This window comes from Chrysemys picta, chromosome 3 (assembly GCF_011386835.1).
Source record: "Chrysemys picta bellii isolate R12L10 chromosome 3, ASM1138683v2, whole genome shotgun sequence".
Lineage (NCBI taxonomy): Eukaryota > Metazoa > Chordata > Testudines > Emydidae > Chrysemys > Chrysemys picta.
Genome location: NC_088793.1, coordinates 111,565,439 through 111,811,459, shown reverse-complemented (window position 1 = coordinate 111,811,459; position 246,021 = coordinate 111,565,439). Strand labels below are relative to the sequence as shown.

Sequence of the window (246,021 nt, the reverse complement as noted above, 5' to 3'; positions counted from 1 at the left end):
AATATCTTTTATTGGACCAGCATCTGCTGGTGAGAGACTCAAGCTTACACAGAGTATCCATTAAAAGATATTATCTCACCCACCTTGTCTCTCTAATATCTTGGGACCAACACTGTATACAGCAAAGGAAGATATCGAATTTTGCCATCTGAAATAGAAGCTCCACAATATGAAGAAAGAGGAAGGAAAACCCAGCCATGAAGAAGAGCTCTGTGTAAGCTCAAAAGTTTGCCTCTCTCACCAATAGAAGATGGTCCAAAAAAGATATTTCACCCAGCTTGTCTCTCTTTTTCTTTCAGGCAGGAGATGCTTATCTACCTGTCTGGCTACATGTAGACTGAGTATTATATATTTCACAATAATTGCCTATTTACAGTCTGAGCAAAATGCTAATCAAGTGATTGCAAAGTCTCCAGGGGAGATTCTAGACAGGAAAAAACAAGCAGCAGGTCTTGCCCTTTTACAAGTGAAAGCAATATATTGTTGGAACTATATCTGGGGGTGCAGAGGTATATCTAGTTATCCTTCACTGAGGGGACAAATTGCCAGCTGGCTTGTCTTATGAACAGAGGATCACAGTCTGTCTGGCTGTTTAATGCTGGGTGAGACACCTTGGGTGAGCTAAACTTTATGAAAGGGGAATGTCTTGTTAATTAAGATTAGGCTCTAGGAAGCGTGTTATTTTATCTGTAACCATTTCTTTCCATTAATTCTACTTGCATTGTCTCAAATCTCTGTTAAATAAATGTATAGGTTTTACTATAAACATATCTAAGTGCTGTGACCTAAGTGCAGCTGTGATCTAAAGTGTAATTGGTAAGCTGGGATGATTTGTTACTTTGGGAGCAGAGGAGATGGGGATTCTGTGAGTGTCAAGTGGATCATGTGCTGGGCACATCAGGGGATGCTTGGAGTGTACCTATCATTAACCAGTAAAGACAGAGCAGGATCTGTGGAGGCCTGAAAGGCAGTGCTTGTGTTGCCAGAGGCTGATGGCGTTGGAGAACTGACCCATAGCAGGCTCAGACAAGGGTCCCTCATCACTAAGGGCAAGTGATGGCAAGGTGCCCCACAACCCTGGGTACTCCCGGGAAACATCACTGCAGGGTCTTGGAGTAAATGAAAATCGCATTCATTGCCTAGAGAATAATACTGTTGCCTTTCTAGAGAGTATAAAAATGAAAGCTGGGTCAAAATATAGGCATGGTTGAATGAGCTAACAGCAATGGAGTTGTGCTGTTTTGTACATTTTTTTTTGAGGATTTAGAAATTAATATATTTGAAGTGACAGTTTAAGTGCAATTGTTTACATGACTTGAGTATTTCTGTGATGAAGCGAAGGACTCATAAATGTATGAACTTGAATGAAGAGTTGAAAAGGTGCATTTTATTTTAGATGTCCAGTGAAAAAAATTTCTTAAACCATAAAATTTGGTTTCTAAACACACACACAATAAATCAGTTTGTTGTTGTGGGCTTGAGCCTGTTCCCTCTGCTATCTGGGTGAAGAAGACCAGGTCTTATATGGTCAGGGCTATGGTAAAGTTATCTGTTAGTATTATGAAGTAAAAGATAGTTATAAAATACTATTGGTTGATTGAGGTCCTATCAGGGCAATTTGCCTGAGGAAGGTGTGGATGACAGCCTCTGCTTGGAAAGGCACTGAATGTCTGATGAGTAGAATCAGTGTATGAAATATAGTAAGAAAAATAAAACTATTCATTAACTATGGACTGACTTGTATTGACCAGCTCCAGGAAGTGCCTGCAGGGGAGTGTGGGTGAGGAGAATGTGGGTGACGATGAGCAATAGTGAGGATTTGTCTGCAATGAGAGAGAGAATAGAAATGAAATATTTGGTGAGTAGCAGAGAGCCATGGGATATTTGTCAGCCTAGAACAGTTTCCAAATACATATTTGGAAATTGACGAGTTGTAGGAATTGAGGTTTAAATATCACCCAGATTGTTTACTTACAGGTCTTTTAATCAGGTTTTCAAAGCTGTGTTTAAACTGGAAGAGGAATATTTTTGTGTAACAGAGCTGAGAGCGCCTTGCTAGAATAATTACACGTGGATTGAAAAGAGATAAACTAAGTGACAATACAAATTTATCAATTGAATTATTTGATTTGTTCCTTATCTAACAACCTCCTAATGTAATTAAGTGATGATTGTGAGCAAGGATGGGTAATCAGTGTGAAAATTAGCTTTTTTGTTGAATTAATCATCTGTTTACTCTGCTTCCAATCTAGTTTTTAGCTATTATTTATACTCTACTTAAGAAGATTGCAACTCTTCAGCAAAACCACTGTCTTCAGTAAAACCACAGTCAGAAAGAGCAGCTTTTCAAACTGAAATATGTGTCATTTCTCATAGCAGTTGGATGTGCTATCCTTACTTAGTTTTGGCTTGGAAAGGAAATCATTATATTCAGATAATACTTTTCCCAGCCAAAATTATGCACTCATATGGAAAAGATTGACTGTTTAACTCCAGTAAGATCCTGTAATTTATGCATTGTGAATTTATAATAGAAGCCTATTGTAAGAAAAGGTGGTTTTCTTGGGGGAAAAACACACTCTTGAGAAAACAGACGATCTAGCGGTATGAACAAAAACTAAAGTCCTAAATTCTAATCTCAGTTCTGGCAGTGACTCACTTGAATGGTATTCTGGGCAAGTCATTTAACCTCTCCCTGGGCAGGGCCCCCATCTGTAAAACCTATCCCTTACAAGGCTGTTCTGTGGATTAGTTAACATAAGTGCTAATTTATTATTATTACCAAATTATCTGGGATTCACTAAATTAGATTGAGGTAAAGGACCTGGCGCTGCCTGGACCGGAGTCACTGTGCAAATGATTCATTCTCTCCATGTTTCTCAATTCAGAGGACACTGCAGTCAGGCACTAGCCACACAACTTTGGCTTGTGCTAGAGCTCTAGTGAGGTTTCACCAAAGTTACATCTTCAGGAAACACAAATTGGAGATGGAAAATACCTACTTATAGCTCATCCCTGCCCCTTCTCTCCACCACTCTGTGATTATAGTGTGCAGCCTTCCCTAGGGCTTGCTACAGTTAAGTTTTAAATGACTCAGATGATGGCTGCTGTTGCTTTCTTTGACAGACTATTCCACAGTTTAACACAAGGAAAAAGACTGAGACACACACGTCATGGGGGTAATTCCTATATTACATTCTGTCAATAGGAGAATACCAGAGTAGTTTTTAAATTAGAAATGAGTGATTCTAAAGTAGTCTTATGAACCAGATTGATATTTCATGCTTTAGAAGTAGCAGTTCGGGCCCTGGCTAACAAATGTAGACTTTTGTTTATGGTCAGTTAGAAAACATTGTTTATTCCTCTAATCAGAGTTATTAAAGAATGATACATTTTTCCAGTAATGACCTAACAAAGAAGCCAATTGTGACAGGCAGAATACAGCAGATTCTAAAATTAATTTGAAGAGCTCTAGGACCACCAGGCAGTTGAGTCACAGGATGAACACGAGCCACTGTCCCGTTTCCATGTAGCCTCAGCACATTTTCTGTTACTAACATTTTTGTTCCATTGAGAAAATAAAGCTAGTGCAAGCCTTTACTTCATATGGTACATGTTGATCAAACGGGTGAAGCACCTAGAGATGCTACGTTTAGGACCATAGACTTTAGCTGGTGTTAGTTCATTGTGCAACTGCAGGGAGCATGGGTATGTCTATACCTCAAGCTGGGGGAGTAATTCCAGTTGGAGGAGACTTACTCGCCCTAGGTCCGACAGAGATCGCATGCTAAAAATGTGTAGCTATTTCAGCATAGCAGCTGGAAGGGCTAACTGCCCAGACACCGTGACTATCACCTCATGAGATTATTTATCCCTCTCACTGCTCATGCTGCACTCTATATTCAGTCAGAGCTAGTGAGAGTATGTCTCCTCCAGCTGGAATCACTCCCCTCCCCAGCTCAGACTGCCGATATGCGTGATAGATAGGGAGAAAAAGGACTCTTGCTGCAGCCACCATGTAGCTGGTGACAGCTGATTTCCTGACTTCTGCAGAATGCTTTAAATTAAAAAGAAACACGCTTTTCTGTGCTCTCCAGAGCAAGCACAGTGAAGATGAAAGAGCCTTGGGCTTTGTAAAAACTTCATTATAAAACCTTAATTGGGGGCCAGATTTGACCTGACAGCATGTCTTGCAATGAACCCATAGTATATCTAGTCCAGAACGTATTTATCTTTCCCCAATGGGCGGGCATGTGTCCACATCTCTCCATGTGGTTTTGCAACTATAACCTCTATTTCATGTGAGGGAGCAGTTCCATACAGTATGCATCTGCTTATAGCTGTTGGCTTCACAGTTGCTGTTTAGTCATAATTCTTCTGCTTTGCCTTGGGTTTCTAAGACTGTAGATGATTCCCCTTGACACGTATCTCAGGAGCAGCTTTTTTCCAAGGGCCTGCTGTGAAGAGTTAAGTTTTGGCTGGAGATAGTTAAAATTAAAGATACTCTTATAGAAGTAAGGGAATTTTGCATTCTTTTGCCATCTCTCTATTAGCTGAGGTGCCCTGTATTTGAGTCCATGAACTCTTAGACATTAGATGGCTATTCAAGGGCAAGACTAATAGCATGGCATAAAAAAGACAAATTGATAAGTATTATAGGTCATGTAGCTTTTCTCACCATTACCATTCCTTTTTGTGGATTAGAAAAATTTCCTTGTTCTGCAGTGTTTAGATTACTGAAAGACATTACAAGCCTGCACTTGTTTAATTGCAGGTCATTAGGGAGTGATCTGGGTTCAACAAGCAAGCCTGAAGTTGAAAGCTGACTTCTCTTCCCCGCCCCGACCCCAGATAAAATTTATTATGTATGCTTGGAAACATTTGCAGTCTCACTGTCTTCTAAGCACATATATTCTTTAACCTCTTGCCAAACTGAGTATCACATTGAAAAAGTGCACAGCAGTAAAGCCCTGTCCTATATCAATCCACTAGTTCATGGCTAAACTCTCTTGATACTTCTTTTGATATCAGTCCTCCTAGAAAGCCATGCATTTAGCTCAGAAACATTCTTCACATTGCTGTGAGCCAAAAGAGAACATTTTATAAAAATCTGTCCTTTGGTTTTTGTGGGTCTGCGTTTGCAGTTCTGGCTAGGAATGAATGGGTCTGGATCCACAAAGGGACTTAAAGATTGCAATACTCAGCCTCGCAATAGCTAACTTTTAGGTGACTTGAAAAATCATTGGAATCCACAAACCTTGAGTTAGATGCCCAGCCTCCCTATACAATACATGGGGAGAGAAAGGCACCCAAAAATGGGGCCCACAAAAGCCAGCACATTAGGTAGGGAGCTGCCTAAACTAGCCACTGGGCGATGCCAAGAAGGGGGCTGTGGTGGCTAGTCTACACCGGCAACGCTAAAGCGCTGCCGCGGCAGCACTTTAAAGTGGCTTGTATAGTCATGGCAGAGCGCTAGGAGCCAGCGCTCTAAAAAACCCACCTCCACGAGGGGCGTAGCGCCCAGCCCTGGGGTACTGTTTGCACTGGTGCTTTACAGCGCTGCAACTTGCTGCACTCAGGGGTGTGTTTTTTCACACCCCTGAGTGAGAAAGTTGCAGCGCTGTTAATTGCCAGCATAGACAAGCCATCCAAACTCTGTGAGGGGGGCAGGGTTTATCTCTGCCTGTGATCCACAGCCCTGAACCCCTCTCCTGGAGTCAGGTGGTTGAGATGTCCAAGCTCCTGTGATGGAAAAAAATCAATAAATGGAAAAAATGATATTAATAAACTTCTTATAGCTTATTCTTATGCCAGGTCATGATAAACCTTCCTGTGTCTTTACTGAAGCTTAAGAGCTATTTATCATCTTTCATGCATACGATGAAAAGTACCTCACATGCATACATTTTTGTTTAATTATATGAAATATTCAAGCTAACCAAGGGAATTCCAGAAGGCTTCTGCTTTCTGTTACCCTAGGGACAAGCAACTGTCAGGAAGATAACCCCTCCTTAGCCATAAAGCCATGTTTATTACCTCTAAGAGTGTTATACAAAGTCAGAAGAACTGCATTCTAAACCTTACCTTGCTTTAACTTTCTATGCCAATTTCTCTTATGCTACATTTTGAAAAAAGGATGTAAGCTTGGTTGTGACTGGGGTGTTGTACAGAATGTTTGATAGTTTTAGTTAGAAAGACTGAACCTGGTAAACATGATTTGGTCTAAAGGACTTCAAAGAAGTAGCACTGAAGATCCGTATCAAACCATAAAACCTATGGGTAAAGTGAGCCCTGTCCTCCCCCTTTTTGCAAAGAAAAGTCTCTAAGAAAAACATGTGTAGTTGGAAATTTGTATATGAGAGATCCCCTTTATCCTTTGGGCCTAGGCAATTCCCTGCTTCCATCCCCCGGGTAGCATCAACCTCTCTATTCTTACAGATTTGTATTTCTAGTATTTCCATTTTGGCAGTTCTGGCTCCAATTCTCTCCTCTACACCCTGGGATTTCCAATGAGAAACCTCAGATGGCATTAATGCTGTTTCAGCTACTTTAACACTCATATAATTGCTTCTGCAGTTGCTACTGTGCAACTTTGGCAGTGAGTTTACTTATTTTCCCCCCTTCAGGAACAGAGGGAGTGGGGTTGCAGGATCTCTGTGCATCTTGGAAGACCCACTAGTTAGTTTTGGGTGCCAAGTCCTCTTCTCCTATCAGAATAATAAGCAGGAAACTCTGCACGTCAATATTCAGTTTGCTGCCACTCCTGAGGAAAAGCCCACACAGGAGAATTTGGCATTTAGTGTGGGGTGTGTTTTAAGATTCCCTAGGCTTTCCTCTGATTCTGCAGATAACATATGGAGTAGTGAAGCCTACCATACAGCAGGTCAGCTGTTTATTCTGTGATTGTGTTGTGAATCTGACAGACAATCAATGTTCATATGGAATCTATGAAAAAAATATCATTACAGTGTGTGGCTGAGAACAGTCATTAGAGGTTAAGTGATTTATGCTTCTCTAAACTCGTACAAAAAGCCACAATTTTTTTGTGTTGTAAACATCAAGCTGGAACTGAAAGCAACACTCCATAATTCCTTTGCCAGTGACACATTTATGCAGCAGAGCAGTATCATAAAGGATGAGAAGTTTGTTCTCAAGACAGATTTTCAACTTTATAGATGATTAAAATGGTCAGTAACTCACTCCAAGGCCTTTGAGAACGGAGGTATTGCTATACTCAAACAGGTAGTCAGGCTGTTAAAAGAAATATTTAGTTTACCTACATACACAGGACGAGTGGTAGCAGCCCACAAACTGTTCCCTGCACTAATCTCAGTGATTGTCAGATTCAGGTTAGCAGCAGGGAACTCCTCAGCAGTTATTCTCTTAACAGTCCCTACAGCAAGCAGAGAATATCATAGGTCAGGACTGTGCTAGTTACATAGAAAGTGCACCTCCTCTTGCATTTGTACAAGGACTAACACAATAGGTGGGACCTGGCTGAGGCCTCTGGGCAATACTGAAATATACATTTGAAAAGAGATACAGGGTAAAAATGTCAGTACTGGCTAAGTGATTTGGGAACCTACGTGCCATTTTCCCAAATGAACTGGGTCCTTCTGAGTTTTTCAAAAGCACCTAAATGCCATTGAAATCAGCAACTTTCTATAGGAGTTAGTCACTTAACTCAATATGGCACTTTTCTAAATCTCACTAGGACCTAGCAGCTGTGATACACACAGCTGGTTCAGGTGGCCCCTTGAACAAGCCAACAATGGTTCAAGTCAAATCAGCAAGAAAAGAGCTGAGTCTGTACACATAACAGTCAGAAGGCCCCGAATCCTCAGGACATTCAGCTCTGTTTACCTCTCTTGCCCCTTCCATGCACTTACTAGTCTCTGGCAATCCAGTGCTAAGGATGTAGTGTGACTCCAGATTCCCAGGGGTGTCACTGAGAGCAGAATCAGGCATCTCTATCCTAATTTCTGTGGTACTGACCTGACGTGCAATGGCACTATTTGGCACTGTTGCACACTTTGTCCTGTTTATATGCACAGGAGGAGTAGGGTTCTAGGCAGCAGCCCATAAACTGTTCTCGTCTCTGGGATTAGCATATGCAGGTGGTGGGGGTTTGGACGATCAGCCGGGAACTCCCCTGGAACTAGTTACTCCTTTAAAAACAAACTACTTTTAAATTATATAAACGATTTTTAGTCAAACTAAAGCAGACATTAATCACAGCTGTTTGAGCTGTATTCACTTCTGTTGCGTGTCTCAAGTTTCCAGAGTCAAACTGTAACTGCTCTGAGGAGAGAAACTGGTGACTTTTCTAAGCGGAATAGTGGAACAATGGAATAGAAAAATTTGGCTTCTTTCTTATCAACGGTGTCAATCAAAATTTTATCTCTGGTGATGCAGTCAGCCTGAAACTAAACATGAAGCTTCAGGGCTTAGCAAAAAGAGCGAAGAAATGAGAATTCCAGGGCCTTTTAGGTTCACTTCTAACATTGATTTTTAAATGTCCTAAAATGAATTAAAAAGGAAGGGTTTAGAACACTTGTGGATGCTGTGAAGTCACATGCAGAATTTGAGGCTGGCAACTGCTATAAAAGATACTGTAAATCTTAACAGGCTCATGACTGAGAATTTGCAGTAGTGATCCTTCATGACTCCCAGTCCAGCAGTTATGTACTTGTTGCTGTTGCCCTTCTTGCCTCAGTGCCCTGCAGCTCTTGTGAAGAGTTTAAGAAACTTGGGGTTGTCATTATGCAAATCACAGCATAACCCAATTGTTAGCTGTCTTTTGTAGCTCAACATCTTAACAATGATCAAGATGCCTGGTAAAATGTAAAGGGAAAAGTTATTTCATCTTAGAATATTTATGCAGTGTTTAAGGTTAAATGAATGTTCCAAAAATCTGTGCGTCTGACAAGAAGATGAAGACTTGTTTTTTCCATTAAGAACACAACTGCTTTGAGATGTTGTACAGTAATTTTTGCCAGTGGCCAATGCAGAAATGCTAGCTAGGACTGCCCTCCTGTGGCAATAGAATGCTCAACCTTGTTTGCTTATAACAAGTGAACAGGACTAAGCACAGGGGTAGTCAATAGGCAAACCACAGGCCAAATCTGGACCACCAGATGCTCTTGAAGGACCCCAACATTTTTATGTATTTTCGTCTCTGGAGTCTGGACCTTGACCAAGAAATTTGGACCTTGACAAAAAATAATCGACTACCCTGACTAGTATGTACACAAAACTATTAATAAGTAAGGCCGGGGGCCATTGTGATTATCAGTTCTGATCTGCATAATAGGTAATTCCCCTGAATTAATTTGTTTCTGAACAGGTTTTTGAGAAACACATCCAATCTTGATTTTAAAAATTGCCAGTGATGGAGAATCCAATACATTAATTACCATCACCTTATTTGCATCTTATTTCCAGCCTGAATTGGTCTAGCTTCAACTTCCAGTAGTTGGGTCTTGTAATACCTTTGTCTACTAGACTAAAGAACCCTTTATAAATTTTCTGTTCCCTATGCAGGTATTGTAGATTGTGAACAAGTGGTCTCTTAACTTTCTCTTTGTTAAGCGAAATACATTGAGCTCCTGGAATTTCACTATAAGGAATATTTTCCAACTCTTTAATCATTCTCATGGACTTCTCTAAACCCTCTCCAATTTATCAACTTGTTTCCAGTAGCAGCCAAGTGCACAGGTAATTTAGTCTCCGTATTTCTACTCAAAATATCCTCTTTATACATCTAAGGATCACCTGAGCCCTTTTGACTGCAGTGTGGCACTAGGAGCTCAAGTTCAGCTGATGATCTGCCCCAACTCATTTTCAGTCATTGCTTTCCAGGATAGAGTCTCCCCGTAAGTCTGACTTATATTCTTTGTTTCTACATGTATAATTTTACATTTTGCTTTATTAAAATTCATATTGTTTGCCTAAGCAAATTTACCAAGTAATCCAGATTGCTCAGTATCAGTGATCCATCCTTTTCCTTATTTACCACTCCTCCAATCATTGGATGAGCTGCACATTATCACTGATGAGTTTGTTTTCTTCCAGGTAATTGATAAATTAGATAGTGTAAGTTTAAGAACCAATTCTTGTGGGACCCCACTAGACACCCCCCCCCATGACAATTCCCCATTTACAATTGCATTTTGAGACTTATAAATTAGCAAGTTTTTAGTCCATGTAATCCACCATGTTAACAGAATTATTTAGATAGCAAAGTCAAGCACACAAATGTTTGGAAATGCCAGATTTATGGCTTTCTGTGCAATCTTAATTCTGCCTCGTCTACACTGAATTAGGCAGGGGTTCTGTAGTAAACAATGTGATCATGTAATTAAAGATATCAGAATGTACACACAGGTTGCATGGGCAGCAGTAAATCTGACACTTAACATTTGAGTGCTTGACTTGGCAACCTAAATAGTGTTAAGGTTTTTTATTTTGCAGGGCGGGGCGCTGTCTTTTAAAAAGAAAAAGCTTAAATATTCTTTTATGTGCAAGTGGCAATCCCCCATCAGATAGCAGCCGCACCTTTAACACTACAGCACAGACTGCTATCACTTATTACGTTATAATATAAAAAATAATAGCTTGCAGAAGCTGTTATCCCAAAGAGGGATTGGCTGTTGAATCCTAGGTGTGGTCACCTGAAAGGATGGGTAGGAGAGCCCAGCCTGGCTTGTTTGTCTTCCTCTCCTACCCCTGAAGTTAAGCATTTGCCTGCCCTCTGTGTAGGGCCCTACCAAATTCACAGCCATGAAAAACATGTCACAGACCATGAAATCTGGTTTCCCCCTGTGAAATCTTTTTTGTGTGCGTGTTTTTACCCTATACTACACAGATTTCACGGGGGAGACCAGCGTTTCTCAAATTGGGGGTCCTGACCCAAAAGAGAGGTTATTTTAGGGGAGGTCACAGTATTGCCACCCTTCTGCGCTGCCTTCAGAGCCTGGTTGTCAGAGAATGGCAGCTGTGGTCGAGCACCCTGGCAGCAGCAGCGCAGAAGTAAAGGTAGCAGTACCGCAACTCCCCTTACAATAACCTTGTGACCCCCCCCACCACACACACAATTCCTTTTTGGGTCAGGACTCCTACAGTTACAATACCGTGACATTTCAGATTTAAATAGCTGAAATCATGAAATTTGTTATTTTTAAAATCCTATGACCCGTGAAATTGACCAAAACGGACCATGAATTTAGTAGGGCCTTACATATGTGATATACTGGGGAGGTGGATGGGGTCAGAAGACTGGACGATTGGGATCAGGGGTGTTTGGTGGAGGAAGTTTAGCCCTGTCCCTGCCCCATTAGGGTTCCCAGAGAGGGTGTGGATACTGGGGCCATGTGCCAAGTCCAAGGGAAGCACAGCCTGGATTTTTTCCCCTCTCCACTTCCCCACTACAGCTACTCTGGCAGCTCCAAGTCCAGCCCAGCTGCATAAGCCCAGCTTTAGAATGTTTGTGATTAGTTATTTCGGCACCGTGCCAAAACTTCCCGGACAAATTCAAGTGAGAGAGGGGCTAATAATTTCTCTCTCAGCAAAAGCTGATTTCAGTTGGTGGTACAACTTGTTGCCGATCAAGCCCTAACTGTAGGGGTTGCCAGCAGCTTGCCCTAAAATATTTTCTAGCTTCATGCTGCTGCATTCTGCATCATTCCATCGGAAAAGACTGGAGGCTTTGCCATAGCTTCAAATAACCTGTTTTACTTTTTTTTTTTAAACTGAATTGAATACATGGAATACCCCTCATTTCATTTCATAGTAAATTAAATTTTAGTCACTACTTTAAAACTTATAGTGTACTGCATAATTTAGTATTTAAAATGCATAATTATAATAGAAGCTACAAGAGGGAAGCTGGAGGTTTTGGGGACTGAGCACCTAGGGAAGATGTAAAATGCAATTTGTATTTGAGCAGGTGGATGTTAAAAGAGCCAGTAGTGTAATATTTAATGTTGATAGTAAAGTTGACATTATTCGGTTCCATTCATCTCAGGGGAGTGTAGATTTTGAGGCAGTTCGCACATCTTAGAGCTATTATTTCAGGTTGTCTCCAAACTCAGAAAAATATCACTGCATTAAGTCTTACGCTTGGTCTACATTTGGAAAGTTTTTCATCACAACGATAAAGGCCAGAAGCAATTTTATAATTGAAAGTTAGAGACGAACAGCTGCAATTCAACAGGCACCATATCACAGCTCACTGATTTCATCAATGGAAGTTCACAAATGTCTCTATTCCCAGATAGTGAGAATAAAGAAAATATTTAATTTGGTCTCTTTCAATTATTAGAGATTTACTAAACAATCTTAAAATGGCAGTAGAGAAAAAAATTGCCTTATAAAGTCTATTTTGCAAAATGAGTGATCAGAACTGTCTGCTGGGAGTCCCAGGGCTAGCTTAGAGTCATAGCATTTAAGGCCAGAAGATACAACCAGATCATCTAATCTGACTTCCTATGTATCACAGGCCACTAAACACCACCCAGCCACTGCCACATCAAGCCTAACCAACAAAATTAGACCCAGTACTATAACCCTCAGGAGAATTAATTAGTATGTGCCACAGGGAGTGAGGTACACCAATGCCTGAGGCCTCTGCGATGCCAGGGAAATTATATGAGATATACCCAGATGATCCTAGGAAGCGATCCGTACCTTATGTTGCAAAGGAAGGTGGGCGAAAAAATCCAAGGTGACTGCCAATTCCTTCCTGACACTGAATTTATAAGCAAGACCCACCTGCCAAGTATCTGAGGACCAGCTCACTGCATCGATTGTCATCTCTCCAGCTGGGCCATCTTTGATGCTCCAGAGGAAGGAGACAAAACCAAGAATACATTGTGGGAATAATACATATCATCATGAAACTTCCTGATAAGCAGCCTCCTGACGTTTTTGTACAAAAATACATTTATAAATTTTTATGAGTTTTCTGGTCCCCCATTTATGCTTAGAAGCATCTTTTGGATAGGTTTTTGGACCCCATCGTCCAATATACTCAGGTCCAACCCTTCTGGATTGGCTGAAAGTCTCCCGGAATCGATCTCCTGGTGGCTACTGAAATCAGTCTGGGAGATTTTAATAGGCCGCTAAGTCCGATTGGTGGCGCAGCAGGGCTAAGGCAGACTCTCTACCTGTCCTGGCTCTGCATGGTTCCCAGAAGCAGCCAGCATGTCCCTCTCCCTCCTAGACACAGGGGGGGGCCAGGTGGTCTCTGCACGTTTTTCCCCACTCCAAGCACTGACTTCACAGCTCCCATTGGCCAGGAACCACAGCCAATGGCAGCTGCGGGGGCAGTGCCTGCAGGCACAGGTAGTGCACAGAGCTGCCTGGCTGCCTGAGCCTAGGAGCCCGACATGCCAGTCGCTTCTGGGAGCTGCCCGGCCAGAGCCCACACCCCAACCCTCTGCCTGAACCCCCTCTTGCACCCTAACCCCCTTCCTGCACCCAAATTCCCTTCCAGAGCCTGCATCCCAACCCCCAGCCCTGAGACCCCTCCCAGAGCCCACATCCCATCCTGCACTCCAACCCCCTGCCTCAGCCCAGTGAAAGTGCATGAGGGTGAGGGAGAGTGAGCAACAGAGGGAGTGGGGATGGAGTGAATGCAGGCGAGGCCTTGGAGAAGGGGCAGGAGGCAGGGCCAGGGTGTTAGAGTTGCCAAGTGTCTAATCGCACAAACCCAAACCCTTCCATATTTGTGTGCACATTTGCCTGCTCCTTGCTGTTCATTGTCACTTTCAGTTCTGCTCTGGCTGCTGCTGTTACTGGTACACACCATCTGTGGAGCTTATTGGAGGGCATACATCAAACAAAAAACGAAACTAATATACCCAAATTGCTGTCAAATGCACAGAAACTAAACTGTTCTAACAGTACTATGCACCGAATTTTCAGACATGTTTGTCAGATGGGGAACATCCTTTCTGAGTAGAGTACTGGGTACTATACAATACAACGAAACAAGATGTACAGATCACATTCAGTAGAAAACAATTAACCACTAATTAAAAAAAAAGTCAGTTTGATATCTTTCAGGAGAAATTTGAGTAGTTTATTTTGCCCAATCAGAGCCCTTCAGCATAATGAGACATTCATATACACATATATGAACATTTTTCTGAAACATTAATGTATAATACATCTTTCATTTAAAATACCAGCTGCACAGGTATTTTTTATTTACAAAAATATTCCATACTTAATTTTAACTGTTTTGTTATGATGACAGTTGAATTCAAGTACAAGTAAAATAACTCTACACAATCTAACGTGTTTGTAACAGTACAATTTGCAGTTCATATGAAACTATATTTGTAGACAGATGGATTTGCAACCCTATCTAAAATGCATTTCCCAGTAATAACCCTCAAGAGCTAGGGGGGCTCAGCAAGACTTAACTGAAAAATAAATTGCAATGAACAAAAAACCAAAACAAAACAAAATGAAAAAACCACCATACACATGTACAAAGATATACATAAAGCAAGAACTGTACCACAAGCATGCTTACCCAAAAAGTGGGCAATATTAGAAAAAATTACCGATGTTTATCATTTTTCCATTGTGCTGGTACAATGAAGCAGTAGCATAACTAGAAAGCAGCATGTTTCTTCTAGTTCTAACCACTGAACCATAATGGAGCTCAGGTCTACAGTAACTTAGTACAGTTTATTTACATTTTTAAAAAGGGAATATTTAAAATATGTTCCCCCCTCTTGCATTGCCTGTTGCTGAATATTATTGGTGCTCCATATACACCTCCTTACATGTTTTAAACAAACAAAGTTTAATGTCTATGAATCACTCTTGCCTGGTACTATATAATAAGTATTAATAAAAGGCATGCAACTGTCAAAAGAAACTACTACAGTTGCATAACAAAATTAAAATAGTTTTTAGTGCTTTAACTTGAAAAATTAAAAGTAATACTGATTTAGTCACATCTTGTAGTTGATTTTCTGATTACATCTCTACCTTTAACTGCTATCTGGATCTCTGGGCCTGGAATTCATTACTCTTTCCTGAAGTGTAAAATATTCCAGAAATACACTGCTATCTTGAAACACTATAACCAAATATAAGGTTTACAGTACATTTATACAAGACACATGATGATTAGAAATGGGCATAATTTAAACAGCTTTGCTTTTCAATGTAAGTTAAACTGTCAAAATGGAAATAAAGTTAAATCAGTTACTTCAGCAGATCCACATACATTTTTCACTTTATCTTCACCCCTTCCCCCTCCCAAAAGTTAATTTCTGTCTACAAAGTATTTAAATTTTTTGAAGTGGCAGCAAAGTCATTAAAATCCACAGGAAAAGATTCACATAAGAGTATATAGGAAACTGGTTAGAATGAGGAAAAAGTGCAACTGAGAAATTACTCTGTAAAGGAAGGCAATCATTGCACACGATTCCAACACCACACATCAACACAGCACTGCAATTGCAATCCAATTTCCCCCAGGTAAATCAAACCATGAATAGAAAGAGGAGGGCACTTCAGCCACAGACAATATGCTTTTTAAAACATTCTGAAAACAAAGAATATTGATCAGCAGGTACAAAACTGATGAAGAACCAAAATTAGTGAACTAGAAAAGGAAAACTTTAATTGACAAAAATACATAACTCCCTTTTAATATTTGGAAATTTATTAAAAAAGCTGAAAAAAATACCTGAAAAACTAGTAGTTTGTTATATATATATATCTTAAAACAAAAAAATTATGGTAAACATCCAACAGCAATCTGCAGCTATTGAGAGAGGTTTTACAATTAGGTTTTGTTTTTTGAAAATAATACTTTCCCTTCCCTTTATTTTGAAATGTTCCAAAAGGGAGGTTACAGTAAGTAAGAATAATTCGTTTCTGCAGAATATTTCTAAAGAAGAAAATGGGCTTTTTTTTTGTTTAGTAATTGTATCTCTATATGAGATATGAATGTATTTTCTTATTATAAGCTTAAAACATAACTTTTTGTATGGATAATATACATACTTTTTAAGTACTTTGACTTAAATTTTAACACAAGTTTTTTAAATTAAAGGTAAAAGTGTACATATATAAAATCTTCTTTTAAAACTAAAAGTATTTTATAACAGTATGTATAAATATAACAGATTGCCACTGTATGATCTTGAAACAAATCTGAAAGTGTTGTTGTAATTTAAAAACCACAGATGCTGACACAGGGTAAGTGCCTTTCATTAGATTCTATATTGTATATATTTATATACACAATGTTTGCTGACTTAAAAAAGCACACATTTTCTAAGCTATATTCTAAACTGTAATTATCAGTTGTGAAGACTAGTCTGTTCTAAGCATTGTGTATTGTATGAGTGTTTATATACAAATAATGAATCAGAACTACAGAAATATGGAAAGTAAAATTGAGGAATAAAATACCAAGCTTTTAAAGTGCAGGAAATAATTTCAAGTTTAAAGTTCAGGTCAGATCAGTGCTATTTATTAAGCCAGGAAAAAAAATTCACTGCCAAAAAAATCACCTTTGGATATAGCTTTCTAATGTAATTGTCATGCAAGGAGTATCTCAAGCAAAACATATATATAAAAACAGACAAAAATAGACTTGTAAATTAGTGTAATACTTTCCAATTGACCATTTCCAAAGAACAAATCTCTCTTGAGATGTGGGTGGTGTAATAGTTTCAGACTTATTTGGAATATGCTTATGTTTATATGAAATAACGTTCAGAAAAAATTACAACTTGGCAGGATTTCTAAACTCAAGAAACGCTTCTTCAGTTTAAGATAATTAAATTAAATGTGATACACAACATTTAACACAAGTAGCAGCAGTTTCTTGCACTTCCATAAAAAAAGAGAAAAGTGTAATAATTCAGTTGTATTCTGATATTTTTCCAAACACAGAAAAGCTAATCAACAGGATAAAAGGTGAGGTCTCCCCTCTTTGTTTGAAATGTGTATAAAATTTGTCCAATAATAGCAAATAAAATGCCACATAGCTTCTGTATCACAAACTTCCTTCCAAGGAAAAACACTGACAAGCAACATTTTAGATTAAAAAGCAATTAAAATTGGCTATGTAGTCCCTATAATAGACTAAAGAGCCATTGTGCGTTCATTTTGTAAGCAACGATCATTTCACTAATTTTTCAAACTAAGTTTTATATACCATGACACATGAGAAACAGAAACTATGCTAAAGAAAATATGAGACTCTTCAGTGCCTAAGAAACAGACATCTTCCCTGTTCTAGTATATGCTCTCTCATTCCTTCCTATTTTGCTTTGCTTGCTGATGGATGTCAAATGCTTCATTCTGGGAAGACTAAGCAAGACTTCCCTCTTAATCCGATGGGAGCGTCCATGGATCTGACATCACAACTTAGAGCATCTCTCCCAAAGACTGATCAGAGTATCTTCTTGGATAGATTCCTGTTGCCCTGAAATGCAGTTCCACTGGGCGAAAGTAACAGGGTGAATTTAAGGGTGAGGGAAAAATTAAACAACCACTTCAGAATTTCTTTTTAAATTGATCTAATGTAAGTTTACCTGGTTTTCTGCTGCTGGATTGCAAGCAAATACAAAATTAATTTATATTTAATATACAGTAGGCAAACCGACTGCAAAAATGAAACAGGTAACATATAGAAGAGATGAAACAAATATGTGGCCAAAATAACTGGAGCTAATATAACCCTTATCTATATGGAGAACTATCAAGAATTTAGGATGCTGCTTCTTTGCATTTTCATGTCCACATCAGTAACTGCTTTCTTTGGCGCATCATTTTTTTTCCTAACAAAAATTTAAATACATAGTCAGACTTGTTATTTTGTGTGATACAGCACAGAATGGCAGGATGTGTGGTACACCCTCAAGTGCTGATAAACCAAAAGGCAGTCAGTGAATTCCATTAACTTCCTCACCCCAAAATAAAATTAAGTTATTTCACCAAAGCATACAAATTCTGAACACATTTTCTGGGACAAAACTTACAATCTTTTGAACTGTATTAAGAATAATTAACCCTTCACATCTTGCATCTCTCAATTAATAAGCCAAATTTACTGTAAACTTGTATACCCATGACAGCATTTTTCAATTAGATATAAACATAACAAATTTTGCCCTGTGAATACCTAAAGAGGAGTGCATGACAAACAGATAGAGCTCTGGTGCTAGAAGGACTTTATCTTAATGATTCAATATGGAAAACTTTTCAGAAAACTTCTCCGCTGTTATTTTCTAACTATTCCCCTTGCAAAACACAATTAGTCACTATTTCTAATTTGAGATTAAAATAATGGAATCACTCAGTTTTTACAATGCAAACATTTTCTTCTAAGGAATTTTTCTTTCTTTCTTTCCAACTCTGTTCATCCCTATAGTTATGGCTTTGGTGCAACAGTCATATGCTAACACAATATGCTGCTTTGATTTAGCACAAATGCTTAAATTTTTTCCTGCCCAAATTTAAAGAGTGGTCCTCCACTCCGTGAAATACTGAGAATCTCTTAATGGTTCATTTTTAGTATCACACCCATTTACTGAAAAGATGGTTTTGCAGACTAACTCCAATTTTTAAGTAGGTCTTGAATGTTTGAAGCTACTAAAATACAGACTTGTACAGTAGCTCTACAAACAGGATTTAAGAAATAAACTAAAAGACTTATAGCTACTTAACATTAGATGCTTGCCCTTATCCTTGAAACAGCATCTTCACTGAGTTTAAAACTGTTTCAAACCTGAGTCCAAGGTTATTTGATTTGGTAATGAAGAACTAAAGGGGGATATAAATTAGCTACAGTTTTTGCTTAGAACCATCTCAACAAATTTAATTAAATGGCTGTAAAAAGATATTCTGTTAAACATTTATAAAAATTCACAGGATGAATGAAACCGATCGCCAATGCCAAACATTTTACAAACTGACCCAATAACTAGTTGGTTATTTTTTGGGTTGGGTGGTTGAGGGGGGTGGAAGGGGGAGCGGGGAAGATTTAGCTGAATGAAAGAAGACACATAAGAGACACTGAAGTATTCTTCTCACCACAATGGAGATGTTTTCACTTTTCACTTCGCACAGCCATAACACAAATGAAAACTCCCAGCATGAAACGCAATTCAGTCATGTTATTCACTTGATTTTTGTTTAATGCAAAAATGTTTTATCCTTTTGTTTTGCACTTGACAGAGTATGATGTGAATACAAGAATACTAGATCAGGGGTCCTAGAAGAGACTATGAACAGGTCAACTGTATATACATTTTCAATATGGATCTTTCAGACTTCCAGCTTGTCTGATCAAAGAGATGGTAGCAAACAGAGTATAACTCTTCTTCAGTAATAATGGAAGGGAGGGTAGGTGAAGTCAGCTATTTATAGTTCAGTAAGACAAACACAACTTTATTTCAGCTCTTGGACCCCTGATTTATTGCCTCTCCTCACAGGAGGGTGAAACATTGGCAGCAGTTACAACAGAAACTTTTGGCATATGACATATTAACACAGGCTTGATCCTGCATTGCCACTGCCCATCTTGCATCTTTTCCCCTTTGCCTCTCTTCTCCAAGTGTCCTGTGTCACCTGCTCTGTCCCCAAGCTCTGAGCAAACCCACGGCTACGACAAACATTCAAGTTTTTGTGTCTGTCTGTTTTAAATATAATGCTCCTCAGTTAAAGCCATATGACTGAGGTAAAACTGTGTATGATTTGTGCTAGGAAACACCACCATCCAATAGACAGTGAATACTCCTCCAACTCCAATGGTCCTGCAGAAATTAATTAAAAGAAAAAAAAGGACATTTTTCCTCCTCAAGATAAAGTTAAATTGATCTATTTGGATGTAGGTTGTCAGAACTGGTACCACTTCTTATCTTTGTGCTTCATCATCATCTAAAAATAAACAAAAAAGTAAAGATATAAATACGATTAACATTTCCATACAGTGCCACAGACATGCAGATACACAATTACATAAAAGACAATCAGTTCTTTATTTTTCATTATCCCACAAAGCTTTTTAACATTGTGATGAATTTCTTCAACAATAACATCAGCAGATTCCATCACAAATCTGCTAAGGATGCATATGCTGCTGCCTTTCTGGCTCCTGATTGTGAGGGTAACAACTCAACAAGGACCGGAAAGTTCAGTGGCAGGTAGCAAGACAGGCAGAGATCTGGAGGGCCAGCAACGAGGGTATCTGTTCCTGGTGGCTGCTCAGAATGATCAAACTGGGATTTCTGCAATTGTCTGTATGCAGTTGGTCTATCTGCAGCTAAGGTCCTCGGGGCTCATGTGCATAGTGTAAATAGAACATGTACATAACGTAAATAAAGTACAGTTAAGAGACTCGACTCCATGACATGAATTCCTTTAACAATGGAAACTAACCTGCAGTATCCACCATGACACATGCCAGATAGGCACAGTTCAGCTCTGTAAAAAATTCCTATATGGTGAGGCTGGTTACTTTAATAGCAGACATTGTCAGCTTAACCATTAGGGGGAAACGTGATGCGCCATAGGAAGACAAAGGAAGTGTTAAGTATTAATCATATTGATTCCCATTTCTTGCACATTTCTCTTTTTCAGTGAATATAAAGTTACTTGCACATGTTACACAACTCTGATATAGTAACATGTTGATGCACTAAAAGGACTCACCTCATGAGCATGTTTAGAGAAAGAATCAGCACTACTTAGCATAGCAGCTGTTCTTTCATCCAATTCTCCTAGTTTCTGCCCTCTTTCATCTAGTGCAATCCTGGCTCGTGCTAGTTCACCAATTACTCCAGATGCTGATCCTTTAACACCTTCGATACCACCAGGCCCTGGGATATGCTGAGCAAGACTTCTTGATGCCTTTCCAGATGCTGATTCTCCAACTATATATATTCAAGGAACAAGATACCCAAAACAGAAAAATAAGGCTTCCTATAAACTGATTAACTTTTCAGTGGTAACATTAGACACTGTTTAACTCCAACTTCAAAGCAGAAAAAACTAGGAATTTAACTCAAAATGATCATCCATTTAGTCGTTCTGTTTGCCTAAAACAACAAATACTACTGTTTAAAAAATTCTATTAACCTCACATCATATGCTACTGTAAAATTACTTTTTTCATTAGCCAAAAGAGGGGCCAAATTATTTTTCACTTAGAACACCAAATAACTAATGGCAGACCTGACTAAAAATTATACTGATTATTTGATATTTGTGAGGTCAATTAATCAGAGAAAAATATTTTTTTATAATAATCTGTTTAAGTCTTAGCTTAAGAAAACAAAATGGTGTCAGATATCAAAAAGAAAAAAAATTACTTGTAATTTCTGGAGCATTATTTTTTTAAATTTCCATTTCAGTTTATTCTTACTGCGATCTGAATATGCACATTTCAGGTTGAAAGGGTTGTTGCAATATCTTGAGATTTTCTGGTCAGATTATATATTTCCATACAGAATGGTTCTCATTCCATTTAACAATATAGAATTATATTACCGAGTGCTTATCAAAAGAATGGCATCAATGAATTGTTTCATTTAGATTACAAGTGGAACCTGTAGTGAGGCCTATAGTTAAAAACTACTATTCTGGAGACATTTTCAGATACTTCTATAATTTTGTCAAACTTTTACGTCTCATTCAGAAATTTGAGCCAAGACAGGTTTGCTGTTTTTGAAAAAAAGCGTGAGTGAAAACACAAACGTTTGCAGTTATAAAATAACAAAACAAAACACACTTGTGAACATTTTTATAGATAGGTTTAGAGTAGAGGTGGGCAAATTACGGCCCACAGGCCACATCCAGCCTGCGGGACCCTCTTGCCCGGCTCCTGAGCTCCTGCCCCAGGAGGCTAGCCCCCGGCCCCTCCCATGCTGTTCCCCCTCTCCCGCAGCCGCAGCTTGCCCTGCCACCAGTGCAATCCTCTGGGTGGCAGGGCGGCGAGCTCCTGGGGCAATGCAGCTGCAGAGCCCGGCCTGTCCTGGTGCTCTGTGCTGCGCAGTGCGTGGCTGTAGCGCCGCCAGCCACTGGTGCTCCAGGAAGCGCAGTAAGGGGACAGGGAGGTTGGATAGAGGGCAGGGGAATTCTGGGTGGTGGTCAGGGGATGGGGGTGTGGATAGGGGTCAGGGTGGTCAGAAGGCAGGGAACAGGGGGGTTGAATGGGGCAGCAGGGGGCAGGGATTCCGGGGGCAGTCAGGGGATAGGGAAAAGGGGTAGTTGGATGGGGCAGAGGTCCGGGGGGAGGGGGGGTGGATGGGGCAGCAGGGGGCAGTCAGGGGCGGGGGTTCCAGGGTCGGTCAGGGGACAGGGAGTGGGGGGGGGGGTTGGATGAGCAGGGGTTCCGGGGATGGGCCGTCAGGGGGCGAGAAGTGGGGAGGGGGACGCCCCCCTCCCCTAACTGGCCCTCCATACAATTTCCAAAACCCAATGTGGCCCTCAGGCCAAAAAGTTTGCCCGCCCCGGTCTACAGTTTCAGTGGAAAATTGAAAAGACTTGAAATATGGCAATGATGTAATCCCTATCTTACAAATATGCTCTTCTGTGGCCTGGTGAAAATTGTTTTCCTTAGTTGTGTTACAATGGTTTAATAAACATTCATTATGAAAATACTGTTTTTTGTTATGTGATAAATGATCTGCAAACATTCTACTGGGACTATGCATAAGTATGAATGGAAATGTTAACCCAAAAGATGGTCTCTCAACATTCAATACATGAAATATTTTCATGCATGGATGAGAAAGTTAAGATGAATTTAGTTTTTAAGATATAGGTGCATGTGACAATGGACTTCGATAATGCATAAAAAAAGTAGGAATCCCAAAGAGCTTTGATTCAATACAATAAGTAACAGTGCATATGGAAAGAGACAAACACTCCTACCTCTGATTGCATATCCATCTTAAAGAGCTTTACAGTGCTGCCTAGTAAGTAGTTGTACATGATGGAATTAGATTTTCTTCAAGCAACTACAAACAATCCCTCCCCTCTTAAAAGTCTAGATAAAAATTGCAGTAAAAGACTAGTAAGGTTGAAAATTGAAGTACTGGGGGGGGGAAATTTGAAACAAAAAAAATAATTTGTCCCACACATTCTTAATTATACATCCTTGTACATGTGTATCACAATACAGTTTTTAATTACATGGTCATGGCTCCCCCCCCACTGTCCCACACCATCTCTGCCTCTTTCAGTGAACAAGTTGAGTGGTGAAACAGAGATATGTAATGAATGAAGCACATAGAACTCCTGCCTCATTCACTGTAGTAGAAGTTAGATGGTGTGAATGAATAAAGAGGTGGTCCTGACCTCAGCCTCATTCACAGATTATAAAGCCAGAAGGAAGCACTGTGATCATCTAGTCTGATGCCCTGTACAACAGTGGTTCTCAACCATGGCTCTGGGGCCCCTGGGGGACTGCGAGCAGGTTTCAGGGTGGCCGCCAAGCATGGTCGGCATTAAACTTGCTAGGCCCAGGGTAGAAAGCCTAAGCCCTACTACACGGGACCACAGCCTGGGTCCCCCAGCCCCACCACCCAGGGCTGAAGCCAAAGCCTGAACAACTTAGCTTTGCAGTGCTCCCTGTGGTGTGGGACCCTGGGAAATTGCCCTGCTTGCTACCCCCTAATGCCGCCCTGGCTTTCATATGCAGAAAAACTTGTTATGGCACAGCTGGGCCATGGAGTTTTTATAGCATGTTTGGGGGGGGGGGAGGGAGGATGGCTCAGAAAGAAGGCGGTGTACAACACAGTCCATAGGACTTTGTGAATTAGTTACTGTTTGAAATACAGCAGATCTTTTGGAGAAACATCCAATCTTGATTTAAAAATTTCCAGTGATGGAGAATCACCAAACCCTTGGGTCAATTGTTTCAATGGATATTGTCCTCACTGTTAAAAAATTATGCCTTATTTCTACCTGAATTTGTATAGTTTCAATTTCCAGCCATTGGATATTGTTACATTTTTGACTGCTAGACTGAACAGCTCATTATCAAATTTCTGTTCCCCATGAAGGTACTTACAGAATGTAATCAATTCTCAGCTTAACCTTCTCTGTTAAGCTAAATAATTTGAACTCCCTGAGTCTATCACTATAAAGTCTGTCTTCTAAACCTTTAATCATTCTTGTGGTTCTTCTCTGAATTCTAATATCCAAATTCTGAAATCTAATAATCAGCATCCTTGAATTATAAAACATTACAACTAGACACAGTATTCCAGTAGTGATGGCATTAGTGCCAAACAGAGATGTGACTATATCATTTCCTACTCCTACTCGATGTTCCCCTGTTTATATATCTAAGGATCACATTAGCCCTTGTGGTCAGCATTGTATCGGGAACTCATGTTCAACTGATTCACCACTAGGATCCGAAGGTGGTTGGTTTTTTTCCCCCACCAGAGTCACTGCTTCCCAGGATAAAGTTGCCTATTTTATAAGTATGGTTTACAGTCTTTGTTTTTAGATTTATAACTTAACATTTGGCCATATTAAAATGTGATCCAGATCTTTCTGTATTACTGACCTGTCCGCTTCATTATTTACAACTTCCCTCCCATATTTGAGTGTTCAGTACAGTGGGTGGATGGTGCTCAGTGAATCAGGTATGAGGCCACATATGAATGGTGATGATGAATATAATTATGTATCAGCTGTTTTATTTATTGCATCATCCAACCCCTGCATAAATGAGGCAGAAGATACAGTGGAAAACAATATGTGGTCTTGTACTTAAGGATTTCATTATGTTACATATAAATAAGAGAGTCATGTTTACACAGGAAATCTTATTTCCTAGTTTCTGAGCGCTTCTCTTTGCAACTTTATCTTCTTTTAATGTACAATTTGTACAGAATATTTAAATACATTCTGCATGGTTCACCACTTTCCTCATGTGGAAATACTTTTCAGAATAAAAGAAATGAACTTACAGAGTTCTTCTCTGTCGAGTGACTGTGCACCACCTCCAAACAGGCCTTTAAAGAAACCCCTATTTGGGGCTTCTGGTGTTTCTACTGGAGTGAAGAGCTCACCCAACATTTCCTTTATAATGAAAAAAAAAAAATTATTGCTAGCAACAACGTATTTCCTTTTTAAGACTCTCATAAAAACACAAGATTACTGTAGTCCATTTTCACTTTAACCATCTACCTTTACCTTTTCATAATGCAACATATTCACACTAGGACAGAACTTTTCAGCAAATATTCAGAACAATTTTATCTTCTATTCAGGCATATTGCCAAACATAGAAGTCAAAAACAGATCAGGAAACTCTTCAAAGTCATCTGCTAAATAATAATTTGAGCTTGTAATACAGGAGTACTTGAAAAGTAATATTTGAGAATAGCCATGTCTTCCCTCAACTAAAAAATTGGGCAACACTAACTATTTTCCTGCTGAAACTACATTTACCACATTTGGAACATTAACATGTCCCGTTTATGTCCCAACTTATGTGTAGTTCATATTATTCTGCCTAATTTTTAAATATTGGATAATTTCAAGACATCAAGTCATTTCCATAGCTTCTGATACACAAGTCTGTGGCTATCTAATATTTCATTGTGGCACCATGTCTTCATTATATAACGAGCTGCCTTTACGATTTTTTTTTCTGACTTCTAATATGCAAAACATACAAATTCAAGAACATGTAAATCAGATTCAATTAAAACAAACACTCAGCTTCTTTTCTTTTGACTTACAGCTGTGGCTGAAAAGCTGTCTTCTGGAATTTTTAAAATGAGAGAACATTAGGATGGACTGCTATTGGATACTCATGGATTCACTTTTTGGAATTCTAGGATGAAATCCTGGCCTCACTAAAGTGAATGGGAGTTTTGTCATTGACTTCAATAAGGCCAAGGTTTTACCCCTATTGTGTTACTTGAAAACTCCTGCAAAATGTTATCCTTTCAGGGACATTTTTCTCATTTGGCTCTATTTCACCCAGAGACTCATGAGCATGGAAAAAAACTAATCCAACAGCAAGGGAGCAACACTTCTCATGAACTTAACTATAAAATAGACAGGTATGTAATAGTATAAGAAGATGTACAGTGCACACATTCCTGATGGATGTCAGAGGCTAGATTTCTTGTGGTTTCTATCCCAGAATTTCTGTTTCTACAGTGATATTAAAATTTGCACTTAGTGACATAAAGGTATATGGAAACACCCTTACCTTTGATTGAAGTTCTGAGATGCCGGGTCCTCTCTAGATCCCCACTCTTTGGTCCCATCCCTTTTGTGGGAAGTAGACATAATGGCGGAATTTTCAGGAACACTTGGTGCTCCTTAACTATTCTCCCATTGAAATTAGCAGTTAAACTTCCACTAACTTCAATAGGAGCAGAGTCAGGATAATGCTGACTGCTTTTGAAAATCTCACCCAAGATGCTTACATGATATTCACAAGGCAGCCAACACACACACTGAAGCATACACAGTATACAACACATCCTGGTATTTAATGGTCAGTTCCATTTTATCTAAATTATTCTTATGAGAGTTATAAACCCAGAACAGATGACTAAGTGGACTAAGAATCAGGCTCGTATGCTTACATGCTTCCAACTATGCACTGATGTTGAAGATCCCACAGTACTTTTCCAAAAAGAAAAAAGGATAATGACCTAATCCTGCAACATGTTGCTTGTTGCATGTGCATCTTCCAACACTGTGGGAATTCTTCCCCATCCAAAACTGGCACTTGTGGAGTCCCTTTATGCTGGTCTGGGCCTTTTATTTGTCATGAGGCCAAAAAAAGAGATGAGAATCTCATTCGTTGTCTCTGAAATTTCTGCAACATAATGCGTCAATCAAAATGCCTTGAGTTTGTGCTCCCTGCCTCTGACAGCATGCATCTTCGATTACTACCATTTTGACTGGAGGAATTTTGAAGTCCTTAACTGCAAGAATTATCAAGGAAGTTTCACATGGAACATGACTGACAAAAAAAGGAAAAGACTGCCCCACAGATGTACAAGGGATGTTTCACACCACCATTTGAGAGAAAGGGAACTGAAGCACGAGAGATCATGATGTGTTATATACTGTAAAGCCCTCCAGTGCACCATAGCTTCTTTAGAAGGGGTTTTAATCTACCATGTGATTATCAAGAATTAAGATCAGGGACCTGTAGAGGATACCTACTTATGAAAAACAACAGTATTAACAGTATAATCTTTACCTGTAGGTTTTCACAAGTTTCTTGACTGTATGTGATTCTCTGGATTTCTGTAGGTGAGACAAGATACGACGCCTGTCCATTGTTGGTGAAGCAGAATGTTCTGGCTATCCGCATGTTGGTAAGTGGCAGGTAATATACATCCAACAATGGCCTTAAACTTGGCAAACTTGAGAAGAGAATTAAAAGATCATTTACATTAAGGAGGACTACCTTTATTATTATTGACAGGTTTCAGAGTAGCAGCCGTGTTAGTCTGTATCCGCAAAAAGAACAGGAGTACTTGTGGCACCTTAGAGACTAAGGTGCCACAAGTACTCCTGTTCTTTTTATTATTATTGTTCAGTTTCTCAACTTATATTAACAAACTATAGTACACTATTCTTCTTCTTCTTTTTCTTATCCTTTTTAATCACATTACTAACAGTACTGCAGTAGACTGGTAAGTATAATTCAGTGGGGACATGCAACCTCAGTGATAAACACAACATGTAGTGAACCAGGTAGCTCCTTGATTTTAGACATAACTCTCCCCCTCCCCCCCCCCCCAGTAGTACAAAAGTTTATTGCCTAAAATTTAAAGTAGCATTGAACAATTAATTTATAGCACAAAATTTTACTGCCCTTCCATATTAATACAGACACACACACACACACACACACACACACACACACTTTTAAACGTACACTATAAATTCAAAATAGGTCACTTTTGGAAGAATTAGAGTTTCACTAGAGGAGACTTTATTTCATTGTGTAATTTTTTTTTAGAGCATCTATTCTATTCAGAGGGAAATAAGCATGGAAAGTACTCTCAAAAAGAAAAAGATTTCTACCATCTTGGTGTGAACTAGTCTCCCCTTTTCCCTAATTTGGTTGCATTTCAAGAGAAAACAAAACTTACCTACCTTGTACTTTTATTTATTTATTTTTTTTAAATATATAACCTTGCAGGATTTTCACTTCTTGGCCTCACTAAAACAAAGGCAACAATAATGGGCTAGACCATAAACCATGCCCTGTACTGATGATCACATACAATCTCTGGGCTGTAAACATCATCCTTGGAACTTTTCAGTCAGCTTTTTATGTTATTGGGAAGCATTGCTTTCCTGCAACCCCACCCCCTGAAATAAGTTAGCCAGTCATAAATAAAATGACTGAAAGGATTAATTACTCAACGCAAACAAAGACAGGCCACCATCTTAAAGTTAGAAACTTGGGTGAGAGAGCAAAAGTCATGCAAGAGGTTATCTTCAGAGTTGAAGAATTACATGCCAAGTAGTTTCCTCCTACTCTAAAGATACCTGCTGTGTAGGATTCTAACTCCTGGAGATCAAAAAAAATGTAAGGCAAAAATGAAACTATAACTAGCAGCAAACAAGACAAAGGGTAATAGCAACAACATGTACAAGTAGGTTTTTTCTTCATATGAGATCTCTCTTCAAAATATCAAGCTTATCAAGCCTGATAGCCTGTTGAAAACACAATTTCAAAAGCATAGCCAACTAAAGGAACATATCTTAAGAAACATATCAAGGAGGTGGAGAGTTTGGGCTGCCCTGCTTCAGAAATAGGTTCTGCAGGAGAGAGACCAGAGCAGGATTCCTCCGTAGGGGCTGAATTCAAGCAGTATTGCTTTGTAAATATGTGGTGCAGGGTTGAAGTGGCTGGCCTGCATGCATCTGAAACAGAAATAACTAAAGACAAAGAGGAAGTTGCTCTAAGGTTAACTGAGCCAACATGTTTTTCCAGCTTCAAGCTAGGTCAATCACAGATATCTTAGTGATAGATATCAAACAAAGCAATACATTGGGTGGACTTTGTGTGAGATATTTAGCCTGCTCCATTAGAATGGAAGGAATTTATAACATTATGGACCTAGAGAAGGGCTTCGCCAGGGCATGTGAATATGAGAAAAACGATGTCCTGTCAATATGCTCAGTAAGGTGGAGCTCCACAGGGCCGGCTCCAGGCACCAGCTTGCCAAGCAGGTGCTTGGGGCGTCCACTCCGGAGAGGGGCAGCAGGTCCCGCTGTTCGGCGGCAATTCGGTGGACGGTCCCTCACTCTCGCTGGGAGCGAAGGACCTCCCACCGAATTGCCGCTGCAGATCGTGATCGCGGCTTTTTTTTTTTTTTGGCGCCGCTTGGGGCAGCAAAAACCCTGAAGCCGGCCCTGGAGCTCCATCACTACTTTGAAGATGACTCTGCACCACCAACTTATCCTAGTAAAGCTTGGTCTAGGAGGATCAGTTACTAGAGTCTGAAGTTCATGCACTCTGCAAGCTCAAGTCTCTGCCATGAGGAAAATAATCACTGAGTGTTTTAAAAGGAACATAATAATTTGTCAGGACAATATTAACATTCCATGACACAGGAGGCATTTTAATTGGAAAGGGTGGTAAAATGTGTCCAGCCCTGGGCCCCTGCATGAACCTGATGATGAGGGGCTGTGGAAGCACTGATCTATCTTTGACCAATGAATGAATAAGTCAAAGCAGCTACCCAACGAATGTAGATGGAGCTAGACTTTAGGTTTGACTCAGATAGGTGAAGGTGGTTGTTCAAGCAGTTTCTGCAATACAGTGTGAACAGGTGGTATTTGGAAATCTATTCCCTAAAGAAGATTGTGCCTGGTCTGCTACCAGGCCACTGAGGCCAGAATATCATACTGTGTCATACTAATGGGATGTGAAAGGCCATGTGTTGCATGCTTCAAGGTCCACTGCAGCTGCCTCACAAGGCCAAACATTTGTAGCATCATCCAAGATGTGACTTGCTGGCTCTTGCATATCCTTTCCGCCAGATCAGCGGTCCCAGATCCTGCCAATCTATTTTAAATATTTCAAGTTAAATGACATATTTATGATCACTTTCTTTGACATTTTAATTAGCCATCATTTTGGATGAATTTGTTAATTTAGAAATAGTTATATCTTGTGACTGGGAGAAGACTGGATAAGATGAATAGAATAAACTTCTCCTTAGTAATTCTCTTCTTGCAAAATGACCAGCACTCTTATTTTGAAAGCATGTAGGACTAGTGATATTTTGTTCTTATGGTTCTGTAGGCTAGGAGTTAAGGATTTTTGACAGAGTATATCTACCTTAATCTTATTTTAAGAAGTCCTTGAAGAAATATCTGCCTCACACTAGAGTCTCCTAGAAGGACTTGTGAGAACTGTTTGGCTGTATGTTATACTTATAGGCAAGGCTGGTTGCCTGACACTTCCCATTATAAGACCCTATTTTCAGTTGCGTGTATTAGTGGTTCTTAACTTTTCCAGACTGCTGTGCCCCTTTCAGGAGTCTGATTGGTCTTGCGTACCCCAAGTTTCACCTCACTTAAACTACTTGCTTACAAAATCAGGCATAAAAATACAAAAAAAAGTGTCATAGCACTTTTTAAAATAAATTCATTGGAATATAAATATTGTGCTTACATTTCAGTGTTATACTTGAGCTGGTTTTTCATTTGTGAGCCTTGTCTGAAGCCCAAGCGCCAGGTGGCGGGGCTGAAGCATGTAACTTAGCTTTGCGGAGACTCTGTGGTGTGGGGCCCCAGGCAATTGCTGTGCTTGCCACCCCCTAATGCCAGTCCTGCACTTGTGATCCCTCTAAACCCATGCAGTGACTCCCCAGGGGGCTGCAATCCCCAGGTTTAGAAACACTGATCTAGATTAATTGAATACCCCGTGGAAGACCACTGCCTACACTCAGGGTACATGTACCCTTGGCTGAGGAACCACTGACTTATATCTTTGCTAAACTTTAACCATTTCAGCTGAAATTTTCTATGCCAAGTGTCTGCCTCAGGCCATGTGTTTTTTTGTTTTTTTTTTAGTTCCGCCAAAATGGTTCAACAGTTTCTGAGAATGAGGCTAAGAGAAAACGTATTCTTTTCCCATGTTAAAATAGTCTGGCAGCCATCTCTTTGAGTCTATATTGTCTATATTGGAGCTGGACGTGTAATTTCCAGCTTGGACAGACATACCCATGCAAGTTCTGATGGAGCTAGCGCTAAAAATAGTAGTGGAGCCATGGCTGCACAGGCAGCAGGATGGACTAGCTACTTCAAGTACATACCTAGGGTCTTGGACGGGATTGTACTCAGAGCAGCTAACCCATCCTGTTGCCTATGCAGCTGCGCATACCCTGTTAATTTTAGTATGCTAGCTCAATTGGAACTAGCATGGGTATGTCTAGCTGAGATGGAAATTACACTTCCAGATCCACTGTAGATGTACCCTTTGAGACGCACTAGTGCCTAGCACAGAGTTTAGAACAATGGGCCCCACTCTTCGTTGGTCTTTATGCACTCCTGTAATAAACGTTATTAATCACAGAATCATAGAATATCAGGGTTGGAAGGGACCTCAGGAGGTCATCTAGTCCAACCCCCAATCAAAGCAGGACCTAATCCCAACTAAATCATCCCAGCCAGGGCTTTGTCAAGCCTGACCTTAAAAACCTCTAAGGAAGGAGATTCTACCACCTCCCTAGGTAACCCATTCCAGTGCTTCACCACCCTTCTAGTGAAAACGTTTTTCCTAATATCCAACCTAAACCTCCCCCACTGCAACTTGAGACCATTACTCCTTGTTCTGTCATCTGCTACCACTGAGAACAGTCTAGATCCATCCTCTTTGGAACCCCCTTTCAGATAGTTGAAAGCAGCTATCAAATCCCCCCTCATTCTTCTCTTCTGCAGACTAAACAATCCCAGTTCCCTCAGCCTCTCCTCAGAAGTCATGTGCTCCAGCCCCCTAATCATTTTTGTTGTCCTTCGCTGGACTCTTTCCAATTTTTCCACATCCTTCTTGTAGTGTGGGGCCCAAAACTGGACACAGTACTCCAGGTGAGGCCTCACCAATGTCGAATAGAGGGGAACGATCATGTCCCTCGATCTGCTGGCAATGCCCCTACTTATACAGCCCAAAATGCCATTAGCCTTCTTGGCAACAAGGGCACACTCTTGACTCATATCCAGCTTCTCCTCCACTGTAACCCCTAGGTCCTTTTCTGCAGAACTGCTGCCTAGCCCCTCAGTCCCTAGTCTGTAACAGTGAATGGGATTCTTCCATCCTAAGTGCAGGACTCTGCACTTGTCCTTGTTGGACCTCATCAGGTTTCTTTTGGCCCAATCATCTAATTTGTCTAGGTCCCTCTGTATCCTATCCCTACCCTCCAGCATATCTACCACTCCTCCCAGTTTAGTGCCATCTGCAAACTTTGAGTGTGCAGTCCACGCCATCCTCCAGATCATTAATGAAGATATTGAACAAAACCGTCCCCAGGACCGACCCTTGGGGCACTCCGCTTGAAACTGGCTGCCAACTAGACATGGAGCCGTTGATCACTACCCATTGAGCCCGACAATCTAGCCAGCTTTCTATCCACCTTATAATCCATTCATCCAGCCCATACTTCTTTAACTTGCTGGCAAGAATACTGTGGGAGACCATATCAAAAGCTTTGCTAAAGTCAAGGAATAACACATCCACTGCTTTCCCCTCATCCACAGAGCCAGTTAGGTTAATAATTATTAAAAATCTACCCCAAATCAGCCAATTTATAAGCCTTTAAAAATTTGTGTCACATGCTTAGCAGAGACTTACTAGACCTTTGCACTAAGATCTATGAAGATTTTATCTGCACTGAGCAGGACTTTCCCCACAACTGTATCTTGAGCTGCTGGTGGCTGGGTGGTATACTGGGTCAGGGCACCAGAATTGAAAGCAGGGAGCCTGTCTCTCTTGTGCGCTCAATGCTCCTCCTGCAGGGCCCAGGCAGGTGGATGAAGTTTCCTGATTTGAATGCTGAGGAGGGCAAGGGCCAGATCCAGGGGAGGGTAAATGTGGTCAGTAGAATGGGACAAGGAGCTTAGGGGAGGGGAAGAGTAGAACTGTGGGATAGTGGGAGTAAGGAAACTGGGATTGGGAGTTGGGATTGTGAGAAGAGACTGGGGCTGTCTAGGCAAGAAGACTGGGAGCTGGGGTATGAGAACTGGGGCTGGGAGTCCTTGAGGAAAAAAAGAAAGGGATTGTGAGTGACTTGCTGTATGTGCACAGACATGCTGAGATAAATAATGTCATCAAAGATGTGATTAAAGACTGCATCATAATGCATACATACACAGGGGACTAAATTAAAGTAACAAGAGCAACCTTAATTCTGGCATTTCCTAACTTGAGTGCTTGACTTTGCGATCTTAATAATGTTCTTTTGGCTTTTTTTTTCTTTTCTGTGCAATACTTTAGATAGATAAATAGTCCAGGTTTCATGTTGTGCAGCAGGTCAGACTACACTATCATAATGGTCCCTTCTGACCTTAAAGTTTATGACTCTATGGCTCTATGACAAGCACTGTTGGGAAGAAAGTAATTCCTGAGAATATTAAAGAAAAAAAAATATCAATCAATACATAAATGAACAAACTGAGGGAAAAAGATAAATTTAAAATAAACCAAAACAAGGGATAGGAATAAGGAAGAGCAGGTTTTGGCTTTCAATATGTAATGTTTTTACACAAGTTTTGTAACAAATCATGAAATCAGTAAACTATGGATTTCATTTGTGAAAACTTAAATAATACAAGTTTATATTTTACTTTAGAGGAGTTTAGCCTATGTTATTTGTTAACAATTCATCTGAACTATAGCTTGAACCTAATTCATATAGGAATAAATTTCAAGTTCAATATTATCCAGCTGCCAAATTACCCCCACCCCCAAGACGTTACTATTCCTACAGGTTTATCATCATCTTTGAATATATATTTTTTGTTTTTTCTGTGGATTGAGGAAACAGGGTGCATTGGGGGACAGGGTAGGAGGTGGCAGGGAACTATAATTTATCTCTTTTTAATGTTTAAATCATGATTAAATAGATCTTACCTAAAAGTCATAATGTGTCCATTGGCACAGAAACATGCAAGGCAGCTACTATTACTCAATGCTACTATATCTCCACGAAGAACAAAAGAAGTCTCTGTTATGTTTTGTTTATGAATACAGTTCTGTGATGGCAGTGAGATAACTTTTGCTTGCTTGTCAGAACAGATCACTGCATATTGGTTTTCACTGATTTCCTGAGAAGAGGAGGAGGGGGACACTGAGACAGGCCGCCGTTTTTTCAATTTGTCCTTTTCATCTTTGTCTTCAGAAATATTGTGTTCTCTCCACGGTTCATATGCTGGTGGAACTATAGATCCTGTGGTGTCCAGAAAAGCCATTCTCAGGATTGCCCCTTTTAGCCTCAAAATGGTTCCTAGGATATAGAATTTGACATGATATCTAAAATAATTCTCCTGAATTGTCTTCCAAACTACATACTAATTGTCTTTGCCAATTTTTTTAAACATAAAAGAGATCCTTCCAAACAAAACCTTGAGATTTGCCTTCTGTCTCTTCTACAGTAAAACTCAAATTGGCCAAAATGTTCGTTAATTTAATTTAAAAAAAAAAACATTTAAACTTGTGCTTAAGACCATCCCTATTCAGGAAAGCATTTAAGCATGGATTTAAGTTTAAGTGTGTGTATATGTCCCATTGACTACAATGGAAATTACGCATATACTTGAAATTAAGCACATCGACCTTCCTAAACAGGGATGTTTTCCTGAATCAGAGAGACTGACAAGAAAGTGCTAAGAAATAGCTGAGGCTTTTAAAGGAGGACCAAGCTGGAACCCATGTGTTTTAAACGTAGGTGTTAAAAATAAACAGCTTTCACTCTTTTCCTCATAGGCATTAATACTTTCCTAAACACAGCATCAATAAATTGTACTGTGTGTTCAATATCATCTATGATGAATACTATTAACGGTCAGAAGTGTCAACCTGTGTTTCCTTCTTTGAATTAGACATGTTTAGGTATAAGCGAGCAGGCTCTCTTGCATCTTCCCTCGTTGGCTTTGTGATAAGGGGAATTACAAAATAAGGTCTGTTTAGCAGGGAAGAGGATTTTCACCCACCATTGTTATTAACTGACTTGCTGTCTCCTGCATGTGTTAAAACTGAGGCATCTTTGTGCTGTGCTGCTTCTTTTGTCTAATGTCATTTTTATTTACATATAGTTAGATCCATTTTGATTTGCCATCTACAGAGGAAAGCTTACTTAGGTCAAAATTCTCCTCTTAGATCCACACTGCAGATCTAGTGACTGACATTGTATCCAGTCTACAGCCTGGTCTATATTACAGAATTTTACTTTGTCTGAATATAGTTGCCAACAATCATGTTAGCTGAACAGCAGATGAATGCAATGTAGCAGTCAACAAAGGCCAGCCACATTCAGCATTGCACATGATAAACCATATTCACCCTAACATGCTTGTTGGCAGAAGTCCTCAGGCACATCTGTGTGTAACTACCATTAAATCAACTGGATTTCTATAGAGAAAGGACTACATAAACTTGAAATGGTATGATAGGAGATGGTGTTATAGGATAAGTGTTGCTTGTGTACCTATATGATGGGGTATGTTGTCGGACAAAGACCAAAAGAACATATGCCAGGGGGTGCCCAGAGACACAGAAGTTTGGACTCCTGGACGTTCCAACCAGACTGCTCCTTCAGAACTTTGGGATTCTGAATTTGAAGAGTGGTGAGTTGGCTCGTGATGGGGGAGAGAGCAGAATTACAGAGAAGGCCAGGGAGCAAGACTGATCAGGAAGGGGAGCACTTCCGGGCTCTTATAAAATTAGGTTTTCCTTCTGGGAGTAAGTACTATAATGGTTACTGAAAGCTATTATTATGTTATGTTTACTCAGATTAAATATAAGTTTTTGTTTTTTCCAACCTGTAAATCGAAGGCATAATCAATCAGGATTTTTTTTTGAAGAGATGTAGAGGGCCCTTGAAATAGAGGTAAGAAAAGCAGTCAGGCCAGATATTCACAGGCAAGTGTTCTGAGAGGATGCTGAGACAGGCAAAAGGGCTATACTAGTGGCCCAAAGACACTGGTGTTGAACAAGGTGTGTGCCTAGGAAGGAGCAGGTCATGATAGTTTCTATGCATTGGGGGAAGGCAGAATATTAGAGCTGAAATCTTCCACATGGGTCTGAGAAAAGAATTTTGTCCTTAGCACATAGTACCAGCCGGTCCAATCTATGTAGTCATAATCAACTTTTATTCTTTTTTGTAGTGGGAAACCCTAATATGAACTTCATGAGAGCTAGGTGAATAAAAGATTGTGGCTTCTAACAATATTCTTCTCTTGCTGTCTCCCTCTAGATATACTGTTAACACTGTGTGAGTTGCAGTAGAGCTACTCAAATGTCATTCTTTCTACACAAACAGTAGTCCATTTATTTACCTGATATTCCTATACCAGGTTGTAAACTTACAGTTCAGACTTAACCTGATTAGCAATTTTGCAAATCAGGTTCTCTCTAACGCACAAGTGACATAGAAACTTTCTAGAATACCAAAACACTACACTGTCCTGACCTAAACAGTGAGCATTGTATAATTATTTATGGAATTACAGACACTCCCCAGGCTACGCAAGACCTGACTTACGCAAATTCGCACTTACGGAAAAAGTTCCATAAGCCAGAAATAGGATTTTTGAGTTGCGGAAATTTTTGTGTAACGTACGGGTATACGTTTCCGACTTATGCAAAATTTGAGTTATGCAAGGCTTTCCAGAACGGAACGATTGCGTAAGTCGGGGGTGCATCTGTATTACATAATTGAGAAAAAACAAAACCACATTAAAAATCCCTCAAGAATAATAATGCAGAATACCAGCTACGTTATGCAGCAAATCTCCTGTCTTGTACATACCACTGGGAGAAACAATTACTGGCTGAATTAGTCTTTGTTCTCCTCCTGGGGGTAGGTTCAGTACAATGACTAGCACTGTACCCAGAGTAGTCCCAACCCATAAACATGGAGAAGGTGACGTATCTGCTTTCCGTGTGAAAGTCTCACAGAAATGAAGAGCAGAAATTGCTTCTCGGGATTCCTTATCGATGCTAGTTACACTGGAACTCCGGGATCGACTGAAGGAGTTGTCTCTGACATCTGAAACAAGTTTACATTAATTAAAAAGCATTGCAAAATACAGTATAAAGTTTCAAAATAAACTATAGTTAGGTTTTTTTAGCATATTTTGTAAAGATAGTTATTTAAAAATCAAGCATGTAGTAACTTTCACTCCATAGATTACTTCCTTTTGCTAAATATTTCCCTAATTACATTTCCTCTCCTCCCCACTGACCCCATTTTCTATGCTGTATTCTAATTGCAACAATCTCTTCAACTGCAGAGTACACCACTATATAATTGTCCTGGATGGTCATTGTGTGTGTTCATCTTTTGTGTGGGACAAAAGACAGCAGTCATTTATCAAACAGTAGAAGCCTTTTATTATCTTACTAAGAGACAAACGTCTCCATTTAAGCTTGTAAAGGGACCCACATACCATGGCGATAAATAGCTTGTCATGTTCTCCGACTTTAGGAGATTGATGGAAGGAGAGCTCATTGGCTATTCACATAAGCCTGGACTTCTGGCATAGGTCACTTAAAAAACCTAAGGTTCTTTGATGGTGATGTTCAAAAACAAAGAAACTGGGCAGTTGAAGAGTTTTTTCTGGAGTGCTATAGAAAGTGACATTGATAAGCTTTTCCGGCAGTCATCCCTGGACTAAAAGAAGGTTGAACACAAAGTAGCTCCACAAATGGGAATTCAAATCATAAGCACAAAGTAATTTTGTTTTAATTTAATTCAAATTTACTGTGCAACTCCTTAAAAATAGGATATTACAATGGAAATGCTACCAACATCTGCGTCTGCATGTTATCAGCTCACATTGTAAATACCAGAGGGGTCAACATTTTTAGAGATTCTCTTCTGTACTCAAGCATCAATGTGATTTTTAAATTCCTGACAAATCATTCTCTTTCAGCTTGCATCTCCCAATGCTTTTACTAAAAGGCAAACCAAGTTTATCCCTTTTAAAAATATGGTGTAATTTACACTATGGCTTTGTTTAGGCCTAGAGTATGCTGGTTTCAAGCCCTCACTGGTGCATAGATACAGTTGGCAACTCTATGCACTAGCAGGATTGAGATTTAACCAACAGAATTTACTTATGTAAATTATTCATAAAGGCATTACAGCACAGCATAATGTGCCATTTCATTAATGGGCTACATTGTTTTCCCCACTGAGAAAATCTCCTAGGGCTTTATTTGAAAAATTACTGCTTTCTGCATTATAGTAAGAAAATATGGTAGAGTCAGATAGCCAGTGAAAATAATGTGTAATGCACTATGAATCTTTTGTTCTTCTGCTAATTTCAGCTACTGATCATAGCACCCTCTTCAAAAAGATGCTTCTTCAGATTTTAATATTTACTGGGGAAGAAAACAAATCTAAGGGTTTTTCCATTGAAATACCTGTAACACCAAAATTAATAATTTGTGAACGTGATTAGCTACAGATTAATTTTTTCTGTCATTAACAAGAATTTTTGAAAATCAGGAAAATCAGCTTAAAAGCCATCAGAATTTTTTCTTTTATAGAAGTGCCTTAATTATACTGTCTCCAACTGAGCTGCATATTGAAGATAAAATTGAATTGACCCATTACCAAGCGTAAGAGAAGCTAACCAAAATTCTGGTAACTCACTGAAACTGGGGGTTGCAAATGACTTCTTGAATTCTGTCCCTTTGACTTTTGATTTGCATGTACCTTTCTTGTGTGCATTATATAAGAATTCTCCAGTTTCTTTTTCTGAGCAAAATAGGATTGTTGTGACAGATATAAAATTAAACCTATATTTGTGGATTTAACATTCAAGTAAGATGTAACAATGTGCTGAAAAAAATGCTTATTTTAAGCTGATTTAATTATGCAATGGAATGATCATTTGTGTTTCTAAACTTTAATATGCAAGCAGTACAACTAGAATGTTTACTGTGAAATTACTGTACTATGTCTCAAGACACAAAATCGTAAAATAACATTTTCTTATAACAGTTATACATCAACTTAGCTCTACACATTAGCTTTAAACTTGTAGTCAACTACAAGTTTAACTGTTTGCAGAATAGGATCTTAATTAAAATCTCCTGTGAGGTCTGTAAAACTTCATGTTCCAATTTTTTCCATGTTATGTGGTTCCAAATAGACATGAAATTTTTCTGGTAATATTCCTCTTGTAATATTCCTGACATCACAAGGTAACTGACATAACAAGAATTACAGCAGCCTCAGAAAATTCAGATAAAAATTTAACAACTACACACAAATCTGTGTGCTGACATTAGGATGTCAACAACTGAGATTTTACATGTCTACTTAAACACAAATTTAGGATTCTTACTTTATGGAAATTTACTCTTCCTATAAAACACAGTTGCAATATGGCTCAACCTTTATTTTTTAACTTACCTAAATCAGGCTTTAGCTCAGTTGGCAAACTTAACTTTCTGGACATCTTTGCTGAAAAATAAAATATATCTTTAAAAGAAATATGATAGTGCTGGCCTTTTTATTAACAGATGCCATTTTCCAAATGTTTAATACATCACAATTTATTACATCCAATTTCAGTACTAAGCAATTAATCCAAATTCTGTATGACTGAAACCTTGCGTTAAGCAGTGTTTCCACTAGAGTTGAGCCTGACTCAAAATCCCCACATCCAAAATCCCATTAACTTTTGGGAAGGAGAGAACTGAAATTCAGACTCAAATTTTTAAGCTTATGCCATCCTTAAGATCTTGCCTGAAACTTGACAAAACTTATGGATTTTGTTTGCATTTTTGGCTTTGTTCAAACCCCAAGTTTAGACCAAAACTGATGAGGGGAGAGGTTGTACAAAGCCCTGGCAACAAACACCGTTCACACAAAGCCCTGTACATGCAAACAGCTGAGTTTTACACAACTTTAGTGTACACCACTTTTTCTCAATGTCATCATAATCTTGACATATATAAAAGGCAGAAGATGTAATTTATAATTATGCCACATTAAGATAAAAGATTTTACAATTATGTATAGATTTTTTTTAAATAAGCCATCTTAAATATTCTGAAATTTAGGGGAACAAACATATGAAAATACGGAAACAACAAGCAATATATTGTCTATATACAATATGCACAATGTTTTCTTAGGTAAAATATAGTAGAACCTTGATAATTTGCACCAATAGGGGGGATCATTGTGAAATATTGAGTTTTGCAAATTAGTATGTTAAAAAGGAAAACACGATGCAGTACTATGTAATTTGTTCATGTATTTCAATCGTTTATTTTAATCTTAATTATATAATAGGTAGTCTTGGCTACTTTAATCCTTTTCTGTTCTTTGGGGTGAAGAGGAATTCCTGTAGGATAAGAGGAATTCCAAGTGACTAGGGCTACAGCAGCACACACATTATTTTGTTTTAAAAAAAAAAACCTAAGTAATTAAGTCCTAGTAAAAGAAGATTTCACTACAGCACCTTGTATATAAAATGGTGTTTTCCCCACATAAGAGCAAAGATTGGAATGAATTATAAGAGTAATCTATTAGCAAGGGTCTACTGTGAGAGTGACAGGTACAGCTGGATAATTTGTCAGTCATTCAAATTTTGATATATTTTATGCTAGTCACATAAAATGCAGATTTGAAAATATTATGCCAGTCACATTAACTACAGATTTAAATACTGTAAATTTAAGGAAAACCTAAAAGTAGTCCTAAAGAAATGCCTTTTAGAGAGTTCTTTAAATTACTTCAGTTGTTAAGATGCTTTTCTAACTCAAGCATAGCTAACATCTAGGATCCAACCGTGGGTTACCTTACAGAAGACAAGGTACCAGTAGCTTTTTTAATATAAAAACAACTTTTAAAAAAAGCAAGCCTTATTAAAAATTAATTTCTGGAACAATTAGGTTGATATTGCTAGATGTCACAGTAAGTGGTGCACTACCAATACGTAGACAGAAAATTGCCCTTTTTATGGACACTGAAACATTGCAAAATTAAGATACCAGGAGTGTAAAACAAAGTAATAAAAAGGTGAAACCATTTGTGACAGCTGAACTGTCCAATTCCTCAACTTGTCTCAGATTCTGACAGTCATTCACACACACGGTCTTCATACGTAACAAAATTTAAAAGCCTACAACTGTAAAGAATGTAAATCCTTAAACACAACACAGAGCAACTAAAGAGCCTGCCGTTCCATACACAGTAAATAAATTTCTCTTCACAAAAAGTTTCTTCTAAAGAAATAAGACAACCATTAATTCTCTCTTATCACCACAAGCAATACTACTGATAGATTTTTAAAACCACTCATTCAGGGATTCATAGAGCTGCATAACAAAACCTGATGTTTTATACATCTCTATCCCGATATAATGTGACCCAATAGAACACGAATTCGGATATAACGCGGTCAAGCAGTGCTCGGGGGGGGGGGGGGGCTGCGCACTCTGGTGGATCAAATCAAGTTTGATATAACGCGGTTTCACCTATAACGTGGTAAGATTTTTTGGCTCCCGAGGACAGCATTATATCGAGGTAGAGGTGGACTATAATTGTTCTAATATTGTTCAGAACTATCAGTCTGGTAATGAAGAAATGAAATTAAGAACATGGTGAAAATTTATTTATAGAAAACAGTAATTACATACAGCCTATTTATAAAGCAAGTATACAACTAAAATACTCAAGTTATAACTAACTGCTACTACAACAATTAATCATCACACTTTTGTCTTTCTTATTATCAGAAAGGTGCTGTGTCTTAGGCACAGGACTGGAACTCAGGGGATTTGGATTTAATTCCCAGCTTCATGTGTTACCTTGGGTAAATCACTAAAGGCTTGTCTGCACTAGCTGGCATGTAAATTCTAATACACACTAGCATGTCATGCACTAACTGGCATGTGTGTACCCTGCTGGTGGGCACTAAAAGTTTCCTAGTGTGCCTTAATGTGTGTACTGGGGAACTTTTAGTGCATGTCAGTAGGGTCCACATGGACCAGTTAGTGCACATCATGCTATTGCACATTATAATTTATACTCCAGTTACTGCAGACTATTACACCAGGTAGACAAGCCGTTAATAGGGATACTACTTCCCTATCTAAAAAATGTTTAGAATACCCAGATACTATTATGATAGACTATGCAGATAGACAGACTCTTTCCTCTCAATTCCCCGACTTCCCTTTGCTGAAAAACAGCTCATTCTGACTTGTCATCTTTGTTGAAATTAAATAAGTGTTCATTTTTTGCACCCACACCGATGACACATGTGTGAGCTCCCTACTTTTGTAGGATACAATACCACTCAGTCTTATCCTTCTGAATTTTCTTTCCACAAGGAAAAAAGTCTCAGATTTAACAATTAAGTATATTCTAGTATAAATCCCAATTATTAAAGTACACTGAGGCAATTGTTTCACCATGTTGCAAAATAAATCTAACTCAAATCTCTTGAATCTATTCTCTGAAATATTAGTTAATTGTAGGTTTGTAAGCAGAGACTTATTTCCTGGTATACCTATATACGCTATTAATCAGAATCTTATTTTTAAAAACAAAGCGAATTATAGCCAGAAAACTACAGTAAAGAAGTGTTTTTCAGCTTTTCTCAGCCTTTAGGCTGCATAAATTACTCCTACTCTTTGGTCAAAGGCAATTCAATTTAACTTCTTCAAAGACATGAAAATCTTCACACATGGAAGTTGTGGACTTTCCATAACAGAAACCCAGAAATTCTGGAAAACATCTGCACAAGAGGAGTGGTGTTATGTATTCTGTCCCTCATTGACTCAATAGGGATAATATTTCCCTATCCGAAGAGATGTTTAAAATACTCAGATACTACTATGAAACAGGCCATATAAACACACAGATAGACACTCCCTCCCCTTCTTCCCGCAACTTCCCTTTGCTGCAAAAGAGTTCATTCTAAACTTGTCTTCTTCAGCTAAACAAAAAACATTGGGTCTATGTATCTTAACTCCTTTTTGTACATATTATATAGTATGCATAGTATGAGATTTGTTGTGCAGAGGAGTCCCCTCTAAGATTGTCTACATTAGGGTATTTTATAAAAAATGCTCTACTGGCTGTAACACAGTATACCTTAAGAAAACCTTAACTAAAGATTTAACTAATTCAGCAGTAAAAGCTCTAAAGGCCACATGAGATTATGTGCACTGCTGTGTAGTAGCAAATATTTACCATGCCTCACTGCACATGTGGTTGTTTTGAGCAGTGGTCAAAGTATTTCCTATAGTATAGTTTGTAGAAGTAGCTAGTAAACCATGTTAAGTATTTGGGCTCCATCTGGATAAACAGAGCTATATAAATATAAGAGCATTATAATTATTCTATAGAATCATAGAAGATCAGGGTTGGAAGAGACCTCAGGAGGTTATTTAGTCCAACGCTCCCCCCCGCCCAAAGTGGGACCAACCCCAACTAAATCATTCCAGCAAGCCAGGCCTTAAAAACCTCTAAGAATGGAGACTCCACCACCTCCCTAGGTAACCCATTCCAGCGCTTCACCACCCTCCTAGTGAAATAGTGTTTCCTAATATCCAACCTAGACCTCCCCCACTGCAACTTGAGACCATTGCTCCATAGTTAGCTTTTCATACAATTCAAATGAACGTTTAGCTATAATAATGAGCCTACAGAAAGGGACATTGCATGTGCTTTGGTGTCTGAGTCATGTTCATTCCTGAAGAGTTCTGGGAGTGTTACTAAAATAATCAAAATACTAGATTACTAGAATACACCTGGTAAATTTGGAATGGTGACTGACTCCAGATTATTTTATATTCTTTGTGCTAACATTGCACTTGTGTGTGTTTAGGCAAGATTTTTCAACAACCTAGATTTTTCTTGATCCTGTAACAAACCAAGAATTCTGAATCTGACATCAATTTGTTGCTATAGATATGAATCTGTAGGAATGAAGAAGCTTTACATAAGCACATATCTTCAACAAAATGATTAAAAGGAGAAAGATTTGTTTTAAGTAGAGCTGTTGATTAATTGCAGTTAACTCATGCGATTAACTCAAAAAAATTAATTGTGATTAATCCCACAGTTAAACAATAGAATACCAATTGAAATTAATTCAATATTTTTGGATGTTTTTCTAAATTTTCAAATATATTGATTTCTATTACAACACAGAATACAAAGTTAAAGTGTTCTCTTTATATTATGATTTTTATTACAAATATTTGCACTGTAAAAATGATAAAAGGAATAGTATTTTTCAGTTCACCTCATACAATTACTCAAGTGCAATCTCTATCGTGAAAGTATAATTTACAAATGTAGCTTTGTGTTACATAACTGCATTAAAAAAAATTTAAAACTTTATAGAGCCTACAAGTCCACTCAGTCCTACTTCTTGTTCAGCCAATCGCTAAGACCAACAAGTTTGTTTACATTTACAGGAGATAACGCTGCCTGCTTCTTATTTACAATGTCACCTGAAAGTGAGAACAGGCGTTCACATGACACTTTTGTAGCCAGTGTTTCAAGGTACACTTCTACCCCGATAGAAAGCTGTCCCTGGGAGCCAAAAAAATCTTACTGCGTTATAGGCGAAACCGTGTTATAGCAAACTTGCTTTAATCCACGGGAATGCGCAGCCCCCCCACCGGAGCGCTGCTTTACCGCATTATATCCGAATTCGTGTTATATTGGGGTAGAGGTGTATTTACGTGCCAGATATGCTAAACATTCGTATGCTCCCTCATGCTTTGGCAACCATTCCAGAGGACATGCTTCCATGCTGATGATGCTCATTAAAAAAATAATGTTAAATAAATCTGTGACTGAACTCCTTAGGGGAGAATAGTATGTCTCCTGTTCTGTTTTACCCGCATGTTGCCATATAGTTCATGTTATAGCAGTCTCAGATGATGACCCAGCACATGTTCATTTTCAGAACAATTTCACATCAGATTTTACAAAACACTAAGGAGGTACCAATGTGAGATTTCTATAAATAGCTACAGCACTCAACCCAAGATTTAAGAATCCGAAGTGCCATCCAAAATCTGAGAGGGACGAGGTCTAGAGCATGGTTTCAGAAATCTTGAAAGAGCAACACTCCGATGTGGAAAATACCAAACCCAAACCACCAAAACGAAAATCAAACTTCTGCTGGTGACATCTGATTCAGATGATGAAAATGAACATGTGTCAGTCTGCTCTGCTTTGGATCGTTATTGAGCAGAACCTGTCATCAACATGGATGCATATCCTCTGGAATGGTGGTTGAAGTATGAATCTTTAGCACATCTGTCATGTAAATATCTTGTGATGCCAGCTAAAACAGTGCTATGTGAACGCCTGTTCTCACTTTTGGGTGACGTAAACAAGAAGCAGGCAACATTATCTTCTGCAAATTGTAACCAAACTTGTTTGTCTGAGCGATTTGCTGAAGTAGGACTGAGTGGACTTGTAAGCTTTAAAGTTTTACATTGCTTTATTTTTCAATGCAGTTATTTTTTGTATATAATTCTACATTTGTAAGTTCAACTTTCATGATAAAGAGATTGCACTACAGTACTTGTATTAGGTGAATTTAAAAATACTATTTCTTCTGTTTTTTTACAGTGCAAATATTTGTAATAAAAATAAATATAAAGTGTGCACTGTACACTTGATAATCTGTGTTGTAATTGAAATCAATATATTTGAAAATGTAAAAAACATCCAAAAATATTTAAATAAATGGTATTCTGTTATTGTTTAACAGCACGATTAATCACAATTAAGTTTTTTAATCACTTGACAGCCCTAGTTTTAAGATTTAGACATATATAAGTTTACTTTAGGGAGACATTCCTTATGGTCCTGTCACTGGAATAGTATTTATTTTTGTCTTCAGTTAGATGGGACCTAGATTTTCAATTATCCTTTCATGAGTGACAGCTCCTTACCCTTAATTGCTGCCATGATGGCAGCATGTAACTGAACACAAGGACAAGATTATTATCTTCCTCTGAAAATAATACTTTGCAAGTTAGAGCAATGGGAAGTGTGGGTACTTTCACCTTATCTAATAACCAAGAGTAGCCTCTCTAATGGGACAAATCTGCAACAGGTTGGGGCCAAAGAATTCCAGAAGCTTATTTCTGAACTCTGCAGTTCATTGCATTGCCACACAAGGAACCCTATCATGCCACAAGACAAGTCCCATTTGATTATACATTTGATAAACTGAAATGATTTGTTTTACAATAGATAAATAAAATTGGTAACAATAGAGGGCACACATGTTTTACAAAATATCCCAATCCCCATCCAACTGATCACAATTCATTTTGATACAATGAAGTGATAAAACACGCAATTATTAATGTCAAATAATGACAACAGTGACATTCTGCAATATGACACAGAAAAGGAAGAGATTAAAGTAGCACCATAAGCTCACAAATCAGCTGTGCAACATAAACATACCACATACAATGTACAGTAAATGGCAATGCAAAAAAGTATTTTTGTTTTCACTGACTTCAAGTGGTCACTCCTTAATACATTTCAAATTGAACATTACACAACAATCCTATTCATAGCAGCAACATGAGAACCATGAAGATGGGCATTTTCTAATTCTTCTAGATAGATTCACTGGCCTTCTATTAAATACATTATTAGTAGGACATCTGTCTACTCACAACCCTAGTAAATAATTATGAGTGAGATGACAAAATTTTCAAAATCTTCTATGTGTATAATTTATTAAACTGATAACAGAAATTTCAGTTACAATGTGGAGTTCATGGACTGACTATGTGTCAAGCTAAGATTTTGTCATGGATATTTTTAAGAAAAGTCAGGGACAGGTCAGTGGCAATAAAGAAAAATTCACAGAAGCCAATGACCCGTCCCTGACTCTTCCTAAAAATATCCATGATAAAATGGGAAGGGACTGGGCAGCTGCAAGGTGGCTGGGAACTCTGGGCTCCAGTGGCGGAGGGGAGCCTCAGGGTCCCCCTGCCCCCTCCCCAGTGGCAGGGAGGTGCGGGGGTCCCCCTGCCCGTGGCGGCTGGGGCTGCAGGGGTCCTCCTGCCCCCCCCCACGGCGATGGCTGGGGAGCTGCCAGGGTGCCCCCACTGCCTGTAGTCGCTAGGAGCTTTGGGGCTGGCTGCCTCAGGCGGCGGGGATACCTCACAGCTCCCTGCAGCTGTGGGAGGCGGAACGACCCTGCAGCTCCCAGCCGCCGGGGCTGAAGACACGGAGGTCTTTGGAAGTCCCAGATTCTGTGACTTCCTCATCCTTTGTGACAAAATCGTAGCCTTAATTAATGCATATATTACACATAAAGAACAGGAGTACTTGTGGCACCTTAGAGACTAACAAATTAGTCTCTAAGGTGCCACAAGTACTCCTGTTCTTTCTGCGGATACAGACTAACACGGCTGCGACTCTGAAACCTGATATTACACATAGTTAACATCAGTCTCAACTTAACTCTGCACATCACTTTGTTCCTGAAAGATGCAATTCTTTCAAACTTGTTCTAGAAAGTTATTTGAGCTGTGAAGCAAATTCAAGACACTATTCTATTCCTTTAGAAAGAAAAGAAGACTTTAGGCTGGAACAGATGTCTATAATTCTGTATAATTATCACTGATTTGTTTTATTAATATAATAATGCTGCAATATAGTGATGACAGTAGAAATTACATCATCAGAGTCAAATTAAACAGCTCAGACAGCCTGGTCAACAATTAACATAACTAAAAGCTATTTTTTGCATAATATAGGTCATTTTTTTAAAATACGGAAAAGAACACTCCTTTTGGAACACTTAAGAGGAAGACAATTTACCTCTTTACCAGGCAAAGATAACATGTAAAACATCAGGTAAAGTTTTTCAAGGTTTGTCAGATTACTCTACCATTGTGTTATAAAACGGACTTTCTATAGCCTTCTTATTTCAGTCCTGGGATGTTCAGAACAGAGAGAGCCTGTTACATCTGATGCTTTTATTATTGTGGCCAGCTCTCCGATCAGGATTGGGACAAAAATACATCCTCTTTCCATCTTCCTGATGACTCTGGTATAGAGTCTTTTTACTAGATTGAGAGACATCTCTTACTTTCTCCATATGTAGGACAGGGTAAGAAGCCCTCACATCAACATTCATACAGCTCTGAATGTTGAGTGCTATATTTTTCCCTTTAGTTGCTGCACTGGCATTACTTGTTGGGCTTCCTTTGTTCCATTCAGGTGCAGAAAAAGTTGTGAGTTGCCAAAGGTCAAACAATAAATCAGAGCCAGTAAAAATCCAATTATCTCAATTCCTAGTCTTATACCTTATTCAGCAAACTCTGCTGTTTGTAGATTACTCAGAAAATACCTCTATGATGAAGGTAATGGCAGAAACTACAGATTCTTGTGTAAAGAGGGTTCAACCTTTTTGGTGCTTAGCACTCACAATTAAGATAGGTAGGGTCCCAGATAGATTCGTTACCTATTAAACTACAATAGCTAGTAATTTGCCAGCCAGGAAGCATTAGAAATCCTCACCAGCCACTTTTGTCTCCACAGTACTATGTAGATATTACTTTATGAAAGAGGTCCAGAAAAGATCGTAAACGTGATAGCTAGGTACCAAAATCCTAGGGTGGAAGTTGGACATGTCATTCTGTATGGTCACTTTCAAACTTACTTTCACTCATTGTCTCAACAATTTCTTTATCTTTGGTAGATAATTATTACTACGCTATTAGTTATTCTTTCTATAAAGTATACTTATATTCTAAAGACATTATAGGTATACCAAATAATGTTGTTATATAACAACACAGATTAAATCTTTTGAATAAAATATCTCCAAAGGAATATAATGAAATCTTATTGCTACCATACAATGCAGATAAAACAAATAAAAACCTTAAGGTACCTATGCTGAAATAAGAATAAATTAGAAAAATGAAGAGATCTTTTCCCAGAATTTACCAAATATCCATTTGCCATATTTCCTTACTGACCATGTGTTAGGATATCAATCCATCATATTTCCATTCTGACCATAAAAGGGTTCAATTCATAGCTTGCATACAACATAATTCAAACCATTTTTGTCAATTAATATGCAACTTTTATTTAAAAGAATTTATAGACTGGTGACTTGTCATATTATGTCCGGATAGCATATACTGCTCTGGGTTATAGTATTGATAATGAGGATAGGTATATATAGCTATCGTTCATTTTTATGTTGAAGGAAAATGCACTCCTACCACTATCTTGAAAACTTATAGGGGAAACTAGGCCTTATGGATATGGGTGTAATATTTAGAAGGAAATAAATCAGCAACATTTTCTAAAGTATACTGCACCACGACAAATGTAATAATATTATGTTGCAACATGCATAGACTGAACCCTTCTAATATTTCAGAATAAAGTAGAACCTCTTCTCCCAAATAAATAGGAAGGTGCACATCATATAAATTAAAGTATTAAAACACCGTTTCTCCTTGATTTTGTTAATCATTGTGCCCAATATATTTAGCACAGAAGCAGCCCAAAGGATTACCATTTAGCACAGGGAAAGATAGATTAACTAAATAATGCAATGCAATTTGAAATTTTTTGCTGTCGGGTTAGTGTTGCATAGAGTAAGGCACTAGATTAGGAAGAAAGCAGAATTTTTCTAGCTCCTACCTATATCATTGGCTACCATCTTGGAAAATTTTCTGCCTTTGGTCTTCACTGTAAATAATATTTTAACAAAAAATGTCAAAAACTATAAATGTACTAAAAGAATGAATGAACAAAATAAATAATGCTGTTAAAATAAAAATACTGTACCCTTTTCTATAAAATTATTCATTTTTTGATCATCATCATCAGAATTGTTTGGAGAACCAGAACCTATATGAGCGAAGACAGAATGAAAAAGACATGCAAAATGGACATTCACAAAACAAGATACATGTACAACACTGATTTGACAGAAAGACTATCCATTATATTTAAAAAGACATGAGACATAACATACTGTCACACTGACTTCACAGCTAAGATACATCAAAGTACTGATCAAAGATCAAAAGATGAGTGAAGCTTTCTGTTATGTGATGGCACTAAAATGCCAAACTCTTTGCAATAAAGGAGCGAAAACAAAAATAAGCAGATAGTCTGAAGCAAAATTACTTAGTGCAAGACACCACCACAACACAGTGTATCTGGGTTATTTTGGTTAGAGACATTTCTTTTATTTAATATAAACATTTTAATATGTGGACACCTAGTATGTTGGTCTGTAAATAAAAAGAGGACAAATAATTTATCCGAATTTTGATCTATAGAGCAAATGCAATATGGAGCATCGTTTGGGCTCTAAAAGTAGGAAATCTGTTTAGAGCAGCAATTTTATTCTGCAAAAAACTCCTATTCCAACACCACAATAGAGTACTTAATTCTGCAAGCAGTAGTTCTAAAGACCACTAATAGTGAATGGGCTACGATTTGTGAACCACTGTTTTAGAGAGATTTAACTTGGCGGCTTTTTTAATCTTATTAAAATGCCAAACACAACAGGTTTTTATACCTCTAAAAAAAAATCACCAATAAAAAGGACATAAAGTGTTACAAGGGTATTATTTTCTTACTATTTTAGGTATCTGAGCATGGCACTTTGCATATGCTATGCAACTTTATCCAGGGCACTGTATGAGGGGAACAAAGTTTAAAGCTTTTATAATCTCTTTGTTTTGGTTTTCATTTTATTTCTGCTGTAATTTAGTTTTTTGTCTCCCAAAGCGAGAGGATGCTCTGCCAACTAGCAAGGGCATGGAGCCTTTTCTATAGCTGTCAATCTGTGTAACTACTCAGTGGAGGAAGTTAGAGAGTAACTGGAGTTGCAGCTCTGTTCATTTGGAAGATTGAAATTGTCACACCATTCATGCTGTAGCTTCAGTTGCCCTCAGATGTCTCAGACTGTCAGTCCCAAACACTGATCTTCCAGACTGTTGTACAACCAGTCTCCTAATCAAGTTCTAGTTGAGCATTATTTTATAAGAGTAAGTTCCAAAACTATATTCACTGAATTTTTTAAAAATGCAAAGCTTAATGAAGTTAATTACAAAATTATATTTGGATATTGCAGTCTTAGCCCATAGCTAGTCTCTCCCTAACTAGACAAATTGTAACCACCGAAATCTCCCTTCTCCTATTCTCTGTAGCTTTAGTCCACCAGTGTCTGATCCTCTGATTTCTCCTGACACTCCTAAGTTCTGACAATATCCACTCCCCACCTTCCCAACATCTCATGGCTCCTCCCCAGTCTTGTTGCCCTCTCTAAGGCCTTGTCTACACTACTGTGGTAAGTAGACCTAAGTTACGCTACTCCAGCTAGGTGAATAATGTAGCTGCAGTTGACGTAGCTTAGGTCGACTTACTGCGGTCTCTACACCACGCTGAGTTGACGGGAGACGCTCTCCCATCGACTTAACTTAATCTTCTTGTTCCAGTGGGGTACCGGAGAGCGCTCTGCGGTTGATTTAGGGGTCTTCACTAGACTCGCTAAATTGACCCCTTCTAAATCGATCGCAGTAGCGTCGATCCCCGGTAAGTGTAAACATGGCCTTGGAGTCCCTCTGTGAAGCCAACAACTTCTTATCTCCAGCCCCATAGATCCCATTTCTCCTTTTTCTATTACTGCAAATTAATTTTTAAGTTATCTTGAGAAGCCCACTTCTGAATGTTAATCTAATTCAAGACAAAACGTACCCAGGTTTTTTGTTTTGTTTTGTTTTGTTACTCACCCAGTAGAGTGTGTTAAATTTCTGTGCTATGCATGCATACTCTTTGGTTCTTCTATGGCAGAATACAAGTTGAATTTATTTAAATACTATACCTGATCTCAAATTCAGATTGAAAAATTTGATGGGGGGGGTGGGAGAGGGAAGAAATTATATTAAATGAATTTACTGAAATTTTTGAATTTCAAATTTAAGTACAGTGTTGAATCCAGTGTTTTTTTCCCCCTCAAAGTCTTTGAAGACTGGTGATAATCTGGAAACACTGATAAAAAAACCTACCCTATTTCTTTTCTTCTTTATCACCTTCCCAGTCTTCCTTTCTTTTGTTTTTCAGGTTTTCCTTCCTAAGGAAAGTTAGTTTAAGCTTCTCTATATTCCTTCCACCTGCGATGTCTAAATAAAGATTTTTCTGGGGACCATGATACCTGACTTTCACAAAAGATGCTAATCCTTGCAGGACAAATATTTTTGGGTGTCTCCTTTCTTATTTCTCTACATTTTCTTTCTTCCCCACATGTTCCCCATGCTTGTTTCTCTTTGCTTGCCCTATCCTCATCCATGAAATGTCTCCTCTTTCTCCTCTTCTGGTTGTCAGTCTGTTCTTGTGAACCACACCCATTTAATTCTAAAATTGCTATCTTTTGAAAAAACAAAACACAAAACAACCCATACATACCAAATAATTATATATCAGTCAATATTTTAAAGTTCATTTATTTTAATCCTTTTATATGAATTATCTCCTTAGTTCTATTAATTGAATTTTTTTTAATTCAAAACTTGCCTTAAATGTAACTGTCCAGGTTAGCTCATTTTACTTACTCTACCTGTCAGATTCAAATAGTTCAGTTAGAACTATCACCAGCATCACCTAAAATGTGGGAGGAAGTGCTTCACTGCAACAACAGCAGGATACAGTAGGTGGATCATAGATTTTTCACATTTACTGAGCTTCGTGGTGTTTTCTTCTTTTGTTACACAAATAGGAAGCACATCTTTGAATCCAAATGAGGGAAATACTTCTCTACACCACAGGATAGGGTAGCCCAAAATTAGGTTTAACACTTCAACAAATTCTATATTTAGGTAAGTATTTATATCATAGCAACGCACTTCTTTAGTAGAAGTTTGTTTTTAAATGTAAAGCAGAATTAATCTACTAATCATGATGTCTTGGCCAAATTTCAATTCCATTCTCAATTTGCCCTTCTGAAAAGGAAAATCTTAACAGAATGACAGTCTGATGATGTACATTGAAACTCTGAATACAGTCTGAATATGTGTCAAAACAAAATTGCCAACTCAAATTGTCAATTCAGAAATTAAGTTTAATACTTTATAAAAAGTTTTCCTGATAAAGGTTAAAAAAAAGGGGGGATATTTTGTTTTGTCATACATTCATGTGGGTGATAAAGATGACATGCCTCTTATCTAAGTGTGAGGGAACAATGCGGAGGTGTTTTCAGTTAATGGCATTCAACTTTTGAACTTGCATATTCCATTGGTCCAATGGGGAGCCATCTACACTTACTGCACTGCAGCAGAGCTCCTGTAGTGCTTAGTGAAGATGTTACTTATGTTGACAGGAGAATTTCTCCCATTGGCGTAGGTACTCCACTTCCCCAAGAGGTGGTAGCTATGTTGACGGGAGAAGCTCTCTCATTGATATAGTGTCGTCTACACTGGGTATAACAGTGTCGCTCAAGGGCATGATTTTCTACACCCCGGAGCAACTTAGCTATACCAACGTAAGTTTGTAGTGTAGACCAGAGCAGAATATGAATTTGACGACATTCTGGATCTCTAAAAGGCATATCCTTTTTACCCAAGCTTTCACTAAGGGCTTTAGTCTATAGAGGGTAGGATCAAAGACTTTGGTATTTAGTCGTGCCTGACTAACCTAATTGCCTTCTATGATGAGATAACTGGCTCTGTGGATGAGGGGAAAGCAGTGGATGTGTTGTTCCTTGACTTTAGCAAAGCTTTTGATACGGTCTCCCACAGTATTCTTGCCGCCAAGTTAAAGAAGTATGGGCTGGATGAATGGACTGTAAGGTGGATAGAAAGCTGGCTAGATCGTCGGGCTCAACGGGTAGTGATCAATGGCTCCATGTCTAGTTGGCAGCCGGTTTCAAGCGGAGTGCCCCAAGGGTCGGTCCTGGGGCCGGTTTTGTTTAATATCTTTATTAATGATCTGGAGGATGGTGTGGACTGCACTCTCAGCAAGTTTGCAGATGACACTAAACTAGGAGACGTGGTAGATACACTAGAGGGTAGGGATCGGATACAGAGGGACCTAGACAAATTAGAGGATTGGGCCGAAAAAAACCTGATGAGGTTCAACAAGGACAAGTGCAGAGTCCTGCACTTAGGATGGAAGAATCCCATGCACTGCTACAGACTAGGGACCGAATGGCTAGGTAGCAGTTCTGCAGAAAAGGACCTAGGGGTCACAGTGGACGAGAAGCTGGATATGAGTCAACAGTGTGCTCTTGTTGCCAAGAAGGCTAACGGCATTTTGGGCTGTATAAGTAGGGGCATTGCCAGCAGATCGAGGAACGTGATCGTTCCCCTTTATTCGACATTGGTGAGGCCTCATCTGGAATACTGTGTCCAGTTTTGGGCCCCACACTACAAGAAGGATGTTGAAAAATTGGAAAGAGTCCAGCGGAGGGCAACAAAAATGATTAGGGGTCTGGAGCACATGACTTCTGAGGAGAGGCTGAGGGAACTGGGATTGTTTAGTCTCCAGAAGAGAAGAATGAGGGGGGATCTGATAGCAGCCTTCAACTACCTGAAGGGGGGTTCCAAAGAGGATGGAGCTCGGCTGTTCTCAGTGGTGGCAGATGACAGAACAAGGAGCAATGGTCTCAAGTTGCAGTGGGGGAGGTCCAGGTTGGATATCAGAAAAAAATATTTCACTAGGAGGGTGGTGAAACACTGGAATGCGTTACCTAGGGAGGTGGTGGAGTCTCCTTCCTTTGAGGTTTTTAAGGCCCGGCTTGACAAAGCCCTGGCTGGGATGATTTAGCTGGGAATTGGTCCTGCTTTGAGCAGGGGGTTGGACTAGATGACCTCTTGAGGTCCCTTCCAACTCTGATATTCTATGATTCTATTCTTTATAGGCTGTAGTGGGAGGATCATACATAATGGCATTAGTTTATTCATGAGATGAATTCATTTTAATATACATGTTCCCACCCGGTCCTTTTAGGCCCTTTTAAAATATCCAGATAAAATAAATCTGCAATTTTAAATCCTAATCTACCTCATCAGACTAGAGTTTCTGAGGGAGAATGAGTAAAATGATAGATCCCATTGAGAGTCTGATCAAAGTGATGGGAAAGTGAAACAGTGCCAGGTATTTCCAGACACTTTTGAAAATTCACGTTAATACTATATATATTCATTATCAGTGCATTCTTAAGTATTTGGAGGAGCAGGGCCCTAATAGCTTAAACTTTTGAGCTATTAGAGCGGAGTGGGCAAACTTTTTGGCCCGAGGGCTATATCGGGGTTGCGCAACAGTATTGAGGGTCGGGTAGGGAAGGCTGTGCCTCTCCAAACAGCCTGGCCCCTGCCCCCTATCCGCCCACTCCCACGTCCTGCCCCGACTGCCCCCCTCAGAACCCCCAACCCATCCAACCCCCCCTGCTCCTTGTTCCCTGACTGCCCCCTCCCAGGACGCCTGCCCCCTATCCAACCCCCCTGCTCCCTGTCCCCTGACTGCCCCGACCACTATCCACACCCCCGCCCCCTGCTCCCTGTCCCGACTGCCCTGACAGCCCCCCCGGGACTCCCACCCCCTTATCCAACCGTCCTCTGCTCCTTGTCCCCTGACCACCCCCTCCCAGGACCCCCGCCCCTAACTGCCCCCCCGGGATCCCACCCCCTTATCTAGCCCCCATTGCTCCCTGTCCCCTGACTGCCCTCCTGACCCCTATCCACATCCCCGCCCCCGACAGGCCGCAATCTCTAGCCAAGATCCCTTTTCCTCCCTGGCTGTGCAGTGTGTGTGTGTGTGTGTGTGTGTGTGTGTGTGTGTGTGTGTGTGTGTACACAAACGCACACACCCCCAGTGGTTTGACAACATTAATAGGAAAAGCACTCACAAAATATACTGTAGCATGAGAACGTCACTTTCCTCACAGCCTCATAGATAGCATGCATTTCCAATCTAAGAATATCTTTGCCTGTATGCTGTCTCCCTGAAGCATAAATATTTGAAACTTACACATGCCACTTGACTCATCCTTACTAGACACTAGGTTTATATTTCCAAGTCATATAAGTTGTCCTTGATTTAAACCAGAATTCTGCAATGGTTAGTGAAATCTTAAATGGCAGAATGAATACAATGTGATGGAAAGAAAAATGCTACCATAGACAGTTTCTATATAAATTACTTAGCAAACATTTCTGGCACGATTTAGAACAATGCATGTCACATTCTGTGTGATTATAATGTTAAAGTATTTGAAAAAAACTGTAGTTTTATAGTTACCCGAAGTGGGTGACTTGCAGCGATCCTCTGGCACTGTGGTCCCTTCATTAATATCACAAAGACCTGCTGAAAAATACAAAGAACAATTTAAAATAAAAAATAAAATTGCTGTTTACAATCTTTCCTGAACTAGAACTTCAGTGAATTTTTAGCCTCTATATTACACTAAGCAAGTTTCTCTCTCACTTGGGGGGGGGAAGAAGGGGAGAAGATTTTTTTTTTTTTTTTACAAGTCTCTCACTTAAGAGGCTGACCTCAACTACAGCACTAAAATAGTCTGTTTGACAAAAGAATTTCAGTATTACCTCAGAAATATTGAAACTTTTCACTTGATTTTTTTTATCAATTCATCAATATTTAATCAGAAAAGTAATATTTGGCAAACATTTAAGAAAAAAAGTATAGCCTTATATAATCAGAGAAAATTGTTTATTTTATTAGAGGTAGGTATGTGCATTAAACATGTATGCTGTCCAAAACAAAAGAGTAAAGTATGACCTAACATTTTATTTAAGTGAAATAAGAAAACTAATTTATGTTTGTGATAAAATCAGATGAAAAGGAGGATTTCAATATTAAGGAATTCTATAAAATACTTTAAGATTAACATGTGACCACTGTTGTGTATTTTTAAATAATTTCTACTTTCCCTTTTTTGCAGCCACACTTAGGTGATCCTGTACCATCAGTTTTTCAACAGAACTCACTGATTTCATTTAAGAAATGGACTGATGATATAAGGTGGTTATGGTTTATTTTTGGGGAGTGAAATGATTTTTCCCCTGTTGAGGACTTTCATATAACACTCAATATGACACCATCATCAGACAAATCACAAGACTGTAGTTACAAGATTCTTTCACTGAAAGAAATGATAACTTTGCACACTTAAAGAATGCAGAATTAGATGCAAAGAAGGAAGTCAAACCATAGGGATCACAGATATTGCATATTGTGAACTGTAGATACAAATGGAGTTTTTGATCCCCCATTTTCTTTATGACTTGACAAAGGATGTGTTGAAATTTAAAGTTACCAGTTAGACCTTTTAATTTTTTTTTTTAATTAAAAGCTTTCATTAATGTTTTAAGAATATTAACTTGTTTTCAGACTTACTTAAAAATAATTTACTCTTTAGATCTGTTATGATGTACCATGCTAATCTAAATACAATGAGTACTAATTGCACAAATTAAACACAATTGAATCATTTGTTGGGGGGAAAGTATCTGCCTGTGCAGAACAAGATTTTCAGCACAGTGCAATCTTAGTTCTTAGTATCTGAACCTTCTGAGGAAAAAAACCCACAAATGTGTTGAGACTGTTGAGGAGATTGGGTGGGTTACACACGCCAAGTCAGAACAGACGGAATCAAATTGTACCCACTTGCACCTGTGCAACTCTACTGACTTCAGTGTGTTTGCATTGTTGATAGAGGGCAAAAGTAGGTGCAAGAAGCAGTTTTTCTATTTCAAAACTCTGGGGTACTAGTTGTTATCTTCTGGAGTCTGGGCTAACAAATGAATATTTTCTGAATGCCAAAACCAAAGACTTATCCTGTGAGGGAAAGAAGAGTTACTTAGCCTTACTATATGCATCCGAAGAAGTGGGCTGTAGTCCACGAAAGCTTATGCTCTAATAAATTTGTTAGTCTCTAAGGTGCCACAAGTACTCCTGTTCTTCTTTTAGCCTTACTGTAACTATGGTTCTTCAAGATGTTGTCATCAATGTGGATCCCACTCAAGGTGTGCAATCGGAATCTCTTGAACTGCATTTTCCGTTGGGCCACACCTGCGCTATCCATGTTCTCATAGAAATCACAGAACCGGAAGGAACCTTGAGAGGTTATCTAGTCCAGTCCCCTACACTCAAGGCAGGACTAAGTATTATCTAGACCATCCTCGACAGGTGTTTGTCCATCCTGCTCTTAAAAATCCCCAATGATAGAGATTCCATCACCTCCCTAGGCAATTTATTCCAGTGCTTAGGGAAAACTTCCTAACAGTCAGAGTGGTTAATGTCCAATCTAAAGTGCCCTTGCCGCAATTTAAGGCTGTTGCTTCTTGCCCTATTCTCAGAGGTTAAGAACAACAATTTTTCTCCCTCCTCCTCCTCCTCGTAATCTTTTATGTACTTGAAAACTGTTATGTTCCCTCTCAGCCTGCTCTTCTCCAGACTAAACAAACCCAATTTTTTAAATCTTCCCTCATAGGTCATGTTTTCTACACCTTTAATTATTTTTGTTGCTCTTTGGACTTTCGCCAATTTGTCCACATCTTTCCTGAAATGTGGCGCCCAGAACTGGATACAATACTCCAGTTGAGGCCTAATGAGCACGGAGTAGAGTGGAAGAATTACTTCTCGTGTCTTGCTTTCAACACTCCTGCTAATATATCCCAGAATGATGTTTGCTTTTTTTTGCAACAGCGTTACACTATTGACTCATATTTAGCTTGTGATCCACTACGACACCCAGATCCCTTTCCGCAGTACTCCTTCCTAGGCAGTCATTTACCATTTTGTATGTGTGCAACTGATTGTTCCTTCATAAGTGGAGTACTTTACATTTGTCCTTATTGAATTTCATCCTATTTACATCAGACCATTTATCCAGTTTGTCCATATCATTTTGAATTTTAATCCTATCCTCCAAAGCCCTTGCAACCCCTCCCAGCTTGGTATCATCCACAAACTTTATAAGTGTACTCTCTATGCCATTATCTAAATCAGGGATAGGCAACCTATGGCACATGTGCCAAAGATGGCACGCGAGCTGATTTTCAGTGGCACTCACACTGCCTGGGTCCCGGCCACCGGTCTGGGGGGCACTGCATTTTAATTTAATTTTAAATGAAGCTTCTTAAACTTTAAAAAAACCTTATTTACTTTACATACAACAACAGTTTAGTTATATATTATAGACTTACAGAAAGAGACCTTCTAAAAACGTTAAAATGTATTACTGGCACACAAAACCTTAAATTAGAGTGAATAAATGAAGACTCGGCACACCACTTCTGAAAGGTTGCCGTCCCCTGATCTAAATCATTGATGAAGATATTGAACAGAACCGATCCCTGTGGATCCTCACTCGTTATGCCCTTCCAGCTTGACTGTGAATCACTGATGATTACTCTCTGAGAACGATTTTCCAACCAGTTATGCACCCACCTTATAGTAACTCCATCTAGGTTGTATTTTCCTAGTTTGTTTCTGAGAAGATCATGCGAGACAGTATCAAAAGCCTTACTAAAGTCAAGATATACCACATCTACCACTTCTCTCCCCCCCCCTCCACAAGGCTTGTTACCCTGTCAAATCCATGCTGACTGTTATTTATCTCTTTATTATCTTCTAGGTGTTTGCAAATTGATTGCTTAATTATTTGCTCTGTTATCTTTCCGGGTACAGAAGTTAAGCTGACTGGTCTGTAATTCCCCGGGTTGTTCTTATTTTCCTTTTTATAGATGGGCACTATAGAAGCCCATAGAAGCACTATGCACTTCTACCCCACTACAGTGATGTTAACACTGCCTTTTCAAACTTGGCATCTGATCTTGTAGCTAGGTCAAGAGTATAGGTCTTAACAAAAGTCACAGGATTACTCTAGGTAGCTTGCAGCTTGTCTACTAACAGAGTGATCTTTGATATTTGGAGGGAAAGGTTTATCAGCCATTTCGTAGCAGAATGATATGCACTGTGTGGTCCATTTTGATATTCTCTGGCAGAGGAAAGCTTGACCCTTCAAAGCACCAAAGATGGCAACAAAGAGATGAGAAGCCAGGCTGAAGAACTCTGTAATATAACAAGACCCTTTAAATGTCCAAATTGTGTAGTTTTTTCCCCTCCAGAAGCAGAATGAAGTTTAGGGGAGAAAACAGGTAAACTGATGGACTGGTTCAAACGAAATTCCAAAACTGCTTAAGGGATAAATTTAGGATGAAGTCTCAATACCACCTTATGTCTGTACAATGTTGGGTAAAGGGATATCAATGATAAGAGCCTGGAGTTCACTGAGCCTGCAGCCGACGTGATAACGACTAAGAGTATCATCTTGAGAGTGAGGTCATGTAAGAAGCATTCTGAAAGTGGCTTGAAAAGGGGGCTCCATGAGGTTTGCAAGGACAATATTAAGATTTCAAGTAGGTGGGTTCTTGAACACATGAGTAAGTATGCAGTAGCCCTTTCAGGAATCTGGTTACTGTGGGGTGTGAGAAAACTGAACAAGTGGATGGTATACAGAGACTACTGGTAAGGTGGGGCTTTATGGAACTGAATGAAAAGCCAGGTTTGTAGGGATTCAGCCCCAAAAGGAAGCACTGGGAGGGGCTGAGCATGGGTCACATGCAGGTTTATGGGACTGCAACTGGGAAAGGCACATCCCTGCATTTCCTTCCCTGGCTGCCATCTTGCAAACCTGCCTGTAGAGCTGGGGCATTTTTTTCTCAAAAAATGTTGTCAATAAATGGCATGCTGTTGCCAATACCTACATACCATTTACATTAAAGTCAATGGTCCAGTATTGGTTCCTGGCAAAATATTGTTATTAACTGGATGTTGTCAATATCCAGGTAGCTATTAAGTGGACTCCACTGTAATATGTTGCAAATGTGCTGTTTGTTAAGGGTTGAAGCGTGGAATTCTGTACCACAGGCAGCAATGCTATGCAAGCTAACCTGATCACTTGCAGCTCTGGCACGTTTTGTGAAGGGACACATCTTTTTCAGACTCTATTTCATGTATCTGGAGGGGATTCAGATGGGCACCCCAACCTGTTCCAGACACATCCATAGTCAGTGCACTTGTGGGAGGCAGGGTAGAAAAGCCCCCTCCAAATGTTTTTGGGATTAACCACCAGGTCAGTGCTGATAGGACCACTGACAGTAATGCTGAGTAGTATGGTGGGACCACAACTCATGCTCACCTGATGTTTTGTAGGAGAATGGATGGATTTTAGTCAGGCTTATAATGGATGTGGATGAAATCTGGCAAGCAGTGTCACATAAATGCAGGCTGACATATGCTAGGCCATATGACATAAGGTCTTTTGACTTTTCACCAACTTTTTAAAATATTCCAAAAAAACGTTCATCTTGTTAATTCATTAACTGATACATTTTACATAGTACATCAATGTTCTTTCTACAAAAACCGCATACATATAAAGAAACACCACAGACATAAGGCTGCTAGGGAGATAGGGCAGCTATAGCTCCTGCCTTTCATAGCTAGTTTTGTTCCTTCATTTGGTCGGAACATAATGGAAGAGGTTGATGAAAATGCAAGGGATTTCTCCCCTCTATCAGCAGTTCTCATCCCTACCAACCCTGGAAGAAATAGATTGACGTACAATAGCAGTATGTTTTGCTGTCACAAGTGCACCATGCTGACTGAACCTAGTTTGCTTAAAGGAGATAAAAGGACAGAAATCCTCTTGGCTACATACTCAAAGTACACACATCTATGATGTGATGCCATGATTTTAAAATAAGTTTTGAAATTGGTGCTCCCATTGCAGAGAATAGCAAGGTGTTTTCAGTTTCTCTTCACGCAGCAATAGCATCAGTGAATTTACATTAATGGTTATCTAAAGGAGATGGGTAAGAGGATGACTACCAAGAAGAACATAAGTCTGTTAAGAGGTTATCAGCACGCTATTGCTGCTGAAGATGTGCTATGTATAAAAATGCATTGCAAGTACTAAATTTTTAGATCATTTAAAAACATCAAATTTCCACATCAAAAACCACTTTCCAAATAAATAAATAAAATTGGAGAAGATATACTCCCTTTCAAAGCTCAAACAAGACCATGTTAATAGTTTGCATTTTGCAAAAACACTAAACCAGGTTATACCTGAGTCAGGGATACTGCAAATAAAAAAGATTCTGATAAATTCACGCAGTTCTACCTTATAAGATATTTTACTTCTTTGATAGTTCTATTTAAACCAATTATGAAACACTATTGCTGTGTAATTTTTTGCAAGTAATAAGACACTAAGTTAAATAGAACAATCTCTGTACTGATGAATCTGATGAAGTGGGTTATAGCCCACAAAAGCTTATGCCCAAATAAATGTGTTAGTCTCTAAGGTGCCACAAGGATTCCTCGTTGTTTTAATCTCTATACTGGTATGCATTGTGTTTCTGTCTTAGAGATGACCACAAGCCATAAAAAAACCCAACAAAAATATGTTAATGGTGTGTTTGGAGGAAACCCTTTCCATTCTTTAAAATATTCTTGTATAAAATCTGCATTAGTAGAGATTAAACATTTGGCTTCAATTAATTATCCGTACTAAGGCATGTGGATTTATTATCAGAGATGATGGTAGAGGATACAAAGGATTAGGTAATTGCATGGTTGCTGGAACAGTTTCCTCTCTCCCGGCAAAAAAATACATGCCAACAGCTGGAAGCTAAAGATTAATTTAGCAAGCAAACAAGTTTTAAAAAGTTAAATTTAAGTACACCTCTTTCTTCTCATAAGACAACAAAGTCTTCTAGGTGGTCAGTTATTCTCCTCTCCCTCGTTTAAAAAATAAAATAAAAAACAAGAATGAGATTCTGTGTTATGCCTTTTTGAAGTGCAGCACAGAATAAGCTGCCCTGGGGAAGGGTTTTTTGCTTGCTTTGCACCCTCTTGATTATGGAGTATTCTAGGGGCTGGAGCAGGTCTAACATTTTATTCAGTTCTGTGGGTCTGTCTAAGTCATGGCAGCCTCCTGGGCTACGTGCTATAGCGCTGCCTTGAATCTCTGCAGTGCTATGTGCTACGGCCCTGACTAGATGTACTGTGAGCTCCAGCCACGTATGCTTGGGCTCATTAGGAGTCCTCAGGAGGCAGTCTTTTGACCCTCTTTCACAGTCCTGTATCTGGAGAATCCTCCCATGCCCTCAACCAAACATATTTTGGTGGCGCCACAAGTAAAAGATATGGTACACATATATGATTGAACAGATCATGCCAAAATCAGTTTCTAAAACTAGAGACATAAGGTGGGTGAGATAATATCCTTTATTGGACCAACATCTATTGGTGAGAAAAGATATTACACCTCATCCACGTTTTGTCTCTAATATCCTGAGACTGACACAGTACACCACCACTTTCTAAAACTAGATAGTTATTTAAATGGACTAACAAAAAAATCCATGGTGAGTGAACAGCAAGTTATTTACCAGTACATCAAATTCAGATGTTCAAAAATATTGTATTGCCATTAAATGACTTACTTATATGAGAGGTGCGAAGTTTTTTCACAGACTCTGAATATAAGTTAGAAAGGCCACACATGCAAGAAGCCACAGTCAGCATACCTTAATGAAGCAATGAAAAAAGGAAAGACGAGACACCAACATAGTATGTTTGAGACAGAAAAACCTACTGAATAACTTGAATAATCAGAGTTATACAATGCTTTTGCCAGGCAGACAAACTGTTAGTAAGTGCAACTAAAATCTGAAGAAAAAAAAAAGTCTAAATATCTGAATTCACACAACAAGTCAAGATTCACACAAGCAAAGATTCTCTTTTCATTAACTTTCTGAGCTGTACTGGATATTTCAGCTAATAAGCATGTACACAGATGTGACAGAAGGGTACAGTTAATCATGCTGACAAGATGTTACAGTGACAAAGGCCAATAGCATTAAACAAGTCGTTTATAATGTCTCCCAGAGTGACTTGTAATCTGACTATATAAAAGCAGAATTTAAGATTACTAACATTTTTCCCTAAGAACCTAAAATATTAAGCCTATCAGACTGCCTGTCACATGGAGGTGAAAAGGGAAGTTTCTGTTCTTTTAAAACGGAACTTTTATCCATTAAGGAAAATCAAAGACTAAAAATCTTTGAAATGCTTTATAATACAGCAGGTAATATAAGCAGCAATTGGTGCCTTTTTTTAGTTTTGTGTTCAAAGTTCAACTATTGAACTTCATTTTGTAGTTATTTTGATGTTTCTCAAACCAATAATTTACTATCAAGAAATACCTATCTCACTTATAGCATCTACAAATCTAAAAAAATAATCGTGTGTATGTGACACTGTACCTCAAAATAGCAACCTGGAGCCCCCATATTCACCACTGTCAAATGATTATGATATGTTTTGTACAAAGTATGCCTTGTGAGGTATACTTTTAAAAGTATTGACCTTAATACCCCATCGGACTGAATATACTATCATTGTATGTGAAGTGATGAAATTTTCCTATATGTTGTGAGAAACACCCACAGCTTTCAGTTGCAACAAAGAAGCAACCATCATAGTCCAGACAGGTGTTAATGGCTCATCAAGAAGAATTTACTATCCCAGAGGCTTCTCAGAGAAGGCAGGTATGCAATGGGGACTGTCTGACCAATAGGGATTGCCTGACCCCCATGTCACAGCAAGGATTTTTCTAGCTGCAGGAAGTATAAAAAAGGTACAGTGACATCATCACTTCTCTCTCTCTCTCCCTCTCCACACCCCCCCCAGTCTCAACACCTGTACATTTGTCTAGAAGACAAAGACTTGAAAACTAGGGAGACTAGTCCCAGGCTTTAAGGGAGTCCAGTCTGCATATTGAGGAACTGTAAACATCTGGTAGGGTGTGACCGAGCTTGATTAAAATCTTGCTTAGTCTGTAAATTCTTAGTGTAAATTCTATTTTTATTTCTTAGGTAGCCAACTTTGATCTCGATGCCTGCTACTTATAATCACTTAAAATTGGTCTCTCTGTAGTTCATAATCTGTTTTATACTGTATTTTAGGTGAAACTGTGTTTTTGTTTGAAGTACTTGGGGAATCTCAGCTCAGATTACAAAGGCTGGTGCATGTCAACTTTCCTATGAAGAAGTAGCAAACTTATTAATGAGTTTGCACTGTTCAAAGGAACCTTGAGCAGTGTAAGACGGTGTATTTCTGGGGTGCAAGGCTGGGAGCTGGGGTGACTTGCTGGTGCCTCTCTCTGTAAAATTCATGAGTGGTTCAGGGATTATTCTTGCAATTTAGCTGGGTGTGTGGCTCCACATGCTGATGGCTGTGTGATCACAGCACCTGGAGGGGTTTTGCTACTTATCACTGGCATAGCTTTGAGACACATTAGGTCGGCAAATTAAGGGGGCGCAGCAATCCCACAATTCCAGGTTATACCCTGGGGATCCTGTCACAGCCTGAAACACTTGAGATAAAATAAGAACATGCTTGAATCTTCTCCTGGCCCACTTAATCTGAACCAAAACTGGATGAAATTTTTCAAAAAATTTCTTTTTCATTGAAAAGTGGCCATTTTGAGGTAACAATTTTTTTCATGCACACTATCATTTATCATTTTCAAAATAACGTTTTTTCATTTAAAAAGATCCACCATGTAACTAAGCTGAACAAAATTTTTTTTTCCAAAAATATTAGCTATTTTTATTTCAAAAATTATAAATGAAGAATTTGAACAACAAAAGGTCACAGCAATTTAAGAAAAACAGAATAGCGATTTCAACTCCTCCCCTCCACACCTAATTTTTTGACCCGCTCTATTTTACAAGTTTGGATTTGCAAATTTAAAACATCCATTTATATTTCATACACTGAGGTTTCCCCTCTAAGAAGCACACAATATTCTAAGAGGCCAGATAATTATGGACATTCCTAGTGATGAGAAATTTTAAACTAATAGCAGCAGAAGCAAAGGTAGCCAGTTGTGATAACCCTTCTATGCTGAGAAAAGGGGTATATGTAAGTGTAAGAAGATCTATGGAGCAGATGTGCCACGGAAATTGCAGGATATTGGGTAGGCATATTTACAAAACTCTGACAATTATAAAGCGATGTTGGTTATTTAATTAAGATCTTTTAAAGTTCATATAACTATTTTGTATTTAATTTATACTTCTATGAATGTGTACAATGCTTTCCTATCTGTTGCTTAAGGTGCTTTTAACACAAATTAAAAACACTACTGACCAAAATAAAAACAGCAAGTACCTCCCCACCATAAAGCTCAGTCTACAACAAAGCTTAGTCTCGTATCACAAATACAACTTAACAACAAGAGAAAAATGAAATCTGGGAGGCTGGGACAAAAATGCAGTATTATACTTAATCAGCAGGAATCTAGGATAGAGCCTCTCGGATACTTCTGATTCAAGATATTGAATTGCGAAGAATCATCAGGCAGGAGAATGCGAATACAAACCGACGTTCCATTAATTATTCTCAAAGATCAGACATATAATATTCATACAAAAATATATGTTTTGTGTTGCTAATGTGCTTATATTCAAAGTAGTGACTGACAGCACAACTATGAGTTATGGAGAAAGGTACCATTGTTGAAATGTAACATCCAGCAATTCTTACCTCCTGATGGTTGCCGAGATTTGCGAGGAGATCGAGGTTCCCTACGATAAGGATCATTAGAGCCATACAATTCAATGGTGCCAAGGTTCAAGAGCACTGTCTTCTGCAGGTAATCAACCATTGCAATACCATTACAATTGCCAAAAACTACTCTGGAAGAAGAAGCGTAGGAGGAAAGATTAAGGCTCCAATAAAGTTGCTAATAAGTCAAAAGTTGCTATTGTTTTTATTCTTGTATGTAGTACTGTACTTGACAAAGAATTATAAACACACTTTTTATTTTAAATTGATCTTTTAAATGAGCCTGAAAAAGGATTAAAAAAATACTCGTGTATAAAGTGCAGTTCACTGCTCTAGAAAGTGACTAAAAATAGTACTTCCTCCTCAATAAATCAGCTTCCTGTAGCTGTAGAGTTCACTTACTAAAGAGACAATTTGAATAGTTTTTACTCCTGTTTGACTCTGCAGAGCCAACATAGCTCTGTGAGAATGAACAAGTCATAATTAAATCCAGTTAATCAACAGCACAATTGCTAACTAAGCTGTAATTGTAGAAACTGGTGATGTTTGAGTCTAAAGGACTCTCCAATAATATCCAGATTCTAAGTTGGGTTTGTAGAGCTGGCATTTAGCAGAACAATCATTTTATTTGCAAAATGAGCAAAATTAATCAGAAAGAATGTCTACAACTCATTTTATAAAATCCACTTTTTGCAGTAGATGCTTTTTTCCCCACGGTTAAGTTTCATCTCTGGAAGTTACATTTCCCTGTATATCTTTTTTTTTTGGAAGTCTAATATACATTTATGATGTTGTATATATTGATACAATTACCATAGGCCAAATAATTGTGTAAATTGCCTAATGAAAGATTCTCTTAAAGAAGTCTCCCTACAACCACCAGGACTCTGTCCCCTTCACTATAATGGATGCAAAATGTAATACTGCTGCCTATACAATTCCTTTTGGTCATTTACTTTATTATTTTAGTGACAATCACTACAATTACGATGAGGAAAAGATGGACTAAAGTTCCTATTATAAATCTCTATTTTAATGAACTTATAACTTGCTCTTAGCTAAAACAAGGCAGCTAGACAGGATTCTTTTAAATATATGACACAAACTCACATACAACTCTGTTCATTTTAAGATTTTTGGTGCACAAAAAAAATCTGAAATTTCTTGTTCATATAATTAAAAACATTTAAACTTTACATGTCTTTTTGTACATATAACTTTCAAGCTCTGTTCAGAGAATCATCAATGCTTTATTATTATTATTTTTTAATATAAATTCAAATAGATTAGTTTAGGATATTCAATAACAGTTTATAAATCCAGGTTTATAAACATACTTTAAATGACTGATTACCATGGTTACCATTAAAAAGTCAAAATGTGCCAAAAGATATCACCAGTTACTATACAAATATTGCAGCTATTTATTTTAAGTACACCTCTACCTCGATATAATACTGTCCTCGGGAGCCAAAAAATCTTACCGCATTATAGGTGAAACTGCATTATATCAAACTTGATTTGATCCACTGGAGTGCGCAGCTCTCCCCCCCCCCCGGAGCACTGCTTTACCGCGTTATATCCGAATTAGTGTTATATCGGGTCGCGTTATATCGGGGTAGAGGTGTATAGGGGAAAACTGATAGCATCTCCAATATTCCTACATAGTGCGTATAAAGAAATGTTGACTTTTTAAATGACAGCCACTCTAGTGACATTTATTAGAAAACTAGTAAAAAGTACAGAATATACTTACAGACCATAGGCAGAGTTCACTGCCAAACTGGTTATCTGCTGCGGAGGTTCTCCACTCACCCATACCAGCTGAATAACTAGTTCAATCTGGTAGCCTGCAGACTGTTTGAGGGGAGAGCTTTTTATTCTGCAATATAAAAATAATATATAATGTCTTTATATTCATCTCTCCACTTTGATACAATAGGATCTAATTAACTTGTACAAGACAGGGAGACTGAGAATTATTGAATTTTACAATCTACCAAATGAATACACACAATATAAATAAATAAGAATAATGCACCAAAAGTGTTCATTTCACCTTAGTTCCCATTATTTGTGAGGATACTTAGATTTACTACTTAAAACAACCTGAGTAATGATTCTAAAAACCGAGGGATGGGAAAGTGCAGGACAAGGGTTAACAGCACTAGCATCATATGATGACTTTAATAGAGAAAATGTGTCACAGATTCTGTGTTTCTAAGAGGGGAGAATTAGGAATTGTAGCTTTAATGGAAGAAGTTTATATTGAAGAGGGATTTGAATATGGTGTGTAAGTACGGCTAACTGAGGTAGGCAGGGGCTTTCAGGCTAAGGTTGCTGGTATAACAGAAGGGCACAAGAGTGTGAGGTGAGAAAGTGGATTTTTAGACAGATAGCTTGCCTGGAACAAATATCGAGAATTGGTTGCACCAGAGGTTTTGAATACCGTCCCATTCAAGGGTCCCCCATTTCTCCACAAGACACGGGCTCTGTGTGTGCCCTCTATTCTCTCTTTTCTCCCCCACTTTAGGGTTCCTCAATGCCCCTGCTGGGAGTTTATGTCAGCGTAGTCTTGTCAAGGTTATGATCAATGAAGATAAGAAGATACAACATTATAAACAAAAGTGCACCATAAACTTTCCATGTTCTTACACTTACTTTAAACATGGGACATTATCACGGAGCCCATCAGATGAGCTGCTGCTTGTAGATGGATGTGACTGGGGGGCAATGGACTGAGGATTGGAACCTGTGCCTGGAGTTGGCAACGTTGGTGCTTGCTCACCATCTGGAGATTCTACATCATTTATTTCATACAACAGCCGTACTTCAAGCATCTGTAAATTAAACCAAAGCAAAAGCAACAATAAAATACACTATCTTTCTTCTCTATGAAAACCACTCTCCTTTGATTCCCACATTTGCCTCTTGAAAGCCAGAGAAACGTATATGTGAATTAAGTAAAGTGCTAATAAAAACTCAAATGGACAATCAATATGTCAGGCCACCTTTTGTACAGAAAAGCAGTTCAAGAATATCACCACTTTTTGCAGTTCTTTGCTGAACAAAAATGAAATACTACATATATAAGGGGTAAGGCTCAGATTTTTAAAGGCATTTAGGTGTTGCTGCACTCAGTGTCAGGATGCCTAACCGATTTGCCTAAATCTCATTTTCAAAAGGGATTTAGGTACTTAGAAGCCTAAATCCCTTATGAAACTGAGATTTAGGCTCCTACATCAGCTAGGCATTAGGGCACCGAGCACGCAGCAACATCTCAATACCTTTGAAAATCAGGGCCCATGTGTTATTCTCATACTATGTCAACAGTAAAATTTCTCAGTCATGAAACAGCACTTTCTTTATGTAGTTACTGCAAACTCTTTTAGGAGAAATAGGTAAAAAGAATGGAACTCAAAGTTAAGGGTGAACTGTACCATACAGTAACACTGGGTAGAACTGGATACATCAAAACAACATAATGAGTTTTCCCACTGTGCTGATCTCTACACTTTAGAAAACATTAGACAGGTTTCACCCTTAATTCAAATTTCTCTTGCTTAGTTCTTTTCCTCTATTATAGCCTTATTATCATTTTAGTACAGTTTTTGGAGGGTGGATTTCCCCTCTTTTCTATTTTTTCCCCTCAACCAAATATTTTTGTCAGCTATCAACCAGAACTTAACACACAGGTTGATATATAGCAAGTTTTACCGTAATTTGTAAAACTATACTATCTTGAAGAACAGTTTAAAAACTTTTTAAACAATCATTTAGAAGCATGTACCTGCTAAAATAACCTTTGTGTTAATTACCCATTGTTATACACAGGTAACGTCAAAAGATAGGGTTACCATATTTCCACAAGCAAAAAAGAGGACATGGGGGGGGGGGGAGCCCCGCTTTAGCCCCGCCCCTGCCCCACCCCCATCCACTCCCTCCCACTTCCCACCCCCTGATTGCCCCCCTCAGAACCCCCAAACCCCCCCCGCTCCTTGTCCCCTGACTGCCCCCTCCTGGGACCCCTGCCACTAACTGCCCCCTAGGACCCCACCGCTTATCTAAGCCGCCCTGCTTCTTGTCCCCTGACTGCCCCCTCCTGAGAACGCCCTACGACCCTACCTGTCCCCTGACTGCCCCGACCCTTATCCACACCCTCACCCCATATTCACACCCCCACCCCCAGACAGACCCCCGGGGACTCCCATGCCCTATCCAACTGCTCCCCGCCCCCGACAGGACCCCCAGAACTCCAGACCCATCCCACCCCCTCTGCTCCCTGATTGCCTCGACCCCTCTCCACACCCCTGCCCCTCTGATAGCCCCCCCAGAACCCCAGACCCATCTAACTCCCCCCGCTCCCTGTCCCTGACTGTCCCAACCCCTCTCCACACCCTTGCCCCCTGACAGCCCCCCCCCAAACTCCTGACCCATCCAACCCCCCCTCCCTGTCCCCTGACCAGGGCCGGCTTTAAAGAGCCCAGGAATCGGGCTGCGCTCCGGCCGGGGTTGCGGGACTTGGGGCCGGGCCGGAGGTGCTCGGCCGGCGCTGCTGGGGCCCGAGCCAGGCCGGCGCTGCTGGGGCCCGAGCCAGGCCGGCGCTGCTGGGGCCCGAGCTGGGCCGGGTCCGGGCTGGGGGTGCTGGGGCCCGAGCTGGGCCGGAGCCGCTGGGGCAGCCGGAGCCGCTCGGCGAGGGCCGCGCCTCCCCGGAGCTCTCCTCCTCGCGCCCCCCCTCCCCCCCCGCCCCAGCTTACCTGCTGCTGCCTCCCGTTTGCCCCTGCTTCTTTTCAGACTTCCCGCGAAGATCTGATTCGCGGGAAGCAGGGGAGGGGGCGGAGCAGGGGGCGGAGTGTTCGGGGGGAGAGGAGGGGGAAGACAGCTGCGGGCCGGACAGCATGGTAAGGCTGCAGGGGATGGGGGAGCCGGGAAGGGGCTTTGGGTGCCCAGCGGCGCTTGGCCGCCGCTTTTCTATCTATAAATAGCCGACCGGGGGGGAATCCCGGATATTTTTAGATTTTTAAAAATCCCCCCCGGACGGCTATTTATAGACCGAAAAGCCGGACATGTCCGGGGAAATCCGGATATATGGTAGCCCTATCAAAAGATAAATAAAAGAAAGCATGCTTAAATCCTCAGAGACTTTACCCAAGAAATAATATTAAAACTAGAAGAGCTGCATTGTGATTAAACTTTGTTTAGGACACATTATAAAGAATTTAAAAACTAATGATATCATATTTGTTATAGAGTTCAAAATAATTTATCATCTCTTAACAGTTTTGTATATGGGTATGCAGGCATACAGTATAACATTAATTCAATAAAACTCTCACCTAGATCTATCTTTGAGTTTTTGTACTGCCACCAATCACCCTAGTACCTGAAAGTCATCCATGTAAGATCAGTAACAATAGCAAAATCTCTAATGGCCTTCAGAGCATCTCTGGCAGTTCTCCATCTATGGAGTTGTAACTCTGCTTTGTGTAGGTTTGTTTTTGGTGTGTGGGGGAGAGGTTAAGAGTGGAATAAAAGAGGTGTTTGAATGGCGAGTGTCATTTACGGTGCAGAGGCTTTCCCAAAGAGAAAGGCATTGCAACAATTTCCCAAAGAAATTCGGAAGACTGTTCTATAGCCAGATCCCCTTGAGAGTACTCTGTCTCCTGCTCTCACCCAAAGCAGTGGTTTACGGATTGAAATTTGACCTTTGATGCAGCCTGGCCTTGATTCATCAATTGCTTTTAAAATTAGAACCAAAACCTTTAACTGGTATAGGAACCTGACTAGGAACCAGTAGAGGAACTTAAGCACATGCTTAAGTGCCAATGAAGTTAACGTTAAGCAGGTGCTTTAGTGCTTTGCTGAATTGGGCCTATTAAAGACACACATCCAACTCCTATAAAAAGATATAAATAGGGAAATAAAACTTTTATTCAATTTGTTTTGCAAAAAGCTGCTCCTAGTTTTGAACATCTATGTATGAGAATTTAACCAACAGGATGAATCATGATAAAAATCCAAACCATCAATATATTTCTATTACAGCCAAAATCCATACAATAAAAAAAGTGATACTATTACCGGAATGACTTCTGTTGTCACTTCCTGTTTGCTGAACCTGTAAATAATGACATGTGCAGAAACTCCTGCTATGCACAGCATCCTACTTTCTGGACACCACGAGATGATCTGAATGGCATATGGATCTTCATCTACTATATCTGTGTTTGGCTTGTCATCCTTATTTCGTGATTTTTCAAATACTTTAGCTGTTTTTAGCTTGTAAAGTACTTGCAGTGTTACTAGGAATAAATAAGAATATATAACAAAGTTAGTTTTCAATTTAAACAGATATCTTTCTGTAATTCATTTCTCCTTTTTGGTGCCTTTTTCCCTTTACAAAGGTAACCAAACAATTTTCAGCAAGAGGGAAACACTTGCAGAAGCAGGGTTACACAGTGTTAACATTCTCAGTTCTTTCATGAAAATATATCCACATTTAGACATTTAAAAAGGAAAAAGCCCTTAGAACTTCATAAATCTAGGCTAAAATCAGTTAATTTCTCCTAGAAAGAAATCAGGTGAAGATGGAAGAGTTACAAAACAGGATATCCATGCACCAGGAAATGTAGTACTCCTACAACATATAAAGGATAAATTTCTTCCTTCTGAGCTGTGCTTGAATACCAATGACACAACATGACTCTAAATATGTGTATGTTCTTCTTTGCATACTAGTGTCAACAATGCTCTTCTAATTCAAAACTGTATCGGAAATAGTTTACTCTCTAAGCTTAGGACCACTGAATTATTTGGGTGCATTTATAGAGGAACTTAATTCTTTTCTGTGCTTTGCTAGCAAGAACTGTGGGAAACAACTATTTCTAGCTGCTATTATTTAACATGAGCTTATATTTTGTAAATATACACTTGTTACTTTTTGCATTAGAAAGAACAAAATATAGACACAGAGGTACCTCAGTAAAATTCATCTGTTTTTCTGCCCTTCTCCTCTCTCCTTTCTCCTATCTATGTGCCAAGAGAGGAGAACGCCAAGAAAATAAGACAGAGGTTTTAAGAATGTCAAAATTCCCATTTCTTGTTCCAGCCTGCTCTAATAATTTGTTTTCTTTTGGGGAAATAAAAATCAGTCAAACACTAAACTATTAAAAAAAAAATTGATAGACCCAAGTTAAGTCTATTACAATTCAAAGATTAACATAAGGCACTGACAGTGTGTGAAGCAGATAACATGAGAACAACTTGCCAGCAATTATACTACAGAAGCATGCAAATTTAGGGAACTCTTCTGCTGTCTGAGTAAGTTACGATAATTATTCAAAATACTTACTTGCGGAAGCATCCCAAAATTTGATTGACCCATCAGCATGCCTATGAAATAAAATTTAAAAAAAAAATTAAAAAACACATGTTCCTGGAAAAAAATAAGGGGGTTAGCAATAAGTAGGGGAGATTTAGACTAGATTACATTAGTGATTTAGCATAAACCACAGAGCTAGCATTAGTATTATGACTCTGTTGCACTACCAGTAAGTACCATGGCAAAGATTTTAAGAAGTGCTTAGTAATTTCAGGTGCCTCAATTTCTGGTACACAGCCTGAGACATTTTAAGAGTTCTGAATTTTTCTAAGAGAGTTGCGTGCCCAAATCAATTGAAGTTCAATAGGGATTAGGCACAGACATCTAATTTGCTTAGGCCCCTCTGAAAATGTCAATCACAGACTAATAGGGAGACAAGGTGGGTGAAGTAGTACCTTTTATTGACCCAAGCTTGAAAGCTTGTCTTTTTCACCAACAGAAGTTGATCCAAGAGAACATATTACCTAACCCACCTTGTCTCTCTAATATGCTGGGACTAGCATGTTCTACAGAAACATTGCATAAAGTAACAGACTAAGATCTTCTAGGCAGGGACAGCATCCTTCTGAATTTCTGTGCAGTGCCTAGTTCAATGGGTTCCTAATTCTGACTGGTGCCTTTGAGTGCTAAAGAAATATACAATAAATGTTTAGTTCTGGCTCACGTTCTTCCAATGCTCTCCTGCCTGGTCTTTCAGAAGCCCTTTTGACTTTTTCCTGCTACTCCTTTAGAGTGGAGTTGTTGGGACTTATTCTCACTTAGAAGAAAAAGACTGACAGGTTGGTAATCCTTTGATTACTGAACTCAACAGCTATCTAAATATGAACATATATTTAAAAGCAGTGTTTCAAGAAAGCCTATGATGTCAATTAAAATAGTTTAAACATTATCAAAGAGTTATAAATAGCAAAGGAAAAGATATTTAAGAATTAGTGACAACAAGCAAATGTAATATGTTTGAGGTGGCAGCTTATTCTAGTGGATACACTTCCTGACTGGAATTATAATATTATAGTTATAATTATAACAATAGTTATGCACTGGATCAGGTTAGCTAGGGAGGTTGTGGAATCCTTGTTGGAGGTTTTTAAGAACAAGTTAGACAACCACTTCTCAGGGATGGTCTATGTATGCTTGGTCCTGCCTTAGTATGAGGGGACGGACTAGATGACATGTGGCATCTTCCACCCTACAATTCAATGATTCTGTTATTATAACAATGACGGATACTAGAGACAAGAAAGTACAATGAAGGAATCCAGGAAGAAAAAGTGTGTTTTTTTGCAAAGAGCGTAAGAAACTGTTGTTTCTAGATATATTATGCAATATGCAATAATATATCAGGTATTTTAGAGTAGCAGCCGTGTTAGTCTGTATCCGCAAAAAGAAGAACAGGAGTACTTGTGGCACCTTCGAGACTAACAAATTTATTAGAGCATAAGCCCACGAAAAAGTGCATCCGAAGAAGTGGGCTGTAGTCCACGAAAGCTTATGCTCTAATAAATTTGTTAGTCTCGAAGGTGCCACAAGTACTCCTGTTCTTCTTTTTTCAGGTATTTTAGTAATTGTCTACAAATTATGTGACAATGAGATGAGAATCTCCCACAAAAGCAAGTTGGTAACAATGACTCTGCTCCCATCCTGATTTTGCATGAGGTTATGGTTCTCTTTTCAACATATAGTTGGCTTCACTTTGTTTTAACTCCAAACACGTTGATAGCGTTGCACAGACAGAATATCATCACCCAGTGTACGTAATAGATACATATCAACCATATTTTTTCAGTGTTATACAAAAGCTATTACTTGTAGTTTTTTTTATGATGAGTTTTTTGTACATTCCATTAATTATTCACCCTCCCATACAAATTATTTTGTTTTCTACAGGTTATGTGAATATAAACTATAAAAATGCACTCTAGTTATTTTAGTTATCACTTACCCTGTAATAATGATCTCAGGGTAGCTCTGAGTGACCAAACCCCAGTTGCCTCCACTGATAGGCCATTCCTAGAAGGTTAATAATAACAGATTGAAATAAATGACACTTTACACTGGCATTATCAAGTAAGTATATGCACACTATACCATACCTTTTTACTGTAACCTTGACGTTTCTGTCGAGCCCCAACTGAATAAAGTGCAGGAATGAGGTCCACAGGACAATCAGCAAAATATTCACAACAGGTAACAGGAGATTCATGTATATTCAAAGGATAGGGATTCTCAAATATAGGATACCTTTATTGGAGGAAAGGGAAACATTGTTAATCCAACAAAAGAAAAGTGATCAATTTAATCCAGAATATAAATGAAGAACTGAAGCCTGTCAATTTACTTAAAAAATATTTGTATAACTTTACTATCTGCCAAATAAGTTACAGAAATAGTGCAGATTGGATTGTCCGCTTCTTAGGGCAGGAACCATGCCTTCTTGTCTGTCTGAAAAGTATTTAGCACACTCTGGGTAACATTATGCATAAACCACAAATAATAAATGTGCCTACAGTGCAAAACAATTAAATGCAGCTACTGCACTCTGCAAAGGTTGCTCGCTCAGCTGATGAAGATGCTTACAAGGATAGTAAATATCTTTTCATGTAAGTTTTTAAAATTGTCACTGTAGAGACGACTACTTAATGGTTCTGTAGCAGCAGAAATGAAAAAGTAAGTTACTGAGCTCTAGTTCTTGTGCTCTGCAGATAAAAGTTGATTTCTGACTCTTGGGTCTATGCTTCCAGGAGGAAGGTATGAAGTCTCAACTCTCCTTTTTTAAAATCTTGTTCTCTTTTCAGTCAGGTATCTTAGACTGCCTCACTCACCCTCCACTCTTCATTACCTAGCAGGCTTTGCCCAATTTCGCTAAATAAATAGACACACAAAAATCAATTCCCCTAAATAAAGAAAGTTATTTCTATGTGTGGACTAAGGATGCTGACTTTAAGATTGGGGTTGCCAGGGAACCTGGTGGGTCTGGTCAGCGCTGCAGATCGGGCCATTAAAAGTCTGGTTGGTGGTGCAGCAGGACTAAGGCAGGCTCCTTGCCTGCCATGGCTCTGCATGGCTCCTGGAAACTGTGGCATGTCCCCCTTCCGGCTCCTAGCGTAGGGGCAGCCAGGGGGCTCTGTGCGCTGCCCTCATCCCAAGCGCCGGCTTTGCAGCTCCCATTGGCCAGGAACTCATTGGCCCACCTCCCGTGCCCCAACCCCCAGCCCCAGCCCATATCTCCCTCCTGCCCGCTGAACCCCTCAGTCCCAGCCTGGGGCACTCTCCTACATCCCAAACCCCTCACCCCCACCCCAGAGTCTGGAGCCCCAACCGGAGCCCTCAATCCCTTTCCCCTCACAACCCAACCCCTCAGCCCCAGACCAGAGCCCCGTCCCACACCCCAAACCCCTCATTTCCGGCCCCACCCTGGAACCTGCACCCCTAGCATAGACCTGTATCCCCTCCCACACTTCAAATCCCTGCCTCAGTCCAGAGCCCCCTCCCATACTCCGAATCCCTTGAGGGCAGGGGACTGGACTCGATGACCTCTCTAGGTCCCTTCCAGTCCTAGAATCTAAGAATCTAAGACTCTGGTTTGCTAGACATTATACAAAAACAGAACAAAAAGGCAATCCTTGTACAAAGAGTTTACAATCTTAGCAAAATACTATGATGCTCTGCACCTAGCAGCCAGTAGTCTGCTAGCATTAAAGAACTTTCTCCTGATGGGCTTAGCATGAATGAAATCACTAGAAGTTCTCTCTTATTAGCTGGAAGCCAATAAACTTGGCAGAAATAGAACAATATGGTACTCAATTATAAACGTATGCCATGTTACACCTACCTGCCAGAGAGTAGGCCATACTCAGAAGTTGTGTGATTATAAAAATATGGAAGTAGAAATTTTTTAAATCAAATCTAGTCCTTAAAACCAAAATGTAGAACAGAAAATTAGATGCTCTTTAAAAAGGATTTGCTTGTCAAGAGTCCATTTGGGAGTTTTAGTAAGGCAATAATCTCAAACATAGTTCCAGTAAGTCTCATTAAAAATTATTTTCATTTGCAAGTGGAGCTTTGATAGGTGACATCAAATGGATACACAGCGGCCTGCCATTAAGTTGACACTCCATATACCCTCCAATACACCCTAGATTCTTACCCATTTTGTGCAAGGTCTATAAGTACTAAATCCTTTTCTAGAAGAACCACCACAGCATATGGTTCCTGAAAATCTAAAAACAGACAAAAAGAAAGGTTACATATTAGTCATTTTAGTTCTCCTAACATATAGGCTCAGCAGTCCACATTGCAGGAGATTGCATACCACACACTCTACTAGCCATAAGCAGTAACACCATTAGAGCATGCACAGGTATTCACAAATCTGTTATGTTCAAAATTGAGGTTGTAGACCTCATCCACCTATCTTCATTTCCTCTCCCTCTCAATTAAATCCATTTCAAAAGACTGAGAAGTGGGAAGGAAGGTGTTTTGATCTGCAAAAGTAATATTTTCAGTTACTAACAATAACCTTATTTCCCCTCACAGAATTGCTTCTGCAGATCTTCACTGTGTGAGATTAGGAAACAGTAAATGACCTAATTTACAAAAGGAACTGAAGGACTCTCCACCTGAAAGGAGCACCAGTGTGGTACCAAAATCTGGAGAATTAAAAAGCAATTCCAGAATTTTAACTTGGAGTAGGCCAGACATTCTGAGCCACAAATGCCAGCAAACTAGAATTTCTGTGGAGAGCAAGTGAACCACAATGTTGGAGACATGAGCAGTGTGTAATACTTGTTTGGACAGATCTTGTTCTTTCTGGATGGTCAACTGCACCTCTATCCTTTCAGCCTTTGGCAAAAAGTTTAAAGGGAAGACTGGGTGAGCAAGATGCAAGTCCCACCACCAAGACATTGAACATACTCATCTGCTACAAGTATGTAGCTAGTACAAAAAGTACTCTTAACAGAACCTTGCTGTGTCTCAATGTCCACCATTGGGACCTCTGAGGTACACCTATACTCAAATTTATGACAGAGTTCACAGTAGTTCAGTATTAGCCTACCACAATTCCAAACCCGCATCCAGTAAGAACTATAAATAAAAATAGCTGTTAGTAATTAATCAACTAGCAAACAACAAGATGAGGAAAATAGAAATGAACCAGCAAGTTCAGTGGTTGCTCTAGCTAATGGAAAAAGAGGCACTACAGAAGGATGTGTGACTGGGGTCTTTTGTAACCATGGTTTAGAACATTTAGATCTATGGATGTCAGACATATACACTAAAAGTTTTACTGCTTTGAATAACTCTGGGTCTTGAGACATGACAGGTGACTTCCTAGAGTGGGGATATGCACAAACTTTTCTCCCTTATGAAATTTCATTTCTTTTTCCAATTGCAAGCCCTGGAACATGTACAAAAATAATGTAATGCTTTCATTTAAAACATTAGTTTGAATATATTGCTGATATGATTCAACAACTCATTTTTACAGTGATCTCTATTCTGAGCATGTGATGTAATATCTAACATTTCAACACTGAAAATTTACACATTACATGTATTGACATACTATTCTAATGATCTACAAAAGGTATTTCTTCAATAGGTACACTTCTAATAGACAATACACTTCTAATAGGCATTTCTAATAGACAATAAAGAGGTGTATTCTAATGGCCCGAGCACAGAACATAGTACCAGAAACCAATTTCTAATCCCAGATGAAACATTGTGCTTTCTCTGTCCATTTGGGTAAACTACTTAATCTCTGGTGGAGGTTTCCTGCCAGTAAAACATGGATAACTTACTTACTAACCTTACAGGAATGTTACAATAATTAGTAAATATTTACACAATCACTGTAGATTAAAAGACTTGGGTAAGTGCTAATCATTATTAATATTATTTATAACTGTCTTTGCATTGTAATGCATACAGATGTATTTTATAAATGCTTGTATGCATGCACATTTAATAAATTGTACTATTTTTTAAAAGGAGAAAAACCACATGTAATTACTAATTCTTTTCCAGAACATTATAATTGATGTTGGGGTTTATTATGAAACCTATTTCACCTTTAAAAGAATGCTGAAACAAAACTTGACAGACAATAGCTAGAACAGATGTGATTGTTCCAGTCCTGTCCCTCACAGAGATATAATAGTGGGGCAGAAGCAGTAAGGAGTATTCTGGCAGAGTAAAGCTACAAAGAGAATGGGTAAAAGTATAATCTTTACAGAACCTACCATTAGGGTACGGAGTTTCACAGAGGGTTAGAAAATCAACAATAGAATAATCCATTTCTAGCACAGCAGTGCTTTTCCCATGCATGACTGTTAAACAGGGTCTTCTTCCTACAGTATCATATGACAAGCCTCCCGACAGAATGATAAAAGGCTCCCTGGAAATAAAACAGGCATTTATGACAATGAAAGGTTCTGAAAAGGAAAGAGTGATCAGTTTTCCCATTGCCCCATAATATGAGTTCAAGAGGACACAACTAATGGTAGATACATTTAGTGTAACTGGAAATAGCTATCCACACAGTGTGTACTCGGTCTGTAGCTTGGACTATTGATGGAGGTCAGAGTTAAGTGCTACAACCTGAGCAACTGAAGGGGAATGGATTGTCAGATGTCGGAGACTAACATTTTTTTTGGTTTTGTTAACACCACATAACTTAATTTCCTGACACAGGCTTGGGAGAAGAGTTCTCTGCAAAAGACATTGTCTATGTCCTCTCAGTTAATGGCAGAGCCAGTTTAGATGCGCTGTCAAACATCTAGTTGCATGGACATCCCACATCAGAGCTATCAGAGATGGGTTGAAATAGTACTATGATGTTTACTGCTTAAGTCTCCTTATTGTGCAATCTGGAGTATGAACTATTTTGTGCTTACAAAGCTCTGTGGTCATAATAGCTTGAGCCCTTTGAAGTAGCAGGATATCTCCTCCTTTATAACTGCCCTGCCTGATAAACTTCACAGATGTCCCTTTCTTTCCAGTTAACAGAAAACCTTTATCCAATGTACCCCTAAATCTCTACAAACACTCACCTATTCTGAGTGCTTTATCTCTTCTGCCCTGTAGCACATCACATAAAGCTCGAAGATAGTATATGGATTTGGGTTAGGAATCAGAGAGAAAGTTGCACGTTGAATCTTATTAGCACTTACAGAGTAGTTCAGGACCCTGATCCAACAGTTATGCAGGGAGCCCCTGATTTGCTAGAACCAGCACTGCTTGGGGCGAGGGGGGGGGGGGGCTAAGAATACTTGTACTCCAGTTTTTTTAACTTACCAGCAAAGACAAGACTTGATATTCTTAATATTTCCTCATAAGAACGGTCATACTGGGTCAGACCAAAGGTCCATCTAACCCAGTATCCTGTCTTCTGACAATGCCAGGTGCCCCAGAGGGAATGAACAGAACAGGTAATCATCAAGTGATCCATCCCGTTGCCCATTCCCAGCTTCTGGCAAACAGACTAGGGACACCAGCCCTGCCCATGCTGGCTAATAGCCCTTGATGGACCTATCTTCCATGAACTTATCTAGTTCTTTTTTGAACCCTATTAAAATTAAAAATAGAAAAACACAAACACAGCAACTTCCCCCGCCCTCTCTTTTTAAGTCAACTTTAGGAAAAAGGAAGTGTTGTAATACTGAGGGGCTCATAAACCTACCCCAATTGTAAGCCTAATTGTGGGAAAGCTAATAAACATTTATAAAATGTTCCAATCACCTATAACAACAGATGTTTATAGGTACCAATGAGATACAAAGACTGAATTAATCCAAACAAAATATATACTAATATAACTCAAGAATGGTGTTAAAATGATGTTTGGTAAACAAGACAAGTGTGGGACCGGATATCAATTAACCAAAATTGGTGTGTTGGAAATTAGGCTTAATTGGTGGACAAAATAATGAGCAAATGAGCTATTCCACCCATCATTTCTTTTTGGGGTCCTTAAAGACTTTGGGGGAGAAAAATCTAACCAACTGTTAGCTGAGAGATGAGTGAACCAAAACAGGCAAGCTTCACCATCAAGGCTGCATAACACACCCTCTCCTGGGACCCCAGAATCCACTGTGGCAGTTAGCCCTTTGTTGTCCTAATCTTGAGAGAAGTCCAGATGAAACCAAAAGTCAGAGAAAGGAATCCAGAGGACACTGCCACCTTCACTGGCTCTGGCTAAATCCCAAACATCACCTGGGATGTAAGACTGATTCCTGTACCATCCCGCCCCCTTCCCTACTGTGTCATTTTCCTTCCCTACCTTATTTCTTCTCTTTCCTATCTCTTTGCATTTGTCTTCTGTTTAGTAAGAGTCTGGCTTAGCTAGTAAAGACTGTATATTTTGCAACACTGCTGTGAACCTGTGACCAAAGCAGCAATTCAAGACAGTGCCCTAAAACAGCCAAATGCAGGTACCAGTTTGCCAGGACTTGCAGTGGCTGATCAGAATGTGTGCTGGGCCTGTGTTTCTCCAGCAGTGAGGCTGCAACTCACTCAATCAGCCACAGAGGTGGAAGCTCAATTTTTGTTGCTCTTTTCTTTCCCCTTTTGTGTAAGCTTCTCTTGTTTTGTTTTCTAGGAGTGGGATCAGACGTTAATAGTAGCAACAGCATCAGCCCCAGCCCATCTCAACTAACTTCTTACCCCAAAAGGTCAGTTATCAACATATTTAATACCATCCAAAAAACTTGTTAGAAAAGGTTCTTCCTTCCTCTACAGCTAAAAGGAATAATATTATGAAAATGAAAGCCTTGCTTCATATCTTACTCTTCAAAAGCTTTTCCTTCCCCCCCCCCGTATCTTTAATACATAATTAAAAACAATTTTTAACTATGTGTTTGCCATAGGACTAAGCAGGCTGAAGTCACTGTATTCCAATACCCAAAGCCTTTTATAACTGTTTAATGTTGTGCAGTGACAGTAACATTAACACCTTTAACTCTCTGGGCCAAGTTAGTCCCCCCAAATTAATAAACAACAATCAAATCTCAAACCAGATGATGTACTGCTGACCACCCACTGGTTAAAAAAAACATTTTTCTCCCTTCCGTATGGCATCATGTGTTGAACTGTGGAACTAAGTGCTTTAAGTTTCCCTTCTTCCTAAGTATCATATATGGGGCTCTATGAAAGGCAGGACACTGTACCTGAAATACTAATAGATCTAATGTGGTATGGTGATGTTGCTAGCTTATATTCACAAAGTATTTCAAAGTACAGCAATATAACTTAATAAGAAGGAATAAATACTTGTTTTTCTCTTACATTCTGTAGAATGGCAATAGAACAGAATATTGTCCAACCATTCATAATTAAATGACACTAACACATTGTTAGGTATGCTAATCCATAAAAATACTGGCAACACCAATACTGGCAACACCACTACTGTAATTTCAATTTCAATAATTGCTTCATTATAACAATTACATAGGTGATTAAAAATCCATTTGGTTGTTCTTTGTTATTTACATCTTTAAAATAATACAGTTAATTTTTAACACAAATATGCAAAGTGGTCTTGAATTATAGAAATATAAGGTAAACCCATTTCTCTAATTGTGATTTTTTTTTATTTGAAGTGACAATTCAAAAATCACACTTTTTTAAAACTTACCATGAACATCTAAGTTAACTATAGTGTAAAAGATGAACAAAATATTTTATATTTCTCAATTTGTTTTCTTGGTGTATTTGACAGTATAATGTTTAGCCAAGTTTCAATGTTTTACTTGTTTGGGCTTTTCACACAGCTACAGGAGAAAATATTTTGAAGATAAAGTATGATTATAAAATACAAAAATGGCAGCAAGATTTAAGTGGAAGTATATACCAAAAACTACTTGTAGGCTATTTCTTAAGTGGACATTTTAAAATTTTGAGTTGACAGTGTCCCTTTAAATAAAGGCCCACAACAAAAACTTGAGTATTGTAAAAACACTCAATAACTAAATAAATCTACTAATGCTCTCTTCAAGTTGCCGATTCCGCCTTTTATGATTGTTTGATTAATTATAATAAAAATTAATAGCTTTTTGAAACAGAGGCAGCTCACCTGATCTAATTCTAGCCATAAATCAGTTTTATACTTATCTGGAGATGGTGTGACTATCACGTAAATTAAATTCCTACTGCTTAATTAACTTCTTTATATGATTGAACAAGGCAAAGACAAATTAGTTCTGCTTCATGGAAACATTTACTCTTCCCGTTGGGAAAGCAGATTATGGACTTTCCATTGAATTACTGGAAAGTGTTTTTTCACCTATATTACAATATTTTATATTTTTACACACACACACACACACACACACACACACACACACACACACAGTCTTTTCAAAGCAAATATGCATAAGTTTACATTTCATTCAATAAAATTGCAAGAGTGAAACAGTTGAATATGTCTAGGATATGGGATACTTTTTCTTTCTTATTCAACCATCATCAAAATCAGCAATAATTTTAACACTAGATACAATAAATTCCTTTGAAAAAATGAATCCCAATAGATTGTCAACACTTTCTTGAAGGAAGGCAGATTGATGGCTTCTCTTACTTCAATATGGCCACTGCTCAAGAAGCCATAGCTTGGCATGGGCTTGGAGCCACAAAGAGAAAGGCACTGCAACATGCAACTTTTAGACACTTTGAAAAATCATTGAAATCCAAAAACCCTGGGTTAGGTGCCTAGGCGCCACACACAATGCATAAGTAGAGATAGGCATCTGAAAATGGGATCCACAAAAACCAACAAGCCAGGTGGGATGCTGCATAGGTCAGTCAAAAGGAGATGCTGAGGAGAGGAGTGTGTCTTAAATCCTGTGCCTCTCCCAGAGTTAGATACTTAAGTGAGAGCTGAAGGGAGGCACCTATCTTTGTTTGGGATCCACAGGCAGGAACCTTCTCTCTTGCAGGCAGACACCTATCCCGTTCTTGCAACAGCTTAGAGGTCTGCCTCCCTTCACACAAAACTACCAGGGTGGGATAGATGACAGAAGTGGCCTCCTTTATAACCTTTAGCCCAGTGATTAGAGTACACACCCAGGATATGGAAGACCCCAGTTCAACTCCTCCCTCTGCCTGATGAGGAAAAAGGATTTAAATAGGGGTTTCTCACCTCTCAAGTGAGTGCCCAAACCACTGAACTATGGAATATTCTGATATGGGTCTCTCTCAGTCTCTCCTGCTGAAGCCATTCCATTTTGTATTAAACAATTACATATTAATTGGGCTAGAGACAGAGAGAGGATGCCTCTATAGTCCAGCTCTGAGCATGCCTAACGGATCAGGCCACACAGGTGAGACACATGTTACCCTGCCTATCTTAACCTATTTTGAGGATCGCACTGTGTCTTAGGCATGAGATAGTGTCTGGACATCTGCCTGAGCCAGCAGTGTACAGGCCCAGAGGCAGAAACCATTACAGCAATAACTACGGCCCTACCAAATTCAGGGTCCATTTTGGTCAATTTCACTGTCATAGGATTTTTTAAATTGTAAATTTCATGATTTCAGCTATTTAAATCTGAAATTTCACGGAGTGTAACTGTAGGGATCCTGACTCAAAAAGGAGTTGTAAGGTGGTCACAAGGTTATTGTAGGGGGAGTTGCAGTTCTACTACTCTTACTTCTGCACTGCTGCAGCCACCGGCGCTGTCTTCAGAGCTGGGCAGCTGGAGAGCAGCGGCTGCTGGCCTTGGACCCAGCTCTGACGGCAGAGCCGCTGCCAGCAGCGGCACAGAAGTAAGGATGGCATGGTATGGTATTGCCACCCTTATTTCCATGCTCCTGCCTCCAGAGCTGGACCCTCAGTCAGCAGCCGCTACTCTCCAGCCACCCAGCTCTGAAGGCAGAAGCGCAGGGGTAAGGGTGGCATGGTATGATATTGCCACCCTTACTTCTGCACCGATGGTGGGGGGGAAGCACTGCCTTCAGAGCTGAGTGCCTGGCCAATGCTCTCCAGCCACCCAGCTCTGAAGGCAGTGCAGAAGTAAGGGTGGTAATACCACAACCCACCTAAAATAATCTTGTGACCCCTTCTCTGCAACTTCCTTTTGGATCAGGACTCCCAAAGTGAGAAACGCTGGTCTCCTCCGTGAAATCTTTATAGTATAGGGTAAAAGCACACAAGAGACCAGATTTCATGGTCCGTGATGCATTTAGGGCTCCTCCTAACCCTATTGGTGCCCAAACTCATTCAGCATCATCTATTGCTAAGGCTGTGAATTTGGTAGGGCCTTAGCAATAGGAGATGCTGAATGAGTTTGGGCACCAATAAGGTTAGGAGGAGCTAAGTGGGGGTTTTGTGGATCCACAAAATTTAGGCACCTAAATCCCTTGATAAATCTGGCCCACTGACTAGCCTACTACCACCCTGTAAACCCAATCTTCCATTTTTTGGTTAAGATTATTAAAAACATTGTAGCAAAATATCTCTCACATTAGATACTACAGTGATAAGCTCAGTACAAAAACCTATCTAGAATAGAATATAAAGTAGCTGTCTCAGAGCTCTGTAACCATGGTCAATGTTTGTACCAACCTGGGTCTGGGACAGAGAGAATGCAATAGTTGTATTGGTAACACTCTTCTTGGTGATGGAGCTGATATCATTAAATCTATCAGCTGATCATGAGATGATTTTGACTAGTTTGTGGATCAACATGATTAAACCCTTTCCTTATACGTAATGTATTCTCAGAAGGCAGTGCTGACAAACTCTTCCTCTCTGATAGTGTGTGTGTGGAGTTTTGTAGGGTTTCATTTTGTCTCCTGTCTTGTTCAACATTTATATGGGGCCATTGGGACAGTTAGTAAGGAGACATGGCTGCAGTGTTTTCACTATGCTGATGACATTCAGCTTTATGCCTAGATTTCATATGACCTGGCCAAAATAGTTAATAGGCGCACACTGCGTCTGGACGAAATTGGTAAAGATAAGAGCTAGATGAGTGATGCTTAATACAGGCAGGACTGATCTGATGTTATGTTTTATTCTAAATAGGTTCTTTTGCCATGCTCATTCTCATAGAAACTAGACATCCAATAGCACTCATTTAGTAATATGACTAACATCTCACATGTGATTCGTTCTGTTTCTCGTCCTCTCTCTGGAGCAGAACTTAACATGTTATCACTTTACAAGCCCTGAAATGCTCACTGGCTGAGGGCCAACTGTAATACACGTCTGGCCTGACACACTCACTACCCCAACACACTGTTGTCATAACATGTATATAAAAGGTGTCTGGTAAGGTATCATATGTAAAAAACAGTTATTACAGTTCCGTAACTGTTGTTCTTTGATATGTGTTGTACATGTTTCTTTCACACTTTGTGTGCGCAACCTACGGAATCAGAAATTTTTCCCGCAGTAGTACCAGTTGGGGCTCCTTGAGCGCCCTGTATTATTGCACATCACTTTGTCCCAATATAAAAGGACCCAGCTGCCCCAGAATGTACTCTGCTCCTTCTTGCTGGACAACTCTACTGCAGAGAAGTAGGAGCAGGGGTCATGGAATGGACACACATGCAACACATCTGGAAGAACAACAGTTACAGCAGGTCAGTAACTGCTTTTTCTTCTTTGAGTGATTGCACATGCCCACTCTGCTCTTGGTGACTCAAAAGCCATAAAGCAAGTGGAGGATCGGAGTCTGTGTGTACACAGACTGGAATACAACTCACCCAAATTTAGCATCGTTTCTATGAGTGATGGCATAATGGGATGCGAATGTGTGGACTGCAAACCAAGCTGCCACTCTACAAACATCTGGATAAGGACTTTCGCAAGAAACGCCGCCGAGGCTGCTTGTGATCTTGTCAGATGTGCAGATACTTTGCTTGATGAGAAAATGCCAGCCAGTTCATAACATACACAAACAAACACAGGATGCTATCCACAATGAAATTCTCTGTGAAAAATGTGGGAGAACTTTTATTCCTGTCTGCGATGGACATCAATAGTTGAGCTGACACATGAAATTGTTTAGTCCTGTGTATGTAGGACGCCAAAGCCCTTCTTTCCTTGTTCATCTCTGTTGAAGTGCTGTGTCAGGTAAACTGTAGGTAAGTAAAAGGACTGCTTAATACAAAACTAGATACCATTTGAGAGAGAATTCTTGGATTATGGTGCAGATATACTTTGTCCTTAAAAGGAAATTGTATAAGGAGGTTCAGATATCAAAGCACGCAGCTCAACCACGCTGCAGGCTGAAGTGATGACTACCAAAAAAGCCACTTTAATTGATAGATCTAGCAAGGAGCACGTTGCTTAAGGCTCAGACGGAGGCCCCATAAGCTTTGGCAAAACTAAGTTGAAGTCCCAGGGAGGACCAGGTTATCGAATCTGTAGATACAGTATAACATTTCCAGGCTTTTCAGAAATCTGATTGACATACCGCTAGAAAAAATAAAATGGTTGTCCATGTGGGGTTACAAAGATGATATTGCTGCCAAGTGGACCTTGATAGAACTATTTTGCCCAATTTCAATGTTTTAGGTACAATAGATAGTCCAGACTATGCTGGATTGAGGACTGTATTGGCGAAACCCTGAACTGACAAGAGCAAACGGAGAATCACTTACACTTGGCAATGTAAGTAGCCCTGGTGGAGGACTTTCTATTTTTTTTTTAGCAAAAAATCTCAAACTTGCTCCGAGCAAGACTCCTCTCTAGAATTTAGCCATGAAGCCTCCAGGTTGTTAAATGAAGTGCCTGCATGTTCAGGTGGAGCAGCCAACCGTGATTCTGCAAAATTAGCTCTGAGTCCAAAGGAAGCGATATTGGAGGCTCCAACAGATCCAGGATAGTGGAAAACCAGTGCTGCCGGGGCTACTAGTATAACTTGGGCACTGTCCTGTTTGATCTTTAGCAACACTCTGTGAAAGAGTAGAATTGGAGGGAAAAGCGTAGCAGAGCTTGTTCGACCAGGATAGTACGAAAGCATCTGTGATGGAATATGGACTACGACCCTGTAGGGAACAAAACAAAACTGATGTCATTTTCTATTGGTTTTGTTGTGAATAGATCTCTCTGGGGATTCCCCCACTTTTGGAAAATGCATCTGGCTATATCTGGGTGTAGATCCCACTTATGGTGACTTGTAAATGATCTGCCTAGGTGGTCTGCAAGCTCATTTTGCTCCCATAGAATGTAAGAGGCTTCAAGATTGATTGAACTGGCAATGCAGAAGTCCCACAGGTGAGCTGCCTCTTGACAAAACAGGGAAGGGCTCCTCTCTGCCAGTTGAAATATAACATTGCTCTCATAGACCACAGCAGCAAACAGATTTTCCCTTTGATCTGAGATAGGAAAGCCTGACAGGCTAAACAGATAGCCTTTGGCTTCCTGACACTGATGTGTACAGACAGGTCCTGGGAGAACCATAAATCCAGGAGATATGAGTCCATCAACAATGTCAGTGAAGGCTGAGGGCAGACAAAGGGAATGCCTGCACTTACACTGATCAGGTCTGTCGACCAATCTAGAGAAGTCAGAATGTGAGAGGGCACGTACAGCACATAGTTCAGAAGGTGACGACTTTGCAAATAAATGGAGGCCAGTCAACTTTGAAGAATCCTGAGATGGAATCTGGCATGCTGGGCTATGTATATGCACAAGGCCATATTCCCCAGGAGCATCATACAGGCTTTTGCTGTTGTGACAGGGTGAGCAAGCTGAGATCTGCAACAAGAGATTGAATTGTTTGGAACCATGCCTCTGGAAGAAAAGTTCCAGCACGAATAGAGTACAGTACTGCTCCTATAAACTCTATCCTCTGACCTGGACAAAGGGTAGATTTTTCTAAATTGACCAGCAGACTCAGAGCCTTCACAGTTGACTGAATGAGAGACACACCGGATAGTGCCTGAGCCCTGGACCAATATCTTACTAGCCAGACATCCAGGTAAGGATAGATTTGTACTCTTAGTCTCCTCAGAAAGGCAGTTACTACTACCCTATATTTTGTGAAAAACCAAGTAGCTGCTGACAGGCCAAGAGGCAGCATGGTGAACTGGTAATGAGACTGTTTCACTATAAATCTGAGACACTTGTGACCTTGATAAATCACCACATGAAAGTAGGTTATTTTTTAAATCAAGGGCTGCATACCAGTTTATAGGATCCAGGGATGCAATAACAGAAGCCAGAGTGACCATGCAAACAAACTGTATTTTTTCAACATCTGTTGAGTTGGTGCAGGTCTAAAATTAGTCTGAGACCTCCCTTTCCTTTCTGGATTAGGAAATAATGGGAATAAAACTCCTTCCCTCTGACATGCTGGGGAACCTCCTCTGTGGTTCTCACAGAAAGGAGAGATTGCATCTCCTGGAGGAGGAACTCCTCTTGAGAGTGTTCCTTAAAGAGGTATGGGGATGACCCTTCAAAGGCCAAGTCTAGAATTGTTTGTTTGACCTTGTGCAGAAGCCCTGAAGTCTGCACCTAAAAGCTCCTGTGCATGGAAACTAAAGAAGACACAGTTATAGCAGCCAAGTCCAAGTTCTCATTACGAACTTCCCTCATCAGCTAAAGAGGAGAACCCTGATTTCGCGACCTCCAGCAACATGTCCTTAAATTTTAACATGGCATCCCAAATGTGAAAATCATAACTCCCAAAAGAGCTTGTTGGATGGTAATTCTGAGTTGCACAACCACAGCAGAATAAACTTTTCTACAAAATAAATCAAGTATTTTAGCATCTTGTGACTTGGGGGTTGCCGTCTGCTGACCCTGTCATTCTCTTTCCTGGGGAAACTGCCTCATCATGAGAGGACAATGATAAAGCCAGCACAGGTTGAAGGTGTCCCTCTTCTGTTAGCTGCTGAGCATGCTCCTCCTGAACCACCTCTTCCTGCTCACCACCAGTCCCAGTACTGGACTCAGAAACAGGTGGTCCCTGGTCGGTAGACTCTCCATGCCTCTCCAAGGACACAGAGCAGGAACCGCTCATGTAGGACCTGGAAACTGGTGGAATTACCATGGGTTCGAAAACGGCCACTGGATGGGGCTGGGCCCTAATGACTCCCTGGCCAAATGCCTGATCCCATTCCAGCTGGAGAATTTCAAGGCAACCCAGGGTAGTAATGCATCGGTTGGGAGTAGTGTGACAGGCTCCAAGACTAGGAAACATAAGATCCTATCTCAGATTCAGAGGAGAACAAAATCACCATCTGCTGACCCAGGGGGAGCTCGCTCCTCACAGTGCCAGAGACCAGTGCTGAGTCAGTGAAGAACCAACATTGCTCTGTCTGTACCATTGAAGGGTAAACCAGCGTGAAGTCTGAGGCACCGAAGGACATCGAGGTACCGAGTACTGCACTGACGATACTGGTAATGGGTGTACTCTGTCTGCCGGTACTGGGAGTATTGTATCATGCACTGTTGGGGATACCGGTACCAATAAGCTCAGCAGAAGTCTCACCACCACAAACTCCTCCAGCATGATGGTCTTGGGTTGCTGAAGTACCACAAAACATAGAAGGTGCCACTTTGGGTGCCTGCCTCGATGCCGGCATGAATAGTGCTAGTTTTTGTAGTTCTCTTTCTGAGAAGAGAAGTGTTTGGATTTTGGCTGCACTCTACTCAACCACATGCTTAGTAAATGTAGGTGTCAGTGATCCTCCTCTCAGAGTCTCTAGAGACCTTATGTCTCTTTTTAGACAGTGAAGAGGACAAGTCATGCCAGGTCTCAGATTGCATAGAAAATGTACTCCTAACTGAAGCCAAAGTGCTCAGTGCCGGGTCACAATGGCTAGGCTCCGACGGAGGTCTCAAGACTGTCTCCAGGAGCAAACCCTTCAGCCTGGATTCTCAGTCTTTTTTAATCCTTGGGTTAAAGTCTTTGCAAATTTGGCAATGATAAACAAATCTGAGTTTCGCCCAAACACTTCAAGCAGCTTGAGTGTGGGTTGCTCATGGGCATTGACCTAGAATGAGAGAGACAGGGCTTGAAGACTTGTCACCGAGGTATTCAGTACCGAAAAATGGAAACGCCAGATCTGGGGACTGAAAAAGAAAGTAAGTGCTATAGATAGAATTAGCTAAGTACTAGATAACTATTTACAAGAAATTTATAATGAGTACACAGAGTACTTGCTAAGGCAAGCCAAGCAATTCTAATGATCATCACAAGCGGTAAGAAGGAACTGAGGAGGCTGGAAAAGCTTTCAACAGAGCTTACACCTTTGACAGTGGGTCTGCCCTCAGTGTCACATTTCTTTTGATATGTTGAGACCACCATCTTATTTCCCAGAATTATCATGAATCAAGTCTTAGTATATCCTTAGACAATGAAGATTGTTTATAAATAAGGAAAAGAATATGTTTAAGGACAGGTGAAAACCTGTCTGGTTATTATGAATAACCAGCCAGTTTATAGATGGGCAAAGTAAGCAATCATAACTAAATCCTATAGAATTGAAAAAACAATTGAAATCAGTTACTTAGAACAGTGCTTCTCAAAGTCAGGCCACCACTTGTTCAGGGAAAGCCCCTGGCGGCCTGGGCCGGTTTGTTTACCTGCCGCGTCTGCAGGTTTGGCCGATCGCGGCTCCCACTGGCCACAGTTCGTCACTCCAGGCCAATGGGGGCTGCGGGAAGGGCGGCCTGTTCAATATCTTCATCAATGATTTAGATAATGGCATAGAGAATACATTTATGAAGTTTACAGATACCACCAAGCTGGGAGGGGTTGTAAGTGCTTTGGAGGACAGCATTAAAATTCAAAATGATCTGGACGAACTGGAGAAATGGTCTGAAGTAAATAGGATGAAATTCAATAAGGACAAATGCAAAGGACTCCACTGAGGAAAGAACAATCAGTTGCACACATACAAAATAGGAAATGACTGCACAGGAAGGAGTACCGCAGAAAGCGATCTGGGGGATCACAAGCTAAATAAGCGTCAGTGTGACACCATTGCAAAAAAAAAAAAAAAAAAAAAAAAAAAAAAAAAAAAAAAAAGCAAACATCATTCTGGGATGTATTAGCAGGAGTGTTGTAAGCAAGACACGAGAAGCAATTCTTCTGCTCTACTCCAGGCTGATTAGGCCTGGACTGGAGTATTGTGCCCAGTTCTGGGCATCACATTTCAGGAAAGATGTGGACAAATTGGAAAAAGTCCAGAGAAGAGCAACAGAAATAACTAAATTTCTAGAAAACATGACCTATGAAGGAAGATTGAAAAATTTTATTGCTAAAATTATTTAACTGGAGAACAGAGGACGGAGGGGACATAGTTTTCAGGTACATAAAAGGTTGTTACAAGGAGGAGGGAGAAAAATTGTCCTATGAGGATAGGACGAGAAGTATCAAGCTTAACGTGCAGCAAGAGTGGTTTAGGCTGGACATGAGGAAAAACTTCCTAACCGTCAGGGTGGTTAAGCACTGGAATAAATTGTCTAGAGATGGTATGGAATCTCCATCATTGGAGATTTTTAAGATCAGGTTAGACAAACACCTGTCAGAGATGGTCTAGGTCAGTGATTCTCAACCAGAGGTTTGGGGCCTCCTGGGGGGTCGCAAGCAGGTTTCAGGCAGTCCTCCAGGCATGGCCGGTATTAGACTCGCTATGGCCCAGGGAAGAAAGCTGAAGCCCCACTGTGCAGGACTGTAGCCTGGGACCCAGAGCCTGACCACCTGGGGCTCATGTTGAAGCCTGAGCACCTTAGCTTTGTGAGGCCCCCTGCAATATGGGGCCCCAGGCAATTGCCCTGCTTGCTATCCCCTAACGCTGGCCCTGGCTTTCATATGCAGTTGGGGCCCAGCTGGGCTGTAGTTTTTATAGCATGTTTGGGTGGGGCCTCAGAAAGAAAAAGGTTGAGAACCGCTGGTCTAGGTAATACTTAGTCCTGCCATAAGTGCAGGGGACTGGACTAGATGACCTCTTGAGGTCCCTGCCAGTCCTACAGTTATAGGATTCCTGCATTCCTTTTTGGAGTATCCTGCATAAAGAACCATCTCCCTATTCTCCCTCCCACATAATCAGATCTTTTCCTACATGGTTTGTTTTCTTGAGGGAAGGATTACACTTGTACCAAACTGACATGTTATACAATAAGGAGGTGTTCTGGTCTAGATAAAAGTTTTTTTGGTTTGTCTGTCTCTTGACGTAAGCCTTAGAGATACATTCTGTTTGTTATAGCAATTCAACTGCTATTAAATAGTTTGTACAAAGCACAAATTTCAATACCCAATACATCTTTTAAACATAGCACAAAAGAACACAGTATGAAGTTAAAGCGAGTTAAAGTTTAAAATGCAGCTTTTCTGAATTTGTAGAACACTCTTAGGGGTAATAAACACGGTTTTATGGCTAAGGAGGGGTTTTCTTCCTGACAGTTGCTTGTCCCCAGGGTGACAGAAAGCAGAAGCCTCCTGGAATTCTTCTGGTTATAATTAAACAAACAAATATATGTATGTGAGGTACTTTTTTCCAAGCATCATAGGTATGATAGTAATGATAAATATACCTTAACCTTCTGTAAAGGCAAGTTTAATAACCTAAGATTTAAAAAGTTATAATAATTCTATTAATATTTTTACATTATAGTGAGAGCTCTCCCTTACATTGGACTCTCAGGTACTACTAGAAGATTAGGTAGCACCAGTCACCATATTAATTCTGCAGCATCATACCTGCAGAGGGCAAGAGTGTGACCACTCCTTTTGGATAGGGACCCTTCTACTGTCATCCATAATTTAATCTTGAAGTGACAAAACTAATGCAATATGCTCTATGTAAAGCTACACCTTAAAGCCATTCAGAAACTGAAGCTGGTGCAAAATGTGGCAGTTGCTTGGTAAGTGGAGTATCTCACTGTAAGCTTGTGTAGCTGGCACAACAGGGAGGTTCTGAGTTTGTGTATGAGCCTGACAACTTCTGCTATGCATATGAACATTTACCTGTGTTAGACTATCTCTATACTACAGACCTTACAGCAACACAACCGCACTGCTGCAGCTGCGCCACTGTAAGGTCTCCTGTGTAGCCGCTTTATGGCGATTGGAGCGAGCGTCTCCTGACGACATAGCGCTGTCCACACTGGCGCTTCTGTCATTGAAACTTTTGTCAGTCGGGGAGGAGGGGGGGTGTACAACCCCCTGACTGAGAAAATTGCTAGTGAAGACATAGCCTTAGTTTTCACACTGCTAAAAAGGAAATGAAAAAAAATTGTACAGTCAAGAAACTTCACCATATTGAAATTAATTGGTTTTGGTGAAAATGACCAATTTCAAATGGACATTTTACTGTTGTACTGCTACCCACAGAGACTACATACATCAACATACAATAATATATCTTGATTTGAACAGCATAACCTATCACATTATAATGAATGTTGCATATTGGTACCTGTAGTTTCTGCAGATTTCACTTCTGAGGTAAATTTGAGGGTAACTGGGCTGTACTTGGCAGGGTTTCTTGTAAACCAAAATAACTGTACAGTTAACAACAGTATCCAGGGAATCTATCAAATATATTTCTATCCCACAATCAACCAGAGGAGGGGGAAAAAAGCAATGGATTTAAGGTACTTAAATGTCATTTGGAAAGGATTACATAATAGCTCCAATATGAGAAAAAGGGAGTCACAATATAAAATCTGTTGCAACAATGTTGAGATTAGAAAAAGAATTGTGTCAAAAGTATTTGTATTGCATTACTTTGAATATTTTGATGAATAAAATAAATCAAAGTTTACTACTAACAGTAGGTCCTAATATTAAAATGACAGTGTAATATAATTATGTTAGCTAATTATACACTTTGAATAAGAACATGAAATTGAGATATGCAATACTATAAAAATCAGAATGCATGATTACATAATTGAGATGCATGATTGCTGTAAACAACCTTTTATGAACCATTTTGGAAATTATTTTAGATGACTGCGAACCAGGTTGGGTAATTACATTCTGCCTACCTAATTTTCTCTGGTAGTTTCAATTAGAAATAAGTTTTTCACTTTGTGGAATCGCTGCTATGCAGGATTACTGGGAGCTGTTAGAAATTTGTGGTTTAGCTCAGAAGCGGTTCTACTTCAGAGACAGTTGAAGTGATCCTTATAAATGTACACATTATTTAATTTTACAAATGATTTTGGCATCTTTTGCTATAAATCACTATATAAACCTATGGAATTACACAATATCCTTAAAAATTTAATGGAAACTATTAAAAAGGAATCTAGACTGTATCATGCAGTTTGGAGCAAGAATACAGTACGACAGACCAGAGAGTAGCCCAACCTACAGGGTGTTTCTGCTGCAGTTTAGTGAATCCATAAGGGGTAAGCCCACTACAAAAATAAGGAAATCAAAGACTTGGGTCAAAACCCCATTTAACATATAGATGGGTGAAGGACTGGATTATGTGCGGTGTCAGGCCATTACCACTCTATAATTCACTTTTCAGTCTTGGAAGCATTTTCAATCTTTTTTTTTTTTTTTTTTTTTTTGCTGAAGAGGGTAGAAAAAATGTGGATGGAAGGCCCTCATTTAAATCTCTCCCAAAACACACTTTTGCAATGATCAAAGGGTGTCAAAAAAATAAACTTAAGTGATCTCAACCTCTGTACTTCCCTAGTCTTCTAATCTTAAATTATACGTTCAGGGGAGGAACTGAATTTTTGTATTTTGTAGAACCAAACACAGCTCCTGGGAGCTTAAAGGTGAATGGCAAAGTGAAAAGGAAAGTTGAGTTATGCTCAGATTTACATGCCGAATTCTCTACATGTATATTGTACCTGGATATTGTAACATCTGTATTGGTTACTCTACACATACATGCACATGACCACAGTAACAACTGTAAGCCACAGTGGGATGTGCATTAGTAGGCTATTCCTGCATTTCTCTGGTGGTTGAAGTTACAAGGTCCTAAGGAGTGCTCCAATAACCTACTGAACATCCTCATAGCTTATTACTATATAAGAGAGACAAGCAGGTCAGTGTGATGACTAGTAAAGGAGCCTGCGCAACAGAATTTCAATACAGATACTGGTTGACACAGTTTATTACTTAATGGATCATTTAAAGTGGAATGAAAAGAACCTCTAAGTTCCCCCCATTCTAGAGCATCAAATAGAGTTCCTTCAGCTAGACTGGGAGATCACTAACTTCTACATTTCTGCAGCCCTTCCGACTACTACTCCTGCCCTGCCGCTCCTATACAACCAGAACTTCGGGGTAATCCAGTGCAAGATGCCAACGGAACACGTTAATTTTACCAAGAACTCCTGCTGGGCAGTTAGCCATGATAGCTGGACTGATTGCAGCCAGAATTCTCTCAGCAATCTTAGTTTGTGACTATACTAAGAGTTTGGAGCTCTAATTCCTAATGCATGCAGCTCCACCAATGGAGGCTACAGTGTAAACAGGCTCAGGCAATTTTACCATCATGGCAATAAAATTAGATTTCATAGTGGTAGCTATGCCTGGACCAGCATGCACCTTTTCAACTCTACAGCTTTCACAAACACCAACTGTGAAGCACCACCTGTTGGAAACTACTGGTCTAAAAAATCCCTGCACAGACAAACCCTGAAGAGAAGGCAAGGTAGACTGGCTGTATGGGGCTATGTTTTAAGCCCCTGCTTGTCAGATATTATTGCAGATATACTCACCCAGTCACACGACTCAATAAGAAATGAATAAAGAATAAATCAGTGATTCTGAATTGGTTTAGCTAATGAACTACTGTATTTTTAAAAGGCTTTTGAAATCAAAGGGCGCAGTGAAGGAAGGTATGGACAGTTAGGAAGGAATGAAAAGCTTGCCCCACTATAAGGCTTGACATAGACAGCCGGTAAGAGAATACTTTTTAAAAAAATGCCATGTAAAAATCAGCAAGTCCCAATATATATTCCAGGGTCTATAACAAAATGAATAAACTTACTGAGCCAATGGCAATTCTTTTGAAAGATCATAGTGAACCTGATGTTGAAAAGATGAGAAAAATACTTGTTTTTAAAAAAGATGGTAATTACCATCCAGTAAGGCTAAGTCTATCTTCAATACCTACTGAACTAAAGAACAAATATTAAGAAAAAAATAACTAAGCACTGAAGTCAATATGGCTATTTGTGGAGCAAGGTACTACTCAACTAAGGAAAGGGATCAGAATCTGATCTACAGAAAATGAAATCATGAGCAACAGACCAAAAGGTTTATAAAAGCAACTAACAGCAAATTGGAGAGAGTCCAGCGGAGGGCAACAAAAATGATTAGGGGGCTGGGGCACATGAATTATGAGGAAAGGCTGAGGGAACTGGGATTGTTTAGTCTGCAGAAGAGAAGAGTAAGGGGTGGATTTGATAGCAGCCTTCAACTACCTGAAGGGGGTTCCAAAGAGGATGGAGCTCGGCTGTTCTCAGTGGTGGCAGATGACAGAACAAGAAGCAATGGTCTCAAGTTGCAGTGGGGGAGGTTTAGGTTGGATATTAGGAAACACTATTTCACTAGGAGGGTGGGGAAGCATCGGAATGGGTTACCTAGGGAGATGGTGGAATCTCCATCCTTGGAGGTTTTTAAGGCCCGGCTTGACAAAGCCATGGCTGGGATGATTTAGTTGGTGTTGGTCCTGCATTGAGCAGGGGATTGGACTAGATGACCTCCTGAGGTTTCTTCCAACCCTAATCTTCTATGATTCTATGAACATTACAGAATATTCTAATCAAAAGCAAAGGGAATGTGACATAAGTATGAATAAGTAATTTTTAAAGCAAGATTTTGAGTTAAGACAAAAACTAAACTAGTTAGAGCACCAATTGGAACCGGAAACAGCAATTTGCTAAACTAAGGTGCCCAGTGAACTGTTCTTTCAGAGATTAGTGTTAGGCCTTGCCTTATTTAAACTTCTCTATTATCAATATGAAAGAGTGTTGTCACATTAGTGACATTTTCAAACAGGGTGGATAAAAATCAAAGATTTAAAAAAAATCAAAAAAATCAATTTTTTGATAAAGTGCTTTTTGAGGGAAAAACCTATCTAAAAATAGTTTTAAATTAAGATACATTATAGCTCAAAGACTAGCTATTATAGCTCATCATGGACTAGGGATTATAAATTCTAATTCTATAGTATGAGAATATATTCATGTAATGTTTAAGAAAAGTTTTGTAAATGAGTTCTAATAGTTCATGGATTAAGGACCCAATCTTATGGGATTCCAGGGGCTTCCGTATAGATTATTTAGGTTAAATATTTCTATCTACCCAATGGGACTCGGTGCTCAGTCTAGAATAGGGGTTCCCAAACTTGGTTCGCGGCTTGTTCAGGGTAAGCCCCTGGTGGGCCACGAGACGTTTTGTTTACCTGAACCGCGGTCACTGGGAGCTGCGAGCAGCCGTACCTGTGGACGCTCAGGTAAACAAAGCGTCTTGCGACCCGCCAGGGGCTTACCTTGAAAAAGCCTCAAACCAAGTTTGGGAACCCCTGGTCTAGAAGATACCATCAGAGATGCTTAGTTTTGCAGTTCTCAAACTCTAGATTTGTGTCTCCAGAGATAATATGTTGTTAACAGCAAATATGTTTTTAATTAAATAAATAATATATAGAAGTGAGAAATAACAGACCTCAACCCTATAATAATATATGGAGATTTGCCTATCTCATAGAACTGGAAGGGACCTTGAAAGGTCATTGAGTTCAGTCCCCTGCCTTCACTAGCAGGACCAAGTACTGTCCCTGACAGATTTTTTTTGTCCCCTGCTGGTCCCTAGATGGCCCCTTCAAGGACTGAACTCACAGTTCAGCCTGCGTTTAGCAGGCCAATGCTCAAACCACTGAGCTATCCCTGCCCCCCCCCCCCCCGCATTGTCCCTTTGCAAATTTATGTACACAGAGTCAATCCCTTACCTCTCTCTAAGAGTGCAAAGTTTCGAAAAGTTCAATGAATAGAAGATTGTTGGGGGCAGAATAGATCTGGACAAGGAGAAGTCTGGACCTAAATGTGAGGAGGGAGGGACAGGCAGTAGAAACAAAAGTGAAACTCTGAGCAGCATATTCCAGAAGTCTTGAAGTCTTTCTGAGTGTAGCCTTCATTGATTTGAGATCTACCATACCATTCTCTCACTAGAAGGGAAAACCTACAGCAGCCTGTAAAAGAGACCCAGTTTGGGAATATTTTAATGAAGTTCCTCTACTTGTGGGTAAGAGAGGCATGCGTGCAAAATGCAAACAGTGCAACCAAAAAATGCAAGTCTTGGTTGCCCGAATGAAACAACATCATGAGAAGTGTTCCTTCTCAGGAGGAAGCTGCATTGAAGATAATGAAAGAAACATGTCTGAACATGCAGGATCTTCAGGTTGGTAAACTTTTTTATTTCATACTTCTTTCTTAAGGACTGCCGGTCTTCCTTCTGGACTATTCTTGAATTCTCATGTTTGAGCAAAAAATATAGTTGTTACTCTATGGTACTATCATTTTAGATTCAGTTGTGATAAAAAATAAATAGCTGAAATAGGTGATCTTCCTTTTACAATTCCATCTTTAAAGTAGCACTGAGTGTCAGGGAATGCAATGAGTAATACTAAATGGTAATAATAATTAAATAACTGCATTGACTTATTTTGTTTAGGGGAATCCATCCTCAACATACAAGATTCTGAAGACTATCCACCTTCAAGGTCACCATCATTTTCTATAGTTTCAGAGTTATCTGCCAATAATACTGCTTCAATCACATTACGTATGTCACATTGCTACAGGTGATACACTGTGGCTAAAAGAAAAAAAAATCTCATCATCCAGAAACAACCATGGATGAATTTGTGATAAGAACCAGCAGATTACAAAAAGAGGTAATTGATGAAAAAATTGCCCGTTTTGTTTATGCAACAAACTCTCCTTTCCGTATGATTGAGAACCCCACACTTCATTAACATGGTTCAGTTATTAAGACCAGGATACAGTCCACCCAACAGAGAAGATGTCACAGGCAAATTGCTGGATAAGCATATGAAAGAGAAATTGGTAGTGTGCAAAAGGTCTAGAGGGTAAAATTGTTAACCTGAGTCTTGATGGGTGGAGCAATGTCCACAATGATCCTGTTGTATGTGCTTGTGTGACAACAGAAGAAGGGAATGTCTTCCTTACAGAAACAATTGATACATCAGGAAATGTGCACACAGCAGAATACTTACAAGAAGTAGTAGAAAAAGCTATAACAAACTGTGGGAAAAAATTCAAATGTCTAGTATGCAGCTTGGTCACAGACAATGCTGCAAATGTATCCAAGATGAGAAGAAATTATTTAGAAGAGAGCTAATAGAGAGTCCCAAGCTAATAACATAAGCTTGCAGTGCTTATTTGATGCACCTGCTAGCCAAAGACTTCAGTGTTCCAGAAATAAAGGCTAATGTTGTTGAAATTGCAAAATACTTCCGGAACAACCATCCTGCAGCAGCTACTCTGAAAAAAATGTGGGAGGAACCAAGCTAACTCTCCCACAAGCCTGCGATGGAACTCAGTAGCGGACTGACAAGAGTTAAATTACAAGCATTAAAAAAAATGAATGGGACAAGCACAATCTCCAGCTCATTTTCTTGCAAATATTCTCAATACTTGGTACCAGAGTCAAACCTTAACTGCTGAAGAAGAGGAGTTGGCTATGACATGGACATCCAGCAATCATCCCTCCATAATGCCAACTATAATAAACTTCAGAGCTAAGGGTGAACCATTCAAGAAATATATGTTTGCTTGATGATGTTTTAAAGAAAGTCACACCAGTGAACTGGTGGAAGTCACATAAGCACTTGGATTCAGAGACTGTTGAAGTGATAATCTCACTTTTAACAGCAGTAGCTTCTTCTGCCAGTGTAGAAAGAATATTTATTCCTTTGGACTAATTCATTCCAAATTGAGAAATTGTTTGGGACCTGAAAAAGCAGGAAAGCTTGTTTTTCTTTCCCAGATTATGAACAAACAGGAAAATGAAGGTGAAGACGACTGAGTTAGCTGCAGAAGCCAAAATTTTACGTTTCTCATATTGACCTGGCTGACATAGTTGATTTAAATTTTTTTTAAATACATTTTATTTAACTATTTTAGTTAAAAACAATTTTAACAAAAACAAACCTTATTTTTAAAAACTTGAATATTTAACTTAATCCAAATGCTTGTTTTGTTAAAATATTATATGTTTGCTATTAAAGAAAAAAAATCCAGAATATATAACATTGTTATTTTAGTTAAATAAAACAATTTAAATGTCTGTCTGGTGATGTTCTCCTCCTAATACAACATGGCAAGAAAATCCTCCAAATATTAATGATTAACCTGTTGAATCGGAGATAGTTCACCTCCCAACGACTTCATAAATATCTGCTTCAATTACCTTTGGTAAATGAAATAACCAAACGATCATTCATTTTCTGATATAACTGTAAAACTAATCTGAAAAGTTTTCAAAATAAATCACAAAAAAAATGTATAGTGTGTACCGTCTAAAAATGAAACCTACATCTATCTCTGAGTTGTGAAGAATATGTATTAAGGTTATAACAATCAACAAGAATGCACTTTTATGTAGAAATCCATGATTAAATCGAGTCTTCCTGACTAGTGATTTAAATCAAATCCACTCTGTTTTCAAATGATAATAAATTTGACAGTGTTCTGAACACCATCAAGCATGAAAAATACCATAAAAGGACAGTTTTAAGGTAATAAATAAAGGTAGGGAACAAATTGAGACTCAACAAAACAAAACAATGGAAAAGGCAAAATAATCTTGGAAAAACGAATACAGTTGGAAAGCTATACTATCAGGAGAGGTTGCATATAGTTAAGCTTGTTTTATTGCAACTCTTATCTTGTTTAAACCATGTCAAAAATCAGTTAAAGTTTGCATGCTGTAAAAAAAAGTTACATTATGGAGATTTCAAATTATATTTTTAAATGACTGTTCACAGTGTGAACACTTCACATTGTAGAATTTTTATCTTGCTGCATGTTTGAGGCTGCTTTTCAGTTATTTATAGCATAATTTGGGTCAGAAGCTTGGACACAGTTGAGTTGTCAGTTTTTAAAAATATTGTGACTTCATGATTATTCAGTGTTTTTATTCCCTGTGGAAAGGAAATACTTGGACAGATGTAGACTGCTGCAAACAGTGCAATGGAACAATTGTTCTCTGACTGGGTCATGGCTTTTCAAAAAATTGGGAATTCAAGCAATACATTCAAGCAATACAGAAAACCAAAAAGTAATAGAAGGTACAACAAATAAATCAATAGAAATAAAATGGAGAACATTATTTGAAAATTGAACATCTGCAAATAGCTCCAAGGATTTCCATGAATATTATGATTTTCAATAGCACCTTTCACCCAAGCATATAAAAATGCTTTACAACTGTAAATAAGAAACCCCACATTGTATATAAAAGGATGAAAGTCTTCCATTAAGTTTGAGTGACAAGAACATGCTACTCAATATGCAGTAATTTCTTCAAAGCCTCTTGTTGGAATTACAGCTTCACCAATAAATAAATAAATAAGTTACTGATAGGTCTCATTACTAGATAAAGTAAGTTTAATTCTTCAAAGAAACAGATTTCCCTAAAAACTTAGTACAACTGAAAGTTTACTTAATGTGCTGCTAATTTATCAGTTTTTCCTTAATATTGCTAAAAGGTGACACGTAATCATGAAGATTTAAAAACAGCAACAAATACTATTTTATCACTTTTTTATATTTTTGCTAGCCCTTTGGTTTTAAAGAAGGAGCATATACATAAGGAGCATTTATCAACATGTTGTTTTTACCTATTCTAGTCACACATATATTTTAGAGTAATGGCTATCTTTTACCCAACAGTAACTATAGTTCATCACTCACTACTGCTTTCCACAGGTTCCCAAGGTCAGTGACACTGGATACATATCCCACAAATGAGAAGATACAAAAGGACATTCTCAAAGACTACAAATATAGAGTTAAGAGTCAATTGACTTATAAGGAAAGTCTTACCCAGTTCTAGCTGTTTTGTATTCCACTTTTAGGATAGGTTTGCAAGGTTCTGGCTTCTTCCCATCTTTTAGCTGCTTTCCTAAAAAATATATATTTTCATATATTAAACATCAAAAAAAATTCTGTAATGTGCTGAAATCTTATGAAATTATTCTTTTAAATAAATTACAAATTAAAATATGCACACAATTTATTACATTGTCACATGCTGTATTTTATGCCTCGATAGAATGCAAAAGTACACTTAATATTGCCATTCATCATGTAAACATGGAATGTTTGTTTGGGACAGCCTTCAAAAAGCAATATGGCAGAAACCAAAAAAAATTTGTCCCCTATAATGTAGTTCTACTCTGAAAACTGATTAAAACAGACATTGGAATAAACAGAGGGAGCTGATCTAAAGACTAAAATTGCCATTTTACATACCCTATTCTCAGAGAAAAAACACACTTATATCTTGATTTCCTACAAAATAGCAATGCAAACTGTTTTATTTATTTGAACAGTCAAGATACCTTTCATTTGGCTACTAGTTTGGTAATGGGCATATTTGCTTTAAAATTCTATAAATTAATAGCACAATTTTGATTTACTTGCTTATCCACAGAAATATTTTAAACAATATATGGATTGCAACATTAAGCACAATGCAAACCATGCGAACTCTATGTTCATTCATCTGTGTAGCAATTGCCAAGAAATGCACTAGAGATGTCTCTGCAGACTTAGGAAGGCACTGATTTACACTATTCACATTCAGAAGTTTCTTTTCATAAGGGCTGGAGACTTTTTGGTAAACAACAGCTTGGATTTTGCAGAAGTTGTTAGCATACACCTAGGATAAAACTCCTTTTGCTAGGGGAGTAGTTTTGCTAGAATTAAATAAAACAGGATTTTATAGAAACGTTTAATGACCTATTTCCAGTGTAAGAACTGCCAGACATTGTGTGTATTCATTCTCTTACCATGTGGAGTGATTGTCTGAAGTGGCTTGGCAGGGGATTTTATATTCCATATAGTCAAGGTACCATCTGAATGGCTACAAATGAACTGTTTTCCTTCATGGTGCCAAGCAACAGAGTGAATAGCCTGTGTAAAGAAAAAGAAAAAAAAAAGAAAAAAAGAGTTTAGAGTTTTCAGCAGAAAACCAGCAACTTAAGGCATGTCTACACTACAACTTAAGTTAGGTTGACTACAGCCACCGCAGTCATTAAATTGGCCGTTCATGTCCACAATACACTCCTTCTGCCAGTGGTACATGTCCTCACCAGGAGCATTTGCACTGACTTAAGTGGGGCATTATGGGGGGGTTGACAGCTCGGGGCTCTGGCTGTCAACCCCGGGGCAGCGGAACTCTGGCTGTCAAAAATAGCAATAGACGATGTAAGCAACACAGTGTCTATATGGACACAGAATCGACCTAACTACATCGACCTAAGCGCTACACCTCTCGTGGAGGTGGTTATTAGGTCGGTGTAGTGGGCTACTTACATTGGTGAGAGCTACATTGTAGTGTAGACCAGCCCTTCGTGTAGTCTCAATTCCCTTTTCTTAAAGATCACACAAAAACCAAATTAAAGTGTTAGATAAAGTATTAAATAAATTATTAAAGTATGAAATACCAAAACAAGTATGAATTATCCATGTTTAATTTTTCTGTTACAATTCAGTATTTCTTTGAGCCGTTTCTCCTTTTAAGAGGTTACAACATTGTTTGTGTGTCAAAAAGTTTTGATAAGAAAAATTATTATCCTTATGCAGTATTAGTGTTTGCATAAAATTAAAGAAAATTCTATTTGCCAATCAAAAAGCTACAATAAGAAGCCTGAAGAGAATCAATCTCCCTTTTCAAGCAAACATTTGGAAAATAATGCCTGGTACTGTTATAAGATACTAAGCTTTATTATTTGAACATTAACACCTGTGCAGCAGTTTCTATTAGATATATTCAAATCATACATTACAAGGCAATTTTTTTAACATGGTGTTCAGAAAGGTATTGGTTACTTAGGTGATAATGAGACTCTCAGCTATATAACAGTGTATATCAAATGGTTATGAAGTATGTAGTTATGCACACCAGTATACTAGAGTTGTACTAAGCCTTTAGAAAAGGCAGTTTTATATTCCTTTGAAACAATTCAACACATTCTGAAAAATGTATACCCAATATTTTTCTCTTTACAGGATATGCTAGTCTGTATTATACAGCCTCACATTATATGGTTATACAATCCACAATCTTTGAAGTTTGAGAAACAAAGTCAAGGGCCTAAAATTATTTTGGAATAACCTTTTAGGAACAAACTGCTAGTGTGTCTTGGATACTGCTTGTTACTTGATATTGCCAGGCCAATTAGAACTGTAACATACAGTCACACTTCTAGCTCCTAGTGGTCAATTAACATCATAAACAGCTTCACTGGAGCAACAAAATTGCGAACGGCATAAAACCTAGTTAACTGAAAACTGGGAATTGCCCTGATGTACCAGACCAACATTCATCACCACCTGGGTCACTATATACACATCAATTTGGACTGCTGATGCCATTTTTATACTAGCATTGCTAGTCCAAATCTTCTGTAACAGAAATGAAAATCTGAAGTGACATTTATGACAGAGGATCAGCTGCAGTCTAAAAAGACCATAGCAAAATTATTTATGACTACTTTGATGTTAAAAAATAAACTAAAATTATAAACTCACCAACACACTTACACAGCACAAAAAACCCATATAGCTCTTCAGTTGATTTATAGCACAATTCTCTAGCAGGCTTTAAAACTTCAGTGCATCTCCAGGTGGGTTTCAGAAAGTTGGGGTATTTTTGGTCAGAAAATTGTGAGTAAGATTCAACCTATTTTATTTATTTATTTTATTTTAATTATATTTTTTAAAGGCACCAGTCACCATAGAACAGAGGTGGGCAAACTACGGCCTGTGGGACCGTGCTGCCCAGCCCTTGAGCTCTCGGCCAGGGAGGCTAGCCCCCAGCCCCTCCCTCGCAGTCACCTCTCCCCCATTGCTACGCTGCCGCGCGGGCAGTGCTCTGGGTGGCAGGGTTGCGCATTCCTGCTGAGCAGCGTGGCAGTGTGTCTGGCTCCAGCTGGGGATGGCACGGCTGCCAGACATGTTGCTCTGAGCAGCATGGTAAGGGGGCCGAGGTGTTGGATAAGGGGCGGGGGTCCTGGAGGAGCAGTCAGGGGGCAGGGAGCAGGGGTGGTTGGATGGGGCGGAGGTTCTGGGGTCAGTGAGGAGACGGGGAACGGGGGGGGAGTTGAATAGGCGTGGGAGTCCCGGGGGACCTGTCAGGGGGTGGGTGGATGGATAGGGGTCAGGCAGGCAGGGGACAGGGAGCAGGGGTATTGGATAGGGGGTAGGGTCCCGGGGGGCAGTTAGGGAACAAGGAGCAGGGGAGTTGGATGGGTTGAAGGTTCTGAGGGGGGCAGTCAGAGGGTGGGAAGTGGGAGGGGCGGATAGGGGGCGGGGGGCCAGGCTGTTTGGGGAGGCACAGCCTTCCCTACCCTGCCCTCCATACAGTTTTGCAACCCCAATGTGGCCCTTGGGCCAAAAAGTTTGCCCACCCCTGCCATAGAACCTAGGCATCAGTTGCAGTTATACACATCATAGGCATTTTCAGTGGAATATGATGTTATTTAGTCTACAGCTGTAATGTACCAGAAATTTTGCAACTGCAAAACTTAGTCCAGTGGCATGCAACATGAGGCACCTGAATGGTGACCAGACCTTGTAAAGAAAATGTATATTTGATTATGAATTAAAAATGCGTTTCCTGAGTCAAGCACCACAACTTTTAAAATTAAGGGTTTGAATTAATCCTACTGTGGTAGGTGAAGAGATAGGGGCGCAACCTCCCCAACTGCCTCCCACCACTCCTTTGGTAGCCTCACCTGGTAACTCTGCTATGAGCCAGAAGCAGTCTGAGCAAACCCACCCAACCCCCTAGGCCTGAGAGCCTGAGCTGCAGTCCAAGTTCCAATGTCCACACTATAGATATTTTTAGTGTGCTAGCGTGAGCCCCTGGGCTTGGAGGCTCACTCTCAGCTGTAGTGTAGACATAATCTAACTGGCTTTGCATGTGCCTAGGGGAGCACCTAGAAAAGGACAGCTCCTTTCCTTCATACAGCCACCCAGGGGAAGAGCAGGAGAAGCTGATAACCAACCACCAGTTACAGTCACCTGATTTTCTGTCTCAAACCAGGTTAAAGCCTGCTTTAACTTCAGTCTGTTGGTGAAAGTTCACTAGGAACCAAATGCCAGCTGGGGATAGCTAGACGACAGTTCAGCCACTCTCCAGCCACCACCACTGAAGCATTTCTATGCATCAGAAGCTGCATGGGGGAGACATAGAAGCCAGCTACATTGGTTTTGGATAGAGAACAACTGTGTACTGTAGCCAGGCACTGAAGCGAATTCATGATGAAACTGGGATACCACCTTTAGTAGAAACTTGGGATGTAGGTGCAGGGAGACTTTGTCCTTATGGAATGTGGTGAAAAGGGTGTCTGCCATCATGGCCCCAAGTTCACCCACGCTTCTCGCTAAAGTATTGTGTGCTTCCCACGTGCAATGAATGTGTCTGTGATGATCATCCTGTCCACGAAGAATGAGAGGAAGGAGATCCCTGCACAAACTTGCTGCAGGTCCGTCCACCACTGGAGGGAATATCAGGGGGGACTGTCAGCATAACGTCCATGGTGTGCCACGTGGGTGAGTATACTCTCTGGAGCCACATTTGTTGACAGCGAAGGTGAAGGTGAGCGAAGGTGGTGATGTACGTTCATCCTGCCATATGGCCAAAGAGGGATAGGCAAATCTTGACTGGGATAGACTGTTGACTACCTGGGCAATGAGTTCCTGCAGAGTCTGGAATTGGTCCCTTGGTAGGTAAGCTCAGGCTGTGATCAAGTTGATGGAGGCCCCTATGAAGTCTACATGGAAACCAAAAGTGGATTTTTACATTGACGCAGACTCCCAGGAAGGCAAGGAGCAACATGGGGGTCAAGACTTGAGCTACATCTCTGGATTACACTGCCAATAGCTAGTTATCAAGATAAGGCAATATAAGGACCCCATAACACCTGAGATGGGCTTCTACGAAAGAGAAAACGTTGGTGAAGACCCGGGGAGCAATGGTAAGTCCAAATGGTAGGACCCTATATTGAAAGTGCTGAGGGCCCACTGTGAATATCTCAGGAATCTTCTGTGGGTTGCATGGATACCTTTGCGAAAAATAGTCATCCAGCATATTGAGAGCCAGAAACCACATGCCTTTTACTCGTGATGGTATGATGGCTGCTCAAGTCACCATATGAAACTCAGGCTTGTGGATGAAGAAGTTGAGGTGACAGAGATCCAGGACTGGTCTCCATCTGCCTTTCTTCTTGGATACCAGGAAGTTGAATAGAACCCTTTGCCTTGATTGTTCAGAGGAACATACTCTATTGCTCCCCTTTGTGGTAAGGGCAAGGATGTCATGAGAATGGTCCCTGAAGAAGGATCGGAGAGGTGGATGTGGATGAGGTAGTGTGATTGTACATTCATAGCGGATGACATCCAGGACCCACTTGTCCATTATTATTGCTCTCTAAGCTGATAAAAAAAAATAGTTCTAGATAACCCCTGAAGGGGCAGTAGGAACAGTGGTTGATGGCTCTCTAGTGGCTCTCAGAAATATAGTTATTTGAACGTGTGATGATGAAGGCTGCAAAGGACGACCAGGAGGGCAGGACCATTGGGCCTTTTGGTGCTTGTGAGGTGGTTCACATGGTCTTTGGTGGAAGAACTGAGGAGTCCTGAACAGTTGTGTAGGTGGTGGGTGGTAAAATTTCCACTTGGGTGGGCAGCTGTATAGGTACTCAGCAATCCAAGTGTGGCTCTGGAATCCTTGAGGGAATGGAGGGAATCAGTCTTCTGATTAAACAGGTGCAACTCATCGAATGGGAGGTCCTCAATGGTATTTTGCACCTCTCTGAGGAAACTAGATGAGTGAAGCCACGATTCCCTCCGTGTGACAATATCTGTAGCCATAAAGTATTAAGAAGTATCCATCGCGTCTATAGCTGACTGAAGTGCTGTCCTCGCCAACAGCTTGCCCTCCTCCAGGATAAACTGGAAACAGGCTCCATCTTGCTGAGGCAGTTTTTTCAGTAAAGTTCCCCAATTTGTTGATAAAGTCATGTTTGGCCAACAAGGCTTGGTAGTTCAAAATTGGAGATTAGCTGACGAGAAGACCTTGTGTCCCAGCAGTTCTATGTGTTTGCCCTCCTTATCTGTCAGGGTGGAGAGCAGGTGATGCTATCTGAACCATTCTGTTGTTGCTTTCACCAGAAAGGAATTGGGTGGGGATGTGTGAGAAAAGAAACTCAGACCATTTAGGCAGTATGTAGTCCCACTTCTCCGCCCCCTTGGGGGTAGGCGTGCAAGCGGCCAGGGTATGCCAAACTGCTCCTAACCAGTTATGGAAGATGAACCACTTAGGCCAAGACACTGTTTGAGCTGCTTGGAGATGGGCATAGTTGATCAGTAGAGCAACCCTGCTCAGTATCGAGGAATGAAGGATGTCCAGGAACTGAGCAGCTTGTCTTGTACTTGGAATATGAAGGTTGTCTGCCATCCTTTGCAGAAGTTCTTGGAACTGCCAAAAGTCATCTGGGGATGAAAGGGAAGCCGAAGTAATTGCAGCATCTGGAGAGGACATCTTTTATTCCTCGCTACCTCTACTGATCAACGATGCCATTCTCCAACCAGCTCAAACAGTGACTCGGACTGAGTGGTTCATCCTCCATAACTGGTTCGGAGCACCTGTTGGAGGACACCCTAAGCGGGGATAGTGGTGAAATCTCCCTTGCTGAATGGGCGGGTTCCGAGGGCGAGTATTGAGGCCAGGATCCCCAATAGGGCCAGCAGGACGGATCCAGCAGATGCTGTGGAGGACTCCATAGTATGGGAAATCAGTGACTTCCCTGCTGCTGGATAGGAGGGTACTCTGGTGGTCCCTTTGGATACCCAGAGTGGCGGTACGGAATAGGCAGCCCTTGTACTCCATTGGAATCCTCAGATGATCATTCAGATCCTGGTTCCAGTGGCTGTACCATCGGAGCCGGTGGGAGTGTGTGTGTAAACCATAGGATGATGAGTTGAGGTGTGACTTCACTGTGGTAGGTCCTGGATAGGCGATCAGACCTTCCTAGGCATGGATGGCAGAAGGAGGCATGGAGATCTCAGTTCTCCTAAGGTGAATTGTTCACGTGACTCCAGTGCTTTCTCTAATCTGCCTGGCATTAATGGTACTCGTTCCATAGCCAGAACTGGCGCCAGAATGGAAGACTGTCCCAGAACTGATGGATCCTTTGGTTTAAGGGAGGCAGACATTGAGGGTGTGCTCAAGCTCTATACTGGAGGATTCACTGGTCTGCATGGTTTCTTGTCATGTTTGTGCGTCCATGGCTGGAACTTGTGGAAGGTGCATTGTCCTTTTTCGGTTTGGAGGAAGACTTACTGCCATATTCATGCGCATGCTTCCTTGCCTCCCGAATAGGTCATGGCACTAGGCTCGTAGCAGTGGTACCATCAGAGCCAGACTATCTCTGTAGCCTGAGGTGCACTCCTGGCTGTCTAAGGTCAGTGTACCCAGGGAGGTTGGGAGGGGGGCAGGAGGGGTTCCCCTGGCCTGAATCTGACTGAGGCCTCATGGCAGCTTTCATGAAGTGCTTTTTAAGGCGGAGAGCCCAATCTTCTCAGATATGGTTCGGGAAGGACTGGCAGATACTACACCTGGATGAAATCTGGGCTTCTCCCAAGCAGTAGAGGTAGCTTTGGTGCTTGTTGATCAAGAAAGAATGTGGGCAGGTGGTGTAGATTTTAAATATTGGCATCTTCAGCATAGTCCAGTACCTGTGTGTGGGTACTGGGATGGAGAGGAACTGAAACAGATTCCCCCAAATTCTCAGTTCTACTGAAACTATTATTAAAAAACTAAAACTACGTAAAAAAACAGTAAAGACTAGAAGAAAACTAACTATATACACAATTCTAAACATTTTTCCAAGTGTGTCAGAGACGGAAGATACTAGTAGCTCCAACTCTGATCATGCAGCAATGAGAAGGAACTGGAGATGCTGTCAGCCCACCCCACCCTTTATCGCCTTGGATGAACCATGAGGTGAAGCAAGGGCACATGTGCGGACCAACAGACACTACTGCTTTCAAATTCTCTGGCTGTGGATGCATGTGAAATACAACAGGGACCATCACTTGAAAAAGTAGTTTAACATCTACTAGGGACAAACGGTTTTAAGTCAGCAGGTCTGGCTAATCTGCACCCAAGAGTACTAAAAGAGCTGGCTCAGTAGATCTCTGACCTACTGACGTTCATTTTTAATAAGTCTTGTTATACTGGAGAAATTAGAGAAGACTGTAGGAAAAGGGCGAACAGGATAACTCAGGTAACACTGGTTAGCCTGACATCAATCCTGGGGAAAATAAAAGGAAAAATCGACATGGGATTCAACTGATAAAGAATGAAAGGATAGGAATTGATATTTCAGGCCCTCAAAGGGGGCAAATGCCTGTCCCCAGCCTCTCTCCACTATACTAGAAAACATGTTTTTATAGAAAAAAGTCTCTTCAAACAAACCTGATTTCATTCTTTGATAAGATTACAAGTTTGGATGACCAAGATAACGCCGTAGATGTAATCCAATCCAAAAGTCTAAGTGTAAGGCATTGACTTTTTACTATGTGACATTCTGATAAAAAAAATTAGTAGACAATATCAGTAGATTTCAGAGTAGTGAATAGAGTACATGTTAAATTGATTAAGAACTGGCTAACTGAAAGCTCAGACAGTACGGTAGTCATCAGTGGGGAACCATAATCAAATGGAGATGTTTCTAGTGGGGTTCTGAAAGGACTAAACCTGATGCTGTTCAATATTTTTATCCATAATCTGGAAGTAAATATAAACTCACTGCTGATAAGATTTGCATATGTCACAGAATTGGCAGATGATAAATAATGATGAGAACAGGGCAGTCATGCAGAGCATTCTGGATATCTTGTTAAGCTGGGCCCATGCAAACAAAATGTGTTTTACTACATACAAATGCAAAATTATACATCTAGGAACAAGGAATGCAGGCCATATCTACAAAATCGGGGAGTGTATCCTGAAAGCAGCAACTCTGAAAAGGATTAAGGTGTCAGTGGACAAGCAACTTAACATGAACTTCAAGTGTGATGCTAAAAGGGCTAATGCAATGCTTGGATGTATAAACAGGGGAGTAGCAAGTATAAGGCATTGGTGAGATGGACACTTGAATATTGCAGACAATCCTGGTGTCCACAATTTTAAAAGGATGGGAGTTTAGAAGACAACCACAATAGAACTCAATCTGTTTAGTTTACTGAAAAGAAGATTCAGAGGTAACTTGATTACAGCACAAGTATGTTCAGGAGGAGAAAAAACAGGTATTAAAGTGCTCTTTAATTTAGAGGAAAAAGGCATGAACAAGAACCAATGGCTGGATACTGAAGCCAGATAAATTCAAATTGGACATAAAATACACATTTTTAACAATTTAAAATACACATTTTTAATTTTCCCTTGCATCTGAAGAAGTGAGGTTCTTACCCACGAAAGCTTATGCTCCCAATACTTCTGTTAGTCTCAAAGGTGCCACAGGACCCTCTGTTGCTTTTTACATTTTTAACAGTGAGGCCGATTAACCATTGGCACAAACTAACAAGGGGAATGGTAGATGCTTCATCTCTTGATGTCTTCAAATCAAGACTGGATGGCCTCTGGAAGATATGCTTTAGCCAAACACAAATTATTGGGCTCAATACAGGGTAACTGGTTAAAATTTAAACGTCGGTGATAGACAGGTTAGAGTAGTTGACCTAGTGGTTCCTTCTGGCTTTGAACTCTATGCATGTTAATTTAGGTTGCCAAGTCAACCACTTAAAAGTTAGGAAATGCCACATTTATGGTTATCAGTGCAATCTTAATTCTGATCCCTTGTGTACGTGCATTATGAAACAATCTTTACTTACAGGAGCATGTACTCTTTCTCCCCCTCCACCAGTTTCCCCAAGCTCCATGACTCATTCTGTGCACAGAATGGCCTCACAAAAGAGCAGAGTGTTAAGATGGCAGGGTGACTAAATTTGGCACGGACTTTTGAATGCTTCAATTTGCAATCTAAATAATGATCTTTATGAATTTATGCAAGTAATATTATATAGAATAAGTCAATTTTTAAAACAGTATGCAGAAATGTCATTCACTATCTCTATAAATGAACATTTTTCAGTAGAAGCTGCTATTTTACCCATACCCGCTCTTACCAAAGAGTGATCCACTTTGATTCTGTACCAACAGAGTAGGGCACTAGTTCTTGTTTGAATGTACAAGAAAAGAGGATATTTTCAAATTTGTTTTAAGGCAAGGCGTATGCTCATGTACTATTATTTTGGGACTGAACAAAATTAAAATAGTATGATTAAAGTTATTCTGTTTCCACAAGTATTTGTGAATTAGTTTTGACATATATAAACAGCCCAGCACTGGGCATTAGATGGAAGCAGACCACCTGCTAGGAGCGCCAAGCAGCCTTGTGCTTCAGAAAGGTTCTCTTTCCTTCCCCATTTTCTTTCTTTCTCTCTACCTCATATCCATCCTGTCTTCTCTTTTCTTCATTTCTCCATCTCCATTCTTGTCCTGATGCCAGTTCCTTAGCTTCCTTCTCGCTTCCTCTCTCAGCTCAGTGTTTGCCATCCTATATTTCCCTCTGTTCTTCCACAATATTTCAGGCCACAAACCTCTGACCCCATTCTACAAGATCTCGCTCATCTCTTCCACATCCCACAGGAACTAGCCCCCACCCAAATCTCTACCTCTCTCCTTTCTATTTGACACTGATGATTAACACTTCTGTGCAATTAAGTAGCAATTACATACTACTGGGAAGATCTGGTTTAGGAACTTTAGCCTTTTTTAAAATTAGCAATGTTTGCCTTTGCCTGTTTTTAGAGTGCTGTTCAGACTTCACAAATCAAAGACACTTGTCAGGGATGATCTAGAGAATTCAAGAAACTGGACTAGAAGACCTCTTGAGGTCCCTTCCAGTCCTACATTTCTATAATTCTATGTATATGAGTACCCTTCTCATAATAGTATTTTCTGCTGTTCCTGGGTGGTAAATAGCATTGTTTCCCTATTTCTATGATCTTGCAAGAATGTATAAACTGAGCACAGCTTGGGAACTAGTTCAAAAGGGTGAACCCAGTGCCCTTTCCCTTCACTAATTCTCCAAAGTAGTACGAGAAGGAAAAAGAATTGCCATGATGAGGAAGAGAGATGGGATGGAATAAAGCCATTAATTCCTATTTGATAAAAATGTAAACAATATCTGAAAGCATTTAAAATCCAATAGTATCCTGTCGAGGTATTTCTAATGCACCACTCAATGTGACATCTAGGTACCAAGTGCATAATAAAGAACTGAACAACAAACTGGTAACACTGTCCCATACTCTAATCTTCCATTGTCTTTGGTAGAAACAGATTTACTTCTTAGCTCTTTTTGTATGGCTAACTTGCATGCATTTCTGACCTTTCTAAAAATACCATTTCCATTACTATGTGGATGAGAGAGTGTGGCAGGGGGAAGGTTCCTGTCCATATCCATTCTTTTGTCATAAATAAATTGCTTGGTAGCTACTTTGTTGACTAAATGGCAATCCCTTGAGCTATTTCGATATATCCTCTATAAAGCTCAGGGATAAGCTCTGATATTTACCCACTTATCAGAAGGCTGAGCCTAAAAATAGTAATCTATAATACATTTTCTGAGTTAATACTATTAAAGTTTAGCTTAAAACAGAGCAGGCAAATTTTTTCATTTAAAACCTGACAATTTTAAATGACAAAGTTACAACATTTCCAAACATTTATTTAAAAAGCAGTTAAAAATCATGCTCTAATGTCTTTGTTTTATTGTTTTCATGTCCACAAAACAGCAGAAAATAGAATTAATTTTATACTGTAAACATTCATGTTCATATTGTATGAATAAGGCATGAAAATGCTTTTTAATTACAACAGATATATTTGAACTTCAGAGCCTTTCAATACAAAGAAACTCACAAAGGAGACACAAAGAAAGCTAACATTTTCCATTCTATCATTTCACTGTGCGTAAACATCTTGCAAGACAATGATAAGAAACTTACTGCACAGGATGGTTTGATAGGCATTATAAATAACTGCTCTAAAAAGTTAATTTATAACCACAGGTCTCTAACATTATAGCTATCATATTCCAGACAAACTGTTTTTTCCCTAGCTCTGTTAAATATGAATGCTAGATTTTGTATTCTTTCAGATGATTCTCTGTCAAAGAAACAATGGATCATGCACTATTCTTACAACACTACAGTTTTAAAATCCAACTTGTCTTGCATGAAGGGAGCAGTTTTTTTAAACACGCATTGAGTGTCATTCTATGAACTTCATCTTGCAAAGAAAGGAAATTCCCTGGCAAACAGGTTTAATTCTAGGTGTCCATGACTGTAGTTAGAATGTAAAGGCAAAGATTATATTGGCAGATTTCAGGTATCTTTGCTGTTAAATGAAAGGAATCCATAAAATCTTATTTCATTTCTGCCTGCAGAAACCTGCACTATCATCCTCACTGCCTCCAAAGTAAAAATTGGTAGTGCAGAGGACGGAATAACTGACTCGACATCCCCTAAACAATTTTGCTCAATGACTACTTTCAAACTACTAGGACAAACTGAGGGTACATCTACACTACAGCGGGGAGTCGATTTAAGATACGCAAATTCAGCTACGTGAATAGAGTAGCTGAATTCGACGTATTGCAGCCGACTTACCCCGTTGTGAGGACGGCGGCAAAATCAACTTCTGCCGCTTTTTGTCGGCGGCGCTTACTACCACCTCCGCTGGTGGAGTTAGAGCGCCGATTCGGGGATCGATTGTCGCGTCCCGACGGGACGCGATAAATCAATCCCCGAGAGGTCGATTTCTACCCGCCGATTCAGGCGGGTAGTATAGACCAGACCTTAGTGTCCTAAATGCTAAGTATTCTGTTCTCTACTTCTCACTGTCGACTGGAATGCTTAAGCTTTGTCTACACTACACAGTTTTGGCAGCAAAAGGCAGCTTTTACCGACAAAACACGTGGAGGTGTACACACTACAGAAGTTACTTTTGCTGGCCAAACACTGCTGTTTAGCCAACAAAATAAAACAACCTCGATGAGAGGCATAAAGCTTTTTGTGGCAAAGTTAAAGGAACAAAACATCATTGTAGATGTTGCCGTTCGTTTTATTGCCAGAACTGGTCTCCCTCAGTATCCCACAATGCCCGCACTGACCGCTCTGCTCACTGTTTTGAACTCAGCTGCCCTGCAGGCATGCGCCCCTCCCCTTTCAAAGCTCCGGGAAGTTCTGACAGCTGAGCATCTGGCAGCAAAGAGAAAATCATTGAGGTGGAATCCTCCTGCTCTTCCTGGCACCAGGAACACAGTGGCAGGCAGGCTGCTGCCAGGGCCGGCTCCAGGGTTTTTGCCGCCCCAAGCGGCGCAAAAAAAAAAAAAAAGCTACGATCATGATCTGCGGCGGCAATTCGGCGGGAGGTCCTTCGCTCCCAGCGAGAGTGCGGGACCGTCCACCGAATTGCTGCCAAACAGCTGGACCTGCCGCCCCTCTCCGGAGTGGCCGCCCCAAGCACCTGCTTGGCAAGCTGGTGCCTGGAGCCGGCCCTGACTGCTGCTGTGGGTGGAACAGGGAGGTAAGAGGGGACTGCTGAGCTGTGCAGAGCCAGGGAGGGAGGCGGTGGCTGATGAACTCAGCTGCCCTGCATCTAGCTATGTAGGCATGCACCCCTCTCCTTTCAAAGCTCTGGGAAGCTTTGACATTCCTTAGGGTGGAGAGCTCACAGAGCTGCTGAGGATGCCACTCCCAGCAACTGAGGAGACTGTGGGAGATCTCAGAGGGAATCACAACAAAACCATTGGCAAGCAGAGCAGGCTGCTGCTGCGCAGGGAGAGGACAGGGGGACTGCTGTGCCGTGCAGAGCCAGGGGTTGATGGGGGGAGGGAATTATCCTCACACTGTTTCTGTCTCTACTCCCCACACATACACACTCTGTCACATTCTTCCCTCCCACCCCCAAACTTCAGTTGAAAAACAGCTGGCAATCTACTCAGATGTCCATGGAATGATGGGATTGAGAAACCTGCATCCTGTGACTGTACCTGCCCCATGAGGCATTGCAAACCCTTCCCAAAACACAGTTGCACAGTGGGATTGCACAGTGGGATAGCTACCCACAGTGCACTGCTCTCTGTGTTGATGCAAGAGCTGCTAGTGTGGATTCACTCTGCTAATATAAGGAGCATAGTGTGGGCGTGCAACAGCAGTTTAATTAAAGCAGCAGAACTTGTCAGCAAAACTCTGTAGTGTAGACAAGGCCTCAGTCACTCTTTCAAAGTTTAAAGTACAGTAAACAACTGCAATATCTTACAGTTATTTCACAGGACTGGGAGTCATGATAGAGGATTCTATTCCCTCCTTGAACACAGCTCTTCCTGTGTCACATCTCAGTAGCTTCAGTTTTCTGATCTATAAATAGTGGATAATGTTATCTAGTTGCTACATGGGGTCAAGGAAGCCTAATTCAAATGATATTTATGAAACTCAGACTCAGGTGGAAGGTGCTTTGGAAGTGCATAGCATTATCATTCAAAGACTTTGTTTTCATCAAGCGAATGCAGAGTTCATGGAAAGTGTCATATATTTAGCATTAGAGACTGAAGAGCAGCACTGAGATATTTAGAAGCAAGATTTACCAGGAATCGCTTCAACTAGTACCAGGAATTGACTCAATTATGAATTATTATGTAGAGCTGAGGGGATGATCTCTAAGAGAAAGACTAATTTAGTCCACGCACCTTCAGTCCATAGATTATCTGCTGATAATGTTAACAACAATACAGTTAATGCTATTCAAGGTCTAGCACCCACTGGTGTTCACTAGGGTTACCATATTTAAGAAATAAAAAAAGAGGACCCTCCACGGGCCCTGGCCCCGCCCATTTCCCACCCCCAGTCCCGCCCCCAACCCCACCCCTTCCCCACCCCAACCCCGCCCCCTCCTCCCTCCCACTCCCAGCCACGCGAAAAGGGCTGCCCAAGCGCTACCGGCTTCACGGTTTGCTGGGCAGCCCGCAGACCCTGCGCCCCCGGCCGGCGCTTCCCCAGCGCAGCTGGAGCCTGGGAGGGGAAGTGCCCAGCCGGGGGCGCAGGGTCTGGAGGCTGCCCGGCAAACCGTGAAGCCGGTAACGCTTGGGCTTTGGGCAGCCCCTATGCCTCCGGACCCTGCGCCCCCGGCCGGACACTTCCCCTCACGGGCTCCGGCAGCGCAGGGTCCGGAGGCATGGGGGCTGCCCAAAGCCCGTAGCGCTCGGCTCTTAAACAGAGCCGAAGAGTCAGGGGAGGAGCAGAGCCGCCGCGGCCGGAGGCTCTGCTCTTCCCCTGACTCTTCGGCTCTGTTTAAGAGCCGAGCTGCCCGAGCGCTACTGGCTTTGGGCAGCCCCCATGCCTCCAGACCCTGCGCCGCCGGAGCCCGGGAGGGGAAGTGCCCGGCTGGCGGCTGGGGTCCGGAGGCAAGGGGGCTGCCTGAAGCCCATAGCGCTTGGGCAGCTCGCTCTTAAACAGAGCCGAAGAGTCAGGGGAGGAGCAGAGCAGCCGCGGGAGGGGAAGTGCCCGGCTGGCATTTTCCCGGACATGTTCGGCTTTTTGGCAATTCCCCCCGGACGGGGGTTTGATTGCCGAAAAGCCAGACATGTCCGGGAAAAACCGGACATATGGTAACCCTAGTGTTCACTAACCTTTGGCTGTAGGCCAAATTCCAGCCTTGGGGCATAGCCCAGGGGAACAGCCGAGGGACACGTTAGTGACATCACACAGCCAAAATAGGTTTCTGCCTCCTTAATGTGCTGGAGAGGAGACACCGGTCATAAGATGGCATAAAAACAGAAAATATTCTGTCTTTTACAGTATGCTCCCTTAAAACTGAGGTTATGCGCCTCATATTCATTATTGGTGCTCTCATGGGTGCTTGGGCAGTGTCTCAGCATACAATATAACTTCAAAAGCAGGTCTCTGACTGGAAACCAGTCATTCATCTTCAAGTGCAGCGTCAAAGTCAAATACTGATATGCTGTCACCACAACTGCTCCAAAATGGCTATAAGTGGGATAACAACTGTTCTAATGGAGTTTTAAGAACAAGAGAGGGTGAATATTGCTGTTTTGGTGGACGACAGTGGGACTGCAAAAAACCAAAACAGACCCAAAAAAACATGCTCCCATAGTTCCTCAGGTCTACTACTGAGCTGTAGTCTGCATTTCTTTGGCAGAATAGGTATTCTGACTAAAGATTGCTCACATAGACTCCAATTTAGCAAAGTACATAAACGTGTGATTAACAAAGTATATGCTAAATTGTGGTCATACAGGATCATCCCTGTAGACAATCACCCCATCCCCATTTTAAATTTCTTACTCTCCTCCCCCTATTTATTTGAAGGCTTTTGCAAACATATAAAGAGATCCACCAGATGGAGAATGTGCAGATACATTCTTAAGGCTGCAAGCCTGTCTCCTAAGTACATGGTGCATACTGACATCTTAGCAACAAAAAAGGTAATGATCAACAAGAATAACTTTCTTTCTAACTGTAAAATTTATAACGTGAAATATGTCAGTGATGTGATAAAGTACATGTATGTTAAGTTTTGAGTTGGAGGTGGCTGTGGTTCTTTAGTGGTCAAATGAAAGCGAGACTTCTCAAAGCCCAATTTTAAAGGCTAATATGTTCTTATTTTCTACGGAAGAGAGCTAATATTTTATCCAAAAATTGCCATAAAAACAACTCAGTTAACCTCAGAACAGTATTATGTTAAATTTGGAGACTATTCAGTCACTGCCATGAGAAATAAAGAATTTATAGTGAAAAGCTCAACCAAAGAGACACTACTAATGATTCAATAATAAGCAGACAGTTTGGTGTTCTGACAAACCTTGGAAACCAAGTTCTTTGGCAAAGGTGTGGGAATTTTGTGGAGGTGGAAATTAATCTAACCAGCTTTTTACTAGTGAGCCACTAAAAACTTAATCTGTTTAAGGCATAAGATGAGGCTGACCAGACAGCAAGTGTGAAAAATCGGGACAGGAGGTGGAGGGTAATAGGAGCCTATATAAGAAAAAACCCCAAATATTGGGACTGTCCCTATAAAATCGGGACATCTGGTCACCCTACATAAAATAATTAGTCACACAGGAAGTGTCTTAACTGTTGAATCATTATTAAAATAGGACAAGCTGGTTTATTATCCAACACCAAATCCCCATACTGTCAATGTCACACTTGACCATTTTAATAAAATTGTTTTGGTTTTGACAGTAAAAGCCGCAGAAACACCAACATAAGTTACATATATGACCCACAATCTACACATGTTGCAGTTGTTGAACTGAGCAGATTTGGTGCAGTTCTGTTTTTTAAAGAGACTGCTTATAAACGTTGACAAGCCAATATTGTCAAATTAAAAATAGTTTCAGCCACATACGTTAACATATTATTGACCTTATTAGAAACAATGCCGTACTAACTAAAAGCACAAACAAGAGCACATTTATAAATGCTGGGTTACATATGGTTGGTTTGAAAAATAGTAGCAAAATGACATTGTGAGGTTCCAGATTTACTCTCTCAATGACTTGCCATTTGCCGGAGTTAATATTTTCCTATTCTAGCAGCTAACTTCAAAACAGAGGTTTTGAAAAAGGAAATGGAAAGTAAGCATAGGAAAGAAACACTTAAATAGTTCACAATGAAAATAATTCAGAAAACTGTAGATACAACACCAATATAAGACATATCAAATCATCATCCAGTTACTTTTCTTTTGAATCTTTTACCCGCCCGTTCAGATTCTCTAAAAATCATCAATCCAGTGCAATACTGAACTTACTCTGACAGCAGCAACCAAGAGCAGCTTCCTCTTCACCATTCACTTCTACATAGGTTGTTTTAATTTGTTGATGCAATAAGCAAAATAGCATTAATTTCTCTTTTTTGCATATTCAGGCTTCCCCAAATACAGAACAAATGGGATCTGACTAGCAGTACTGAACCCAAGTTATAAGCAGAAGGAATCACTGTCCTGAAAACATGACATATAAGCATCTTGTCCATGGAGGAAAAGGTATCTAACTAGTATTGCACAACAAGGAATGAGCTAACAAATTGCTACGTTACATATTTTTCCTCTTCTGAGGGGAAAAAATATTTGCTGGGATGGACCCCAAACCAACCCAGACAAACTACTCTTTATTTTAAAACATCATCAAGATATACTGTACATACAATTATAGAAATATAGGGCTGGAAGGGACCTCAAGAGGTCATATAGATATCACCCCCTCACCCCCCCCCCCCCAGCTGAGGTAGATCCAAGATCTAGAATACTTTTGTTCAGTCATTTTAAAATATTTCCCCCCCCCAAAAGTCATTGTTAGACAGTCTACCCTAAAAGCCACGCTCTTCTTTTTTACTACATGGACATCTCTGGGCAACGCTATACCCAACTTCAGGATCTAATCTATTTTCTAAGCTAATACTCGTTATAGTACTTCAGCTGTTATTATGTTTACACTTGTCTGCATAAAATTATTGGAATGAGAGTCTGCAGAGTAAGGAAATATTTTACACTAATTTAAACTAAAAAAGGCTAGAGACTCTAGTGATTTTCTGATTTTTTATCCTGCAGATTTAGATTGCTCCCAACCCTAACCCACAAAAGGGCCTTTCCTACAAGTTCCTGATGGTAAAAGAGAGATCTTAAACACCCATTGCATCACAGTTCTCTCCAAAGCAATTAATACACTGGCCCTCCCAGCGCATAAGTAACTGCATTCTGGACTGTTTTTAGCCTGTAGTATTAACTAGATCAATGGTTTTCAACCAGGAATCCGGGGTCCCTGGGCGGGGGAGGGGGGAGGGAGCAGATTTCAGGGAGTCTGCCAACCAGGGTCAGAGTTAGGCCTGGTCTACACTAGGCGTTTATGTCGAAGTTAGCGCCGTTACATCGAATTAACCCTGCACCCGTCCACACTGCGATGCTATTTAGTTCGACATAGAGGTCTCTTTAATTCGACTTCTGTACTCCTCCCCGACGAGGGGAGTAGCGCTAAATTCGACATGGCCATGTCGAATTAGGCTAGGTGTGGATGGAAATCGACGCTAATAGCTCCGGGAGCTATCCCACAGTGCACCACTCTGTTGACGCTCTGGACAGCAGTGCGAGCTCGGATGCTCTGACCAGCCACACAGGAAAAGCCCCGGGAAAATTTGAATTTGAATTCCTTTTCCTGTCTGGCCAGTTTGAATCTCATTTCCTGTCTGGACATCGTGGCGAGCACAGCAGCACTGGCAACGATGCAGAGCTCTCCAGCAGTGATGGCCGTGCAGTCTGTGAATAGAAAGAGAGCCCCAGCATGGACTGATCGTGAAGTCTTGGATCTCATCGCTGTGTGGGGCGATGAGTCCGTGCTTTCTGAGCTGCGATCCAAAAGAAGGAATGCAAAGATCTACGAGAAGATCTCTAAAGACATGGCAGAGAGAGGATACAGCCGGGATGCAACGCAGTGCCGCGTGAAAATCAAGGAGATGAGACAAGGCTACCAGAAGACCAAAGAGGCAAACGGACGCTCCGGATCCCATCCCCAGACATCCCGTTTCTACGAGGCACTGCATTCCATCCTCGGTGCGGCCGCCACCACTACCCCACCAGTGACCGTGGACTCTGAGGATGGGATACTGTCCACGGCCGGTTCCTCGGACATGTTAGGGGACGGGGAAGATGAGGAAGGAGATGAGGAGGGCGAGGCAGTCGGCAGCTCTCACAACGCTGATTTCCCCGACAGCCAGGATCTCTTCATCACCCTTACAGAGATCCCCTACGAAGCGTCCCCAGCCGTTACCCCGGACACAGAATCTGGTGAAGGATCAGCCAGTAAGTGTTGTAAACATCTAAACATTTATTTTTAACAAAACAGGAATATTAACAATTAAAAGAATGGGTTGTTCATGATTAGTGTGCCCTAGGCGCTTAACGGTTTAGTAAGGGGCAGTGCAAGTTTTGAAAAGAAATCTAGCAATGTCCGGTTTTCAGTGATTGTCCTGCACAAGCCGCTCTACTGTTTATTCCCTGCTACTGCAGCTACAGTAAAATGCGGTCTATGTGTCCGGGGATAGAGCAGTAATCCTCCTGGGACATCTCGATGAAGCTCTCCTGGAGGTAACTTGAAAGCCGTTGCATGAGGTTCTTGGGGAGAGCGGCCTTATTGGGTCCTCCGAAGTACGACACGTTGCCGCGCCACGAGATTATCAAGTACTCCGGGATCATTGCTCTGCACAGCAGGGCGGCATACGGCCCTGGTCTTTGGAGGCTTTCCCGGAGCATTCTCTCTTTGTCGCTCTCGGAGATCCTCATCAGGGTGATGTCGGCCATGGTGACCTGCTTTTAATTAGGTAGGGGAATGTTAGTGTTGGGACTGCTTTCCCGTTCCTTTACAGAACTGTAACCGCTGGTTTGCAGCCACGCGGTGGAGGCGGGAGAGGGGCAGCCGAAAGGGATCGTTCCCGGGGACAGCCGCGAGGGGGTGGGACAGGGGCAGAGTTCCCGCTTGCCGGATTGCTGGCAGCAGGGACTGACATTGATTTAAATGTGAAATGAGGCCAGTGGTAATATAAAAGTTTTAAACTGCCACAAGTGTACGGCTTACCATGTCTGCCTGCAACAGAAATTCCGTTGTGCTGCCTCGCTTCTCAAATGTGCTGTTCAAGACCCCAGGCACTGAATGCGAAGGCCGAGAATTCGACCTTGTGCTGAGTGCGCATGTGAAAGGTGCTGTGCATGGTCTTGTTCACAGAGAAAGACTATGTTCTTTGTTCACAACTACATTTATCTTTCTTAGGAATTCACTCCCTTTTTCCCATTTCCACAGCCCCGTCTGCGACTGTCTCACAACCTAGCCTGGAATCACACTCCCAGAGGCTAGCGCGGATTAGGTGTAGGAAGAAGAGGACACGGGAGGACATGTTCTCTGAGCTTATGGCCTGTTCCCAAGCCCAGGCAGCACAGCAGACCCAGTGGCGGGAGAACTTGACCCGAATGCACCAAGCCAACATGGATCGGGAGGAGAGGTGGCGGCAGGAAGACCAGCAGGCGACTCAAACGCTGCTTGGACTACTGAGGGAGCAAACGGACACGCTCCGGCGCCTTGTGGATGTTCTGCAGGAACGGAGGCAGGAGGACAGAGCCCCGCTGCAGTCCATCTGTAACCGCCCTCCCCCGCCACCAAGTCCCATACCCACCTCACCCAAAGTGCAAAGAAGGAGAGGCGGCAGAGTCCCTGCTAACTCTCACTCCACCCCTGCAGAGAGCTCTAGTAGCAGAAGGCTCTCATTTCCCAAAATTTGAAAAGTTCTTTCCTTCCCGCCTGACAGAAGCCCACGTCCAAGTTTCACCTCCCAATGCCATGTGTAGTTGATAATAAAAAATTCGTTTCTGTTAACTACTGTTTCAATCATGTTCTTTTGGAGGAGGAGGGGAAAGGGGGTTGGTAATTGGACAGGACAGTCTCCTTTGGCAGGGTACATAGTCGGGGGCAGGCACAGCAGCAGGGCACATACACAGTGCAGTGATGCAGTGACTAGTTACCCCGGTTAGTCTGGGAGGTTGTTTTCATGTTATGTTGGGGGGGGGGTTGCTCTGTGACTTCGTGGCGGGGGAGGGCAGTTACAGATCTTGAGCGCCGGTCCTTAGGCAGGATCACAGAGCCACACAGCAGGGGATCTGTAACCGTCCTCCCCCTGCCACAAAGTCAAATAGACCCCCCATACACACAGTCCCGATCAGGAGGGGTGACAGGCTCCGTTGAAACAAGCATCCCACCGCAGCGGAGCCTGTCAATCCTTGAGTTTAGAAGCTGCATTCGCGTCACAACACTACACCCGCTCCGCACCACAGTCTGCGTCCCAGTTTTAAAAAATTCCCGCGAAAACAGTATTAAAGAAAACGGTGTGCTTTAACAAAGTAGAACTATTTTTATTTCGACACGTGTGTTGGAGGGGGGGTGAAGGGGGTATGTAACTGGATAGGATAGTCAACATTACCTGGGTAAAGAAACGGGGGCAGGTTTAGCTTCTCAGTACACAAACTATAAAGTCACAGGTTACCCTGCTCACTCAGGAACTTTGCTTTCAAAGCCTCCCGGATGCACAGCGCTTCCCGCTGGTCTCTTCTAATCGCCCGGCTGTCTGGCTGTGAGTAATCACCAGCCAGGCTATTTTCCTCAACCTCCCACCCCGCCATAAAGGTCTCCCCCTTGCTCTCACAGAGATTGTGGAGCACACAGCAAGCTGCTATAACAATGGGGATATTGGTTTCGCTGAGATCACAGCGAGTCAGTAAGCTTCTCCATCTCCCCTTGAGACGGCCAAAAGCACACTCCACCACCATTCTGCACTTGCTCAGCCGGTAGTTGAAGAGTTCTTTTTCAGTGTCCAGGGCGCCAGTATAGGGCTTCATGAGCCAGGGCATTAGCAGGTAGGCTGGGTCCCCGAGGATGACTATAGGCATCTCCACATCCCCAACAGTTATTTTGTGGTCCGGGAAGTAAATACCTTGTTGCAGCCGTCTAAACAGACCAGAGTTCCCGAAAACACGAGCGTCATGAACCTTGCCTGGCCATCCCACGTAGATGTTGGTAAAACGTCCCCTGTGGTCCACCAGTGCTTGCAGCACCATGGAAAAGTAGCCCTTTCGGTTAATGTACTGGGTGGCCTGGTGGTCCGGTGCCAGGATAGGGATGTGAGTTCCATCTATGGCCCCACCGCAGTTTGGGAATCCCATCGCTGCGAAACCATCTATGATCGCCTCCACGTTTCCCAGGGTCACTACCTTTGGCAGCAGTACATCAACGATTGCCTTCGCTACTTGCATCACAACAACCCCCACGGTAGATTTGCCCACCCCAAACTGGTTCGCGACTGACCGGTAGCTGTCTGGCGTTGCAAGCTTCCAGAGGGCTATGGCCACTCGCTTCTGTACACTCAGTGCAGCTCGCAACCGGGTGTCACTGCGCTTCAGGGCAGGGGACAGCAACTCACAAAGTTCCAGGAAAGTTCCCTTCCGCATGCGAAAGTTTCGCAGCCACTGGGATTCATCCCAGACCTGCAGCACTATGCGGTCCCACCACTCAGTGCTTGTTTCCCGTGCCCAGAATCGCCGTTCCACGGCATCAACATGACCCATTGCCACTGTGATGTCCTCGGCGCTGGGTCCCCTGCTTTCTGACAGGTCTGTGCTACTCTCAGACTTCAGGACATCACCGCGGTGCCGTAGCCTCCTCGCCTGACTTTTCTGCATCTGCCTCAGGGAAACCTTTATGATAAGCTGCGAGACGTTGAGAGCGGCCACAACTGCAGCGATGGTCGCAGCGGGCTCCATGCTCGGAGTACAGTGGCGTCCGCGCTGTCAATGACTGGAAAAGCGCGCGAACTGTTTTCCCGCCGGCGCTTTCAGGGAGGGAGGGCGGGAGTGATGGACGGATGACGACAGTTTCCCAAAAGCACCCTCGACTCATTTTGTTACCCAGAAGGCATTGCTGGCTACACCCAGAATTCCAATGGGCAGAGGGGACTGCGGGAACTGTGGGATAGCTGACCACAGTGCACCGCTTCGAATGTCGACGCTTTCTCCGTTAGTGTGGACGCACAAAGTCGAATTACTGTCCTTAGTGTGGACACACACGTTCGACTTTGCAATATCGATTACAAAAATTCGATGCAAGTAAAATCGAACTACTCTCGTAGTGTAGACAAGGCCTTAGTCTTGCAGGGGCCCAGGGAAAAAAAGCCAAAGACGCTGTACAGGGCTGAAGCCCAGCATCACGAGCCCTGCCACCTGGGACTGAAGCTGAAGCCTGAGCAACTTAGCTTTGCCAGTCTTCAATTTTTTCTGTCCCTCTCTACTTTGTGGTAATGCACAGTATAGAAAACAGAGACAAAACAAAAAGATTGTGAAAGTGTAAATTTAAACCTTTAATTCTCTCTATTTCATGATTTTCTTACATGAAAAATATGAAGAGTAGAATTATATTTTTATGCCTACAGATTTTAAAGAGTAAGCCTGTTAGAATGTAAATTTTAGATTCACATGTAAATTTGACTAGTTTATTTTAGCACTTTCTCTCAGTTTTCTCATCTATAAAACAGGATAAATATTTCAATATCACTACAGTCCCTCACAGGACTGATTTACAGTGTTTACAATATGTGAAGCACTGTGTTATATGGGAGATGGGAGCTTGCAGATGAAAAAGCAACCCAATCTGGCCAGGCCTCCTTCCCAACCTGAAAAGTATCTCAGGTGGAGATCCAAATGAGCCCCCCACTTTTTTATAGCCAAGTAGGACTGTGAGATAGACAAAGACCAAGACAGATTTGCTTCTCCATCTGTTGCCGGACACAACTCCCATCTCCAAACCAGAAGTGCATCTTAGGAGAAGCATTACCCTAGCTTCCCCATGGTACATCCCAGCAGTCCCGAGAGCATGTCTACACTGCAACTGGAAGGTATGATTGCAGCATGTGTAGACATACCCAAGCTAGCTAGATCTAACTAGGTCAAAGCTACCTCAAGTAACATTAGCAATAAAAATGTGACAGCCTTGCTTGCCACAAACCCTGGCTGCATACTTGAGAGGATGAGCTGTGCTTTCATTGCTATTATTACTCAAACTAGCTTTAGTTCAAAGCCAGATATAGTTAGATCAAAGCTAGCCTACATATGTCTACCTGTGCTGCAATCACACCTCCCAATTGCAGTATAGACGTAACATGAGAGGCAGGCAGTAGCTGAACTCCACCTGCAGCCTGGCCCTTCTACTGAATCTGGGAGAAGAAAATCTGAGAACTATAAATATTTGTCGCTGCTTTTCTCTTTTTAGTTAAACATGAGATAGATGTAAGACTGTTGCTTTACACTTACTGGTACGTGCAGGAGACATACAATGGAACAAGTTTCCTGCCTGCTTATATCAGTACAAAATGTGTTGGCAGACTCTGGTGGCCAAAATTACACAACCAGGTTGTGCAAACCAGTCACAACTCCACCTGAATGGGGGCTGCATGGGTCCTGTGCAGACATAAAAATGCGAGGCATAGTCCAAAAAGTAAGCATTGCCAGGATGGCGTTGCACAAAATCAGCACCTCCCTTCACAAGATTCCATTGGTTTAATTTTTGTGAAGAAATAAAGGATATTGAAACAGTCTCCCTGACACAAACCACAGCAGAGAATGGAAGAAAAACACTCCTTTGTGGCCTGGAGTATAATGGCTTTAGCTAACACAGGAAAAAGAGTACTTCACACCCCTGTGCCATCTTTGTTGGAATTGGCCCATTAACTATTGATTAACAAGGATTTTATTTTAGATAACAATAGATTATTATTTGTAAGTTGTTTTTATATATTTAAATTTTCACAGCTGCACAGAATTATGGGTTATAGGCTTTTTCCCTATTTTTCTAAATAAAAATTTTCAGTTGCAGGAAATTTAGAGAAACTGAAAATATTTTAAGCATTTTAAACATATGAGTTGTATTGACCAAATCACTGCAAGAGAGTAAAAAAAAAAAAAAGGAATTTTTTATTAAATATTTTATTTAGAAAAAATGATTTTAATATAGCAAAATGTTTAGAAGCAAATGGTATCCTTGCAATAGACCGTACAGATTCACTTACACAGGTATTAAACAATTATGTGGAATACAGTATTCTCTTCTAAACATCATTGTTCAACCATTTCCAATATTTAAGGACTAAATCAAAATAGGAAAAAAAAACCACATTGCAACACAACTAGAAATCAGTCAACTGAAGAATAATGTCATTACCTCATCATGTGTGTATCTGTAATCTGCCTTCTTTGACTTGAGGTCCCATAATACTACTGTTCCAGACTCATAGCCAATCAGGAGCTGCAATAATCAGAGTAAAGAACGTTGAAAGAAAGAAAGTTACTTGAAATACCTGTAATTCTTGTTCTATGAAGTAGGTACTGCAGTAACATTAGATCCACCCTCTTGTATCTTTATTCCTACATGTGACAAGGAATCCTCCATGTGATGGGGCACACTTGCCCCGCACTGATACCGTGAGGGTTAACGTCACTCTCTGGGCCAAGGAGCCCATGCCCCCCCAGCCCTGCTGGGCATGCTCTAGCTAGAGAATAGGTATAAAAGGGAGCAGCTCAGCTCATTCAGTGCAGACCGCGAAGAGAGAGAACGCACGCTGCAAGCTCCAGCCCAGGAACCGCAGAAGTCTCAGACATCAGGAGCCAGGGACGCTGAGGCTCCAGAGAATGCCCAAGGAGTGGCGGAGCTGTTGAGAGCCACCCTGACTGAGGAGCCCAGAGCCCACGGAGATGTTGGGACCCCAGTATCAGGAACTAGCTCAGGGAGACCAGTTATGGTGCTGAGTGGAGTCAGAGTATTACAGGCAGAATCCCTGCTGACTCGGTGGCAAGCATATTTGCCACTAGGTCATGCAACCCCACAGAAGGGGCAGCTATATTGATTCTGGCTACTAGGCTAAACAATCCTGAGGAAGGGCAGCCCTACTGAATCTGACTGCTAGGCAATACAGCCCTTCTGAAATCGGAGGTCATGCTGACTCTGTCTGCTAGGCCTTACAGCACTACTGAAGTGGGCAGTTCGACTCACTTTGGTCATTGGGCCATGCAAACTTGAGAGAGGGGGCAGCCATACTGACTCTTGCCACCCTGACTCTGACCACTAGGCCACATGGCCCTGAGAGGGGCGGCCCTATTGATTTTGTCCATTGAGCCATGCAGCCCTGAGATAGGGCAGCCCTACTCATTCTTTCCGCTAGGCCATACTGCCTTGCTGAGCCAGGTGGCCACACTGACTCTGATCACTAGGCAATACACCCTGGCCGAATCAGAAAACCATTTTGATTTGGGCAATTGGGCCCCACAGCCCTGTGGGAAGGGGCCGTCACCCTGACTCTGGCCATTGGGCCATATAACCTTGAGAGGAGAGCCGACAAATAAAAATATTGCTCAGGCATGCAGGAGTGAAATCAGGAAGGCCAAAATCACACTTGGAGTTGCAGCTAGGAAGAGATGTTAAGAGTAACAAGAAGGGTTTCTTCAAGTATGTTAGCAACAAGAAGAAAGTCAAGGAAAGTGTGGGCCCCTTACTGAGTCAGGGAGGCAACCTAGTGACACAGGATGTAGAAAAAGCTAATGTACTCAATGCTTTTTTTGCCTCTGTCTTCACGAACAAGGTCAGCTCCCAGACTGCTGCACTGGGTAGCACAGCATGGGAAGGAGGTGACCAGCCCTCTGTGGAGAAAGAAGTGGTCCCAGACTATTTAGAAAAGCTGGACAAGTACAAGTCCATGGAGCCAGATGTGCTGCTTCCAAGGGTGCTAAAGGAGTTGGCAGATGTGATTGTAGAGCCATTGGCCATTATCTTTGAAAACTCATGGCGATCGGGGGAGGTCCTGGATGACTGGAAAAAGGCTAATGTAGTGCCCATCTTTAAAAAAGGGAAGGAGAAGGATTCGGGGAACTACAGGCCAGTCAACCTCACCTCAGTCCCTGGAAAAATCATGGAGCAGGTCCTCAAGGAATCAATTCTGAAGCACTTATAGGAGAGGAAAAGGATCAGGAACAGTCAGCATGGATTCACCAAGGGCAAGTCATGCCTGACTAACCTAATTGCCTTCTATAACGAGATAACGGGCTCTGTGGATGAGGGGAAAGCAGTGTTATCCTTTGACTTTAGCAAAGCTTTTGATATGGTCTCCCACAGTATTCTTGCCAGAAAATTAAAGAAGTATGGGCTGGATAAATGGACTATAAGGTGGATAGAAAGCTGGTTAGATCATTGGGCTCAATGGGTAGTGATCAATAGCTCCATATCTAGTTAGCAGCCGGTATCAAGTGGAGCGCCCCAAGGGTCAGTTTTGTTCAATATCTTCATTAATGATCTAGAAGATGGTGTGGACTGCACCCTCAGCAAGTTTGCAGATGACACTAAACTGGGAGGAGTGGTAGATACATTGGAGGGCAGGGATAGGATACAGAGGGACCTAAACAAATTAGACAGTTAGGCCAAAAGAAATCTGATGAGGTTCAACAAGGACAAGTGCAGAGTCCTGCACTTAGGACGGAAGAATCCCATGCACTGTTACAGACTAGGGACCGAATGGCTGGGCAGGAGTTCAGCAGAAAAGGACATGGGGTTCCAGTGGAGGAGAAGCTGGATATGAGTCAACAGTGTGCCCTTGTTGCCAAGAAGGCTAACGGCATTTTGGGTTGTATAAGTAGGGGCATTGCCAGCAGATCAAGGGACGTGATCATTCCCCTCTATTCGACATTGGTGAGGCCTCATCTGGAGTACTGTGTCCAGTTTTGGGCCCCACACTACAGGAAGGATGTGGAAAAATTGGAAAGAGTCCAGCAGAGGGCAACAAAAATGATTAGGGGGCTGGAGCACATGACTTATGAGGAGAGGCTGAGGGAACTGGGATTATTTAGTCTGCAGAAGAGAAGAATGTGGGGGGTTTTGATAGCTGCTTTCAACTACCTGAAAGGGGGTTCCAAAGAGGATGGATCTAGACTGTTCTCAGTGGTAGCAGATGACAGAACAAGGAGTAATAGTCTCAAGTTGTAGTGGCGGAGGTTTAGGTTGGCTATTAGGAAAAACTTTTTCCACTAGGAGGGTGGTGAAGCACTGGAACAGGTTACCTAGGGAAGTGGTGGAATCTCCTTCCTTAGAGGTTTTTAAGGTCAGGCTTGACAGAGCCTTGGCGGGGATTATTTAATTGGGGATTGGTCCTGCTTTGAGCAGGCGGTTGGACTAGATGACCTCCTGAGGTCCCTTCTAACCCTGATATTCTATGATTCTATATTGACTTTAACTATTATTCCTCACCACCCCAAGACAAAGGGTGATCTTAAGAACGCAACTGTGGGGAAGTAACTACCCCGCCCCACCCCATGAGGGGAAGAGGCGCACTTGCCACATGACACTCCACAACAAAGTTCTAAAACTATTAAACTACTTCACTATTAGACAGCAGGTACATGGTCTCAAAAGGTAACTCTTGGGCTATCAAATGTCTATTGCACCATGCAAATTTCTGTAATTACAAAATATTCACATTTAATAACAAACTGAGTACTACATCATCACCAAACCATGTTCAACCCAAAGTTTCATAATTAAACATGTGTACATTAATAATGTGATGAAGACAATATTTTTCCTTATATTTTGGGGTACAATGGCCTTAGCTAATACAGGAAGGATTATTTAACTGCCAATTGTTTTTTGATTTATTCCATTAACTAACAGTGATTTTATGCAATAGAAAATAGATAATTTTAAGAAAATTTGTATGGTGCTGAATGATTTTTCTTGATTCCTGCTTCTGTCTGGTCAGCATGCATTTTCTCAAAACTAAGTTTGAAGGACTCTTAAGCCAACCACTTTGCTCACTTTTAAAGTAAAGTTCCCTCCCAAACAACCAATTCTACCACAAATACATGCAAACTTTTCTTAAGCATGGTAGCTTGCTCTCTATAGACAGGTCCTGAATATGGTAGAAATGTAAATCTCTTTATAGGTAGGTCTTCCATAATTAGCCAGAATACATATCTGTTGCAGAATACATATCTGTCATGTGTGGTTTGTTCTCTCTTTCTCATCTTCTCCCCAGGAGGTATATTTGTGTATGCTTTGCAGCATTTTCAGAGGGTTTTATTTTGGGGAAAAGTTTTTTAAATGGACACACTTCTACATGTTTGATGCAGAAGGTTGAAAAAAAAATTTGCAAGGTCAAAGTAGTACACCTTTCCCTGGGAGCACAAGGTGGTGAGATTTGTGATGGTCTTTTGTTCTGTAGGAATTCACCCCACACAAATGAGCTCTCTCTCTCGAGGCACCACTTACTACTGCCCCCTCTAATCTATCAGAACCACTCCAGAGTGAATTAATGCATTAATCGTTAACTTTAACGTTGCAAGATAGAGCAAGGAATTCCAGTTAAAAAAATTAGTTTAAAAAAAAAAATCAGTAATCTACCATTTCAGGTTCTATACAGAGAGTCAAACTTCTCCCCAAGCATGTCTTGCAAAACTATATTAGTGATTAGAAAGAAGCAGATATTGAAATATATCTTGAAAGGAATGCTCTCCACTTCTTTCAGAATAAGTTTATATCTTCCATAGATTGCGTAACTAAATTTACAGCTGCTATTGTAACCCTTTCCCTCTTCCCTCCAGATAGCTCTGGTGTTCTGAACATATATACATATATATAGAAAGGTGCCTCTCTCTCTCACATATTCCTCCATTCTCTGTCCCTCTTACTTTCTTTTCCCCTCTATAGGTGCACACAAGATGACGCAATCTTCGGTACCCTAGTGGTAGCAGAATTGTCACACTCCCTTTCTGGCTGCTACCAAAAAGCACAGCACTACCTAATTCTGCAAAGAATGGAAGCCCTGCAAGGAGAAACTTTGTCAAGGACAGCAGGAGGTGAGAAGCACTGATCAATAAGGAGGAAGACAAACACAAAGTTACCCAATGACTCTGCACTGTAACTATGGCATGGGGAGGGTGGGTTTACTGAATGAATGGACGGACATGTGTTACCTGAATTATCCAAAGGCACCAGCTGCTTTTAGTGGCCAAATCCACTAAACATTTTATAAAATCATGCAGTCACTGATGACAAGAGCCCTAAAAAGCACATGCTAAAGTTTATCTATTTTGCCTCTGACTGTTTTCAGCTGCTCCATTTCTTTCACTATCTCCCTATTGCCCACCACAGTAAGCTCCTTCCTCATTTATACCTTCTAGGATCTTCACAACTAACCTTTCTCCTATCTCTGCTTTCATCCTTGCTTCAGCACACACACTCACTTCATTTAGCCCAAACAGCTCATTTGATCAAACCCTTCAAGCCATTTTACTATGCCTGTCTCAATACTTTTGGGCTTCGCCTAGCCCTGGATATCCTTGCTATATCCTTTCCATCATGAGTTTTTCCTCATTTATTGAGTACTTCTGCAAAATGCATGGCCCTTATATCGGGTTGTCTTTGGTTTCTTTCTTTTTAAAAAAGATAAATAAATACACTTTAACATCATTCAATCTCGCTCTTTGAGATTTTTTTTATTCATACAATTTTCAAATTCAACATACCTTTCCTTCATCCATTGGATTGTCACTAATATGGACAACAGGTCCTGGATGAGATTTGGATGACCTGAAGGGGAAAATGTTTCCATCTTAAATAAAAGAAACACATTTTTCCCCCAGAATATATTACAACTAGTTCCTATTGAGATGAGATCCTGTTTATGCATCCCAGGTTCACATTAGCTCTTTTGGCCACAGCGTCACACTGGGAGCTCATGCTCAGCTGATTATCCACCATGACTACCAAATCTTTTACAGTCACTGCTTTCCAAGTGAGGGTCCCCTACATTCTTTGTTCCTATATGTATACATCTACAGTTAGGCATACTAAAACATACTGTATATTGCTTGCTTGCATCCAGTTTACCAAACAACCCATATTGATCTAAATCAGTGACCTGTCCTCTTCATTACTTACCATTGCCCCAATTTTTGCGTCATCTACAAACTCTACCAGTGATGATTTTATGTTTTCTTCCAGGCCACTGATAAAAATGTTGTGAACAACTAAATATTGCAATTGCTGCAACTACAGTGAATCTGTTACTATGTTATGTTTATTTTATTTACCTGTATTTTGATTTTTTTTAATTGAGAAGCAGTGATACAGCAGCCTTTATTATTTTATCCCATAGTAGAAAAGTAGTCTTAATGTTGATCATTCAGTATGTGTAAACAATGCGCAAAAGTGTATACTACCACTAACTAATTTATTAGCTGCTAAATCACAAAGTGACAGAGAATGTAGGACTCTGCATCCTCACAAATCATTAGCCCCAGCCACATCTCATTTTTTGGGTAATAATTTGCATTTTATTATTGAAAAAAAACTTTACACATTAACTGAAAGGCCCATAGATATACCTTTGTGTGAATGAGAGTATTGCATGCTCCATTTTTAATCCATCAATTAATTATCCAATAAGAAAGCTTTGAAAATAACTTACAAATATGAATTGCTCTGCACTATACTGAAGCACTGGCTAAACACCCACTATTTTTGGATTTCTTTTCCATTTCTGTCAATACACTATCATCATCTGTTCCTTTCAGTTCAACCTAAACATTGGGATCATTTATTAAAGACAATTTCAGATAAGTGTTTTATTCCTAGCTATACTTAGTATGTGACAACTGTTAGTTCAGTAATGAAAGAAATATTTCAGGATCAATAAAACTGAATTTACTTATTTTAACTAATATTATTTAAGCCCAAAAATTTATTGCGAGCACAAAAATAATCCTGCTGAATTGTACAGTTAATGACTAATGAGTTTTATTGTCTATGGGCCCATCCTGCAGCTCATTGCATTCAAAAATGCCATTTAAACAACGGCATTTTTGACAAAGTGCATGCATGGGTCCAAAAGTTGTGTCCCTAAGTTAAAGTTACAATAAATGTTCTGTTGCAATGGCTGTTCCATAAAAGATCTGAAGTAAAAAGAGCCCCAGAAACCTTTAATTAAAATTACCATTACGATATGCCATCTGACATTGGACTACAACAAAAGCTACCAGACAAAGTCATCTGGATGAGATAAATTAACACTTTTTGAACAGTACAATCCTGTAGTCAAATCCTTGAATACCAAAAAACTGGTTGGGAATCGGGCAGATTCAGGCTTCAGTCCCCACCCCCCTGAGGTTGTGTAGTAATTTTTGTTGTCAGAAGTGGGTCGCAGTGCAATGAAGTTTGAGAATCCCTGTTCTAGGAACACGCAGGTGAGGATATATTATAGAAAACTCTACGCACTATAGATAATTCAGGGAGATTTACATACAAAGTGAATTGTACTGTACTTTAAGACTACTCTCCTATTAAGTGAAACTGCAGCTGCCAGACTAAGAACTATAAAATAAAATTATGTACTCCAAATGGAAGAAATCAGACAAATGAAATCCATACTGTACTTCAACATGATCTACATACCCATCCTGGCAATGCTTCTCACATCACATAAAAGATTTAAAGGTTTTTTTTGTCCCAACAGTCATGTAGAAAAGAATTTTAGACCAGAACAAATGTATATGTTTCAGATTCTATTTAAATTTGTTATTTAACACAAATGACATTTCTATAATTAACAATGGTATCTGGGACAAAAAAAATTGTTTTCAGCTAGGCAATACTTAACCAGACTCACAGTTCAATGGCTTTATTCCACATGATGACATAGCCTGAGAGTGTAAAGGACTCCACATTGACAATGTGAATGTTTCCTCTTTCGGTACCCACATATAGCCATTTACTTTGGAAAGGCAGATGGCAAAATGTTATCCTGCAAGATACAATGCATTCAAAAAAAGTAATTAGGAAGATTGTTTATAAATCCTACAAATACTTTGTTAAAGCCCAATATCAGAAAACCCAATCCAGGAAGAGAGAACTATTTTATCTTTATCATATTTTATTTGTATTTATAGATCACTCAGCCATATGACATTTTAAACTTCAGAGACCTGGTGTAATTCCTACATAAAAGAGCATGCTTCAGAAATTATGATGTAGTTAAACCTGTTTATAACAAACAAAAATTGCAAGTGTGAAGGTTAACCTTGGAACAAATGATAAATCTTCATTTAAAATTTGAATATCTTATTTGGGATTTATTTTAAGATATTCTAATTGTACGCTGAGTTTCCAACTGCTTTTTAAAATTAATCTCACCATATTACTACTTTTTTCCAGTTTCAAGGACCCAATGCATTTTAGATGTTGCCTTCTGTTTTATATATTGGTTTCAAGAGACACTAGGTTAATAAATCAAATACAATAAATATAAATTGTGACAAGTAATTTTAATATTATACCAAAAGTTTTTCTTCCAAAAATATTTAAAATAATGCAATATTGAATTATAACAAATTTCAAGAAAAGTTATTTAAAAATAGTTTTAGGTACTGAAGTTGCTCCAGTACTTCGCAGCTGAACGTCAGAGTTTTACAACCATATTTTTTTCCTCTGGCTCCTGTATTTCTGTCTCAAAGACCTACATAAACATGGGAAAAAGCTAATGGTCACTTATACCTGCACAAAGCTGCTTCATAAGAGACAACAAGTATGAGAAAACAGAGTTTTGGCCTAGAACTTGCTTTGGGCAGGGAGACTGGGATGAGAAGCATAAGGAGTGAAGACAGACTGGATAGGCAAGGAGAATGGGATTAGGGCAAGGGAAATTGAATCGGAAGGCCTGGGATAGGGAGAGATTGGAGAGGACAAGGCAAAAAGTGTCAGGCTCTAAGAGGGACCACATTAAAGAATCTGTGTTCATTTGAGTTCACATTCCTTCACAGTCTGGAATGGAATCCAAGATTTCCTAGAGTTACCCTTCCTTTGCAGTCAATAAATAGCTCTGACACCCTGTGGGCAAAGTGTCTAGCCCTTCCCATTCCCCAATACTACTTGTCTACACAAAACTGTCAGCAGAATCTTGCACTTTAGGTTCTTTGGACTCAAAGATACACATCATCCAGTCATGTGAATTTACCATGCTGTAAGTTTCTATAGGCCTTAATATCTGTTAATTCTATACTATGACACCCTAATAAACAAATGCCCTTGTGAGAGAAATTTCCCAATCATCTTCTACAATAAAGTAAAATTGAGCTTCATTGCAACCTTGTCCTTCCCTTTTAATGACACTATTTATTTTTGGTGGGTTTGAGAACTGGCGTTATAATGTAATATACACTCTAAAACCCTTACAAGACTTACACTCAGTCTGCTTTTCTTTGAGCTGTTAATCTAATAGAATGATAACCACAACATACCTCCACTGCAGTATTTCCTTCCTAAAGAAAGAATGGCCTTTCTATGTGGTCTACAGAAAGGGCAGTTAATATAGTTTCACTCACTAACACCTTCAATGGGTAGGCCTCTAAGATGCAGGGTGCTATAATAAGTGTAGGGATTATGTGGTTACTTCACCTAGAAGTAAGGTTATGTTTTAGTCACAGGTATTTTTAGTAAAAGTCACAGCAATAAACAAAAATTGATGGCCGTGACCTGTCCATTACATACTGCGACAAAGTTCCTCCTCTATCTTGGTGGGTCCTGCGCTTATTGGTGGATTTTCTTGCCTCAGAGATTCACCATGTGGGTTGGGGAACAGCCCAGAGACCTTCCCCTCTAGAAGAACCCACAGTCCAGGTCAATTGTGAGGTTTGGGGGGAACCCGGGCCCGCCCTCTACTCCGGGTTCCAGCCCAGGGCCCTGTGGACTGCAACTGTCTATAGTGCCTCCTGTAACAGCTGCACGACACCTACAACTCACTGGGCTACTTCCCCATGGCATCCTCCAAACACCTTCCTTATTCTCACCACAGGACCTTCTTCCTGGTGTCTGATAACGCTTGTGCTCTGGTATATTACTAAGGACCCTAGGCACTACAACAATACAAATAATTTTCATCGTCAGGATCTGGAGACATAAGAAAACCTTCATTTTCATACCTACAGCACCACATAGCCCTGTCTCACTAAAAAAATGTACATAGGTTGAATCCATTCTGTGCATTGAATAAGACTGGGAGGTTTCTGTGGAAGTTAGTATGTGATCCAGCAGCTAAATATAATTATCACAATGAATACAGACACAAAGTGGGTTAAAGTAAGATTGATCAGAAACAATTCTGGCATTTCCCAACTTTTGAGTCCTTGATTTTGCAACCTTAAAATATTTTTGTAATTTTTATAAACTAATAAATATATTCCTGTATGGGTCAGAGTTAACATAAAATATCAAGAATCTGATCCTTATTATTTACTCAAAGTATATTTTTAAAATCCTTACACCATAAAAAGTGCTCAATAAACTCTTCATATAATCTATCAAAATATGCTTGTACCACTGTAACAACTTTAAAGGAACAAAAATTGGAAAAATGCCATACAGAATATAAATTCACTATACTAATCATACTACACCCACATAAAATAATCAGTTGCTTTGTTTCAGTTTTGTGTTGAATGCAGTAAATGAGCTGTTACATTTTCAAGAATGTTTCTTTTTTAATCTGTTCAAGAAACAAAGTAATGTTTTTAATTGCAATGAATGTCAATTAAATATTGGTACTACGGGGGCAAGGGCTCAAACGTAAAATATTTCAATTATACTAGTGTCACATAGAAAAAGTAACGCATTCAACCTATGTACATTTTCTTCCACTTCAAGCAATAAAATCCTTAAGGGTTGATATCAAAGAGCAACAATTCTATGCTAGTTATAAACCCTAATCTTATTAAATGCAAATGTCAAATCAACATTAAGGCTGCACAGTTAACACTGAAGTAAGGAAAAGCAGAAACTAAAGTTCTAACAGCAACATTGGCTATATTGCAGATCCTGTATATTTTACGGCATAGGTACTATAATAAATTTTCAGTTCCCAAACCGGAGTGTATTTAACTGTTTGAATTACTTATTATTATGACGTCAGTATTTTTCATTGAAAAAAACTCTCTCAGATGTGCTGCAGCCTCACCAAAAATAGGTTTGAAAATCTGGCATGCAAGCATTTATAATAAACATCTGATCTTCCGGACAATTATACATATTTAGGTGCCAGCAATGTGATGCTGTTCCAGTCAACTTGAACATACAGATAAGTGCAATGTAAAAAATGTGCAAGGTTAGATTGTGATTAAGACTTATCAGTTTGAGAGACTGAAATTGCCAATTTAACTATATGATGAACACCAGGTGGTAATATCACAGCATGGGTACCACATACTATTTCCTATAGGGTATTATTTTCATGGATGGGTGTGCACAAATGTGTAAAAAGCTTAATTTACATGTGATAATACCATACCTGCATGTGCAAATTTATTTGTATATGGCCAGGTAGATGCCTTATCTGCATGTGCAAAAATATGAATCTATTTCAAAAGTCAAGGCATCATCAGTTAAAGCTGGAACAATTAAATTGTTTCTTTAAAAAAAAATTAAGTCTTTCCTGAAGAGGTGGTGGTGTTTGGGGGGGGGAGGAAGGGGGAAGAGGGGATTCTTCTCTTATCAAGAAGTTTGGCCTGCATTATTAATTTAACACAAGGATCAGTATCAAGTTATGCAAGTAAAGCACAAGTTTCATTGTATTTTCACCCCTTGGGAATGTTTTGACATATTGGTTAGTAAGTAGTAGAAAAAAATCCTAAGTGAACAGAGCATTGCAAAGAATGGAGTTTTTCGGGCAGAGCAGCTTGACACAGGGTCCAAACATCCTGAAATAAGTAGCAACTGCTACAAAAGAAAGCTAATGCAGGATCCAAGGTAAGCTGATTTGGAATATATCCAATACACAAAAGAAGGCCATGGCAGACATTTATTAAGTGGAAATTGACATTTTCACAGAAGAGCAACAAATTGATTAGCAGATGCACTGTCAGAAGGATGCAAAGGAAGGCATACTAGATTGAGCAGGTATTTACAGATGCACAGGAAATCTTATTTCCTTTGAGCACTACAGGAAAGTCCATAGTACACATGAGATAAAAATGGTACATGTTGAAAGATGGAGAAATGAAGATATCATGGAAGTGTAACTAGTAGGAAGACCAAAAAGGAAACCAATACAGAGCAATTTTGCATTGATGCAACATTAATAAATTGCCTTCAAGAACTGGAGAAAGAACAGGACTCAAGAGAGGTCAGCAGTCTAACTATTAATCACAAGCCAAGCACTAAAGAAAACGGAAGCCATCACAAGGAAGTAACAGGTAACTAACTGATCAGTGCCACCATAGTGAAAGACTGGAAAAAGACATCTGTGGCTCACAAAGAAAATAACTTGGCATGCTACCTCCCAAGTGCCAAGATAAATGATGTCATATGATGACACTGATGGGAAATTCACAATATTTCTAGTCCACATTAGAAAAACCACTCACTGGTGCACTTTATTCCTGGGGCATAATATTGGTACTTTGTTAGGAGTATAGTTAACAGACTCTTCAGGTGCACAATTTAAGAACTGATCCCCTAATCCCGATAACATTCATCCATTCAGATTTAATCTCCACTCATGAGTTCAACCTGTCTGTGATGGTGTTTTCTTTTCCTGCAAGATAGGTGAGCACTATAAATTATGCTAGAGAATTAAATTTGACACCACAGATAAATCATGTGTTATAACAAGTGTTGCACAGCCAAAACTCTGTGCAGAGAAATGTTTAGTGTTACAGAGATGGTTGGTGATTTCAAATCCGAAGTTCAGCACTGAGAACTGCTCTGGTGACACGAAGAGTAGAAAAGTAAAGTGCTCAATAGCACATTGTTTTTCATGCTTACCTTGATGCAGTGGATTCTTCAAAGGAAATAGGACCAGAGCACCAAACCCAAGGAAGTGTGTCTCATGCATTTGAGAGAGGAATTCCTTGGTTCAGAGGAAAAACCTATACAGTTTTTGGAGGGAGGACAGGGAAGAGGGGAGAAGGATACAATGTTTTTTAATTATTAAAAAGTTTTTACCAAAGACTACTTTTGCTGGAAACAGTGTAACGATATGGTGTAGTGGGAGCAAAGGGCACTGCATGAAACTTGAAGGAGTATTGCTAGTTGGAATGGCACAGACCCAGAGGAACTCAAACTGAACTAGACCGCTGACGGCAGCATGAGGCTTCCCCAGTAGAGCCAATGACTTGAAACTTTGAGCTGTAGGAGTGGGAATCCTTTAATATGCATATCTTTAGTGACAGAAAGACTTGTATCATGTCCTGCCTCATAACTTTGTATCCTTGTTTTGTACACTTAAAGACAGGATGCTGGCAGACAGAGTGGGGCAACAGAAGCTAAAAAACAGAAGCTAGTTATGGAAGGGAAAGAGTAGGATTCCAAGACACAATCTTTCTATTGAAATTTGCAATAATTAAGATCCCAATTCCATCCACCCCCATTAAGAGTGGGCAAACTATTTCTGGTTTGAAGCCGCACTGGGACTCTGAAAGTACTTCCTCCGCAAGAGGGAGCAGGCGATTCAGTAAGATTCTAGCAAGAATCTCCCTAGCGATGGAGAGGAGGGCAATGCCTCGATAGTTGCCACAGTCGGACGTCTCCCTTTTTGAAAATGGTGACGATGTTAACATAAGTCGGCAAGGATTTCTTAGGTGTGCCAGATTTTGAGGAGCTTGTTAGTCGATGTTTCTCCCCCCACTTTCAGTACTTCAGTTGGTATGCCATCAGGACCTGGAGCTTTATTGTTCTTCATTTGTTTAATTGCTTTGCAGACCTCCTCAGGTGTCGGTGGGTTGGCAAGCATTTCCCAGACTGGGTGCTGAGAGATGGAGTCAATGGTGTCATCAGTCACAGTCGATTCTCAATTTAGAAACCTTTGGTAGTGTTCCTTCCAGTGCTCTTTGATGGATTCATTATCTTTAAGACAGGTACTAGATCTTCGTATTTCAGAGGTGTGAGGCCACGTGAGCTTGGTCCATACAGGGTCTTCGTCTCACAAAAAAACCTCCGCATTTCATATCTGTCAGCGAATGTGTGGATTTCTTTTGCTTTGTCCTCCCACCATCTGTTCTTGATTTCTCGGATCCTCCTTTGAACTTCAGCTTTGAACTGATGGAAAGAGCTCTGATTCTGACTGGAGAGTGGTTGGTTTTACCAGTCACAGAAAGCTTTTCTCTTCTGGTCCAAAAGGGCTGTAATCTCAGTGTTGTTGTTGTTGTTGTTGTCGTCAAACCAATCCTGATGGCAAGGCCAATGGATTCCTTGCAAACCTCATGGATGATCTGTTCTGGCTTCTGAGTCTTCTTCAAAACACTTGAGTTGTCATTTCCAGATGTGCATATGGCCAGTTTTTCCACTGAGGAGTGTTTGGAAGTTCTCTTGGTGAACTGAGGATTGAAGTCGTTGGATTTTTATTGCCATCTGTGTGATTTGGATAGCTTTCTATGTTTTAGTGCAATCCTGATGGACATGACTGACCTCACCAGGTGACGGTCAGTCCAGCAGTCGTCAGCTCCTCTCATGAAAGGTGATTTGGACATCTCTTAGATTCTGTGTTCCTACAATGACAGTCTAGGAGGTGCCACTGTTTTGAGCGGGGGTGTTGCCAAGTTGCTTTGTACTTTTTGCTTTGTGTGTGGTTTGTGTTCACAAGATCGTGCTCTGCATATTTGCTGAATAGAAGGATGCCATTTGAATTGGTCTTGCCTTCTCCTTCCATCCCAATGGTGCTATTCCATACATTAGAATCTTGGCCAACTCTTGCATTAAAGTCCCCTAAGAGGATTATCTTATCTGTTTTTGGAATGGATGAGAAATATTTATCAAGGTCAGTGTAGACGGATTCTTTCCGTTCTTCTTCAGCATCAAGAGTTGGTGCATATGCACTGATGATAGTGGCAAATGACTTATTGACCAATTGGATGCGGAGGATCATAAGGCGCTCGTTAATACTGATGGGGAGCTCAGGCAGGTAGTTAACTAGCAGGTTTTTGATTGCAATGCCAACACCGTGTATTTGCCTGTCGCTTGCTGGTTTTCCTTTCCAGAAGAAAGTGTAACCACCGCCCTCTTCCCTCAAGTGGCCTTCATCTGCACATCTTGTTTCACTGAGAGCAGTGATGTCGATGTTGTACCTTGAGAGTTCTCAGGCAACAATTGCTGTTCTGCATTTGGGTCTTTCACTTTTTGATCCATCCAGTAGAGTATGACATTCCAAATTACATGAAACATTTTTGTTTTTCAACTGCACTGGGAGTGATCCCTCTGGACATGGTTATCCAATCAGGTATGGTGGGATAGCCTATGTTTGGGGCACTTTTTCTAGCCCCTTCCCAGTATGGGGTGAGCAGAGGGGTTCCTAAAAAGGTCTGCTCAATCATGACCACTGCTTCGAAAATGCCCCCCCATCTCAGTCCACGGGCACATGACGACCATCTTGCAGTCATCGCCTGCATGTGGGTATGTGACTAGGGACTCCTGGTGATTACTTCACCTGTTCCCTTCACCACTCGCTCATCATCACAAGACTCTTTTGGGTACGGGTGGGGAAAAAGTTCTTCCTGTGAAAGAAGCCTGCGTGTGAGTAGTTTAATGTGTGGGAGCGGATGTGCACCAGCAGCCACACAAATCTGGGAGGAAGAGGCACCTGTGTCTGGTGGCAAGGAGGTCCAAGACTACTGGGGGTTTCTAGATTGAAATACAATCTAGCACTGGGAAAAACCAAGCAAAAGAAATGGTGTAGATTGTATCACTACCAGTAACTACAGGAGAGCACCCCACATTTCTTTCTTTTATGTAATTTGGGTGGGTGGGGGTGTCTTGTAATACTGCTCTTACAATTTAGCACTTGGAAAAAACATCACATTTTATCTAGATGTAGATTGTGCTCTAGTTATCCATGCCTTTATCATCACATGTTCTACATCAGTGGCTCTCAACCATTTCAGATTACTGAGTTGTCTTGCATACCATTAAGTTTCAACTCACTTAAACTGGATTTTGGGAAAGGGAGATGAAGATATTAGCCTCAAAAGAAGAGCTGAAAGAATTCTAGCTAAACACAGTCTGCACACTTTCAATGGACAACCATTTTCTTTTCATGTTTAGCTCTCACTATTGGCATATATCCACTAAATAAAATAAAACAGTTTCTTTGTTTACCTGAAAAACTATGCCCGAGAATGTGCCTTTCAGCAAATCAACAGAGTACAATTAATTATTATTTTTTCCTTCTGTTTTTTTATTTCTGACCAGAAAAATCTTCCAAACACAGAGGTATTTATAAGGTAGGTACGGCTGTGAGATGTTTCAATTTTGTATATTGATGTTTAACATGACTAAAAATGTAATATTTTTAGATTGGATAAATCAAGATAGTGCTTAACACCTTTAAGAACATCCTAGCCCTTTCCTTCCCCGAAAACACAGATAAAAGGTTACCTACATATTTGTGTTTAGGGTCAAGACCAAGCATACTTGTCAAATCTATCTTTATGGATATACTTTTGACTATTTAAAAACATAGCAGCCAGGAAACAAAACTAATGCACCACTGACACGGAGCACCGATCCAAATAAACTTACTATATTAATTTTTCCTTATTTTACATTAATGAATTTTAAAACCTAATTTGCATAATTGTGGATTGGAATATATTAACAGTGACAGGCAGATCACTTGAGAAGAAATTTACAAACATGCTCCAAGGATTTCCTTTGCTAGTTGCATACCATATGCCTCTGATAAATTGTCACAGTTATTTAAGAAAAATGTTTATCATGATCCCACCACAAGACATATCAAAACACTAATTATAACACGAGACAGTTACTGAAAAGAACAACTTCATTATGGAAGTCTCAAAGAAGGATCACTGATATTTGTACTAGCTTTTTAAAAATTGTATTTTATGCATATTATGGAAATCTTATGTAAAGTACCAAATAGATAAGACTTATTCTTTAACAGTTTTTTTATTAAAAAAACAAGTCTCCTTTAGTTTCCCTACAGTACATCACACTTTAATTGCTTGTCAAACCAATCAAATCAAAACTTCTATTCATCAGGTTACTCCCTTGCTTTGTTGAAGGACAGAGTGATAATATTTTAATCAATGGAGAACACTGATCTATGGAACTGTTTTTCATTCAGAGTAACTAGATGCATTTCTAAAATGCAAACTGCAGTGAGTCATTAAACTCATGTAATTACTTGTTACATCATACATTTAGGTCATTGTCAATTTACATGTAAAATGCCTTTGATCTTTCAAAAACAAACATTAAACAATAATAAAGTTGCCTTTTAGATATTCACGTGTACTGTAATCTGAATGATGTCAACAAAATACTGGTTCAAGTTTACAGTTTGAAAATATACTAATGTAAATTATTTTGTATTGGTTGAATTTTTTAATCCTAAATTGCCAAGCTAACCAAACAAAATTTTTCATTTACCATAATTTCTGTTCATTTTCAGCACAGTATTTGCATATTTAAAATGAAAAAGGGACTAAGTACATTAAAGTTAAGGAGCTAAGCAGTAGTTACTGGATAGGAGTAATGGTATTATTCCCAAATTCATTGCAAAACTTTACATGCCACATGACACAGTAAAAAGGTTTTTATATACTGACACAGCAAAAACATGATTTAACATGCAAATTAACTTCATGACAGTTAGTCTAAGCAGCTGCTTTTAATATAGAAGTCTGACTTCCCCAGCACTAACTAGTAAAACTGTACTTGGTGTCTTAGTGCACAATGTACAAATATTTTAAATATTTTTACTGCATATAGACTTTAAAATGCATGTGCACATACACGTGTATTATATACACATACACCTGTACATACACATATGTAGAAAGAAAGTATTGTATATTTCAATTTCAATCATCATCATTTGGGATACTTATGAGTAATACAAGTGGTAAAGTATCATGCAGGAATCCTTTGCTGCAATGGGAAAAGAGACTGAAGTCTCAAAAGTTTCCATCAATCTTATTTAGAATACGAGGCAGCTATAGTCCTAATAAAAGGGTAAATTCATCTCAATGAAAACCAATTCATTTGATAGCCAGGACAAAATTTGAATTCTAAACTTAAGTATAACAAGGGTTCTTCAGAGTTAACTAGAGGGCAGAGATCTTGACAGGTTTTTATTTTTTATTAAAGACAGTGGTTGAAGATATTGGCTCAGTTCAACCTATAGTTACATTAGTTTATTTCTAAGCCTTCTTGCCAGTTATTGTGTTGCTATAAAGTTCTATCAAATTATCCAACTAAACAATCCTATTCTTGAGACATCAAGAATGCTGTATGGTCTGAAATACCATGTTTGCAGCAGCAGAATTTTTACAAAATAAATGGGTAAGTTTTCGTTTTATGGAGTAGAAGGGAATATCTGCCTCAAAAACAGTATTTTTGAGAATTGGGATATGTGTGCATAGCCTCTAGGCTAGGTTTTGGAATCAGCAGGGCCGGCTCCAGGCACCAGCTTCTCAAGCAGGTGCTTGGGGCGGCCATTCCAGACGGGGCGGCAGTTCCAGGTATTCGGCGGCAATTTGGTGGCGGGTCCGTCACTCCGCCTGGGAGTGAAGGACCTCCCACCGAATTGCCGCCGCAGATCGCGATCGCGTCTTTTTTTAGATCGCAACTTTTTTTTTTTTTTTTTTTGGTTTTGGCTGCTTGGGGCGGCCAAAACCCTGGAGCCGGCCCTGGGAATCAGTGTAATAGACAACTATCTTGCTTGGCATCCTGATGAAGCAGCTATGTATGATCAGCATTGAGAGAAAACTGAGGAAGTGGAGATTGGACACAAAAGGGACTATGAAGGTGACCTAGTTTTCTACACTTTGCCTAAAAAGGCAACCAAGATGGGAAAATTCACCAGATTCAATTTGACTCAGCTTAAACTTCAGAAAGTTGGACTACATTTGGAAATTATAGATTCATGTTTATACACAGACTTCTTATGCTTCAGTGAATTTACTGTGGACTCTTTACAGTATTTTGTAGGAAACCTGATTCAAGAGCGTTAAGGGAATTTTTATTTCTTGGCACTAGTGGAGGTCCCTGGGATATCTAGCACTTTAAATGGTAGAAGTATAATATGTTAAGAAAACTAAATGCCAACAAATAAGCTTCCTATATTATCAGATTTGCTACGAAAGGTATTAATCTACAGACCTTTCAATTCGAAGCTCAGAATCTTTGACAATCTGGCCATCTTGATTAAAGTATCTGAATATGAATTTAGGTGATTAAATTTATGGCCAGAATTTTCAAACTTGGATGCCTAGTCTGTTATTTACTTTCAGGACACTCACAATCTTAGCAGGAGATAAAAAAATACCCAAAATACAAACACTCCTTACCTAAAATACGAGAATTTAGTATGACTGAGGTTTTACCTGCATATAAGTCACTACATTAAATCCATGGTGATGTAAAACCTCCAACTGCAGAACTGAACTCAGTAACAAAAAAATAAAGTATAAAAAAGTATAATAAAGTATACTGTTTTAAAAAAAAAAAAGGAGAGGAGATTCAAATACCAGACAAACTGTAAATTCAGTCGTCCAAACAGGAACTAGTATTTAGTAAGCAAGTGTTTAATAAGCAAGAGGCAATCAAATTGTCTCATCTCCTGCCAATATAGCGCTGGTGTGGACAGCATGAAACTTGCGCTGTTCAGGGTGGGGGGCGCGAAGTGGGCAACCTAAGTTAGATCGACTTAAGTGGTAATGTAGACCTGCCCATAACCATTCAGTTTTCCATCTTCTTTCTAACACCAGTACTAGCATACTCATCTGACAAATGGATAAACTACTACAGAGGATGAGTAGATTGCTCAAGATTACACAGTCAATTAATGGAAGAGACAGGATTCAAACTCAGGAATCCTGATTTTCAGTTTTCTAGCAATACTGCTTCCTCTCAAATATGGGAAGGGGACAGGAAGGAAAGAACAGATTAAGCCCTTGTGACGAAGTGGGACTGTTCTTAATGTTTCCTCTGAATACTGTGTGGGTGCCTCAGTTTCTCCTATTCATTTCTTAAGTGTCTAGAGGGTGAGATTGTTGCAGAGCAAAGGGCCAGTGCACATAAATGGCCGACACTCTATCTCCTGGCAACTAATGGCCGGGGCCCTTCCCCCCTGTAAGGAGATAGCTAAAGGTGTTGGAGAACAAAGATCTGGTGACCTCTTGGCCCGGGAAAGAAACAAAGCCCAGAGGAGGAGGGGCTGGAGGGTGAGTTAGTTAGTTTGGAGCTGGCTGGGGACGTGAAGTGAGTGCAGACATGGATGTCTGGCTCACTGGCCCCCAAAATGGACCCGGCTGAGGGGTCCTGTTCTCTGTATCTACAAGCTCTGTTTTAGACCATGTTCCGGTCATCTAATAAACTTCCGTTTACTAGTTGGTTAAGAGTCACGTCTGACTGCAAAGTTGGGGTGCAGGACCCTCTGGCTTCCCCAGGACCTCGCCTGGGCGGACTCACTGTGGGAAGCGCCTGGAGGGGCAGAGGATGCTGAATGCTCCAAGGTCAGACCCAGGAAGCTGGAAGCTGTGTGAGCTTCTTGTCCTGGAGACAGTCTGCTCACAGAGAGGAGACTTCACCAGAGTCCTGACTGGCTTCGTAGGGAGCAGTTCCAGAGCATCGCCTGGGGACTCCGTGACAGCCCTTCACCCTTGCTGGCTGGATTGCCATTCGCAATGCATACTACTAGAAATGGCCGTAACAGTTCCAATGCCAAGTTAATGTCCATTTTCTTTGGGTTTCTCCTGTATTTTGAACCAAGAGGCTAGCCAAAAATTCAGGGTCTTGATAGTTGTTCCAGTTAAGAGGAGAAAGTAATGATGAAATAGGTACCTTTAATGCAATCTTATTTACAAATAATGTACCAAGTCCTGCTCCCCATAATCCCAGAAGGAATCAAATAGGATATAGTGTCTTTGCTTACAACCCCAACATTTTTTAGGTAGCACTAGACCCAAAAGCCCTCTCTCTATGCGTCTCAAATACTGCTTGTCCAGCCGGATTCCAGCTTCCTTCTCTGTCTGTTTCTGTGTACTTCTCTGAAAGAAAATCAACCACAGGGTGGGATGGCAGTGGTCTCTTTCAACGAGCCCTTGAAGGGCGTCTTTTATTTTGGTGGAATTTACTGACTGACACAGAACATGACCATTTTATTCTAATCGGGAATTCACCACTGAATTTTCCACCCTCAACTTCCACAGCAACATTCTCAGTTGCAGGCGTCAGCCATGCTGAAATCATGTCCCCACCTTGAATAGTCCTTAGGGATAACTTTGGGCTTAGTCCTGGGACCCAATTGTATCCTATACAGAACTTCATTTATTGTGTCAGTACTGTATAGGGCCCCTCCAAAAGGTTTTTATAGCTTTGACTCCTCCCCTTCTTTCTTCCAGGATTTTGAAACCAGACCAGGTTTAAACTCTTTAAAAAGTTTCCGCATATGATCTTTTCATCTTATTAGAAGCTATAATTAAATTCTCTTTAGCAAAGGTGTGAGCTTTTCCAGTTTTGAACTGTAGGGTTTCTACATAGTCCAAATCACTTTATTCTTCTTCAGGATCTCCATACAAGAGGCTGCTGCTGTCCTTAGTGCAAGCCCAAACATGAGGAATACTGGGCTAATCATAACATTCTCCTAAATGAGTTTTGGAACAAAAATATTAGTCTACTATAAAATCAGGAAGCCAACTATCTCGGCTCCTCTCACAGCACAAAGCAAAATTAATGAACTACTATAGAACGTTTACCCAATCCACTTAGGCATCCTTTAGTATTGCATAGCACTTTAGGATTTAGGAATTTAGGAATAGCACTTCAATAATCAATGACAGTCTAGTTTTCTAGGCCACAAATTTTCAATTTTTGTACTCCTTTTAATTTCAAAGGAAGTTTATCACCCCCTTCTACTTTTCTCCAATACATATTTTGGATTTTTCAATAAAAAAATGAAATCCCACTTTGAAAGCCAACTCAATGTCTACATAAGGATGATTTAAACCATCTAATGAGATTAGTAACACTAAAAATATTTTTAGTACCAGTGTTACTCTGATACACTGAACATGTAAATACAACTAATTATGAAGTGTCAAATTCAAAGCCCATTGATTCTATGAAAAGATTCTATTTACTTCGGTGTGTTTTGGATCAGGCTATAAGTAATTTTGATCATGGTGACTATCTTTAGCACACATTCTTGTCAGACAATTGAGCTGTAAGTAACTGTGCAGAAAATAAAAGGGTGTTGAATCAAGTAGAAACACTAATGTATTTAAACTAACTTAGGTCCCAATTATCCTGCATCTCAAGCCCACGCAGTCAGTTGTAGGACCAGAACCTTAATCTGTAGCAGTTTACGTCAGATATTCTTGAGATGGTTTGCAGTTCAATCAATCTGTTCTTTAAAACATATTCCATACACTTACATACACATACTCCATTTACTTTTTAATATATACATATGACAGGTGACTATGAACCAATTCTTACCTTTCTCTGTTAAATTTGAGTGAATGAAGTATAGCAGGTCTCTTCTGACGCAAATTCCATAGGTGTAAGGTGTCATCAGCCAAGGCACTCACAAGAGCTCCCTTGAGAAAAAGGATCATTCAGATGTTCGTCTACATTTAAAAAGTTTATACTATCTTTCACTTGTATAATATTTAGTTTCCACAGACTTGTTTACCAATATCAATGTGAAGAAATTTTATAGCAAGACCATGATTCAAACTGAAAAGTGCTATAACAAATTTATACTACTACTTAAAGGAACAGCTTCAACTTTAAAAATTTATTTTTGGGGTAAATGTAATAAGAACATTAATAAAACATAGAAATTAGTACCAGTTTTATTTATTGAGAAGGTACATATTTTAAGCTACTGGATCACATTAAATACAATATACAATGTGTATTTCACCACAGAAAAAATGCCTAATTCTGAAATAAGTCACATATTGCTTTGTAGAAAGTAATGAAGCTTTTGGGGATATTCCTGATGGAGTATTTAGAAAAATATTTACCATTTCTTTTTAGAAAACTAGTTTTTTTATATCCCTTATAACTGTTAGTGATTTTACATCAATGTCTTAAGAAAACAGTAGTTTGTTTCATAAGATCCCAGAACTACTGTATCACATTTTATGAATATTCTTGAAACTAACACAAAATTTATAAAAAAAAGTTGTTTTTAAAAAAAACTAACAGTTCTGTCTGAAAATACTCACACTTACTAACTCTTACAAATTACACCTCAGAGTACATTATTTAAGAGACTACAGGAAAACAAATATTTTTATTTTTCCAGCTTGTTTACTTCTCGCATATGACAGCATTTTTGTTAGTTTCCTCTGTTTGAACTAAGCAACAGGAGAGAGCAAAAAATAATTAAAACTCAGAATTGTGAAGCCACAAAAATTGGCCATGTGTTTCTGGAGCAGGTGGAGATATGTCATTTAAAAGAGATTAATTTATCTTTCATTTTAACGGTGTCCCTTTAAATTCCACATGTGTAGCTACTCAATTCACAATGTTTTTTTAATAAAGGTCAGACTAAATAGCTTTGGCAATGTTTAGAAAGAAAGACGATGAGTGAGGTAATATCTTTTACTGGACCAACTTCTGTTGGTAAAAGAGACAAGCTTTCGAGCTTATCCATTCTGCAGTGTTTGACCATAGTTTTTCTAAGAAAAATTAACACCACTATTATCTTGTTTACTGTGATAAAGTACCCCAAAGAGAAAATTACTTTAATAATAATTTATTTTTGGACACTTGTATTTTTTTCTTGGAACAGAGCAAGAAAAAAGTTAACTTATTCATTGTCCTTATATATTATTACCACTCATTAAATATACGAAACAGTAATTCATATTCTTATTTGTATTCGAATGCTTTAAAACACAGCCGTAAATATACGATGTAAGTTCTTTTTGAATTACAGTAAAGATTAAACTCTTTACTAACCTCATTAATCAGGAACTGGAGCTGGATTACTGCAGATTCACTGTCATGTTGGCAGTAGCATTCAACTCCTGGCCGACCAAAACTGACAATGCTATTAAGGAATAACTGTTGTATGTAACAAAAAATTAGTAAAATGAATATTATAAAACGCTTGATGTTTGTGAATGGGTCCTAAATAGCTTTGAAATTTGGTGCTTGTATTATTACTACCAATTATAAAACATGCTTCTGTAGTAACCAGAAAGGTTATAAATCACAAAGCCATTTCAAAATGCAGATCAGACACTTTATTCCTGTTGTCGTTCTTATTTAGAATATAAGTTCAGATCCATCTTAATGATGTTCAAAAACTATTACTTAAACTTTTCACAAATTTGGCTGAGGAAGTCTCAAAGTGGCAAGGGAATGGCAGAGAAGTACTGTAATTCCAAAGGACAATGAGGTATTATGGCAGTTGTGAAGTCACTGTGACCCCCTTTATTCTCAGAGGAGGGCTGAAAGGCTTTCATATTGGTGGGATTGAGGTAAACCCAGGACTAAACCACAGAAGGTGAAACCTAGACTTACTCCTCAATGAGTTCTTTATTTTTTCCTTAAGAAATAAAAATTCCTCCTCTTTGGTGCCTTGCAGAACTGTAGGAAAAACATTACTTGCTAGTTAATTTTGATCTTTAGCCCTTTCCACTATCTCACATTGAGTTACAGAGCAGTGAGGAAATAGAAAAAGCTGCTCAAGAGTGGCAGACTAATCAAACCAATCAGTGAAGAAATGCAGGGCCATGTTTAAATTAGTATTTAAAAGATTTGAGAGCTCTCTTTGAAGGAAATTCTAGTCTTCTTATGCTCTCCAGTAACAGTCTGACCCTCCTACTCCAGTTTAGGGTTAGAGAAACAATCAAAGGGGCTCTTCAGTGGACGGAACTTAAGCCAAAATATTATAACACTATCATATGTAATATATCGGTGGAACACCACCTTGAATACTGTGTTTGGGACCTGTCACTTCATCTCAGAGGAGATATAGCAGAAAGAAAAGAGAGCCAAAGATGGGCAAATATAATGACTACAAGAATGGAAAGAATTCCATGCAAGGACAGATCAAAATATTGGGTCTGTTTAGGTTAGAGAGGAGATGAATATGAGGGAATGCTGTAGAGATATATAAAATAAAGAATGGTATGGAGAAGGAAAACAAGACAATCCTATTTAATACAAAAACAAGAGGACATTACATATTGTTAAAATTCTTTTTTCAGTCTTTAGTTCCCTTTCAATTTAATTTAATTAACCTGTGGAACCCCCCACCACAGAAAATTGAGGAAAAGATGCAAGAAAAGATCATTTATATGGACATCATCAATTATATGGAAGGTTTGGACAAGTTAAGAAGTCTGGCATAAGCCAACTACTAACAGCTTGAGGGCAGAAAGAAGTTTTCTCTGTGGACAAAATTGTTCAATATTTGTCTACTAATGGTTTTGTGTGCCACTTTCTAAAGCATCTGATGACTCCTGTCTCTGAGATGGTAGTCATTTACAGTACACAGAGAGCTAATCTGGGCCAGTACAGCAATTCCTATCTGTTTTAACTCTTTAGGAGCTCCAAATAACACTATTTGAATGTTCAATCAAAATTACTTCCTAATTTGATTCAGCTATGGTGCAGAAAACTTGCATCACAATAAGATAGACAAGAATAAGAAAAAGAACTAATTGTGGCTAACTTAATTTGACATCTAAAGGTTTCATAGAGCACCCACGACTGTAGTATTGAAGTGACACTCGGTACCATAAGTCAGTTTACCGCCACAACCTCATGAAATGTCAACTTTTTGAAGGAACAGCCAAGAGAAAAACACTAGTTATTTCACAAAGAAACACACGGACTGTTAGTTGATAAGAGATTGTAAAAAAATGGGAGTTCTTAATCTCACTACAATATGTTATAAATGTCTTATTTAAAAACAGGATTGTCTTTTCCTTTCTCAGAGCAAAAATCATCTTAGCCTTTCCAGTGTGAATGGTCTGACAACAGAATCTGGTTTACTCCTAGACAGTCAATTAAACTGTTAGGATAATATTTTCTGCTGCCAAAAGACAAAAAAAGGAGGATTTAGCATTCGTGAAAGTTATCAGAGAAGCTTTTATTTATCTTTTAAACAGGTTCTTCAAGAACAATAGTATACCTCTACCTCGATATAACGCGGTCCTCGGGAGCCAAAAAAAATCTTACTGCGTTATAGGTGAAACTGCATTATATTGAACTTGCTTTGATCCGCCAGAGCGCACAGCCCTGCCCCCCCAGAGTGCTGCTTTACCGCATTATATCCGAATTCGTGTTATATCGGGTCGTGTTATATCGGTGTGGAGGTGTATATCCACACATCCACTACTATGCTAACTACTGAAAGAAGGTTGTATTAAAAAAAATGTTTGTCACTTACATAGAACTATACATCTCAAAAACACTCTACAAACACTGAATATTTATCACAGGTACTATAGGGATAGCAGTAATTACCCCTATATTAACACTGCCGACCCATTACCTTATAAAAATTCTTCCAAACATTTTTTGAAAAGCTGCAGGACTGGCACCAGAAAGGCCCAGTGACAATCCAATCATATCTGGCCAGGTTATAAATAGTCAAAAAAAATCACTATTTTTATTTTGTGTTTTGCTCACTACAGCTTCTTCCTGGTTTGCTGCCAAAAGCATCAAAATTCCATCAGTACAGGTCATGCACAGCTCCAGTCTCGTGCTTCGGCAACTCAGAGCACTAAGCCTCTGGAGAAAACAAAGGCAAATCATGATGCTTTTCCCCACCAAAATACCCTGTGCCCAAGGAGGTGGTGCACAGAGCTGGTAACTAGAAAACTGATGTCTAGATACACTTCTACTGATCAGTGTTGATTCAGTGTAGTTGTAACCTTTATTATTAATTGAGGTCTAATGCCCCACTAAAAAGTCACATGGCTGAGAGCCTGCTTCAAACATAGTACATTCTGCACACTGTTTTAGTGTGTTCCATGTGCTCCACTAATGCCTAGTTCATATAGGATAATAGTCTTCTGCTGCTAGCTAATGTAGTTACTACTTTAACCTCAGCAGTAGAGGTTTGTATTAAAGTACTGAAGGTCCAAGGTACCTTGATGATATTTATGATGTGAGGGCGGACTGTGAAGATCATTACAGCTGCAAATAATAAAATTTGCTTTTATTTTTTTTAAATCTACATAGTTACACACAAAAAACGACATTAAAAATGTTAAGACTGCAAAGTCAAGAAATCAGAAGTCAGGAATTACCAAAATTAAGATTGTCTGTACAACTTTAGTGTGTATGCACAATGGAGCAGAATTGACATACATGGGCATATAGCATTTTATCCAGAGGACCACTGACTTATTCAGTACATAAAATGGATGGTGGTGAGGCACTCTTACTTTCTGGAGATGTTACATAGTAGAAACAGAATTAAATGAGAAACCTCAAATAGAAATTGATTTGGCACATCCAAAAGTATAAAGAAAAAACCCACAATCATGTACGTATAATTGCGTTCAGAGCTATTTCTGAACATCTACTGCTGAGAAAACTGAGTTGTATGAAGTCTGATACACTGAAAAAGTCTGGTAAAAGTTACTAGCTGAGTTACTGGTTCATATCCAAATATCATTAGTGGTAAGCTATTAAGCAGCACCATCACCAGTAATGTAACAATTAAAATTATCAAGCTTTGTATGCTATGATTTCCTGGGTTCACGCTAACAACAACAAAAAATATTTGCAACAAAGGGTTTTTGCAAATAGCACTAAGCCACCAGAATGAATATCAGACAAATGACAGAGATTCTCTGTCTCCACACCAAGTATTTCAGTTGTTTTAGTTTAGAATTTGCAACAGTACGTTTCAAAAGTTTCTTTCACACCACCAATTTCAAGTTTAAATTAATGTAATTCACAATTTCACTTATAAAAAAAGATTAAGGGTTTTCTTCCACCCCAGGAGAAAGAAACACACTTACAGAAAAATAATGAGGAAAAAAGCAATGAAGAATACAAATGCTCTGTGTGAAGTAGCCCAGAAAGCAAGCTTGCACTTGTGAGGTACTCCCTTCTCTTCATGTGTCATTATATAATGCTGCATCTGTAACTTTCACTCCATGCATCTGAAGAAGTGAGGTTTTTTATCCACGAATGCTTATGCCCAAATAAATCTGTTAGTCTTTAAGGTGCCACCGGACTCCTTGTTGTTTTTGTGGATACAGACTAACGCGGCTATCCCATGATACTTGACACCATGCAAGGCACTAAATTTAGCCATAGGGAGTGGAAATCCATCAACCTCAACAAAAAACTCGCACAAATATGATCTTCCTCTCCAAGTGCAAACAGATGGACATCATACCAAATGGACTGAAGGTAAAAATCCATTGCAATCGACATACTACACTGACTATGGTGAGAGCCTGTGCCACACACTCTCAAAGAAACTGAGGAACCACCTGATCAGCACCCTGTACAGCAGACAGGAGATCAAGAATGAGCTCTCAAAACTGGACACTCTCATACAAAACCAACCTTCCACATAAACTTCCATGTGTCTGGACTTTACAAAAATGAGACAAGCCATTTACAACGCACACTTCACTTCTCTACAGAAGAAAAAGGACAGTAAACTATCTGAACTCCTACATGCCACAGGGAGCTACAGCCATGGTACCCTCAACTCACCTAACAATATTGTTAATCTATCCAACCACACACTTAGCCCAGCGGAAGAGTCTGTCCTATCTCAGGGACTCTTTTTCTGCCCCACCATCCCCATGAACATGATACAGTTCTGCAGTGATCTGGAAGCCTACTTTCGTCGTCTCCGACACAAGGAATATTTTCAACACACCTCTGAACAGTGCACTGACCCACAGGTACCCTCCTACCAACACTACACGTAGAACTCTGCATGGACTCTCCTGACGGTCGAAATGACAGACTAGACCTCTACATAGAGTGGTTCTGCAGACGTGCATCACTTGCCCCATAACCTCAGCCATACAGAACGCAATGCCATCCACAGCCTCAGAAACAACTTGACATTATAATCAAAGGGGCTGACAAAGGAAGTGCTGTAGTCATAATGAACCGGTCGGATTATAAACAGGAGGCTGCCAGGCAACTCTCCAACACCACATTGTGCACGCCACTGTCCTCTGATCCCACTGAGGAATACCAAAAGAAACGACACCATCTGCTCAAGAAACTCGGCTACAGCATGGAAACAAATCTACATGGATACGCCCCCAGAGCCCCGACCAGCGGTATTCTACCTGCTATCCAAGATCCATAAATTTGGAAACCCTGGACCGCCCCATCATCTCAGGTATTGGCACTCTTACAGCAGGATTATCTGGCTAATTGGACTCTCTCCTCAGACCCTACGCTACCCGCACTCCCAGCTATCTTTGAGACACCACCGACTTCCTGAGGAAACTACAATACATTGGTGATCTTCCTGAAAACACCATCCTGGCCATCCATGGATGTAGAAGCGCTTTACAGCAATATTCCACATGAGGATGGACTACAAGCTGTCAGGAACAGTATCCCTGATGAGGCCACAGTACACCTGGTGGCTGAGCTTTGTGACTTTGTCCTCACCCACAACCATTTCAGATTTGTGGACAACTTATATCTTCAAGTCAGTGGCGCTGCTATGGGTACCCGCATGACCCCACAGTATGCCAACATTTTTATGGCTGACTTAGAACAACGCTTCCTCAGTTCTCATCCCCTAGCGCCCCTCCTCTACTTGCGCTACATTGATGACATCTTCATCATATGGACCCACGGAAAGGAGGCCCTTGAAGAATTCCACCTGGATTTCAACAATTTCCACCCCATCATCAACCTCAGCCTGGACCAGTCCACACAAGAGATCCACTTCCTGGACACTACAGTGCAAATAAGTGATGGTCACAAACACCACCCTATACCGGAAACCTACTGACCACTATACGTACCTACATGCCTCCAGCTTTCATCCAGGACACACCACACGATCCATTGTCTACAGCCAAACCCTAAGATACAACTGAATTTGCTCCAATCCCTCAGACAGAGACAAACACCTATAAGATCTTTATCAAGCATTCTTAAAACTACAATACCCACCTGGGGAAGTGAAGAAACAGATTAACAGAGTGAGACGGGTACCCAGAAATCACCTACTACAGGACAGGTCCAACAAGGACAATAACAGAACACCACTGGCCATTACATAAAGCCCCCACCTAAAACCTCTCCAGCGCATTATCAACGATCTACAACCTATCCTGGAAAACAACCCCTCACTCTTACAGATCTTGGGAGGCAGGCCAGTCCTCGCTTTCAGACAACCCCGCAACCTGAAGCAAATACTCACCAGCAACTACACACCACACTACAGAAACACCAACCCAGGAACCAAGCCCTGTAGCAAACCTCGTTGCCTACTCTGTCCCCATATCTACTCTAGCAACACCATTAGAGAACCCAACCCCATCAGCCACACCATCAAGGGCTCATTCACCTGCACGTCTACTAATATTATATATGCCATCATGGGCCAGCAATGCCCCTCTGCCATGTACATTGGCCAAACCAGACAGTCCCTACGTAAAAGAATAAATGGACACAAATCGGACATCAGGAATGGTAAGGTACAAAAGCCAGTAGGTGAACACTTCAACCTCCCTGGACATTCTATAACAGATTTAAAAAGTAACTATTCTTGAACAAAAAAACCTTCAGAAACAGACTTCAAAGAGAAACAGCAAAATTAAAATTCATTTGCAAATTTAACACCATTAATTTGGGCTTGAATAGGGCATGGGAGTGCTGCCTCAACACAAAAGCAGCTTTGCCTCTCCTGGAATTGATACCTCCTCATCTATTATTGGGAGTGGACTACATCCACCCTGATCGAATTGGCCCTGTCAACACTCTCCACTTGTGAGTTACTCCCTTCTCTTCATGTGTCATTATATAATGCCTGCATCTGTAACTTTCACTCCATGCATCTGAAGCTTATGCCCAAATAAATTTGTTGTTGTTTTTGCACTAGAGTAGAAATTTTGACAAAGGGCTGTGTAGCTTGCTCTCAAAAATAAGTCAACTATTTAAAAGCACAAAGCAGCTCAGAATGTCAATTAGGAAAAAATGGAAAATATGCAATTTATTCTTTGTACATCCAATGTAACCTAAAAGTTCACTACTGGAAACTGGCAGAACCTTGAGCATTCTGCAGTTCTGCAACTAGTTCTTGTGTGTACTGAAAAATGTGCAGTTGTAAAGTGGAATGCATACGATATATACATGTTTTGAGTACTGTCATAGAATAACAGGGTTGGAAGGGATTTCAGGAGGTCATCTTGTTCAACCCTCTGCTCAAAGTAGGACCAATCTCCAACTAAATCATCCCAGCCAGGGCTTTGTCAAGCCTGACTTTAAAAACCTCTAAGGAAGGAGATTCCACCACCTCCCTAGGTAACCCATTCCAGTGCTTCACCACCCTCCTAGTGAAAAAGTTTTTCCTAATATCCAAGCTAAACCTCCCCCACTGCAACTTGAGACCACTACTCCTTGTTCTGTCATCTGCCACCACTGAGAACAGCCGAGCTCCATCCTCTTTGGAACCCCTTCAGGTAGTTGAAAGCAGCTATCAAATCCCCCCTCATTCTTCTCTTCTGCAGACTAAATAATCCCAGTTCCCTCAGCCTCTCCTCATAACTCATGTGCTCCAGCCCCCTAATCATTTTTGTTGCTCTCCGCTGGACTCTTTCCAATTTTTCCACGTCCTTCTTGTAGTGTGGGGCCCAAAACTGGACACAGTATGCTAGATGAGGCCTCAACAATGCCGAATACAGGGGAATGATCATAGAATATCAGGGTTGGAAGGGACCTCAGGAGGTCATCTAGTCCAACCCACTGCTCAAGGCAGGATCAATCCCCAGACATATTTTTGCCCCAGATCCCTAAATGGTCCCCTCAAGGATTGAACTCACAACCCTGGGTTTAGCAGGCTAATGATCAAACCACTGAGCTATCCCTCCCCCCCACGTCCCTTGATCTGCTAGCAATACCCCTACTTATACAGCCCAAAATGCCGTTAGCCTTCTTGGCAAGGGCACACTGTTGACTCATATCCAGCTTCTCCTCCACTGGAACCCCATGTCCTTTTCTGCTGAACTCCTGCCCAGCCACTCAATCCCTAGTCTGTAGCAGTGCATGGGATTCTTCAGTCCTAAGGGCAGGACTCTGCACTTGTCCTTGTTGAACCTCATCAGATTTCTTTTGGCCCAATCCTCTAATTTGTTTAGGTCCCTCTGTATCCTACCTCTACCCTCCAGCATATCTACCACGTCTCCCAGTTTAGTGTCATCTGCAAACTTGCTGAGGGTGCAATCCACGCCATCCTCCAGATCATTAATGAAGATATTGAACAAAACCGGTCCCAGGACCGACCCTTGGGACACTCTGCTTGATACCAGCTTCCAACTAGACATGGAGCCATTGATCACTACCCGGTGAGCCCGATGATTTAGCCAGCTTTCTATCCACCTTAGAGTCCATTCATCCAGCCCATACTTCTTTAACTTGCTGGCAAGAATACTGTGGGAGACTGTATCAAAAGCTTTGATAAAGTCAAGAAATAACACGTCCACTGATTTCCCCTCATCCACTGAGCCAGTTATCTCATCAGTTCCATTCAATGTGGAGCCTGCATATTAAAAGGATGACAACAAATTGCATTTACAGCATTCACTTTGGCTGGCTGCTAAGATCAGGAATGCTGTGGATGTAAACTGGCTAGTCATGTGCTTCTGACAACTTTCAAATGGGTGGTCGAGGGGGGGGAAGAAGAGTGAAACATAAGTGAGATTTTCAGGCAGGAATGTACTAATAGTAAGGGAGTTGGTCTTTGCAAGTCTTTTTAAACACTATACTTACAGAAAGTACAGAAATTAAAGTATTCTAAATTACCATCTGCTTCAATACACACTAATATTGTGTTGACTGCTAAACTTCAGTTCATTTGTTTTTCCTCTACTACACTGATGAACCAGTACACAATTGACTAAGTGATGCAAAATGCAACGAACAGATGTCAGAATTCAGCATCCTCCACAATGCCAGCTTTATTCCACACAGAATTATTAGTTTACTTTAACCCCTCAGGGTGAACAAAAATGCAACAGCTAGCTAGGTTTCCTTCCCAATGTTTTTACCAGGTTTCATCTGAATTTACTATATATATATATTAGTATCTTTACTATTTATTATTGTAAAATATCAAATTACTCAAACAATTTTTGGAGTTGGTTCACACAACCAGGCATACAACGATAATACCCTAGCATCAAAAACTATACTCTATTGTGCCCCAAACAATTTTTTATTTATACCAATATTTTGCATGGATGAGCACAAGAAATAGGAAGATACTGTAAAACACAATTCCCACAAACATTAACTGAAATTCCAAAGTAAATTTGCTTCAACCATGCTCATACCCCTTCTGTCTTCTTGAACTAAAATTTTACTTGCATGAATGCTCAGAAAGAAAAGCAGGTTTTTAACTCGCAAACTCAAGTGCTCATAGCTAGTGAATTTTCAACTCATGGATACGTATCTGCACTGAACTCAATATGCTTTATATGGAACAGGATACTATTCTACAAAGCAGGTTACAAGATTTCCAACCCTTCCCACCTCCCCCCGAGCTCAAAGCGGCAATTAAGTGACCCCACAAGGATTTATCTTCAGGTGTTGTGACTTGTATTGCACAAAAAGACACAATCACAAAGCTGCAGGGGCAGAGAAATGGTGCAATGTGAGGCAGCATGCGGGGTCATGTGCGCCCCAGATTTCTGCCTTCCATTTAGCACAGAGTTTTTCAAACTGTCACCTCCAGCAGGTTGGAAGCTGTTGGGAAGATGTCTGGGACTATCCAGCAGATAAAAGTGTACAGTGCAGGTAACCCCATGTTTATTCTGTAATTACCTGGTGGGCTTTTACTAGCTCCCCCTCTTTTTCCAGCCAGGTCTCTCCAGCAAATCCATTGCTTGGACCTTACTATCCACACTCCACCCTCATAGGAGGGATAATGGGGGTTGGCTTCCTGCCGTACCAATCATGGGAGTCCCCAACTGCCTCCTCCTCCCCCACTCCTTTACCGAACACCTCTTTTTAAATCCTTTTCCAAGCCATTTATCCGGTCACTGTATACCTTTCCTATGCAGTACCTGCACTGGACATCCACCCTACCCTTAAATAATGAGTTGTGACATAAAGCCTATCGCCCTTCATGCCATGCATGAACAGAGTCCTTCCTGAACCTGCTGTGGGGAAGGCAAAAAACCCCCAATGCCATTAGGCCAATATGGTGGCAAGAGAATAACTCCCTCCCAGCCCCCCTAAACAAAGGGACAGCTAGCGTAATGCCCACAGCAGCTCTAGACCAAACCTTGTATTTTACCACCTAAAGGAGAGGGAGGGTGCCGCCTCAGCCTGCTCCATGCAACAGAGAGGGTTAAGGCACAGGGCTGCCCCTTTTAAATCCCTCATTCCCAGGGGATGAGTCAGCAACCATGCTGACCCTTTTTGCAGCTGTTTTCATCTCCCCTCCCCCCTTCCATAAAGCACAGTTCCCTTCATTCGGTCAGCCAGTCAAATACTTCCATAGCCCCTGCTTAAAGGTGCAGGGCAGTCATTCCAGCAAAATTCACCATTAGCCACGGACTACGTTCAAAAGCTTTGTTAGAAAATGAATTAAAATGGGTTTTGAAATTAAACCACTATGTAACCCTAACTTTGAAGCTTGCTACAGTTCCTACTTCTAAACGGCTTACGAAAAGTACTTACTGCAAATGTGTACTAGCCATTTTATACTAGTAATAGTGTCATTTTTCAACAGAAAGCTATTATACCCTAAAAATTAACATGTCACATGTAGTTTGCTATAACCACAGCAAATAAATAAATAAATCTAGAGTTTTTGCAGAAAAAGTCACATCTAGACTGAGACCTTGAAAATAAAGTTTCTGTTCGGAGTAGGTAGTCTGGATTTAAAGTTTGATTTATAAACCCTGATACCACCTAAATTATAGCTGCCCTAGAGGCTGCAGTTATAACGAGCAAGAGCATACAACAGATAGGTCCGATATTAATCATGTTCAAGAGGGAAAAAGTTGAAAAAGCTGGACTCCTCATGTTAGCAGGTCTATCTAGTCTTCCTTAAAAGAAACTACACATCAGAAAAAGAAATATTATTGCTTCAACGCACAAATATATAAGTTCTGAAATAAATGAACAGACATCTGCTTATTGGGTTATAGTAAAGAGAGACCAATTAAAAAAAGCAAAACAAGTTGTCAGGTATAAATGGCACAGAAAACCAAGAAGAAAATATTTGAGAATTTATCTGACATAATTGGATAAAGATTATCAGTTCTTTGCTGTAACTCTTCCACAGGGGAACTCATTGCAACATGGGAGACGGGAGAGATTCTAGAAGACTGGAAAAGGGCAAATATAGTGCCCATCTATAAAAAGGGAAATAAAAACAACCCAGGAAACTACAGACCAGTTAGTTTAACTTCTGTGCCAGGGAAGATAATGAAGCAAGTAATTAAGGAAATCATCTGCAAACACTTGGAAGGTGGTAAGGTGATAGGGAACAGCCAGCAGGGATTTGTGAAGAACAAATCATGTCAAACCAATCTGATAGCTTTCTTTGATAGGATAACGAGCCTTGTGAATAAGGGTGAAGCTGTGGATGTGGTATACCTAGACTTTAGTAAGGCATTTGATACGGTCTCGCATGATATTCTTATCGATAAACTAGGCAAATACAATTTAGACGGGGCTACTATAAGGTGGGTGCATAACTGGCTGGATAACCATACTCAGAGAGTTGTTATTAATGGTTCCCAATCTTGCTGGAAAGGCATAACGATTGGTGTAGCAGGGGTCTGTTTTGGGACCGGCTCTGTTCAATATCTTCATCAACGACTTAGGTATTGGCATAGAAAGTACGCTTATTAAGTTTGCAGATGATACCAAACTGGGAGGGATTGGAGGATAGGGTCATAATTCAAAATGATCTGGACAAATTGGAGAAATGGTCTGAGTTAAACAGGATGAAGTTTAACAAAGACAAATGCAAAGTGCTCCACTTAGGAAGAAAAAAATCAGCTTCACACATACAGAATGGGAAGAGACTGTCTAGGAAGGAGTACGGCAGAAAGGGATCTACGGGTTATAGTGGACCACAAGCTAAATATGAGTCAACAGTGTGATGCTGTTGCAAAAAAAAGCAAACGTGATTCTGGGATGTATTAACAGGTGTGTTGTGAGCAAGACACGAGAAGTCATTCTTCCGCTCTACTCTGCGCTGGTTAGGCCTCAGCTGGAGTATTGTGTCCAGTTCTGGGCATCGCATTTCAAGAAAGATGTGGAGAAATTGGAGAGGTCCAGAGAAGAGCAACAAGAATGATTAAAGGTCTTGAGAACATGACCTACGAAGGAAGGCTGAAAGAATTGGGTTTGTTTAGTTTGGAAAAGAGAAGACTGAGAGGGGACATGATAGCAGTTTTCAGGTATTTAAAAGGGTGTCATAAGGAGGAGAGAGAAAACTTGTTCATCTTAGCCTCTAAGGATAGAACAAGAAGCAATGGGTTTAAACTGCAGCAAGGGAGGTCTAAGTTGGACATTAGGAAAAAGTCAGGGTGGTTAAACACTGGAATAAATTGCCTAGGGAGGTTGTGGAATCACCATCTCTGGAGATATTTAAGAGTAGGTTAGATAAATGTCTATCAGGGATGGTCTAGACAGTATTTGGTCCTGCCATGCGGGCAGGGGACTGGACTTGATGACCTCTCGAGGTCCCTTCCAGTCCTAGAATCTATGAATTGGGACTTTGTTAGCTTTTAGAGGCAATGTTATATTTATCTCAAAGCAAACTAAAGACTAAATTTAATCCAGAATATTTTCTGCATCCTAGATTGCCTCTTCCTTTTGAAATACAGTACTTAAAATAACCATGCCAAAACTTTTCCTGGAGGTCAGGATAGCTCAGATGATCGCCTGCAAGTCACTAAACTCAAACCCAGCCAGAGTAATTTCCGAGTTGAAACTGTTGTCAGCAGGTTTCAGCGACATCAGAAAAATCATTCTAACATTTGATAACTTTGCTGGCAGTCTCAGCAAAGACGACAAGCAATAAATGAGCAGACACTGGTTTTCCTCTCCGATCATGAGACAATGACAAGATGGTGTAGTGTGGTGCAAGCATGTACTTGCTACCTATACTGCAGCTATTCTGTGGATGCATTAATGCAGTATTAAAGTTGTGAGATCAACAATTTTTCCCACCATTGCCAGATAAGAAACAAAATAATTTTTTTGCTTAAATACTCAAAAAACCCAAACAAAACAAATCATCTTCAGGAAGGCATTAAGCATAGGGAATTTCAGCCAAAAGGTCATTGTTTCAGAAAGCTATAAATATGTGAAAACCATAGCCTATAAGCGTAATTTTTTCTCCCTAACTGTAACTACGTTGGGAGCTGTTCAATGCCTGCTAGAACAGATTTTGTTATTAAAAAATAATGTAATTTAAATAAAAAAACTGATTTAAATCTATTTTTAAATTGATTTTTATCCACCCTGCTGAATTCCAACCCCTATCTTAACTCTTCCTTGCTGAATCCCTTATTAATCTTAATAGAGACTGCCCGGCCAACAAATCCGCACACTGTTATAGCAGTTTGACGCACCTTGCAATCCTTTAATTGGTTTTTAACACTCAGAGTCAAGGTATCAGATGCTTCAGATCTCTAAGATCCTTAAATTCCAAAGACCTTTTTAAAAATCTCTTTGCTCAAGCCCTTACTAAACCTGATAGAGAAGTAGAACACCCCCTAAATATATACACCTGAATATTTAAAGTACTACCTGCTTTACACTCAGACAAAATTGGCCAAACAAGATCCAAGTTTCCAGAGGTCTAGCTGTGCCCTGGCTCTCAGTACCAACTATCAAATTCCACCCACCTCAGACTTTAAGTGACTTGAGCTGGCCTTTATCAATGTGAACCACTGCCTGACTCTCCTCCCTGACCCAACTTAAGTTCTTGCAGGTAGCCACTGCCACAAGGACAGGAGAGAGCTACTATCGGGTTATGCTCCCATCCCTTTCTGAATCCAGTGAGCACCGCTCAACTTTCCAATCTGACTCTGACATCCAATCCTCCCTTCCAGGAAACCCTTTTGCATTAAGATTGACTGTTGGGAAAATAAAACCTCCATCTATTATTTTTCCCTTCAATAAATTGGGTCTGCTGAGGAAGCAGCCTACTGCCAAGTGTATAATACCCACCCCAAGGTGTGTGAAGTTGAAGGTGGCCAATCTTGTAGTTCATGCAAAGTAATCTCCTTGGATGGCCCAACCCTCCTAGCCAACTCCTGCAACCCTGCCAGTTTACCAAGGGGGAGTATAAATATCTACCTACTTCAGTCTCTAACCTGTTTCCAGACAAGAAAGCCTACTGGGGAGAAAACTTTCTGTATTTCATCTGCTGATGATGCTCCTATCCTACCAGCCAATCTGCAATTAAGTCACTGGGCTTGAGTCTTCTTGAAACCACCCTTGCTGCAAAGAAAAGTGTATCTAGGTGGCCCACCACAAGCAAAGCTCATTTTAATAAAGCTATAATACCTGGGCTTCAATTACTCAGTGTCAGGTGGCAAAGGGATTTAAGTCCTCCTCCCTCACGCTATGGCATATCCTCTCTATGGAACTCCCAAACCAACTCCCCTCCACAGGTTAACCATGCTCCTCTCCTAAGGACAACTCCCTCTGGGCTGGGCTAAAACTTACATCAACCTAGCTATGTCACTCAGGAGTGTGAAAAATTCACACCCATGAGAGCTGCAGTTACACTGACCTAAGCCCCCATGTAGACACCACTAGGTCAACAGGTGAATTCTTTCTTCAACTGAGCTCTCACCTACAACAATGGGAAAACTCCCTTCAGCTGTTGTAGAAAGCGTCTATACGACAGTGCTACAGCAGTATATGTGCAGTACCATAGCTGTGCCACTACAGCGTCTATAGTATACACAAGCTCTCCATTTGGCTTCTGTGTGGGCTGAGAGTCAGTACCCCTTGACTGTGGTGTCCTCCAATATCCATGGACACCCTCTGTACTGGGTTCCCCACCCTTAACTTCCCCCCAGGATCCCACCCCCTTATCCAACCCCCCCCCCGCTCCCTGTCCCCTGACTGCCTTCCCGCCCCCTATCCACATCCCTGCCCCCTGACAGTCCCCCCGGGACTCCCATTCCCAACCCTCCCTGTTCCCCATCCCCTGACCACCACCCCCCGGAACCTTCACCCCATCCAACCCCTCCTCCCTGACTGCCCCCCAGGACCTCCCGCTCCCCACCCCCTTACCAGCAGCAGGAGCTCACAGCCGCGATACCCGGCCAGAGCCAGCTGTGCTCCCCACGCTGCCCAGCGGGAGCGGCGGGCCAGAGTGCGGCCTGCGCAGCGGTGTGGCTGCGGGAGAGGGGGGACAGTGGGGGAGGGGCCAGGGACTAGGCTCCCCGGCTGGGAGCTCAGGGGCTGGGCAGGACTGTCCCGTGGGCCGGATGTGGCCCGCAGTTTGCCCACGTCTGGACTAGAGAAAGATGGAAAGGGGAAAATAAATAGGAAATGGAATTATAAGAGAGTATGTTCATGCACCAAGAAAGCTGGAAATGTATTAACATTTTATTTTAAATTGTAACAGAAAAGATTACTAGAAAGCGGAAAAAGTTTCTACTGAAGTTACCGTTGAATTTGAACATACTGTTTTCCTTGTGAAAGTCATTGCATTAGATGGTTTAAAAAGTATCCTGTTTCAGACTGCATTGATTAAACTATACCAAGGTTTCCATTCAAATACAGGTTTCTTGAGACTTTCCTTTAGGTTTGTTGTAAAAAAATATTAATGTTTCATATGCATTTTATTGGAATTATGTGGTTACATTTGAATTCAAGAACTTTTAGATAAACGGAGATATACAAGTGTCAGTGTTTCTCCTGAAAGAGACTAACCCATCAAACTGGAATTTTACACTCTGTGTACACTAAAATTAAGATATAGTGGTTACTCTCTCCCTATAGATGCGCAATAGGGGGTGGATAAAAATGGATTTTAAAAATATCAAAATACTTAATTTAAATAGATTTATTTTAAAAAAGAAAATTGTGTTTAAATTTTAAGTTTGACAACCAATGATAATGCTAAAACTTACTATAATCTATTAAAATCATTTTAATTTAAAATACATTCTAGCAGTACATGTTTGCTGCAGAAGTTATAAAAATAGCCAAAAGTACTGAGCTGGTCAAAGTCACCTGATAAGCACCCAGAATTATAAATTTGTTGTTGTGCTAAGCCATCTTTTTGACAGCAGAAGCCTCTCCTGCAGATGCAGAGAATGTTTTCTTCATTTCAGCTTATTCAACTAGTTTAGTTCGATGACTAGCTCACTCAAAGTTAAGAAACCAATGGTAGTTGAAAAAGCAGGAAAGCTTATTTTCCTCTTCCACTTGATGAATAAAAACTAAATGTGAGAGGATGAAATCTACTACAGTAGTTCTAAAATTCTGAAGGAAAAGTTGACAAGAAAAATCAGTTCTATTCACTAACTATAGAAGATAATTATTTATTAAACAAAGATAATATTTTAAATGCAAAGCATGTTTTGATAAACTTACTTTCTCTCCTTATGCATACAGAACATTTAAGGTAGGTTTTGTTGTTGCGGTTGTTTAAACCAATTTTTTAAAAAAAATGTAAAATGCTGTTTATGTGCATTTTTAATTGAATTGTAATTTTTTATATGTGCATTCATCCAAAATGTAGCTTGACACGATCACCAGTAAAAAAGATACTCTAGTAAATAAGAAATGCATTATCCACCATTTTCTAACATAGCAAAAAGAGTAAGAATTAAGAATCTGAATAACTGCTAAGTTATATAATTGCTTAAATAAATGTCTATAGATTTTGCTAACCAACAGGATACAGTAACCATCAAATTTACATAAAAGCTATATTTGATTGCAAATCGTCATGTTTTAATCGTTACCAACAACCTTTCTTTAGGAAAGTAACTAAAAAGTACAAATGCAAATCAAGATTCTCTTTTTAGTGATTTAAATATTGATCAAAATTAGTGATTTAAATCAATCCATCCTGAGCACAACACTCATTGGTAACAGGGCACATCACTAATGAAAAGGTAGAGACACACTAATGTAAATTTAAAAATTGTCACAATTTTATTCAAAACACTAAACAAAATAACGCCCACTTGTAAGCCGCCTCCATTATGGCTACCCTACACACCAGTCTATGAAACAAATATAACCCATGATCGGCAAGTAAATTCACTACAGAATATCCTGATCTATGCAGTATTTTAAACTATTGCTACAGTCAAACAATACAAAGAATGCAAAAAATAACACTAGTTTAACACACAACAGATATGTCAAATTGCTGATAATCCATTGTTCCATTTATAGGATATATTTTTTGCATTTCACCCAGAGATATAACCATAACATCAATTCATTATGGTAGTTGCATACCTAAATCCCTGACTAGAGCCAAAAAAAATTACATCTGATAGTCTGTCAAATAGCAATAAGCTGTGGAAATCTTGGAATACTTTGGTGCTTAAGAATTCCTGAATACCAGAGAGGAAAAACAAAAACACATTAAACACAAATATAAAATGAAATTTTGGAGTCAATTTATGCCTAAAAAAAGAGTCAGTCAGAACAATAGCAGCCATCCTAAACTAAAATAATTTTGAAAATAAAAACAGTTTTTAGGGCAATTTGTATATTATTCTCCTCCCGTGACAAGGGGAGGAAAAAAGTACATAAGAAGCCGGGAGGACGGGGGGGGGGATGGATAAACCACAGTGGTTATGTGTAGATTTCATTAAAAATAACTGAGTGCTTTTATACAGAACTTTTTAAAGAGGGTGTATAATATACCAGTAAAATGAGTAGTCTACAACACTGCTGTTGTGTCCACTAAGGAGGGGGAAAAAAGCACACTCACACTTCTGTCTGATTTCTGGAAAAATCATATACAAAGAACTAAGACTTAGAACAAATCAGTGAGTAATAAAAGCAAAAAGTCATAGATTAACTCAATATTAATTTTACATTCATGCTAGCCTAGGCATGTTGGTGAGCCAAACAATATGTGCACCCAGTTCTCTCAAAATTGTTATTTAATTTGACACTAAGGCTAGGTCTACACTACCCGCCTGAATCGGCGGGTAGAAATCGACCTCTCGGGGATCGATTTATCGCGTCCCGATGGGACGCGACAATCGATCCCCGAATCGATGCTCTTACTCCACCAGCGGAGGTGGGAGTAAGCGCCGTCGACAGGAAGCCGCGGAGGTCGATTTTGCCGCTGTCCTCACAGCGGGGTAAGTCGGCTGCGATACGTCGAATTCAGCTACGCTATTCACGTAGCTGAATTTGCGTATCTTAAATCGACTCCCCCCTGTAGTGTAGATGTACCCTAAGTTTCCTATTATAATAAACACTTTCCCCTCCCCCTTAACTATCATCTCCTTCTTGGTCTTTCAGCTTCTCCTTTGTCATCACTCTCTGTAGCCTGATGACAACGCAGCTCACTGGACACTTAACCCTCTGTCCAAGCCCCTTAACCAAGGCTGAGAGAGGAGATAGAAATTTCAGAAGCCTTTCAGCACCTCTCCTTAGAGAGGTTCTGAAGGTTTATTTTCCTTGGGGACACCACCATGAATTTACTCAGACAATAGTAATTTTAACCAAAAAAGATTAAGAACAAAAAGAGCGTATTTAAAACAATATTAACAATTTGCTTATCACTAGATATACACTTTTCATATGGTGAACTAGATAAGGAATGTTCATGTTAAGATATATGTTCCATGTGAAAAACAACAGTAATCTTGTTATATGCTGCAAACAAAATCACTGTCAACATTTTGTAACAAAAAAATTGGGCTTAGTTCATTTATTTTTCAAAACCTTAGTGCATTTAAGTTCAGATGTTACCAGGTTGAGCTACTAAAAGTTTGTTATTCCACAAAACAGATACAACAGAGAAAATAATCAACTATTTCTTGATGAGGAAAGGGGGACAACCACCACTAGGTATGAGAAGGATTAGAAAAGTAAGAATTATTGTTGTGTCTTATGATACTAACCATCCTACCATAGGATGAAATGTACATTAAATATTTAAAAAATAGCACAGGGTTATTTTCTTGGAGCTAATTATTCAAGGAAATTTTTAATAATTTAAGACAGTGCCCTGTTTACAATATAATGGTATCCTCAGCTAAACATAAGGGCTGAAGGCAGGGTAGATTAGTACATCCTATTAATTAAATAATAACTATATCGTGAAGACCTCCAAATCATCATACTAAAAGCTTCTTACCCTTCCACTCTAACGTTACTTTAAATCTGTGACGTTTTGTACCTCGTGGGAACACCCTACACTCCCATCTTCATCCTTATAATATGACTGTGTGGTATCTAATGCGAAGTTTGTCACGTTGAGTGTCTTCGGAAGGCTCATGATGTACTGAGCATTGTTGTTATGGTAATTTTATAGTAATCATTGTTATAGTAATGTTATAGGTTGTAATTTCATGTATATAGTTATGAGGCTGAAAATGTGTCCTCATGGCTTAAAGCAAGCCCAGGCAAAAACTCCCCAAGAGCAGAGGGGCAGTTCACACCTCATCGGGGCATGTATCGGACAAACCCAGCCCAGCCTCACAGGAACAAAGGACACTGGCTCTCTCTTCCATCTCCATCTACAGACGTCACCACCAAGCAACTGAAGCGCTGATCAAGGGGAGAGCCTGGTTGAAGAGCAACCAGCCAGCCTGTGGTGAGAAGCATCTAAGTTTGTAAGGGCACTGAAAGTGTTAAGATCAGCTTAGAATGCGTTTTGCTTTTATTTCATTTGACCAAATCTGACTTCTTGTGCTTTGACTTACAATAACTTAAAGTCTATCTTTGTAGTTCATACATGTGTTTGTTTATTCTACCTGAAGCAGTGTGTTTGGGTTGAAGCGTGTCAGGGACTTCCCTTGGGATAACAAGCCTGGTGCATATCAATTTCTTTGTTAAATTGATGAACTCATATAAGCCTGTAGCATCCAGCGGGCATAACTGGACACTGTAAGATGAAGGTTCCTAGTGTTGTGTCTGGGAACGGAGATCTTGGTTAGTGCCATTCGGTTGCACAATCTAAGTAATTTACATGTCAGAGGCAGTGCGTGAACAGCCCAGGAATGGGGGTTCTCACAGCAGAGCAGGGTAAGGCTGGCTCCTAGAGTCAAGGATTGGAGTGACCTAGCAGATCACTGGTCCACATAACACCGGGGGAAAAAATCACAAAGTCACTCTGCTCCATTTAACTACTACCCTCAACATATTAATAAACATACATCCTTAATACTGATTGTGATGGGTTCCCCCTGGGATGCCACCGAGAACTGGGGTACCGCTGAGCCCTCTGAGCCACCAGCCTGGGCTCCCTCTCACTCTGTGCTGCTGTGACAAGCTGCAGACATGCTCCCAGTCTTACACTTCCACCAGCATATACTAGGGTTACCATATTTTAAGGGTCCAAAAAGAGGACACTCCACAGGCCCTGGCCCCGCCCCAACTCCGCCCCCTCCCCTGGACGCTTCACCCCCCCGCCCCTCCCCCTCCCCTGCTTCCCACAAACATTTGATTCGCGGGAAGCCTGAAGCAGTAGGCAAGCTGGGGCGGGGGGGCGCGGCCCAGTTCGGCCCCCCCCGGCCGAGCGGCTCCCTCCGGCGGCCGGCCGGCCCAGGCCAAGAGGCTCTGGCCCCAGTGTCTCCCACCCGGCTCGGCTCGGGCCCTGGGGCGCCGGCCCCCAGCCCCAGCACCGCCGGCTCTGACCCCCGGCCCCGGGCCGAGCACCGCCCAGCCCCGGCCCCAGCACCGCCGACCCCCGGGCCGAGCACCGCCGGGCCCGGCCCCCGGCTCCGCACCGCCGGCTGAGCACCCCCGGGCCAAGCACCGCCGGCCCCCGGCCCAAGCACCGCCGGTCCCTCCAGCCCTATTTTCCCGGACATGTCCGGCTTATTGGGTTTTCCCCCCGGACGGGGATTTGAGGCCCAAAAAGCCGGACATGTCCGGGAAAATCCGGACGTATGGTAACCCTAGCATATACACAGATAGGGACACAACAAGCTGCAGTTACATGCAGGCTCTCTGACCAGCCATTGCATGTGAACCAACAATAGATAGGTTACAGACAATACTCTCCCCAGCCTAAGACACCAGAGCTGTACGGTCCTGCCCTGGTCAAAATGACCAGTATGACCATTTATTCCCCAGTTTGCCACTTCTGCAAAGGAAAGTGGATGTGCACCAGCTCTTGTTCATGAGCTGAGATTTTTCCACTTTGCACTTCAAACAACATAGTGTTTTAGCTAAAATATAAAGTAGATTTATTAGCTACAGAAAGATAGCTTTTAAGTGATTATAAGTGATAGCAAACAGCTCAAGGCAGATTACCATAAGAAACAAAACAAAACCACAATCTAAGCCTAACATACTAGTTAGCATTCGAATCAAGCAGTGTCTCACCCACTTAGATAGTACAAGCTGGTTAACTTTTTCAGGCAGGCTTCCTTCTTTCCTGTCTGGGATCAGCACTTTCCCCCAATTCAGTCTTTGTTCCTCAAGTGTTTCCAGGAGTCTTCTTACGTGGGAAGTGAACAACAAATCATGTCACTCCCTGCCTTATATAGCTTTAGCATATGGCGGGAACCCTTTGTTTCAAAACTTGGTTCCCAGACCGCTTTGTGGAAAAATACTGACATCCCAAGATGGAGTCCAGAATCATGTGGCCTGGTCACATGTCCTTGTAGAGTCATAGCAGCCATTACTTACAGGCTGTCTCGAGTGTTTTCAGGAAGGCTCACCAGATGGGAGATAAGCTTCTTCTAAGGCCTATTGTCTTCCCAATGGCTCATTGCCCTGAATGAGCCCTTCCCAACCAGCTATCCAGACTGAAAGCATCTTGTCTAGTGGGCGTTACCCAGGTAATCATATTCAGCAAATCCTAACTTTTCCAATGACACCTCACGTGACTTATCTTGTACAGAATGCATAATAATTATGCCAAAACCATATTATATTACTACTATGACAAATATGGGGTGCAGTGTCACAATGGTGACAAAAGGAGCAAGGTAGATCAGATTCATGGGAAGTCTTCTTTCCTCCCATTCCTACTAACAGTAGTTTCTTTTTAAATTAATTTAGATTTATTAATTGGGGTTAGGTGGTGATAGGCTCAAAAATATAATTGAAGCCCTGGTAGTTCATATGAAAAATGTGAAGGATGAGATAGTTTGATGGTTCCCTTTTAGTTGGAGCAGCACATGGCTGGTGTTTTGGCCAGCTTTGGCTTTTGTTAGCTATTTTTACGCATGCACACACTCTCGCTCTCTCTCTCTCTCTCACACACACACACACACACAGTCCCCCCCCAACACACACACCCCAGAGCTCCCTGCATCCAGATCACTTCCCCCAACTGGGCTGTGGTGTGAGGCATCAGGAGCTGCTCCTCTTGTGCCCTCTCCTTATGCAGCCCAGGCAGGGAAAGTGACCTGGGTGCAGGGAGCCTTGATGTTGCTCCTGACCACCACCCCCCGTGTGCCGGGCAGAGGAGCAGCAGTCTGGGGGGGTGGGGGGGGAGCAAGAGCAATACCAACTGCTTCATGCATCCAGGTCAGTTTCCCCATGTGGGTGCAGGAGGGGGATGCAGGGGTTAGGAATGAAGGTGGTGCAGGAATTTGGGGCAAAGGAGGGGGAGCCTGGGGAGCCTCATTCTTAGGAGCAGCAGTTTGATCCATGTCCTCCGTATAAGATAAACAGTACAAGGGATAGGTTAAATTTTAGTAGACACCAACTTAGGCTGAGAGAAAAACCAAATCATACATGAATGATGAGGGTTATACATTTCTTACTAAGAAATTACATACAAAGCAGTGTTTCTGAACTCTCGTATACTTGTGAAAGACAAAAAGGGGTTGCCAGAACTACCAACGTTTAAGGATTCCAAAACAGGTATATTAGGCCTCCTCAACCAATAGCTAGCTCTCAAGGTAGCAGAGACACACACACACACACACACACACACACAAACAGTTCTCTGTTAAAAACAAACATTTCTTCTGTGTTTGTACATCTTCCTTTTGATTAACAGAGTTCTGGTCTTGCCTTTTTCAGGAACATACTTCTGCAACTCAGAAAGGCAGCAACAGTGAATTCAGTAGCGAGGTCAGAACGTAAAGTACTATGCAAAAAAAAATTTGGCACAATTTTTCCTCTACCTATCACTCATGTGCTGCTAGCACCTAACCAAAAGTTCCATAACTGCATATCAGAAATTGGAGCACTGCTTTCTTATATTGTATTTTATCATGTTGCTCTTCTAATATGTGAAGGGAAAGTATAAGACTTATGGAAGCTGAATAAAGGTTTTCAAATCAAATATGTCAAAAATTCATACAAACTGAATATAGGAAGTAAAAATAAAATATAATTTTCATTATTAGTTTTCCTTGCAGTCTTGTACAATGCAGTTTGAAATTTACAGTTTTTTCTTTAAGAGCAATTGCTGAAAACTTTTGGTATTTCTAGTGTCCCATACCATGGTTTAAGCACCAGTCAATGAATGAGTATTTCTGGGGCCCTACTGAAACCAGAAGGTCAAGAGAAGAGACTGAAGTCACACCAGCAGAAAATTTGGCTCTAGGGTTTTAAATCCCCAGTTTCTGGAATGTTTTCATCCTGCCAAGGCAGGCTGTGAAACTGCAGTCATTAGTACTAAAATGGAGCTATTAATACTACACTAGACATCCAACTATCAGCTATTCTAAATTAAATTAATCCAGATAATGCAGAAGATGGGCTAGACCATACACTAGGGGCCCTTTCCAACTGAAATGTTGATTATGTGATCCTTGTTTATTGTTGGCATTTACATCCATACATCACTTCTCTAATATTAAATACCTTAAAACTCTACTCCAAAACATTAAAGCGTAGTTTCATTCTGAAGAGTGCCTATGTAAAAACTGCAGTCAAATCCAGAAAGCAGATCTGTTATCAGAGTCTTATCTAAATGTAGTAACAAAAAGTTTTTACTGCTTTTATTACCAATAAAGAGCCAACAGAGCTAAAATTGAGTGTGCTATATAGTTTCTGTTATGTCTCATGCATCAACAGAATTGTTTGCCAAGGTCCAATCAGTTAAACCTATGAAAACCTATTTAAGGTAAAGCGGTTACAAAAAGTCTAATTTGAAGACAATCGAGTAGCACACATATAACTGAGGACAAAATCTCATCTAAAAAAATTTTATTTCTGGCCATGGTGAGTGAAAGGTAAAGAACCCAGTTAATCCCTCAGTCAAGGCAGACTTTACAGGGCTGGCAGTTTGGGAGGAAAAAAATCTTTCTACCTGTAAACCAAATATATTTGATAGGGAAGTTGATGTACAAAGACGGGTTCCCACAATGGCATTTTTGCAGAGTGACTGTTCAAATTAGTTTCTATCCGCTAATACTCAATACAGCAAAATCTGTACAAGAGACAAAACTCGTTAAACAACTCCCTGATTTATTAGTCTACTCTAAAGCATCCTCAAAACACATACAAGTCTGCTCCACCTTTATTATCCATTAAGTTACCTAATTTTGCAGGTCTATTGAATGGTCACTAAAAATGGGTCTACTGCAAATACTGCTTGCATGGGTAGAATATGAAATAGAAAGAATGAAGCAGTCAAGTTATAGGCAGCTATATATGCTGCAGAAAATGGAAGACTCTTCAGGACAGATTTCTAAAAGAATGGGAGGATAGAAACTAGAAGGAAAGCAATTTAGCAGCAGACACAGAGTTAGCTGAATCCACTGGATCTACAATCACCTTTGGCGGGGCACTGTTGTAGAAAAGCAGACATTGCCAGTACAAGAAAAGACTATGCATCTTCAAGAGAGAGGTTGCTGAACTAATCTCTCTCTACAACTTCTTATCTGGAATTCTTCCAAAAAATACTGTTTTGAAGAATGAGAGTATTAAAACCCTTACCTGTTAGTGACAAAAGAGATTACAACTAGTTACTTAACAGGAACTCTAATTGAAAAATTCTATGTTTACTTTCATCCATTTTTCAATTGATTTCCTTGCTATAACCCAGTGGTTCTCAAACTTTTATAGTGGTGACTCCTTTCACACAGCAAGCCTCTGAGTGCGACCCCCTCCTCCCCCCCATTATAGATTAAAAACACTTTTTTACATATTTAACACCATTATAAATGCTGGAGGCAAAGCGGGGTTGGGGTAGAGGTTGACAGCTCGCGACCCCCCATGTAATAACCTCACACCCCCCTGAGGGGTCCCGACCCCCAGTTTGAGAACCCCTGCTATAACCCAACTTCAAATTGAGATTTTCTGGCTTTATTTGTATTGCGTCAGTTTGATACACAAGTATCATGTGACAAGTGCAATACAAAGGAAGGCTGCAAAATCAAACTGTTATTTTAATATTACACAGGCAAAACATAGCATATGAGTAAGCATGACAGGTAAGTGGGGAACATGGAGACCTGGGAGATGGGTCGGAAACAAGGGGGAGTGTGGGCTATAATGGCAGAGAGAAAGGAGGGTCAGGGCAAAACTGGGAGGCAAGATCGAACCAGTATCTTAGATGCCTATATACAAATGCGAGAAGTATGGGTAATAAGCAGGAAGAACTGGAAGTGCTAATAAATAAATACAACTATGACATTGTTGGCATCACTGAAACCTGGTGGGATAATACACATGATTAAAATGTTGGTGTGGATGGGTACAGTTTGCTCAGGAAGGATAGACAGGGGAAAAAGGGAGGAGGTGTCTTATATATTAAAAATGTACCACTTGGACATAGGAGACGGAAGTGTTGAGAGTCTCTGGGTTAGGCTAAAAGGAGTAAAAAACAGGGTGATGTCATGCTAGGAGTCTACTGCAGGCCACCTAACCAGGTGGAAAAGGTGGATGAGGCTTTTTTTAAGCAACTAACAAAATCATCCAAAGCCCAAGATTTGGTAGTGATGGGGGACTTCAACTATCCAAATATATGTTGGGAAAATAACACAGCGGGGTACAGACTATCCAACAAATTCTTGGACTGCATTGCAGACAACTTTTTATTTCAGAAGGTTGAAAAAGCTACTAGGGGGGAAGCGGTTCTAAACTTGATTTTAGCAAATAGGGAGGAACTCATGAGAATTTGAAAGTAGAAGGCAGCTTGGATGAAAGCGATCATGAAATCAGAGTTTGAAATTCTAAGGAAGGGTAGTAGGAAGTACAGCAAAATAGAGACAATGGATTTCAGGAAGGCAGATTTTGGTAAGCTCAGAGCGCTGATAGGTAAGGTCCCATGGGAATCAAGACTGAGGGGAAAAACAACTGAGGAGAGTTGGCAGTTTTTCAAAGGGACACTATTAAGGGCCCAAAAGCAAGCTATTCCGCTGGTTAGGAAAGATAGAAAATGTGGCAAAAGACCACCTTGGCTTAACCACGAGATCTTGCATGATCTAAAAAATAAAAAGGAGTCATAAAAAATGGAAACTAGGACAGATTACAAAGGATGAATATAGGCAAAACAACACAGGAATGCAGGGGCAAGATTAGAAAGGCAAAGGCACAAAATGAGCTCAAACTAGCTACGGGAATAAAGGGAAACAAGACGACTTTTTATCAATACATTAGAAGCAAAAGGAAGACCAAAGACAGGGTAGGCCCACTGCTCAGTGAAGAGGGAGAAACAGTAACAGGAAACTTGGAAATGGCAGAGATACTTAATGACTTCTTTGTTTCGGTCTTCACCGAGAAGTCTGAAGGAATGCCTAACCTAGTGCATGCTAATGGGAAGGGGGTAGGTTTAGCAGATAAAATAAAAAAAGAACAAGTTAAAAATCACTTAGAAAAATTAGATGCCTGCAAGATGGTCTAGACAGTATTTGGTCCTGCCATGCGGGCAGGGGACTGGACTCGATGACCTCTCGAGGTCCCTTCCAGGCCTAGAATCTATGAAAGTCACCAGGGCCTGATGAAATGCATCCTAGAATACTCAAGGAGCTAATAGAGGAAGTATCTGAGCCTCTAGCTATTATCTTTGGAAAATCATGGGAGAGATTCCAGAAGACTGGGAAAAGGGCAAATATAGTGCCCATCTATAAAAAGAGAATTAAAAACAACCCAGGAAACTACAGACCAGTTAGTTTAACTTCTGTGCCAGGGAAGATAATGGAGCAAGTAATTAAGGAAATCATCTGCAAACACTTGGAAGGTGTTTAGGTAATAGGAAATAGCCAGCATAGATTTGTAAAGAACAAATTATGTCAAACCAATCTGATAGCTTTCTTTGATAGAATAACGAGCCTTGTGAATAAGGGAGAAGCTGTGAATGTGGTATACCTAGACTTTAGTAAGGCATTTGATATGGTCTCGCATGATATTCTTATCGATAAACTAGGCAAATACAATTTAAATGGGGCTACTATAAGGTGGGTGCATAACTGGCTGGATAACCGTACTCAGAGAGTTGTTATTAATGGTTCCCAATCCTGCTGGAAAGGCATAACAAGTGGGGTTCCGCAGGGCTCTGTTTTGGTACCGGCTCTGTTCAATATCTTCATTAACGACTTAGATATTGGCATAAAAAGTACGCTTATTAAGTTTGCAGATGATACCAAACTGGGAGGGATTGCAACTGCTTTGGAGGACAGGGTCATAATTCAAAATGATCTGGACAAATTGGAGAAATGGTCTGAGTTAAAGAGGATGAAGTTTAACAAAGACAAATGCAAAGTGCTCCACTTAGGAAGGAACAATCAGTTTCACACATACAGACTGTCTAGGAAGGAGTACGGCAGAAAGGGATCTAGGGGTTATAGCTGACCACAAGCTAAATATGAGTCAACAGTGTGATGCTGTTGCAAAAAAAGCAAACATGATTCTGGGATGCATTAACAGGTGTGTTGTGAGCAAGACACGAGAAGTCATTCTTCCGCTCTACTCTGCCCTGTTAGGCCTCAACTGGAGTATTGTGTCCAGTTCTGGGCACCGCATTTCAAGAAAGATGTGGAGAAATTGGAGAGGGTCCAGAGAAGAGCAACAAGAATGATTAAAGGTCTTGAGAACATGACCTATGAAGGAAGGCTGAAAGAATTGGGTTTGTTTAGTTTGGAAAAGAAAAGACTGAGAGGGAACATGATAGCAGTTTTCAGGTATCTAAAAGGGTGTCATAAGGAGGAGGGAGAAAACTTGTTCACCTTAGCCTCTAAGGATAGAACAAGAAGCAATGGGCTTAAACTGCAGCAGCAAGGGAGGTTTAGGTTGGACATTAGGAAAAAGTTCCTAATTGTCAGGGTTGTTAAACACTGGAATAAACTGCCTAGGGAGGTTGTGGAATCTCCATCTCTGGAGATATTTAAGAGTAGGTTAGATAAATGTCTATCAGGGATGGTCTAGACAGTATTTGGTCCTGCCTTAAGGCAGGGGACTGGAGTCAATGACCTCTCGAGGTCCCTTCCAGTCCTAGAATCTATGAAATCTATGACTTTTTAAAATGACTAATAATTGTATCTCTAAAACGAAATAGTTCTCAACTGCAACAAGGTGAATTACTATTCTGTAAACAAATTAATGTATTTGAAAATATAGCAAATGCTAACTGCATGAGGGGATACATACTAATGGCACCCAAGTACATTAATCCAGTTAATGTAAAATTAATGTAAATTAATCACAAAATCTATTACTGTATTCTCCATGATACCCAAAGTAAACAAAAAGCAAATGAAGCACTTCTGTCCATCTATTGATTATAGATATCAGAACAAGTGCTGCCTCCTTCACAAATAAGATCAGAATTTTGCAGACCAACTGTTATTACAACTTGAAACCACCATGCTGCATTAAATACAGGTTGGATTGATACTTCCACAGCTCTGCTGTTCTATTTAGTAATATATTATGACTCAATTTGTGTGTGAATTAAAGATTTTATTGAAAACTAAACAGTAATGACAGCAACTGTGCAATCAGTTAAAAAAAGTACATGACCTTCATAACTGCCTGCAGCCAAAATCTGCAAAAAAGTTAACAAAAATGAAGAACTCCTGCATGGTCTTTAGTGATTTAATGGGCACATTCATTTGTGCTTTAGTTGGCTGCTATTTACATCAAGATAAAAATCTCTTCCTTTTCTGTGATGGCCACAGTCCAGCTTCTTGCCTTCAGCTGGGACAAACAGTGGCTTAGCACTTGCTTTTGCAGATTTGCAAAACGTATCTCTGCTCTTCACCTTATCAAATGTCCTAAGACCAGCCCTGGCATCTATTTTTAAAGAAAACTGCATTCAGCATCATTCTTATTATGGAAAGCCAAGTTTTGGACACTTTAATCGGCATGATCAGCTTTGCTTGACATTGCTTAAAAACCCTAAAACAGAACTTCATTTACACTTTATTCTCTCTGTACTAATGAAAAGCATATGTTTCAAGACCATTACACATTAACTTCTCAACATTTCAGCTGACAGAATTCACTTGAATGAAAAACATCTGTGCTTAGAGCCTCTCTCCGATACAGCAGAAATACTAAAAGCAGAGAGATTAGGAGAGGCCTATCCCTGAATTCCAGCAATGCAAAATTAAAAACAAACATTTTGAAGACCTATAAGGTAGATAAATTCTGACTGACTTGTATTGCAGAATCTCTTTTGGCAGAACTACTGCAGCTATCTAGCATATACTTTTAAAAAGGGAACATGTTTGAATCCAATATCAAGTAAAAAAATTGTCTTTGCAAGTGGTGGCTAATTACAACAGTCAGTGACTCACCAGCTGGTGCATTGCACTGTGGCTAGGTGCAGCATGGCCAGGTTTTTTCCCCCTCTATACACCTGTTGTCTTGACCCACTGATGGTCCCCTTTTGCCTTGTGAGTTGGCCATCCAGTCAGGTCACTTTCAGGTAACATAGCGTTTTCACCCAGTAGTCCTAGGATCTCAGACCAGGTTGATGGCCCTGGTCTAGGCCCAACATTCCTTCTAGCCCTTTGGGTCTGAGGTCTTCCAGTTAGTTTTCCAAGAGATGTTGCAGGGAAAACCAGTCCATCCTCTACTCCGGGTTCTGACCCAGCTACCCTTGTAGCAAGTAGTTAAAGTGTCTGGTCAGACATCTTGCTTCTTCCATGGACTACTTCCTATGCTGGCCCACCTTCTAATCAGAAGGCTCATATTCTCAGTTGGGGTCTGCTCTGGAGCAAAACCCTTAGTCCTCATTCTCAAGGCCACAAAGGAAAGGAAACTAAATTTAACATAAATAAAGAGCAGTACCAACTTCTCTGTCCTATCACGATCCTCCAGCCATTTGTCCTATCACTCTGTGCCCATAGGTAAGGCTGCGATTTAGTCACGAAATCCGTGACTTCAGCCAGCGCTGGCTGGGAGCTGCAGGGTTTAAATAAAAAATGAGGGAAATCAGGTTTCAGGATGAATCCCTATGCTTATCTCATCCTATAAATACTGTACATAGGAGTCATCACAGCCTACAGATTTACACTGCTTCCATACAACAGAATTAGTGGTCCAAAAACTGGCAAGCACAAACTGGGAGGTATCAGCATCAGTGTTACAGACATCAGCGATGGCCCTTGTGTACTCCGTAGCTGAGTACTGTGCACCGGTAAGGACCAGAAGTAGCCATACTCAGCTTGCTGATGTCGAACTAAACACTGCAATGCAATCACTAGAACCCTGAAGTTGACCCCAACATCCAGGCTGCCCGTGGTGTCACACATCGCTCCCTCATCCATTTGCCGCAATGCCACAATCCTCCGGGAATTCCAGAGGGTCATGGAAAATGTATGTCTTCCCATCTACCAGGACCTTAACAACATCCTTCACCATCACTTGAAGTCGCCTAAGCCCTTTTGGACCCACACATTTAACCTTCAATAATGCAACTTCAACCCTGATGAAGCTTGGAAAACCGAATGGAGTTCACAAGAAGTCACAAATAAACGCCTTATGAGAGACCGGATGCAGAAGATCCCTGGCTTTGATCTCCCATGAAGCTCATGAGCTACCCTAAACCATATCCGCACAAACCATGGTAGATGCGGATACTTGCTGCACAAATGGAAAATTAAAGACTCTCTAATATGTGACTGGTCACCCAGAACAGACCATGGATTATATAACAACTCACAAATATGAAGGAGGCATCACTGTAATACACTCTGCTACTCCAGATGCAATTATCTGGCTTAGCCATCTGAACGTAAAATTATAGTGTTGCTCTACATTTACATCAGCCATACGAAGAAGAAGAAGAAATGGATGATTGCTTCAATTTTAACTATTTCCAAGGCTTTGTTTCACACCAGGCCATTTCCCCCAAGTTTTTAAAGTGGTGTACAGGGTGCGACTGTGATGGATTGTCAATGGTTTTTATGCCAGTAAATCTTTACATAACCCTTTAAAAGGGTAGGTGCTCACATTTGAACCAACAGCGAAGGTGGTGTGTGAAGAAATATTTTAATTTACAAAGCAAATAAAGTAATAAGAAAAAACATTTTAATGCAAGATCATAATTAAGAGAGTGCCTAAGTCAAATGACACAAATACAGGTCACCTCACACATCACTAGCTGACCTGAGCATTACAACCACTGGCATAGTCTCACTATGACTGTTGATCTGATAACACAACTCAAGAACCTACTGTGATTCAACATAAAATGAAATAATCAGGAATTATATTTAAGAAGTTGCTGCAAGACAGTCTGATAGCACTGGCAAGGCAATGTACTGCCATGCAGACAATTCTGGTTCACAACCAGACATGGGTCTCTTGTTCTCCTAGCCAGTGGAGAGTGAATACATCAGGTCTCCTAGTGAGTGGGATCATGCTTGCATGCAGAGCACACCTTAGTGAAAGATAAATACCAGCATTCCCTTCTCAAAAAGGAAAGCACAGTCACCTCGTGATGGGAATGGGCCAGGCACAGCAACAGAACAAAACGGGATTAAAATATGACATCCATTAAAAAACCTAATGTAACCTTTATTCTCACAAAGTTACCCTAAAGGGCGGTCTGCATCCTTCAAATGAGAATCAATTAGCATATAATTATTATGCAGGAGTGAATGAAAACTTCACCCATGGTCTTGTATTATACAAATATTTAGATAGCATTTATCACTGTACTGTCATTCAAATACTAGCTACTACAGAAATAAGGATTTAGTTTATAAATTTGATTATCTTCTCTTTTCTGACAGACACTGTTCTAAGTAATGGGACTCTATTTAATATCCTTTCTCTCATTGTGTCTGTGCCTTCTGCAGTGTGAGGTCTCATCTTAATGTCACCTCATATCTGCTTATTGGACACATTAGCAAGACCAAAACTATAGCTTTCTAGAAAAAAGGAGTCCATGCTGACATCAGGCTGCCAAAACTCTGTGGCTCTCATTCAGCAGTATATATGTCCAACTACCACACTGCATGTGCTGCTTTTCAGGAGTCCCACACTGTAACATACAAGTTGAACATACTTCTATTGTTCCAGGCCCTTAATTCAGAGATAAAGCAAAAACATACTAACTGATGCAAATTCTACTGCTTTTCCAAAGCTAAGTGAGGACATCCTCTTCTAGAATATGCTCCACCCTCATAAACCTCTTCTGTAACCATGTTGTTTGGACTTTGAACAAATATGAATAGTAGGAAGGAGTACAACAGTTTAAACAACAGTAGCAATAGAATAGTATGTCATGATGTCAGAACATGCTCTGCAATTACCTACCATATTTTTGAGACGTATGTATTGCTCAGTGCTATTACATACTCATCCAAAATTGTGTTGGCACACACACAGATTCTGCTCTGAATAAGAAAGGACCTTCATCAGACAATTATAAAAAAAATGGTTATTGCACCACAAAGTGGCAAATTAATTTTACATTCTTAAATCCTCAAAACATATTTTTTAAAACATTAGAAGAAAAGATCTATATGGAAAACAAAAGTTAGTGTTTTACTCTGAATATATAGAGCCACTAATTCTATGAATCTACTAAGCCCTTTCCATTTCCCTGGAGACAGTGGGAAAGAATTAAAGCTATTTAATATAAGAAAAGCATCAGTCTGCCTCTGTGAAGGGGGGCAAAAAGTGGGGATCAGAACTGTATATCTTCACATGCACAGGGAATGTAAGGGGATATTAACAATGGTCTTTTAAAATACTTTCTATGATCTGTAAGAAAGTTAGTGATTAGTCTCTCTTCAACACAAAGAATAAATCAATACCCAAAGATGGGAGGAAATAGTTTGGTGGATGTAGATGTTCAGAGGAAAGCACGATATGCCATTTCTTCCCTCTATTACACCCAGGACTATCAGTCAGAACAATGAAATCTTAATAGCAGTGGAACTCTGAAGGAGAATTATACATTTAGTCAAAATGTTTGTACAAAAAAAAGGAAGGAAGGAAGGAAGATTAAAATCTAGAATAAGATTATTCAGGTACTACAGCATGAAGCATTCTTTTGCCAGAAGGGGCATCAAAAACTTCACATTCAGCTTAAAATGTTTTGAAAACACAAGTGTATGTCTTTTTTGCCTATGTTGTAGATGTGACTATTGCAGAGGGGCCTTAAATCAACCAAAATAAGTTTTCTGTGCCTCAAATATGTAAAAGTTTAGCCATTCACTTACTGAAGATTTGGTAGTTTTCTTCTCTTTCACTGCCAGAAAGAAGAAGACAAGAGAAGAGTCTGGCATTTGGAAGAACTTGGACCTTTCAATGTATATTATTTTGACCATATGAGGAGCATCCAGATCACCAATTTTTTACTTTTTGGGTATTGTGTATATACACCTGAGGAAGAAAAGTCTCCTGTGGTTAATAAAAGAAAGAATAGATATATAGAAATCCCATGGAGTCCTAGACACAGTTTTGTCCGTGCAGAAGACACAATGTTGTAATTCCACTGAAAGGCCCCTACTTCTGCAGATCTTCTAGAGTAAGGAAGAGTATCTTGAATGTTAGAGAGACTGAACTCTGAGATGCAACTGAAGGCTTTAAGGCTTGTAAATAATATTTTTTATTTATGGAGTACTTGTCCTGAGAGAATCTCAAAGGATTTTACACAGCTAAAGCACAGAAAAATGCCCAAGTTCATGGAGCAAATAAGCAACAGTGAAGCATGGATCCAGGTCTCCTCACAATCTCCTGCTCTAACCACTAACTTTACCTTGCCTCCCTTATTGGAACCAGATCAAGTTTTCAACAGGCTGGACTCCCTGGATCTTTTGTGCTGTAGCTTTTAATGATCTTTAAAATGCATGAACGAAAGGGAAAAAGGAGCAGGTTTATTCACTAAGACACTGGCATGCCTAGGGCCTGCAACAATTCCATTATTGAATTAGACACCAAAGGACCAGTATTGAGAAAGCCTAGCAGCTGTGTTTTATTTTTTGGTAGTGTATTATCAGATAAATATTAGACAAATCTGAGTATGCTAGATCTGTAGAGTGATTTCTGAACAAAAGGCGTTTGAAATGACCGAGAAAGGTAAAAAATATTCTAAAAGTTTCCTTGCAGCATCCAGGATACTAAGAAAAGTTTGTCTAAATTCTTAAGTATTTCTTAGCAGATTCTTCCATCCAGGGAAGGGAAAGAATCTAATGAGTTATCGAGTGCAAGAACTAGGGTCTCATCTGTGAACATGGCATACTATTAAAGATCTTTCTCTATCTTTCATTAAATTCTGGAAAGGAGAGAATGCATAGAGAAGTTCTTGTGCTCAGGACTAAGACAAGGCAACAAGAACCATGGTATCTTCTGCCTTGATCTACTAAAAAGTCATGTGATTTTTTGAAAGGTCTAGAGTGAGGTCACCACATTTCTCTGTCCATAGCTGTCAAACACAATTACAGAGACTCCATTCTGACTGATTCACTTGTTAACAACTCAGTCTGTTATAGAGCAGAGTTCCTCTTATTTGAAGAGCTGAGATAGATAATATAGTTTTCTATTTCAGGTGAATAATAGCTTCTCAAACTAGCACAATGCTGCACAAGGATATTTACTTAACAAAGTTTTTTTTTTTAATTAATCCTGTTAGAAATGTTCCTGATTAAAATTTTGCTAACAAACTCCTATGGAAATATTAATAAGAACCAATAGGTTGCATATTTAATCACATCTTCAGAACTATAGGGTGGAGTGGGTTTGTGCACTAGTTTGTTACTCTAAAGACACTGCATAAGGTCACAAATAGAAGTAAGTTTTGTGATCTCTTCCTAGTACCTTATGGACAGCTCTGTTTCTCAAACTACAACAAGATCAAAAAGCTATTGATGCTCAAGGAAGGAACAAGCTGGCCATGGAATAGCAGAGCCTTGTGTGAATAAGCCTCCTGCCTAGGCAAAGTAAGTTACACCGACCTAAGCACCGGTGTGGACACTGCTAGATTGGCGGGGGAGCTTCTCCCACCAACGTACCTCTCCCGCTGGCATAATAAAACCACCTCCATGGGAGGAGATAGCTCTCTCCCGTCAGCATCGAGCATTTTCACCAGACGTGCTACAGTGGCACAGCCCAAAAAAGGTGCATTTTTTAATGCTACCATGTATGCTAAATCCTGATATTTAAACAGTCATTTAATGTGCTAAAAACATACCTTTTATTCCAGGTGCACACATGACCATAATGGACAGATATTAAATGGCAAAATTGTAGGGAAGGTGTCACACCCAGCCCACACTATGCATAGCTCTAACCAGTACTGAGTTTAAAACTTGGAGCAGTTCAAAACTACTCACTAGAACAGTTTTTAAAATGGTTTAACTACTCAACGTAGACATGTCCAAAAAGCATTAAAATTGGTGAATAATATTCATTACTAGATAGTCCCATGATTTGTAAAACATTTTGGCCCCATTCAGTTTTGTGCGTTAAATCATGTTACCTTTTTAAATTTAAAGTCCCTTAGAACCCTGTTTAAAACTGCATCATGTAAAAATTTTAATAGAAGCAACATTGAGTCCCTCTCATGAAAAGGAATTTCCCATATAAATTGGTAGAGAAATGCCTAAAAACCTACTCATTATACCTCATTTTGGATTTAACTTGATATTAGACTGATTTGATTCTTTAAATGAGCTACAGCAGTCATTACAACTCCAGAGTTAGAAATATGCAACGAGTAATAATGAAACACTAGAAAGATTTCATAACCTAAAAATTTACTTAGTATTTACTAGTTAGAGGCCAATACAAAAGACAAGGGGAAATCCCACCAATTAGATTCAGGACAATGTGGTGGGGAGACTTCTCATCTAGCTGAAAGACACCCTACTTCAATCTAAATGGTATCAGAATGTGTGGAGACAAAAAGATAGGTCTTTTTCAATATGTTATTCAATACCTTCACTTAGGCTCCATTTTTGGGTCCTGTTCCCCTGTGAGTAGCTCTGGGCCATGTTTCTGTTCAGAGTATTCATTAAATCATCAACAGTGAAAGATATTCTTGTCAATTTCATTGCCCTCTGCAAGGTTCTGAGTAATAGCAGTGAAAACTAACAAAGGTCAACTTCCCTCTCTTTTAGAAGGCTATTAGCAGCAGAATCATGCCTATGCACTCAGGAAGAAAAACATTGTTTTATATTTGGAATGCTTCCCCTCTCTAACAAATAAACAAACAAAAACAAGAAGTGAAGATTTAAATTCTGCAGAGACTGGTTTATCCCTCCATTCCAATTCAGACAAAAATTAAGTGCCTTTAGCAAGTGGATTTTTCAAGCCCTGTAAGTAATATCAAACATTAGCCAAAGATTTACCAGTTAGATGTTTCAGATAAGAACCACATTTTGAAATATTTTTCTCCATTTCACTAGTTCAGTACAACTGTTTCAACATTTCCATTAAAATATCAAAAGAGTAAAACAAAACATTTGCGTTTATACTGCTGCTCAAGCTAAACTTGCTTGTCCTCCAAGAATGCTTACTCTTGCCTATTAAAGAGCAAGCACACTCATAAGGCACTATTACACTGATATTAGATATTCTTCATTTAACCACTTTTACAGATCACCCTCACTATAATCCTAGGGATGCCATGTATTGCTAATTTATTTATAGGAAACAAATAGCAACCTAACTGTAAGAGATATCTTCGATAACTAAATACATACTATTTACATATAAGGGCATTTTATTAAAACTATCCTTATAATATGATGCTCCCATGAACAATGCACTATTCATCAATAAATAATAAAACATCACCTTTGTATGTTTTTACACATCTTACCTCATTCAGTTTATATCTAAAATTCTCTCCTCTCTGAATCTCTCAAATAACAATTAACTTTTTGTAAATATAACTTAAATTGAAAAGAGAGCTTAAAAAGGACTGAAAATCCATTAATATTGTATTGTATTGTAATATTGTATTTCATTTGTAGTTGAAGGAGATAGAGTTATGTTACTCAACTCCCAGAATACTATAAGCAGTAACAAGGAGTAACAAAGTAGCAGCAGCAACAAGAAAAAGATGAGATTTACCTGCAGTTTATAAAGGGATTAACTTACTTTTCCTAGAAAGATGATTTGAAGCTTCTAGAAATGTCAAAACTTAAGTAGATTTCAGGATAATAGCAAATTTAATTGACTACATTCCCCTATTAAGTGATGTTCAGGTAATTCCAATCTGTTTTTGGAAAGACATTTAGGCCCCTTCTCAACCAAATAAATGCAACTAATTTTTTATTTAGTTAGCACTGTTAAGCACAGAAGAACACAGTTATTGTTGATTTAGGCTACAAATTCCATATGCTAGTTTGAAATGTACAAGTTACTCAGTGTTGAGATAACTGTTAGAAGATCAAATGGTGCTGCTAAAACAATCTTTTGGTGGCTTAAAAACAAACGGCAAATAATTACAGCATTAGAAAGCAGCTCCCCAGAAGAAAATCCACAAACAAGCATGAAGCCAACATTTCCCTCTGGAAGATTTTCAAGTCCAAAAAGACAACACCACCACAATCTTTAACACATCTTAGTACAGGCCTCTACTCAGATTTGTGTTTAACTGCTGTAAAAATGCCAACGCAACAGAAACTTCACAGACACATATACCAACCCAAGATAGTGGAAACTGAGGAGCCATACATCACAGCACTGGCATATTCTCAAAAGATGTATGCACACACAAAGACACAAAAAAGACAGAACCCAACAACAGCAACCAAGAGTTTTCCCTCTTCCCTCTCCTTCAAATGCAAATGCATATCTGATTTCCAGAGTGCTTCCTCACACTAGCTCCAGCAAAGCAGAAGAATAAGCCAGGACCGGACTCCAATCAGCAGCACAGTGATTTTCTTTTTATAACAGAATGAAAGGATACAGCCTTAAAGCTCCAGTCTGAGTCCCGATTGCCAGTATCCTCTGAACAGGATCAAATGCCAAGGCTGAAGGCTGATAGGGGAAACCATGGCGTACGGTCTAACAAGTCAGAGCAGTGAAGTAACGGTGGGTCAAGCAGCAGACCAAAAATAAATAAAATCAAAAGTGTATTAGGAGGAGGGGTTCAGTTTTAATGGCACTTCAGTAAGGAAACAAGCATTTAGGAAAAGAGATTTGATGCAAAACAGCACTTTAGCCTGAATTCATTACAGAAAATTTCTGGTAGAGAATCTATTTCATTCATCCTTGAACATGAAATAAGAGATGGTTACTGAAAATGGATTTGATTTTTACCTCTTTTCTTAAAAAAGCCACCAACTACTTCCATTTCATTTTGTCCCTTCCCCTATTCTCTGGCTTCTTGTTTATAGCTGTGTACAAGGCATTTGACAATTAAAATATGAGAGGTTTCCTGGGAAGCTTGACAACGCAGCCAGGACTGTAAATTAAACTATTACAAATCATTAGAACTGCTCTTCAGAGAGCCATCCCCATTTCTCTCAAGCAGAACAGTGCATCCTCTCTCCAGGATAGCATTTTAAAAGAAATCACACATCCCACCCCCCAAAAAAACAATACTTAACATTAAGCTATTGGAATGGCTACCATTTTTGACTAGCCAGGATTTTAATTACTACTTGGGCAGTTATCAAATTAACTGTACTGTCGGACAATAATTGATTCAAATTAATGAATTGTGCTGTTTCACTGCATGACTCACTTTTCACACAAAAATATTTAATATAGTGATCTAACCTTGATCACAGCTATGCAAATGAAAAAATAAAACCATACAAACGCTAGCTTTTCTATTTAAAAAAAATCTTATATTAAAATTACAAATAAATATACAAATGCCAGTGTGGTGATTTAGGACCTCAAAAATGCACACACACAGGTTTTACTTTAATGAGGTTAAATAGGTTACGTTAAACAGCCATGCCTCTCAACTTTCAATAATTTTGCAAGTGATAAGGGATTACAATGTAACTGTAAACAAGGCCATTTAACTCAACACTGCTTTTTCCTTTCCAGATCCCTTACCTCTTAAATTGCTGATAAAAATGCCTGGAACACTAGATAAAATGTAAAGCAATATACACAAACAAGCCCAACCAAATAACAAGTAGGCCCTGGATGTTGTAAAGATAAAGATGGGTGTTAATATTCAAATTAGTTTTTATTCCTCTTCGTGCAGCTGCTGGATTAATTTGCTGCATCATCCTTTTATAAATGTATAGACCTCAACTGCAATAATTATACCAGCAATTAACAATATTAGCTTCTCTCCCACCTCAAGTTGAGAATATCAGAAGTGTCTACTTGATAACAAGCTCCAACAAATCCAGCATAAACGTCTACAGCCCATTTTAGGTGCAAAAGGATAAAAGCACTTCCAAATAATGTGAAGGGTTAGGTTCCCCATACGTCCAGTCCATCACTCAAATGCAACAGCAATCAGATTTCCACTATACCCAGGTACCATTACTCTCCTCCCTACTTTCCACTTTCCCCCTCCCCAGCTTATTCTGAACAGACACAGTATTATGTGCATGAAATAGCCTAGAGGCAAGAGAATCAATCCAGAAATTGTCAAGGGAGGGAAAAGATGATCGAGCAAACCCTTTACAACTCCCCCAGCATTCCCTCCCCATCCCTAAAGAGTGGAGGGGTTCAGATAATTGTAGGTATTGAAAACCAAAGAGCCCAAAGCCTGCAGAGCCCATCATGGCTACATTATCTCCCCCAGGGCTGCGAGCGGGGCTCCTGGCTACAGTCTTCACCTTGCAGAGCTGGAAGTGCTCGGACTGGAGCGTCTCCGGGATGTCGCTCTCCCGGTTCCCGGACTGCTGTTGCTGCGAGGAGGAGGAAGCCGAGGAGGAGGACGAGACCGCTGTCAGGCCGTCCAGCACCTTCCTGATGTTAAATTTCCTCATGGTCTCGGCGGCGGCGCTCCCTGTTCTTCTGCCTGCCGCCGCCTCCCCCTTTTCCGGGCGCTCCCCGCCGCCTCAGCCCCCAGCGCACAGAGAGGGGAGCGGAGAGCCCTGCAGCGCAGGCGGTGCTAGGCGAGTGGTGCTGTCCAAGCGGTTCCCCTCATTCACAGGAACAGGGAACCAGAAGCGGGGCGGCGGGCGGACCCAGGCAGACGGAGAGCCCCTGAGCCGGCAGGGGAGGATAAGTCCTAACGCAGGGGGAAGCCTAAGGCGCGGTGCGGAGACGGGGCACCCCAAGTGACCCCTAGAAGGTAAACCTGCCCCCCCCCGCCTCCTCCTCTCGAGGCCTCAGATGACCACCTCCCCCCGACCTGGCCCCCCTTCCTGCAGCTGCCGAGGCCCCAGACGCGCACACAGCCTTGGCCCCGCTCCGGGCCCTTCCCGTTGCCGAGGCCCCTGGCCCCCGCCTGAGGCTGCCTCTCGATACAGCTGCGACGTGACAGCGACGGCCTCGGCCCCTCTCGCCCACCCCGCCTCACATAGCGGTAGCGGTGGCCGCGCTGCTAGCCCTCCATGTGCCCCGGCCGGCCGCCGCAGTCCCTGCCTTTCACGCTCGCCCTTCCTTCGGCTCAGCAGCCTCCGCGCGTCAATTTCAGTGCGGCGCGTGCCTTAGGAGAGAGCTTCTCGCTGCTGCTGCTGCTGCTGGCTGCCGGCCCGCCCCCCAACCACCATCCTCCTGCCCTGCTCCTGCTCCAGCCGCCGCCGCCCCCTGTCTAGTCCTCTCGCCCCACAACGCGGAAGCGCAGCGCCCAAGAAGCAGCTGTCACTGCTACTGCTGCTGCCTGCCGCCGCTGCCTCCTCACCCACCCAGCGGCGGCTCTGTAGAGCATGCGCGCAAAGGGCGCCGGCACCCGGATGTCGGAGTCCCTCTCCCTACTCCTGCTCTGGGGGGAAGCTTGACGGCCCGGGGAGGCCACCCCAGGAAGGGGTGCACGGTGGGATGGCGAAAGGCACCCTCTGAGCAGAGGCAGAGCCTCCCCCAGAGGTTGTGGATGCCTGCTTTGAGTCCTCGGTGCAAACACCACAACAACCGTCTGTCACTCTGATGTGGCACCGGGGATCAGATGGCAGGTCTCGAGAGGCTGTGGTTCCTTCCCTCTGTGTCTGTGTGGTATCAGTGGTTCAGCCATACCCACAGGTACTGGGGTAAGGCACTCATGGTTTAACCATACCTAGTTATGGTCATGGGTGGATAGCAGCTGTGGTGAAGCTGCTCACTATCTCTTCATATTTAACCCATCCACCTGGGGAGATGGACTAGACCCCCCGATGCTACATATCTAGCTACAGATCTAAAAACACTGACCACTGCCATTTGATCTCAAGAAGAAGCTACCTTAACAATGAACTTCCTTGTGTTCTTAGGAAGCGGCAATCAGACAATAACAATATGATCAGCGATCAATGGCAAAATTTTACTGTTCAAATCACTGAGAGCAGGATTTACAGAATCACTGAGAACTATTTAAAGAATAGTAGCTAATATTTTTGCCTAATTACATATATTTTCGTCCTACAGGTGCTTCATTGGTATTCAAGGAAATGTAATGTAATCTAGAGCATAATGGAAGCTGGTTACAATCTTAACTATGGAGGAGCTACTGTTTCTCCATAACAAGTAAAGCAACTTAAATTAAGATAATAAAGAAAGTATTGGTAAGGGCTGTCCATCCTCATTCTATAAAGCATAAAATGATTGATGAGGTTAGGAAGACATTTCCTTTCATTGGTGCTATTACACAACTGAACAATTTAGATGGGTGGAGCAGAGTTACACCTTTCTTTGAAATATCAGACACTGGCTATTGTTGATACAAAATATCAAAATAGACTCAATTTCTCTGTTGCAATATGATAGTTCTCATCTCTCACTTGTGAGTCATATACCCAACCATGAAGGGTAATGTCATTATCCTTGCCTCAAACATTAATTCCTTTATTTTTAAAAAAGTTTTAAAATATCTTCTGAAATGCAAATCATCCCCAGGTCTTCAGTTAGTGAATAAAGAGGGAGAATCTATTATAATTATGACTTATGAGGAAAATAATATCAGGTCATAATTGCATGCAATCCTGGTAATGTTAGCCAGTGGCATTACCTATCTGTAACAAGAATACCTTAAGAATACCATTAGACCAACACACAGCACTTACATAATATCTCTACATTATACCTAGAATAGAGGTTTATTGGGGAAAAGCACAATACATTTAAATGCACAGATTATATATATAAAGGTTCCTCTTAGTCAACCTGAATGTGCCATAGCAGCGGTGGTGCAGGTGTTGTATAACTTGGAAAGATTATCTCATGGATTCTCCATGGCATCTCTGAGGTAACATAAATGAAACTTCTATTCATTTTTTTCCCTGGGATTATTAACTCAGTAGGTCAATTTGGAGTTGTATGCCAAGCAGGTCTATGTTGCATGAGTAGTTGGGAAAAGCTAAGATAGTTCTCATAGTTTTAGGAAATGGTTGACAGTCCTTAACTGAAACAGTTGCTTCCTTACATTACCTGTGAGAAGAGAGGGGTGAACATTGGAGTTCCTCAAATCATCCTCAAAGGAGTGCTCTCAGTTGACCCAAGAGATGGCATGAGTCTGTTGGAAATATTTAATAGAAATAGGCTTAGATAAGGGCCAGGGTACATTTTATATAAAACATTAATGTGGTGTTGTTGTTGTTGTTGTTTTGTTCCTGTTTATAAAACAAATTATGTTCCTTTTGTAAAACATGTGGGTAGTTCCAACTCCTGTTTTATTATCCATTGCTCTTATACATTGTTAGTCCATATTTTTTAATTTTTTTGATTTCCTCCATCTTCTGACAATTGTTTATACTATAAACAATAAATTTGGAAGGAAAATACTGCAACTTGACAGCTCTTCTTGTATGGTTACATGTATAGGGCTCAATATTGCAAAGACTTAGGCTCATAAGTAATTTTACTTTAGGGATATGAGTAGCCCCATTGTGTTCACATTACCAGCCCTAAGCTTGCAAATACTTAACCATGACCTTAACTTTACTACCATGAGCAGTTCCTTTGAAGTTAATAGGACTATTCACGTGTTACGCTCTGATGCACCTCAGAATAGCAATCTAAAAACACAAAAAAACCTGAAGCGGGACACACAGGTGGATTGTCAATCAAAACCTGTAACAACCATGAACTGGTGAAGTCAGCAACAATCTGAACAAAACATGATGACAGTCCGAACAGCAGGTAGGTAGCAGGAAAACCGGAAGGGGAACAGGAAGTAGGAAGCAGAAAGGCAACACACACCAGTCATCTCATCACAGTAGTAAAGTTAAGAATGTGCTTCAGTGTTTGACGATTTGAGGCCTGTATAACCATTTTTTCCTACTATAGTCACCTTCATTTCCTGACCCTCTCTACTGTGTGCCCTCCAGTTAAGTAGTAGTGTCTTTAAGTATATGGTAAGGTCTTTGGAGCAGAGACTGTTTTGCTGTTTTTAATACAACCCCCAGCAAAAGAGGACCCTGATTCTGACTGGTGTCTCTCAGAACTACTGTAATACAAATAATAAATTATAATGATATATGCATTGTTGCTATTTTGTGTAGTACTGTAGTCTTCCACACCCCCCACACCCACCTCTACGACTGATGCCTTTCACCAACTTGACCCTTCCTGCTACCTTAACTTCTGCTCCCATTGAAGTCAATGGCAAAACTCCCATTGACTTCCATGGGAGCAAGAGTAGGCCTTTCATTTTACAGTGCAGCAAACATCCTCCTTATCTCTTCTCTCAGGCTTTAGTTGCAGTATTTCAAAGCTTCCTCCCTCCCTGCTCCTCTTACCCAATAACCACATCCTCTCTTTGCAAACTAAACTGACTCTGCCCAACCTCCTCCTTGTGCCCTACTCAGACCTTTCTGCCCTGATGTCTGAACTCTCTTTCCAATGTTTGACACTCCAGTCCCAGTCAGGGACATCATTTGCTATGGGGCAAGAGGGCAGTTGCCCCACCCCCTGACTTTGGTTTGTCCCCTCTCCAGATTTTTCATAGCTCCAATGCTCCATTGTGACTTCCACTCCTCTTCACCCAACTCTGCGGATATAATGTAATCATATATAATACTCCATATGCTGACGTAGTTTTGACCACCCCACCCCACTCTGAATTATTCTGAAATGATGCTCCTGGTCCCAGTCCCAAATCTTTTACACGGCTGGGGAAGGGGCAACCAGACCAGGTTTCCTGGAAGATCCTTGGGCTCACCCCAACTGTCATGGAATCTTGTGGCTTGGTTGCTACGGCACCCTCTGTAGAAGTGAGCAGAATTTCACTCAGCCTAACACTGCATTTTAATGGGCCTTATAAATTCCCCATCTGTTATTATGCCACATGGGGCCCTTAGTTTTACTGTCTTCAGCTAAAGACTCACTCATCTGCTGCCCTTAAAAAGGGAAGAAGGAGCTCTCTTACTCAATACTGAATGCTCCACTCTTCAGTTATAAGAACTGAAACTTTTCTTTTATCTCCATAATAAACTGAAGCTTTTATTTCAAAATTTCTGTTCCTGGAAAGGGACTCTCCTTCCGTGGCCTTATTTATATTTAAATCCCCAAACAGACTACTTTTAATTATAACATTCTTTATTATGGAAAAATTCTGCTGTACTGGTATAAAACTGAACTAATGCCAAAAGATCACTGGAGCTACTCTGAATTTACATTAGTATAATAGAGCAGACCTTCACTCTACATTAGCACAATAACACCTTGATTCGATAATGTAGATTACTTAACTATTTTAACTTCTTATAGATGTTTTTATTTTTTCTTATTACTTTACAATAGAATCTTGTAAAAAATACTTAATATATTTTACACATTCACTTGTCTCCAAAAAAGTCTTTGGCTTTCCTCATTGTATATTACTGATAATACATACTGTTTTTTATTCCCTCAGTTAACTATTGCTGTTTAAATCTCCATCTCATTTTCAGTAGATGAGTACCATATCAATAAATATAAGTTATTTTGAAGAAATATTTAAAATCCAGATCTGCTTTCTACATTTTCTTCATTGTCAGTCACTTCTTCAGTTCCTAAAGTAAGGTTTTCTTAGCAGCACGTTCTTCTGGTTTGGCTCAGCCACTCCTTTAATTCTATCACTGTCCGAAGAAGTAATTTATTTTTCTGCTTATCCAAATCTTCCTTGGCCAGTGAAAGCACTTAATTAATTTCCTTCCAATGTTGTTCTAAGAATGCACAGTACTCTTCCTTTTATTTACATAGTCCAGGGGTCGGCAACCTTTCAGAAGTGGTGTGCCGAGTCTTTATTCACTCCTATTCACTCTAATTTAAGGTTTCATGTGCCAGTAATACATTTTAGCATTTTTAGAAGGTCTCTTTCTAGAAGTCTATAATATATAACTAAATTATTGTATGTAAAGTAAATAAGGTTTTTTAAATGTTTAAGAAGTTTCATTTAAAATTAAATTAAAATGCAGATCTTATCAGTTTAGTGTGATCCTTGCCCTTGCTTTACCTTGCTGAGTTTTCCAATGTCTGGCACATATTTGGATATTTTAAGCTGCACACAGGCTTCTGAGTGATCAGTTGTTAACTGGTTCCGAGAGGGATAGAGGACAGATTTCATGTGTGAAAATACCTGTTCACACAGGTATGTGGATCCAAATGCTGAAAGCATTGCAAACGCAATTTTCTTCAAACAGGTAAATTTCACTGGCAGGGAGTTCCAGCGGGTGAGAATAGAGGCCCCATGATCTCTCTCAGTAGCTTCAAGTGCACTCTGCAGATCTTCAAACTTTGATGCCCACAATTCTGAGCTTTTTAACTGAATGAGCTACATTTCCAAATCTTCAACACCCATCCACTGAAATACAGACAAATCCAGGTTGCTTTCTTTGAACTTTTCAGGTTTAATTAGAAAAGAAAGCATTGGGCCAAATCGCTGGAAAGCTTGAAATCTGTCAGAAAATTCTGATTCCAGTTCTTGCATGTACATTATAATCTCAACATCAAACGGAGTGCGCTGTTGCATGTGGTGTGATAGTGATGTAAGCAGCAAATCAGGACTTAAAAATATCCCACTACAGTGCTTTAGAACAATTTTTAAGATCGGAGTGCTGAGCTGCACCCCCTCTTGCCCCAGTCTGCACCCCTCACTGCCCCCTAGTGGGCCACAGCTGGGGATGGCTGCAGAGCCCCGGGCCAGCGGCTGGGACCCCAGGCCGGCAGCAGAGCCCCCCAGACTGGTGACCGGATCTGGGGCCGGCAGAGGGCTGAACGGGGCCGGCAGACAGAACCCCGGCTGGCAGGAAGCCAGTGGCTGGTACTCCAGGCCAGCAGTGGAGCCCCCAGGACTGGTGGCCAGGCCCCGGGGCTGGCAGCGGGCTGAGTGGGGCCGGTGGACGGTACCCCAAACCAGCAGCAGAGCCCCCAGGAGCGGTGGCCAGGATCCGGGCAGTGTGAGTGCCACTGAAAATTAGCTCACGTGCTGCCTTTGGCACACATGCCATAGGTTACCTACCCCTGACGTAGTCTGTCGATATCTTCTTGCTTTCTATGTTCCAGTAAGCATGAGGCTTGGCCAGAACAAATGCAGGAAGTTTGTCCTTTACTATCTCCTCTTCTGGTTTTTGTTTAGTATTTACTGTAGCCTTTTCAATGTTCCTAAGCTCTTTCAATAACTCACTTAATGAAAATCACCCACTTTGTTTAATATACACAATATTACTTTATAGAAGTAACCAACCATCAAGGGCTAGATCCACTAAGGTAATTTATACTCAGTGTGGCATAATCTTAGGTTAAATATTCCTAATGGAATCCACAGCATTGACTTAGGTGCCTAGATTCCCTATACAAAGTATGGTGAGAATTAGGTGCCTAAGAACAGGAACCACAAAAGCCAGCAAGGTAAGCAAAGAAGCTGCCTAAACTAGTCAACAGAAAATGTTGAAGAGGGGTGGAGCATAAACTGGTTTTAGGTACTTATTGCTACTTGGGAGTCACAGCTGTGAACCCTTTCCTGGAGTCAGGTACCTAAACCCTTTCTTACAAAAAGCCCTGTGACAGTGGTACCCTTATATCAGTTAGGTCATTGATTAGAGCACTCACTCAGAATGCAGGAGAATCAGATTATTAATCCCCCTTTGTCTGATTTGGAGCAGCGATTTAAACCTCTCAGAAGCACACCCTCACCACTGGGACATGGGATATGCTGGATTGGGTCTCTCTGCTATTGAAGCCATTACAGCCATGAACACATTTCTTGAAGACATATCAGGTCCCTCCTCAGTCTTCTTTCTTCAAGATTTAACATTCCCAGTTTTTTTTAAACCTTCCCTCATAGCTCATAGTTACCTCCCACGTTTTACATACAGCACTCCTATAATAATATAACCCAGAATGATATTAGCCTTTTTTGCAACTGCATCACATTGTTGACTGTATTCACTTTATGATCCACTATAATCCCCATATTCTGTTCAGCAGTATTAGTGCCTAGCCAGTTATTCCACATTTTAGTGGTGTACATTTGATTTTTCTTACTAAGTGAAGTACTTTGCACTTGTCTTTATTGAATTTAATCTTGTTGATTTCAGACCAATTCTCCCATTTTGTCAAGATCATTTTATATTCTAATCCTGTCCTCCAAAGTGCTGTCACTTCCTCCGATTTTAATTGTATAGGCATTTTGTACCCATCTAGTTTGTTCCCTTTCCTAAGTAATGATATTTTCATGAAAGCAGATTATTTCTCACTAAGAAATTCATCTCCTCATGCTAGTTATGATGTCAATTCTTTGTTTAATTTATGCTTGAATATGCATGTATAAGATTATCACTCTAGTGCAAGAAACAGGCAACAAAAATTAAAATGTGCAAATTGTGTACAACAAGAATGTTTAATAAAGCTGCTATTTATCTTCAAATTCAGGTCTACTTAAGGTGCATGGCGGTGGCTTCAGAGGTACTAGTAATGAATGATGATAGTAAAGAGCTTCAAATTTTGGCCCTGATTTAGGATAACACTTAAGTGTACTCTTAAAGTTAAGCATTTGCTTAAATCCCAATGAGTTCAAAGGGACTTATACACATACTTGAAATTAAGCCACATTCTTGAAATTTAGTAAATATTTTGGATGGTTTTTCTACATTTTCAAATATTTGATTTCAATTTACAACCAAGAATACAAGGTATACACTGATCGCTTTATATTATTTTTTATTACAAATATTTGCCTTGTAAAAATGACAAACAAAAGAAATAGTATTTTTCAATTCACCTTATACAAGTACTGTAGTGCAATCTCTTTATAGTGAAAGTCAAACTTACAAATGTAGATTTTTTTTTAATTACATAACTGACTCAAAAACAAAACAATGTAAAACTTTAGCGCCTACAAGTCCACTCAGTTCTAATTCCTGTTCAGCCAATCACTAAGACAAACAAGTTTGTTTACATTTATGGGAGATAATGCTGCCCACTTCTTATTTTCAATACACCTGAAAATGAGAACAGGTGTTCACATGGCACTGTTATAGCTGGCATTGCTAGGTATTTACATGCCAGGTATGCTAAACATTTGTATATCCCTTCATGCTCTGGCCACCATTCCAGAGAACATGCTTCCATGCCGATGATACTTGTTAAAAAATTAATGCATTAATTAAATTTGTGACAGAACTCCTTGGGGGAGAATTGTATGTCTCCAGCTTTGTTTTACCTGCATTCTGCCATATATTTCGTGTTATGGCAATTGCAGATGACAACCCAGCACATGTTGTTGGTTTTAAGAACACTTGCACGGCAGATTTAACAAAACTCAAAGAAGGTACCCTTATGTGAGATTTCTAAAAGTAGCTACAGCACTCGACCCAAGGTTTAAGAATCTGAAGTGCCTTCCAAAATCTGAGAGGGACATAGGGTTACCAGATGTCCAAAGGGAGAGTCCCGATATTTGGGGCTTTGTCTTATATAGGCTCCTATTACCCTCCCTACTCCTTGTCCCAGTTTTTCACACTTGCTGTCTGGTCACCCTAAAGGGACGAGGTGTGGAGCATGTTTTCAGAAGTCTTAAAAGAACAACAGTCCGATGCCTAAACTACAGAACCCGAACCACCAAAAAAGAAAAACAACCTTTTATTGGTGGCATCTGACTCAAACAATGAAAATGAATGTGCGTCAGTCTGCACTGCTTTGGATCGTTATCGAGCAGAACCCGTCATCAGCATGGAAGCATGTCCTCTGGAATGGTGGACGAAGCATGAAGGGACATATGAATATTGAGCGCATCTGGCAAGTAAATATCTTGCGATGTCGGCTACAACAGTGCCATGTGAACGCCTGTTCTCACTTTCAGGTGCCATTGTAAACAAGAAGTGGGCAGCATTATCGCCTGCAAATGTAAACGAACTTGTTTGTCTGAGTGATTGGCTGATCAAGAAGTAGGACTGAGTGGACTTGTAGGCTGTATTTTATGTTTTATTTTTATGAGTCCAGTTATTTTTTGTACATAATTCTACATTTGTAAGTTCAACTTTCATGATAAAGAAATTGCAACACAGTACCTGTATTAGGTGAATTGAAAGATACTGTTTTTTACAGTGCAAATATTTGTAATAAAAATAAATATAAAGTGAGGACTGTACAGTTTGTAATCTGTGTTCTAATTGAAATCAATATAGTTGAAAATGTAGAAAACATTCACAAATATTTAAACAAATGGTATTCTATTATTGTTTAACAAAGCAATTAATCATGCAATTAAAAATATTAATCACACAACTAATCGTGATAATTTTAATTGCTTAACAGCCCTATTATCAATACTAAACATGCATTTTACTAGAATATATTGCTTTCATAATTAGGTTTATTTTAATACAGATTTAAAACATATTGATGTATTAACGAAAAGTTGAAATTACATTAGAAAAGTGACCACATACTGTACTTCTCTAGCGTCCCAGTGTTTGCATTAAAAGTTGTCCTGGATAAGAATTAGGTCTCTGTCCTGCAATCTTAGCAGGCAAAATACCCACTAAAAGTAATGGAAGTTTTATCCAACCAAAAAACAGCAGGATCATACTTCATCATTTTTCTGAATGAGCATTGTTTCATATTTATTAACCATAGAGGTTGTGTTGCATTGCATTTGCCACATAAGTACCACACAATGAGATGAAATATAATCTGTCTCCATTTAAAAGGAAGTAATATATTTTAAGTCAAATGAGCAACAGCCTTATAACAATGATATAAGGATGAAAATATGATTATCTGCCAAGTGAGGAGGATTTTCTGACTAAATAAATTAAACTTAAAATACGGCCCAGAAAAGTAATTTATATACTCCTAAACAAAATTATAATGCTACAATTTTGAAAATAGCTTTCCCGTATAGTGCTCAGTGCGTGTACAGAATTTTACATAAAGTATACAACTCCAGAAAAAGAATCTTTCATCAATGACTCATTGTAAATGACTATCCACCTACAAGATTAAAAAAAAGTGCCTCATTTTTAAACCGTCATAGTAATAAAAACACATCTCATGGAAGGTTTCATATTGTAGTGTAGATTCAAAATTCAGACAAGTAAACATATGTCAATCGCAAGTATTTTTCATTTATTTCATTTTGGTATATGGGTCTTACACCTAGAATATATATAAGCAGTGATCACTGGAATGCTGCTATTTATTTCCAACACTCTATAAATGACTATATAACTGACAGAATGGAACAGGAATCAGAAGTACAGTATAATAGGCCATTGTAAATAAGCAAAAATAAACAGTTTATTCCTCTATTTGCTATTTACTGCACATTGTATTTGTAACACGTTCAGGAAAAATGTCCATGCTTCAAAAAGAAAGTAGTAGTTCTATTTTCACACAATGCTAATACAAGGTTTCTAAAATCCATTTGGGTGGAACAAGAATTCTGATCTTCCCACAGAAGTTGCCACATATTTATTAATATAATGAAACTGAACACAGTATAATACAGTAATTACACAACTGTTCAACAGTTGTGTATTGAATATAATTGCATTTTGCATTAAATTACAGCTTGATGGACAGACAGGAAAATATCATTCCCATTATATATAGCTTCTAATTCTGACTGTACCTTCCCTTGCAATTTGTTCTCCTGAGATGGTCTGAATCCATGCTTTATCAAGAAAGACTATATTCATATATAAATAATGGGCTAGATACTTGACCACTGATACATCTCCAATAAATAAAGACATCCTAACAAGACATTTGGGGATTTCCCTTGCTTAGAAGCAGCCGTGGCTGCCTCTACACCACTTCTTCTTGGCTACTCCCATCATTTTAGGAAGCATGTCTCAATGGTTCACAGCAGCTTTTGTGACTTAGGAGCCCAAGAAAATTATTATTATATAAATACACAGAAAACATTTTTCGTCCTCCCTCTTTTTTCAAAAAATATCATACCCACCAACTCATCTCTCTAGGGTTTGATTCCTTATGACATAACACCTATGACTATGAAAGTTGTCAATTATGGGTAGTCCTCTTGAAAGAGCCTACCCCCCAGGAAGAATTCTTCCAGAGTTGTAAAATAACAAAATTGCAACTCTCCACAAATACAAAATAGTAGCATTAAAGAACAGGAACAAACAGGATGTGCAGAAAGAATAGCAAATATGGCAAGCTACCAGCTTGGCTTAACAGAGAAATCTTCAGTGAGCTTAAACACAAAAGGAAGCTTACAAGAAGTGTAAACTTGGACAGATGACTAGGGAGGAGTATAAAAAATATTGCTTGAGCATGCAGGGGTGTAATCAGGAAGGCCAAAGCACAATTGGAGTTGCAGCTAGCAAGGGATGTGAAGGGTAACAAGAAGGGTTTCTACAGGTATGTTAGCAACAAGAAGGTCAGGGAAAATGTGGGACCTTTACTGAATGGGGGAGGCAACCTAGTGACAGATGATGTGGGGGAAAATGCTCAATGATTCTTTTGCCTCGGCTGTGGACGGCCATGCCTTTGGACGGTCAATGTAAACATTGTCTTGCGGCCCGCCAGCGGATTACCCTGACGGGCCACATTCGGATCGTGGGCCGCAGGTTGCCCACCTCTGAGCTAGGCTGTTCTCAGTGGTGACAAGTGACAGAACAAGGAGCAATGGTCTCAAGTTTCAGTGGGGGTGGTCTAGGTTGGATATTAGGAAAAACTATTTCACTAGGAAGGTGGTGAAGCACGGAATGGGTTACCTATGGAGATGGTGGAATCTCCATCCTTAGAGGTTTTTAAGGTCCGGCTTGAGAAAGCCCTGGCTGGGATGATTTAGTTGGGGTTGGTCCTGCTTTGAGCAGGGGGTTGGATTAGACGACCTCCTGAGGTCTCTTCCTACCCTAATCTTCTATGATTCTATGAACACTCCTTTCTAATAAAAATAACAGTACAAAACTTTTTAGGATGAGTAGATATGTTATTTCTGAGCAAAGAAAATGACTGGTAAAGTGGAGTAAGCATTGTAACTTGTATTATAAGTTCTTATTCTGCCCTCATCACTGTAGTATCCGAGTGCCTTCTAGTAGTGCATTAAGTGACATGACTAACATCTATTATGTGCAGTTTGTTCTTTGTCTCAGCCTCTGGAGAGAATTGTTTGTGCAGTATAGTGTGTTTTTGTTTGTACACACTGCTATGTGTTTATATAAAAGGGAGGGTTGAAGTAGTATGCCTTGCACTTGGAGGAGAGGGTGGTGAGTTTGTGATGGTCCTTAGTTCTTTAAGGGACACTGTAATATGTATTTGATGCAAAAATTAGAATTTTGTAAAAAAATACGCATTAAAAAAAACACAAAACAAAAAGAATTTTTTTTTTAAAAATAACCCCATCCCCAAAAAATAAAGGAAAAAGTTTTTTAAACAAACATTCCCTTACAGTGTTTGAAGCCCAAGCATTGACCTAAATGCTGAGCACTGCTGAAGATGAAACAAGAGGGAAACTTTCCAGTTTATTTTCATTGTGGGAAATACAAGGTAACAAAAGAGTAGACAATGAAAAGTAAAATAGATTCTGCTTTCTTTTAAAAATATAATCAGGGAAGGATTTTGCCACCAGTACACGTGTTGAATAATACCTTACTACTCAGGTAGTTCTACTGAAATAATACAAAATAAACCAATGTCAATATATGAAATCCTCCCCAAACCACACAAACGTTGACTTTCCTACTATCTAATACAAACTACTCAACTAAGAATCACCTGGGAAAAAGATGATCTTTGCAACATGACCCGAAGGTCAGCAAATTTGGGATTTAGTGAATTAACAGAGAAAATATGTTCCAGAACTGAAGATTTTTCAGTGAAAACATTCTGCCTCTAGCCCCTTCCTGTTTCAACCAGGGGGCTGTTAGTCTGAGCACTTCATTGGATCTCAACTGTAATGGTACTATATGGGGATCCCATCTCCTAGAACTGGAAGGGACCTTGAAAGGTCATCGAGTCCAGCCCCCTGCCTTCACTAGCAGGACCAAGTACTGATTTTGCCCCAGATTCCCAAGTGGCCCCCTCAAGGATTGAACTCACAACCCTGGGTTTAGCAGGCCAATGCTCAAACCACTGAGCTATCCCTCCCCCCCCGAGGCATATATAGAGGCATACACAGAGGTGAAAGTAAGCCGGTACGCCCTGGTACAGCGTACCGGCAAGAGCCGGTGTGCTGAACCGGGGCGGCCCGGCTTCCCCAGGCAGCAATTTAAAGGGCCTGGGGCTCCCAGCAGCGGCTGGAGCCCCAGGCCCTTTAAATTGCCACTGGAGCCCTGGGGTAGCAGCAGCAGGGCTCCAGGGGTTATTTAAAGGGCCATGGCTCCCGCTGCCTCTACTGCCTTTAAATAGCTGCCGGAACCCCACCGCTGCTACCCCAGGGCTCCAGAAGCTATTTAAAGGGCCTGCGTGGTATAAGCAGGGGAGTCCGGCAGGGCTCCGGGGGCTATTTAAAGGGCCCGGGGCTCCCGCTGCCTCTATGGCCCCAGCCCTTTAAATAGCCCCCGGAGCTCTGCTGCCAGAGCCCTGGGCTAGCAGCGGCAGCCGGGGGCTCTGACCGCGGTTTAAAGGGCCCGGGATGGTAGCAGCGGCCGAGCCCTGGGCCCTTTAAACTGCTGCCACTGCTACCCCAGTGGGGGGAGGGGGAGGGCACTTAACAGTACAGGGTGTGCCAGGGCTTGCTCTGACCTCCCCATCCCCACCCCTTCCGCCCGAGGCCCTGCCCCTTCCGGGGGCCAGAGCCAGCCCCAACCCAGCCCCGTACCAGTAAGTCCCTATTTCTACTTTCACCCCTGGGCATAAACTAAAGACAATTAAATTATATATAATTTTCTCATTTGGTTACAAATTCTTTTCTTCTGAATTGTTCTGATCAGTGTCCCTGTCCCCCATTTAGTTCTGTTTGTTCGTATGATAACGTGTGGATACTTTAAAGCTGGGGATAACAGTACAAGTAATTGTTAATGGTTTATGAAAACTTTTGGGAATATATTTGATACAGAAGAGTTTTTACAGAACAGTGGAAAGGGATAATTTTGCATGCAAATTTGAGAACTTTCCACTGACATGGAAACGTGCATCTGCTATATCAGTGGATATCAAGTAATCATCAGGGAGAGACAATAGGCCTTTAGTGATGCCATCCTGTCCTGGTTTTTCTTCTGTTGCACTGTCCATTCTTTCTGCCTCTCTTTTGGTCAGTTCTCATTCTTTTTCTCACTTTCAGTGAGAGGTACCCCAAGACACTGTTCTTGCCCTTTACACCCTGTCTCCAGGCAATCTCATCCATTTAGATGGTTACAACTGCCATCTCTATGACTGATTTTCAAGTTTCCGTCTCCTTCCATCCAATCCTGAGTCTCAGCTCATCTATTTGATGTTTCTCTGTAGATGTTTCATTGTCATCTTAATGCCTTACCTCAACATAATGTGTTAATCAGACTACTGATTTCAATTCCCAAACCTGCTCTACTTTCCCCCTCCTCTATTACAGTTGAAAATCCCACCTACCACCCCATCACTCAGGTCAGCAACCTGGATGTTAGTTTTGACACTCCCATCTCCCTTGCCCCACACAATTAAGCCAGGTCCAAATCTTGCCTCCTCTTCCTCTTCAGTATCATCAAGATCCACCCCTCCCCCCCCCCTTACATTTATATTACTCATTCAGGCGCTCACACCCCACATCCACTACTGTAATATCTCTGCAACCTCCCTAAAATCCATATTGCCTCCCAGGTCATATAAAATGCTGCACTGCAAGTTATCTTCCTTGCTCATCTTTTGATCATGTCACTTCCTCTCTGAATTCCCCCACTGACTCCCCATCTGATATTACATCAAATTCAAGCATCTTGTCACCACTTTCAAAGTTCTATATGCCTCTAACCCTCCTTACATGTTCAAATTCACATTTGCTGCTAAAGTTCTTACCTTTCATCACTTGTTTGTCACCTTCTCCCATAAGCACTTCAGTGTCTTCTCCCATGCTGCCCCACATGCATGGTATGACACTGGCAGACTAGGTTGCAGCTCATGTCAAGGCCCCTAGACCTCATAGAACACTGACAAGTGCATAACTAGAAACCAGTCTGGCTCACCTGTGTGTTAGCAGTGTTAAAACAGAAGTTAAGTTGATAAAAATGTGTTCAGTATTTAGACTTGATGAAATGCTTTTAGGATGCTGAATGTATTGATCTCACTTATAACATCCATAGCCCATGGTAAAAAATTATATTGAGTGTTTGCATTGTAAATCTCTGTAATTGTGTGACTCACCAAACAGGAAAGAAGCATTACTTAGTGTAAAGCGTTGGTTCTGCACACAAAATGGCCCTCTGAAACCCTCTGAACCATTGTGAAACATCAAAAGACAAAGACTTTGTTGATTGCCCTGTGACACTCTGTACCTCAGAGTAGCACTCTGGAACCCCCATATTCACCACTTCTTATCATTATGATGTATTTTATACAAAGTATGCTTTGTGAGGTATCATTTTAAACGTCTTGATTTTTTAACATTAATATCCTGTTAGATTGTATGTGCTATCACTATATGTGATGTTATTAAGTTTTGCTATGTGTGTGTAACTGAAATATGTTGTGAGGTTGGGAACACCCACAACCAGCCTTTCAGGTACAAAATGGAGTAGCCAGACATGCTGATGGCCCATTAAAAGGAATCCACTTTACCAATAGTCATTCCAGAAGACATCTCAGAGAGAGCATGTAGACAATGGAGACTGCTTCTGATCCCCACGTCACGGCAAAGATCTTCCCAACAAGCTGGAATAAATTATAAAAGAAAGGAAGTGACATCATCACTTGGCCTCTCCCCCACCCCTCCGAACTCAACACCTGGAAAAAAACATCTGGAGGACAAAGATTTTGAACTGGGGAAGGATGGTCCCAAACTGGAAGACAGTTCCAGCCTGTATATTGACGATCTGTGACCTGTTTGTGCCATCTGTCAGGGTGAGACACTGCTTGATTCAAATCCTGTTTAGTTTGTAGAACTCAAATTGTGAATTTATTTTTATTTCTTAGGTAACCAACTTGATTTCTATGCTTGCTACTTATAATCACTTAAAATCTATCTTTCTGTTGTTAATAAAACTGTTTTATATTTTACCTAAAACAGTGTCTTTTGGTTAAAGTCCTTGCTAAATCGCAGCTCAGTTTACAAAGGCTACTGTACGTCCTCTCCACATCGAGGGAGGGGCAGACTGGGTAATGAACTTACACTGTCCAGGCTTCTGACCAATGTAAGATAGTACAGTTCTGGGGTGCAAGGCTGGGAAGCTGGGGGGAATTGGCTGGAGCCTCCCTGTTGATATTAATTAGTTCATGAGTGCCTGGGAGATCATTCATGTCACTCAGTTGGGTGTGTCCCTGCCTGCAGATAGCTGTGTAAAGGTTTCTGGCTTGACACAGCATCACAGTGTGAGAGGGATACCCTAGGTTGGTGGGACAGAGGGATCATCAGTCCCACATCCAGGTTGCACCCGGGGGATCCCATCACATGCCCACTACACATACCCATGAAGAGGAGACAGGTGCTGACACTTGTTCCATCAGTGTGAACTCTGGGGGAAGGGAATAAAAATGCCTAACCAGAAGGAACTGTATCAACATGTTGCTTGGAATTTAGAGAGGGCAATATTTCTAAGCATAAGCAGGGATCCCCAAAACTGCTTAGCTTGGGTTAGTCCTAAAGGGCATATAGAGCTTGTATATTACAGCAGTTTCTATTACCTTTTGAAACCCAAGACTAACTCATTTGTGTACCTATGTTTACCTTCTTTAACCTTGTATATAACTCTCATTTCTTTTTTGTAGTTAATACATTTTAGTTAGTTTATTATAGTATTGGCTACAAGCGCTGTCTTTGGTGAGAGATCTAAGGTATAATTGACTTGATGTAAGTGACTGATCCTTTGGAACTGGGATAAGTTTAATATTGTTGTGACTTTTGATGTAAGGGACCATCTATCACAAAGGAAGTTTGCCTAGGTGGCAAGATAGACCAGAGTACCCAAGGGGATTGTCTGTGACTCCATGTTAAGTCTATTTTAGTGCTTGAGGAGGTCACACTTGATACTTGGTTGCTGAAATCTAAGTATAGAATACACAACCAATTTGGGGTTTGTGTCCTGTTTCTTAACAATTTGCCCTGAGGTTGGCACTCGTGGTCTTAGAATCATAGAACTGGAAGGGACCACCAGTGCTCATCTAGTCCAGTCCCCTGTGCTCATGGCAGGGCTAAGTATTATCTAGACCATCCCTGACCAGTATTTGTCTAACCTGCTCTTAAAAGTCTCCAATGATGGAGCTTCCACACCCTCCCTAGGCAATTTAACCACTGTGACAAAGTTCCTCCTCTATCTTGGTGGGTCCTGCGCTTATTGGTGGATTTTCTTGCCTCAGAGATTCACCATGTGGGTTGGGGAACAGCCCAGAAACCTTCCCCTCTAGAAGAAACCACAGTCCAGGTCAATTGGGAGGTTTCAGGGGAACCCAAGTCCACCCTCTACTCCAGGTTCCAACCCAGGGCCCTGTGGACTGCAGCTGTCTATAGTACCTCCTGTAACAGCTGCATGACAGCTACAACTCCCTGGGCTACTTCCCCATGGCCTCCTCCAAACTCCTTCCTTATTCTCACCACAGGACCTTCCTCCTGGCATCTGATAATGCTTGTGCTCCTCAGTCCTCCAGCAGCACACCCTCTCAGCTCCTTGCACCACAAACTGAAGTGAGCTCCTTTTTAAAGCCCAGGTGCCCTGATTAGCCTGCCTTAATTGATTCTAGCAGCTTCTTCTTAATTGACTCCAGGTGTCCTAATAAGCCTGCCTGCCTTAACTAGTTCTAGCAGATTCCTGATTACTCTGGTGCAGCCCCTGCTCTGGTCACTCAGGGAACAGAAAACTACTCATCCAGTGACCAGTATATTTGCTCTCTACCAGACTCCTGTACCCCACTGGTCTGGGTCTGTCACACCACCCTGAGAGGAAGTTTTTCCCAATGTACAACCTAAACCGTCCTTGCTGCAGTTTAAGCCCATTGCTTAGTGTCCTATCCTCAGAGGTTTAGAAGAACAATTTTTCTCCCTCCTCCTCCTTGTAACAACCTTTTATGTACTTGAAAACTTATCATGTCCCCCCTTCAGTCTTCTCTTCTCCAGACTAAACAAACTCAGTTTATTCAATCTTCCCTCATAGGTCGTGTTTTCTAGATCTTTTATCATTTTTGTTGCTCTTCTCTAGACTTTCTCCAATTTGTCCACATCTTTCCTGCAATATGGTGCCCAGAACTGGACACAATACTCCACCCGAGGTCTAATCATCACAAAGTAGAGCAGAAGAATTGCTTCTTGTGTCTTGCTTACAACACTCCTGCTAATACATCCCAGAATGGTCTTTGCTTTTTTTGCAACAGTGTTACGCTGTTGACTCATATTTAGCTTGTGCTCCACTATGAACCCCAGATCCCTTTTTACAATACTCCTTCCTAGGCAGTCATTTGCCATTTTGTATGTATGCAATTGATTGCTCCTTCCTCAGTGGAGTACTTTGCATTTGTCCTTATTGAATTTCATCCTATTTACTTCAGACCATTTCTCCAGTTTGTCCAGATCATTTTGAATTTTAATCCTATCCTCCAAATCCTATCCTTGCAATCCCTCATCCACAAACTTTAAGTGTACTCTCTAAGCCATTATCTGAATCACTGATGAAGATATTCAACAGAACCGGATCCAGAACTGATCCCACTTGATATGCCCTTCCATCTTGACTGTGAACCACTGATAACTACTCTCTGGGAATAACTGGTTTCCCAACCAATTATGCACTCACTTTATAGTAGGTCACACATCTAGGTTATATTTCCCTAGTTTGTTTATGACAAGGTCATGTGAGACAATGTCAAAAGCCTTACTAAAGTCAAGATATACCACATCTACCGCTTCTCCCCATCCACAAGGCTTGTTACCCTGCCAAAGAAAGCTATTAGGTTGGTTTGACGTGATTTGCTCTTGAGAAATCCATGCTGGCTGTTACTTATCACCTTATTGTCTTCTAGGTGATTGCAAATGTATTGCTTAATTATTTGCTCCATTATCTATCTGAAGTTAAGCTGATTGGTCTGTAATTCCCTGGGTTGTCCTTATTTCCCTTTTTATAGATTGGCATTATATTTGCTCATGTACCACTCTAGGCAGCTTGACACATGGTACAAGCTTCCGGAGCTTATCTGCTAGGCTTCTACTCTGTCTGCACTTAAATCCCTCTCACATACCCAGTTCTGCTTTAATATCTCCAACAAAACATGTTAACATGTATATTAAATGAAAAGGTTATTTCCCATTCAATTTGTTTATCTCTCTATCTGATTGTGAACTCCTTGGGACACAGACTGCTTCTATTTATCTGTCTGGAATGCACCTAACATATAGTTAACACTACCACAAATAAATACATAAATAAATACTTATAATGATGAAGAATATATTTGTAATAGTGACAGAAATGATAGTGACAGATCCAAAATCTATATCCCTTATGCTTGAAAACCTTTTGACATCTATGGGAAATTTTCATGTATGAGGGGGATTGAAATGACTCCTTCTGAAACAGTTTTATACACTTAGATATCTACACTGTTCAAAGACTCTTTGATTTGGACATCACAAAGAGTGTCAAGAGGAGCACTAAACATTTCTAACTCTGGTTCTATCTCTGTGGGCCCTGTTTTATCTGCAGGGCATAGTGTATGGCCATGTTTATAATCTTTTACTTGGTTACTTGGTATTGGAGACTACTCGAGGTATCCCTACACTACAGCTGTGAGTGTGATCACTGTACTCTAGCTAGCTGAGTAGAAATGAGGATGCCATGGTGCAGGATTTGGTACAGACAGCACAAGTCTGCCTGACACCCCCCCCCCAGGTACATGCTTCCTTGTGCAGCTCCTGGTGAAGCCCACACCATGGTGTCCTCAATTCTGTTTTTAGTGCGCTAACTAGAATACAGCTAGCACAATCACATCCACGCAAACTGTCTTTCATGCCACCAGCTGCAACATAGACATATCCATAGTTCTCATTTCTTGTGGCTCTGAATACAAAAAGAATATTTCTGAAACTTTCTTAGGCTAAAGGGATAAAAGTAATTCTTAAACCTGTTTGGGGTTTTGAAATCTCTCTTGCCTATTTTGTAAGGAAGGCCCTTTAATTCACTACTTCTTGGAACAGGTATTTCTGGAGGTACAAAAAGAGAAGCTATGCTTGAGTTAGCCCTAAATAACACAGATGAGTTATATCAAGAAATAGCTATAGCTATACAGTGACCACAATATAATTAGATTTCACATCCTTGGGGGAATCAAATCAAACACTTGTATTATGGTACTACACTTCAGAAAAGGAAATTTTAAAAAAGTTACTCAAAAAAGTCTAGGGTTGCCCAACTTTCTACTTACACAAAACCAAACACCCTTGCCCCGCCCCTCCTCCGAGGCCCCACCCCTGCCCTGTCCCTTCTCTGAGGTCCTGCCACCCGCTCACTCCACACACAGCCCCGTCGCTTACTCTCCCCACCCTAACTCACCGGGCTGGCTCAGCGGGTTGGGGTGCAGGCGGGGGTGAAGGGTCTGGTTGGGGGTACGGGCTCTGGGCTGGGGCCAGGGTTGAGGGGTTTGGAGTATGGGAGGGGACTCCTGGGTAAGGCAGTGGGTTGGGATATGGGAGGGGGTATAGGTTCTGGGCTGGGGGTGCAGGTTCTGGGGTGGGGCCAAAAATGAGGGGTTCAGGGTGCAGGAAGGGGGCTCTAGGCTGGGGCAGGGAGTTGGGTATGTGGGGGGGGTGAGGTCTCTGGCTGAGGATCAGGGATTTGGGGTGCAGGAGAGGGGTCTGGGCTGGGATCAAGGGGTTCAGAGGGTAGGAGGGGGGATCAGGACTGGAGCAGGGGGTTGGAGCACAGGGGCGGGGGGTGTTTCAGCTGGGGGTGAGGGCTCTGGGGTGGGGATGGGGATGAGGGGTTTGTGGTGTAGGAGGGTGCTCTGGGGCTGGGACTGTGGGGTTCGGAAGGTGGGAGGGGGCTCAGGCCTGGGGCAGGGGGTGGAGATGTGGAGGAGGTGAGGGCTCTGGCTGGGGGTGCTGGCTCTGGGTTGGGGCCAGAGATAGGGATTTGGGGTGCAGGAGGGGGCTCCAGGCTGGGATCGAGGGGTTTGGAGGGCAGGAGGGGGAATCAGGTCTGGGGCAGGAGGTTGAGGTGTGGGGGAGGGGGAGTGAGGGCTCTGGGGGGGTAAGCTCTGGGGTGGGGCTGGGGATGACGGGTTTGGGGTGCAGGAGGGTGCTCCAGGTTGGGACCGAGGAGTTCGGAGGGCGGGAGGGGGATCAGGGCTAGGGCAGGAGACTGGGGTGCGGGAAGGGGCAGGGGTGCAGGCTCTGGGCAGCACATACCTCAAGCAGCTCCTGGAAGCAGCGGAATGTTCCATCTCTGGCTCCTACGCAGCGGTGCGGCCAGGTAGCTCTGCGCGCTGCCCCCACCACAGGCACTGCCTCTGTAGCTCCCATTGGCCACGGTTCCCAGTCAATGGGAGCTGAAGAGCCGGCACTTGGGGCAGGTGCAGTGTGCGGAGTCCCCTGGCTGCCCCTACATGTAGGAGCCAGAGGTGAGACATGCTGCTGCTTCCGGGAGCTGCATGGAGCCATGGCAGGCAGGGAGACTGCCATAGCCCCGCTGTGCCGCCAACCAAATTTTTAGCGGCCTGGTCAGCAGTGCTGACCGGAGCTCCCAGGGTCCCTTTTTGACCCGGCGTTCCAGTCGAAAACTGGACACCTGGCAACCCTAAAAAAGTCCCTAATATCAGAAAGGCATACAATTAAAATCCTAGAATAGAGGCTACTTGAGCATTCTACAATAGTCACAGAAGGGGTGCACATGTCAAAAGAATAAAGAAGCAAAGAAAGCAAGTAAAAATCCACTACAGTCAAATAGCAAGATTCAAAAGTGTGAGCCAAACATCATCATCATTAATATTACTCTATTGACCTAGAGCTTGTCAGCTAAATAGTGGATAAAGGAAAACTGGTAGACCTGCTTTATTCAGACTTTCCAGAGTCTTTGACAAAGTCCATCACAAATGGCTATTAAGAAAACTAAGTGACCATAGGAGGTAAAAAATTGTCAAATTAAAAACTGGCTAAGAAGTAAAGAGCAAGAGTAAAATAAGACAGAATAGGAATAAATAGTAAATTAAAAATAATTAATATTAGAGTGTCCAAAGCGACGTTTAATATACTCAGGGCCGGTTCCAGGCACCAGCGTGCCAAGCAGGTGCTTGGGGCGGCCACTCCGGAGAGGGGCGGCAATTTGGTGGACGGTCCCTCACTCTCGCTGGGAGCGAAGGACCTCCTGCCAAATTGCCGCCGCAGATCAAGATCGCGGCTTTTTTTTTTTGCACCGCTTGGGGCGGCCAAAACCTGGAGCCGGCCCTGAATATACTTATCAATGATCCAGAAAAGAGGGTTAACAACAGAATGGCAAATTTTTAGACGACATTGTTTAAGTTATTAAGGAGACAAGATGGTAATATCTTTTATTAGACCAACTTCTGTTGGTGAAAGAGACAAGCTTCCGAGCTACATGGAACTATTCTTCAGGTCTGGGAAAGTTATTCAAAGGATCTTTCCCCAGACCTGAAGGCAACCTCTGTGTAGCTTGAATCTTTTCTCTTTTGCCAATGGACGTTGGTCCAATAAAAGATGTTACCACACCCACCTTGTCTCTCTAATATCCTGGGACTGAACGGCTACACCACCACTACAAACAATTATTTCGGAGAGCGAAGACTAGAAAAGAGGAATGTCAAATGGATCCAACAAAGCTAAAAGAATGCAGGGTTTGGTGGACATGGAAATTCAGTGTTGAAAATATAATGCACATTGAATAGAAGAATTTCAAATTCTCATATCTATTTCCAGGTTCTAAATTAACTGTAAACACTCAGGAAAAGCACCAGAATGTTACTGTGGACAGCCCAATGAAAAAATCTGTGCAGTGTGTAGTGGCAGTTAAAAAAGCAAATGAGCTTTGCATAAGGATGTATGAATAATTAATAGAAGATATTTCTGAAAATATTTTAATGTCATTATATAAATTAATGGTATGGTCTTACCTGGGATACAGTGTTGATTTCTGGTCACTCTTAAAAAAGACAACATATATATCGAGATGGGTGATAAAATGGTGAGAGGGATGGGGAGACTTCCATACCAAAAGAGACTGAAAAGCGTGAACCGATATTCAACTATTATTCATAATTCAAGAATAAGGTGAGATTAAATGAAATTGAAATATAGCAAATTAATGAAAGGAAATGTCTTTTTACACCACACACAATTAACCTGTGGAGCTCATTGCCAAAAAATTCAAGTGAGGTCAAGACCTTAGTAAGATTCAAAAAGGACTAGAAATGTATATGGCAAGAATAATCACAATTAAATTAGTTAGGATAACTTAAAAAAAAGGGGGGGTATATAAACCCTCATTTTCCAGGGATAAGGCAATCAGAAGGAATCTGGGATTGGGAAGAAACTACTTCTATAAGCAGTTTATTTGCACTTGTCTGTTATGGGGCTTCTTGTAGCTTCATCTGGAGTGTCAGATATTAGCCTCTGTCAGACTGGACAAGATGGACTACTGATCTGATCCAGTATGGCAAATTCTATGCTCCTTAGTTTCAGGTAAGGCAGCATTCATTTCCTCTGAGATATCTTTTTTCTTCACTATTAAAGGGTCTTCTTTCTACTCACATCTTCTGGCAGGCACCTCACACACTTTTTTGGGGGGGAGTAGGGGTGAAATGGAACCTTGGGACCTCTCTTGCCTAAAATTTCCCTCAGAGTCTTGGGACAAGCATTTACTGCACTCTAATGTTGGTGGGAGGACACATCATGTTCTAAGTAATATAAATAAGAAAAAGGACTACTAGTACATTGTGTGTGTGCGTCTGAGATTTTATCTTAAGCTTCATATATATTTGGCAAACAACACCTGACATTTAAAATCTTATTAATATTTGTATTAGAATGCCAGAAGACACCTGAAACTTATGCAGCCAATATGCCTAGTCCTCTGTAGTAAGCTTTTTCTAGGTACAGAGTAGCCACTTTTTCTGTGAAGCATTTCCAAGATTTTGATCCAGGATTGGACAGAGTTACAGGAGATGTAAGCACTCATAATCATAACGCAAAGCTTTTTAATGGTTTTCTTAAATATAAGAATTCCCTCATTATTTCAGCACCTAATAAAACATATTACACATTCTAATTTATTTTTCACAATTAGTAGTGTTTATTTTTTGCACTATATTCAGGTTAGAAAATGAACACCAACAAGCTGGTTCAATTTCAGATTTTCACGTTTTAGCACAATGCATTTTGGGTCACAGACAATGCAAGGAAATATTTAAATCCAAACACACACACACTTTTTTTCCTTTGATTTTTATATATTCATTGCTGTTGATCAGAGCTTTTATCTAAAAGCCTAATTTGGGAGCATCGGGATAGGTAGGTGCCTTAATTACCAAGATTAAAAGACAGAACAAGAAAGAAAAAGTGTTAGTCAAATGCTAATCAGAAAAATTGCATCTGGCTTCATGCCCTGAAGATTGCAAGATTCAGGCTCTGCAGGTCTATTGGGGACTGCAAATCCCAATGGCAGGATCCCTCAAGTGAGAAATTTCTGACACTGGCCATGGTGGCTGGATTTAGCCTCGAACTCCAGAGCTGTTCAGACACTGCAATGATGGGGACCATCTAAGGCAGGGGTTTCTCAATCTTTTTCTTTCTGAGGCCCCCACAACATTCTAGAAAAACTCCAAGTCCCACCTGTGCCACTATAACTGGTTTTCTGCATATAAAAGCCAGGGCTGGCATAGGGGGTAGCAAGCATGGCAGTTGCCTGGGGCCCCAGGTCACAGGGGTTCCCGCAAAGCTACATTGCTCAGGCTTTGGCTCCAGCTCCGAGTGGTGGGGCTCAGGGCTTTCTACCCTGGGCACCAACGAGTCTAATGCTAGCCCTGCTTGGTGGCTCCCCCTGAAATCTGCTCGCGGCCCCCCAGGGGGTTTTGGACCCTGGTTGAGAACAACTGATCTAAGGTATTTAGATCAGTAGAGTGTCGTTGGTATTTCATATACACTTGTTAATGTCAAGCCTGTAACTGGCACAGAAAGTTTCAGTGCAGGTTCTAATAGATAACGCTTCCAGCTGCCATGATTGGTAATATGCTTCCTGACCATCCAGAGCTTTAATCATCACCAGCACCTTCAATCTAAAAAGAAATGAGTGCAGAGACCTGAGCCGGGCTACTACATGTTCAGACCAGTTCATGCCTCTCACGAAGCAGGCAGCTCCATTCTACACTTGTAGTTTCTAGATGGGATTTAAAAATGTTATTTTAACTAGAGTATATTATATGAGTGCAACCCTAGAGCAACAAAACCTCTGGATCCACATTTGTCAGGCATGGGCACTGGTTCTTTTTGAGCTATAAAAGGTGAAAAGCACAAAGTACCACTGGTGACATCAGGGAATCCGGGAACAATGACTGGCCCAATAAGATATTGAGGCTGAGAACCTTTTGTTAAAAATTGGTTATTCCTTTAATTGATGTGGCAGGAACAACTTCTATATCCTCCCCCAACTGGCTGGGAAAACCGAGAGGTCTACTGCTTGCCAGGAGCTAGGATTCACGATGTGACCAAGAGACTGTCGAGACTCATCAAGCCCTCAGATCATTACCCCTTCTTACTTCTCCACGTGGGCACCAATGATACTGGCAAGAATGACCTTGAGTGGATCACTGCAGACTGCGTGGCTCTGGGAAGAAGGATAAAGGAGTTTGAGGTGCAAGTGGTGTTCTCGTCCATCCTCCCTGTGGAAGGAAAAGGCCCGGGTAGAGAACATCAAATTGTGGAAGTCAACGAATGGCTACGCAGGTGGTGTCGGAGAGAAGGCTTTGGATTCTTTGACCATGGGATAGTGTTCCAAGAAAGAGGAGTGCTAGGCAGAGACAGGCTCCACCTAACGAAGAGGGAAGAGCATCTTCGCAAGCAGGCTGGCTAACCTAGTGAGGAGGGCTTTAAACTAGGTTCACTGGGGGAAGGAGACCAAAGCCCTGAGGTAAGTGCGGAAATGGGATACCGTGAGGAAGCACGAGCAGGAGAGTGCAAGAGGGGAGGACTCCTGTCTCATACTGAGAAAACGGGACGATCAGCGAGTTATCTTAAGTGCCTATACACAAATGCAAGAAGCCTGGGAAACAAACTGGAAGTCCTGGCACAGTCAAGGAACTATAATGTGATTTGAATAACAGAGACTTGGTGGGATAACTCACATGACTGGAGTACTGTCATGGATGGATATAAACTGTTCAGGAAGGGCAGAAAAGGTGGGGGAGTTGCATTGTATGTAAGAGATCAGTATGACTGCTCAGAACTCCGGTATGAAACTGCAGAAAAACCGGAGAGTCTCTGGATTAAGTTTAGAAATGTGAGCAACAAGGGTGATGTCATGGTGGGAATCTGCTATAGACCACCAGTCCAGGGGGATGAGGTGGACGAGGCTTTCTTCCGGCAACTAACAGAAGTTACTAGATCACAGGCCCTGGTTCTCATGGGAGACTTCATTCACCCTGATATCTGCTGGGAGAGCAATACAGCGGTGCACAGACAATCCAGGAAGTTTTTGGAAAATGTAGGGGACGATTTCCTGGTGCAAGTGCTGGAAGAACCAACTAGGGGCAGAGCTCTTCTTGAGCTGCTGCTTACAAACTGGGAAGAATTAGTAGGGGAAGCAAAAGTGGATGGGAACCTGGGAGGCAGTGACCATGAGATGGTCGAGTTCAGGATCCTGACACAAGGAAGAAAGGAGAGCAGCAGAATACGGACCTTTGACTTCAGAAAAGCAGACTTTGACTCTCTCAGGGAACCGATGGGCAGGATCCCCTGGGAGAATAACATGAGGGGGAAAGGAGTCCAGGAAAGCTGGCTGAATTTTAAAGAATCCTTATTGCGGTTGCAGGAACAAACCATCCCGATGTGTAGAAAGAATAGTAAATATAGCAGGTGACCAGCTTGGCTTAACAGTGAAATCTTTGCTGATCTTAAAGGCAAAAAAGAAGCTTACAAGAAGTGGAAGATTGAACAAACGACCAGGGAGGAGTATAAAAATATTGCTCAGGCATCCAGGAGTGAAATCAGGAAGGCCAAATCACACTTGGAGTTGCAGCTAGCAAGGGATGTTAAGAGTAACAAGAAGGGTTTCTTCAGGTATGTTAGCAACAAGAAGAAAGTCAAGGAAAGTGTGGGCCCCTTATTGAATGAGGGAGGCAACCTAGTGACAGAGGATGTGGAAAAAGCTAATGTACTAATGCTTTTTTTACCTCTGTCTTCACAAACAAGGTCAGCTCCCAGACTGCTGCACTGGGCAGCACAGCATGGGGAGGAGGTGACCAGCCCTCTGTGGAGAAAGAAATGGTTCAGGACTATTTAGAAAAGCAGGACGAGCACAAGTCCATGGGGCCGGATGTGCTGCATCCGAGGGTGCTAAAGGAGTTGGCGGATGTGATTGCAGAGCCATTGGCCATTATCTTTGAAAACTCATGGCAATCTGGGGAGGTCCCAGAGGACTGGAAAAGGGCTAATGTAGTGCCCATCTTTAAAAAAAGGGAAGGAGGAGGATCCTGGGAACTACAGGCCAGTCAGCCTCACCTCAGTCCCTGGAAAAATCATGGAGCAGGTCCTCAAGGAATCAATTCTGAAGCACTTAGAGGACAGGAAAGTGATCAGGAACAGTCAGCATGGATTCACCAAGGGCAAGTCATGCCTGACTAACCTAATTGCCTTCTATGACGAGATAACTGGCCCTGTGGATGAGGGGAAAGCAATGGATGTGTTATTCCTTGACTTTAGCAAAGCTTTTGATATGGTCTCCCACAGTATTCTTGCCGCCAAGTTAAAGAAGTATGGGCTGGATGAATGGACTATAAGGTGGATAGAAAGCTGACTAAATTGTCAGGCTTAATGGTCGTGATCAATGGCTCCATGTCTAGTTGGCAGCCAGTATCAAGCGGAGTGCCCCAAGGATCGGTCCTGGGGCCGGTTTTGTTCAATATCTTCATTAATGATCTGGAGGATGGCGTGGACTGCATCCTCAGCAAGTTTGCAGATGACACTAAACTGGGGAGTGGTAGATATGCTGGAGGGTAGGGACAGGATACATAGGGACCTAGACAAATTAGAGGATTGGGCCAAAAGAAATCTGATGAGGTTCAACAAGAGTCCTGCACTTAGGCTGGAAGAATCCCACGCACTGCTACAGACTAGGGACCGAATGTCTAGGCAGCAGTTCTGCAGAAAAGGACCTAGGGGTTACAGTGGATGAGAAGCTGGATATGAGTCGACAGTGTGCCATTGTTGCCAAGAAGGCTAGCGGCATTTTAGGCTGTATAAGTAGGGGCATTGCGAGCAGATCGAGGGACGTGATCATTCCCCTCTATTCGACATTGGTGAGACCTCATCTGGAGTACAGTGTCCAGTTTTGGACCCCACACTACAAGAAGGATGTGGAAAAATTGGAAAGAGTCCAGTGGAGGGCAACAAAAATGATTAGGGGTCTGGAGCACATGAGTTATGAGGAGAGGCTGAGGGAACTGGGATTGTTTAGTCTGCAGAAGAGAAGAATGTGGGGGGATTTGATAGCTGCTTTCAACTACCTGAAAGGGGGTTCCAAAGAGGATGGAGCTCGGCTGTTCTCAGTGTTGGCAGATGACAGAACAAGGAGTAGTGGTCTCAAGTTGCAGTGGGGGAGGTTTAGCTTGGATATTAAGAAAAACTTTTTCACTAGGAGGGTGGTGAAGCACTGGAATGGGTTACCTAGGGAGGTGGTGGAATCTCCTTCCTTGGAGGTTTTTAAGGTCAGGCTTGACAAAGCCCTGGCTGGGATGATTTAATTGGGGATTGGTCCTGCTTTGAGCAAGGGGTTGGACTAGATGACCTCCTGAGGTCCCTTCCAACCCTGATATTCTATGATTCTATGATTCAACATTACTCCTGTTTTATCTGGACTGAGCTTTAGCCCGCTCATCTAGATCCCTATCTATCAGAGCCTGGCCAGATAACAAAAATGTAGAATTTGGGTTTGCTGAAAAGGAGAGACAGCTGAATTTCAGTATATTAGTCTCACTACAGTCCAGAGTGCCTCACAGTATCCCTTGTGGCTTTATATAAAACACTGAACTAGAGAGGTAATAAGATGGAATGTTGCAGAACCTTCAGGAAAAGCCTTTGAGGAGAGGAGCAATTGTCCAGCACTACCCTCTAGGATTCCCTATCCAGTGGTGAGCTGGAGCCGGTTGTTAAATTTAGAAGCCGGTTTAGAACCGGTTGTTAAAGGGGTGGGCAAACTCTGGCCCGTGGGACCGTCCTGTCCAGCCCGCCTGAGCTCCCGGCTGGGGAGGATCCCCCAGCCCCTCCTCTGCCTTCCCCCCTCTCGCAGAGCCTCAGCGTGCCGTGCCGCCGGCACCAGCGCTCAGGACCGCTCCTGGGCAGCTCTGCAGCTCCTGCCACTTTGAGCGGCATGGTAAGCGGGTGGGGCTGTGAGCTCCAGCGGGCCATGTGGCATCCATACACGCTGCCCTGAGCAGCATGGTAATGGAGCCGGGTCGGGGCTGGGAGGAGGGGTTAGATAAGGGGCAAGGAGTGGTTGGAGGGGGTGGAGGTTCTGTGGGGGCGGTCAGGGGATGGGGAATGGCGTTGGGTAGGCATGGGAGTTCCGGGGGTCTGTCAGAGTGGTGGTGGATGGGGTTGGGGCAGTCAGGGGACAGGGAGCGGGGCGAGTTGGATGGGGGTTGGGTCCTGGGGGGCAGTTAGGGTAGGGGGTCTCAGGAGGGGGTGGTCAGGGGACAAGGAGCGGGGGGGTTGATGGGTTGTGGGTTCTGAGGGGGGCAGTCGGGGGCAGGACGTGGGTGGGGGTCGGATGGGGGAGACAGGCTGTTTTGGGAGGCACAGCCTTTCCTACCTGGCCCCCGATACAATTTTGCAATCCCGATGTGCAGGGCCGGCTTTAGGAAGTATGGGGCCCGATTTTGACAGGGCCCTGGCAGGGATGACTAAAAAAAAAGCACGTAAAAAAACATGTGGGGCTTGTACTCTCCGGGCGGCGCTCTGAGTCTTCAGCGGCACTTCGGTGGCAGGTCCTTCACTCGCTCCGGGCAGGGCCGGCTCCAGCATTTCTGCCGCCCGAAGCAAAAAAAAAGCCGCGATTGGCGGCGGCAGTTCAGCGGCAGGTCCTTCGCTCCTAAAGGGAGTGAGAGAGCTGCTGCCCCCGAATTGCCGCAGGTGCCGCCCCTCTCCCTTGGCCGCCCCAAGCACCTGCTTGTTAAGCTGGTGCCTGGAGCCGGCCCTGGCTCCGGTCTTCGGCGGCACTGAGGGACCCGTCGCCGAAGTGCCGCCGAAGACCCGGTAGGGAACCGGTTGTTAAGATTTTGGCAGCTCATCATTGTCCCTATCAAGAGGCAGTGAAATCCTTGAAGAAGCATTGTGACTGAGAACAGCCCTAACAAGTCAGGATGGACACTTTATCCCTGTTTCTTGCTGGAAAGAGATCAATTTTAATACAGCTTAATTAAGATTAAAGAAAACTAAGTATGTGTGTGTGGCTAGACTTGTCCCAATAACCCCTTCCAGAGACAGCTCTAAAAGTAGGACGTTCCAGAGTAGCCAGTTATTGGTGAGGATGTTAGTATCCAAGGATAGCACCATCTAACCAATGAGTGCTTAAGTATGGTCAGCAGCTTGCCCTCATGAAGGGAGGCATTAACAATTCTCAGCAGTAATGTGTCTCTGATTACCAGTGTGTCTCTGCTGACTTTAATCAGCCATGAAGAACACACTTAATAATGATGAGATACTACATAATGATGTAGGTTTGAAATTGTTAACAGAAGACCTCTCTGAGTATGACACATGATGTATTAATTTAAAGTCATGTTGGATCTTCAGTACCATGCCCCACGATGAAATCAGTGTTTTTGAATGGTAGTACCATTTCCACAACTATCTCTCTGATAATATTAAGGATAATTTAATCAAAGTTTAGTGCTTTCTCTATTTTATAGTTACATTTGAGTTCAGTTTATAGTAGGGTGACCAGATGTCCCGATTTCATAAGGACAGTTCTAATATTCAGGGCTTTTGTCTTATATAGACACCTATTATACCCCACCCCCATCCTGATTTTTCACATTTGCTATCTGGTCACCATACTTTATAGAAATTGGCTCAATTTTAGATCGCATCCCCACCTGTCTTAATATATTTTACTTCCTTAAATGTACCAAGGTATCAATTTACTGGTTACAATGTCTGGACTGTAAATGGAACGTACAGCATTTGGATGTGAAATTAACATCATAAGGAGTCTCCCCCCTTGTTGGTTTTCTGCAGGGCCGGCTCCAGGGTTTTTGCTGCCCCAAGCGGCGCAAACAAAAAAAAAAAGCCGCGATCGGGATCTGCGGCGGCAATTGGGCGGGAAGTCCTTCGCTCCCAGCGAGAGTGAGGGACTGTCCACTGAATTGCCGCCGAAGAGCTGGACCTGCCGCCCCTCTCCAGAGTGGCCGCCCCAAGCACCTGCTTGGTAAGCTGGTGCCTGGAGCCGCCCCTGGTTTTCTGATAGGGAAATAATCTTTTGCTACATACAATTTTTAACTGTGAAAGAATCCCTTTTAACCAAAATGCAAACACTGCAAAAGCTGTGCATTTTGATGCCTAGGTTATAAACAGTGATTCTCAAATAGTGTGTGGGCTGGTGTCTCATTTGGGTTTTTCAGATTTAAAGAAGCATGGTTCCACTCAGAAAGTTGATTGTAAAAAGCATTTTGGGATTTCATGTTTATTGTATGTCAATGATTTCCCACTAAAATCCATTCAGTTTATAAGAAAAAAAGATTCTCCTCTGCTCCCCCAGTTGCTAGCAATGCAAACTCCAGGGAGATGAAAGGCAAACTAGATTCTTTCTGGCTCATGTGTTGTAAAAATGGGCACCCCACTTGGCACACTAAAAAGAGAGAGCTACAAATAAAGTCTGCAGGCCAAATTTTGCTTTTATTTACATCTTTGTAACCCCATTGTTCTCAACAGCAGAACTCACATGTCTGTTAGTTACTGCCAGAATAGAATCCAGCTCATTTTCCCATAACTGTATTGGTGATGCCATGATAACAGAAGTAAGGAGTGGGCAATAAAACTTAAACTTCCTTACAAATATAAGATGATCTGACTGAATAAACACAAGGAGCAGAACTGATAGGCCAGGAGGTGCCATATATTATATCATAACTTTTCAGAGAAGAATTGCACTTTAAACCAAAACACAAAAGCTAAACTATAATCCTTGCCAAATCAAAACTGAGTTTCAGGTTATTTGCAAATCTGGGATCTTGGAGACTAATTATGAGGTGTGTTTCACCCACAGAAAGGAACTGTAAGTACTAAAACTCATTTTGGAAATGGCGTAGGCCCAACACTGCATAGTTGCTATGTTCTAAAGCACCCCATATCTTGGCAACATAGAAAACAAGGGATTGGTCTTTTCACAGGTAATGCAAATCTAGAGTTATACCTATGGGTCTGCGAAAGTGGGCATACTATTCCCATGTGCCATGTCCACTCAGACTGGCTACCCAGACACCATAAACTAAGATTATATACCTATGATAGACAAATTATGGACCACCAAGGAGTTTCTTACTGTTAACTGGTGGCTCCTCCTTTTCTGCAGAATTTAAGATTTCATTTTTTAAAAATAATTTCTAGCCTTTATTGTTGTGAAGAAAACAGTGCAAATGCCAACAGATATAATTTTGTCTTACTCAGTGTGTAGGCAAATAGCCTGACACAATAGTTATGAAAAGTGTAACTTGCCACATTCATTCCAGGTAGATGTTAACTCTGAAGCCAAATGAAGTATCAACATTAACTACTTAAGCAGAAGAATACATTAAGCCATCACAGAAGCTAGACAGAGGAGAGAGACCCAAAAGATCTGAGGTATACAGCCTGTAGTTTCACTAATAATCTCTCTCTGCAAGAGCAGAGTTCAAGTGAGAGCTGATAGGGTAGGAGAGTAGAAATCTCCTGTGTGTATTGGATAAACAGAATCATTTCTTGACTTTTGTGAAAATATATTTCAGGCACTCAAATATTACACTTCTGAGAGAGCAATGACTTTTGTTTGCAGCTGCCAGGAAGAAGTGACCTTTGCTTGCAGCCTGTCAGTGGAATGACCTTTCCGACTTGCCAGCTTATGCTGCAGAAATATAGGTGTGATAGTTGTTCCTTTGCTGAATATTTCAAGATTCTTCTAATTTTGTTTGATCATTGGGTCAGCAACTTTCAAGCAGAAATAAACAAATTCAGATTTTTTTGCAGACTCATTTTCAGTTGGACCTGAAGCAGCTAAGGCTAATGTCCATCTAGAATTAATCCATGTTTAATTAAGGAAACTTATTGAATTTCTATAAATGTCTGCCATATGACAGATATTGAGAGTTATGTAAGAGGACTGATGTTTGTACAAGCCTCTTTGAAAGTACTTATATTTGTGTTTAAATGTTTTCCTTTATGAACATGAATAAACTAACCCCCTGTAATTGCCTAATGGACAATTATCTGCAGTCTGTAATGCATATAGCCACCTCAAATGTAAAGTCTTACATCAAAAGTTACTTTCAGAGATGCAGAGCTGGTCTAACCACTGATGCTTTTCTTCCAGCTATCTTCAAAGGAAATGTTGTCTTTCTGTTGTTTATTATTGTATAATATGTACACAATTAACACTAATTATATATAAAAATTATATATAAAATCAGATGAAGTGGGCTGTAGTCTACGAAAGCTTATGCTCAAATAAATTTGTTAGTCTCTACGGTGCCACAAGTACTCCTGTTCTTTTATATATAAAACTGTATTTATCAAATTAAAATAATGAATCTCTAGATTTGGTTGCAGTCTTATCTGTATCATAGTCTCTTTTCCAGTTGAGAGGAGATAAATAAATATAGTTAGCTGCTGTTTTGGTGGGCTGGGCATGAGCCTGTAATGGGTGTGGGTATTTACTCAGGTACATACCCTACAAGGCTCTCTACTCATCCAAGCCATGTCTGCACTTCTATACTGCTATTTTTATCAATGTAATGTCCCTGCTTCTCCTACTGGAGCCTTTCCCTGCTGCAGGAAAAGACTTCAGCAGTGGGGAGAGAGCAGGGAAAGGTTCCAGCAGTAGGGGGAAGGCTCTGCCAGCTCCCCGCTGCTAGAGCCCTGCCCCACCACAAGGAAAGACTTCAGCAGTGAGGAAAGGCTGTGGCACCTCTCTGTTGCTGGAGCCTTTCCCCACAGCACGGAAAGATTCCAGAGGCAGCAGTAAGGAAAGACTTTGGCAGTGGGGAGGCAGTGGGGAAAGGCAGTCTGACGCTCCCTGCCAGAGCCTTTCCTTATCCCAGTGAAAGGCACCAACAACAGGGAGACACCGAAGCCTTTCCCCGCTGCCTCACCTCTTTCAGTCTTTCATGGATATGTGTATAGCTACCCATATGCTACACCTCACCAGCCATGGTGTGTCGTGTAGATATAGTCTAATGGGCTGCACCTCAATTAATCTATGTAGACCCAGGTGGTGCACACTAAAAGTTCCCTAGTGAGCTTTATTGTAGAGCTATTTCAACTCTAGTGCTGATTCAAGAGTTTTTGACTAGGAATAGAACCACAGTCAATATGATGACTTTGCGTAGATTAAAACGTCTAGGATCATATCATAGTGGCTTCCTTTTATTTTGATATCCCTCCCCCCCCAATTTTTGTTCTTATCTGATCTCTTCTTGATATTTTTTCTTCTCTCTCTCTCTCCTTCCTTCCTTCCGTCCCAATTGCATTAGAATATCTCAAAACTTTCAGGAACTTTGCAGGAAAATCTTCTGTACTTTTAATTTCACATCTGCAGAAGCTGATGCCAAGAACCTCCACCACCCACCTTCAGTCAATAAATATCATTACTGCAAACAAGCATGAATTGTAGGAGCAGAACAAATCAAGATGTGCTTTTGACAGGTTCTCTTGGCAGTGTAGGAGGATATTCTACAATTCTAAAAATAGCTTCTATTTTCACAGACATTTTGGGATGTTTCTGTAAGTTCTCACTACAGAAGATGGCCCCAGATCCCACATGGTAAAAGTCAATCTGACAGATAGTATATAATAATCCTTCTTTATTAGACTAGAGCAAGATATTCTCTTCACCTCACCTCCCAAACAAGGAGCAAGAAAATAAAATCAGATCCAAGATAAAACAACATAGCCTAGAAACCACAACAGAGAATAGCATTACCTCATGTCGGGGGCTCTGTGTCCCTCTATGCCACATGAACAATTTCAGATGAGATAAAGTAACAAGCAGCACTCATTGATTATAGAGCTAATATTCAATGTTACTACCATGAAAACAGAAATAAGGATGAAGAATAACAGAAGTGTAAATAATTATTTACAAAATAAAAACAAGGGGTGAGCAGAGTGCTAGAGAATGGCACAATATTTATTGTAGATGTTTTGCTGATTTATCAATATTGCCAAAGTTTAATTAATTTTAGAGAGGGACTGGAAGCTATCCAGTTACATAGAAATGTTGGGCTACATTGTGGCACACGTCTCCTTTTTTGCTTCTGTGTCAGGACAAGGGGAACTTAAAGCTTCCTAAATGGACATCAGAGGATTCCCCTGAGGCAGAGCTATTCTCCTGTCCCACCACCATTCTACTTTAGGGGGCATGTTAAAGTACATGGCCAGCGCACAGTGTACTCAAGTGACCGTGCCCATCTGCAAGTCCTTAAAGAGGCTGTTACAAGTCAGCAAAAGATAGAGCAGCCCTATGGCTATTTTAAATTTCACCAGAGGCTAAACTGTTCCTTCAGATTTTTGATCAGGAGGCAGAAAGGTTCAGTGAGACCACCTTTACCTCCTGCCCCTTCAGTGTGCTGAGAGTACCTCTGGAACAACTGAAGACTGGCCTCTTAAGTAAGCACAAACACTGCAACCAGGGCTGGCTCCAGCTTTTTTGTCGCCCTAAGCGGTGGAAAAAAAAAAAGAGAAAAAAAAAACCCAGATTGAGCTGCTGCCGCAGAGGAAGAGAGGGAATGAAGGACTAGCTACCGAATTGCTGCGGCATACCTGGACGTGCCGCCCCAATAACGGACGGAGTGCTGCCCTTTTCTATTGGCCGCCCCAGGCACCTGCTTCCTTCGCTGGTGGATGGAGCCGGCCCTGACTGCAACCTTTTATGGTAGCACTTATAACAAAAGACTGGGAGTACTTGGACATATTAATTTGATTTCTTTACATCAAAACAGCTCAAACATTCTGTTTAGTAAGGACTGGGAGACTTAATATCACCATTGATTTACAGTGACACAGTGTACTATACATAAAACAATACTGGTCACATTCTGTCTACAGGCAGGGTCACTGAAAAAGCAGTTTGAGCACTGCCAGCAATTGCAGACAGGAGAACACTTTGCAAAGTGCCAGTTCAGTGCAGAAAAAGAGTGGCCATATCATAGCATTTTACACTTTGTTTATGAAGCCCCTTTTTGTAGCCTTTTCGGACAGTGATATACTCTGGATTGCGTGCCAAATCAAACTAACTATATACACACAGGAAAGAGTAAACCTTATAATATTTGCAATAGAGCACTTCACGCTGTATCTGGTGATGGTGGTGGTAGTAGCCACAGCAGCATTGTAGGAGAAAAAGGAAAAGACACAACCTTGAACCTTTTTAGTCTTCAATAGAAAATGATAGCCTTCTTCAACTGAGGTTTAAATAGCCCAAAGTGTGGAATTTCCTGGTAGTCAGAGGCAATTGTGAGTACTCATACAATTTCTAGCCTACTTATGTAAGGATAAGACCTTTGTCTGCAGCCATATTGTAAGGCCTAAAGCCTTCGTCTGCAGCCAGATTAAAAGAGCAGCCGAGCAGCAGCCATTGGCTAAGAAGCAGGAAGTCACATCCTCACATTCCATCTAAATGACATTAAAACAATGTAATATCAGGCTGTTAAGAAGGAGACCCCGTCCTAATAACACACACTGTCACCAGATACAGAAACAGATCTTAAGATGGTTAAAGAAAACTTAGTTTGACATCATTCTGTCTGCCAAGAAATCACTTATCAATAGTTGTGGTTGTGAAACCCTCATTTCTTTATTGTTTTGTCATTATGGTCCCCACTTCCCTATTGTTTATTTGTATGGTCTCTGTACGGTTCTTTAATTGTTTCTGTCTGCTACATAATTAATGTTGGTAGGTGTAAATTAATACAGGTAGTGGGATATAATTGGTTAGAGAATTATGTTACAATATGTTAGGATTGATTAGATAGATTTCAGATGTACCTGTTTCTGACCGGCCATCAAAAAAAGTTCATCTGTTTTATTGGGAGTGGTGAGCATATGTGTAGCGTGTGCAGTCTGGTTATGGTGATTGTTAATAAATAGAGGTTATGTAGTATATTACTGTGCAAGGCTCCTTCACTGGTAAAAGGTCCTGCAAACCTGCAGTAGTAGTATACACCCGGAGCCCTACATATTGGGTACAGATGGCCCTGAGCCCTATGGATTGGGTAAGGGGTAGGTGCTTTTCATCTGGAGCCCTATGGACTGGGAAAAGGTGGGGTGCCCTAATGTGTGTAGGTTACACTCGAGACCTCAATTCTTTCTCTTTTGGGTTAATATTCGCCACTCACTAGAACTGTCAGCATCTTGCTATCAATTAGTGTAATAAACCAGTGGGAATTTTCTGAGGTTAAGGCTAAGAAGCCTAATCTCTGGCAGCTGTGAGGCTTTTGTCTGCTTGAGACAGGTTTTTATTCCCACCTTCCTTTGGCTTGCTAGAAACTGTACTAAATCTACCCACTCATCTTTGTCAACATTTAAAAAAAATCCTGGGACAATTCTTCAAATTTGGTGGGAGATCCAGTGAAAGCTAATGTTGTGCCAATATTTAAAACGTGTAAATGGGATTGTAGGGATATTAAAGAAGGTACTAACAGTGATTCCCCCAAGTGACAGTGACCCCCTCATAACTTGTCCCCCACACTTTAAAATCCAAATTTCACCAAGTACAAAAAAATCTCTTGGGTCTTCTGTTAAAACTTGTAAGCTACTGTCTGTAGAAACCATTGATTACATCTATCCTTTGAAAGATACTTTATTATTATGTAAAACTTACAAACAAGTTAATTGACTTTGTTCTTGAAGTAATTGATACAATGTAAACAAACACTATAAGCTGTTAAGTGATTTTCACTTCATTCAAGGGCTCCTAGGACAGACCACTACCCTCTGTGATTAAAGGGCCGGGAGTCTCAAATGAATTAGCACACACCCTGAAAGTGGTGGAGACAGTAAATTAAAATATGGTTAAGATATGAAATGTATGTTGATGAATGCTTGATGTACATAAATGGTTAGGGAGGTGCCAGCCTAGAAAGGGAGTATCCATCGGCTGAAGAATGTGTCAAGTAGGACCACCAGACAACCCCCTGAGGGTAAACTGGGATCCACCCCATCACCTGGAAGGATGAGAAACACAAACTTTGGACAGTGTGAAGCCACCAGGAATGTGCCACTTTGGACAGGAATGTGCCATCTGCTGATTAAGTCAGCAACAGCAGGATAAAACAGTTCCCATAGACTAACATAGGAATTAATTCCTATAAGAATGGACTCTAAAGACTGATGACTTTGAGTCTCTGGTTCTGCTGCCAGCCTCCAGGAGCATCAGACGCACCTGACACAGACTCGGCTCCATCCTCATGACCAAGATACCTGGCCAGTAACTTGGCATGAGCAACTTCTAGGCTGGTAACTATAACACCTATACAGAACTTGAATGAATGATTGTGTGAATGAACCTCTTTCTCTCTCTCTCTCTCTCTCTATATATTTATATATGTGTGTGTGTGTATAAGAAATAAGTAGTCAAACAACGTTGTTTACTTTTATCTTTTACTTTATCAGTATATTTACAATAAATGTGGCATCTTTGCCTTATCCCTCTTAATAAGATCCTGCTGGTTTTTATTCTATTGGTATAACATTTTGGTGGAGAATTGCGAAAGGGGGAATATTGGTAAAATGCCTCAGTTATTGTAAACATTGATGTGCACACAGCCGGCTCTATAGAGAGCGGTTCTATTTTTGGTTAACCAAAGCCTACTGACCTCCGGAGGGTAGAGGCTTCATATCCCTCTTAATAAGATCCTGCTGGTTTTTATTCTATTGGTATAACAGGATGACCTGGAAAATTCCAGGCCTGTCAACTTGACATCAATCCTGGGAAAGATAATGGAGTGGGTGATACAGGACTTGATTAATAAAGTACTAAAGGAAAGTGTAATTAATGCAAATCAATGTGGGTTTATGGAAAATAGATCTTGTCAAACTAGCTTGGTTTTTTTTTTTGGATGAGACTGCAAGCTTGATTGATAAAAGTATTAATGTTGACGTAATATATCTGGACTTCTGTAATGCGTTCCACTTGGTACCACATAACATTTTGATTAAAAAACTAGAATGATATCAAATTAACATGGCACACATTAAATGAATTAAAAACTGGCTTATTGATAGCTCTCAAAATGTAATAGTAAATGGGGAATTGTCATAAAGTAAGGGTGTTTCCAGTAGGTCTGGTAGGGATCGGTTCTTGGCCCTGCACTATATTTAGCATTTTTAATCAATGATCTGGAGGAAAACCTAAAATCATCACTGCTAAAGTTTGCAGATGACACACAAATTGGGGGACTGGTAAATAACAATGGGAATAGGTCACTGATTCAGGGTGAGCTGGATCGTTTGGTAAACAATATGCATATGAATATAGCTAAATGTAAATGCATCTAGGAACAAAGAAAGTAGGCCATACTTACAGGATAGGAGACTTTATCCTGAGAAGCAGTGCCTGAAAAAGATTTGGGGATGGGGGTGGATAATCAGCTGAATATGAGCTCCCAGTGTGATGCAGTGGCCAAAAGAGCTAATGCGATCCTGGGATGCATAAACAGGAGACTCTTAAATAGGAATAGAGAAGTTATTTTACCTCTGAATTTGGAATTGATGTGACCACTGCTGGAATACTGTTTCCAGTTCTGGTGCCCACAATTCAAGAAGGATGTTAATAAATTGGAGAGGGTTTAGAGAAGAGCCATAAGAATGATTAAAGGATTAGAAAACATGCCTTTAGTGATAGACTCAAGGAGCTCAATCTATTTAGTTTAACAAAGACAAGTTAATGGGTGACTTGATTACAGTCTATAAGTATCTACATGAGGAACAAATATTCACTAATGGGTTCTTCAAACTAGTAAAGAAACATGATATAACATGATTCAAGGGCTGGAAGTTGAAGCTAGACAAATTCAGACTGGAAATAAGGCATAAACTTTTGACAGTGAGGATAATTAACCATTGGAACAATTTACCGAGGGTCATAGTGGATTCTCCATAACTGACCATTTTTAAATGAAGATTGAATGTTTCTCTAATAGATAGGCTCTCAGAATTATTTTGGAGAAATGGACCTGTGTTTTACAGGTCAGGCTAGATGACCACAGTGGTCCCTTCTGGTCTTGGAATCTATGAATCCTGATGAATTTTGGATTCTTTTAACTTCTTAATTATTTAACTTATTTATTTTTGTTTAAATAAATAAAAAGACTCCTATCCATAACACAACATTGAAAACACAGTTAATTGTATGAGTTTTAAAAGGTTTCATGCTTAGACAAATATCTAGAGTTTTGGATGCTTATTCTACCATATGGAAGCCCTCACAAGTTCTCATGATCATCTGTCCGCAAAACACTTCTGTCCTTTAGAAAGAGAGGAGAGTGTGTGGGAGCCCAGCTGGCTACTCCCCATGTTATCTTCAGGGGGAAAAGCAAGCCTTATCCTTCCTTACAGTATCTTTAGAAGGTATCTTTCTCCTTTTCGCTTCCCAGGGCATGGGTTATATGGCTTTTCCCAAACATCCATCAGAGCTGAGAGCTTGTCAATTTTGTTATCTCCTGTCTAAGGGGGAATGTGTGGCTGAATGCACCCCCTACACGCCACTGTAATGATCTTTGTACAGAATATGCCTTGTGAGGTAGCATTTGAAAACTAATAACTCACTGGTCAATAATATCACGATGAAATGTGTACAGCAACATTATATGTACAGTTATGAATATAAGCTGAAATCATGACTGAAATGTGTTTACCAGACCTCTTCCTCAAAGACAAAGGACAAGCTAAAGCCTCTAGTTAGGTGTCAATAAAGTTGATATGCAATTGCCCGTCAAGTGGCCATTCTGTGGCAACATAAGGGGGGCAGGAATAGATCGATCTAGATTTTAGCAAGCAACAACATGAAACCTCTTTTACCATGAGACTCCATGTCGCCATCCTCACGGCAGGAAGGAACTTTATCTTGGGGTGACCCTCAGGAAAATGCATTTCAAAGGGTGACTGGACTATAAAAGAGAGGGCAAAACCACCCAAGGTTTTCTCACCCTATCTCTGTCACTCTCTTTCATCTAAGAAGACAAAGAAACCAGCCTTTGGATCCTGATGTGAAAATTTTGTCAGCAATGTTGCTGGAGACTTGTGGTAAGCATTTTATCTTGAATTGAGTCTAGTTTGTTAAGTTTAGTTACTAGAAAGCATTTTATCTTTTTTTCTTTTGTAACCATTTCTGACTTTAATAGCTTATACTTGTACTCACTTTAAATCATTATAGTTAAATAAACTTGTTTTATTCTTTAATCAAAAGTAATTAAGTCTTGTGTTTAAACTAAATTGTTTGGTAGCTCCAGTTAAAGTAGCAAACAATTGTATATTGACCCCTTATAGGCAATAGCCCTCTAATTAGCTGAACAGTCCAGGAGAGGTCTGGACAGTGCAGCACACGTGTTTTGGGAGTAAATCCAGGACTGGGAATGTATTGAGGTCACCTTGCAGGTTGTAACCAAGGCTGGTGGAAGCCAGAATGTGACTGGAGTGTTGCACGCAGGCTGCAGCTATACACAGACACTCAGGATGTGACTGAAATGCTGTTCAGCTGTTTGTGAGTGGCCCAGGTTGGGAGCTACAGCAGCAAAGCATTGTGAGGCACCCAAGGTTGCATGGTGGTGGTGACACAGCCCTTCACTAGTCTGAATTGCACCCTGGAATGTAATAGAATGTTTGGGGATTTCCCCCTCAGTATGCTCCTTTTTCTCATTCTCTTTTTATTCCTTTACCTCGTCTTCTTGTAACTATGTATGTCTGCAGTGCACCGTGTCGCATCCCCACCTCCTGTATTACTAACACTTGCAATTTCATTTTAAGTCTTGTGATATTTGGAGCTTAAGGGGTCTCATGAATTTCTGATTTCTGTCTTCAGCTATAGTGATGAGGGCAGTAAACGAACCTTTATGGAGTAGAATTTTGCCCTCATTCAAAATAACTGCCATCTCCCACTAAGGACAATGAGATAAAATCCCCAGATAGTCCTCAGCAAGATGGCCACTATTTCTCATTAACTTTTGTAGGTGAAAGTATGGGTGACCACATGCAAAGATAGATGCCCGATTGTTTCCAACTGGGCTGAAGCCAAGCTGCCTTTGGGAAAGATGGTGGCCTGATAGCTCCTTTCTTGAAGGACAAAAACCGGTGTGTTTTTCAATCTCAATTGAGTTAGCTTAACACAATAGAAAATCCCTGTCAAGACATGGGCTAACAATTGAAAAACACAACCTTTTTTGGTCAAGATAAGGCCTTATTCACTATGCAAGGGATGAAAAATTTAAAAGTGTTGAGAATAAGACTGTGAGGGCAAGAGAAAGAGGGGATGTGTTAGGAAAAAAAGACAGAAAAGTATAAGGAGTCAGTGGAATATGGAGGTAGCAGGAGGCAGATTTGGGGGGCGGTCAGGGAATGTGGCATGATAGAGAGGAAAATATGATAGTTAGGAGACTGTGGGAGAAAAGAGAGGGAAACCTGGAAGCAAATGAATATAAGAGGCAGATATGAGACAAAAGACCATGGTGAATCATGGAGGGAGAATGTGAGTAGGGCAGCTGCCTATCTTGTCTAGCAAGGGAGGGGTATAGAGAAGAACAGACTGGTAGCTCTCCACGGTGATGTACCCTCCAATCAGTGAACAGGGAGGCTATATTTGTGTGTGTTTGTAATGTTGAATTTTGACCCTGAGATGATCACACAGAAATTGGGGGTAGGTGCCTTCTCTCTGAAGATGAAAATAAAATAAAAGGAAAGCAAAAAACAATGTGATTTAATATTTTAGAAAGTCTCAGGATTTGGGGGGCCTCATTAGATTTTTTTTAATGTTAGAGGTTGGCATCTGTCTCCCTTATTTCCTTTTTATGAACTTCATCCCCTAAATCTTCCCCCCTTATTTCTCTATTCCCAGATCCAGTGTGGGCCTGATCTGACAGCACTGAAACTGAGGCCAGAGGAGCAGTACAAAGTGGCTGAGGTAGGAAGTGCAGCAGTCTCCTACCTGATAACCACTGTCATTAGCTGTGATCCACCTCATCACATAGTTCTCTATAAAACCCAGGTTATGTGACTTTCAAAGGTTTAGTATCGTTGAAAAATACTTTCCATGGTATGAGTGAAAAAGCCAAAAAATAAGCCTCAAAAATGTTTCATCTTTTTAAAAATTGTGTAGATATTACCTTCTGCTTTCTATATCTAATAGCTCTTCATAGCTTTTTCAAATTATTCTAAAATGTATGTAATTTCAGGCTCTCCAAAGATGATTAAACTTTCCAGGGAGAGAGAAGTAAGGCATAACTCAATATTTCAAGCACACATGAGGGGGGAAAAAAATCCCTGTTTTTATATATAATAAAAGACCACACTTGTGATGAGGACATACTTTTTTCTTTGAAACCAATGATATAACTGAGATACATTGATGATATTTTCATCCTCTAAACAGACAGCTTAAACTCCCTCATAGACTTCCACCCCAACTTCAACAATCATCATCCATCCACTAAATTCTCTCTGCAACTCTCCCACACTAGCATCAGCTTTCTGGATACCACAATTAACTTCAACAATGGAACCCTACAGACAACTATATACATGAAACCCACACCTACCTTCATAGATCCAGTAACCACCCCCAAACACGCCAAGAAAATCTATCTACAGCCAGGCACTCATGTACCACAGAATATGTTCTGAGGAGAAAGTCTGGGATATACACCTTAACACACTCAAAACTGCCTTCAACAAACAAGGACACTCCACCAGAGTAGCAGATTGCATCATGGAACGGGTCACCCAAAAACCCCGAGAGAACCTGCTTCAATGCAGAAATAAAACCCCTTTGACTGCATACTTCTAGTTTTCACTTGCCTCCCCACACTGGAACCTACATGGGACATCATCAAACAACTATAAACAATATTCGATGGGGAACCCCATCCTGATAGAAATTTTTCGTGAACCATCACTTCTGGCCTTCAAACAATCCCCCATCTCTTCAAGTTCATCATCAGAAGCAAGCTCCCCACACACCAAGACACACCAAAACAGCACCAGACCCTGCCAAAAGAACAGATGCAAAACCTGCAAACATATCTCCACTGTTACTGTGATCAACAACCCCTACAACATACCTTTGAAGATTCATGGATCCTACACACACCTATCACAACATGTGGTATACTTCACTCAGTGCACTAAATGCCCAATATTAACTATGAGGGTGAAACCAGACAATCACTACGCTCTCGAAGAAACTCACACAAGAAAATGATGAAAGACAAAAACACCCTATCACCTATGGGTGAACACTTTTCACAAAGCGATCATTCTATATTTGACCTATCGGTCCTCATCCTCAAAGGAAACCTGCACAATACTTTCAAAAAATGAGTCTGGGAGCTTAAATTCATAACTCTACTAGACACTAAAAATGATAGCGTGAACAGAGACACCGGATTTACGGTTTAGTGCAACAAACTGTAACCCACTAATCCCGCTCTTTTTGTCCTATGACTGCTGATGTGTTAATGGGCCACTCTACCTTGAATGGTTCATTAGAATATGTGCTAACTACCCATGTCAATCAATCTGTTCCACCTTGTATTTTGCTGTGACGCTCGGAGTACCTTTCCCAGACCCGAAGAAGAACTCTGTGTAGCTCGAAAGCTTGTTTCTCTCACCAACAGACGTTGGTCCAATAAAAGATATTAGCTCACCCACCTTGCCTCTCTGATATCCTGGGACTGACACAGATACAGCTACACCACATACGAGCTTTTGAGTGTCACAGCTAAGTACAAGGTGGAACAGATTGTTTAGCATAAGGAGTTAGGATATGTGTTTAGGGACTATTCAAGCTGAAGTCGGCAGTTAACACCTCTGCAGTCATATGACAAAGAGGGAGTTAGTGGGTTACAGCTTGTTGTTGCAGCTCTCTAACACCACATTCTACAGGCCATTACCCTCTGATCCCACTGAGGGTTACCAAAAGAAACTACACCATTTGCTTAAGAAACTTCCTGAAAAAGCACAAGAACAAATCTGCACAGACACACCCCTAGAACCCTGACCAGGGGTATTCTATCTGCTACCCAAGATCCATAAAACTGGCAATCCTGGATGCCCTATCATCTCAGGCATTGGCACCCTGTTAGCAGGACTGTCTGGCTATGTAGACTCTCTCCTCAGGCCCTACGCTACCAGCACTCCTAGCTATCTTTGAGACACTACTGACTTCCTGAGGAAACTACAATCCATTGGTGATCTTCCAGAAAACACCATCCTGGCCACTATGGATGTAGAAGCCCTCTACACCAACATGCCACACAAAGATGGACTACAAGCCGTCAGGAATAGTATCCCGATAATGTCATGGCAAACCTGGTAGCTGAACTTTGTGACTTTGTCCTCACCCACAACTATTTCACATTTGGGGACAAAGTATACCTTCAAGTCAGCGGCACTGCTATGGCTACCTGCATGGCCCCACAGTATGCCAACATTTTTATGGCTGACTTAGAACGCTTCCTCAGTTCTCGTCCCCTAACACCCCTCCTCTACTTGCCCTACATTGATGACATCTTCAACATCTGGACCCATGGAAAAGAAGCCCTTGAGGAATTCCACCATGATTTCAACAATTTCCATCCCACCATCAACCTCTGCCTGGACCAGCCCACACAAGAGATCCACTTCCTGAACACTACAGTGCTAATAAGCGATGGTCACATAAACATCACTCTATACCAGAAACCTACTGACCGCTATACTTACCTATATGCCTCCAGCTTTCATCCAGACCACACCACACGATTCATTGTCTACAGCCAAGCTCTGAAATATAACTGCATTTGCTCCAACCCCTCAGACAGAGACAAACACCTACAAGATCTCTATCAAGCATTCTTACAACTACAATACCCACCTGCTGACGTGAAGAAACAGATTGACAGAGACAGAAGAGTACCCAGAAGTCACCTACTACAGGACAGGCCCAACAAAGAAAGTAACAGCCCCCAACTAAAACCTCTCCAGTGCATCATCAAGGATCTACAACCTATCCTGAAGGACGATCCCTCACTCTCACAGATCTTGGGAGACAGGCCGGTCCTCACTTACAGACAGCCCCCCAACCTGAAGCAAATACTCAGCAGCAACTACACACCACACAACAAAAACACTAACCCAGGAACCTACCCTTGCAACAAATCCCGTTGCCAACATATCTATTCAGGGGACACCATCATAGGACCTAATCACATCAGCCACGCTATCAGAGGCTTGTTCACCTGCATCTCTACCAATGTGATATATGCCATCATATGCTCTCAATGCCCCTCTGCCGTGTACATTGGCCAAACCAGACAGTCTCTACGCAAAAGAATAAATGGACACAAATCAGACGTCAAGAATTATAACATTCAAAAACCAGTTAGAGAACACTTCAACCTCCTTGGTCACTATTACAGACCTAAACGTCGCAATTATTCAACAAAAAAACTTCAAAAATAGACTCCAACGAGAAACTACAGAACTGGAATTGATTTGGAAAATGGACACCATTAAATTAGGCTTGAATAAAGACTGGGAGTGGATGAGTCATTACACAAACTAAACTATTTCCCTATGCTAATTTTCCCCCTATTGTTACTCACCCCTTCTTGTCAACTGTTTGAAATGGGCCATCTTGATTATCACTACAAAAGTTTTTTTCTCCTGCTAATAGCCCACCTTAATCAATTAGTCTCATTAGAGTTGGTATGGCAACACCCATTTTTTTATGTTTTCTGTGTAAATATAAATATATCTTCCTATTGTATTTTCCATTGCATGCATCTGATGAAGTGGACTTTAGCCCACAAAAACTTATGCTCAAATAAATTTGTTAGTCTCTAAGGTGCCACAAGTACTTCTCGTTCTTTTAGCCTGTTGCAATGAGCTGTAAATCCAGTGTCTTTATCAAGTCCATGATTTTAATGTCTAGCAAAGTTATGAATTTAAGCTCCCTGACTTTCTTTTTGAAGGTGTTGTGCAGGTTTACTTTGAGGATGAGGGCTGAGAGGTCAAATATAGAGTGACGGTTTTGTGAAAAGAGTTTGTCCCAGGTGATGTGGTGGTTTTGTCTTTTATCCTTTTCCTGTGTGAGCTTATTTGGCAGTGTAGTGATTGTCTGGTTTCACCAATATAGTTGTTATTGGGACATTTAGTGCGCTGGATGAGGTACACCATATGTTGTGATAGGCATGTGTGGGAACCATGGATGTTGATAGGCCACTGGACGATTGAGGCGTTAAAGGAGCACTCAAAGAAGCAGTGGCGAAATAGCCACTGGGCCCACGGAGCCCAGGGCCAGGGTCCCTGGACAACTGGGAGCCCCCGGCTTCCACCTGGTGGGGAGGGTGGGGGAAGCTCCCGCGTCCCCATACCCCATCCCTGGGAGAAGCCCCCCGGCAGCGTCCCCGAACCCATCCCTGGCAGAAGCTGCAGGCAGCAGCACCCCGCTCCCCGTTCCCATCCTTGGCAGAAGCAGGGGCACAGGGGAAGTGCCCTCAGCAGCGTCCCCCCTTACTCCATCCCCAGGAGAAGCCACAGGATGGGGGAAGTCTCCCCGGAAAAAGCCGCTGGATGGGGGAAGCCCCCCCCACGTTTTCCCCCTGACCCTGTCCCCAGCAGGATGGGGGAAGTCCCCTGACCCGTCCCCAGCAGAGGAAGCCCCTAGTTCCATGACCCGTCCCTGGCAGAAACTGCAGGGCAGCAGGGGAAGCCCCTGTGACCGACCCACTCTCTGGCAGAAGTGCTGGGTGGGGCAGGAGAAGCCCCAGCGCCCTGACCCTGGTCCCCTGCAGAAGCACAGCACCTGGACCCCCGTGCAACCTTAAGACTGGAGGAGCTCTCACTCCCTGCTACAGCCCCGGGGCTGTGGTGCAAGGACAGAGCTTCTCTGCTCTTGGGGCGGCAGGGGCATGGGGGAGAAAGGAGCAAATGGGTTGTGGGACAGGCGGAATGGGGGGGGGACCCTGGGTGGAACACAGGCGGGGTCCGGGGGAAGAGGCAGAAAGGGGTGAGGCTATGGGCAGGGTCATAGACAGAAGGGGCGGAATGGGGACAGGACTGCAGGCGGAAGAGGTGGAGAGGGGCCCCCCACTTGCTCCATCCCAGGGCCCTGGGAAACCCTAATCTGCTTTGGCAAGGAAGACAAGCCGTTGAGGAGAAGCTAAATGAATTCTTTGCATCGGTCTTCACTACAGAGGATATGGGGGGAGATCCCCACACCTCAGCCATTCTTTTTAAGTGACAAATCTGAGGAACTGTCCCAGATTGAAATGTCAATAGAGGAGGTTTTGGAACAAATTGAGTAATTAAAGAGTAATAAATCACCAGGACTAGAGGCTATTCACCCAAGTTCTGAAGGAACTCAGATATGAAATTGCAGAACTATTAACTGTGGTATGTAACTTATTATTTAAATCAATCTCTGTACCAGATGACTAAAGGGTAGCTAAGCTAACACACATTTTTTTAAAAGGCTCTAGAGGTGATCCTGGCAATTACAGGCCAGTAAATCCAACTTCAGTATCAGTCAAATTGGTTGAAACTATAGTAAAGAACAGAATTATCAGATACACAGATAGACACAATATGTTGGGGAAGAATCAACATAGCTTTTGTAAAGGGAAATCATGCCTCTCCAATCTATCAGAATTCTTTGAGGTAGTCAACAAGCATGGAGAGGAGGGAAATCCAGTTGATATAGTGTACTTGGATTTTCAGAATGCCTTGGACAAGGTTCCTCACCAAAGGCTCTTGAGCAAAGTCAGCAATCATGGGATAGGAGGGAAGGTCATCTCATGGACCAGTAACTGGGTAAAAGATAGGAAACAAAGGGTAGGAATGAATGGTCAGTTATCACAATGTATAGAGGTGAATAGTGGGGTCCCCCAAAGATCTGTACTGAGACGTGTGCTGTTCAACATATTCACAAAAGATCTGGAAAATGAGGAGAATAGCAAAGTGGCAAAATTTGCAGGAGATACAAAATAAGTTATTTTGAAAAGTTAAATCTTTGCAGTCAGATTTGGACTTACACAGGGATCTCACTAAACTGGGTGACTAGGTGACAAAATGGCAGATGCAATTCAATGTTGATAAGTGCAAAGCAATGCACATTAGAAAAAATAATCCCAACCATACATACAAAATTATGGGGTCTAAATTAGCTATTATCATTCAAAAATAGCAATGTTCAAGTCATCATGGATAGCTCTCTGAAAACATCCAGTTAATATGCAGCAGCAGTCAAAACAAGCTAACAGAATGTTAGGAACCATTAGGAAAGGGAAAAATAATAAAACAAAAAATATCATAATGCCACTGTATAAATCCATGGTACAACCATGCCTTTAATACTGCATGCCTTTTTGGTTGTTCCTTGTCAAACAATATATATATTATAATTGGAAAAGGTAAGGAGAAGGACAACAAAAATGATTAGGGGTATGGAAAAGCTTCTGTATGAGTAAAGATTAAAATACTGGGACTGTATGGAATATGATAGAAGTGGAATATGATAGAAGTCTATAAAATTGTTAATGGTGTGGAGAAAGTGAATAAGGATGTGATATTTACTCCTTCACATAACACACAAACCAAGAGTCACCAAATGAGATTAACAGGCAGCAGTTTTAAAACAAACATAAGTAAGTACTTCGTGAAACAATGCACAGTCAACCTGTGGATATCTTTGCCAGGGATGTTGTGAAGGCCAAAAGTATAACTGTGTTCAAAAAGGAATTAGATAAGTTCCTGGAGGATAGATCCCTCAATGGCTAGTAGCCAATATGGTTGGGGATGCAACCCCATGCTCTGGGTGTCCCTAAACCGCTGTCTACCAGAAGCTGGGACTGGATGACAGGGGATGGATCACTTGATAATTGCCCTGTTCTGTTTATTCTCTCTGAAGCGTC

At 40.9% G+C, this 246,021-nt stretch overlaps 2 protein-coding genes and 1 long non-coding RNA gene across 12 annotated transcripts; 1 reads left to right on the top strand and 2 right to left on the bottom strand.

Annotated features, from left to right (window-relative positions):
- Positions 1-19,150: 19,150 nt before the first annotated feature.
- On the bottom strand, positions 19,151-195,155 carry STXBP5 (syntaxin binding protein 5). 10 transcript variants are annotated; one of them, XM_005280427.5, is made up of 28 exons: positions 194,652-195,155; positions 192,809-192,906; positions 154,162-154,243; positions 152,686-152,786; positions 137,849-137,983; positions 135,708-135,771; positions 130,363-130,446; positions 105,244-105,367; positions 104,276-104,354; positions 80,508-80,662; positions 78,410-78,482; positions 76,356-76,503; positions 76,205-76,272; positions 74,233-74,273; positions 72,963-73,183; positions 69,543-69,721; positions 68,638-68,763; positions 66,861-67,012; positions 56,514-56,579; positions 50,055-50,117; positions 49,908-49,955; positions 39,639-39,689; positions 37,023-37,262; positions 34,127-34,499; positions 27,233-27,398; positions 24,969-25,080; positions 20,695-20,915; positions 19,151-19,920 (listed from the first exon to the last, which is right to left on the bottom strand). In XM_005280427.5, exons 1-28 carry the CDS (start codon positions 194,802-194,804, stop codon positions 19,879-19,881), a joined length of 3,465 nt encoding a protein of 1,154 aa, XP_005280484.2. In that variant the 5' UTR covers positions 194,805-195,155; the 3' UTR covers positions 19,151-19,878. The 10 variants fall into 10 exon arrangements, with proteins under 10 accessions (XP_005280484.2, XP_005280485.2, XP_042704161.2 ...); XM_005280428.5 differs by having other exon boundaries at positions 56,514-56,576; XM_042848227.2 differs by lacking the exon at positions 49,908-49,955.
- LOC135982381 (uncharacterized) lies at positions 114,953-119,433 on the bottom strand. Its single transcript, XR_010599716.1, has 2 exons — positions 117,391-119,433; positions 114,953-117,102 (listed from the first exon to the last, which is right to left on the bottom strand). It is a non-coding gene; the product is annotated as an uncharacterized LOC135982381 (long non-coding RNA).
- LOC135982639 (uncharacterized) lies at positions 123,709-126,025 on the top strand. Its single transcript, XM_065590317.1, has 2 exons — positions 123,709-124,412; positions 125,407-126,025. The coding sequence occupies exons 1-2, from the start codon at positions 123,836-123,838 to the stop codon at positions 125,880-125,882; spliced, it is 1,053 nt and encodes a 350-aa protein (XP_065446389.1). The 5' UTR covers positions 123,709-123,835; the 3' UTR covers positions 125,883-126,025.
- Positions 195,156-246,021: the final 50,866 nt, after the last annotated feature.

Coding starts and splice junctions, on each gene's coding strand:
- LOC135982639 (XM_065590317.1), top strand. CDS start 123,836: ATGCAGAGCTCTCCAGCAGTGATGGCCGTGCAGTCTGTGAATAGAAAG. Junction 124,413..125,406: donor ATCTGGTGAAGGATCAGCCA/GTAAGTGTTGTA, acceptor CCATTTCCACAG/CCCCGTCTGCGACTGTCTCA.
- STXBP5 (XM_005280427.5), bottom strand. CDS start 194,804: ATGAGGAAATTTAACATCAGGAAGGTGCTGGACGGCCTGACAGCGGTC. Junction 135,772..137,848: donor TGGAATAAAGCCATTGAACT/GTGAGTCTGGTT, acceptor TTTCCCCTTCAG/GTCATCCAAATCTCATCCAG. Junction 50,118..56,513: donor CTGCAAGTCACCCACTTCGG/GTAACTATAAAA, acceptor TCGCTCATATAG/GTTCTGGTTCTCCAAACAAT.